Genomic DNA, 283,638 nt, shown 5'->3' with positions numbered 1-283,638 from the left:
TTGAACCACGCTATTATAATGTGAGAGCGGTGAAGGTAAAGACGGGGGGAACGGAGGCTGAGATAAAGATCAATAGGAAGACCCTTGGCGCTGGTACATTAGCAGCACTAAGGAGGCTCCGTCTCTCTCTAAAGCCTCTCCACAATTTTTCTTGACCTTTTACTTGAATGGATTTTTATGCACTTGTCTTTCGTCAGATCAAATGTCTGACCTCATCTTAACGCCCTCTTCATACCCCCCCTTCGTCTCTGTGACCAGCTTTTATACAGCATGTGACAGTTATTGTACAGTTTGTGCAGTGCCACCACATTTTTATCCTCCGTAACTATGGAGCTGTTCAACAGTGTGATGTGTTTTCTGTTGAATGCCTCTGATGAGTGTGTCATACCTGCTAAAATGCACAGTGAATGTTTATCTACAGTAGATGCTTCAGTATAGACAACATTCAGACTCTGTACATGCATTTAGTTCTAGGGATGTTTGCTCCACCTGGCTTCAGGGGCCTCAAGGGCTTCACACTATGTTCAAAACCAGAGCGAGTACAAGTTAAGAGCTTTCATTTCACGCGTCTTTGGTGAAAATGATCACAATGCGTTGAACAAAAGCGTTTCTGAATTAGCTAATGGGTTTTTAAGGTGAGTTTTGAAGTTAATCTTGTTTCAAAACTCGCATAAAAAACAGCTATAAGAGGTTTGATGATTAAATTCTCTACTGGGAAAAAATCAGCGCTATTGTTGGAATGGTTTGCTTTTTTTTCCCCTCATCTAAAGTGTTATTGGCGGAACTTTAACGGTGGAACAGCACTGATTCAGCCTCAAAGTGGCTGAATAGTTTCATTAATTGATATCAGACAAAGTAATCTGATGAAGAGAAAGTCTCTTATACTAGACAGCCACTACCACACACACACACACACACACACACACACACACACACACACACACACACACACACACTGAACAGATGTTTCACGTAATGGGAGCACAACAGGAAGAGAATTCAATTCAATTTGGCCTGAGGCCTAATAGGGCATCAAGTGGAAGGGGAAGACGATAGGGTTTCACACTAGAAGCCCATCTGTGTCCACGCTCCCCTTCAAACCCACCTACCCCGTGATGTTGTTAGAAATGAGACAAGAGCCCCCTGATGCATCGTAGCCTGTAATCACCCTCTCAAACGGCTCCATAAGGCCACTGGGTCGAGAGCGGGGGACAAGGAATTTGTTTTGTTTTATGGCGTTCAATCAGTGTATTGTCACTGTCGTTTTTCATTTAAGGCCGATTAGGAGGCTCCCGGGCACCAGTCAGGTCACCTTCAGGCCTGACATGGAATTATCACTGTCGCTGTCGGTTCATAGAGCAGAGCAACAAGCGATTGTCCACAATGGGCTCAAAAAAGTCAGAGAAAAGTGTTTTAAAAACTTCTTAATTGTTGTTTTACACATTCAAACTTTATCTTTTAATAAAAAGCATATTGTGTGTAGCAAATAGATTCCTTAATATGAATTATTGCTTCATACATCGTCATCCATATATTGACACAAACATATTACTTGGCTTTGGAGTTACTGTGCATGTGAATATGGAAGTATCAAAATCAAAGGATTCCTGCAAATTAGTTTCATGTCTGATAATTTAATGAACCTACAGTGTTGAGGATCTAGTAGGAGCCGGTTAAAGTCAGAAGCCTGTGATTTCTCTCTTCTTTCTGTGCAGTGAACTTGAAAATGGGAACAAGTCTTATTCGTGGCATTCCTAAACATGAAGTAACTTTAATGATTCCACTTGTATTTCTTTACAGTGTGTGAAGCTCGCGGCCCCGAAGGATCACACTTGTATGAGCGGCTCCTCAAAAGTGCTGCGTGGGCAATTAGTGATTATTGTGCGTGGAAGTTCCCTGGACTCTGCTGAAAACCCTCTGACGAAAAGCAAACGGCTCCAAAGGCTAAATTAGCATGTGAAACGGTCGCGAGCTGCGAACCCATTGGTTCGGGGCTGTTTGGTCGGCAGCAGGTGTCCGCGGAACGCGCGGCGGCAGCGTGCCTTTGAGTGCCTTGCTCAAGGCCACCTTGACAGTAGATGCGGAGGCGATGGAGAACATTAGGCATTCGCTTTCAGACGTCCCAGCAGGTCTAGGCGAGTCAAGGCTTTTGCAGAGCTTTAGGCTACTGCCGCCTCAAGACATAGCGAGGCAGCGGCGTGGTGGGTGAAACTCTTCTAGTATCTGGCAACTTTTTAAAAGAAACAAAATGTTCCATAAAATCACAGCGGCTGCCTCTTTGGTAGGAACACTGTCTATACTGTATGTGAGACATGCTGGAGCCTGGCGTCCTGTCATATGACTGATACAGTGATGGTGGGAGATTTGAATAGTGGCTCTGCCTTTACTGTGGGAGGCAGATGCTACAGGAGCCCTAAAGGAGGTTTGTAGATCGCTGTGCATGTTTGTCGCATTTAATTTTAATCAAGGCGAGAGCAGCGCTCCGTTCCAAGCACGCGGACCCGCACACAATGCCTCGAGGGGGAGAGCTTCTCGGTCGATAAAGACTAGACAGCCTCTAAGTAGCCTCTCTCATCATTATCGTTCCTGCAGCCTTCTCTATGGCTACGACTGCTCATTTGTAAGTGTGGGATGTTTCCCCAACTGTGGCTTCGCCTTTTGTTGCCCTCCACTGTTTGCCATTCACTTCATGGGGCCCACACACACACACACACACACCACACACACACACACACACACACACACACACACACACACACACACACACACACACACACACACACACACACGGCCGTGCATTCCTCTCTCTTTTATTATGGGGATTCCAGGCACATGTGAGTGAAGCAGGGAAGCAGCACAGATACCCCTCCCCCCCTCCGGCCGGGATCCCCTCATTCTTATGGATTTCTCATGGGGGGGTTGAAGCGGGAGAAACGGGGGGAGGAGGAAGAGGAGGGAAAGAAGGAGAAAAAGGAGGAGAGGGGAAGGAGAGCAAGGCTAATTCATCAATAATCTTTACCTAATCCCTCCCTCCACCCTTCTCCCTCTCTGCCTGGAGGCATTCAAGCAATACATCCATCCCCCACCCCCCACACACACACTCTCACACACTGAATCTGCCTGAACATGTCCAGAGGGAGAGGATGAATCGAGCTCCAGAGTGTTATTCCTTCACCTCCGTGTGCGTCCGTCCGTGTGTGTGTGTGTGTGTGTGGCTCTCGGAGCCGGGGCAGTGATTACAGAGCGGAGACTAGGTGTGGCGCGGACGGGGGGCGGCGTCGGTCGCAGGCTTTTGTCTGAGCGCTTCCCGTGCAGCCCACCGACGGGGAGGAGACTGCGCCTGTCGATCACCAGCCGGTCCCGGAGCCACGCACAGTGAGAGAGAGAGAGAGAGAGAGAGAGAGAGAGAGAGGCTGAAGCGCTCTCAAAGCGGGACCCGAGTCACGGGGAATTAAACAAGCACAAGTTCAAGAAGCTCCGTGGAACCTTTTAACCAGCAACAAGAACACGAGCAAGTGAAGCGGCGCCGGAGCGTGTTGCTATTCTCATTTTATTTCTTTTAACCCAGACTCATTTATTCTTCTTTTGCAACACAAGACTTTGTGAGGAGAGACCAAAGTGGCCACAGAAGCCACTGAAGCGGCTTCCCTTTTGTGGAATTCTTATTTTTCCCATTTTAAAGGATGAGATTTCAATGATAAAACTATTTGGAATATGGGACTTTTAATCCGTGGTCTGGACCATGGGGACCGGCATGTGTGTCTTTGTGCTCAGCTCTGGGTAGTTTTGATAAGTATGTCCCATTTCTTCCGTCTGCTCCGCGGTGATTCGGCCGCTTTGACTGCGCCGTCGTAGCGTAGGTGTTTCTCTCCGTTCGCCTCCTGCGAGTTTGCAGCTTTGTCAGGGTTTCCTCTGTAGATGCAGATAAACGCCACAGACCCTCTGGTGTGAGAGCGAAGCCTCCGCTCTGGCTCGTTAGCGTCTGATTAATGTGTTGACCCCTTTCATCCATGACTGACTTCTAATGCTTCTTTCATTGCTTCTCCATTGACATTTTCTATTTGCTTCCCACCTCCTCGCAACTGATGCACAACACATTACTATGAGCTGCAGCTCTTACCTGTTCCTCACAGAGTCTAAACCGCCCTTTTCTCTCTCTATCGGCAGCTCTTGCGGGTAAAATGGCTCCGACCAGCTCGGACGCCCTCCTCAGCTCCTCGGCGCTGACCGCCAGCCCTTCGCCGCCCAACGTGTACCTGCCGGCCAACTTCAAGATGTCCAACGCGCAGCTGGCCTTCTTCCTGCGCGAGGCTCAGACCGCGGGACCGAGCGTCGGCGGCAGGGGCGGCAACGGGCCCGGTTCTGGACACCCACTGCAGCGCTCGGAGAGTTTCGTAGTTTTCCAGACAAAAGACCTGCCCGCCATCAACATAAGCTTCGGGCCTTTCGCCCGGGACCAGGCGCTTTCCAAGGAGCTGCTCCAGCCTGCCAGTCCGCTGGATATTCCCGGGCAGCTGACGGTCAACTGGAAGGTGCGCGCGTTCATCGTCCAGGCCCGCGTCTTCTCCAACAACCCCGCGGTGCAGGTGTTCTTCTACATCGCCGGCCGCGACTGGGACGACTTCAAGGCCCACGACCGGCTGCCCTGCGTGCGGCTGCACGCCTTCCGGGACGTGCGCGAGATCAAGACCTCCTGCCGCATGAGGGGCAACCTGGCGCAGTGCTTGGCCCAGCTGGAGCTGCCGCCGGCCTGGTTCAACGCCAACGTGGCGCCGCTGGGCCGCAGGAAGGGCTCCGGCGACGGGCTCCTGGACGGGCTGACGGGCGAGACCCTGCAGGCGGAGCTCTACTACACGCTGCACGAGCCCACGGCGGAGGGGGAGTGCGGCAAGGGCGCGGAGCACAGGGGCGGCGGCGCCTCCAGGGGGGAGCCTCCGTCACAGCACCCCCTGCTGCGCATCGGCAGCATCAGCCTGTACCAGGCCAGTCAGGAGCAGCTGCTGGTGGACAAGCAGCTGGACAAGAACATGTTCCTCAGGCTGCCCGAGAAGCCCCTGAAGCCGGGGGAGACCCTGCGGATCTTCCTCTACCTGATGCCCAACTCCACCGTCGAGCAGTTCAGCCTCAAGTAAGTCCTCTTTGGACGCCGAATTAATCACGTTTCCACCCTGAACGCTGCATGTGATGTGTTTCTATTGATGCATTTACCCGTTGGTTGAAAACAAAAAAATAAGATCAAGCTGTTGACACGCGCAGCTGAAGCTCATGTGAGTTTCCATGCAATCGTGCGCACGAGAATTATTGATGAGTAGATTATTTGCCTGCTTCCCAATAGGCCTTACCCAACATTAGTCACTTCCCTCCTGTCACGAAGCGCCGTCTTATATCTCCCCTTTATAATTGCGCTCGCACGTAATCGCCTGCCGTTCGTCGGAGGTTTACGCTCGAGGCAGTGAGGCGTCTTGTGGGGTCCTGACTGGACAGGCTTAATGGAAATATAAGATTAGCACGTCCAAATAGTCTTCCAATAATGGAACAATTATCACAGTGCTGGGTGTATTTATTACAGTCCTCATAATCAGCCTCATTCACAGGAGCGTAATTAGATGAAGTTTTTTTTTTTAACATCCAGCATTTTATGGCCTAGGATCAGGGTGGGAGTGTGGGGGGGGGGTTACGTAATCCAGGCCCAGGGAATGTCCTCTGTGTTGGGCCAGTGATGCTCGTTTTAGGCCTAAAGAAGCAAATAAGCATGTAATCGCATATTTCATCCTTCCCATTAATTCCTCCTCCGCCGAGCCAAGTAATGTGCCAGCAGTAATTAAGGTGAGGCGCGATAAAGAGGAGAGGACAGGGTGAGAGGGCGGGTTCACCTTCATGTGGCGGGTGGGCTCCTGTGAACTGCTGCTCAAAGCGGCCGTGTGGCGTCTGAGCGGGCGATGGCGGCGCATCACACGCTGACGCGCGTTGAGTTCATTAGCACAAAACTAGCATTAGCCTTTCAAATTAAAATAACAGCTAGCAGCAGCTCATCTCTCAGGTTGGATGATATCGACCCACGTGGGGTCTTTGTGTTGGACTGATTTCCTACTATGACTTCTCTCCCTTGTCCTAATGTTTCCCACTGTGACTTGATGCAGCTTATTGATCGTAGCATCGTTCCCGCGCTCGTCTGAACAGGTCTGCCGTGAAGCTCCGCGTATGCAGCCTTTAATAGACAGGTTGTGAAGGATCTGGTCAGGTTCTAAAGCATGTTCATGCTTGGCAGGAGTCAGCACGCTGCCCTAGTCTCTGTGATGGTTCAGCTCTCACTTCCGGCGCCATCATCATTCTCAGAGCGCTGGTGTAGTTCTATGTTCCCTGACTCAGGAACGTGAGTTTTTGTCTGGTCGTGGGCGTGAAGGCAGCAGAAGGAATGGAAAGGCAAAATAAAATAAGTTACAGACACACCTACAGGCTTGAATGCAGAGCGTTAATTAGGCTGCGATAAGTCATTGGGCTCAGATGGAGAAGCAGCACAAAGAAGATTTAACACTAATTCTCTCCCATAATTCAACCCTGCTCATCGTGGGGTGATGTCAGCTGCACCTTTAAAGATAAATATATATATATATATATATGTGTGGTTGTTGCTCTGTCTACATCTGTCTTCACGCCATCAGAGCAGCATCAACACTCGAATATTCTGTTCCTTCAAATTCTCTGCGTGACCGCGTTTCACACGTTTCCACTGATCCAGGTCACATCTAGATTACAGAATCTTTTCATTAAATGGGAGCAGAGAGGGGGATCCGTCAGTCAGGACGCGGTGGAAACCTTTAGCTCACTGTTAGCATCCGCACCACAAGCGAGTTGGAAGAAAAGGGACGGGGCCGCGAGGAGAAGCTCAGCTTGAACCTCCGTTCTGACTTGACTCAATAGGCTGTGAATTCAATTGTTGTGGAACCCGACTGTCGAGTTGTCCCTCCACATCGAGGGAGATGATTAAAGATGTAATAAAGAGCGTCTTCAAAGATGAATCAGAAGGCCATCGCTTCCTCCTCGGACTCTCTGTCTGCCGCTGTCCTTCCCTCCTCTTCCTCCTCTTCCTCCTCCTCCTCTTCCTCCGCCGCCGCCTCGCTTTGAAGACGTCTGACTCGTTATCGCGGCTGATGAGCGGTCTGGTCACTTGTAGAGTCGCGCCCCTGCTCTCCCACGGCCACTGTGGCGCTGTCAGAAAGGAGCATTGTCATGCGCCGGGCATCCAGTTGTGTGTCAAATGCGGTTACCATGGCGATATAACACAAATAAGCGGATCTGTGCGTAGCGCTATCTAGCGCGCTCAGCGCAGGCCGTTATTGCTTTTATGGATGACTTTGCTTTGCACTTTACTTGTCATATGAAAACAATCATGTCCTCCGTCACCTGCAGAGTTTTCCTAGTCACCAACACAGACTTGTGTGTAATCACCGTGGCGACTACAACCAGCCAGCACTGCACAAACAGGCCTGTTTTGCAGGCGGCGATGCTTTTTGTCCTGCGCTTCAGATCTTTGAAACACAAGAGTTAAGACTTGAATCGATACGGTGGGACGATGTGAGAAATGCGGGAAAACACGAGCTGATGCACAGAAAAGCTGCTGGTAACAGGCAGCGGTTCCAGCTGCTGTGATTTCAGACGCTTCCTCACATGTCCGACGGGTCAGACACCCCAGGGGGGGCCCGGAGCGCGCTCTTATCTGGCCTGGAGACTCCCACAACATCTGGGATCATCTGGAAAAAGAGATGCTGTTTGTGTAACCGGCTGCCGTTGACTCTGAATGGAGGTGTGGAGAATGGGGAGTGAATGGAAGGATTTCAAAATCTATTTTTATTTCACCAAATCACTGATTCTGGCTCTAAGAGTGAATATCTGGTTTACAGATAGAAGCACGGCTGCAGAGGATCAAAGGTTAATGTACGTACAGTAACTTACCCTGAACACGAGCATGGAGGTTGTAATCAATAACCGGGTGCCAGTTTAGATTCTGGCGACTCCTTGACCTTTTTGCTCAAAGCAAACGCGGACGCTCTGAGCACGGAAGCACGGACCACGTCCACATTTTCCTGTGTGACGCCGGTGCTCGTGCTAAGCCGTCCAGTATTTGAAGCTAAGGCCCGAGGAGACGGAGCCGCTGACTGACCCACATCCAGCGGCTCCTAGGGAACCTCCGGCCTCCGCTTCCTGCCGGCTCGGCGCGTCCCACATCTTAACTGTCGCTGTCAGTGCGGGCGCCTCGATGGGAAATGTCAGCACCTCTCGGCGCCCCTTCAGATCGCACGGCTCGGGAATCGATGGCCGCGCCGCGGGCCGCCTCGTCAGGACACGCCGGGCAACAGTGAGAAACGCTGTTTATCAGCACTTATCTTTGATAAAAAAAAAAAAAAAGGAGAGGTCAGGGGAGTTTGGCAGCCTCAAAGTGCTTCCACTCTCACACTGACAAAATAAAACCCAGCGTCTCCATTAGACCATACTGGATTGAATGCATCCTCTGCTGCCTCCATCCTCCCTTCTTTTTCCTTCAGCCGTGAAGAAGTTGGTTGCGGTCAAACAGCAGAACTCAGAGTATTTACCCCCATGAACTCTAATGCGTGTGGATCTCCTCTTAAACACCTTCGGCTCAATCACCAAAGGAGGCGATGCCGTGCGCCAAGGTTTTAATGAAATGGGCTGTTTTGAGCTGGAGCGAGTCGAGGAACGCTCTGTGCATGTGTCAGCGCTCCCCGGCCGTATTTATGCAGGGTTATTCCAGCGCTTGGCCGCTACTAGAGCAACGCGGCCCTTTGCGAACCCTGAGCATGCAGTGGTTGAAGGTGCTCCTGCTTTACATGCTGCAGCATCTCCTGTTTGAGCGCGCGTGCACGCTGCGTTGGCCAGCGACCCGCCAGCGCAGCCAATTAGTCAGACATTCTATCTGGCCCAACGCAAACCCACTGAGTTCATCGGGGTCAAGTGCTCAGATGGAAACTCATTAGACATTGAAACATACAGCATCGAGACTCGTTTTCCCTTTTTTCCACATAAGAGCAGCCTGTTATTAAATCTGATTGTTAATATAATGGGGGAAAAAGAGACTGTGGTTAATCAGCAGACGTATTCTGTCCTGCTTGGAGGATACAGATTTGTGGCCTCAGCTGCTATTAATTAAAACTTTTCAGCCTTATTAGAACGTGTTGCTCTTAAAGTGTCTGTCAGCGCTATTAAATATCTAAAGAAACCTATATGAAGCTGAATAAAAGAGTAATGTCATCTGGAGTGTTGTAGTTCTGCAGGAGGAGGTTTAATCAGCACTTTTTCCCCCATTAACCACTTAATCCAACTTCAATAAACCCTTTCTGACAGCGTTAATTGTGCTGGACCTTTGTGAAGCGCTCGGCTTTGTGGGAGAATGATTTCTCGGGTCATGTCGTTTTTTTTTTTTTCTTCAACCATGTGTTTGGAGAGGATTTGCGTGCTCGTCGCCTGTTCCCATGCTGCGTATCAGCGTGCAGGAGTTAATGTAGCACCGCGACTCCACGTATAACACATGGGATGATGTGGTTCAGAGAATGACTCAAAATTAGTTTTGGTAGAGATTTGAAATAGAGATCAGAACTAAACCTATTCATTTAACTGCATGGCCCTAACTAGCTTATCATTTTTCATAGATTTTAATAAGAAATGCATAATTTTGCATTTCTTGATTTCTTCATTTTCAAAACGTTAGCCTCAAAGTCCCACAGCCAATGATGAGTTGATTTAACAAAATCTTTCATATTTCATATATTTATTACTCAGTCCTGGCAGATTCTGATGTTGATCTAGTCGGAGTTTAACCTGACACGCTGAGCAGTTTTCCATTCAGCTGGGATTTAAATGTTTCCAGAATATGCTGGCGTCTCTGAGACTTCATTTAATGGAACAGATGATGTAAATACATAGGGGGCCGAAGAATCTTTTCTGTAGTGTCAGCGTTGCCAGGAACAGTTTTAGAAACGTCTAAATACCGGCAGAACTTCGGGCCTGGTTCAATGCTCATAATTGTATTACTTTAAAGTCTGTTGACGTGACGGAGCCGTAGCGTTGTGTGCGGCAGGAATCGCATCTGGAGCATCTCAAGTCAAAATATTAATTAAAAGAAGCAAAATGAGCACTTAAGACCCTCAAATGGTTCTGATTAACAGCGGTTCTGCATGAAGAGTGGACCAAATTACCCCACACGTCTGGGAGAGACAGATTAATTCATCAAGACGTGTTTTGCTGCAGCCACCGCTGCCTAAACGTGCAGCAATCAGGCGCCGAGTTCACGGAAGTGTCGCCTTTTCAAAAGCGTCGCTGAAGAAATAAAGCGAGCGACAGGCAGCGTTCGCTCTGTTCCGTCCTCCCTCTCGTCGCGAAACGCAATATGGTGGAAAATGAGAGGAGGCGCGCGTGTGCAGGGTGGATGCGCGGGTCGCCCTCGGAGGTTATCGTGTTCCTCAGTCAGCATCTAATTCCTGCTCTGCTTTTGGATCATTTCCTAGCATGCGGTTATCTTTCAAACCTACGGGGGTTTAGGGGCCGAGGCTCAGATAAGCCTCTATTTACCTGTCCCTCCCTCTCTGGTGTTGTCACAGACAAACTGGTAAAGTTTTATTACTATCTCACCCTCCTCCCCCCCTCCCTCCCGCCTGTTTTTTTTACGATGCCCAGGCAATCTGCGGTAATAGATACGGCTCTGCCCAGCGTGAAGGATTGTGCTGCCCAGTGGGCGACGGTTTCAAAGGAGGCAGCGGCGTAGAGAGGCCGCGTTCCTCCCAACACAACTCACTCCTGATTTTAATGATGCACTCTGTGCCTTGAGTGAGTGTCCTCCACAAAAGCGCACATCAAACCCGGTGCACGGAGATCGAGAGGCGCCCTGTTTACCGCCGCCCTGAAAGCGGCGCTTAAACGGTGGGTTTGAATTTGAGGGGGGGGGGGGGGGGGGGGGGGTCTCACTGTACGGCGGACCCGATTACAATTAGCATAGGCTGTGCTGCCATGTGTGGTCTAAACGCCGGGTGGCTCCTTCCTAAAGGTGCATCACGATGACCTATTACAGGCAGCACGGGAGCAACGGTACATGATTAATGGGCACCAAAATGCACCCTGAGCATTGTGGGTAACAAGCCAAGAAACTCAGCATATTCAGATAACGACATGAATGGTTTAATGCATTTCTATTAATGTTTCAGGTTTCTACCCTTCACATTTGAAATGAAGCAGTGATGCTCCAGCGTCTCCCCGCTTCCCATCAAATTCCATCAGTGGTCAGAAAGTAGAAATAATAATGTGGACCTTTTGACCCGCGTGAACTTCTGGTTGACTCCATCTTCAAATCCTGTAATTCCAGCCTCTTTTTTTCTTGTGTTGATCAGTATTAGCCGTAGGACGGGGTGGGATGCTTTCCCAGCATGCACCCCTCCACCCACCTGCATCCTCCCCCACGCAGCGAAGCCCCACTGACTGCACCGCCATGTGCGGAGCCTTTTCCCTTCTTCTTTCATCTCCTTTCTTTGTTCTTCATGGGAGAGAAGTGGGCTCCAGAGTGGAGGTTCCCACCGCTGGAAGGTTGTTATGTCAGGCTGATTTAAATTGGAATAATTTTGAGCACACTCCTCAAAATTGATGCCTCCCAGCAAACTAGGACACATTTGTTATGGCCATTTGCTGTGCCCTCCCGTGCTCTTTAATGGCTGTTTAGCACTCGCAGCCTCTGAGCTCTGCACCGCGTCGTGAACTCTCGCTTGGATTTCATCCGTCGTCCTTTTTAAGGACAGTGGGCAGCGCGGCCCCAGATCACGTGATCGCAGAAAAGGCCTGCTAAGATGAAACCTTTCCTCTATTAAAGACTTGACGAAGTGGATCGGTAACCTATCCAGGAAAAAGACATTATCCTCCAAGGCGGCGAAGTTTTTAAGGGCTGCCGTTCTTTGTTTATTCCTCTGTGGGAAGAGTTTTGTTTAAGAAAGCAATTCTTGTTGTAGCGCTAGAAAGCGTCCTGCAGCAGAGGGAGCGGGAGGCGCCCAGAGGAGGGGCTGGTATTTCGGGCTCGGGCTTCAAGGCTGTCTCGCGTCTAATTTTTCGTCGTGCTTTGAGGAGGAGTCAAGATCCCGCTTTCGTGCACGTCGGGCGGTGCGTGAAAACAGGGCGAATGGAGGCTAAAGGTCAGAAAACAAGGTTGAACTAACTAGGTGAAAATAAACAAGAACGAAGGGAACATTTCCTTTAAATGCCGCCCTACACATCACACAGACTTCTGCTTCACGCCATTTGCGATGTCTGTCATGTAAAAACGCACCTGGAATAGTTGACCACGGGATTCATTCAATCGAGATCTACAGTAATCAAAGTATCACAGCCCATGAGCTTGAATCTGACACCAGTATGAAGCAGCTTGGAATTATTTTGCACTTGAAACCCCCCCCTCACTCATCTGAAACATAAAGGACTGAATCCGCTTAAACTGGAATGCTGCCTGTTATGAGCACGAGACGCACCTGTGACAGCTTCATGCTACACTGCTCCTACGGAAGCAGCGAACGCACATCACGCCGCTTCCGTGTGACTCTGGGCACATATATACTGCATTATACTCACAAGAAATCTTTCATAATTGATAGATAATGTTTTTAATGACTGTAATTATGATATGTGATCGTGCGTGGACCCCTCTAGGGATGCAGCACTCATTCAGTCTTGATCTCCAGCCCCCTCGCGAGCGGCCTGATACCTGCCGCTGCCTGAGAGGTGCTGAGAGCCCGGCCCCTCTTTGCATCAGCTCTGTGCACTCTTTGATATTCAGGTTAGGAATTCAGATTAAGTCGCATTATTGCAGTGCAAAATCATTTTGACATGAAAATCATCCATTTGGCGAAGGAGCGACTGATACTGCCATTCCAGTCAAGGTATTTTTAGCAGGATCCACTGTGTGAGTGGAGCGGCATGATGGAGAGAGTCAAAAAAACGAATATGACAGCACCCGGCAGCAGTGTTTCTTTTTTTTTTTTTTTTCTAGCTCTGTAGTGATTGAAGACTGTAAAGAAGTAAATGCACAATGATAGAGTATTGGTTTGTGAGAATGAAATGAGACAGGAACTGGAGAAACCTAACCGAACGGAGACTCCGGGTCAGACCAGACAACAAAACAATTTACTAACTGGAGTTTACACACGTGCAACTGAGGAATCCTCATCCTGTTAATGGGATTTTTATACCTGGGAGTTTAAATTATGATTACAAGTCCAACAGCATTATTGTAAGGTTGAAATACAGCTCAGATATAAGTATCGTAAATAGAGCTAGTTGTTTGCGTTAATGACATGCTGTGTTGCCTGTAAAATGTTAAGTTGTCCACTATTTGTCTGTTCTGCAGTTGGAATAAGTTAAACTGATCATTTGTGACATGACTCGCACCATTTTGGATTTCCTGTTATTGGATTATATGTGTTTTTCGAGCTCAAACATATCGCCGTCGGCTCAAATGAGGATTTTTTTTTTCACGAAACCTGGTTACCAGGCAACAAGCCTAAGCCTAGCAAGGTGTCTGAATGCATTTGTTTGGAATATTAGCCCTTCATTACTTAGGAAAATTGCTACATGTCACCAGAAGGAGGGTTAATTATTCTCTCCTGCTGAAACCTAAGATAGACGCAGGCATTGAAATAGAATTCACCGCGAGCGGCGGAGGCTTGTTTGGCTGCGGCTCATGTTCTCTCTCAGCCGCCGTGAACGGCCCGTGTAGTAATTCGGCTCCCACCGCCGTCCCTTTGTGCGGCAAATGGTATTTTTGGTGCTCATCTACTGTCACAACCCGAGTACTGAGAAACGTGATCCGCGAACGGCGAAGTGTCCCCCTGGCGCAAAACGGGCCCGAAAAGCAAGCCGGACAGACGGCTGCGACTGCGGGAACGTGTTGAGCAGCATCGACGCCTCCCATTATCGCTGGCAGTGGATGTGAAGGAAGCTCCAGACCCTGAACCCAGTATTTACTCCAGCCTTCATCCATGCAGGGGTTCTACTCCTCTACCTCAGCGGTTGTGGGAGAGCTCCCAGTGGGAGAACAGCCCGATTGGAAGTGACAACTGGTCCCTAACAACTGGTCCCCCCCCCCACCCCCACCCCCACCTACTGGTGCCGCGGCCGCCTCCCTCAGGGCCTGGTGTCATCTGGCGTGTAGGAAGGCGTGTTTACGGAGCTCCGGCACCTGGACCCAGCGCGTCTGCCGCCTTTTATGTTTTACGGCGAGGAAGCGCCGCTGGCTGAGGCGCGGGAACAAATAAAGGACAGAGCGCGGCTGCTCTGCTAATTGTAAACCCGTAGTTTCACCAAACATTTAACCGCTGGTCTTGCTTATTATTAGTCATCGCGCGCTGCTCTTCCGCATTGGTCCTGTTTGAAGTGACTTGATGAAAAGGTTAATTTAGCCAATTATCCAAATCTGTCCTACATTTGTAAAGATAAACTGAAATAAAAACCCGGACCCTGTTATATTGAAGTGCGGCGCTGTCAGACCTGATGTGTCAAAGGCAAATTCTATGAATAACTGAAGGCTCTGTTTGCACCTTTTTTCTACACTCTGTAGCATCCAGGTGCTAATAAGTATAGGTTTTATTTAATATGAGAAAAAATAAGTGTGTCATTCGTTAGCGGGCGGTTTTCCCAAAATAGGCCCAGCTTCAGTCCACTCAGAACAAAGGTGTCGAATGCGCTGCCTCTTTGTCTGAGTTTGGATTATTTTCATTTCAAAGGAGGCGTAAACACAAACAGCGCTTGAATGACACAATATTTAAATTTCCTCTTCAAATATTGCAAATACTGTAAAGGTTGAAGGATCACATTTAAGTACGACTAGATTCGCGCTCGTGCGGATTTGAAATTAGAAGTCAACATTTATTTGAGGCTTTTTAGGACAATCCGTGTTTAATTATCGGCTCATTTGATGAATGCGGGTCTTCGGCTCTTTCTAATTTCACCGAACCAAATCTGTGCCTGTGGAAGTTGTTTTTATCATCAGTCCCATGGTGTTTGCAGACGCTGCTGCGCGGCCGTTTCATGCGTTTGGACCCGCGTCACGGCCCGTTCGCGTCGCCTTACGGTACCATTAGTCACGGCCCACAGCGCCTCCGACACGAGTGTCTCGTTGAGCAATGAACGCATCCGTATTGGCTCCGTGTGCGCCCCCCCCCCCAACAGCCCAGAATCCGGCTTTATCTCCGGCTAGCTTCACCTCGGCTGCGCTTTATGGGCGAGAAGCGAGAAAGCGAAGAAGATGACGCGATCCAGACTTTGATGGAGGTCTGGGTACACAGAACAATATGATGCTCTATTTTTGCACACTACTGCTGAATTCCAAAAATACTGCTGGCAGTGGGGAGAGCGAATGTCGGGCCGCCAGCTGCAGAGGCTCATAAGTCGGTGATGAGCGCTCGGTGGAGCCCGGCCCTCCGATCGTCCTGGCCGTGACTGTGGCTGTAGATGGGTTTGCAGCTCACTGCGCTCCTGTTTACGCGCGCTGACTGTTATTACCATGTAATTACCGGGCAACGCATCCTCTCTGCATGTACTGACTGAGCGCGAGTGCTCGACTGCCGCGCACACGTGTATCAGTCGGACATTTAGGGAAAGGCACAATTGAAATTCAGCGGCGGTGCTTCACAAACCCCCCCCCCCCCCCGGGCCGTTACAGTCGCGGCCTTGGCTGATTTCGCTGAGTTCCACGTTCATGTGTGAGATTTATTATCTCCTAGCCCGACTGGTATTTTACGGTTTAATGACCAGCAATCGCTCCCATCATCAGGGTCAGTTACAATTACATCCACATTGCCTCTGCTCAAGTAAATGCAACTTAACTGGCCGCCTCTGGGAGCCTTCGGGTTTAGAATTCAAGAGCCGACTATATTTTCCGCGACTGAAATTATAAATAAAGATTAAAATCCAGACATTGGAGCCCCCTGGACATTTCATCTAGCTCCTGTGTGTGATTATGAGCTACCTCGGTGTGGCCTTGAATCTGTGAAGGGGAGGCCACTTAAAATCATCTCCGCTTGATATTTACAGAGAAAGCAACACCAGGCGTGATATCGCGGCGTTCCGCTTCGCCGTCCTTCATGAATTAAAGAAAGTTGCAAGTCGACGCTCGCGATGAGTGAGTCAGAAAACCTTAAGCCTCACTTAGCCCCAACTCAGCACAAACCGGGGAGAGGGGGGGGGGGGATCAGAAGCTTCCGTAGGTGCATTTGGACAAATCATGTAAATCACATTAAGTGAACAGATTCATCTTGAAGCTGCCGCTGAGTTACTGAATTAAGGGAAGTGTGGTCATATGTCACTCTCTCTGTCCCTAACACACCCAGACGCGGGAGATTTATCAGCCCAAATTGCTTCCACTCCTCCATTAGCAAAGACTGTCCAAACCTAAATAGGTTTTTTGATATATAATCCCGCCGCTCATCACTCCGCACCTGTCTCACCTTCACTGTATCCGTGTCCCCGCTGCACCTCCACCTCCATCCCCCCGATCGCCCCTCTCTCTCCCCCTCGCCTCTAATCTGTCCCATCGCCGCCTCCTCTCTGCTGCCACGCGGCGTAAAACACGCGGCCGTCGACAGATCGCGTCCTTTGGCGGCAGCGTTCGGGGAAGGAACATAAATAATGAGTTAGCCCCGGTCGACCCCCGTTTCCCGGCCGGCAACGCTGGGCTGGAGGTCTGAGGAAACGCTTATCTCTGTCTAATTCACTTCACAAATGTCACGCGGCTCCAACAACGGCGCGCTTCTAATTGTGCATGAAGCACATTTTCTCCTTCACAAACTGGACACACACACACACTCTGCTGATCCGGGGCTGCAGCGAGAGGCTAGTTTTAGAGGAAAAGCCCAGCGCTTTTATTAATTCAACACTCACTACGTTATCTACGAAGAGTCACACAGTGGATCTATAACCGCTGGAGCTCTAGTAGCAGGACTGAATATTTACCGAACCACTGGGGGAGCGAGACAGTGCCGTACATCCAACTATTTCCTGTTAGAGGCCCCCTGCGGTGCGCGTCTCCCCCAGGTGGCTTCTCAGCTTCTACCTGTCAGAGCGTTGACGTCGTGCCTCATTTGATTGGCTGCTGGGCTGCGCGTCTTCTGTGCTGCTGTCCCTGCAGGTCACATGCTTTTTTTTATTATTTTTTTTTTTCTGGGAGATAAATAACGCTGATCATGCCTCCGGCTGCCTCGCCGCGCATTGCGGGCACGCACAGATGTACAGTATCTCAGTGTTTGGGGCCGCGAGGGCCTGAAAGTGAAGCGCGCTCAGCCTACATCATGTCTTTGAAACACGTCTTGCAGTATTTTAGTGCAGCAAAGAAGTCAGAGACGTGCAGGAACTATTTGTTGGAGCCCATCATCGGATCCTTAAAGCCAGTGAGCTGGAGGGCCGGAGGGGGGGGGGCGAGTCCTCATCAGCTTTTAACTGGGGGCTCGATCGGTCGACTCGTTGGGCAAAGCGTGGCAATTAGAGCGGCCGGGTGAGATGAAGAGGAGGAGGAAGAGCCAGTGAACAAGAAGGGGACAAAGACGAGTGGAGGGGAAGCGTCGGTGGAGCGGAGTGATTTAAATGGAGCCCCGGGAGGTACATTAAGGTGGGGGTGACACGAGGACAGGTCGGCCAGTATTAGGAGCCCAGCGTGAGAGGTGAGAGCGGCGAGGCTGTAATGATGATATGCTCAGTGTGACGCGAGAGGATTCACTTTGCTGTTTGGGCCGCTCTAATTGGGCTTCATGAGGAGGCCGTGCGGCTCGTGATCAGGAACGACGCGGCGGCTTTAACAAAGTAAAGGTCAAATGAGCTGTAAAAAAAAAAGAAGAAAGAAAGAAGAGAAGTAGCTGCGTCTCATCTACAGGTGGCCTCCGTGTTATGGATCTAAAAATAGGCTAAAATACATAAATGGGCAGGCTGCATCTGTTGCTCTATTTTCCAGCTTTTAGAAAGATGGCCTTGCATTTCATGGAGCTCGTATGAAACATTAATGCTGTAGGTGCCATCAGGTCCAGGCCGTGAACAAATAGCAATGCCATTTCAAGTCACATGTAATTTAAAAGGCAATATTTTAGTCCCACTTTAGTCCAGCTATGTTCCATGGAGGAGTCTTCAGATCGTAGTGACGGTTTAAACCAGATGCTGCATGTAGAAGCTGTTTGGGAATGAAACGGTGCGTGTGAGCGAGCGCATGGGTGCGGTTTCCCTGTGTTCATCTCTCCGCGTCAGTTTCGAAGTGAAACGCAAGTAATAAAGTTCAGTGTCGCACAGGAATGATCTGAATAACATATATTTTTCTCCCGCCTCACTCTTCACTCTGTTATCACTCCTCCTCTGTGATTCTTCATACCTCATAATATTAGGTATGCAGAGGAGAGGAGCTGGTATTTCATCGATTTTCAAAGGTGCTTCACCTGACATTTATATCTTCTTGAAATTAATCTGGCATCATTGTTTCTGCTCTTTGGTGAAAGGGCAGAGGAATGGGAGAGCACACAAAGATTGATGGAGGAGTTATTTAATCTGCACAGAAATATTACTGTTTCCATCAAACCCTCCTCCCCCAACAACACGCACGCACGCATGTCGTCGGCCATCAACAGCAGCTGCCGCGCGACTTCACTGTTATCACAGTTATGAGAAGGTGAACTTGAACAGCGGGGACTTAGCTGAACAAACGCAGGAGTGGTTGTGTGAATGTACGAGGGTAAAATAGTCCAAAGCACCTTAAAATACTGTACATGTCTGCAGGTATTAGTAGTGGTATTATGTAGAGCCTTCCAGTACTTGGCTTTATATAATCTAGTTACTATATTTAACTCTGTTGTTACTGACCCCAGGATTATTTGCTCACTACCCACTGAAAACGAGGCAGGGAGTTCAGACGGCGGCCTGCGAGGAAGCTGCGCCAGCCGTTTACTAATGATGCACTGGACGTGCATAGCAAGAAGGCAGCGAGCGATGAAACGGGCGTTGCACTCGGTTGCCAGTTGTTTGGTTCACTTTCCCCCCCCTTTGATTCTTTCAGGTATTTCGAATCATCTCTCGAGAAGCGCCGCGGGGCGGTTTTTATCCATTCCACGCCTCACCTTCGAATTTGCCTCAGTCAATTTGTCAAGTGTTTGAGCCTGATTAAAATGTATGATCAAGAGCAGGCGCGTTTTTCAGGGGGAAGTGGCTGGAGACTGTGGCCAGCAGAGAAAAGCAAGAAGGTCTGGCAACCGCTTGTGACGGCGAATAACTCTATATGGACGATGGAGCTCGGCCGACTTCTTGGTCCTATGGAAAGTAATATGGAAGCAATAAAGACTGCACTAGGGGCCTGTAGAAAGTCAGTACCTGTGATTAGATAAATTGGGTGAAGCTGTAGTCAAGGACACAGCCGACGGATGGAGGTTTCTCGCCGAGACCTTTGGGCAGTTCATCTCACGGGCTGCGAGACGCAACGGAAGAGACGGAAAAGAGAAGAAGTCACAATCTGTTAAAAGGAACTGACAGACGCAGACGTGTTCTCTTCCAGAAAACTACTTCCACAGACTCCTCGTCTACCTGGACGCAGGCCAGAGCACACTTTTTGGCAGATAATGACAGCTTTACGGGCATGCGATCACTTTGTAATGTCATCTTTCCTGAAATACCACTTTGAGACGTCTAGGGTTTGCTACTGAGAGGCATCTAATAAGGTTTCACTCATCTTCTTCAACTTTCCTACTTTAGTCCTGTTCGGGGAGCATCTGTATTAGCTCGATGGCGTTTGGGTGGAGTCTGTCTCCATCTCAGGCAATTATTGGCCACTTTAGACCGTATCTTCGTGCTTTTTTTTTTTTTTTAGTAGACAGATGTCTGTCTGTCTACTAAATTGAAATACAGTCGGCGTGGAGGGAGGAATTCCTGCGCCTGGGGGAAATAAAGGCCCATTTGCATTTGAAAGCGGTAGATGTGCAAGGTAAGGGTATGTCAGATAGCTGAGCGCCGCTCTCAGGTGTATTGCTGTCATTTGTTGCAGAATAATTGACATCATTCATAGTGCGGCTGCCAGGCGATAGCGCCACAGATCTGTTTGTCTCCGATTGACAAAGATATTTTGAACACCTTATACCAAGTGTGCGGTTTTACATTCACAATGACATTTCTTATTAATTTACATAATAGATACTTTATCAAAAAGATGTTTCAGACGTAGAAATACGTATAAATATCACTGAGCCGAGAAAATGCTTCATTAACATCATACATATACACATACTTATACTATAGATGATTAAACATTATTAATATGAGATGAACATGTAGAGTCAGGGTGGAATCTGGGACCCTACTGTAAATTAAATGGCTTTTTCCATCTCATAATTAGTTATGTGGTTTAGTCATTTCAAAGGTTTTAAATGACAGCGTGCTGTAGGCGATACCTTTGTGATTTTGTGTGTTTTTCTTGCGGAGGCATCATTTCTGTTACGAGCGCGTGTGTGTGTCCGTCCCCAGAGAGGGATGGCATTTCTTTTACGCTGGCTTCTGTGTGGGTGAGGATCCCCAGCGAGAGCTAGTTTTACTCAAAGCTGTCCAATTTGAAACCCGAGTTCCTCCGGGGGAAAAGCGGAGACCTTCAGGAGCACTGACACCGCCCCACCCACTGGAGGAGGTCTTTGAATTTAATCTCCTATTGTCAGTGTGTTTGAGGGGCGCTCAGCCGCCCACTTACACCCCGTTGCAATCGTCCCCGCTCCAGTATCTGCCGCCGCCTGATCACTTCGATGGCGCGGCGCGCTGGGAGCTAAGCGCGTCCCGTTGCACCCTGAACCCTGGACGTCTCCCCTGAACCCTGGCTGAAATGTTATCCTAATCACTATGTATGCATAGCGATTTGAACTCCGCAAATGTCAGCAACTAGGTTGCAGCGCGGCCCCAATTTTCCTTCCCTCTGCATCTGTTGGCAGGTCTGAGCTCCACTCGCCTTATCAAATAAATTGGACAGTGGCTATTTCCCCAATTGCCTCCTCAGAAAGGTTGTGGCTCACCCGAGGGTCTTCTGCTCATGGCTGTGGCTGATGGGAATACTACTTAGAATAATTGTCCTCGAAAAGGACGCCGTCGCAGCCAATGCTGTCGCCTTCGTGCTGCTGTGTGTGTGTGTGTGTGTGTGTGTGTGATAGAGGTGCACAGACACACACCAAGGAGGGACACAGGGCGATGCTACCTCTGAGATTAGGTGTCAGGATCTGTGTCCAACTTGTGTTCACTCCTGCCGCTGCCTTGTTATTCGAGGACTGAAAGGCCAGATGAGGATGATTTCTGTCTTTATTTCCATTACGATGTCTTTTAGGTTCAAGCCAATGATGTCACCTGCAGCACGTCGGCATCCGGTGCTCGGTTCCTCTCTCAGTGGCGTCACAGTTGGAGCCGAAAAGCCTGCGTTACTGTTATTCAGTAACTATGCAACAAAAAAATAAGATTTAGTATCTGATTTCAAATGCACATTTTTATTAGTTCCAGCTTTTGGATTGTCAGAATGGTTCTCTGATGTTTCTAATTTAAAAAAATGCCCTTTGATTGTTGGATTTTTACAACTTATCTCAATCTGAATGTTTGACGGAGCAAAGAATGAATCAGGAATTTGCACGTTTGCCGCAAACGAGAAGAAAGGCATAACTACAGTTTTTGTTGGCTCCATAAACAGGGTCCGGTTAAATTTCCCCTGCATAAAAAAACCCTCATAAAAATTAAACTGGGTTTAAGTACAATGTTTACAAGCCTCGCTCCAGCCGCAGCATTACAAGGTCGGCGTGCGACAGCTGGTAGCGCTGCCCAGCCAGAACCAGTGGTGTCTGAGTATTCTTCAATTGCATTTGTTTATCGAATACAGAGCACACACGTGCCTATATATCTACAGTATCGCCCACAGTCTACCCTGAACAGACTAATCCTTGTCTAGGGTCCATTTACACAGATGGCACACAGCAGCTCGGAATCGCCTGAGGGAGATTTTGTAAAACCCCTCAACCCTTTTAAGGGAAAACCCACCGCAGGACCCACAACACTCTTTTCATCTGCTGCAGAGACAAACAGCTTTTAAGGCCCGTAATTGAGTTCTGCAGTAAGGAGTCGGAATCCAGTCAAAGCAAGTAGGAACACGATGAAGATTTAGACTTCTAAGATAGCAGAGCCCTTTAAAACCCTCTCCCGTGCTCTGTAATTATATTGTCTAGATGTTTTCCATAGCAACAGACTTCGCCGGGCCCGGTACCCCATGGCTAGTCTGCTGAAACATCTTTATTTGAGGTTTCCTCGTCAAACGAGGGCTCTCTTCCCGTCTTCGGGGGCGGCTGTGACTCCGTGAAAACCCGCGCATATGTCTGAACGCAGCCACATTAGATCAGCATCCACTCCTCCGGCCCCTGAGAAGCCGCTCATCAAAACGACTAAATGATTTCCCTGCTTTGCACTCCTTTCTTTCTCCTCCAGTGAATTGTCAGATTGGGGTGAGTTCTGACTACTGGGCCATACTGTGCTGTGCGTTGTGAGCATGTGCGTGTGTGTGTGTGTTTCATATCAGTCAGAAATGACTGAATTACTGGGGCTGCTGATTGCGTCCCCGTGGGCCCGACCGCCTCACGCTGCCTGGCTGCTCTGTTTACTCTTCGAGGGGTCTTCTTTCATCCGACTCTCATAATGAGCATTAGGTCTCTTGCAGCGTCGCGCGTCACGCCGCCCCCGTCGCCCTCGCTGGCGGCGCCGCCGACACCGGCACCTCTCGTCTGTCGTCTCGCGGGCCGAGACTTTTCGTCACGCGGACGCGCTTCGATTGCGGCGATCGAGAGGAAAAAGGAAAAAGACTTTTTCTAGTGACATCACGTTGCTCAAGTTTTATCTGTCGTTCGTGCTAAGTGCTCATTACAGCAGTATCACTGCACTGCATTCGCCAGCTCCCGCTGCCAACGCTGTCAAAATGTCATAGCACTGTAGCAATTACTGTGACATCTTTACTTTTCCATTTCCAATTGATCGTCCCTGATTCCTATACAGCGCTTTGGCGTCTGACGAGCCGCGGCAGCGATCGTCGTCCCCTTTTTGTGTCGCGTGAACAAGTCGAGCGCGTTCTGGGAGGAGCTGCGATCATGCGGATTTCCGACGTGCCCCCTGCAGCCACGAACAACACAAGTTCCACACGTTACAGAAGCAAATTAGAAAACAAATAGTTCCCCATATAGAAGAAAGTGTTCCACAGGAGCTGCTTTTTGGATCAGGATGATGATAGCGCACTTGGCTTTGATGCCTTTTTCATCCAACCCAACCTACCGCCTTAATCAGTGTTTCAGTGGCATTAGCAGCGAAGTTCAAGCTCTTTTCTGGAAAGGACGCGGTTTGGCAGCGCACGTGGTGGAGAATTAGTAGATATTAAACTTTCAAACTCAGCCTCGTCTTTATTTCTCCCTCCGACGTGCTTCTTTTAGTGGTAACTGTAAAGCAATTTGTGCCGAGTCAGTGGTGTCATTGAGCAGAACATCGCTCACCCTGCGCTAGACTGGACTATAAAGTGAACGGAGAGGCTGGAACTCGAGGAGATGCGACCTTTGGCCCAGAACAGCTTGTGGCCGGCGCTACACATGTTGGATTATTGACCTCGGAAAAATGCAGTTCAATTGCCTTTATTCATACGGCTCAACAGAAATCATCCCAAGGCACTTTACATGATTAAGGTCAAAACTTTGCAGAACTGTGGAGACGGACTCAACAGTGAAACAGTGAAAAGGAAAAACTTGGCACTGGTGAAGTGGAAACTCATCCCTACTTCCTGCAACATGTGCATATGTTCTTCAGGAGGGTTTTTAGACTTTGCCTCAGAAGGTGGAAAGTTCTGCTGTTGCTGTTTATGGCCACAGTCCCGCATTTACAGCCCCCTCTGTTGTCAAATTAAATTATTCAGTATTTGTTTGGATTTGAGGCGGATTGAAGCGTTCGCTGAGAGCAAAGCGCAACAGAACGCGCTGAGGCTGAAGCTTTGTGCGCTTCGCTTCGAGAATGGAAGCGAATGACATGTCGTTGGACACATGAAAGCGCCGCGTCCGCGACTTTTCAAGGACAAATAAAAAATCTGCACTTATTGTGAATTATGCATATCGTGCGGCGGAATGTGTTGTGTCTGCAGAAGCGGCTGAGTCGGCGGCAAAGTGCCCCTTCAGAGGAGCTAATGGAGCTGCTAGCTAGCGATGAGTTGGGGAATAGAGGCTTCGTGGCCAAATTTAGCTGTCGGGGAGAGACCCGTTTCGCGGCTAATGCCTCTGAGACGTTCAAGTGCTGACATTTTAGTTGTTTATTTACTTTTCTGCCTTCATCCGTGCGCCGCTTAAGGGACGGCCGCGGGCCGCGGCGCCATCCATCAGGGTTTCGCTCACCAGCGGTGCCACTACAAATGTTCTGTGGGCTGTTGTCGCCACATTCGCGATCAAATGTTTGCTCGCGACGTCCCACACGGCGGCATAACGTGCCACCGGTGAATGCCAAATACCAGAATCCAATCTGTTTAAGGCTGGCAGACAGACAGAAAGGTCCTGCGGATTCCATTTGATGATTCCACGAGAGAATTGTAGTCGGGTCCTTAAGAAATGCGCGTCCCAGAGCAGGGAGGTGTGTTTGGATGAAGGGAAAAGCTAAGAAAATCAGGTTTTCATCAAAACCTCCATTTTGTTGGTGCTCTGGCAAAAACCCTAGATCCCGTCTGACCTTTCAGGGTGTTTGGAGGGAATGGTTGTAATTAGTAACACATACTGACATTTTGAATCCTTCTGGCATTTATGTTTTTGTATAATTGTGAAATGTCCAAAATTAATTAGAAGTAATGATAAAAAAACAAACCCAGAGTTGTTTTGAGTCCATTTAAAGCATTGTGGCTTATGATATGCCCGGATTCAATAGTGATACTAGCTAATTTGCTCTGTAAAGATAAAGGAAAACATTAACTCAGCTTTGTGTGGGATTTTTACTAGATGCTGCTCATATTTCATCCTTTTGAAGTTCGGTCGAGGCAGATGGACGGTGTCTGTATTAGAACCACACCTGTACATAGTCCCCTGCAGCTTCTTGCATTATGACAACAAATACTGTAGTATTTGTTAATGGGAGCCAGTGTGGAAAATGTAGTCTAATCCCAGTTTCACCCTTAAAGACTTATTGCCTGCACAGACATCACCTTAGAGTTAGAGGAGTGAAGGGTGCAGCTGTCTTGGACAGACTGGCATTATAAAATACTTGAAGTTTAAGGTGAGGAAGCGTGATTCTCTGACAAAAAGGAGCGACAAAGCACTTTTCTAATAGCGGTGCTTAGCAGGGTCTTACCTCAGCAGAGGATGTTGTACTGTAGTTAGACCCCTCCTGTGATCATCTGGCTCGGACTTCTCTTTGAGTAGAATGTGACTTCAGTGTTTGTGTTAATTACAGAGCTGTGTAAACTGGAATAAAAGCTGCTTATATCCCAGTTAGAACTGGGTCTGGTTTGTTTTCCAACGAAATTGCGGGTGTTAATAATGCTGGGATGTGCTGTTGTACCGTAGAAGCCGTATTCATCACCGCGCTGTGTTGCTCATTTTCACCTACAAGTAATAAATCAGTTCAGCGTGTTGTAAACCAGCAGCTGCACTTTCAGATTTGTAATCTGCTCTGTGATATTTCCCCAGCTTCTCATATCCTAATTTCCAGCGCCTCCCATTAAAAAGTCTGTCCCTGGCAGGTTCACCCTCCCATCTGCTTTTCCAGCTGTATGCCTCTGTGCGGCCGTCGAGAAAAACCTCCGAGCTGTTTACCGCTGCAGATAAACCACACAAATATCGAAGTGCTCGATGTGATTGATAAGATTGATGCTTCGGATCCAAGGGTGGAGCCGCGCTTGTCACTCGAGCGCTGCCGTCTATTGCGAGAAAACCTTTAAGACCCGAAATCTGTGAGAGAGGGAGTGTTTTTCATGTTTTTCTCGTGATCCACTCATATTATTGCCTTCCAGATGTGCTGTTTACAGCTGTGCCTTCCAAGTTCCGTTGGTTGTAGCTCTAACGTACCGAGTTTGCCTGAGAATCACACCAAGTTAAAAATAGTCAGCCGCCCTATACGTTACACATATGCAGCATTAAATTTTTATTCCTTTGTCAAGAGTTAAAGTGATTACACCCCAAAAAGGCTTTTTTTTGCCTCATTATCATGTTAAAAATCCTGGTTTTTGGCAGAGCTCTGTCCGTGGGGACGTTCTTCTAAAATGTATTCAATAAAAACTCGTTAGCAGAGCCAATAAGGGGAAATTAAAGGCGAGTGATTTACCTCCGGTTTGCATATTTTATTTATTAGCCAGTTAGATTAGATTATGATGTGCGACATGCCGTCCGACAGGACCCCTGTCATAAGTGGGTCATGGGGACGAGCGCGGTCCATCCATCCAAAGTCACAATGAGGAAACCAAAGGCCACATCCCTTTAAGTTTTTGACAGGTGGGTTGTGTTTAATTGAGAGCATCTTAACGCATCCTGCTGAAAAATGGAAAACAAAATTACTATGGCCGACGAAGTGAATTCAGAATCGATCGCCGCTTGACCTCAGCGTTACGGCCGTTTCGCGCTCTGACACTGGGGCTAAATTTACGGCCAAATACTCGCATCTGTGGCATCGGCTGAAGTGGCTCCCGCCCACTCCGGTCCCCGTGCGGCGGCAGGAGCGGGGCCCGCCGAGAGGTTCTGGGAACCCGGCCGCGCATTGGCGCCGGCCGCTCGCCGCTTCCCCCATTTGCAATGTTCTTTCATTAATCAGCATTAACGCCGTTCAATGGGGAGCTCGATTCAAGCGGCGCTCCCGCGGGTAATGCTTCGTCCCCTCTCATTTGCGGCACAAAAATGAACCAGAGTCTGTGAAAAGGACGGTCTGATTAAAAACATTGGTTTTGTATAATGTGCGGGGCCGCTCTCAAAAGATGATGATGAATATGTAGTGGCTTTTACAAGCTGCTGGTGAGTGTAAGTAATGAATATAAATACACATTATTACTCAGCAGGCCTGCAGCCCGAGCAGAACATGTACTCGATGTGGTTGTGCCCTTCAATAATGTGTAATTATCGTTTCTTATGATCAGTGCTTTTTAAGAGCTACAGTAATCAACTAGCAACTGGGTCACCTCATTTAGGGGGGTGTTACGCTGCCCCTTTTCAACTCACATCAAAGGCAACATGCTCGATCAGGAGGATTTCTCAAACATCACATATTTCTGTTTCATCTCCCCTCGACGGCGTCGCATCGGATCATTTCTGTGTTTTTCCTCTAATGCGGCGCGATTCGATGGAAGGAGACAAAAAGGCGGGTGCAATAACAAGAAACGGCGCTTTGGCTGTTGCAACATGGGAGAAGCGCGTCCTTCCTGTTTGTCCGTCTGCTCCGGACGTGACTCAGCAGAAGGCGAAGGGTTACGATAAGTTCAGCGGTTCGAGGTTTAGACCGTCTGCAGCTGATGTCACAGGATCTTAAATAAAACCCAGGGTTTAATGCTAATGAGACTCCAGGAACTAACCTCAAGGGCCTTTGTTGCAGAACCCAAAATTACCTTTCAAACTCGTCTGAGTCTTTTTAATTGGGCGTCCACATAATTGGCTGCATGCCTCAAACATCTGGATAATCTTGGCTTGTCATTAATAGTCATAGACGTCGTAGGAGACATGATGATAATCTGAGCCGCATGATGCAGAGTAACTTCTGACTGGACGTTCAGTGGTTTATTTACAGTATATGAAAACATGGAGCATAATCCTCTTTAAGCTCTGCCTTTATCCAGATGCAGTAATCTAATTAACGTCTATCTGCCAGCGCACCGGGGGATTTGTGAGCCTGCGTTTGATAACGGTGTCATCGGTGCAAACAACAGAACTGGTCCGACTGCACATTCTGTTTGTTATGGTCCAACCCAGCTTCATTTCAAAGGCAGTACATCAGAAAACTGCGTGAATAATTATTGTAAAGGTTTTTTTTTTTTTTTTTTAAACGTGCTGGGAGATTTAGACAATGACAAACAGCTCGAGAGAGAAACAACAGCTGAACTTGTGTGAACTTGCGGAGGCTGAGAGAGGCCGGCGACTAATGAAAAGCTAATGGTTATGATGAGCCGGCACAGCTGCCAAACGGAGAGCGGCGGCGGCATTAAAATACGGAGCCCGAGCCCTTGAGCTGCGTGTGCCTGTTCTGGCTGAAGGTGTGTGGGGGGGGGCGGCTTTAGCTGAAAGTCAATTGCTTTCACAAATCATGGATGAGTGGTCACTGCACTGAGCGCAGGTTAGCGTGGCGAATGGAAACACCTCGACGGGACTTCAGAATTTTTTATCTGTCAAAGAAATAAATGGGAGCGATGGGGAAGATGCCGCACGGGCCTCAAACTTGGAGCTGAATGCAAATGAGACACTTGTGAGCAAAATGTGATTTGGGTAATGCTTTCGGTGAGTCTGTCCGGGGAGAATTTGTTTATCCGAGTGGAAATGAAAAGATCACATGGTCGGGAAAAGAGGAACACGGTGTGACTCCATCTTCGGAGTCGCCCGTCACATTTTCTGACCCCGGTGTCTTTTGAGCCAAGACCGTGTCCAATCTGGTGATTTGTGAATTGCCTTAAAGCAAAAAAGCAGACAAACAAAAGACCAAATATGTTAATAATCCATCTTTGTTTCGTGTTTCATGAAAATGACATGATCAATAATCTCCGATGGCCATTTGTCTCTGACATCAACCTCCTCCAATCATCATCCAGCTGCTTAGAAGTCAGCGCTGTGATCAAAATACGCAACGACTGTGCAAGAATCAAACTTATTCTATTAGTTTCTGTCGTTAATAATTTGTTAATAGGGACAGAGTTGTCTCTGTTCAGTCACTCAGTGATCTTTAACATCTTCTTATTAATGATGGATGAAATACCTGACTGTAGGCGTTTTTATTATGTGCTGTTCCACCTACAGCCTTTCAGTGTTTGGTTGTTTAATGTGAACAGCTGAGATATTAAGTGACGAGGAGTCTGAAAACTATCGTTTTATGATGTGTTCATGACCTCACTGAGCTGCTGGTTGAGGAGGGGGCGTATTAAATAAACTCCTGTGTGTTTAAAATGGTCCCACCTTCTAACCCACGTTCACCTGCTCACTGGCTTCGCGGCTGCAGAACATTACAGTAGAAAGCTCCTGAATTCAGCTTCAGATGTCGTCTAAATGTGCAGTGGCTGCGGTACAAAGACGTCAGTTTGATTTCACAGAAAGTGTTAGCGAGCACTGTGACCTGGAACAGTCCCAGCCTCCTGCTCTCATGTATCACCGCATGTCATCTTCATTCATCTACGTTATTGATTCATCTGTGGAATTGCTTCTGCCATGACGCAATGCGAGGAGGAAGTCGGCGGCGCACGGAGGGCGATCACCTCCGACCTCGCCCATAAATCACCTCCTCTAATAAAACTGACCGGGCCCCCGCTCCTCTCTTCTCCCCTGTCGTTTCCCGCAGGGTCAAAGCCAAGAAAGGGGTGAACCTGCTCCAGACCAAGTCCAAGAACGCCCAGTGGAAGGTGGACTGGGAGGTTCAGTCCGGCGCCAAGCATTCCATCACCACCATCGAAGTGAACAAGAACAAAGCGGTGAAACAGGGGTAAGTCAACAGCCCCGAGCCTAAACAAACTGCGTCTGTCTGACCGACTGCTGCAGCTGCTGATTTCTGCCCTCGCTCCTGCAACACACAGACAGCCATATTTGTCTTCCTTAACAATGGACAAAAGGTCTCGGAAAAAGGTTTCCTCGTGCGTAACACTTGTAGTTCCCGCCCTGATTAAAGGCAGCTTTTAAAAGCACACACCATTCTTTGGTAAAGGCCCCGGGACTTATGGGAGATAAAATACAGCTCTGGCCCACAGCAGCGACTAAAGTACCCCGTACTTTATAGTGCAAAGCTAAATGAATGGAGATGGTATCTGCTGGGGCTCAGTGTATCTGCTGGTAATTCAGTCTACATGCAGAGATGAGCTAGATTGTGACAGCCGGCATTAACATACCTTTGAGATGAGATCTTGTCTATGATCAGTAATTATGCCGAGTGTAGCAACACCCAGTGGCTGCTCTGGAGCAGTAATGGAGTCTGGCTGGCTGGATGCTGCAGCAAATGCAATTATATGTTGAAAAAAGGAAGGTATGCTTGTTAAGTTAGGGAAACAAAGCATCATATTAATGCATTTGCCAACCTGCAGAGATGTAAACATCTTGTTCCCTGTCCAGCCAAACTGGTGAAGAACCCATTTACGGTATAAGAACAGAAACCATAGCTTATCCCCACTCATAGTTTTGCTCTTTTGAAGCTTTCTTCCACTAGCAGAAACTAGTAGCAGCTGCCGGCGTTGGCGCCTGCGGGTTGATCGCGTCGCTACTGTACCGTAAGTGTCTCCTTGTGCCTCTCAGCCAGTTCCACCGGGAGACGGCAGCTGAAAATTAGCAGCCATAAATCACGGCATGTGATGCGTTCAATTCATTAAATGCCGCCGCTCGGGGAGTTATGGTGCTTATCATCAGGCCTCGGAGCAACACAAGCAACCGCTGGTCTAAATATGGCCTCCCTGTGGAACCCCCTCTGATGCGGGAGGGGGGCTGAGCGGCAGGACAGGAGGCACCGTGTGGGTTTTTACCTGAGAAGGAAGCCACCCGTTCTCGTCTTATTTACCTCCTAGCGTCTCGGCGGCGGCCGCTCTTGCTATATTTAGTGACCCGTGTCATGTAATCTTTGCCACCCTGTCACAACGTGGGAGATGTCCAGCAGGGGGTCAAGCACGGCCGGAGAAACGGTGTGTCACGCCGCATTCCGTCACGGCCCGACTCCGTTCTGTGAGCACCTGGAGCCACGCGGGCCGAACAATGGGAGCGCGATGATGTAGAGACCGGAGTCACGGAAGAACTGGTGGTTGGGCTCCACGTGAATCGGCACCAACGCTTCGATCCAAATCGGCCCGTTTGTCTCCCAAAGTCGCCAGATTCCAACAAGGTTAAAGTGATAAACCCCAATAAAGCATTTTCCCCAGTAGTCTGTGATGTCACCAGCAATAGGCCCCATAAACGAGCTGGTGCGTTCCACCTGGACACCGGCTTCACCAGAAGAATCCCCTCCGATCCAACGTGAGCTCCGTTTCCTAAAACTCTGATGTTGCTCTCGCTCTCATGCGAGAAGCCAAATTTTCTAATCCTACCGGCAGCGGCTTAAAGCAGATTTTAAACAAAGCCACTCCAGACCAGATTTGAACCACAGGTGGCCGTGTAGGAAACAAAACGCGGATTACTCTGGCAGCGCTGGCATCCGGCGCAACCATTCCCCGCTTCGACTGCAAGGACTTGTTGCCCAAGAGCGGCTGCTTCGAAGCGCTTTCCCCTTTCTTCTCCATCTCCGTGGTTTTGAACCCTGCAGCTCAAGTTAAAGTGCTGAGAACGTCTGACAGATTGTCATGCAAATGCAATATTATGCTTTCATATGTTTTAAATTTCGGCTCCACTTTGATGGTAGCTGCTATTTAGCAGTCAAAGAGTTGGAAAGAGGTGAAAACCGCATTGCTTCTTTACAACGATCCTGATGAAAACACACACCTGCACTTTCTTCATGGTTCACTGTGATTCCATTGAATTCGAGTCTTCCGCTGTCACACGCCTCCTTTTTATTGTTTGAGCTGCTTTGAGTGTTTGGCTGTGAGTCAAACCTTCCCCCTCGCGTTTAAAGGAAGACACTGAGCGTCAGGCTGAGGCTCAGACACTGTACAGTAATGAGTCCAGACGTGGCTCCACTAATTACCCAATAAAATAAACTAATGAAGAGAATTGTAATTATTAAGTTCAACAGATTTTCTTCCTCATAATATCTCTCACACACATTCACAGACACTGTTAAACACTCACTGGTATCATTCTGCATCTCAACGACGAATACATCTGAGCACCGGTTCTGTTGGAACATCTGGTTTTGTTTATTCAAAATTACCTGAGACCGCGGCGTTCTCCCTTCGGGCCCAATCGCTGATCTCCCCACCGCTCTGCTTTCTTTATTCTCCTCTCTGCTTATCTTGGATCCTCTCCTCATCACGCGGGCACTTTAGCCGCCGCCGCAATTATTCCGCATATTTACTCCGCGCGTCTCCGTCTGGAGCGATGGCGAGCTGATAAGCGCCAGCGTGTTGTTGATCGCGGCTGATGAGTTTCAAATGAGCGCCGCTGATACCATCGCCGAACGCCTGGACAACAAAAACAGCAACTGACTATGACAGAATTCCACTGCACATCTGAGTAACACTGAAAGTAGTATATACATGTTTTACCATATTGTCCCTAATGAGAGTATGCTTAAGTTCAAGTACAGATTAGCTGTAGGTCTATAGCGTAAGTGAGGAGAGGGGGAAAGCGAGGACTATTCCCCTCTGTTCACCATCTCTGCTTCTCTGTTGTGCGGGGGCTTTGATCCAATGAACTCTCCCTGTTAATCAGTTCAAACAGACTTCTGATCAAAGAATGAAATACCCCTGAGTTCTGAAAGGCCCCAAGCTACAGCTTTTAAAATATATACTTTGTGCTATACAGACAGAGCATCATTAGCTTAATGGAAACAAGGCTGGACTTTCTTGAGCGATGTTTACTTCCTTTTCTTTTCTCCCCCCGGTTCGAGATCACTTTGTTAAATCCTCCCCACCCACCAATCTTTTCTCTTCAACTCGCATTGGTTCGCTTCTGTTTGCTCAGCGTCAGCGATCTTTTTACATAAACCGCCATCGAAGCTGAGGGGAGTAATTACCGGACAAATATGGCCAATTGATAATTTATACAGAGGAGGAGGATGGAGGAGAGGAAGCCTGGCCAACGTTTCTGAGTGCTGATTATGAAACCTTTTTTTTATTTTTTCCCTTCTCTGAAGCGTTTGGAAGTGGACTCAAGTGACGTTAATTAACTAACACATGCATAATTTAGCATTCTGATGAAAAGGTCACCCTGTAATCCCACAAAGAGGCCGTGAGCATGTGGGAGCACGGACTAGCACAGCGATGAAGACACTGATTAGCTTTAATAAAACCTATTGTAGATGTGGTTTTTCTTAAAATACCGGCGATCACGTGATCAAGAACATTTAGAAAGGTTTCTGCATAAACGCATCTGCTGCTTCCACGTCCACAGTGATACGGTTTCCCTTATTACGTGTGGCTCGGTGAGACCCCTCTGACGCTCCTCCAGCGCTGCACCGACTGACTGTACATGCACTCACTCATGCGGGTCGTATTGATGACAGCCTCGCTGCGGCGCCGACAGACGGGGGTGTTTGTTTTCGCCGAGCGATGTCGAGACAAATAGGCCCAGATCTCATCGCGAGCTTCCTGAGAGGAGCCCATTGTGGGCAGACGTTCGCACAGAGAGAGTTTGATCCAGCTTTCATTAAAAGGCTCTCAGGCCCAACGCCGGGACGACCCCCCCCCTTTTTTCCCAGTTTGGTGAAGGACACCCAGCGAGCGCCTCGATTTCAGCTGAAGGTGACGGTTGGACGGGAGACGGATTCAATTTGCCCCCGTTTGCCGCCGGCGGAGCGCTTTTCACGCCGTTCCGAACATGAGGATTACAAGCCCGTTGAGTGGGGATTTCCATAATGGGAGCGGTTATCGGTATCGGCTACAGTAGCATCTACATGGACGTCAGACAGTCAGCTTGGCATCCAAAGGTTATTGATCGGCCAGAAGCAAATGCAGCCACTTCAATTACTGCTGCTTGAAAGCGGGAGGCAGAACAAAATGAGCCATCTTCTTACACAAGCTGCACATTTAGTGATGTGAGTCTGCCTGCAAAGATTAGGCCAGCGATGGTTTATTGACAATACCTGCACATTGTTTTCGTTCAGACACATCATTGATTATATAAAAGCATATTATATTAAGCTATTAGAAGAAAGAAGCCACGTGTAGGACAATAAAGGGGATGTTGCATCAAGGAGATAATCCAATTCATTGTCCCACATAATGCATTTATCTCCTCTAATTAGTTTTGCCAGATACATTTAGGGCGAATTGCTCTTTGGATTACATTCACAAGAAAAAAAAAACGTGTCCCAAACCAGGAAGTGTGATATATATCTGTGCAGCATGGACGTGTTTGGGAGGAGGATGGTACCTGGCCAACGCAGCTCAAAGGAAACCGCTGAAGCTGATTTTATCGCCATGATGAATATTATTAGGATGTTTGCAAGTGCATCTCAAATAAGCAAATGATCTTTAAGGGTGACAATTTGGAAGCGTCCTCAAACGCCGGCTTCTGATATGGAGAATAATTGCAGCGCAGCATAAGTGATACTTCTAAAATACTCAGCCTGCGTATAAACGTAACATTTCCGATGGCTTGAGAAAAGGAACCGATGACCCCAGACGGGCTGCTGGGCTAAATTTACTTCCCATGCCTGATGCACTGCCTTGCTACATTTTTCTAAGTCATTTCCGCTTCATAAAAGGAATATTTTGTATCCAGGATTCGTGACCAGAGGGGGAAAAAGCTTTCAAAGGATTATGGCACTACAGGATTAAATTTTGGCTGTTTGTCTGTTCCAGCTCCAGTTACCGCCAAATAATTTCCAGATCCAGTTGCGCTGTTCCCTGCTCAGCCATCTGATATGTTCAGTTGCGTTTCAGACCCTAAATATGATTATTTCATGGGTCTTTATTAGACTTTTAATAGACCTCTACCTGCCTGTCAGCATGCTCAACAATGCACACAGGTAAATAAAGTCATAAAAAATGAACTTGAAGGAAAAGGTCAACCTGCAGCATGTTAGATTTTCTATTGCTGGAAATATAGGAAATGTGTTCTGATTTTTTATTTTTTTTTAACACTTATGTCTGGAAAATAAAATTCTATTACTGCTTTATTGTTGATGCCAAAGCCTGGATATTATCAAAGGCGCCTCTACTGCTTATTTTTCACATGGAGCATTGATGTGAGTGGAGCGAGCTGGGAATTCAACGGGGCGTCAGTATTCCACTTGTGAATCATGGGGCAGTAAACAGTACACTGTGACCTTTAAGATCTTTAAGAGCCGTGTTAACCGCCTCGTATCTGTCAGGAATGCTGAGCCCCACCAGCTCCAGTGAAGGAGCTGCTTGGGCCGCTGCTGCTGCAATGACACCATCTGATGGGGCCTTCTCTTTATTGAACACCTCTGACACTTTATGAGCTGCGCTGAACGAATAACATTAACTTTATTTTAAGCTTTTATTCAGAAATCAGCTTATGGGATGTGGATGTATTTGGCTCATGGGTTATTGACGGCAGAACGTCAGGGCTGGAATTTTACCTTCAGAAGAGAAACGTGCCTTCAGATATAGACGCAGAATTAATCCAGTCATCGTAACAGTGTTTCATTGTAAGGGTCATGGGGTCACGGGGTCACTAGTCTCAGGGTTGACATGCAGAAGTGGAAGGAAGGCTGAAAACCCACCTGACACACATTCACAGCTCATCATGTGCCCCTCCAGTGATTCTGTATGTTTTGTGCGTGTGGTTCTGGTTCCGCAGGGACCTGCTGGGCAACGTGGAGGTCATGCAGCTGGATTTCGAGATGGAGAACTTCACCAGCCTCTCGGTGACGAGGAGGATCAACTGGAACATCGACTACAAGGGGCAGAACCCGCCCCCCGACTCGGAGAAGGTGGTGACGGAGCTGACGGTGGTGCAGCGGGACATCCAGGCCATCATCCCTCTGGCCATGGTGAGAGAGAGTCCAGGCAGAATCCATTTGAACTACACGCGATCGTAAAGTTGACGACACGCTTCAGACGCTTCATCAGAGCCGACGTTCTGTCAGTCAACGCCTGTTATTTTTCTAGCTGCGGCGCAACAGCTGGGTGGTCAGGCTTCTCCTGCAGTGTTCCTACAGCGCCATTAGTGAAGGGCTGTTGTTTCCAACAGCTGGCTCACAGAGCAAACGACACATGATGGTTTACGTCCGACGGGATCCAGCCGACGGTACAGAAACAAGTCTCCTAATGTCCCCGACTGTGTGTTTGAGATCCCAGGAAGCCGCAGACGGAGGTGCCCTTCGCTGGTCATCAGCATCAGCCGTAACACAGACCGGCGGAACGTCATTACTAATGCACTTAACGCCTAGTGTCTCTGTAATGATTGGATAATTGTTAAGAAAGTCGACCAATCCCACAACGCTAACACGCCTGTAACTCTTCTAGTCGGGCTCCTCTCCTCACGTCTCGAAGGCGGGGGGGGGGGGGGGGGGGGGGGCACAATTAGCGTGAGTAGTAAACAGATCGCAGGAAACAAAGGGGGGTGAATGAAGCGGGAGGTGCTGAGGACCTGGAGCGACGATAAAGCGTCCGTCCCAGGGAACGCCGAGCATTTAGAGGGTTCGAGACTTTTAGCGCTTTAATCCATATGTTTATCTGATGCGTATCTGCGTAATTACGCGCGTTCTCCGCACCTGAAACGCAATTAAAAATACTGCTGCAGTTATGAGCTTGTGCGCAGCGCATCTGCTGTGTCGCGAGCTTCGCCTCATATCTCTGGTCCTCTTGACATTCGGGATTAGCATGCGGCTTGTACCAGATGTGTTTAGCTGTGCTGCGAAATTAGATTTCTGCCTGTGTGATTTATCTCTAGATGCAGGATGCCAAGAACTACTGGAGTTTTTTTTTTTTTTTTTTACCACTGCTGCACTTCACAGTATCAGGCCTCATTAATACTAGACAGTAAAGTGGGATTGTCATCATGCTTAGCGTTTTTAGTTGACTGCTTCTGAAGGACATTAGACGTCTTTCTTGTTCCTAAACACTCGGTAGGTTTATTTTTAAATGGAACGACAGGAAAATATCTGTAACCACCACAGATTAAACCCAATCATCACTTCAGGGTGTTTCTACACTGTGCAACTTCTCTGAGTGCTTCCAATTAGTCTATTAAGTGTCACTAACATGGGCCAGTGACATAAATAGTCACAATTAACTTCCCAGTCACATTTAATACCGCGTCGGTACGTTTAAAGCTGCCCGGTGCTGTCTGAGTTGCTGAAGTCGGACTGAAGGGGGCGTCCGCTGCGGCGGCCTTGACGCTGACGCCTCATCCGTCCGCCCTTGTGTCGTGATTAATTAGACCATGAATCATATCGAACCCAAACGCTGATGTTCCCGCTCCCCCTCCGGCAGAAGGAGCCACAGTTAAACAACATTAACACCCTTGATCTATGATTGATGAGGTGGGAACGAGGTAGTCGTATCAGCACAAAGACAACAGAGCAACTTTGTCATTATGGCAGGTTGTTAAGTGGCCTAATGGGACAGTGGAGTAAATTATACCTCATAGGTTGATTGAGTTGTGTTGCTAATGTTTGCTTGCTTGGTGTTATCAGGTTATTGTGACATAAACGCTGCCTCACTGTTTAAAACCTCTGTTAAGAAGCCGTGTTAGAGCTGTTGGTTTTAGCAGAACAGTTGCTCTTAACCTCCTGAGCAAAAAGGTGTTTGGAGCAGCGCTTAAGGCTGCTGTAATGTTGCTTGAATAATTTATTGATTATGGCTCATTGTTAAAAGGAAGACGTAGCAGCGGTGGTTGCGGCGGAGAGGGGAGGTCCATAGCCGATGGTACAGTGTACGGGGGGTTTATGGTCAGTTTTGAAATGTGGGCTAATTAGCGAGAGGCCGCGGCCGCTGCCCTCCAATCAGCACAGTCGATACATCCAGCGCAGTTCAAGTGGCGTTTCAAGAAGAAACTAATCAAGTCTGAGGATGAGGTCCTCAAGGACGAATGTGCTGGTTCCGAGGAGGCTCCTCCTTCAGCTGCCCACTGTGAAGCAAGTGTCATTTCGAGCCGAGCAGCAGATGCGGATCAATCAGCACTTTTGGGCCGGTGCCGCTCACCCGCTGACAGCTCGCACAGCGGATCAGCACTTTCCTCAAACTGCTGATGCCGGGAGATGCGACGTGGCTCCGGCTTCAGAAACACAAACACGGTGCGCTTTCGTGTTACAAAGCAACGGCGATGAAGGTCTAGGCCGGAAACCCCCCCCCCCACACACACACACACACACACACACACACGCAGCAGCAGCAGCGTCTGCTCGGGGAATGTGTGGACGATGAAAAGGGAAGAAAGCAACAGCAACGGGAGAGAGAGCAAAGAACAGAGGCTTCATGGTTGGAGGAGCACAGATTGTGTGCCAGCTGCAGTTGACCTGCTGCAGATAACTGATGAATTTACAATGTGAAAGGAGAAACAATTCCACAGTTGTAAGGTTAACTCGACCCTGGGGCTTGTTGCACAGTTTAGGCCACTATTAACACCAAACCACCAAAGGCCCCATTTACAGTACAAGACGTTCTTAGGCCACAGAGAACGTGTGTGTGTGTGTGTGTGTGTGTGTGTGTGTGTGTGTGTGTGTGTGTGTGTGTGTGTGTGTGTGTGTGTGTGTGTGTGTGTGTGTGTGTGTGTGTGTGTGTGTGTGTGTTACTGTACATTAGCCGTCCTTGGCCACAGCAGCCATGAGGAATGACCTAAACCCCACAGCTCGCAGCCACGTGTCGCGTTCGCCGTGTTTATCTTTGTGCATTCGTGAAGATTCGCATGGGGCCAAATGGGTCGTGTTCATTATTCAGGAGACGCTGGGAACGGGAGTAATTGCACTGAGCGTTTAAGTCTCGCATGCTAAGTAACGTTGCCTCGACGCTTGTCAAGCCGGGGTCCCGTGGGCATTCCCAGCAATGGGATGACAATAACCACAAGCAAATGGCTCCCTGGCATCTGTAAACACTGGCGGACAGAAAGAGAATCATTTGTTGGTCTAATAAACCATGCAAACGAGGAGAAGAATCTTTGTAATCCTCAGACGCTTCACATGCTGGTAGTACATCATCTTCCGTTTAAATGAGTTGACGAAATGTCATGAAAACAAGTCAAAATCATCGTCGAGGTGAGAACTCGGCTCATAAATTTCATGGGTTTTGCCAAAATTGCTCTGAAGTGGTTTAGTTTCTGCGGCGTTGAAACAACCCAATTTAGTCCAGTGTAACAATGGAATGAATATTTTGTAATACTATTAAGCGGTGTTTTACTGCTTCATGCGGGGCCTGGTAATTAAGTAAAACGATAGCTGTGTGCACTGGTGATTGATTCTTACTCTGAACCAAATTCAGGTAAACATAATTATTGTTCCCAAAGCAGCACATGTTTAACTGTAAGGTGTCTGCTGTAGTTTAAGACATTCCAGATGCCAACAACTCAGAGATGATGCCTTTCAATTAGACTTCCACCCCAGAGTCTCATCACTGATCCTCAGAGCTCTGCCGGGCTTTGCTTCCCATAAATTAGCCATGTTTCATAAACTCATCTCAACCAGACGTGAAGTTTGGACGAAAATATGTATACGATCGAAAAGATTTTACAGCTCAGAATGAGACTTTTAGAATCATAGAACCGTCCACTTAAGTTATGCTTATTTTCTCTCTCACTGTAAAGATTCTGAATGGTTTTAATTACCATTTCCTCTGTGAATGTGAGAAAATGTGCTGCAGTGGCTGTAATTAAGTAGGTGTTACTGGAATTTATTTTAGGTCTTGTCAAAACCTGCCGGATCACTATTTTCACATATCTGAGTGATTCAGTCCTGGTGCTGTAACATTCTGGCTGAAAGTTAACTCTCACTGTTTCCTGTCACAGTGAAGCTTCAATGATATTATTGATTCTTTAGACCAGAGGCAGAGCTCCTCAGCTTTCTTTATTGAGCCTAAGCAGAGGCTGATTATCCACACTGACCAAACATTAATACAGTGTGTTTTCCCCAAATATGACTCATTACCATAATCATTAAAGTTAAACCTCTAACAAATAGACGCTGTGGAACATCTGGACTATGGTCTTTATTTCTGCCTCGAGAATTAATTTGCGGGCGGTGACAGTCTCGTTATCAGTCCACGCAGGTTTTCTCGCACTGAACTTGTTGCATTTTGCTTTTATCAATAAATCCACTTTTCTACTTCAGTCAAGCGTAGAATGCTTTTTGGCAATATTTCTTTTCAGAGCTTCTGTGTTTCTATTCAGGTTATTATGCAAATTGAGAATATGCATAAAAGAGGAAAAGATTGAACCCACTGTTCCATTTTGGAGGCTGTTTTGCTTCTTTCTCTGTCTTTGTATTTGTAACATTGACCAGTTAAACCATAGAAAAGAGGTCCTTGACCTCAAATAGACGCCCGTAGTAAAATAAATTGAAATGTTTCAACTTGTATCTCTAGTATCTGTGTTCTTCACATCAGTGAGGTTCAGTGTCTTTTCTAAGCACACTTCAGATCTGACTACCTTTTGTTCTTTTCTTAAGGCTCCACATCGTGATGCTTTGGCAACAGTCAATGCTGAATCTGAATAATATTCCCTCTCTAGGAACCGTTGAAGAACCAGAGGGAGGACCAAAGCCTCCCTCTTTACGCTCGACACCCTAATTAAGACTTTAAGAGGAGAATTTAAATATCCTATTTTTGATTTGGGGGAATTTACACCGCCTCATCTCTCCTGGGCTCCCACAAATAAAAAATTAAATAAATTGGTTGCCGCTCGCAGCCTCTGCAAAGAAACAATAGATTGAGTGGAACCTCAGCTGAAGGCCTGGTGTGTATTTTAATTGGCTGCCTGCATTCCAGTGAATTCTTAATAAAAATGCAGATGGGACGACAGTGCCGGCCTTGTTCACGGGTAGTTTCGCAGAATTCAATGAATATTTTTATCTTTGCGAATTTATTTTACAAATTAATTACAGTTTGATCCCGTTTGATATTCTGAGTTCCAACTACTTACAGTATATACTGTAGAAGCAGCGTTAAAGGCGTAATCGGCATGAACACTTAATTGGATCAGTGAAGGCACGAGATATGGAGAAGGAATGCATTGTTTTACTTTTTAATAAGGATTATCACCTCACGTTGGTTACACATGAATGAATGGATTACAAACCCAAAGCTGTGGAGATGCACTTCTATGCAGATTCGGAAATATGAGCAACGGAGAATGTCTCTGTGGTTGATGATTCATTCTAAATAATAAAGAATAGGTTTTGCAGCAAAATTGCTGTATGCAAATGATGTGATAGAACTGCCTGAACGAATGCCTTCAGTCACTTCGGATTGTTATTTTAACACAACAGGATGTAGTCACGCAAGCAGAGTGAGACATCTTTGATGACAGGCATCCATCGCTAATGAGATTCACGCTGCGGCAACACCCATCTGTTCTAAAGTCCAGTTCTGACTCCCGCGCGTGTGTTTCAACCCGAGTTGGAAACGGGCCGTCTCGTGCAACGCTGCAGTAAATGTCATGCGCTTCACGCAGCCCGCGCTCGAACGCGGACGCCGCGGTACACGCTTCCCGCAAACGGCCGAGGTCAAGATTGTTTCTTCTGCCGCGCTTTTATCGCCTTCATCCCAGTTTCAGGCCACTTCCAGTCGGCAATTTGAAATGTCACTTCAAATCGACACTGATGAAATGCAGTGAAAGACGTCTCGGTAAAGTGGGGCTCACCTGGGAAGCAGATGGTAATGGTTTCAAATGGACAGAAGTAATGCTGATGAAATATCAAGGAAAGTTGCTCTGTGGATCTCACTGTTCCATGAATATTATGTCTGTCTCTCTCTTTGAAGGACACTGAGATCATCAACACAGCCATCCTGACTGGACGCACTGTGGCCATCCCCGTCAAGATGGTCTCCATAGAGATGAACGGCGCCGTCACCGACGTCTCGGCTTCCGTGCAGTGCAAGTCGTCCAACGAAGACATCGTTAAGGTACCGCCTCTAAAATCCCCCTCCGCCCAGTTCCACACCCACTCCACACCCACCGTTCGCCCCCACGGCTGCAGGCAGATATGACACCGGTGCCCCAGGGTGCAGAGCAATCGCCGCCCGGTCTCACATGGAGCCCGAGCAGGGAACACAACATCAAATCTACTTTGTTGATTAAATAAATTAATGCAGGAGCACAACAACTTGCAGAGCACATTAGAGGCTGTGATTACACTATTATTATTTTCCCCGGTCAATTACAATCATAATAGATTGCGCTATATGCAGATTGCGTAATCGTATCAGCAGTACAGTGTCGCACTGCTGTTTTGCACTGCTGATCATATTAGGCGTTATATACGGAGCTGTGTGATCTCATTCGTCTTTTAATAATACAATAATAATAACAACCCCACCTTATAGAGCGCCTGTGAGAGCAGATGTTATCAATCCCAAACCAAGGTGCATTTCATTTAAAGTACCAAACGCCAAAGCATTAGAAATCTCCGAGTTGTTTTTATGAACTTTATTTCAGGACGCGGCTTCTTGTTCTTCACTGAAAACCTGTCATTACTCAAAGGTGTGTGATGTGATTCCAAACATTTCAGCTTAATATCTTTTTCTGATGTGAATCCAACTTGTAGATTCAAGAAGCCTTTTGTTCGTTGAATAATAAACTCTATAACGGGAAGTCCGACTCCTCAAGGTCACATGAGGTGGATTTGATGGCAGGTTTTACAGACTGAGACCATGAATCTGAATCAGGCTTAACTGGTTTGAGGACCAGACCAGTATAGCGTGTATTCATACTGGCCTTCTTGTTATGTTCTCACACTTATATACAAATGGATAAACAGAATGAGCCTACGAACCAACGAGAAGCTCCGTGATCTGTGTCGACCCGACATTTTCCACGAGCGCGGTTCTGTTTGTCAGTATTAAGGAGCGGGCGTTGCGTTGGGACGGTCGGCCTCCGCGCGTCTTTTATCATTTTTCATCAGCCGTTAAAGACAAGGCGCTGGGCCATGTGATATTGAGTGGGTCTGCTTCAGTGGGCCCTGCCATTGAACATTCAAGGCTAATTTAAAATGAGCCCTTCAGGCCTCGGAAGTGCACCAGTCATGACGATTCAATAAAACGTCCCCCACAATCCAGAAATAAGAATCACAGTGAGTCCAACTAAGGTGGAACGCTCCGTTTGTTAGTCGTTGCTTTTTATGCCTTCATGGAGTCACGTTCATCGGCTGCCGTCAGATTTCCCTCCTTCAGTGCTGCTTCTTCTGCTTCCTATTCTGAGCAGACGCAGTGAAGCTCTGTGTTTTCTGGTGCTGCAGCACGTCACGTCCTCAGCCTGCAACGCACACGGCACTTAAACTAAAATTATTTTCATGAGGCTTTATTCTCAGCTCATTTGGATATTTGCCAGGCCACCGGCTCCTCTCATTTATTTATTTATTTATTTATTTATTTTATTTATTTATTTATTTATTTATTTAACTCTGAGAGTAAAAATAGGCGCGAGGCTGTCGTTTTTCTTTACGGGAACTTTCATGTATTTCTTTACTTGTTTCTTCTTTTAGAAAGAATGCATCAAGAGCCTTTTGCAGATAAGCCAGTCTGTATGTGTGTGTGTGTGTGTGTGTGTGTGTGTGTGTGTGTGTGTGTGTGTGTGTGTGTGTGTGTGTGTGTGTGTGTGTGTGTGTGTGTGTGTGTGTGTTGCATGTGCAGAAACAATTATAAAGCTTGTAAAAAGTGGGAAGCGACAGAGAAAAGGCCGCTGTGAGCGCGTAAGACGAGGGGGGACCTGACAGCCATCGTACCCCCCCCCCCCCCCCCCCCCCCCCCCCCCCCCTCACCCCCACCACCGCTCATCCTCTCCTCCGGCTCTGTGACTCATGTAACCCATCTAAGGGCAAAGATAAAGCCCGTGTCTGCACGCGCCTCACGCCTCCGGCCCGTGGTCAGCCCCACATACTGTACCTGGCTGAAGGCTCCTTCCCCCATGCTTCACTTCCATATTAGTGTGACACATTTACCTTTAGTGCAACTCTAAATATAGCCGCTGCCAGAAAGGAGCTGTAGTAACATCAGGGACACTCTGTTTCTTTGTCCCAACCACAAAGATGAAGAGTTCTGTAAATAATAATAAATGTCTCAAATATTAGATCCGGTCCAAAAGTCCCAGTTCTCCGGAACAACACACGGCTTTCACACTCAACCTCATTAATCCTACCTACAACAGGATAATGGGGGCCGGCTCATTTAGCTAACAGAGTTAAATGAAGCTATCACAGATTCATCACGCGAAGAAAAGCGTCATACGAATCACAAAGCCGCTCGGCGTTTCGGCAGGTTCGGCAACATCATTTCAAGGACTTGAACCCGGAATAAGCGCGGTTTCTGTTGGGAAACGCGTCGCGAGCGGCTCCGCTTTCTCTGCCGCGCCAATTATTCCGTTTGACATTGAAACGTGGGAGAGGAAATAATTTGTCTTGCAGGAGTTTGTTTGATCCGCGGGGAAATGCGGAGTGTCGGAGCAGCGCACTAACTGGCTCCTGCAGATCTAACAGCAGAACAGGAGCAGCGGTGTTTGTCTAATCTTGGCTTACTTTCACTTCCACGCGGCCCGGCTCGCTGTTAATTTGTCTGCTTCTGGGATAATTACCACTCCAGCATGGAAAATATTTGTGTACGCCGTGTGCGTCTAGTTGTGTTTATTTTTGTCCGCCGCCGCCGCCTTCTGTGAAGTCGTCTCCCGTTTGAATTTGGGGGGTGACTCCGCTTCTCGTAACCGTAGCAACGGGCCTTCCACTCCAGCCGGTGACACGCGCATCTCTGTCTCTTGACCTTTGACATTTCCAACATGTGCGGCCCTAAATGCCCGTCCACCTACAGCTCGTGACCCCGCACTGAAGTTGGAACTGGATCAATAGTTTTATTTATTGAAAAATAGTTTGTAGTGGACGTTTTAGGCGTGTGTGTGTGTGTGTGTGTGTGTGTGTGTGTGTGTGTGTGTGTGTGTGTGTGTGTGTGTGTGTGTGTGTGTGTGTGTGTGTGTGTGTGTGTGTGTGTGTGTGTGTAATCCTTTCTCACTCCTCATGGAGTACAAAGACAGCGGCTGGCTCACCGGGCTCACCGGTGAGGCCTTAGGTCCTTCTCTTGCACACACTGTCTTCTCTTCTTGACTTTTTCCTGCTGTTTTGCCAACGACAAGAGAGCGGCCCTTTGTTGCCGCTGTCAGGAGCCAACCATTCTGTGAGGACGCTGGAGCTTTTGACTGCAATGAGCTTAGAGGCGGCTGCATGTCTTCATACAGTGGATGCAGTGGAGTGTGGTGCATGTAGTCAACTAAAAGGCAGCTTTCAGATTTCTTTATCGCGCACATCCCCCCGTTTTAGCGAAGGTTAAATATTACATCATGTGTAAATAATGAGCTGCAATTCAGCAAAATGAAAACTGTCATAAGACGTGCTCTCATGTGACTGTGCAGTAACAGCGATGCTGCTCACATCATCATCGAATGACATCTAGGCTTTAGAGCTCATCTGAAGGACAGCAGCTACAGAAATCGTTTGGGAAATTAATTCGCTTAATGTTATGGAATGAATGTGTGAGAGGCCCACTGGTGTTTTCACCTTTATTAGCCCCGCGTCACGTGACCGCGCGGCGCTCGCGCTCGTCTCGGTGATGCGTCTCCGCCCGGGCAATCTGCTGGTGCCGCACGGCGCGTCAGCATTAGCCATTAGCCATTAGCCCCCCCCCCCCCTCACCGAACCCCACAGGGGCCCACTGATACCCACGGCCGCAAACCGCTTTTGACTCGCAATTAGCCGCCCGTGTTGATTAGCGGCGGCGTGCACACATGCAGCGGTACAGCGGCGAGGTGTCCAGTGCCCTGCACGCGCCGCCGCGAGCCGGGCCGCGATCAATCAGCTGGGCTCGGGTCGTTGTGCTGAGTTATTTCTTAACGGACAGAACAATAACGCAGTGTGGTAGCAACATAAGGTCAAATCCAGCAGAATCACATTAACTGAAGCAGAGGGGAAGACTGTCATCTTAAGAAGGCCCTCCACCCCCCCACCCCCAGTCCGGTCCGTCTGCATGGAGGGGAATTATATTACCGACCTCTTCCCAGTTATGATGAATCCCCAGCCCTGAGAAAACTGGCCAGCCCGACCTCCATTTGCGGGAGATTAGATCCTCTGATTACAATGCCAGCTACCTCCCACCACTAGATAAATCTTCAACGGGAGCCCAAAAGCAAAGCCCTCCAGATCCATTGCAGTTAATAATTTAGTGTTAGGCAGGACAAGTATTTATGGTAATTCAAATCGAACTGGAGATTTTTGACTGGGCGGCAAAGCTAAAGAATGTCGTAAAGTTAAAAATGGCATTTGCTGAGAATTAAATTTAGATTTTTTTTCTTTATTCAATTCATGGACTGTCACTGCCGTGTCAGGAATGATATCGCGTTACATTAATGCCGCACGAGGGGGGAATGAGTGAAGATGTTTATTAATGACACGTTGGTGCTATGATGTGATATGTGACCCGCCGTCAGCCTTCATATTATCGTAATTGTGTTTGACCAAAAGCTTTTGTTGTCTCACTGTATGGCGCGGGTCTAATTGTTCATAGATCACGGCGGTGGTTGGAATGCCTAATTTGGACTGAGCCTGTTTAACAAAGGCCGAGTTACTCGGGAGAACAGACACGACTGCATAAAAGATGCAGATCAGAGCAGAGGGCGAGCCTTGTTTGCAGCTGTGGTTCCCAGCACTGGGCCATTAAGAGCGGAGGGTCCGCAGGCGTTCGCTCCCACCAAAGGCAGATCCTCTGTACTTTTATGTCCATCTACCTTTGTTCATACATAAATACTGTAAACAGCATATCAGCCTTTTACTGATCCAAGGTGGATTTGGGAAATTTGACTGAAGTGAAATGTTAGACATTGTTTATTTGTGCTGAACTTTCCCAGCAGATTCAGCCCCTTTCTGTGTGTTTGCTCAACCTTGTATCAACCTTGAGATTCCATACGCCCTCCACATCATCACACCTCACCTTCATCCTCCATCACCCAGCTGACCATTATATTATATATATATATATATATATATATATGTAGACGGCCTCTGACTCGTGGCCCTGATGTGTCCTAGGTGTCCATGAATTGCGACTACGTGTTTGTCAACGGCAAGGAGACGCGCGGCTCCATGAACGCCAGGGTGATCTTCAGCTACGAGCACCTGAGCTCGCCGCTGGAGCTCACCGTGTGGGTGCCCAAGCTGCCTCTGCAGGTGGAGCTCTCCGACAGCAACCTGAGCTTCATCAAAGGCTGGCGCGTGCCCATCCTGCCCGACCGAAGGTGAGCCTCGGCAGCTTTTGTTGTCCTTCCAGCGTGTGGTGTTAAATGAACGCAACGACCCATTCGGCGGCCGATCAATAGAGAAGAAAGGTCCGGGTCTAAATAAATACATACTGTAGCTTTGTTTAATGTGAATGTGACCTGAGTCGATGTTATAGTTCTAAAACACTTTGCTCTATTTTCCCTTCTCATCTGTAGCAGGAGGCGTTGAGCACAGAAATCCTTGTCTTGCCTTATTTTCTTTTGTGCGCGATTACCAGAGGACTCATTATCCAAAGAGCACGGAGACCCGCAGTCTGAAGCATGAGAAACTAAAGAGCAGCTCCGTCTTCTCTCGGTAACATTAAGAGCAAACCCATCCACATGGTTGTCATGAAAGCGTCAGACGGATCGGAACCTTTTTTCGTACTTGCGCTTGACTTTGAGCAACTGGAAGGATTTTCCCGGCAAGAGATTTAGAAGCAGGTCATTTCGGCTTTAAATTCAAAATTTAGCAACTCTGCTGTGGTATTTGCACTTATTTTTATGTTCCTACTTCTTGTGATACTTTTATGTCCTGATATATCTGTCACTGTGGGGAATCAAGGCCAATTGTGTGACCTTCATGTCAATATTACAGAAGCTTTTTTGATGAAAGGAGAAACCCAGCAGGCAATAAAAAATGAATGAGCTGTTTCCTACGAGCGTTAAAAATATAAAACCTTTAGATGCGTCAAAAAAAAAAAAAAGAGGCACCAGTGGGAAATTAAGGCTGATGGAGGTGGACCCTGATAAAGAAATGCGATCTTAGGTTGAGCAACCCGGGCTCATTAAGGGATTCCGGTATTCTCGTCATGCTTGGAGCAGTAACAAACAGGCCCACAACCCTTCATTTAGGAAATGTTTAATGGGAGCATTAACACTCATGCGGGTGGCTGCTGTCGCCGCTGCTGGAGTACATCACCGCAGACCAAATCCATTTCCTCCCAACCTGAATACAAATGGCGTGTTTAAGGACGTGTTTGAGGAATAGAGGTATTTCAAATGACCTAGACTGCTTGGAAAACATCTTGCGTAGCCTAATTCTTCAAAGATCCCCGATGGGCCATAATGGGCCGTGTATGGTATATTATTTCAATGTGCAGAATGTGCCTTAAATCCCACTTTAGTGCTATTCATTCATTGCTGTTTGTAAAAGAACCATGCATGCGGCCATTTGGTTTTGCTGAGAATATATAAAACCTTTTTTCTTTTTTTTTAATGGCCTCTTCTCAAAGGGTCTGTGATGTTTGTGCTGTTTTGTCTTCGCTAAACTTAATAAATAACCCACTCAGCAAAGATTTAAGCTGCTGCTCATCCTTGCCTTCGGTGGGAACATCTGTTACAGCGCTCTGCCTCTCCTGAACGACCTTTGACCTCCCCTCGCCTCCTCAGCCCTTTTATTCCCCCCCTCTGTCGCAGCCGCTCCGTCCCACATTCCTTCAGTGGTGCAAAGTGACACGCTTCGAACCCCTAATGCCCAGCGAGGCCCCTGCAGTGGGCCCTTCGCTACAGTGCGGCAGAATTGCTCACTGGCTGCATTATCCAGTAACATGCTGCAAAATAAAAGGGGGGGGGGGAGTAATCGGGCAGGCACCCAGGCTTCAGCTTGTACGGCTGTTTCAGAGAGGCTAATAAGAACAGACAATATTCTTCTGGGGCAGGAAAGAAAAAAGGAAGCAAAGCTTATTTTCAGGTAGAGACTGAGGAAGGTAAACTTTCTCTGACCTGAGCCAAGAGTTGTGGAACTCCTTGACAGAGTCCTACAGTCTCGTTGGGTTTTTCCTCTCCCTTTTCCTGAATGAGCGGCTGAGTCCGCTGCCTCGTCGCAGAATTCAAATAAATTAGGCATAGAAACGATGATTCTGCAGTTACCGCCAATGACCTGTGGGAATGCTGGTCTGAGAGGCCGGTTGAATTCTGGCTCAGACCCGGGTGCAAAGGCACACACGACAAGGAATTCACCTGTGGATGGAGCCTAATCCAAGCCTTCGTGTGAGCGCTCAGCCCCGTAATCGGACCCGCTCGTGAATCGGCGGCTCAGATATACATGCACTGCGTCAGCCCCGCTCCCGTTGCTGAATCCCAAGTCGCCGAGATGCTCGAGTTAAGCAACGATTAAGCGCAGAAGTGCTTTGTAAGGAGTCGCTGGCAGCCTGTCAGGCCTGCTGAGAAAAGTTGGGTAACTAATACATCTTGCTGTAGAGCAGCTTGTGCTCGGTGGGGAGAGCACCTGGCATGTTTAACCCCGCTGCCCAGGGCTCCGGCGCAGGAGAGACAGGCATCCGTCCAAAACGCTGCTTTTTACCACTCATCTCTGCGCGCGCTGGCGCCGAGGACTGCTTTTTTTTCCTTTTTTACCCCCATTCCGTAACCACGACATCAGAACGGATAATGTAATGGATTTGTGTGGAGTTGTGCCGAGTTTCTCATCAGTGTTATGATGTCAAATTAGCAAACGGGTGGAGATCCTTAAGAACAGAAGGCACAAATTGAGACGTAGCGTTTCGCCGCGGCGCCGAGCGTAATTTAGCAGCAGCTGCTCAATTTGAACCGGCCTCAACTTATAATTGGTGATGGCTTTTTGGGTTCTAGTGCTGATTCTGGTCAAATTCTGGCCACTTAGTTAAGCTGCTTTCCGTACACTCGCCCCCAACACATTCCCCATGGGCCTAAAGATTAAACTCCTGGTACTGAATGTTTTATCAGCCCTGCTTGTTTCTTCCCAAGGAGCACTAGAGACAGCGACGCCGAGGAGGAGGACGATGAGCGCCGGGTGAGTCGCGGCTGCACCCTGCAGTACCAGCGGGCTTTGGTCAAGGTGCTGACCCAGTTCCACACCACCTCTACAGAGGGAACGGACCAGGTCATCACAATGCTGGGGCCCGACTGGCAGGTGGACGTCACCGACCTGGTCCAGGACTCCCTGAAGGTGGCCGACCCCAGGATAGCAGAGCTGGTGGACAGAACCGTCCTGGTGGGCCTGGAGCTGGGCTCCACCACGCTGAAGGTAAACCCGCTTCCGTCACGTCGGCGCTGAGGGTTCACAGAGAAAATGTTTGAGCGAGGAATCGCTCTTTGCGTCCGTCGTTGCTTTTTTTTCCGCTAAATGTGTTCATCTCGGCTCAAATAGTTCTCGCCCTGCTCAGCAATTGGCTGCCTGGCGTAATAAATACACAATCATGCATCAGCCATCTTCAGAAGTCCTTATTAAGGCAGCTCCGTCTCCCGCGCGGTGATTTACAGAGGCGTTGCTGGTCATTTACAGCGCGGACACTGAGAGACATAACGGTTGGGTGAAAGTTTTGACGACCATGAAGGATCACAGTTTCTGGCTGTCAGGAGGCAGAATAGTTGCCTGATGGATGCATCTGATGATGGTGAAATAGGGAGGCGAGATAGAAGTCGCCGATCCATCATTTTAACTGAGCAATGGATCATTTGTAATCGGTGGCAGGGTATGAATAATTATACATCAATTTACCGCCAGATGTAAGTTGCCACGTTGACTCGTAGATAAATAAGGTGCTCAGAAAGGATTTCATCCCTCAAAACAGGCCTAAAAGATGCGGTGAGTTGGAGCGGCGTGTTGGATTGCAGTCGGATCACCGCATGCTGCTTTTGTCTGCCGGCCTGTAGAACGCGCGGTCCGTCCGTAGCCGAGCCAGCGGAGCTGCGAGGCCGCGCCGCGGTCAAGTGGTGCTTGTAGCTGAAGGCCAGGATTTCACAGCCATTCCTCCAGTAGGTAGTTTTCTTACGTGGAGTTCCCGCCGCCCCCGGAGTTGTGCTGCTAGGACGGCTAATACAGTTAAGGAGGGTTTGTGTGTCTTCACAGGTTGGATGTCATTCCCCATTCACGCGGTGGTGTCAACGCTCCCTGCGGGGCGTCGTTACGCTTGAGTCAGATGATCGGCGGCCACCGAGACCAAATTAAAACCCCAGTTAGCGCCGAATTACAAATCCTTCCCTGTAGGTGTGAACGAACGGTGAAAGGTCAATGTGGCTAAAGGCTAACGTTAAAATGCTATGAAGGGAATAGAAACAAGAGCTCAGCCGTCCAAACCTGCGCCAGTGTCTGATGGTGTTTAAAAACCCACATTCCAAAGATCCAGTTCGCTCAGTATGCTTTACAAAAGACAAGATTTTCTGAAATGAACATTATATAATCTGAACAATGGATGAAATTCTTCCTGAAATCTTCCATTCGTCAGAGGATTTGAATTAGTCTCTGGGTCTTGGCAGACTGATTTAAATTGTCCACCAGCTCATGAATACGAATAAAGAAAAGGATCAGCTTTTGTCGACTTTGTGAAGAATTCTGGACACTTTTTTTGTGGTAGATTAATATTTCATACAATTCTCACAATAAACTTAACAGGTACGTTTAATGAAGCGACAGATGGTTGGAGGTTCAGATATAAAGATAGCAGCTTTCACTTATGCTGCGCGACCACATCCTATGATCGCTGGGCAGCGTCCAACAAACCTGCTGGGAGTCGGGGACTGAATTTAGATGATTACACATCAAACGCTGTGTCTCATTATGAACGGCTGGACTTGGACAGAACTCCCTGTTAGTCCTCAGATAAGAGATTATTTAGTTCATATCTGCAAATACGTACATCGGGTCGCCATTAGAAATGATTATGGCATAATCTCAATCAGTGATGAGGGAATAATGTCCCAAATAGCAAATATACAGATGGAATAAAAGCCAAAGACGCTGCACATTATGTGTTTACTGTATATAGGATGTGGCTCCTGCCTGTAGCCTGTAGATGTGTCATTTTATGTGACAGGCCACATAAATAGTCCCACGTTGTGACCGCAAGGCGTCAAATGCTTTCAGTATAATTAAGTTAATAATAACCCGGTTTTGCTGGAGTGACTCAGGTGCAGGAGGCAGGGCACCCTGCTGTGAGGCTCCGGAGCTGTCGAGGGAACCGGCGCCTCGTGGTCGGGTTCTACAGACGCAGCAGCCGAAGCTGCGTAATCGCCTGCAACTTTACAGGACGTCAGGAGTGGAACGGGTTCGTCGTTCGCTATGTTTCGGGAGCTCTTACGTTCGTATTTCATCAGTTCGTCGTTGCGGGAGAGAAGCGCTTTGTGTTTGGTGTATTAAGAGGCAGGATACGGGCTCCGTGCCCGTCCATGGTAATTACACTGATGGAAAGTTAGAATGAAAAACACCCGTCATGTCGACAAAACCAGGTCTGGAGCCGCTAGAGTCAAAACATGAGCAGACTAAAATGATCTGTTACTTAAGTCTATGGAACATGGCTTCATGTTGAAGCTTCTGAATAGTAAATTGCATTTGTTTTGTCTGGATGTGAAACACAGTTACTGTCTGAAGATGCAACCTGTTGTCTTGCATGTGTTCTGCTTATTGTAAATCACTTATCAGAGAAAAAAGTTGATTGAACTTAGTGTGACCCCGAACGAGAATACATTTATTAAATAAATAAATAATATATGTAGGGTATGGTTTAATGTTTAGTGTGATAATATTTCTATTTTTACAATCTGAACTTTACTTTATGCCACAAGAAAAAAGATCTTTTTCTATTTTCCTATTTACACATCATGGGCATTTTCATCTTGCTGACGCTGTGTACATGATAAAACTTTACTGTGCATCTGACTCACTTAAACTCAAAGTCTCCAGTGTGGGTAGAAAATAAAAGAGTGAATATCTGAGAAGGAGAAGAGCTTTCACTACGGCAGCTTCATATAATATTAAATTCTGTTGGATAAGATGTCTCCCAATAAGGCGCAGCAATTATTCATGAGAATATACTGTGAATCCGCACTGTCACAATTAGCCTAAATAACACTAACACTGTTGCTGCTGCTCAACGTGGTGGTTGTGATGCTGATTCACATACACAATCAAACAGAGAGAAGGCCTTTTCCATCGCTTCTGTTTAGAGCAGAGCTCGTTTCGAACCGATATGTGTAGAATCTGACGCGCGTGGACGCTCGGTCGCCTCAAAGGTGACTTGTTTTCCCCAGGTGTGTTTCCGCTTCAGTTCGCCGCCCATGAAATGTGCGCGTCGCATGAACAAATCTTCCGCCGGAACAATTTCTTCTTTGCGCCACAAGTGCGATTTGTCGAACGAGAAGATGATGCGGTGCGATGCGAGCGAACGGCTTAAGTTCCGGCGGGTCAGCGTCAATCTGTGACGGACGCCGCGGTCTCCGGCCTCGTCTTCCGCTCCAGCGACGCGGACGCGGCCGTTGCCTGTGAACAACGCGCGGCGACACGCGGAGCGACGCGGCGCCGCGCGTCCACCGCGTCGACGGACGGAGCGGCAGCGCGCCGGGGAACGCGCAACGTGTAACCGGCTTCGCGCTTCGCTTCACTCCTCTCGCCCGCGGCGCCGATGACAAATTCAACCGGGAGCTGAGCTGGAAGGAGCTACACAACTACAGTTGACCTCTCCCTGATAGAAGAGAGAGATGCAGATGGCAGACATGGAAGCGCATTCATCATTTATTACCTGGAGTAGCTATGAATCAATATTCATCCAGTCCGTTAGTTGTTCAAAATAGCTCCGGTTACTTTATTATGCGTTTCTATTGGGGGAGCGAGTGAAGCTTTAAGAAATTAAATATATGACCACAATATGAAGCCGACGTCACATTTTTTTAAATAGATTTAAAGAAGTCCTAATGGATGATTTTCTTAATTTTAGATGCCAGTGATTCCTTCACAGTCCTTTGGCATAAACTCTGGCCTCTAATAATTCAGCTGTTGGAGATGCTTGTGCTAACAGTTTCTCTACCAATAGACCAGAACACAGCCTGTAAAACGCTGCTTTTATCCAGTCACTACCCTGGCGTTACTACGATCAATAATCCCACCTGCACCTACTGGAAGCAACCTGCCCCCAGGCGTCTGTGGGGGTTTTCCACGGGCGTGGTGTGGAACTCGGAGAACTCAGTCACCGGTGCTAAAAGTAAATGAGACGCTCGGGAAGCAATGGCCGCGCTTTATCTGGATGTGCAGCGTGGTATGCGTCACAGACATCACGCGCTGATAACGGCGAGGGAAAAAAACCCTCTCGTGGGTTTTCGCCTTTAATGCAACAGAAGCTCGCTTGAAGCCTAATTTCCCTCCTCTGCAAGTGCCAGCAGTTCCTCTCACCGGTGTTGTTTGAAAAAGCCACGATAGCATCAGCGCCCGTAGAAGGAAAAATAATAAACTCTGACCGCTGCTGCGCTCAGATTCTCATTGTTCAATTTCTTATTATTTTAAGCCGTAGGACATCTGATAAACATATTGGCCTTTATGCTAGTACAGAGCAATCCAGGAATCAAATACCACTCAAAAAGCCAGAAGGAAGTTGCTTAACAAAGCAGAATTACTCAACTGGGACCATTCAGGAGATAATGACTGAGCACAGCGCTAAATACAAGGTGAAAACCTGGGAGACGCTGGCTTCTCTCTGAGTCAGGACATATTCAGTTCCACAAGATGAGGCCTGACCAGAGACCATGAGCGTCATTTTGGAGTCACAGGTAGCAGCACAGCTGACGTTCACACTCAGTGCTTTGTAAAATTGCTTAGCTTTGGAATAGGTGGAAGAAATTAGCAATAAATAGCAAGCGGCTAATTTTCCGGAGAAGCTCCATGGTTCTACGGGCTGAATAGTCTTCACAGCCTTAAATGATGGGAACCAGTTACCAACAGAATAGATGCAAGAGACAAGCGTAACGTGCATTAAACACCTACAGCAGCATAATGAGAGACCGGCGGAGGTTTTGGGTTTTACCAGTCACAAAGTTAGACAGCATCCACCGATTTGTAGCCGATTTTCCTTACATGTCTTTGAAATTGGATAGATGACAGCTCAATAATAAAAGCTCACGCCGCGTGATGGATCGTGACCCTGAGCGAGATTAGTTTCTGTGATTATTATTTTCTTCACTTTGTGCAATCAATGTACAATGTGGTGTATCTCTGAATCGCGCTTTGACATTTGTACCTGGCCCCCGCATTGATTTTAATTGTGAGATTTTCCTTTTAGTCGCTTTAATTGGCCTGTGAAAATATCAGCCACAGCTGAATAGAATGCGAAGTAGCAGGAAATCGATGTTAAGTAAACATTTTTTACTGACAGAGGTCTACACGACGCGACCTCAGCGTAGAAATGACTTTTTTCCCCATCCTTTACTCCTCTGTTACTACCTTAAAACCACTTGTGATCGTTAAGTCTATCCACTCTTCTTTTTTTAATTGGATCCATTCCTGGAATTAAACATGTTCCCAATCAGTGCAAAGGTTGGGGGATGTACCAGAATAAGCTCTTGTAGCGAGAGCCAGCGATCCTCTGTGCATCGGAGTTGTCCTCATGAAAACTTAAGAAGTTTATTTGAGGTTTATTTTGGCCTCAGGGTTTTGCATGCACAATCGTGTGTGTGTGTGTGTGTGTGTGTGTGTGTGTGTGTGTGTGTGTGTGTGTGTGTGTGTGTGTGTGTGTGTGTGTGTGTGTGTGTGTGTGTGTGTGTGTGTGTGTGTGTGAATGCGAGTGTGTGAGATCGTGCATACGTGTGTTGCCCACTGAACCATAGCTCTCCTCTCTAGCATATAAATTCAAACAATAGGAGGACTGAAGTGGAACCTGACTGCAGGATTCCGTACGTCCATGTTGTCCCTTGAACATTCACCAGTAGAGCGACGACCCAGTCTAAACTCCCTGGATTGAGCTGCAAGTGAATAGTTTTCGCTCAGGTGTGTTGTTCTCGCCAACAAAGGTGCTGAGAGGTACAGTATGTAGATGTCAGAAAACACAGCCGAGGTTCGTGGGCAAAGAAGAAGAGCAGTCAAAATCTGAGGAGTTGCCGTAAGTGTGAAAGCTCATACTTGACCTTTAAAAATAGTAGTTTAACGAAATCTTCACAGAGGGAACGGCGCTGCCCATAAGGACCGAGGAGAGGTTGTTGAAATCTCCAAAACAGAAGCATTTTGAGTGGACAGAGGGTTGAGAGTGTTTTGGCACCTTGAGCTACAAGTGAAACTCTAAAAGTCGCCACAGATTTGCATAAAAGTCTGCAGAAGTGTTCTCACACAACGTGAAGACTGTCAAAAAGGTAAATATAGCGCCAAGTGTCATTTTTAACAAATAATAATGGGAGGATTTATGATTGCGACACTAGCGCTTCGAGCTAACGGTTGCGAGTGGGGGAACGGCTCAGGTGAAGCGCGTGCGACGCTGAAAAGGTTCCCCCGTCAGACTCTCGGGACGAGGCCACTGCTCCTGCTCTGAGTCTCTCCTGACCCGTGGTCGCGGCTGTAAAGTGAAATGACAATCTCCTGAAAGCGCTGGGAGAGCCGGGTGCCGGGGCCTGTCACAAGCCCAGGATCACCCCCAGAAGTGAGACGAGCTTTAAATGGCCTCGGCGCTTCATGCGCTGACACTTAGATGGGCACAAGTGTTTCTGTTAAGCGTCACTTTGAAAGCCTGCTGAGGCCGACGCTTAGAGTGTGGCTTGTTGTCTATTTGCTGATGGATTCTGTCTCAAGTGTTTTGTTTTGTTTGTGTTTTTTTCATACCTTGTCTATTTTTTTTCACCGTGATGGACAGGGGGGGGGGCATGGATTCAACACACACAGACAACAAACAACAGCACGGAGCGCTTTCAGACAAAATTGCCCTGTCGTCAGGACGACGGCGTCGGCGTCCTCTCCGTCACGGGGAGAAACAATAACAGGTCTTCTTCTGTGCAGGTGGAGTCTCCGCTGGCGGTGGACGCGGTGCTGGGGGAGTCGGCGTTCTCGGTCACCGACGACAAGGTTTCCATCACGGAGCTGCGGGTGCACGCCGTGTCGGGCCTGACCCTGTCGCTGCAGCCCAGCCCTGGCAACAGCCACACCATGGTGGCCAAGGCAACCGGGCTTCAGACGCTCACAGCCTCCAAACAGGTGCAGCATGATTCATCGCACGGAGCACAGATGAGAGACTGACATACTGTACTGTAATGTTGCCATAGCTACGAGCCTGAACACACACTGTATACTTGACCCTCAAAGCCTAAAAATGTGTAGCAGATCATAGATGGTGTGTACGAACCAATAGTCGCCTCTTCTCAAGAAGCTGTGTTAGAGCCATGTCTTTGAAGTGGCGTCGAGCGCGGTCCGTTCTGCAGTGAGCTAATAAGCAGTAGGTGTCGTTTTTGCTTCAGATTCATCCGAACACATTTATCCAAATGGATTTCGCAGAGAACTGAGATGTCCGGGAGATGCCAAGAAACATGTGCTTTTGTGGGCTTTTCCTGCAGGAGAGAGAGAGAGAAACTCTGCACAGGATTAATTGGCAGCTCTGCTTTACCTAGTGTGTGTGTGTGTGTGTGTGTGTGTGTGTGTGTGTGTGTGTGTGTGTGTGTGTGTGTGTGTGTGTGTGTGTGTGTGTGTGTGTGTGTGTGTGTGTGTGTGTGTGTGTGTGTGTGTGTGTGCCTGCGCTCTGCTCTGCTCTTCCTGTTTTGCCCTTCCATTGGCCAGCGAGTTGCTAAAAATGCATCGGCGACCACATCAAGCATCAGTGAGGGAGAAGCGGGCATTAAATTCCAATTTTTCTTGCTTTCCGCTTCTTGGCCACCTTGAAATTTAATTATTGTAATGTATTGTCCTAAGTGCTCTCCAAGGCCGGGCCATAAAAGGCAGCCAATTCCTCTGCCGGCAGAGCCCTCGGAGGAGTACTGGAGCTATTTCAAGCCATTTGATTCTGTTTCACAGGAAAACTTTCTAAATGTCCTCTATTACTCCAGAAATGAATGAAACACATAAACTATGGATGGAGGGAGTAGGAATATCGAGGTCTTTTTGCATTATTCTCTTTTCCACTTGACAAAGTTCAAACCAATCAGAACTAAAAGCTTCAGCACTTGAAGGTTCATCATAAACTAGTTCTGTCACTCGACTCACACTTTTGACTTACTCTCAATAAGCAACTTAATACTGTGTTTATAGAGATAAATTCTGTTGTTGCTTTTCGAGTAGAAAGTCCCAAAGTGCTTCTCTGCACATGCACATTCATAATCCAAGCTGCTCAATTAACATGCACATACAGTTTATTCCCCGTTGCCCCAGAGAAACAGAAACATTAGTTTGTGGAAATGCACAGATTAGGCTAATTGTAGACGTCGTGGTCCAAAGGTTTGTCAGGTTAGATGCATCAAATAATATCTACATGCTGCAGAAGTCCCCCTGGGTTTCATCATGTCTTTGATGCCCCAGACAACAACAACAAAGTCTATTTTTAGCACGGCTTCACCCCAGAGTAATGAAATTACATCTTCCACATATGCAACTTTCCTGAATGTGATCTGTCAGTTGTTTTTTTTTTTTTTAGTTCAGTTCAGAGATTCCCTCATTTTCTCTTTTTATCTGTATTAGTTGAAAGTCGGAGCATAAAACAGACATGCCATACTCAATGTATTATTTAAATCGTGCCTATCAAAGGCTGTTTTCGTTCTGTCATGCTGAGATGATAGAAATCTGGCTCCTGGTGGAATACCATCACAACGCAGTAGTCTTCTCCCACACTGGACTGCAGGGTCGGTGCATCGGCTGTCTCAGACTAGAACCTGCCTCAGTCTGGCCCGAAACCCCAATTTCCCTTTGCCTTCGCGCTGAATCATTGGTTGTCAGTGCCTCAGGAAGCTATTGACAGGACGAGGCCTTGATTACTTGACCGGCAGCAGATAAAAGTTGTCAGCGAAGCGCCGTGCGGGCGTCAGGAGGTGTTTTATATATTCTGTCTTTAGCGGAGTGTAGACGCCGAAACGCGATGGAGGACGCGAAATGAGGAGAACTTGGAGCCCGTCATTCGGAGCACACGCCGCTGCCGAGCCTTATCGGCCTCCGCGTTGTCGCCTTCAGGACGACACGGCCGCTCCTGACGCCCCCTTTCCTCCAGTCTGCATGAAAGCAGCGTGCTGGTGCGCACATCAGAGGCGCCGGCGCCGGTCCGGGCTTGAACCGGACCACATGCTACTGAGGATGTTCACAAACGCCCCAGAGATTCAGGGATTGGAGCCAGTCCAGGCTATCAAAGGCTCCGCTGGGAGCAGATATTCAAATGATGGCCAACGCCATGAAAGAATGAGTTTGTTTCAATATTCTTTAGATTGATATCACACAAAGCAGAGCCACGGTTTGCGACTATATAAGTTTTCCCCCTTAGAGATAAAGCTGCTTTGATGTTCCTTTGCTTTTCTCCCTCACCTTCCATAGGTCAGGTTCAGGCTCTCATCTCGAAGAGCTAGAAATGATCCAACGCACTTTAAAGCGCGAGGGTCGACTCGTGCTCCACCAAGAAATTAGGCATGCACATAAATTAGATTTGCTGTTTCTTACTAAACTCGGGGAGCAAGTCTTAGCAAAAAGTCATTGATCTGGCTGTGATTATTTTAAGGACATTCGGAGCTTTGCGAGCTTTTAAACCTGTCGAGATCTGTGAGAAGCAACAAAGAAATCAATATCAAAGCGTTGGAATATTCTGGTTTCAGTTTATAATCAGTGGACAAACAATGGCATTGACTAAATTGCTCTTGGACCTGAACTATTCCGTTGAGTTTCTCTACTTTGCCAAATGTTATATTTTCTACCGTGTAGTTCATGAGGAGAAGGCCTTTCCTGGCCCATTGGCAACATCTTCAACCACCTGATTTTTGAAAAAACGTTCCTTTTTGAATATTGCAGAATCTGGCTTCTAACAATGGTTCTCTGTTTTTCGTCAACAGGAGGCCAGTTTCTCTGTGTGGATGCTCTTCAGCGACAACACGGCCGCCTCCCTCACGTACTTTGACCCCAAAGACTACAACCTCAACGCCTCCTCGCTGGATGACAAGGTCGTGTCGGTGACCCAGGAGCCCCAGCAGCGCTGGCCCGTGGTGGTGGCCGAGGGCGAGGGCTCTGGCGAGATGGTGCGCCTGGAGATGACCATCTGCGAGGCCTGCCAGAAGACCAAGCGCAAAAGCGTCATCGCGTCCGCCGCCGTCTACGTCAAAGTTCGCTTCGGTCCGGAGGAAGACTCCGAGGAAGAGGCCACCACCGAGGGGGAGATCGAGCTGATACCCATCACCAGGCGGCCGGTTATTGATCCCAACATCAGCGGAAGGATTTATGAGACATCCAATGAGCAGCCGGCCAGCGTTCCCATAGATTACACCAATTTCCCCACTATTAGCAACCAGGAGCGACCGACGGAGAGCGATGAAGAAGAGGAAGACGACTTTGTGCATTCGCCCCGGAACATGACCGACCTTGAAATCGGCATGTACGCCCTCCTGGGAGTGTTCTGCCTGGCCATCTTGGTCTTTCTCATAAACTGCATCGTCTTTGTGCTGAAGTACCGTCATAAACGGATCCCGCCAGAGGGTCAGGCCAACATGGACCACTCCCACCACTGGGTCTTTCTTGGGAACGGCCAGCCGCTGAGGGCCCAGTGCGACATGTCGCCGCAGCAGGTGGAGAGTCCCAGTAACGCCCTGGAGGGCGTACAGACTTGTTGCCATGGGGACCACCACAGCAGCGGCAGCTCCCAGACCAGCGTCCAGAGCCAGGTCCACGGTCGGGGGGACGGCAGCTCCGGGGGCTCGACGAAGGACACCGGCGAGGAGGCCAGTTCACCCACGTCCAAGCGCAAGCGGGTCAAGTTCACCACCTTCACCACCCTTCCCACGGAGGAGCTGCCCTACAACTCCATCCCAATCGCGGACGAAGAGGACATTCAGTGGGTTTGCCAGGATATGGGCTTTCAAGACCCGGAGGAACTGCACGATTACATGCGCAGAATAAAAGAAATAGCCTGAGACGAGAGGCGCGGCACTGCTCTCGGCTTTCTAAAGAAACGTTCCTTTCTATTTTTCTCTTTTTCACCCGAGTGAAAGATGACTTTTTCACGGACTCAAAGGCAGAGTGTTGTTTTTCGTTTAGGGTTTGTTTCATTTAGTTTGCACAGTGCTGTAATCTCATACACGCTCACACAGACGAGTAAACGCCAGGACGCCAAAGACTTGCCCGAGCGCATCGAACTCACTAGCGAAACCTGTAAATTACGGCTATAGGTGCGTCCCACTGGCGGGCTGAGCCGCGGCCACATGTGACGGCTGCTCCGGCTTCACGTCTTCAGGAATGCATCCGAAGGCCTGATAGGGACCGGAGCGGGGTGTTTCTACTGGCTCGCTGGGACTCTGCATCACTGTACCTTCGCCAAACTAAGAGGCCTTTGATGAACAAAAAAAGAAAAACTGTCAAAGACTCTCGTGAAAGTTGTGTTGAAAATCATTTTGTTTTTGCCAAAGTAGGAAAAAATGTTCTTTTAATGGCAAAACTTACTTCATTGATGTTCCTGGTGCAGCACAATCATGATTTGTACTCATTCCACATTCATTCCTTGCATTTTTTCTACATGTCATTCGTCGTGGAAGGTTTGCCGTCCTGGCCTGGAGCAACTCTAATGCCTTATCAAAGCGGTCACAGTTCACCTCTTATATCAGTCACCCCCCCATTTAATCACCGCGGCTAGAGACGGTGTAGTAACGTACTACGAGCATGAGGTAAACCCTGAGGAGAGCTCGTGTGATGTGAGGCTGTCTGACAGTCTTTGCATGGAACATGAAACCGAGGCACAATCAGCAACTTTTCCCAAATCTGTAAATGTTTGCATCCTAATTAATATAATCATCCGTGAACATGACTGAAGTAAATATGCTACCATGATACACGCCAGGCCTACGTACATGCAGACATCCCTCACTACTGTGTATATACTGTATCAAGCCAGAGTCGCCTCTGACACAGCGTTCCACGAGTCCCTTGCTCCGAGTTAGAGGAGCGAGACAGTGGTTTTCTAGTCTTGTGGTGAGTAGAGGGTTCCTGGACAGAACTGTAGCTTTTTAACACATTGGTATTATAAACTGACTGTTGGACTTGGGGGTTTGCTATGCATCACAGCCGTAACAGATCTAATCTACTGATGAGTTATTTTCCTTCCTCCAGTTCGTCTGGCCTCCAGGAGAATGAGACGCTTCAAATGATCTAGTCAGAAACACTCGCACTGAACACAACAGCCTCCAAACGCTTCAGGAAATGTCATCTACCATAAAGAAGATTAATGGATAAATTACTAATATAGCTTCTCCATTGAAACCACGGGCATCTCAAGCTGTTTTTAAACATCTCCGTACATCCCTGTTTTATTTAATCATGTGGAGTTCACACATTCGCTTCAAACATCCTTCACGGGCGATTCAAAGTGACTGGAAACGGCACAGCCGGAATGTTTTGTGCTAATTCCGTTGTGTGCTAATTGCCGTGTTGAGCTTATAAAGGGTGACTGACTTACACTCGAACAGAACTTACGAACCATCCGGCTGGTTTAGCGAGGCCATAAAGCACCTCGAGCGAGACTTCAACCAAACCACTGCAAGGTAGCAAAGAGACGTGTAGTGACCGAGAGCATGACGACAGCAGAACTAATAGTCCTTTTATTCGCAGTTGCCATGTTAGTGTAGCATATCTTTAGCAGTCGACTGGATGACTGGAGACTGGAGGCTGGTGTTATTCCAGCTTCGATCTCACATTAAACTATTTTTTTTTCTCCAGACTAATGAAACAGCCGTGAGATCAAATGAATAGCTTCTATGTCATTTTATTTCTGTATTGCATCTAAGGGCTTGGATTTTTATTTAATTTTATTTGATTCTAACCGAGTGACTGAGTTTGCTGATCCCAGGAAAGCTACATTTGTCACGACGCTCAGTCAAAATGTACATTTTATTGCCATTCTATTGCTAAAGCCCCCGTCCAGGATTGTTCTCCCTGCGGCTCCGTCACAAATTCCAACCTAATAGGACGAAACCTTTTGTGTTGTTACCGGAGATCTGGATGTGGCCAGTAAACACTGCTGTTAAATGTGAGCTGATGATGGAACTTGTTTGCTTACATTGCATTGTACATACTGGAGCAGAGCAGGCTTTACCGTGTCTCCTAACTACAGCAAACGTTGCTATGAGATTAATTTAACCCTATCTTTCCATATTCTTTATGTAGATAGACCTGTTTCTGGTCAATTCACGAATCCTGGACTGGGGCTTTATGGATTTGATTTACTGCATGCTCTCTCCATGTTCCATGTGGTTGAAATAATGACCTAATTCTTCTGTATAATAATATCCAGTCTTTGTTAACATCCAAGGAGAACGTGGGACATTATTTCTGACAGTCCAAGCCCGTGCTTTAGCCACAGCATCCACGTGACTTGCCATGAAATTGGGGGTAAAATAAAAATGTAAGTGTTTCAACCTGATCCGATCGTCTCTCAGGATGAATGTAGGATTCCTGACCAAACCTGGCGCTTTTGTTTAGAGTGTTTTACATACGACCAACTCGACCTGGCAGAATTAATGGACGGTAGACAAGTGTCTAATAGCAGCTTCTGCACCCTTTTAATGTTTTCCACTTTCCCCCTGATATGCTCACAGTACATCTCAAAACCTCCTCCTGCTGCTAATAGAAACTTGGCCCTCTCAACACATGTACCGTGACTGAAGATCTTCTATTGTATTTTCCCGGCCCCCATGGAAAACTCTGCACGAGGTGCACGGCCCGGCCCGGCCCGCTGTGCCAAGCAACCAACACACTGACTATAACGAGTTAATGTACAGAGCACTGTTAAATTTCCTGTATCCTCTTGAAAAACAAGCCCTTGTATTTTCCCGTTATCTGTAAAGTACTAAAGAAAATGCAATACACAAATGATTTGTCACATTTATTGGACTCACTGTTGAGGAGGATGCTCCATGTCTATTGTTCCTGTAAACTTAACGGGACCCTCGGCCGTTCACGTGTCCCTGCCAGGGTTGATCAGATCCCAGCGCGAGTCCTGGCCGCGTTTGAAGTTCATGGCTCACCGCTGTTCGTCCCTCGCTGTGCTGAGTCTGAGGACCCTCGCGGCACATTCCCACGGCGCCGCGAAGACCCCCGCGGACGCACGCGTGCATAGACTCACACAGCAGCTCCCCAAAATCCATAAGAGAAGGTGTTTACTCCGGCTCCGGAGTGTTTACTCCGCCGGCTCGCTTCGTTTGAGCTGAGATAAAAGCTTTTGAATGAGGCAGGTTACTAGGAGAGATTAACAAGCAGGTAACAGCTGCTGACATCTGGTAGCAAACAAAATTATGCAATAAATTTGGACTAAATTAAAAATGTATTAAATGATGTCAGAATATTATTAGCATTTTCTTCAATGGGCCGGTTTAGAGCTACTCCCTCAGCTCCATGGAACCCACTAAAACAAGTTCACCCAGGCTTCCTTGTAAATTCAGGGCAGAGAGCATTAACCCATTCATGTCCATTTATATTGTGCAAACAATCAGCCTCCTCTGGTTTAATGTTATAGTTTGAACTTCTCTGGATGTTTTTTTTCCTCAAATGCACAAATGCAATGCTAAATTGTAATATATTTACAACTATGTGCCTACATGTCATACTGTAAATGTTTAATGTTATTTGCTAAAGCCTCAAGGACAAAAAAAGCCCAGAAGCATCTGGAGGAGGCGTAGCGTAAACCTCTGGACCTATTTTTGTTTTGTTGCGCTTTTGTTTTATTGCCGTGGTTCACAGACCAGTCATGGATGCTGTGATCTCGTGTCGACACATTTCCGCGGCAGCTGCAACGAGGCCCGACAGCAGAAATAGCATCAACTATATAAAACATCAGCAGTAAATGTCAAACTTCAGTGTCACTCCCTCCAAATCAAAGAGAGGCTTCTTTCCGGATTTACCATTTTCGCAGACGCTCAACGGCCACACAGGGAGAGATCCGTCATTTGAGGAGCGGGAAGAGCGGCGTGGCTGACAGCTGCCGCCACGGACCACGAGGCGACGCCGGAAGCGGGCGGGCGCGCGGCCTTTAACGGCGAGCTGCAGCACTTTACGCGGCTGCTAGGACTCAAGCTGACTGATTACAGTAGACAGCCTATTAAATGGCGCAAACTTAAAATCAATATACATATAGAATTATTATGAACATTATTTAACGACTATGACTCATGGTGATTTTGCTTTTATTATTAGCTAGATGCATCTATTGGACCAAGGAGGAAACCCCAAACCACTCTAATTGCGGATGTTGCGCGGCTTTCGCGCGCTGACGTCGCTCACCGCTTGTGTGTTGTTGTTGTTGTTGTTGTTTCTCCACGATGCGGAAACGTTCAAACACGCCGCATTCCCTTTTTGCCAAGAGAAAGAGCGCGGCGTCAACACAAGCCGCATTCAGCGGCGGCCAGGTCCGCGCCGTGCCAGCAGCCTCCCCGTCCAAAGCGACGTCATTCACTCCTTTAAACGCCGCGTAATCGGCAGCGACGGCGCGGCGTTTGGCACGTGTTCGCCGCGGCGACGCGTCCTCCCACGGCTCCACTCGCACTGTTCCAGCGTTTCCTCCCGTTTTTTTTTTTTTTTGTCACGACGAGTGGCTCTGCAGGATAAGTGCTTCTCCCAGTGTCCTGGTGGGTTTTAAATAAATCCATCCGGATGCGGGTTTTGTTTTCGGTGGGAACACTTCAGCCTTACAACGGTGGACAACAAAACCATTATTCATCACGATGGCCGAGACAGCAGGTTAAAGTTTTATGGAGGCTTAAGGTGAGACTCCAACCTTGGCCAGCCAAGGCCGCATTCTGGTCCTCATCCCCTTTGTTTCCCCAGGTGGAAAGATGCACGGTCAAATATTAAACAGTCATAAAAGGTGCACGCTAGAGGAACCATAGATATGCTTTTAAGCCTTTGTGTTAGCTAATTTTATTGCCTTTCTAGGGTCTCTCCAGGCCGCGGCTGCAGCGCGGACCTGCAGACAGCGACTAAACAACACACAAATTCTCCATACATGTTTTATGAGCACAAGTGCCCGATGAAAAATTCAACTTTTCCTACTCTAGTACAAACTTGTCATCTTGTCCTCTCCTATAAAGCCTAAAATGAAAACGGAGGGCACTGTTCAGGTATTATTTATTAGGATTCAATGTATGAACGACAACAGCGGTGTCCAGAGCCATTTGCGGGTCACACGTGACATTACTGCTCCATGACTCACCCGCGTGCTATTGTGTGCCGTTAAAATGGGGAAATATTCAGAATACATTCATTTCAACTCTGCAGGGCCGCTGCTCGGCCTCGTTTTTATCAAAAAAAAACATAATTTCTGATTGGGCTGCGCGGCAGTCTCCGTGTAATGACATGCAAATGCAGCCATCGCACGGTGAAAATGTGTTTTCAGTCCAGCGCCACCTTCGCAGCGCGCGCGGGGAGCTCGGCGCCCTTTGATGTCGGCGCCGGTGCTCATGATGCCTTCACGTCGTGTGGGACGTCTGCGGAGGCTTCGATGTCGCGTACTTGGTGTGGAAATGTTATCGAAGGCAGCAAGCGCCGCTAAATCCATACGTGGAGCTATACGTGATGCTGAGCAGAGAACTGTGTCGGTTGCCCCGGAGCCATCCGTGTCATGTAAAAGGGCAATGTTGGCTTATTTTTAGTGACGGTTGACTTGAAAGTCATATAGGAAAAGGTGAGATAATTTAATTTATACTATTTTTTTCTTGATTTATGTGTGGGCTTGTATATAACATTACATCATCAACACTGCATTTCCCTCCAATGTGATGCCCACATGGTACAGTAGTAACACACAGATAGACCTGATGTGTTAAATGTCTACAGCCACAGTGGGACTCACCATGTTGTCAGGGTCCATCAGCAGCGAGCCCTCTACAACAGGGTGATAACCCCAAGCCAACATGTCCAAAGTAATCTTAAGAGTCTGACCTAGAAGAGGAAATGCAATGAAAGCAAAAAACACCCTTAACCCTAACAAACAAATAACACATGACAAATTCATAAATAACATATGCCTTTAACATTATGATGTAGATCAATTTTAGTCTTATGATACTGATCTTATGATGTAGTAATCATCCATTAGAATACAAACATATATTGTATTTATGTGGATTAAATGTTGATGTCAACCAATATTGAACCTGAAAAAGTTGTTTTCTCTTAAAACTTTTATTTCCATCCAACTTTTCCTCGGCCTCTCGTATAAAAGGATAAAAGATCAAGATGCCTTCACTTCCCTGAGGATTATCCTTTGTTGGACCGCACCACAGTTAATGAGCAGCAGAGTGTACTGTATAAGAAGATCTGTGTTTTTATAACAATATGACTCTCGAGAAAGATGATTTAAAATCAATACAACTACGGAGGTGTTTCTGACTGTATGTGAAGCACAGTCTCTTCTAAAAGAGATTAAATCAAGAGGAAGAATCACCCCATTAATGATTTTCTCCTGTAGAGTCTGATGATATTATTTTGAAAGCAGCCTGTAAATGCCAACACTGCGCATTAGTGATGAATCTATAAAATTTACTAAAAGGTTCAGGTGCCAAAATCGCTCGCTGTCAAAGGGACAGGCTGAGGCAGAGGCCAACTCCAAATGAGAGCGAGAGTGCACGCGATTCTCACACTGGTTCCGTCAGGAGCAGATGGTTTGTAGCTGTGGCCGTCGCAGCCCACGCTCCTGCGTTATCCCAACAAGAGCCCACGAGCAGCGCCACATATGCCTCCTGCAAACACACAAAGCACACTGGATGTGGACCGAGCAGGCAGGCGGCCATGACGCCTCCTACTGGTATCGGACCAGTAGACGTACATATATACTGGGAGTTAATGGGACAAGTGCAGGAGTGGATTGCTCTCATCCCGTCTGTCCTGTTCTCTCACGTTCACTCCAGCAGCTCTTGATGTGGGTTTTGTACTGAACGGAGTGGTGAATGTGTTGCACTCGTAGCAAATAGCCCATTTCATGCAACACCGGTGAATCCAGATAAATGTGTGTACACACTGTTGTTTTAATTTTCAACTTTTCCAAGTACAACTATTAGAATGTTTGTGTAAGTACGTGTGTTATGGTTTAAACAAAGTACTATGATTAATGAATGTAGCAGGGCATAAACATTGGGTAATTAGCACCATTTCTGCTGGAATCATTAAACTGCAGCTATGTCGAATACAAACTGGTCACCATGTTGTCCACGTCTTCAATAAAGGCACCGCTGCGTCCTCACACTCAGGCTATAAAGGCAACAGGCTCCTGCTGAAGTGATGGACTACAGCTGCTTTCTACTCCATCAATCACTCCTGATAATTCAATGAATAATTTCAGCACTCTTAATACGTAGTAGTAAATTTAATCCGTTATTGATAACTTTCATCAAACAGTGTAAGCTACCTGCTAGTTAAGGGGGCCATCTTTAATGGGTAAACGGCCTGGAAATGTTACCAGCATTCATTACGCGTTTGATGCAATAAATCATCGCAGAGGCCGAACAAGCGTCTCTGATTCCGCGAGTTGTGCCGCCTCGACGAGAGTCATTTGGTTAATTCAATACAACCCCCCGCGTTCGTCTGCGGCTCGTCTCATTTGTTCCGAATGCGACAGGCAATCAGATGGAGCTACATTATATTTGCTGTCAACCTGAATACACATACACCCATTCAGGTAGCTCATATTAATAATAATAATAGGTTACTGTTCCTATCGGGGCATCTATTCTGGGGAATTTGAGCCAGTTCCAGCGCATCGTCTTAGAGGGAGCGTTTGCTGATTATAGACTGTGTGTGAAACTGAAATGTGACAGCTAGAAAATAACAAGAATAGTGTTGCTGAGAGTTTGACAACACTGGTAAACAATGACTGCGACTGGCTTGATGACTCCAGCAGCATGATTTTGTGCCGTTAACACTCTCCACTCACTGGAGGCTGTGAAGCCTAATCAGCCTCTTCATATTCTCGGCGTGTTAATGGCCTAAAGTCCAGCAGGTCGGGAGATGAATCTTTTTTAGAACACCTAGGCAAGTTTCTCAATTTCATCTCTTTCCATCTGGCTGTAATAAAATGAATGACTCTGACCGTGAGGTGACTTTGACTGTTAGGGAAGGGGTAAGTTACGATGACTTCTTTGGCTACGCATCACTCTCTGACACTTTGTGACTGATACTTGCCTCAAAATCATTGACAGCGCCGCGGCCGAACCTGAACAATTCGCCGAGCTCTGCCGATGACCTCATTTGACCTGTTTTGATGCGCATGTACTTTTATAATTACCTGAAGAGTTGGAGAGAACAGGATGAAAAGGATGATTCATCTGAACCTTTTCATTTTCCCACTGTCATTAATATCATGAGCTTCACTTGCTAGATTAAAGTTGTTGCTGTAGTTGGTGAACCCTGTGACACTGGCACTGGTAGGTATCTCAATTTGAGCGAGACATTATTTTTCATCTTCATATATTTAGAACACACGACAGCATAAAAAGCAGGTTATAGTAGTTTCCTGCGCAAAAAGCTCTACATTTTTCCATTCACTTTTGACCCTAATCCTGCTGCCAGAATCCCTGAAATCTGCTTTAAGTTGTAAAATTTAAGAGCTTGTAATTCCATTTATGACATGTAATATTAAATGTGCTACTATTACAGTGTGCACTTTGTAAATCTGTGTGTTTGCTCTAAACGTTTATGTTCAGATTTTGTCACAGTTTCATGTTATATTGTGTGACAGAGCAGGGACACGTACTCACTATTCTGGAAATAGAAATAAGGTTTCAGAATAAGCCTTAAATAATTTAGAGCACAGAGGAGTAAGATTCACAAAGAAGAACTTCATTACTCATGCAGGCATATACTCAAATGATTAACAGAGTATCAGCTCTATATCCATATCTCCAGTATGATTCATTTGGTTAGGATTGTATTAGCATATTAATGATTATTACAGGATTTTTATTGATCCCTGGGAGACTCACATTTTCTCTTGTGTCCCTTTATTACAGGATATCAGATCAAATTAATCCAACTTTGTTTAAAAAAGCAGGTGCAGGTTCAAATTGAACCCAGAACGAAAACCCACAGCCACAATCAGTCATTTACAAACTGTAAAAAAAATGTAACTTTTCCACGAGAGCAAACCTAAACTGGTAAACAACCGCTGACTGAGTTAAAGGCTGCTGTGCCGCTCCAAATAGGACAGGTGTCAAAAAGTTGTCAAAACTTTAACCAGAGAAGTGAAAGGCTGACAACATCAGCCAATATGAGCCAGGCCAGGCATCACATGCTATATGAGGCCAAACAATTTAAATTACGATAAATCAATTACACTGGATGCAGATACATAGTCAGTCAACCATTAACTTCGGAAAGGAAACTACATCACCCTAAACTCCCTGCGAGTAAACCGTTCTACGGCAAGCGGGAGGGAACGTTTATCTATTTGCGTTTTGTTCTCTGTTGGATTTCTCCGGATTTAGTTGAACAAAGTTCCGTGAATAATTTAGTTGTGTTCAGATTAGTGGGGGGGCAGGCTAATGAACTTTTGACATCGTTGCAGACCTCGGCGACGACTAAGGAAGAAAAAGTTAGCGAAGACCGTGCAAGTTAGCCGCACAGCTAAAACCAAACGTAGCCGGTAGCTAGCTGCGTGGGCTCACGTGGCTGGTTCACTTAAAGGTATTACATGTAAACTAGCAGATGACAATGTGAGACGATGGTAATGTTAAGGGAAGGGATGTGTCCTGGACTGCACGAGGATTTAGTCCGCGACCTGCGTGGTGCTGGTGTTAAAACAGGTCAGTGTGTGAACTTGAGGATTACTCAGGATGAGGATCATTAACAGTTATATTTTTGTTTTCACAGTGGAGGACCTGGTCTCATCTGACATCGAGGAGCTCGCTCAGAAATGCTCCGTGTCCTACAAGGTATTTTATAAGCTAATTAAACTGTTTCACCGAGACGACAGAAGCTCAAACTTAATTATTTTCTTCTAATAAATAAATAAGTTTAGGGCCTCGTCGGTACCATGTTAATTTTACACACTTGCACCCACACGCAGCTTGAGTTTCTCGTTGTGTAAGTGGTTTATGTCAGATGGCCTGCAATTTAAAAAAAAGCCGTGCTTAATATGAATAGACCTCCGACTGGGCTCGTTATGCAGAGCCATGGTGAGCCGGGTCATCTGTTCGAGACACCGGGACAACGTAGTTCCACGGCAAAGGTTCGGTTCAAGGCTGAACATCATTCATTTTTTAAATTTTATTTATTTTTCACACTCAGCAAGTAAAGCTGCTCTACACTATATTGTTTCATGTAGATATGCAGGAGTCGGGCCCCTCCAGGCCAAATTGCATATTTTCCTGATCATTGAAGTAAAAATAAGTCAATCCAACCCCCGCAGCAAGGATACATTAAAATTAGCCCCTCTTCAAAATTTAATGCACTGTTACTTTTATTTTATACGTTTGAAAAATAGAAGAGAAATAAAAAGCTTCTGAAATTCAATCACGTCGTTAGCCTTAACTTGGATGGACTAAGAACTGTCATTGGTACATCTGAGGACAGCGTAGAGCTGATAAGTGCTCAGACTTGACAAACTTATATACCACGTACCAGCCATGTGCAGTGTGAGGTTGTGGAGATACAGCTAATTGATGAACTGCTGATGAATTGATCTTGAACCATAAACTCCTTTACTGAATTTGCCCCATTAACACTTGAAGAAAGAGAGGCCAAGTCTTTCATGTTGAATTCATTTTGCACTTGCATTCATAGGGAGCAGGGATCGAGTAAACAGAAAGCTAGACTCTTAAATGCTAAATGCAGTTTCTTAGATATGCAAGAGTGCAAATAATTAAGAAAGTTACTAAGAGTCTTTTTGATAAACGTCCATTGCCATTGGTGAGTAATTGTGTGGGTGTGCAGGGTGTTGAAGTCAGTCCAAGTATTTTTTGAATTATGATTATCAAAGCTTTTTAGTCACTAATACACCTTTTGCATCCTAGACCTGTACTTTGTAGGAAAAGACACTTGATCTTGCCCAGACTGTGTAGGCAAGAACTAGACAATATATTGAACAGGTTCCACATTCCTTTTTTCTACTCTGTCTACATGTATTTAAACACATCATTGAGTGCAGATCAGCACTTTACATGTTTTGGGAGCAGGAGGTAAGTGTCACCTGACATGTGGTTTAAGTGCTATTGAACACATTATGAAATAATCATTTAGATTATTAGGTATTTTTCATTTGGTTGTTCCTGTTCAGGTTCATCAGAGTTGCCTTCTTCAGTCTGCTGGTATCCTCTGACCTGATAACCAGTATCCCTGTGGTCTGCCAGGCTTCTGCTGCTGATTTGAACCATTAGTGTGCACGCACATTTCAGTGGGTAGGGGGTCAACGCTAGGTTGTCTGTGCTGACGCGTTTATTTGACTAAGGCAGCCTCCCACAGTTCAGCTGAAGCTGCACCAGCAAGGATTTATGTAAAAACACAAGCAGTTTATAAAGTCCCATCCTAAATCGGGACACTGATATTCACACTAATTGAGACCCAACAGATTTGCCTTATTTCCCTAAATAAATTTCTGCTGTTGGACATAAACTCCGACTGGAAATCCCCTCTGCCCAGGAGGAGATATTCGGAATGCAAATCTCCTTAACTTCACTAAGTGCTCTTTCCATAGAAAACCGGACTCTCCAGTATTTGATGTTTTCTCTTTCCTCTCGTTTAATACGAAACACCACTGCTTGAATCGGGAACAACAAACAGCGGGTTTTGATGCAGTAGACGTAGTCTACGATCCAGAGGGATGTACTCGTGTTGTCTAGAGTAGTGAGCTGGGTAAACATAACATCGGCTTTGAACAGGGCACAATCCAATACATAAAAATGTATCGCCATAACATAGTTATGTATTAAAACAAAAGGATTCTGTGAGCTGACCTTTGGTGGGATAGGCATGACCTTATTCATTGTGTGGCTCTCCTTTTGATTGGCCCCTTCATTTGGCTTTGCATTGATTTTTTCCCAGGCATCTTTGCTCCCCTCACTGGTTTGATGTAGTTCTCTCTGTTTCATAGTTCTTTTTTGGAAATAACTGAACAAGAAACGTGACTTGGAAAACAACTGAGAGTGTTGTTGTCATGCAGTTTTAAATAGCGATGGGAGGAGGAACTCTTGTGTAAGCAATAAAACTTTCCCCCCTGTTGTGTGGAAAGAAGTTTCATCTCTTCAGTCATCAGATGTTCACAAGAGGAAATATTTTACAGCAAGAAACGTGCTGAGTTAGAAATACAGTATTTTCTGCTTTCTCATTTTCCCTGGGGTCCCAATGGTTTTGTTGTAGAGGCAGCATGTATATCCTGACTGTATTGGTGATTATTACTGATTAGTGTCAATTTGCAACATTACATTTACTTTCTTCCGATTAATCATAACAAGCAGTGATCATAAGTCCAAGAAATTAAACTGGAATATTTCAGAAATATGTATTTCGAAAATTTCGTCGTCCTACTCTGTCAAAGACTGAATTGAAACATTTTGTGTTCATACAATTACTTTACTACATTAAAGTATGTCGCAATGCGAGGTTCTCTGAAGTGTTCGCTTTGGTTAGATGACGCCGCCTCCACTGTGTGATAGGTTTAATTACAGAGGCAGGAGCTATGTATTAAAAATAAGATAACTAGCAATAGTGCTTCGCAATCTCTAATCTAGAACGATTTATTAGCAACAAGAAGGGGTGAATATGAATTCTGTGTAAATAGACCTTTTATAAAATTATGATATATTTCCTGCGTGTGTGAGCGTAGATGTATATTGCTGCAAATGTAAATGTCAGTGGTTAATAATTATCCCTAATGGACGTTATGTAAGAGTAGGAGTTAGCATGAAGAAAGGGAACAATGGTGGATATAAACACGTTATGTTTACTGGTATAGATCAACCTATAATTTATTGATAATATGTAAAAACAGACATCAATTCCCATAATCATTTAAAACTCGCCAAAATGTTTCCTTGTACCGTTTGGATCATAACCTTGGCCCAATTAGGCAGGAAACGGCCCAATCTGGCAACGCGGGCCGAGGTGCGTCGGTGCACGTGTTGAGTCTCACGCTGTCATCTTTATTTCAGGCGCTGTTTGCCATCCGCCGGGTGCTGCTGGCCCAGCACACAGCCTTCCCCGTGTCGGGCGCCGATTTGTACGAGGAACTACTGAGCTCAACAGCCATCCTCTCCACTGGAAATCCCAGGTAAAGACAATTGTGCACACACAGCAGAGCACGCAGCTTTGTCTTCCGGGCGCCGGGGGATTTAACGGTGGGCCCTCTGCCACAAGAGCTTAAAGGAGGCTTCACCTCCAAAATCAAATATGAATTCTTAAGGACATTGCTCCTTGCACCGAAGTAAAAGAAGAGGGATTTGTTGAACAAAGGTGGTTTTGTGACCAAGCACACTGAACAAATGCCTCTTTATTTCTGTGCCGCTAATAAGAGCAACATTTTTAAATACTGCATGTTAATTCCATTTGTTGGGGCCGGACAGACATTGGCTAAGAATGTTTACAGTGGCTGGTACCGGCAGGATATCACAGGATAACATGGAATCGATAGTGTTGTTCATTAGCAGAGATGTTTTGTAACAGGTGTCCTCCGCATCGATCCATTTTATTAGCGTCTCAGTCATTCAGCTGGAGCCTGGTTGCTGTAGTTAAGGACACAGAACCTGATGCGTACATTTGGCTCCTGACTGTACTGAGGCGTCAGCGTCATTAACTCGGCCACCGCGTAACAAACACATGCAGTACTATTGACATGCATTTGCTGTGTGCCGTTGAATTTAAATTGAAGCACAGTACAGCGCTCAGAATTAACCTACAAGAGCCGAGCACGGCGTCATATGGGTGTGGGCTGATTAGTGCACAGCACAAAGCTGAACAGAGGGTTCAGGTTTGGGAAACGCTCTCAGGCCAAGGCACTGACTGCTGTGGACACGTCTGTGAGATGAGTCCACAGAGCAGGATTCAGGGTGGGTCTTTTTTTTTTTTTAATTCTTTCTGCAGTTAAACTCATTGTTTCAGCACAATTAATGAGCACATGTGTGCATGTGTCCCTCAGTGGCTTTCATAAATGAGCTACTGCTTGGATCAGTGATAAGGAAGTGAATCGGGCCGGTTGGTTTTGTGTGTGTCTTGGCTGCACTCTACTGGTGACGGGGTGAACGGATGAATGTGACACTGGTCCTTCAGTGTTTTGTGGTCGTGTGGTGGCATTTAGTTGCTAGTTTATAGGTTAAATCTAGCGTTAACTCAACATCCGCTGGATACTATTTGTTTTCCCTAAATAACAAAACTTAAACGTTAAAGATCATATTTCCTTCCTGCTAGAATAGACTTTTTGCAGCTTTTGTATCGTAACCTAAAGAATATTTTAACAGTTCCACACAGTCAGTTAAATTATTAATGACTCTCAGTAACCCACAAACAAACTTAAACTGAGCAACAACAAACAGATATTGTAAATTTCTGTTTTATCACCCTGGTGTCGAGTGAGGCTGTGGAAAGGAAATGCATGAGTCTGTAGCAGCCTCAGCTTAGCTGAAAAGGCCACGGTGCTGGAGGAAGGCTGGATTCATCAGCAAGTGTCAGTCTCGCCGAGGTGAAGGCCTTAAAGTCCAAGGACCGCCTGGCTCTGTTCTCGCTGACGACGGAGCCCCTTGGACGATCTCAACCTGTGGCTTTTCAAGGCCAATCGTTTCAGTCGCCTTTGAGGGAACACAAGCTGACGTTTCATCGACAGCCCAGTCTCTCTGCACCTTGTGTCTCATCACCGTTTTCCCTCTCCACGACGATGCTGCGGATGATGAGAACCATTATCAACCAACCTTGTAGTGATTCTTGACCTTCAAGCGAGAGGACTGAGTGTGTGGATTCAGCTGTAAGACTGTCACATCCGTCAAAGCATATGCAGGCAAGGATCATGAGATTCTGCCAACGCCACAGATTTCTGCCTCAAATGTCCACAAATCAAGACCCTCCAGTACAGAAAGAACATTTGATTGAAGTTTTATGATTAAAAAGCACTTCTATATTTCTAAACTGACATTAGTCTGACATTAAACGTTTTCTCAGTGAGGTTTGTGAAGCAGGAGGATTTTTACTACAGAAAGAACTAAATGTATGTAGCAATTGCTTTAGGTAATTTGACTGTGGTTTTTGTAGAAGGTTCTGTCTATTCTGTATATAAAATGAGTCACACTGGCTTATTCAGAAACAGTCATCAAGAGGAGGACACTTCACCTTACATACAAATCGTCAGACACAACAGGCCATTCAGTCCAGTACTTGACAGGACAGAAGCTTTAATAAGAGGTTTTGAGAAATGGGCTGAATGGGTCTTTATGGGTTATAGATGTTCACCTGTCAGTCTCCAAATGTTCAGCTGGTAAAGCAGCATCACCAGCTGATCACTTATTAACTGTACTGAACGTTGCATCAGATGAGTCCATGTCTAAGCAAATGTTGGGAGATTTAGTTTTTATTTCACACATAGGTTTTCTATAGATTCTGTAGTCACATTCATTGACTGACACACATTCAAACACAATCAAACCTCCCACACAGTTGAATGAGAATCGACACAGCCACTGCTCGAGCCTGATAAGACGCAGCAATCAAATAGCAACTGGAATTAGGAATTGGCTGAAGATCTTACGTCTGGAGTTTGGAGCCTAATGCAAGCAGTGTTTGAATGATGTTTACCCAGCTGCTGTTTTCTGCGCTCCAGAGATGCATTTGAACTTAATAATTTATTGCATTACTTGGCAGTTGTAAGTAATGAAGTGCACCACGTCTCTTGCAGCTTAGATAAACTGCTGGATTCGGGCCTGTATACTGGAGAGATAACGGAGCTGTCAGGAGGCCCGGGAAGTGGCAAATCTCAGGTGAACATGCTCCACCTTAATCATTTAAATTAGAAGTAAATAACTCTTTATAGTCCAAGTCCTCCGATGTTGCTGTTTAGCTACCACATTATTCATGCTATGTTTTGCTGCTCCCCGCGTGCCTGTCGTGCCTTCCAGGTGTGTTTTGGTGTTGCAGTGCGCATTTCTCACCACCTTAAGCAGAGCGTAATATACATCGACACGACGGGAGGACTGACTGCCAGCCGCTTGCTCCAAATGCTACAAGCAGAAACGAGCAACGCCGAAGAGCAGGTGAGCTGACGGGGAAGTGAGTTCGCACAAAATAATGAACTGAACTGAATTCGAAACAAGACGCCGTCTCTGCGCAGATGGAGGCTCTTCAGAGGATCCACATCTTCCGCCTGTTTGACGTATATTCTGTACTTGACTGTCTGCACAGCCTTTGCAGCGGTGGGCTTCAGCGGGTTTGTTGGCAGTCGTCTTGTTTTTATTGTTAGCACCTCCTGTTTAAAGTGCAGAAACAACAAACCGGCAGCATCTAGAGAACTTTTGCCAAAGACGTATCACTTTTTCTGCAATCTAATTTTGACCCATTTCGTATTAGGCGTCTGTTGGCGGTGGCTCTGTCAAGGCAGTGATCTTGGACTCGGTGTCAGCTGTTATCTCCCCTCTACTGGGAGGCAAGCAGAATGAAGGTGATATCTCTTTCTGCTTGTCCATCAGAGTTCATCATACCTGAGGCTGTGTTGACACCCAGGTCTGAAAATGCCAAATGTACTATACCAGTGTTGCAGTGATAGCATGTAATTCCAGTCATATACTGTAACAAATGAAAAGATATGAAGACATATCAGTATACTCATAAAGGCTCCCGTTTTATTATTAGTTATAAATGAGTTGTTTTTCAGCTTGTGATTGAAGCTCTGTGTGATTTAATGAAACAGTACAAGATGGTTCACGGGTGAATAATTCCTCAGTTCGCTTCGATTGAAAAAGAGTGACAATGTAATTATAATCATTTATAGCAATTATTAAGTACTTTGATCAAAGCATGATCTCTACTTAGGTAAAGAAAGCGGTTTCAACTTAAATGCAAATTAATGCATTTTCTTCACAACTGGGAATAGAAATCCCCCAAAAATGGATAAAAATAATATCAAGATAAAACTTTATCTAAGAGATAAGTTGAGTAGATGTATAATTGGTTTATGCAACAAATCTTTTTTCTGTACTATAGTTGTGCCAGTGACAGTTGTATGTGCTGCCTGATTCACGACAGTTGAAAATGCCTCCAAGAACCTTTGAAAGACAATGAGAGTATTCTGCACACGAACAAACCTCTCTAATGTCCTGTGCCTTCAGGCATGTCCTTGATGATACAAGTGGCAGGAGTTCTCAAGACGATGGCAAAGGACTTCAATATTGCAGCTTTGGTAAGGATGACACGGCCCTTGACATGCGCTACTCTGAATGCAAGATGCGTTTCCAGCGTCTAAACGTCCACAAACCCTTTGATGTGTCCCTGTATTCATTCTCCGAGCTAAAATAACAGTATATGTTTTGGTTTTAAAAAATACATTATAATTAAGTGTGAAATAAAAAGCCCCCCCCCCCCCTTTTTTTAGTTCGGTGTGTGACTAGAAAAGTGATCCAAGCACATTAGAAGTCATAAAAGACAATTTCCTCTCAGATCATCCAGTTATTTGAAGTAAAACCGAGACTATTTGACAGGCTTTCTGTTGATCCCATTTGATGAAGAGTATGATAATCTGCCTGTCCCACTTACACATTATTCCTTTCTCCTAAAGCTTTTATTATTTCTGGAACGCTTTGTTAGACAATAACAGATTAAATAAATAGTACCATAATCCAGACCGGGCTGAACATGATGTTTTCTCTGCCTTCAGGTAACAAACCATGTCACCAGAGGTGGCAGCGGGGAGGTGCAGCCGGGGCTCGGTGTCACATGGGCTCACATCCCTAGAACCAGGGTCCTGCTGGAGCGGGTGGAGAATGCTGTGTCACTCCACGGCCACTCCAGTCTGCGCTCTGCAACACTGATCAAGTCTTCCAGACAGGTACTACACGCGCCATCGATTTGCACATCATGTGCTATAGCTCAGTATCGATTCTGTTGAAAGGGTCTGGAAAGGGAGACTTGGAATGTGTGGGTCCGACCAGCTTTCGCCATGAAACTATTATCATATTATTATTATAATATATAATTTTATATAGTATAAAAAGACTAGTGTATATACTAGTAATTTTGTAAAGTCTAGAAAGGAAACATTAGTTCACTTAATGTTAATGTCAGACTATTAAAGGAAAGACAACCTTTATAGTCCCATTTTCTTTCTCGTGTAAATAACTCCACAAACGCATTAATTATATATTTTCTGAACTGCGGTTATAAAAGGTCCATTTAAAATGAACACCATTAAAAGGAATGTTTCCTACTGCAGCCAAGTGTTTTCTGAAAACTAGATCTAAATCAATGCCGCTGTCTGCTCTGCTTCTTAGGCTTGTCACATCAAAGAACAATTTGACTTGCAGTGGTGGAGCCGCTCTCCAGACAGATCGTCAGGAAAACGGAAACTAGAGGAGACTCAACTGGAATCTTCTGCCTAAATGTCGCACCAAAGGTACGTTAATGCTTCTGCACTGACTTTGCAAGAAACACCTAAGAAAAACGTGAGAATCTGGGAGAGTATCTGGACTTAGTGGGGTGTATGTGGCTTAGGGGGCGAAAGCCTACAAGATAACCTCCCAAGCTGCTATTTCACACTGGAACAGGTCTTTATCGTCTATCTCCCTTTGGGAGGGTGGTATACCAAGCTATCAGAAACGTATTATGGTTGTAATTGCATTGCTATTACTACAAGGGGCTGCAGCGCAAACCCAAGGAAATGAAAACTATTAGAACGTTGGGGAGACATTTTTATTGTCCTTATCAGCGTTGTGTTTATTCCTAACAGCAGACAAATTTGGTTGTGTTCAGTTCATGAGTCGGGTTTAAGACGTCACAATGTTTCCCTATGGCAGTAAAAATAGTACATGTTGCTGATAAACACTTTAGCTTAAATAATTTTTATCTGTAGTGTGGACGATGGCTTTAAAAAAAATGTATTTCATGATTTGCTGTGCTAGTGAGCTGCTTTCACCACATTTTGGAGTTAAACATTCTACGATGAACTTTCACTTTCCTACAGACTTCCTTTCAACAACATGGCATCACTTAACTACATCTATCACCGATAATCACAATCTTTACCGGCTATTCTTATCAAAGTAAAAACTCCCAAAACTAAAAGTCTAGATGTCTCTTGTTGATTTGCAAACATACAAAACAAGCAAGTTAGAAGAATAAATTAAAAAGACATCTGGGAAGTTGAACACATCTACAACGTCTATTCTCACAACAGGGATGTGGAAACAAGTTAGAGTGATGAGGAGCAGGTTATGGTCAAGTAAACGCAGTTTATAAAACGTGTGTGTTTCTTTTATTTAACAGGGAGGCACTATGCGTCTCCTCCGGATACATTCCCAGATCCAGCTGGGTGTAACCTTCTGGGCCTGGCTGTCCCCTTCAGGGTCAGACAGAGTGTGCGTGGCTGAGGCGGCGTCGTAGTCCGGTACAAGGTCTCCGTCGTACGCCACGAAGTAGCGCCTTAGTTTGGCAAAGTCCTGTACTCCCTCGGGCAGGAAAAGCTTCACGCCGCTGAAGATGTCCAGCAGAGTCTACAAGCAGACGCGCAACTGATAAGCCAACGTCCTCAAGCATTAGTTTCCCTCAATGTGGGAGTTGTGTTCACGTTTCATTTTAGTTCATGTTCTTGCGCAACTCTGATTATTCAGTTTCTAAAACATGTAGACTACAAATACTCAATTATGTGGATTCTCAAAAAAAACAAAGCATTCAGTCTGCGATAAAGGTGAATATATAATTTTAACTGGGCTAGTTACATCTAGGCTGATTAATTAGAAACTGTCAGGCTAAATGTGGCATTAAGCCTCAGTAAAATATAAAATGATTTTTTTTATTAAATCTACTTTAGCACCACAGCTTTGTCCTGATTTGAATACAGAAGATCAGCTTCAAACTTGGAGTTCTGTTTTTTTTTTTTACCAACCTTATCGTTTCTTGGCTCCAGTAGTTGAGAGGTTGCCTTTGCTTTGGATTGACCATTGCTGTCAACGCTTTCACTCTTTGCCTGGTAAAAACAGACCATGCTCATCACTGGTGCATGTGGTTTAGCTTGTACAGCTAACAAAAACAAAGTTAGCAAATATGCTCGTGTCTGTATATGTTGTGAACACTGATACCTTTTTGGCTCGAGGTGGCTCTGAGTCAGGAGTGCGAGGCTGGGATTTCACCACCTTTGGTTTGGGTGAAGAAATGTTACCTGTAAAGTCATGCATGTAAATTATGAGTTAGAAATGTGAGTTTTTTTGTATAAACATACAGAGACAGTTTTGAAGGATACCATGTTTGAACTGTTCCTACACAAACTCTATGAAACAATAAAGGCATCATTGTTTTTGTTATGTGTGGCTATGACTTACTGTTCTTTGCGGGAGCGCCTCCGTGCAGTGATGGAGAGTTTCCCCCACTGTCCCCTCCCGATGAGCCCTTGTCATCATTCGATGTCGATGGTCCGGCTGTCACTTTAAAGTCACAGTTCTCCTTCGATATGCGAAACAATTCCTGAATGATGAAATGTAATGAGATGTAATGTTTTCTGTCACGGGAGATTGAAGGCCTGTGTTATTTAGCGCAGACATGTTTTACTGCCTCAGCCAATATTCCATCTCATTTGTCAGAGGATGCAGGTTGTCGCCAGACTGCAAATTCAGTCCTCAGCATTTAAAAATCATACATAACCCCACAGTCCCATGGGTGTTTGGTTCAGCAGTGGGTTATTTCACTCTCCTCTTGCTCACCTATATTCATTATATTTTACAATAGATATGGAAAATAATTAGCAATCTCACATTTAATATCGAATGATTGATTCCCTTAGCATTTTTATAACTATGATCTCATTAACATCAAATCATTATGGTTCCTTTTTTCCCCAGGGGCCTTCTAAATTTACAAATCGTCATCATTTACAACATATGCCCTGAACACTGCATCAGAATCACAGTAACCTACTTTAAGCTGGTGCAAGTTAGTGGCACTCTTCCAATCCTTGTCATCACGGATGCGTGTCATGCGGGGAAAGCGGATAGAGATGCCATCAGCGGTGTGCATTTCCGATTTAGAAAACTCGGCGCCTGTGATCTCCCACACAGGTGCTTGCTGCAGGGAAAACAACAGCATGAGCAGGTGAAATATAAATGATGGGGGAAATGTGAGTGTGTTGCAAGAAATTGCACAAGGATAATTCTCACTATTGCTCAAATAAAATAAGCCACATTAATAAGAAAAACGTGCACAAGAAATGCTTTGGCTTCATTTCTTTTACAGCTTTTAAAGTGCTAGAATACTAAAAGAGCTTCCCACATCCGGGGATCCTGGGAAATCAGATGTGCTCAATAGTAATGCTTACCTGAGGATCACGAATAATGAAATCTGGATAATAATTCTTGATTATTTTCAACCAGCCTGGAATTTTGCTTGGCTCCTACACAAAAACAGGCAGAAAATACAAAATTAATTGATCTGTATTATTTTAAATGTACTTCTCAGGCCTTTTCAGGAGGATCCTCTCTGACCTTGCTGATTTTGATCACATCCAGCTCTTTCTGGAGTCTGGCCAGGGTGGCGTCGTCATAGCCTCCAGAACACTTGGTGACTGTGCACCATTTCTTGGAGTCTGGGTCATAACAGCCCATTAGAAAACTGGACATGATGCCCCCTGGTGGGTAAAACAACACACCCAGCATTAGTAGGCATAATCAAAAGTGTAGACTTTCCTTTATAGCACATTAGACCTTTTTCAGCTATTATTATTCTTTAGTAGCTTCACACCTCCTGTGTTAAAGTTCTAACTTCAGGTCATTTAGAAGTTTTAAGCTCTGAAATCCTCTTGTGTTTATTAAAAGGCGCTTGTAATATACTTCCTAAAACACTGAGTGTTGCAGAAACTTGCAGAACACTGATGGCAAAATTCGCAGTATTTCCATAATGTTATGAAAAATTTAAAGTAATACTAAAGCTGTCTCTGGTTAATTTGGGTGCCTCCGAAGTTACACTCCTCATTTTAGACACGGCTGAGCACAGGATAAAAGGAATTAAACTAGATAAAGATCAAAGGCTTATTAGTGCTACAGAAGGACGTGAACATAATGTAGGGAATAGTTAGTGTATGTTACAGACCGTTTGAGCCTTTCCCATAAAAGGCCCCCAGCACAACCAGGTCAGCTGTGTCAGCCATCGCGCCTTCGTTCAGATAGTCCTTCTTCACCTTTAGCCAGTGGCGCTTGCCTGGTTCATAGGTGCCCTGAGACACATATTTAGATAATCATCATTTTTTAGCTACTGTACATATGCAGATGAACAAGTAAGTGTTTTCAGATTTGTTTCACGGGTGTGTTCTAATCACATCCTGCATTATTGCAGTTTCCTGTAATGTCCAATAAAACTTGTATCTACCATTGTCCGCTCACTAGGTATAAACAGGGTCTTTCATTTCCTCTAGAGATGTTACAAACAACACAGCAACTCACCTTTATGTCTTTTAGCACCAGGCCCTCAAGTCCCTCTCTAATGACACGAGTTATCATATCAGCCAGATCTCCTCCTCTCTGACACACACAGCATAAGACAGCATTAGGTCCGAATCCTGTTCTGTTCTGTTGCAAGTCCTCCAGAAAAGCAACATTCACTTTTACTCACCGTGACGTGTTTCATCTCTGAGAACAGAATCCTGTTGGTTACTTCGACCATGTTGTCATGCAGAAACTTCCTGCGCTCACACAAAGGCCTGGGGAGTATGATGGCAGTGGATAATGTAAGACAGTTGTTATACCTGTATTTATTATTCTAACCTAGAGACAGGAATTAAAATATTTAAGTAAGTAATGTAGAGTATCAATATACATCATTGTGGCATAAAACTAGCAAGTCCAACCAACTAAAAAACAATAAAACAATGCATTTCAAATGAGACACACTTTAATTTTGGTGGTGGCATACAAAAACATTACCTCTCCATGAGACTCACGCCATTGAAGTAGATACAGTCGAAAACAAAAAGGCAAACATTGGCATCTTGAAAGGCTGCTTTCTGAAGGACGAGGAACGCGTTAGGTGTGGCAACAATGAAGGATTACAAACAAAGCTCTATGATAAAAGTTCATTATCTTAAAAAGGTCTGGTCACCTTGTGTACTCCCAAGGTACCAAAAGGCAGCGGTTTACTGGTCTTTGTGTCAATCAGAAGGACTTCGGCGTCCAGTATCATACTGTGACCACCAGGAAAGGCCTGAGGGATGTAGTCTTTGAAATGGGCCACCTGAAGCATCAACATGGACACACACACACACACACACACACACACACACACACACACACACACACACACACACACACAGTTTATGTGCCGAGCAGAAACAGACAGTGTTCAAAATCAATATTACAGCAAGAGAATGACCCCACTCCAAATGTTTAGTAGGCATGACTGTGTGAAAACAACTCGACAGCCACCATCCACCTTCGCTCTCTTAAATGAAGAGTTCTACATCGTTATTGTCAGAATAACAAACGCTAGGAACAGTAGACTGGTGTAATTAGAGCACATTTCCGCCCCCACAGAATGTTAACCTAACATTAACATAAATAGCCTAATTATATTGGCTGTGGGTGCATGTGGGTTGTTTAGCCGATAGGTAGCACTGAAAAATATCTAAAACCTGTTCTGCCTAGAGTGTTAATACTGTGCCACATTTTAGGTGTAATCAAAGAATAGCTGCTCAGAATGTGTAAGCAGTGGCTGAACCTCTATGTGAGCAGCTTAGAAAAAGAGACCTCTGATATTAAAAACGCCTGCAGAATTGTGAGAATAAAAGGAAACAGAAGCACAGATGACTTCTTAAGCATCTTGGTGGAGACACATGGCTTGAACCTATCCCAACTCCTGAAGTCTCTAACTTTCACTTGTGCCTCAGTGCTTGTTTTTCCTTTACTCAAGTCTTTGAGTTACAGTATGTATTGTTTGCATTACTTGGTGGCTTAAGAACGGTGATGAACAGTATATGGGTGTGTGTGTGTATCCTTTTCTCTATGCCTCATGCTGAGAAATAAAAAAAATAAAAAAGATATCTGTGTGACTCGTGTTAATTTCACAGTGGAAAACTACCTTTAAGCTGCAAAAACTTGTATGTAGAGCAATAGAGCAATGGACGGTGTGACCGTGTGTGTGTAAGTCCGGTAAGACAAACCTTGTGCGGCAGCACTGGTTTGAGGCTACGACTGAAGTAGCTGAAGCTGTCTCCGTTCTTATGGACCTGCACACGTTCTCCATCATACTTGATCTCAGAGTACATCCCATTGGGGCATTTCTTCATGGCGTACTCGATAGATTTACAAGCCTCTGCCTGAACTCAAAGAAAAATAAAAATCATTTTCAAAGCTCTCAGCAAGTAAACACATAATACCTAGCAGCATCAATAGTTAATGTGTTTAATCAAAAAAAGCTTAACTTTTAAAATAAAGATTGATTCTAATTTCATAACTAACTGTTTTAAATACCTAAAGACAACACCACAGGATTTCTGTGTAATAAAGATTTATGAAACATAATGTTGGTATATTCCAATCCTCCCCAACTGTTTTTGATAATTGGTGTTTTGATTTTTAATTAAATGTTTTCATTATAACTTTAATTTGGTAGTTTTGTTGAGATCCCAAATCTTTTCCCCAGAGATAAATAAGAAATATTCATAGTTAAGAGAGCAAATCCATAAAGAGAGATGAGCAGATAAATTAGAGAAAACAATTGTAAGACTCAACAAACGAGACAAGAGTTAATTACCAAGCAACCCAAGAAGCCCAACTAACTTGGAGATTATCAAACCTAATGCTCTGTGATAAAGAGTTCAACTCCCCTTTGCTACGTCATTTTGTTTGTGTCATCCTTAACTAATATGTAGTGTAGAATTAATACTGACCTTAGTGGAGGGGGACTCATATAGTGGTGTTCTGAATTAGCTGCAGCCTGTTTGTTTGTCTAGTGACAAACATAATGTCTGGCATCATGGTGTTTTCACCTAATGGGATGGACACTAGCAATTTCATTCAGCTGTTGTGGCAGGGCCATTAGAGCGAGTCAGCTTAATGGTTAGATAAACAGGCATTCCCTCCTCTTTTATTGCATATACAGTCCCCCTCAGAAGTAATGGATTGCCAATGATACTTTATTTGTGTTTGCTGTACTCCTAAAGACGACTTTAAGTTTAGAAGATGAATACAAGCCTAAAGCTTTTATTTTATAACATTTACACATGCCTCACTTATAACTTATGCCTCTTCTCCATATAAGGCAAATTTGACTTCCTCAAACCTCTGTTATTCAGTGACCCTTTCATTTATTCACATACAGATTACGATTAAAGAACAGTTGAGAACAGGAGCCATTTTGATGTGCTCACCAGCATGGGCTGAACGGGGGTCATGAGTGAAGCTTCCACAGTCAGGAGTTTTCTAGGTCCCGACCCATTTGAAGCCTCCTGCTGATTCCTTAACACACGTTCGATCACATCTCCGAGGTTACGTGAGGCCTTGAAGGCATCATAAGCATTAGGATCCACTGCATCCAGACTGTGCAACGATGAAACATAGAAACATTTATGTGAAGTTGAAAATATATCCATGGTTATAAAAATGTGCATATTAAAAGAAACTTACACATGTTTTGCGCCAGCATTCATCTTTAAGTCATGTTTAATAAGTCGAATGATACATTTCAGGTCATTACTGGTGCATCTATGGAGGGGGTGGGGGGTGGGGGGGGTTGGCGGAGAGAAGATGGCTAGAACATTACACCATTTTATGCAGCTGAGAGGTAAAAGAAAGGTTTAAAAAAATGCAGCTAAAGTAGAGTTTAAAAGACAAATAAACAAAGAATTATTTATTTTCTTTTATGAAAACTGATGTTTGAGCAGCTACGAATTTAATTAATGTCTTGCTTTGCCCCAGTGTCATACCACCAGCAGACCCTTTATTCCGTGCAGCACAAAATTATGCTTCTGCCTGTTTACAGCTAGCAAGATAGAATTCATGACAAATAAACACAACCACGCTGCTGTGCAGGGCAGAATGTCTAATAAAGACGTCTAGAATGTGTGTGTGTGTGTGTGTGTGTGTGTGTGTATTAGACACGCCTGAGGCAAATAATCTAAAAAGACGGGAAAACTGCACAAGCAACAAATACTAACAATAAAAAGGCAATGCAAGCAAAACAAGTGGAAGCAAATTATTGCGCCATTAACACACACACAGTGAACGGAAATCACAATGTGTGTGTGTCTGGCTTTTACACATTGGTGCCATAAACTTCTTAATGGTTTAAAACTAACAATCGCTGACAGGCCTAGTACCAGAATATAGACATCTTGAGCAGATGGTAAATGTACAGCTACAAAAACAAGATGTTCTGTCATAGTCACTGCTACAAAAAGTACTCTCTGTAAAGTGTATATCTGTAGTGCTTTACTATGCAGTCTACGAATTAAAATGTAAATGGTGATGGGCTGTATTACTTTTTGGCTATGTCCTCCAACTCGGTCTGCTGCTCATCCTCCTTGGTCAGCTGGGCGAGGCGGGTTAATGATGCGTCAACTTCCTGGATAGTCAACAGGCTCTTTGCAGCAGGAGGAAATGATTTACTCTCCTCAAAAAACATCCTCACTGTCTCAGACACGTCTCCCTTTAACACAAAGGTACCTATCGTGTCATTTTTGTCAAGTCATCACTTCAAAAGAAATGTCAACTATACTAATACTATGACTACACGGTATTTGTATACAAGGCATATTGCTGAATTCTGCATATTCAAAAGGAGCAATATGCTTTGCTGATATGCCACAGACCTGTTCCAAATCTCGCACCATGGTGTCCTGGTTGCATTTGAATATACGGCTAAAGAGTTTAACAATCTGCTTGTCATTGAGGTTGTAGACACTTTTTACAACGCCTGGCAATAGCAGTTTAACAGTCAGGTAAAGATCTCCATGGAACTTATCTGCAGTGGAAGAAAAGGACATTTTGTTGTATAAATGCCGTCTTCAAATTTCTGAGATGAGATTGATAAGATTTCTGAGATTGTTGCATCAAGACACAAAAATATTATGATCAATAAAAGTAGAATATACCAACCTCCACCTGCACCCTTCCTGAGAAACTTTTCAATAATCTGTGTCTTGACATTGTAGCTGTTGTTATCTGCCACCATGGCACAGAGTTTACGAAACTCTCTGAAGAGACAATCCTTATGCTGAAGGTCACAAAGCTGTGCCGACAGGGCGCTGCTTTGACTGGCTTTGGCAGGGGATGAGGATGATGGCCCTGAGCTGCTAGAGGTGCCAGCTTTGGCAGCTGAGAATGAAGTAGGACAATATAGGTCACAAACCAATTTGGCAAATGAGCACAAATGAGAAATTGCCCAACCACAGACGTGAAATCTTACCAGTGAAGCCCGAAAACTTGCGAGGAGCATTGACAGATAGATCAGCAGGTGGAGACTGCAGCTGGCCACTGGTGTTCAACTTCGCTTGCACCTTCTTCTTTGGGCTTGCATTGACTTTGGCCATTAGAGCTAAAAAGACAAGTTATTTTGGAGCAAATAACATATTAAATGACAGACAGCCTATTCATACTTTTAATTTATACATACATAAAATTCTAAAATATGCAAAATGATGTTAGAAGCTTTTAAAAACTGAAAACATGAAATGCAACTTAACAGCTCAAAAAGTAAAGTAATTGTACCTGAAACATGTTTATTAATTTGCTCCTTGTCTTCATCCTGCAGCTCCTCCCAACCCTCCAAATCTGTAATGTCCTCAATCTTCTTTGTGGTGGCTCTTGCCCTTTCCAGCTTCTCAAAAATACATTTGACATGATACCACTCTTTCATCTCTCCTGCAGACTCACTGAAGGGGTTTGGTACAATCTTCCCTATCCGCACTATGCCTTTCTGGATTTTGTCCTTGCATTTCTTGCAACCTGCAGTACCACGTTTTGCATATTCCACAAGGAACCTCTGTTCTGCCATGTCTGGCTCGTTATAGAAACGTTGATACAGGAAAAGCAAAGGAGGACTGTTTTGTAGAAGACTGCGTTTATGGGATGGCAAAGAAAGCAGACAGATCGCCCTGGATGAATTAAGGGCATGAACAGTTGGAGGGGGATGTTTAAAACATGAAAAGACAAAAAATGATCTGCACTTCAGTGGATGCCACTTGAGAAGCGTTTGAAGCGGTCGTAGTCTTACAGAGACAGTCCTGGCGGCCAAGAAAAAAATATGTCTCTGCATCCAGTTCTGACAATGAAAGAATTACAACCTTTAAAACAAGAAAAGACACAGTTAATATTTGCTCTGGTTGTTGTTCCTGGTTTTGTTGGGAATAGCACCATACAAAAGGTTGAAGGTACCTTCAACTCAACTTGCAGTAATATAAATACCTGAAAATAAAAGAACAAAGGATGCATAGATGCAGAGGACTGACTATGAGCTACAGCTATGTGGTTACGCCTAAAATTGTTTGCGTAGTATAATCTTGCTATTTGAGCAGGATCAAAACACGGAGGTTTAACCACCCAGGCTTCATGAGAATGCTATTTAACATTACTTCTAGGTAACTACTGCAGAAAAATACTCTGGACATGGTCTCTGTTCTTTTAAATTAACGTGGTGATAAATCGAAATGCAAACCAAAGTGTTGTATGCTTCGTCTACATGTTTAAAAAGAGCACGTGGGTGCAGTTTAAAAATGGCATATTCATGACTTTAAACCTTGGACTTAGCTGCACAGGACACGTCACGAAGGCAAAAGTTAGGCGGATGGGCTTTAAGGATACCTGCACTCAGTGTTGCATGTACTGGGTGTTAGCCTAGCCAGCTAACAGACTGCACGCCAACTCTGAAAACAAGTCAAAACGTTGATAAAATAGCTCCTCCTAATTAATAGTTTTACCTTACAGAAGCTTTGTAAAAATGCGGATCTTCTTTTCGAGTATTGTCGAAAATAAACAATATAATAAGATATGAGAGCACGGTTTAAATTTCCACTTCTCTCTTCATTGTTGTTAGCCAACAAAACGGGAGATGTCAGGTTCAACACCGTTAAAATGTAAAGAAGGGCGTGTCCGTCGTGGCTCTACACAATAAAAGCGTCGTTTTCGGAATAGTCGAATTAATTATAGCTGAGCATATATTATGTGATGTGTAACAGCTGCCCGTTGAGGACAGATTGTCTTGTCGCCTTCTTAATTATGGAGGTAGCTATTTTTTACTTTTAAAATATACACGTTTGCCTCATTTTGAGTCTTATTTTTTAACTTCCGCCACAGCGCTGCTGAAACCCTGTTAACATGTCACAACAAGAAAACCCAAAGGGCTTCACGTGGGCTTCACAATGCTTCTCTGGAATTGCAATCCATTAGATACCTACCGCCATCTGCTGGACAGGAGCATATATTACATCTATATTACATCATGTGTAAATTATATTAGAGGCGCGCCCATAGATCTTATTTACAAAGCGTCCTCCCAATTGCTGATTAATATTTCGTGTATTGTAATTAGTTTGTTGAACCACATCATGCATTGTAATATATTGTATTTGTACCTAATTAATAACAAGACCTCTGTTGCACAGATTTAATAGAATAAATGCAATTTTAACGCGTGTCATCAAACTCTGAACAAAAGGTGGCAGCAACCAAAAACGCTGAGTGCTAAAACCAAAGAAGAAGAAGACGACGACACTGCGCACTGCAGATGCTTGTGTACGCGGAGAAGTCGACTGGGAGGACCTGAGTACCTACGTTCATGACGTTATATCAGGTTATGCACAAGAGTCGTTTCTCGTCAAGCCTGCAGTGAACTAAAGCAAAGAATGGGAATAAGTATGCGCGGTGTTTTTATCGCTAAAACTGCTTTCACCGGACACCGACTTTTGTTCTTCTGCGGTGTGTTCAGAAGGCAGTAGCTTCGGGAAGCAAACAACCAAGCTAGCACCACAGGCTAGCTTCATCGAGGCTAGCTTGCTAGCAAAACTGCTAGTGTTATTGTGGCCCCGCCACGAACCTCCCAGCGAGCATCTGTCGCATGCCCAGAAAGAGAAAATGGTGAGAACAGCTTATGTCTTATTTTATCCAGTTAATTCTGTTCTGTCGGTAGTTTATAGTTCAGTAGGTACTATGTTGTGTCACAGTTTGGAACAAAAGAGCCAGGCAACGCTAGCCAAGTTAGCTAGCTTATTGCGCTACAAGGGTGACAGCATCTGTCACCTGGCTGACTGCGGTCTCGTGAATGCAAATAAAGTTATCTAGTATAATGCGATATGTTCCTACTTCGTCCAGCACATAGCTGGGCCAGTTCAAAAACACTTGTGTAATTTAATAGTTCCGTTGTCCCATCAGAAAGTCAACTTTAGAATTCCTCCATAATTTCCAATTTAGAGGAAGATACGATCAATGTTGTTATTGGCAGGTAAAAGTACTTCCTGTTGACCTGCCACTAACAACATTGATAGTATTTCTCGAGGTTACAAGTTGTTAAACATGCACACATTTTAAAATGAATTGCAAGTCCATAACCTAGTTTTTATTAATAATTATAAACATTGTCATCAATTGAAGACCATATGCATTAGAGAGCAATCTTTTTGTTGTGGCTTACACACAAGTGACTTGCACATTGCCAATATTTGTTTAGCAAAACGTTTTGAGAGTTGTCGCTTTCTTCCAATAAGGAATATTTGTGTGGTGAAGAGCAAGTTGTTTTCGAAGGCAGGCGAGACTTTTAAGACAACACACCTGTGACTAAAGCATCTTGCTCAACCAGTTGATGCATTTACAAACACCTAAAGGCATTTTACTAGACGTACTGATATATAGTTTAGCTGCTTGTTGTGTTGTTTTTTACATTAAATAAGTATGCCATTTCTTTATCTGTGTGTCAGGCTAGAGCCCATTACTGTGCCAACAACTCTGTGATCTTTATTGTCTGTGTTTTTGAGATTGCAATTAAGCTTGTGCTGAATTTCTACTCCCAATCCAGATCAATGCTACACTGAGAGGCACATTATGACTCAAATCGCTGTGCTAATTACACAACAGTACCATGTTTAGACAAAACCATGTGGATTTATTGGCAGATGTGACCTCTGTTTAGTTAAAGCAAACAAATCCTCTATACTTCATTGAAAGAGCTTGTTTAACCAAGTCACATGGCATTGTATTAATCACTTATGCAGCTTATAGCCATTGCTCATCTTAGTAGATCCTTAACTTCATTATCTACAGTAATACAGACAGTACTGTAAATGTATTAGAGTTTATGTGTCATTATTTACTCTCAGTATTTTAAAAATATTGCTTAACTGTGTGTTTCTTCTTATGCAGGTGTACCTTTTGAATCCTATAGAGAACCTGAGAAGCTACATCAATAACCGTCCACCACTGGTAATCTTTATGATCAGTGTCAGTGCAGTGGCCATCGCCTTCCTCACCGTCGGTTATTTCTTCAAGATTAAGGAGATCAAGTCTCCAGAGTTAACAGAGGTGAGGCTGACTCATGGCAATCTTTGAGACAGATACATTTATATGCTGCTTGGGTCTTTCTCAAATACCAGTATAATGTGGTCACTGCTCATTCTAAAGGTCGGTTTATGACCTTTGTTGCCTGCTTTATTCCTCAAGTATGCATTTGCTCTTAATTTTGAACCTTGTTATATTTATGCTATGACCTATTCAGCTTATTTTTGTCTCAAAGACTCTCAAGCTCAACAAATTGAGACTTTAGCTTTGCATTTTTGTGCAAACTGTAAAGGTTTTAAACTTACATTTTCTAATGTGCACATGACTGTAAAGCCTACACTCAGTCCCAGGACAAAACTTCCTTTTAAAAATAAAGTTTGTCTGTGACCTATGTTCTGATCCAGGTTTGTGTCACTTTTTGTTTTACATTGTCCATGCCATAAATGTCCTCATTTAATTGTTTAACAATAATTTCTGTTCCTTGGTCCAAAGGTTCACTTTTTAAACTGGCCTACCCATATTGTAATGTGTCTCTGTCTTCCTTATCTGAACTTCTGTCTCTTGTTCTGCTCAGTCTATTTGTGTTGCACTGCCTCTCCCCTTCACATTGTAAAAGCACATTACTATGGCGTGACTTTAAATTTGGCTTCAGTCATGCATATACCAATTCTTAAAGTATTGTGACATACAGACTTCATTAGCTTCAGCTTCAGGGGGGAGAACAGAACTATTGTGGCTGCCTCCCTCTGATCACATGACTTTGCCCATTTCCTTTCGGGTGACAGATGTTTGGTTAGATATAACATATTGTCCAACACACTTACTTTCTCAGGACTGGAACACCTTTCTGCTGCGCTACAATGAGCTGGACCTTTGTGCGTCAGAGAATGAAACGATAAAGCATGGCTTGAACGAGTCCACTACTCCAGAGAGCATGGTCGTGACCAGTGGTCAGGCTCGTTCCAGCACCCAGTCTCCCCTCCTGCTAGAGGACTCGGGTCCAATCAACATCTCTGTCCCTATCACTCTTACTCTGGACCCGCAGCGGCCTTTTGGAGGGTACTCTCGCAATATCACCCACCTGTATGCCACAGTCTTGGGGCAACAAGTCGGCCTGTCTGGTAGGTTTTATTATTGATGTACAGTTATATTGATAATTCTCTATGAAGCAGGATATTATCATTGCTTTTAACTGAAACTCAGTTTAATCTGTTCTGAACTTGCATATATATCAGCTTCTGATGTAATGCACCTGTACTAAAAGTGCCGTCAGTTAGACTGTCATTATGTCTTTTTGCTGCTGTTGGAAGAATGTTTAGTTGGAGCAGACCTGGACATTTAGTGGTACTGTGTAAACACACATCTTTTTCTGCCTCAGAGATATTGTTAGTGCTGTCATAACTCAAAGCTTATATGTAACATGAGGAATGTATACAGTCTAAAGTGTGTGTCTGTGTGTGTTGTGTGTCTGCTATAGTTGGGTTATGCGTTCCTCTAAGGCTGAGTCTTTGGTTTGTTCTAGTGGGTTTTAACTTACAGCACTGTGTGATAACGTTACCTAAATGAAGCGAGCAAACAGTGGCTGTATTGTACATTTAGCTTTTCAGTCTCGCTATAGGTTTCAGACTCGAAGCTTAGAGTTTGTAGAGCAGAGTGAAAAGCGAATGTCACAAGCTGTCAGGTCTTACATGTGCACAAATACTGCAGCCCTACACATTAGTCACATTGAACCTGGCTTCATGTGTGGCTTCAGCGTTGTATAAATAATCATTGTCGTCTTCAGTCTCTGACTATTTCACCCCTAATCTGACGTTCTAGTGCTTTTCTTGTTGTGAGTGGCTTAGCTGTATGCCGACAACACGTATCCATGTGTTAAATATAATGGTCAGTTGAGTAGATGGCCAACGTTAATATCAGGCTTTGCAAATGCTGTCATGTCTAAACAGGACTTATACAAAGAAATAGAGTATTCCTAGGAAGAAGCTTCTGCCTCGCAGAAACAATTCTGCTCATTATGTATTATTTATTGAATTGTGCATCATTGTGTGTTGTCAAGTAACCCAGTTTATAAAAAATCAACTGACACTGTTACAAAAGTTTAGTATGAGCTGTATATTTTATGTCCCCACTTAAATTTGATTGTCACTACAAAATACAAGGCAGCTGAAAAATCCATTTCACAAAGCTTTTCTTTCCCCAAATGTAGGTTTTCTATTGATCTGGTTTTGCTGTGGTTATGTTTATATGTTTCTGTATGTAGGTCGAGAGGCCCATGAAGAAATAAACATCACTTTCACGCTGCCTGTATCCTGGAACTCGGATGACTGTGTACTGCACGGCCACTGCGAGCAGGTGGTGTTCAGCACTTGCATGACTATCACGGCAGCCAGCAATATCTTCCCAGTCACAGTGTGAGTTGGCCTGCCTCCCTAACTCATGGGAAGGCACTTTATGTGTCAGCCTAGAGCTGGGTCATATTGACATAAATGAAAAGCAGTTTTCCATTTCCTTTTTATCCTCATGTGATTTCTGCGTGTTTCACATATGGTGCTTATTGCTTCCATACAGTCTGATCAGTTGTGCATCTATGTTATTAGTTTTTAGGTGAACTGACTTAGTTAGACTTGCTGCTATATTTGACTACAGATAAATGTTAGTTTCGTTCACATGATGACTAGAAGTGTTACTTATAGAAGGCACATCAACATGGATGCACGTGTGTGCTGAATGTGGTATAACCAAAGGAGGTTACATCATTAGGCTAAAAAAAATAAAGGGTAAGTTTGTATTTTTCATCATAAGTAGGTTCTGTGGTGTTGTCACTGTGGGAGTCTGTAACATTACAGATAATAGAGGTGTTGAATCAGAGACTATTTAGAGTCTAAATCATCACTGGTTCAAACATGACATGATAGCTAACTGTGTAATCTTCCAGTTAAATGCATCCTTAGTCACTTTCAAAGCTGTAGAATAAAAACCCATGGTGACACACATTACAACTAATTTGTTCAAAGATGTGTTGCACAAGGTTTATTTTGTTTGATTCGTGTCCCACAAGTTAGAAATGTGTCTGGGCTCTTATTGGTTAAGCTGATTTATGGGAATTGCAGCATCATATTCTAGGGAATGATGTCGCATGTAAATGATCCATTAGTGAATCTTACAGTATATTGTTTTTTATTAGTAAAAATTAAATCAGAGGAAATTGTTTCATAAAGAAAAATTTGCATATAGCGGAATGGGAGAAACAATGAGAAGGATCCTTGGACCCTCGGCTGCAGGAGTGTATCGTGCCTATTTCAGACCATTAAACTAATAGAAAGGATGTGATTAGTTTTCCATAAAGGAACAAATGCACATTTTTGCATCCACATAACCAGCATGATGTGAGCACTTCACTCTGTAATGCTGTGTTGTGGTGTGTAGGCAGCCACCACACTGCGTGCCGGAGACATACACCAACGCCACATCTTGGTACAAGGTGTTCACCACAGTCCGTGACTCCGACACCAAGTACAATCAGGACTACAACCCCTTCTGGTGTTACAAAGGAGCAATTGGCAAGGTGTACCACGCACTCAACCCAAAGCTCACTGTCATTGTTCCTGATGTGAGTCAACATTTTCCTATCATCTGATGCACATGTTTCACACTGTGTGTTATCATGTCAAGTTGTAAGTTATGCAAATACATCTTATTCAGGCGTTAAACCCAGGCAGGATATGGAGTCATTTATTATACCTGTTTATATGGCAAAGTAAATGTAATCAAACACAAAAGATGCCTCTTAGATTCCATTTTATGCTGATGGCCCCGTGAATGTTCCACGGCAGGACCACAACATTGCACTGCATGCACCAGTGAGCCTGAAAATCATTTGAAAATGAATGCTGTGCCTGCACAGTCACCTGATCGCAGACCAATAGAATTCGGAAGTAGAGCTCAACCTTTTTCAGTAAAATAGATATTTGATTCCTTCATTTTTAGTTCAGATAAACAGATTATGCTTATGAAACAAATTGAATACATCAATGATGTCTGTTTGGTTGATTATTAGTCATCATTAAATAAATAATTGTTGATAATGCTTTTTTTCTTCCCAGGACGACCGTTCGCTCATCAACCTGCATCTAATGCACACGAGCTACTTCCTGTTTGTCATGGTCATCACTATGTTCTGCTATGCAGTCATCAAGGGGCGACCTGGCAAAGTGCGACAAACCAACATCGACTTCTGCCCTGAGAAGGTACAACCGACACCAGCAGTGCTATATGACGTGAACAGGTAGTTTCAGTGAATTATTCACTGACCGCTGATTGGTCAAAGATTTGCTCTAATCCTATTGAAAATAAATGAGTGATTCTTTCCTTTCTCATGTTATTGAACAGTGTTGCACAAAACTGCTTTACCTGGGTTGTGCCTGTTGTAGCACAATCCAGACAACATTAGAAACCTTGATAAGCAAATTAACCTATTCCTGGTGTTTTCTTCTGGCTTTGGCTGATTCCACTGCTCCCATCCATATTACCATTACTTACAGCGATGTACAGTGTTTGTATTATAAACTGCACCTTTTTCCCGTTGCAGGTGGCGTTGTCAGAAGGTTAAAACGACATCTGAGCGCTCTAACAGAACTTATCTGTAACACGGACAAGTTCAAAGGAAGAAGGAATAAAAATAAACATACCAGTTGCCTAGTGAACCTCGAAATACAATAAGGGACACAAAAGCTCTGTGAATGCATTACTCTTGCAATGTTGGGTTTCTCCAACCAAAGATATACAAGTGCCTGTATTTATGTTGTAAATATTTGTAGGAACTCTGATGTTAAAACCTCTTCCCCTGCTCTGTTTTTCTTCTTTTTTTTTATTATTTGCCTGAGCCCCCTTGTGCCATGTCAGAACATGCAGTACATCAACAAAGCAGAAGACCATGTCCAAGAACCTCACAGCTATTTTTCCAGCAGTAGTTGGTGTCGTTTTATCAAGCAACATTGGAATGGGAAAACGTGTTTTTAAAATATAGATGTGTGCTAAAAGAAAAACATTGGTGGCATTATCAACGATCACATTATTGAGCTTGTGCTGTAACGGTTTGGATACATCTCCCATGATGAGAGCATGCTGTTTAGTCACTTAAGACTGTATGCTGGTGAACTAAACTGGCCTGAGGGTGGGATGCTTGTGGTACATTTATAATGAAATTTGCATTATGCACTTGTTACTGCAGCTTTAACAGGGATGAGAATAAATGTAGCACTTTCCTGATCCACACAGTGGAAGTTAAAAAGAAGCCTGATTCGGATTGAGCATTTCCTTCAGCCATAGCTTTGCATCATTTGAAACTGGGAGATCAGTTTAAAAGCTCCTTGCCTAACTACAGTACCATCCACGTTCCCTGTGTCACTAGATATTAAAACTGCACATCATATCTGAACGAATGCGTCCTCATCAACAGTAAAACTGACAGCTGTCTCAGTTTGTTTATCAGAAACCTGTTCAGTACTTAGAGGAGCTGCAGAACTTGGCTGATGCTAAACTGCTGTTCAGACCCTGTCACACACTTTTTCTTTTTTTTTTCCTGCAGCCTCGTCTCCCACAGTTTCCCATCGCCTCTCGTTTGCAGCCATTTTGAACCAGTTTAGCAGCTTTGGCGTCGAGCTTAGCTTCGGTCGCGCCTCAGCGAAGCTAAACACTGTCCTGCCTTACTTACACTATGATCAGATGGGCCCTCACGCTCAGGCATGGGATCCTGTCTGGTCCCTGCTTCCACAGCCAACCTTGTTTGTTTGTTTGGTCACGAGGATGAACCTGTGGCGTGAAAGCAGATGTGATCTTTTGTTTCGTCGTATCAAATGTCAAACTTTAGAATGCTCTTGATTTACATGTGTCTACTTTGGACTGATCACTTGGTTGCATGTGTTTTTGTAGTTAATGTTCCTTCAGACTTTTTGCACATTTTATTTTTTTTGTTTGCCTCCCATGCAGATTCACATTTTTGAGATGGCATTAAAATAAAAAAAGGATTAATTATAGATGGATTAAATCATTAAAAAGCTTTATTAATTAATTTTAACAAAATGAGCAAAAACTGAATGTGTGTGACTTTGTCAAATCTAGAGACAAAGTGAGGTTTTAGACTGTGGTTCTCACCTCTAGACACCCACAAACTAAAACCTGGCAAAGTTTCACAGGAAATGTGACTTATTGCGTAAATGTAGCTTTAAATGTGAAATTCCAACTCCAGTAGTTGTCCGAACCGTAGTTCCAGAGCATGGCTAACGTTGACAATCATTTAATCTACATCTGCTGCAAAGCCCATTAGGTTTGTAACACAGAAGAACAGCCACCGTCACGAGCCACTGTCCACTGTGCTGTCCTGACTGTATAATGTAGTAATAATAATAATTTGTCAGCTTCTGTGAAATCAAACTTCCTTCCTACAGTCTTAAAAGGAAAATTGGAGAACCCGTAATCTAAGTCTGCCTGTAATTCTTGCATATGACTCGCAAAATGGCAGTTGCTGATCTATTTTACTTACCTCTGTTATAAGTTTGTTGATGTACTTGTTGAATGTATTTTTTATACATATTCTAAATCTGTGATGCAACAATTCCAAGAGATTTTAAAACTGTCGTAGTTTGATCTTTTGTTCTGTTTGAAAGGCTTTACTTGAATTGTGTTTTCGAGTGGTTTATTCTAAGGTTTATTTTTCTGTGGCTGACATGCATCTCGTCACATTTAAGGTTTTCGAACACTTTGTACATTTATAGTTTTGGGTTTTGTATGTGTGTTAGTGGATGAGTGAAAGGTGTTGGGTGTTGGTCCTGATGGTTGTGATACATGTTCCCCCACAGTGAATGGCGCTAGGACATGTCTTCCTATTTAGAGGTGTAAAATATTCGAGCATGGGCGTGTTGCTTTTCCTGTCATCACTATCCACCATGTGTTTACAGTAGGACTGAAGCAGTTTTAGACAGCTTCTCAGCTTCTAATAGACTGTTGGAGAACTAGGATGTTGGGAGGGAAGCCTGGTTTGGAAGTGAATGAAGCATGCCATGTTATTGCCATATCATCATAATTAATATCAGTGTCCTGCATTGACCTGGGTCTTGTCCTTTTTGGTTAGAATTGCAACGCTAATTGCAAAATGCCTTAACATTGTTCAGTTCAGTTTGAGTTTTTCATGTTATCACATATTGTAAAACACACTGACTCTGTATAATCGAATCCAAACGCATTACTCGTATCATCCCTTCTCAGTTACAGGAAGCTCAAATGACCAGGATTGTTCATAAAACTGACTCTTTAGGAGCAGATTGAAGTTTGAATCCGCTCCACTATATCACTGAGGACTGAAGTAATGACTGGAGCCATATTTGACTTAGTTGCAGCATCCCGTTGTTCCTTTAAAAGCTGCCATTGTTTTCCATGTTATCCTCTCACTCATATTAGCAGCGCTTACAGGCAAATATTAAGCCAACTCTGTGCCTTCTGCACCATCGAGCTGCATCCTCTTTCCTGTACATACAGTAGATAGGACCATAGGTTTAACGTGGCTAGGATGTTATTCAAACCCCTTTCCTCTCCAGTGGAACTGCTGTAAATGAATTCAAGTTTAAATAAAGTGTCTCTGAAGTTCAACATCGCTTTGTGCTCCTGTTTACTTTCATCTGCCACAATAATTCTTGTCCCCTTTTTTTTTTTTTTTATTCCAGCATCGAGATTAATGATGTGTCGGTGGAAATAAACTGGAACTAATTTGCCGGTAGTGGAAGTGTTGCACGCTTTCACTGCACAGGATGCCGGTGCACAGATGCTGTTGATCTCCGGTATCAAACAAGGAATCTTTACACACACAGCTACATTAGCAGAAATGCATTAAACTCAGTGTGACGCAAAGGGCAAGCGGTGGCAGTGCAGACTAGGAGAGCGGGACACACTGCTGTGGGCTTTGATAAACAAAGGTCAAAACGGGCCCTAGAGACCCAGCACCACAAAGCCAACCCTCGTATGGATGATTCTGAAGCAGCGTGAAGGTGAAGATTGCTTGAATCGGAGCTGCTGCTCCCGAGGTTGTCGTCGTTGCATTGGTTTCAAATAGTAAATGTCATCACTAGTGCCCTTTTAAACATGCTGCACGATTGGCGTCAATCCAAGGACAAAAGCTGCTTCTGAGAGGAGTAATTAAGATGAGGAGTTAATATTATGGCCTGAAATCAAGCCCCTTTACTGCCCATCACCTGGACCTGGGAGGAGGTGGAGAACCGGACTTATCTCATCTGTTTGCTTATTCCACTCCGAGATTGCTTGGTCAAACCCGCTGCTGTCACGAGGCTTTTAATCTTATTTTGGAGTCCGCGGGGGTCTGCAGAAGCCGGCAGGCGTGCCGTGATTACTATTCAAAGTTTTACCCTGATATCCTGAATCTTTCATAAATCCCACAAAGATAAGATGGAAAACAGTGAGCTGGAGACCTGCAGGAGCTGGATGCGTTATCTGTGCGGCCGGACCGAACCGGGGATGGTGCTGGTTCAAATATAGCAGACAAGAAGGGCGAGGTTGTAATTATTGGATGTTGCATCAAGCACTAAAATCACACTGATTGGGTTTGTATATTAAAAGCAAGCTCTAAAATCATACGCGCTTGATTCTTCAGTGCGAGAATGTGATCGTTCACTTGCTCTCAGCTCGACGCATCTTTAAGTGTCTTCCAGCTCAGCGCCGCTAATTGGTTCTTATCAGCGGCTCAGCAGCAGGAAGCAGCTTCCAAATTACTAGCTCCAAATTGAAGGCGTCGATGCTGATGTAAAAAAGCTATTGTTGTCCCATTAGCCAGAACGAGTTCATTAGGTGATCGTCCATCAGCGCGGTAAACAGATCTAAAGGACCAATAAAGTGCCACATGGTTTAGATGATAAAATACCAAAGACCAGAGGAGGTGCAGCTGAATCATATCTGCCCCTTGTTGATGTTTGATGCGTGTTTCTTCACTGGCACCAGCAGCTGATTGTGATAAAGTTGCATGAAGCAGTAAGTAAGACTAGACTGAAGTGAACTAGAACTAAACTCCTGGTGATGTCAGGACCCGGGGGAGAGGTCAGTCCTCCTCCACTCGCTGGAATGGGATTAATGGACGAGAGCCAGAGTCCAGGTTTTGCCGCGTTATCGCAGGGGAAGCGCAGGTGTGGGAGGCGACGGTGGTAACGGATGCAGGCCGTTCAGGGCCCATCATCAGCACCATCATCAGCACCGCCTGGAGCATCTCAGTGGGGCTGATTATTGCGTTAGCGATGATGCCTGTGTGTTCGGTGAAACCTTTCATCTGGTTTCTGAACCAGAAGCTTCCTGTTGCCGTCAGCAGAGGGCAGAATTGTGTGATTGTGGATAATTGTTACCGGCACTGGCTGTAATACTGTATTTGGTGTTTTGTCAATATGAACACGAAGTTTAACCAGACCCTGTGGCGTCATTCTGACCAGTTTACATTTACATATTTATTTGCCATCCTCTCACCAGTTAGTAAATCACATTGAAACCCATGAGCAGTTTGATCCGGTGATCGGTGCGAGCCGTTGTGAACAAGCGTGTTTGAAAAGGTCACTCGCACCCTTGACTCCCTCGTTCAGCCTGGATTCCTGGGAGACGGGAGCGGCTTGTGAAGCGACCGTTAATCAGATTTCTGCAGACGCGCCACGCAATTTGGGAGACACTGTTTATGCGTTTTTATGTGCGCTCCTGCTCTGAATGGCAGATACAGAAGCACGGCTCGGTTAGTGAGCCTTTTTTAGCAGTTAGTCGTCAGCTGGACTCCTCACAGCTGGAGGACAAATGATTCTGTCTAGAACCAGACTCTGATCATTGTAGGTTATAGTCATTTTATATTTCAACTTAGGCAGATTGCCCTGGTTTTCTCCCCAGTTGGACTGAACCTGCTGCGGGTTGAATGCCACTGCCTTGAAAACCCCAGCTCCCCAGCTCCTCCTCATGCGGTGCCCACAGACGAGCTGCGCCGTGGGGACCTCGGGCTGTCAACACGGTCATTTCCGCGGGCTCAAGTGGTGCTTTTCCCCATTTTGCTAATGTCACGGTGCACCGTGTGATTTCTAGGAGGAAAATACACATGCGCGTGATGCGCCGTGATCTCGGTGTCCTTCCTCAGATCGAACGCGCACCTGCCCGTGCAGTCGCACGTGGGCCGAGGACTGAGGCGGCGGCTCGTGCGTTGGTGTCCGCCCACGTGCAACAATGGCGGACTCGTAGCGTGGCTGGAGACGCGCCACCGGGAACCTGACAGACGGAGCGCGTTTCCTCCGCTGTTTGAACCTCATTATTTCTCGCCGATGCGTTCAGGCGCTGCTCTCCGTCATTCAGCTCGCGCGCTCCCAGTGAGGTGGTGACATGCCATCAGCATCCGAAATGAAATAGTTTGTCGTGCGTCATTACCCGCGGAAAACACGGTCATCAGGCTATTTGTGTTTGCAGAAACTATTTCAGAAAATAAAGACAGCGTCCAGAAGGAAATCATCCGGCCTATTTAGTTGGTGTGCGGCGCGTTCGCGTTGCATATTGAAGCCTCTGCAAGCCAACAACATTCATTTCCATTTGCAGAAGGTGATGATGATGCGTTCAGGTGCTACGGTGGTTTGTGAAGCCACCTTACAGCTGCTGTACTATAAAACGGCCTGAATCAATTGGATTTCTATTAAGGGGTTTTATTCTAATACAGCCGCCACATGTAGAGTTTTTACCAGGCGTTCTGCAAACAAGTCAGCAGTTTGTTGACGAGTCTCTAGTTCTTTTATATCCAGAGGGAAATATAATCAATGTCAAAAAACCTCCCCACGACATGAAACATCGGCAGACGCGGGTCCGTCGCGTTGTGCGGAGCGGAAGAGGCCCCGCAAAAAAACAAAAAAAAGACAAAAAACAAAAAAACAAACAAAAACACGCCTTCCAGGGCAGTGACATTCGACGTCTTGATGAAGCGCCCATCGCCCGGAGAAGCTGGAATCATATTAAAGCTCTTCGTCTCGTGTCAGGTCCCCGTTGCCACCTGTTAGCGGCGGCCCGGACGCCGGGCTCGAGCCGCACGAGGCTGCAACTTGTTGCTGGCGACGCAGGGGGGAGCTGCATCATCTGCGGCCACACGCTCCGTCTGATCACATGTTGCACCTGCTGGTAAATCTGCAGATTTAGTGTCTGAAGCGGCACCGACGGCTGTTCGCGGGGCGTCAGATTTTAAAATACCTGTTTGAGTGAATGAACAGGTGCGGCGGGTGACGCAGCGTGTCTTTAATGGGACGTCGGTGTCACAGGTGATGTTACCAGTGATGAAATGTGAAACATGTTTAATAGATTGGACTGAAGGGAAGACTTTTACTGTCACCCAGCAAATTGCAGCAGATGGTCCGCAATTAACGAACGCGTGACAACGTCAGGGCGCGTGGACGTGGAAGAGGAGGCTGCGGTGACGAGGTGCGGGATAAACAGTGAGCGGCCAAAACCAGGCAGGGGAGCATCAGCCATTTTGGTTCCGTGCTGGAGATTTGGCCCCCTTCTTGTTTTTGGACTCTGACGAGACCGCAGACGTGTGTTCTGGGTCTTAACTTTGCGAGGAAGCTAAAACAAACTCAACATACTGAGGCGGCGGACTCGTTTTCTGTAGAAAAAACACGCTGGCGATCATGGACAGCAGCTCACGGCTCATTGGCTGGAGTGCGATAGCGGCGGACGTGTGCGCGCGCGCGCGGTCAACCGTCCACACGTGGCTGCTTCTGGCGCCGCCCTCCCGAAGACAGATGGATGGGTTAATATCATAATTAGGCACCTCGGCCGACGGTTCCTGTTTACGGCTTGGTTGCTAGGCAGTGACATCAGCTGATCCCTCCCTCCTTCCTCTCTAATCCCGTCCCTCTCCCTCACACACACACACAACGCACGCCCCCCCCCCCCCCCCCTCTCTCTCTCTCTCTCTCAGACAGGCAGCTCAGACGTGGGCACAGTGTGGGGGTATAGGAAGAGGGTAGGTAGTAATGTGAGTGAGCCTGTCAGACAGTATGGTCGGGGTCTGAGGACAGCAGCAGCATCAAGCTCTCTCTCTCTCTCTCTCTCTCTCTCTCTCGCTCGACCAGTGTGGTGACATCCACACATCACCCGGACCCGTCCACCCATCAGACGCGCACCCAGCACCCAGACACCGGAGGACGAGGACCAGAGCGGGAACGGGTCTGTTCACCTTCTCGTCATATTTTTTTTTTTTTTTCTTTTTCCCCCCCAGTTCCTTGGCTTTGGGAGTGGGCTCCGGGCTGGACCGCATGCATGACACAACGCAAAGGCGAGAAACCCACCATCAGCATCCAGGAGCACATGGCCATTGACGTGTGCCCCGGCCCCATTCAGCCCATCAAGCAGATCTCCGACTACTTCCCCCGTTACCCGCGGGGCCTCCCCCCCTCCGCGCCCCCCCCGGCGGGCCACACCGGGCCCCCGCGCTCTGCCCTCTGCGCCCCCCCGGCCGCCGCCCCCGCCGCCGCCGCCGACAGCGAGCGCCCCAATGAGGAGCCCCCGGAGCGGGCGTGTGCCGGAGCCTCCGGGTCGGCGCTCGGCGCCAGGAGGGACGAGGAGCCCGACGTGGAGGGATACGACTCGGACGACTCCAGTGAGTGTTGCCCCTGTCTCTGATCGCATCTCCGTCCCTGCCGCCGGTTGCCAGGCATCCCCTCACCCCCCCATCCCCCCATCCCCTCCAGCCGTGCGGCTTCGTGGCTTTATCTGTCGCCCTCTCTCCCCCCGTCGCCGTCGTCCATCTCTTTGTGTTCCTGATTGCCTCCGTGTGTCTGTGCTGTGGGTCCGCAGCGAACTCTTTGCCTCTCAGTCGACAGGAGCCAACTGTTGCTGCCTGCAAAGATCGCAGCCCCCCCCCCCCCCCCCCTCCCACTCTCCTGCAACTGAAAGAATGACATGTATGATTTTATTGGAGCAAACGATTGCATGTGTCTGTCAGCGGACGGCGCACGGGTGCATTTTTCACACTCCCGGTGTCTAAGGGTGCTCGGTCTCGGTCTCACCGGGCTGAATGATTCATGGCTTCTTGGTGCGGCTTTGAATTAGTCACAGTTTTGCGCCCAGCAGAGTCTCGTACGCGCGCCGCGGCGGATGAGACCCTGGCGGCCGAGTTGCGGCCGCGTGTTTGTCCGCCGACCGTGGGCTCCCTCTGTGTGCGACGCTCCCTCCATCCAACAGGTCTGAGAGGCTGAATAACAACGGGAATGAACGGATGCAGCGCCGTGCACAAGCGCCTTCATGGGCAGACGATGCTGCAGCGCTGAGGAATCGAGCGCGTTTAGTGATGTTATTTTCTGTCTGTTATTTTCACAAACCTGAGGACGCGTCTGCAGCATTGAATGGGCTCTGATTTGATTGTCGGCGGACTTGGTGCGTGCAGACGTGTTACTATCGGGCTCTGACGAACCCTTGTTTCTGCACCAGAGACTTGTGATGGCAGGTTAATGTGTGACAGCAGTGCAGCTTCTCTGAGAGTTAATCCATGCAGAGTGGCATGCGAGGGGGGGGGTTAGTCCATCTCTAATCCAGAACTGGACAGGGGGGGGTGGGGGGTGGTGCAGAGCAGGACAGGCATGTAGGGCTGGCAGATGTTGCTCTATGACCTCCGTCAGGCAGTGGAGAAAAAGTCATGGAGATGGTTTCTCCTGATTTGCGGGAGTAATCTGTGTGTGTGTGTGTGTGTGTGTGTGTGTGTGTGTGTGTGTGTGTGTGTGTGTGTGTGTGTGTTCCTGATTCGATTTAGCACTTACAGCATCCAGTTGTTGATGCAACAGGAAGTGTGAGGATTGATAAAACCAGTTGGAGACGCTTCACGTCTGAGATCTTTGTTTCTAAATTCATCCGTTGACTCTGGTTCTTCTGCCTCGTGAGCGTCTGCATGGTTCCACTCTAACGCTGACCGTTGGCTCCGAGCCGCTGCACCCTCCACGTACGTGACACAACCAACACGTGAAGGCCCAATGTGCCTGTTTTGAAGGTGTCGGCTGAGGATCACACACGTCAAACCGCAGCTTCTCTCCGTCCTCCATGTTAACAAGGCAATTAGACACAAACACCTGCCAGAGCATCGTCTTAATGATTTGACAATTACCTCAAGAGTCGACAGTGATGCAGGACAATTAAGATTTAGGCTCACACCGCCACAAGAAATGACATCACCCTAAACTTATCACCAGCGCTGACCACAACTTAACGAAGGCAGACACTTACATGAAGAAATAATTAACAACAAGCAGCTGTTTGTTTGATGCAGCAGCCAAACATGTTGCCTCTATTGCTGCCATGGGAGCTTCAAATGAGGAACTCGAGGCACATAAACAAAACACTACAGTAGCTGCAGCGCAGTGTGTTTGTGGTTTTGATTTAAGGAGCACACAAAAAAAATTAACAATGTTTTTCTGATGGCACGACCTTGGAAAGCAAACAAATACAAGAACGCCGCTGATTGAAGTGTGCAGGGTTTTTAAAGTAGTGATAAACAAGTACGGCAATATGAGTACCCACCAGAGAACAGTGGGTTTCTCCTTTCGTGTACATTAGCTATCATTATTTATGATTTTCTGAAGGACAGGTCTATTTAGAACACATAGTTCTCACACTGATGTGTGTAGATTACAGAGCAATAATGGAATGGATTTTAAACCTCCTTATCAGCTGAGCGTGTGTTTGGGTTTGGAAAGTTTGAACACAGTTGTTGTGAGGCAGATCTGATAATCTTGGCCTCATACATATGAGTCACACACTGAGGTGAAGTAATTTCTTCCTCCTGGTGGAGCGGCACTGTGGTCTGAATAAAAAATAAATAAAATAAAAAAGAACCGCTCCAGCCTGAATTTATTTGATTCTGAAAATTGCTTCGTAATGTTCACCCCGTTGGTGTCAGAGGGGAAAAAAACGATCCCTCTCCTCGATGTTTGTGATTTAACAGGGCCGGCGCTGCCCCAAATCGGCGGTTCTGGGTCCTGAGGGACTTGATCCAGTATCGGGATGCCTCCTGTGGGAGAGCGGGGGAGGCAGCTTCCTCCCCCGTGAGCCCGAGCGCAGCGGGACCTGCTGAAAACCCACTGGGTCATCTGCATCAGCGCCTCCGGGTCACCGTGACTCCGGCCGGCTTTTAATTGAAACAGAAAAGCAGGAAAAGCGCGCCGAGCGTCCGGGTTCCCCCCGCGAAGGCTGCTAATCAAACCCGGCTGGGCCTCCGGGCCGGCGCCGCGGCAGCTGATGACTGTTGGTGGCGGGCGCAGCGGGTCCAGGGCGAGTGCTGCAGCACGTGCGACCCACACGGCGGAGCAGGTGCTGGTGTTTTTTCAAGAGATGAGCCTCAGAGCCACATGTGTTGACAGGACGGGTGCAGGGTGCGGGTAACATATGCACACAGGCCCCCCCCCGGGGCCTCTCGCTCCGCCAGCGGTGTTTTCCTGTAGTTGTCAAGCGGCGCGGCGAGATGCAGTGGAGAGCGAAGCCGAGGAATATTTTAAAGGGAAACAGAGAATACACAATATTTTTTGTTTTTGTTGCGATGAATAAGATTTGATTTCAGAATTCGGAGTCACTCGCACTAATGAGATCATGGATGTCGTAAATGAGAACGAAAGGAGCTGAAAGCAGCCTGGTGATGTTTTCTAACTAACCAGGTAAAAGCCCCAATCAAAATCAGAACCAGTTCTCCAGAAGCACAGTATGTGTTCAGCTTTAACGAAGAGCCTGGCCACTGGGGTCGTCCCAGCATTCCTTGCAGGGCCGGGGCGAGGGGGAGAGCGAGCCGGGCCATCTGTTGCCTCTCCAAAAGCCCAGAAGCCGCTCCGTCCCCTCAGCATCTACCCACTCGAAGACCTCCCCGGAGCCTCATGATGCTTAGTTCAATGTAAAGGGTGATTCCAGCGCTGCCGCAATCCTGTTAAGCGTCTGCGCGCGGGCTCTCGCCGAAGCGTCCCGCGCTGTCTCTGGGACTAAGTCGGCGCTAACGAAGCTTGTCACCCCCCCCCCCCTCGCATCATAGCTTCTTATTCCAGGTGCTGCCGCTCAGCGGGAGCCATCGAGCGCTCCAGGTTAGCGGCGCGGTTCTGCTTCATCTGATGCAGACTGTGCCTCTGCCCTGCCGCCATCCCACTAAGCACATTATGTAACCATAATGCCAGCCATCACACGGATCCATTTGGCGCGTGCGGCTGGCTGCCGTCAGCGGGGAAGGCATTCTGTGGGCACCAGTTGGTCACACTTTGGATGCATGCATTAAGGGAGCGTGTTTAAATGTTGGGGCTTTAAAAAGCTTCGAGATTTTAAAAGCATCATGCACCTGTATTTTTTTTTTTCCTTATTTATTTTTTTATCAGCTTGAACCTCAAAGTGCCTCATCCTGCCCCCCCCCCCCCCCCCCCCCCCCCCCCCCCCACCCCCACCCCCTGCTGAGAAGCCAAACTCTCGCTCCATTTGCCTAAATTAAATGCGAGCGCCTGATCAGTTCACCGCCCACACTGAGCGATGAAACAAAACTGGCTGCAGGGTCCTCTGTCCACAGTTTTAGCCCCCTTTCTATCTCCTGATTGTGCCAAGTGCTGCTTGATGGGCTTGAAACATGTCTGACTGTTACTTCTGGCTGCACTCAGTTTACCTAAAGCAACTAGATGGTCTTGCTGTTAAGTTAATTGAAACTTTGGTTGTAACAGAGTCCAAACTTTTCGAATGGTTTTTAAACTCGCCTGGACCTGAGGTCGGACGAGGTCGGCTGCTGCGGTTTACGCCTGAGTCATTTGCGACAGGACTGACCTGGAGTCGGCCTCGTTTAGAGGAGCAGCAGGGAGTCGACCTCCAGCGGGCGCGCTAATAAGACCGCCGCGCCGTATAATACCTGCGAAGATGGCAGCCAGCTGGGGACGAGGTCAAACTTCCACAGCCGCGAAATGACCATTCTACACTTCGCCTCCACCGAACTTTAGCTGCGTGTGCTGCACACTGTATAAAACCAAGTTGTGTGTTTTATCCAGCGCTTGTGTTTCTTACTTGCCTGCAGAGATCCCCCCCCCCCCCCCCCCCCTCCCCCTTTTGTCCGGGTTCCTGTGAAAATGCTAAACGGATACTCCTTCAATGCCGCCGGCCGCGTCCCACCGTTATCCGGATCGATGCGAGGCCTCCGTCTCGCTGCTCTCGCCTCCTTTGGAGGCCGCATCTCAGCGTTGCCAGCATTTTGTGCGAGAGCACGATGTCAGTCCGCCGTGAGAACGCCGCGGCTCACGATGCCTGGCCTTGTAGCGGAGCTTTAGGCGGAGAACACTCGCTGAGATCACCTGGACTAATACCAGCCACGCGGGAGGATTTCCTCGTGTGGGCGTATTGTGTATTTCCTTCATTGTCGACTAATAGTGACTAAAGTGGATTTGCCTTCCTTGGGATGCGAGCGCCTGCCTTGCCAGATGGCCTCCAGGCAACCGACTTAAAGATTATGTATGTCATCTCCAATGACAATATCTTATAGTCGCAACCAAATTACCGGCTCGTGGTGATTTAAGATGTCGTAAATCTGAATAGCGCGGCGCAGCACGTGGGCGCGCACACAAACTGTTGTCCAAGTAATAGAGAAAAGGCCACAGTATGCTAATTAAAACCAGAAGCTTTTATTTGTGCCTCTGGGAGTGCGAATGTGAACGCGCTGTGTTACTGTACACGCCGCGTAAGCCGCATGCTAGGAGAGTTCTGTTGCTATGTGACTAATTGCTGATTTACAAGTGGGAGCTTTATGGAACATGAACAGTATATGTTTTATGTGACACTAATTGCCTTAAGACCCAACCTGCGGTAGACCTTGGTCTTTGGGTCACGTCTTTGAGAAGAAGATGCATCGCTACGTAGCGTACCAGCTGTTAACATCGTCACATCCAGTCGAACCAGCGAGCAGAATGCGAATGCGAGAAGCTCATATTTCCGTTATATATTCCGTGTTTCCCACTGTTTATGATTAGGCTCCTGCTTAATTACATCTGCTTTCTTCTCCTGTGCGACTTTAATGGCTCCCCACCGGAGAATTAGCGCCTGCAGCTGTTCCCCACACGCAGTGGACGGAAACATCCACAGCAATTCTCATTCTGATGTGATAATTATTGAAAATATGGTTAAAGGTTGCGCCGTATTTGTGTGACTGTGAGATCATGATCAACACTGGCCACTTTATTAGGTACAGCTCTACTGTATCCACCACACTGCTAGAAAGGTGATCATTCTAGTTTATTATTATTATTATAATGCACTGTATGAATAGAATACTGCACATTTAGTTTAAATTCTGCGTCTCCACTAAAATCCATCACAATATCATCACAGAGAAGCTTACGTAAAGATCCATGACTTGTCTGCTTCTGGCATCTCCACAAAGGAGCAGCGCCTGACTCATCATTCAGGAAAACATGGGTCTCAGAATAATCACAAGGCCAAAAAAATTACATTTTCCCATGAAAGTCCGCTTTCATCAATAAATGCTGGGGCGGCCTCAATGGCGTTACTTTAAACCTCCACTTTGGGTGAAGAGGGAAATGAAGAGGAGGAACTCACATCATCGGAAGAACGTTGGCGTAGCAGGAACAGTGTTTCTGAGAACTTTCACAGAACTGTGATGATGTTCTTTGGTTCCTTTTATCCTTTGTCGTTGTTTAGCTGCTAGCGTGTCCTTGTGCTTTACCTGCTGCTCCACAGCAGCTTTTAACTCGCACTGTGTTTGCTAATGGATTAATCGACACCTTCACGTCCTCACATCATCTCCAAGAATCACTCGAACTACATTTAAGCACTGCTACTGTACGTTCAAATCCCATTCCATTGTATTCATCATCATCATATTTCGTTCCACCGCTTCCGCAGGAGGGGGCGGGTGCGGGTCGGTGACAGGCAGCGCCACGCTGCCACTCGCTGTTGGATCCACGCAGACCCTGTGAGGCGTCTGCAGTGTCGCCTCCTCCGTGCCCCCTACGCTTTAATGTGATAATGAAGCATAGTACTCCAAGCCCTTGTACTATCCTCCAGGGCCTTAGGCTGAGTTCATCTCGAGTACGTGAGTCATCCAGACACACATCCGTGACCCGTTGACAATATGGGTTCCCAGGCTTGTGTGTAAATACGATAATTATATTAGATCTGCTGTGACACTGGGTGAATGATGGGTCATGCTGTACTGTTGGACGTGGGGCCACGCTTTATACTCTACAACCGTTATAATCTGGCTCAGTATCACAATAAGGGCCGCCAGCTATGTTAATATGCTCCAAACCCCATTCCTCCACCCGACCCTGCGCTTCAGCGGTCTCTTGCCTTTCTCACCTGAAGCCAGGTCGGTCTGTTTGCTCTGAGACCTGCGATAGGAAAAAGACGTGGGTGCAATTGTTCTGCATCCAAGTGAGTCACTAGTGTAAATGTGAGCACTGTCAATAGAGGATGATCCATGTAGTGGTTGTAAAAAATAATTTTATTAGCCCTGTAGCAGGGAGTTAATGCTCAAGTAAATCAGGAAAGGACTTGAAGGAATGTCTTTTTTCTTCCGTCTTGGCTTCTGTTTCTTCGCGACAGACCTTCACTCCTCCTCCCCTGATCACCCACTGTATCTGACTGAATGGAGCGGCTGAACAAAAACCCCACGCAGCGCTGCAGACAGGAGCTCAGAAGGCAGCTTCCTCACACAGTTTGTAAGGAGCAAAGGTTTCGCTCCCTGCAGGTCTCCCGCGCCGCTCTGACTCACCGCGTCCCTGCTCCTCTCTGTTTACCAGGAAGGGATCGCTCTCGACGCCACAAAGCTGGAGCGGCGTAGCCGCTCGCTGCTGCCGCGCGATTGTGAGAGTGCAGCAACTTTCCGCCAAAGAAATGTGACGTCTCGGTGCAGTTTTTAAATATCAGCAGAAGAAGAGCGCCAAGTTGGAAGTGGGAATGCTGCCCCACATACTGTAGGCGGGGAAACCGTCACAAAGATAAAAATACACACATTACGTATAAAATAGAGACTTAGTTAAAGGGGATGGAAGGGTTATTTATAAGGGCCATGTTATTTTAGTTTCTGCTGGTGCCCATTTGTTTTAAATTTAAACAGCCCTGTCCCTGTTCAGGCTCTGCCTTTACTGATTGAAGTCCACACACACTGTTATAGGGGCGAGTTGCAGAAAAACAAACTCATCAGCAGAAATCAATTCTCGCGCCAAGTACAATGCCTAAGTGGGGTTCTCAACAGCAGCTCCTGTGTTGACGCTAAAATGAACCGAATCCACAGATGTTTGAAGTAGACCTCCCAGCGCTCAGCAGACATTTAAATCATAATGTAATTCAGCAGAAAGGGGGAGGGGGGGGGGTCGTTGTCACAGTGTGGGGACATGTCTGTGTGTGTGTGTGTGCTTGTGTGTGTGTGCGAGTGTGCGTGTGTGCGTGTGTGCGTGTGTGCGTGTGTGCGTGTGTGCGTGTGTGCGTGTGTGCGTGTGTGCGTGTGTGTGTGTGTGTGTGTGTGTGTGTGTGTGTGTGTGTGTGTGTGCTGACATCCCGCTGCTTTTTGTGTTCAGAACAGACTTCGTCCTGATCCAGTGCTCGTTGACGCCCGAGACTTGGTTGATTAATTATGCAGCTGTTTCACTCATACACCAGAGGTATAGTTATTACCTGGACATGCAGATGGTATCTGTAGTATCTGTGCCAGAGCTGTGAAGAACAAAATGACCCAGTCCTGTTTAATGTTGGCCACATTATACCTGCACCATGAGAAAGATGGAATGCTTAATGATCACTAACGCTAAGCTTAAAGGAATTAGATTGTTGTAGATGCTACAGTATAAGCAGCCCCATCTTCAACAGCTTCATTATTCAGTGCAATTTTGACTTATTGAACCTAAAAAAATGAGAAGACGTCTCTGACTGGAGACCACAGTAGTTACATGTCTCATTCAGTAGTGTTGGGTGGTACAGGCATGTTCATGTGATCGAAGAGCTTATTGTCTTCGATCAATTACAGTCTTCAAGGCCTCTTCAAGGTCAGACACACACACACACACACACACACACACACACACACACACACACACACACACACACACACACACACACACACACACACACACACTCCCACCGTGGGGATCGCCGTTTCTCTGAAAAGCCCTATTTGTATAGCTCTAAGTGCAGTTTGATCGGCTCCTACTACTCTAATGAGTCGGCAACTCTTTGGTGAGCTGGTCCTTTATCCCTCCAGAGATGCATTCACTGCAGATAAGGTCCTAAAGTAGCACATGCTGCTTTTGGCTGAGCTTCCAGGGCCTGTTCACGGACCGTGTGTGAGAACACCATCACTAAACGTGAAACACGTCTTTGGTCTGATTGACTGTTTGGACTAAGTCTGTGGTCTGCATGCGTGACCTTTCCAATCTCTGTGGCTCATTGACTCTGTGATTAAGTAAAAGAAAATGTGCTTTAAGCCTCTGGCTCCACTCGAGGAGCTTCCAGCCCTGGTGAAACAGCTGCCTCGCTGCAGGAAACTCAGAAGCAAGTAAAGTAAAGTCACGTACACATACGGACTTTGTGACATTTAAAATCAAACCAAACTCTCGCAGCAGCAGTGCGCCGAAGCTCTATTACCTTTCATAATGGTGGATTGATTGCCTGGAAGATTAATTAAATTAATTTGGTCTATTCCAATGCATATTCAGTGAGGCTCCATGCTGAGCTTTGCTTAATGTTGGAAATGTAATGTTTAGAACTTATGTCTCATTAAAAATCAGTTGTTCGAACGTTAGAGATTCAGTTTAGTTGAATATATAAATTGTAATGTAAGATAATAAGTCATAACTATTCATTCTTGACACCTAATATGACTAGTGGATGGTTTTCTACCTTTAAGTAAACCGTTATTATTGACTTTTGTCTAAAATAAGTTGCTGCAGCCATAGGCAGCTGTTCTCATGGATTCTAACTAATCATTGAGGCGAGTTTAAATTATTTATCATCCACCAATAAAGCCATTGGTTGCATTTTATAGAACCTTTGGTGCAATAGTTGCTTTTTCAGTGGTACAATAAAAGGTGAACATGCTCAGGACCAGGGAGGGAATGAATGATACGGCATCGAGCCGATGTCCTCGGTCCAGAACATGAAACGACAGAGTGAGCGTTCTCGCAGGGTGCAGCTGACTGGTCTCGCTTGAACGCGCCGCATGATGAAGCCCAGCCTCTGGTCCGGGTGTCAGCGAGTGGCTCATTCTGCGACACTGTCTCGCCTTTATCGCAGCTGTTGTGCCCGCTGTTTATGCCGCGGCTGTTTAATCAATGCATCTCGCCACCTCTCTCCTGCCGGTTTGCTATCGTTACCGGTGCACGGTTGGCAGTCGATATATGTCCTGGGAGGGCGGATTCTTCAAAGCAGAAAAAGGCACAGTCCACAATCTATATCCAATCTGTCCCTCGTTGGGCCTCAGTGGCGCACAGATTCCCCTTCTGCCGCTTTACCTCCTGTTTTGTGCGGTTCACTGTGGGGAGAAACGGGGAACAGTGTGTAAAAACCGTGAATAAATGAGAGGGACAAGACTTTACATCTCGGAAAAACAGGAGGTATAAAAACCTGATGCGTCACATGGTTAATGGTTCCTAATTATTACGGTACGGGCATAAAACATGGGCTTCATGTGCTAATGTCAATGTAGCCTTTACAGTAGCCAGAGGTGCATTTTCAAAGGCAACAACAACTTGCTAAGTGCTAAGCAGCAGCCTCGGGCCGACGCTGCACAGGAGGAAGGAAGCGCCTGCTCACGGTCGGTGTAATACGTCTCTGAAGTCTCTGGGGCGACAGCAGCCAGGAGAAAAAGTCACAGCACTGCGTCTCGCTGGGGTTGAGTAAACTACATATGTGATTGTGCTGAGGCAGTTTTATTAATCCTGCGTTGCTCACATTTGCTGTGCTACAACATCAAGCCTCGCAAAGTACAGTTTTCTCCAAACTGTGGGTAAATGAAGCTGTTGTAATTGCTGTATATATATATATATATAGCGTGTGGCTGAGGTGAGTTAAAAGTAGGAAGCCTCTCACGTGGACGTGAAGGTCACAGGTTTTCAGAGACCTTATTAATTTTTCAATATGCAGGAATTTCACGTATTTTGAATGCTGAATAATAGAACAGCACTTAATTAGCTAACGCTGATGAAATGTAGCGGCAACAGCTGTCGATACAGGCGACGGAACCCTGGACGGGTGTTTCCTCCTCGGCGCCGCGCCACTTGTTAACCGTCAGGCGCTAATGTCATCGGCGATGACGTCGATGGGTTACGACGAGCTCCAGCAGATGTCCGTGTGAACAGTGTGGAAACACGCGGGCTCGAGTCGGGGCCCGCGAGCCGCTCCGTGCAGCGCTGACCTCTGCGTTGCCACAGATATTATCAGTCGGCTTGCGCCTTTTCGCCGCCGCTTCAATAGCGCCTCGGCCGCGTCTCGGGCGCCGTCACTCAAAGGCGCTGCTTCGGCACAAGTGCAGAGCGGGTCCAGAGGATAAAAGCAATTACAGGTTGATTTTTGTCTCGCGTCCTGGCTGTCTCTCATTTGCTCCCTTTTGTTCGCGGCCGAAGAATAATCTTTTGTTTCACAAATCCCCGCCTGATTCCCCACTTTCTGGGAGATGAATTGTGCCATTAATTGGAATTGAAATGCTGCACATTCTAATGAGCCCCCGCATACGTAGTGTGGCGTTTGCTCGCATTTCATGAGCCAAAGCATTTCTTTTACATTTTTGCCCTGCTGGTCATTTCCAATTAAACCCGGGGCTCCCTGCAATTGGCTCCCACACCCAGGCTGTCAGAATAAGAGGATCCATAATTTATTTGCTTTACTTACACTCTCCCCACTTGCGGGCTTCTCTGCCATCTGCCAATAAAAGCTCTATTATTAGTAATCATGAGTCACATCCCCATACGCGCTTTTTTCACCTAACACGCTTCGCCCTCAGCTCCGGGCGGCCTTTGTTATTCCTCCTCTATCAAAGTGAACTAGAAGTGAAACCCGAGCAAACCGCAACCTCTGAAAACTTTAAAGTACAGTATCTGACCACACACGCGAAAGGACAAACATAACAACGAGCAATAGGCCCCCTTATGTGAGAAACATTCTATTAGAGGCCGCGCACACCAAGAAAATACGATGCCGTCTGCGTGTCTGTGGAGAAAATCTGGTGCAGCCCTGCAGAAGCACTCAGCAGGCGTTTTCCTCCTCTCTTGTACAACACAGTGTCTGACCACAGACTCCTGCTGGCTGACATAATGTAATCCGTCTGTCTCCTCCTCCTGCGCTCTCAAGGCTCACAAATGCTGGTTCCCCCCCCCTTTTTACTTGATCAGAAGATGTTAAAACAGTCGACGTCCTTCCTGTTAGCAATCGCTGCACGGGTGCAAAGGCGGCTCCTGTTCGAAACCCGCGGGAACAGCAACAGGTCCCGATCCCCCGTTTCCCATTGACACTGGACCTGCTGGCAGTCAACGCCCATTCCCGGTGATGAGAAGTGTGACTGGGGATGCCCAGCCGGGATTCAATCAAATGGAAACGAATTGGGGGTGAAAAACCCATGAAGTCATTATTTGCAGAGTTAGAATCGTCTGATTTACATCTGAGAGATGAAAACCCGGTCTCGGGTCAATGTCATAAGGTTTTGCCTGTCAGAATTGCATCTTATGATCCCGAGGGTTGTTCTTATTGGGAATAATATTTCAAATAATGAGAAAATTATAATGGAAATCGCATGTAACACACAGCTGTGATTTTTGTAGGACACGTCCTCTGAGAAGCATAAATACTATGATAACACTTTTTACTGACTGTGTGAGAATGCTCAATTTGTGTGAGCGTCGCAGAAGAAAAGCCAGAATCAAATATTCAGATATTTAATTTATTTTAAAGTGCTGAATTAACTGACTGATCTGAAACCTTCTTTCAATGCGCAAATCTGTTTATGCTGCGCGTCTTTCTTCACGTCTAATCCCAACCACTTAATGGAACGTTCCAGGTCTGTGTTGTGAATGCAGATTACCAGTTCATTTATTGAATTCTCCAGAGGGAGCAGTTTCAGACCATCCGCCTGTTTAGTTGCCATGTGGTCCTTTTTCATCTCTGAATTCTCCACTCTCTTGATTTCAAGTGTCGCCGGAATTCGTTGATATTGGAGAACGAGGGGATTCCTCTTCTTCATCCTGGATTTTCTGCCTCTCCTCTGAAATGATGAAGGTGCTGGTGGCGAACGCTGAGGCGGGGGTCGTGTCAGTAATGGAAGGGCAAGGGCGCAGCCAACCGCGTGCATGCAAATGAGGAAGGAGATTTCTTCAGTTTAGACAAAGGCAGGTCTAGTCATCAGCTGAAAGACCAATCAAAGCATCAGAGGCAAGGTCACATTTAGGCTTTAATTGTGCTGCGTGTCTCATGCATTGCTTTTTATTACGCTCTCTGACGGTGGCCTTGAGATGGAAACGCAGCCTGATGCTGATGCTGTGTGATTTGGAAGGCTTCAAATACTGTGGGTGGGAGGAAAGCAATGAGGATGCTCGGCCTTGCTGTTCGCCGGGTTCATTCTTTCACTGAGTTGGATGTCAGTGACGCAGATGACGCCTGTGTTTAAGTCCTGAGGGTCAGAGGGGAAACAGGCTTTAAGAATTAGATCAGTTTTCATTCGAGGAACGTTTTACCTCAGACTGATGCAAGGTGTGAAATTCCCCCGCTTGCATAGATTTTCCCACTGTGCCGTGTCTTTGCTGCTGATGATGACGATGAATTATTTGTGCTTTCAATATGCACACGGAGGCTGTTTTTCCACCTGTTCCAAAACGCAGTGAGCTGTCTAATTATCTGAAAGCTAAAGTTAGCAGCTAAGGGCCAATCAAATAATCAGCCTAAAGGACACTTGTGCTCTTTCTTTGAGCCCGAGCATCACACCTGAGGAGGGCTATTGCTTTTTCAGCATGAGAGCCTTTCTGAAGGGGCAATCTCACATTTTCCAGCGGCAGCCTGAGAGACGGACACGTTTCTTTTTAAAGGTTGCCGTGCCGCTGGAAGAGGGACGGGGTGCTGACGGGTCGCGGCGTTTCATCATGCCGCCGTGTCTATTATGCCACATCATTTGTTTACAGCCTGGCATTTTGCCGCACCTGCCAGTTCGCATATCGGCTTCTGGAACCCGACCCCCGCGCCCCCATCGCTCCTCGTATTGACTCGAGTCGGCCGATCGACCGCTTCCGCGCAGATCAACCTGCATCTGGCTGCTCTGGGTGCAAAAACAAATGGCTTGTGGTTTTGGCGGAGCCCCAGGATGCACGTCCATGGGTCCGACCCGCACCACCTCCCGAGGCGGCTCAAAGGAGGGTCAGCACCGACCCCTCACGCCCGTCTGTTACCAACGCTGGGGAAATGACCTCAGACGGGGCAGACGCATCCCAGCCCTATGTGCTTCACTGTGCTGCTGTATATATCACCTGTGGTAACGAACATCGCATAAACAGCAATAAGTCCAGGACAAGAGGGATTGGAGGTAATATTAAAGGTGCATCTGTAAAATATCTGCTGTATATTAATTCTCCTCCTTCTTCCTGTGGTCTGCTGACAAATACGATGCAGCGGTTGTCGTGGCAGCCGTCAGGTTTTAACACAGCATCGTCGTTTATTATCACAGACCTCAGGACCGTGGGACTATGACAAGAACGGTGCAGATGAGGATTCCAACCTGTTCACCGGCCGCCCGGGCGCCCGCAGGCAGACGTTTTGGTATTCAACCCAGGCACGAGAGCGAAATGGCTCAAGTCGTGTCTGACAGCGGGTTATCGATCTGGGGGCGATTTTATTGCCCCGCATCAGGAGCGATTCTCCGTGCGACCGAATCCCATCGCCGGCGCTTCGGCCGCGGGCTGAAAGCTGTCGAGGTGTGATGCAGGTCTCGCATTTGTGGTCACGGCTGATTCACTGTACTGTACGTCTTCCTCCATTTATACTGCACGTCGCTGCTCTAAGAGGAGCGTCTGTGGCTGATGTTACCTCGGACCTTTAACTTCAGCTGTGAATGAGTCACGCGGCTTTGATTGTTTTGACACTTTTTCCCCCTCGGGGCTTTTGTGTTGACCTCATTTGATCATTAGGCTAATGCGCAAACAACTTAGACTCATATTCTCTCGGCCGTGGCCCGAGGATCCCAACATTTAAACGCCCGCATCGACTTTCTGCTCAACCTTGACCCAACAAACATGATCGTCTCCCCTCGTCATGTGGGGAAGGCATCGATACTGCAGCGTCGGACCGATGGAGAATAGAGACACAGCGTATGAACGAAGGCACATGTGACTTTCACAGTCAGCTTCACTAATTATATCAGCGTTGTTGTTGTTGTGTTGTGGTTGCATTGTTGATGCCCGCTGGCCGCTAACACGGAGCTGCAGAAACGAGCCTGCAGGCCGTCCTCATGCTTGATGACAGCCTCTATTTTGATTCTTTCCCCCACATTTGCTTTTACATGATCCACCCAGTCGCTTCCACGAGTCAGCGTGACTCACCTGCACGCCGCCGTAGAGGCCCGAAATGGGGCGATTTGTTCCTGCGCGTCACCAAAATAGATGTTCCTCTACTGCAAGAGTCAAATAGCGGGAGAATAGAGAACCATTCCGGGTCAGGAGGTCCGTGAAGCGATGGGAAACCTCTGTTATCCTTCAGCAACAGCACTTTACATTCGGTCATGACTTACAAATTGTAAAAGTAAGTTAACTTAAACTTAAATGCAGCAGCTGCTCCACAATAACATCCTCCTGGAGATCAGTAGAGCTGTTCAGTGTCTTTATTTACAGTTTTGTGTATTTCTCCTCTTCATTCAACTGTCGTCAGCAGAAAAATAATTGCTTGTTTGTTGTGGTGCAACCAGAAGCAGCTTAGTGCTTTTCCATCTCCGGCTGTGGCGGCGATGGCTGCGCTCCGTCGTCCTGCACCCTCGTGTTGTTTCTCCGCTGCGACTCCACGTGAACCCGCGAGCTGCGGCCCACGGCGCCGAAACGCTCCGTCTAAATATTTATGGAAATAACCCGCGAACGCACATGAAAACAAATGGCTTGGTCGCTGAAAGCTATTGTCTGGGACAAAAACACATTTTTGTCCATTTCCATGCGATTCCTGACCCACGCAGGCCACACAATGACCACATGCGGCCACAGTAGCTTCTCTAATATGATTCTTTCCAGCCAAATGTATATGCCCCCTAAACCAACCATTTATTTGCCCCTTGATATTAAATCAAGTCTATCTCAATGTGGTAAGCTATTTGATGGGGATAGAGAATCGTCTGTCTCATCCATTCGCCGGCTTGCCCACATCCTAGCAACCAACAAGATTAGGCTGTCTGTTTCACAGTGGTTAGGAAAGGCCCAGAGTGCAGGCAGATACCGTAATCACATTATAGAGACGTAATGCATGCATGCAAGCGCACCAGATAAACACATACTGTACGTGTCTGCTCACCAACTCGGCCAAACACACAGCTGATAAGACAGAGATGCGAAAGGATATGTGGCTGCAGACAGGATCCACTGAGAGAAGCACAGAAAAGACTCCTTATGCGAATCAAAAATGTCCCTATAAAAATTTCAACTAGTCCTACATGTCGGGTTTTAATAATACACCACTGTAGGACACGCGTGGCCTGGAAAGCGGTGCATTATTTACAGGCAGGTGATTTAGCGTCAAGCCCTGGACACAGCAGAAAATCACAAAGGGAAATTCATCATTTGGATGCGGAGGCCGCGAAAAAGTAGAGGATGGTGTGAGGAGAAGCTGTGTAATTACCGGCTGGACCGTTTCATCAGCCGGCAACGCGCTTGCTGTTGTTTTCTGTACCTGTGACATTTGTACAAAAGTCATGTATTAGCATAAACTGAATGCGACCTCCACCATGTTTGGATGTTTGGGTCTGAATTATTGTAATTATCCATGCGTGCTGCACGGTCACGGGACCTGCTCGCAGCCAGAGATGATCCGCTTCCCTTCTTCTTCTGCTTCGATGACTAAAATAAACTAATTAAAAGTTTACTGAAAAAACAAGACTCAAGGAATACGAGCCAGTGGATTAATGAGATGCTCCTCTGTCCTCAGCGTTGTCCTGTGATTGATAGTTGATGGTTGGTACGAACAATGAAATTCTGAAATTTGGGCGTCTTGGCCCTTTAACGCGTCTTCTCCTCTCCCTCAGAGCAGGTGCTTTTTTAAGCGCCACTGGTGAAACGCCAAGATCAAGCGGCGCATTAATCAAGCCGTGCTCCATCAGACAAACCCGGCCCGTTTTCCCCCGCGATGCATCTCCCTAATTAACCCTTAATAGCGCGCGTTCTCCTGCAGCAGACGTCCTGGTGTTGCTCCTCTGCAGATCAGCGGTGCTGGTATCAGCCTCAACAGCTTGGTGATGGGTGCATTATGTTTGACAGGGGTTGGGCGCTGGTATTACTGTTAAGGCCCGCTCACAATGGGAACTGGCACTGTGAAATTCATCATTAGGCTCTGGAGGTTTGGGGCCTGCTGGAGAGCCGGGCTCGCCAACGCTTGGCTTCGTTCCGCTTCCCTCTGCACTTGTTGCCGTTCTGTTTCATTTAAAAGAGCAGAAACATGTAACTTATTCGTATTATCGACGCGTACGCCTCCTCCCTGTGCAGGTACAGTGTGTCAGTGCAAGTTGGACCTACACGGATGTCTCTCCAGTCGCTCAAAGGTCACCGCTGTGTGCATGACTTGTCCGTGTGTAAATTCGCAGGTCAGTCCACTGGAGTTGAATCTGAGCAGCTGAAGGAGCGAATCCGCTGCTTGTAAATCAGACTCCTGTCGTTTACCTGGAGCCAGCAGGCGTTTTATTTTTTATATTTTTTATTCCCCCCCCGCGCTGTAGCTAAGGACTTTGTTTTTAAAGCAGAGACACACGTCTTGGCCCTTTGGCCTTTTCCTTCATGTTGGGTTCCCCCCAGCTTTCTCATTAAACATTTGACATTCAATAGATGCTCGTGCGATAGCCTCCAGCCCCGTGTACTGTAGCAACCGAAATGAATCATCCATCACTGCTACCTGCTGCGATGCTCTGTGAAGTCACAAGCTAAGTATGTTTTTGAAATCAATTCCACTGCGGTTTCGCTTCGTTATAACATCCTAGTGAAAAATTTGTACCCAGCTGGGGGAATATTGAACTTGGCATCCTGGTGCACATTGCCTTCTGTCAAACCCTCGCTCCTCACTGGAAGATGGAGACCTCGGAGGCTCAGCAGCTCTCCGTAATGTTGATATGATGGCATATTTTACTAGGTGATGTATAACAACTCTGACTGCTGTGTTTTTCTTTTTTGCAATATGGACTATGTAACATCTTGTGCCTTTATTTCCATCCTATCCCACATCACTGACTGATGATTCATCTCTGTAACATTAACATAAGGCTTTTGCAAACTGAATCTCCTAAAATGCACTGAGCTCAACAAACCGACACTATGTCCAAATACACAAAGTGGCAGCCGTGTGTGTGTGTGTGTGTGTGTGTGTGTGTGTGTGCAGGGTGTCACTTCTTATCAAGGAGCCTTTTCTAACCTTCATTTTCTTGTCAGCTCTGTGGACAGAATTTCATATCGCAGGGGGGCAAAGGAAAAGGAAAAGCACTCCTCTCCCTGTCTAATCCACTGGGCTGCAACAGTGAATGTACAGCAGAGTGGAAAAGATAACTTCTCTCAGGGGAGGCCGCCAGGCACAACTCTTGATCACCGCCTCCCTTCATCTTTGTCCCCCCTTTGCTCTAAAGTGTGAATAAAAGCCCGGTCAAAGTCTGCCCGGCAGCTAAACAGCGTTTTCATCTGTTGCCGTTGGCGACGGAACTTTGACTTTTCGCTTAAAAAGGATGATGGACTTTCCATTTGCCCACATAAGTGGATTAATGCCGTATGTGACAACAGCATCGCGGACGCGTTGCACGGGGCAGCGTCTCCAAAGTCACCTTTTGTTCCCGTGAGCCGACAAACAACCTGTCAGCTTAATCCTCCTGGAGGAACTGATGAAGTTACACTTCGTTGAAAGAAAGGCCGAGAAACGCGCGACGGGCGCGGCTGCAATTAACCGGCTGCGTTTCCCTGTGGGGTTTAGCGTCATCATAAGGAAACATTAAATCCTTTGATTGTTTCACATTAGCTGGTTGAAGCCGAAACATCAGCATTTACACGTTTGAGTCTTCCCAGAATAATCATGGTTAACCTCAGTCGATCATAACATTATACAGCATCTGTGCTGCAGAGCGGCTTCAGTTGTTTTACACCTGAAAGGATTGTTCAGACTCGGTGCTTTTGCGTCGCAGGCCACTGTACAGTACAGTACGTGCACATCTGTGCCTCTCATTAAGGAACAACTGCTGTTTCCTCTGGCGGCTCCAACTGTAATTCTCTGTTGGGCTCCAGTCCTCAGCTACTGCATCTTCTCTGCAGCCTCTGGTCCTGCGCTGATCTCGCCCGCTTCCTCCCACGCGCGCGTTGTTGAGTTTACTTTCAGCGCTCGAGGGTCGGACTACGACGAGACACGTTTTTCATAAATGAGGAAAAAACTTAATTGAGTAATTAAATGATCTGGCAGCGACAGAGCAGCTAGATTTCTGTAAAAATCTGGGCAAAAATGTCATAATGACGGGACAATTAAATGAAGTTAACGTATCGCAAGCGACTTCCTTTTTTTAGTGTCAAGTGTTCAATCAGTGGATGAAATCAACAGATTTATTAAAGGGAGCGATCCAGCGTTTTGTTTCCAATCAAAACCAGATTACTTTGGATTTGTCTGATTTGATGCAGCAGGAGTTTCAGGATACTTCTAATAATTGGTATTATTATCATCCTCCATCCAGATGCATAATCAGCTGACCTTTATTATAAACCAGCCCGCAGCTAACGGCCTGTGTGAAGTATTGATGGTGCTGTGTCTGAGCTTCATCAAAACAACAGAAAAGCAATTTTAGATAGAAAGGAAAGACAAGTGGACCTGAGGTCAGAGAGACTTTGTGATGTAGGAGATGCGTAGTATCATCCCACTGTGCTTCCAGCTCGTCTTCTGTACATTCAGTATATGTAGTATTGTTTTTGTCCATTTACTGCATCACCACACTGCAGCGTCTGTCAGAGAACGCCAACATGTGCCTCCATGGCCTGCAGCCGCTGAGCAGCTGATGCTGTAGTGATGACAGGAGACCTGCAGGTTGAGAAGTTATTTCTCCAGTGGGTGTGTGTGGCCAAACACACAGCGACTATGTGTTTGGATCAGATACCCTCTCATTACACATGCAGTGAATTTATTCCGTCTCGTGTGCGGTGGAAAAAGATGCGGGGTCAGAATCCATCTTGAAGTCTTTCTAGCTTCCTGTTAACATCTATCTCCTCCGCGGCTCAGTGAGTAAGCAGCCATTTAATATTTCATATTATATAATATTCTTTTATTGAATCTGTGACATCGTTCTCTCATGTTTGCGCCGAAAAGGTAAATGGTGTTCGAGTAGCTGGAGCCTCACTGCTGAATCACAAGTATAGAAAATAAGCATTAAAGAGAAGAACGCCTACACAGGTCACTCTGTGATGAAATACTGAGCTCTGAGCTTAAATGGCTGCTCGCTGATGGCTTGACTGGGGAATCGCATGCACCTCTGCTGCAACTCTACAGTCGATGCCTCCGTCAGAGCAAATCCTGAGGAGCCAGCGCTCCAACACTCAGTTCAGTAGTTCAAAAAAAAGCGAGTGACAACATTGGAAACTATTAATTAAAAAGTCTGAGTACAGAACAACTGATTAGGCAGCTTTATTTCTCATTCTATTTGCCTTCATGGTGGCAGGTTTCATGTCTAAGCGTTGGGCAACACGCGTCGCACGGCAATGAGCACAAATCAAAATCCTATTTCCTCTTTTATCACACGTTAAATCAGCTCTGTGATCACGAGCAAGACAAATAAGGCCTTTAAGAAACCTGCCACCCCTCATGGGTTTTTTCCACTAAAGACACAAAGCGGGACGCTGACTCAAAGCAATGCAATCTCACTGTTCGTTCGAGCGTGGAACATAACCAGCAAATTAGCGCTTGGGAGCGGCTCTGGGGGCAGAGGAGCTGTGACCTGTGCCACCTGAAGGTGTGCAGATGGTGTTTGGAAGTGCACATAAATGCGTTAGTCATCTGCACCTGTGTGACGCCCCAGATGTTTGCTCTGCATTAAGAGCACCGACTCTAATCTTATTACTGAGCTGAATGACTCAGTGAAGAGCCGCTGGATTGAGCAGTCGCTCAACATTTCGGTAAAATCTTGAGAATGAGCTCGAGAAACACACAGATGGGTAAAAGGTGTGACAGCAGTCATAGCTCAGAAACTGTCCCTGTCAACTGGGCCTCCTCCATCAGCTGCTCCAACAGCGCTGTGGCAGGGCGGACGAGCCTTTGCTCGTTTACGGATCAGATTTGCAAAATGAGTGACTCGTGGCACCTTTTCTCTACAAGCCACGGATTGCTGCATAATTTTCTCAGGTTAATTAAACCACATAAGTGCTGTGTAATGGACCCTATTACTTACTGTATGATATGCAGCGTCGTGGAGACCTGAAGCATTTTAAAGCATCTGCTCAATGTCTCATAAAACACTCAAACAAAGCGACACATATTTTAACGAAATGTCCCGAGAGGAAATGTTTCACATTTAGATGTTCATGTCACTCCAACGCCTCCATCGATCCTTTCAAAACAAAGTGATCAATGCCTTGGCTTCAAAATGTTGCTTCGGGCGAACTGTGATAATAGGTGGCGTTTCCTCGGCACATCCATCACACTGCAGGAGCGACGTAGGTTGGACAAGAAAGGATGACGCTGTAAACATTTTAACAGCTTCTCCACACATCATCATTTACCTCCTTTTGATTTATGCTGCTTTCAGGAACAGAAAGCCGTTAAGTTTTCTCCTTATGTTTATTTCCTTGTCATTATAACTTTAGCCTCAGATTTTAGAGGGATGTTCCCACTTAGGGGATGAAGCGCATTATGGAGTGTATTATTTTATAGATTAAACTTGGTAAACATTGACTTAGAACTGAAATGAGGCTGCACAGCGCGACTGGAATGTGACTCCACTGTTGAAAAGGACAGTTCATTATAGTCGTGTAGGGTTTCGCTGCGTCTTACTGGGCTGTGCCCCTCAGCTATCCAGATGGTCCACGCATCTGCAGTGATAGAAGCAGCACCTCCACAAACGGCCTGACAGGATCCCACTGCTGGCCTGAATACCGAAATGGAAAAACACAGGCAATGCTACAGCCTATTAAATATTCATGTTTTGAAGAAAATCTAGACAGGAATTTACAGTACACATACAGTGTGTACAGTATGTAGGACCACTGCATGTACAGTAAATATAGTGAGAAACAATTCATTTGTTATCGCAGCGTTATGTTTTAGCACAATGTGCATAAAACCTAGTTTCACACACGTAATGAGGCGTGACAGTGATTTACTTAACTGATGACTCAGCAGTTCTTCTGTCAAAACTAATTACATCAAGGTAAAGTTTGGACAGAAAACCTTTGGTTTGATGACGCCGGCTGAAAGTCGTGATCCGGGCGGTTCTGGAGGAGGAGACGCTGAAGAGCTTCAGTCTACGGGGGCAATGATTCACTGCTGCTTACTAGACTCAGGACTCTAATCACAAACACAGTAAATGTAGTGCTGACACTAAAATGTAATGCATTGGAGGCTGGCCAACTATCGATGGCGCGTCTCTTTATGGGGCTTTAACATTGATGGAGGTCCTGGTTTGAGGCTTCAGTGAGAGCGGATCATTGTGTCGCTGAAGGCTTCGGCTGAGCTGCATTCCACTCTTGCTTTTCTTTAATTACTTTTAATGAGTTTTCATTGTTATCTGATTTGTTTTGTCTTGTTTGCTTGTTTGTTGAGATTGAGATTGCCTTTTTTTTTTCAAGGCATCACAAGAAATAATAATTAATGAGTAGCTCCATTATTTATCACCCATCTCACATTAGGTGGGAACTAATTTGGACCAACAAAACACGTGAATTATTTATTATTTATTATTTATAAAAGCTTCACAGTTTGTAGAAAAATGTCTAAAAAGCAGCCTGCTTTTTAAGCCACTGCTAATAACACCGTTTCCCATTAGTGCTAATAGCAGGTAGGCAGAGTGAAGGTGTTTCTGCCGTTTTCACAGACACTCATTGCCTCCTTCTCTTCCTATCTTTGCTTCGCAGCTACACTGGGGACCTTGGAATTCAGTTTGCTGTACGACCAGGAGAACAATGCGCTGCACTGCACCATCAACAAAGCCAAGGTGAGCGATGGCGACGATGATGTCAACCGTGACGTCCCTGATTCGTCCCAATGGTTCATCGTCTGCGGTTTATGTTAAATGAATAATTTATTGCACCCACTCTAACTCTATATAAATAGAAAACCGTACAAATCAACAGACAGATTTTTTTTTTTTTAATAATTTTACCTAATTCAGTAAGAAGACTATGACATATAAATATTTTTGCTACAACCTACTTGTGTCAACCTACACACACTGGCAAAAAGGCTGTGGAGAAGCGACTCGACACATCCCACTGTTCTGTGAGAGTGATATTTACATCTATTTTCATCTCAGAAGGCTTTACTTATTTCTCAAGCATATTGCAAACAAGCAGGGCGAGAATGTGAATCCAGCTCGTTTTGTCTCTAAGCTCAGTAGGCGTCAAATGAATCTAATCAAGCTAATTACAGCAGCAGGTCGTATACCGTCATTTATCGGACCGGATATGTTCTGGTGGAGACCAAAGCAGAGCTAAACAAGTGGTTATTAAAGGCTAAATTCATCTAAAAAAGATCCTGGATGTTCACTGTGAAGCAGGAAGTGATGACTGAACCGTGCCATTCATTAATGTTGATCCAGTAAAGGATGCATATGTGTGCGGGGGTTTTGTCCTTTTTCATTCCCCGTCCCGTGATGTGATGAAGTGGTGGCCGTGACGACCGCGGCAGCCGTCACCGGCCATAACTTCTCCTATCTGTCTGGCTGAAGAGCTGATATGGAGGAAAGTGGGCATCAGAGGAGCCGGTCTTGGCAGGCGTGTTGGACAGCAGAGCGGGCAGCCGGCCATCTTGATTTATGGTGCTTATTTTCTATACTGTTCTGCTGCTGGACTTCAGCTGTTGCGCAGCCAAGCAGGAAAAACGCCTTTTCGGCCTCAGATACTGTATAGAGCCATTTGCCTGATTTGATCCGTTCACTAAATCCCTCATTGGTCTTCGAGACCATAGAATTTATGTGGTGGGTGCTGCTAGTGCTGAGGTTGCTCCAGTTGATGTTACTGTACAGCGTTCTGTCCATTCATGGGACAGACTCTTGATTTAGGGCAGATTGAGGCCAAGTCATACAACCGATGGGTGAATGTTAAAACAAGATGTCCTGCCTCGACAGTTTGAAGCATTTGAAGCCTTGTCCATCCGTCATTCTGACCTCGGCGGTATATTATTCTGTGCCTTTAGCACTTTGAAGTTACTGCAGCGATACCAGACTTTGCATTGGCTCTGAGCACGGTTGTAACCTGTCAGGTTTAGATAAATCTGCTGGACGTCAGATTGTAGGCGCCGCTGAAGGGTAACGCTACTTTATTCCTCAACACTGCCCTTGACACTGCAGATGAAATCTGCACTAATCTCACTCTTTTTACATACTGTATGCTGATGACACACTTATTATCGGTCTAATTTCAAACCTCTGTAATGAGACCACTTTGGAGATAGTCCTATTTTACTCCCTGAACTCCACCATAGCTTAAATGATAAATGGAAATTGGGTAAAAACACAGTTTGGGGCAATTTAGTGCTCACATCCCTTTTTAACCTCCTCATTATAACTAATTCGCATCGTACCTCTTGGTGTTTGCCTTGGTAAAAATAACCTGTGTTGTTGTGCTGCAGAGCAGTGTTTTGTCACGATTGCTCCACGAGACCCGTGTTATGTCCAACGCACAAACAAGTCCGGTTCTGCAGCTTCATCATGAAAGGAACCCTAGCAGGCCCGATGCATCTCAATGTGTCTCAGCCCTTGATCGCCCCCTCATCCACCCAACCGACATGCGACACACAGACCCGCGTTACTGCCCTTCATTAAAGATGCCAATCAGCTCCGCAGCATTCTCACTTTGTTTCTTCTGTATAATGGTACATTTTTACTTTCGTCTTTTCTCAGGGCTTTGTGTGATTTTAAAAGGAAACAATGAGTAATTCACTTACTCCCATAAGTACACGAAAATAACAAAAGCCACAGAAAATTACTTCAGCCCTGTTTCACTTATTGAATGTTATAAGTGCTTTACTCATTATGCTCAGTAAAACTAAAGTAAATGTTGTGCTTGCACAATCTGCAGCCTTTCATCCAGGTTGTTATGGGCACGGGAGCTGTAGGTTGTGGTGCAGACGCAGGCCCATTTTTTGTATAATGCACTGTATACACTCAAAGTAAGAAGCCTCCGGGTCTCTCGCCAGCTGCACTTAGTAATGTACTTTAGAATTAATCTGTAAGTGGAAAAGAAGTGCTCTGAGCCATGCAATAAGGATGAAGGTAGTACGACAAATAGCCCATAGACTCTCTCTTGTTAACATTTAATTAAATCCTTTGCCTTGACAAGTCAACAAGGGGAGAGTCAGAACTGTTGGATAATTACCTTTTACTTTTTTAATGAAGTCTTCGATTGCACAGGAAAATGTTGCCTCACAACCCTTTTTTCCTCCTTCCTTGAAAACAGTGATTTTCCTCTTACTGCAGGACTTTTATAGCATGAAACCTTCCGACCTTGTTGTCCCACGGCGCTATTTCCAGTGTCGCTGGGAGCTTTGTTTTGAATTTTCAGCCTGACGGGAAAACTGAGGCTCTAAACGAAGAAGATCAAAGCAACATCTCACTACGACCGGTCACGGCCCTGTGCCTCGACCTTGCTTTAAAAGGAGGCTTCTGTCACTGAGGTCCTCTCTGCTGTAAGTGCCTTAGGATGAAAATGATGGAGACAATAATCACAGTTTGTTCCTTATGATGTTTAAAATCTCAGACTGCTGCAGACATTCATTTTCATAAACATCATGGCACAAATTCATGGGATATAGTCAGATTCTCCAGGAAAACAGAAACAAAGCTGAGAGCATAAAATGTTATTTGTCATTTTGAAATTGGAGACAATTTTTTATTACTGGAAAAAGATCCATCATTCTCAATGATGCTCTACTCTCCCACACTGATTAGATGTAATTTAGCCCATTTGACTGCTGATAATGAACCTGAGGGACAAAGACCATCATTACGTCGTCACTGCAGATCCTTCGCCTTGATAATAACACAGAATTCATTTTAGGGACATATTAATGTTTTGTATGAGCAGCATCAGGCCTGACAGTTCACAGGTGTCTCTCCATCTTCACAGGCTGCTCGCTCCTCTAAATGATTCACACCGCATCCACTGTATTGGCTCACATGATAAAAATAAATCAATTTCATCCCTTTGAAATGGGCTTTAATTGATTTAAAATGGGCTACATGCATGTAGACGGAAATAGCAAAGGGCTAACAGCACTTCCTCTACATTGTCTTCGCTGCTGTTGGCAGCACTTGGAAGGACATGTGGGATCATGGTGACTCAGGCACAGATAAAAGAGGTTTGTCTCCATCTCAGCCTTTGGGGTGTTTCACACTCACATACATGTTTCCCAGTGAGACTTTAGCGAATTGTTCAGCATGACTCAGCCTCGACTCCTCGGACGTCGGTGGAGTAGCTCGAGGCGTTACAGTGGGTTGAAACCAGTAAGATGCAATGAAGTCAATGGCTTCAAGCATCGAGGTCAGTGACATTTCCCTTGTGTCTTAATTCAGAATATCACATGTTGAATTCTGGTTTAAAAGGTCAAGAACTTTCATATTTCAGGGTTTTAGATCCAGTCTCAGTGCACATTTGAGTCCAACCTCAATATACAATAGGAGAATTGATCACGTTGTCACTTTGACAAATGAGCAGATGTACTGAAGTGTTGGAAACATAGTGATGATGACCTGCCATCTAGAAAGTCCCGAGTCTCAGGCCAATTATCAGCTGGTGTGCAGCGCCGGGAGCTATAATAATAATAATCAGTCACACCTGAAGGAGGAGAAGCTGCTGTGGTTGGAAATGTTTGAATAAATGCTGTTTGATGGCAGTGATGAGCTCATTGTTTCCTTCAAACGTCACATCATGGTGAATCGGAGGCTCTTCAAGTTAGAGCCCAATCAATGACGCGCACTACTAATACTGCAACCACGCTTCAGGAGCGACTGCAGAAGAAAGGTCTCAAAGGAAAAAGGTTAGAAATGTGCCAGAGTTCAGCAATAAGCACACAGATAAACAAACAGGACTTTAGTGGAAATGATTCGGCTCTGTGGCCATTCTCCCTCGAAGTGAGTGCGAGGCCTGGATGACCCCGAAAGCACAAAGCAGAACGCTCGGGGAAATTCAAAGGAAGCGCGGCTGGAGGATTAAGAAATAATTGGAAGTGTTCATGAAGCCACCTAATGCAAATCACAGTGCATGGGGCCTGATACAGTGGATGCTGCCCTCCGGGAAGGAAATGGGAGCCACCGCCGCACGGCCGAGTAAATAGACCACCTCCACAGAGGAACGTGTTTAAGAATGAGTTGAACTGAACGCACAAAAATGGAGCTCCTTCTTCACTGGAAGCGGCACTAGAAATAAAACACGTAGAACAGCAAAGCATGAAGATCCATAACCAGATTCATGGCCATTCATCCAGTAATTGATTAGTCCCATGTACCAAAGCCAAGGACCTGCTACACATGGCTGAGCAGCATGTTGTTTTTTATTTTGCTAGTAAATCCTGATGTTTTGCAGGCAGCTGGATGCTTCACAGAACGTCCAATCACGCGCATCACGTGTTAGCGGCGCCTCCTTCCGTACGACGCTTTCCTGCCCTTATCAGTGAATCAGACGCTGTCTCACTCTTCAATTGCTTATCCGGGACCTGTTTATCCAGCCGCGTCTGCACTGCAGCCTATCGTTCTCTTCCGCATACTGCGGCCTGGCCTTTCGCTGCCCGGGAACACCCACACTGGCGTGTGGGAGCACACAAACGCACACAAACACACACAAACACACAAACACTCCGGCTCGGTTTCTTAGACGCGTTTCGTCTCTTTTGTGTTCATCATTTGTGTTTTATCTGTTTTTGAGGCGCTCCTTTCGCACGGCTTCATAAAACAACTTGCCAGTAATCCCCGCGTCACAGTGAATAAAAGCAGAGAAATGCTTTATTGTTATTGTGCGGCTTGTCGCGTTCCAGGCCTAAATATTGATGAAATGTCAAACAGGCGTTGTCGAAGGATGAAGCGAGCAGCGGCTCCGGCTGCATCGAAATCAATTGTCACGTCTGTTTGTTTTTTTTGTTTTTTTTTCCTCGTCTGCCGCTGTCCACCCGTGGACGCAGAGTGTCAGTAAACGGTAAATTACCCGTGAGACGCGAGCGCAGAGGCGCGTGTTGGGGAACAGCTGGAGATGAAGTTTCTGCGTTTTGTTTCTTGAGGTTGTTGTCACCGTGACGACCGTTCGTGGAGCGCACGGAGCCGTGCTGTGATTTCACAAAACGTTTGTCAGCTCATTACTCGCGGTCGCGTGAAGCGCGTTCACTGAAGGGGTCAAAGGTTAATAGTCTCATTTAAGTGAGTGGGCGACATTGATTTAATATGAAAATCTAACAGGTAGTGAAGCATGGAGTGATTTTCTTTCTAGGTTTCCATGCGTTGCACAGAAGCACTTTCTAAATGTTAACCCTTCGCGTGTGTGTTCTAATTATCTGGCTATGAAGGTTTCCTCGTGTACTGTAGCCGATCAGTGCTTCAGTGTGTGTTCTGATCTTGCTTTTGCATGCCTTTTACTTTAACCCCCATCTGTTGTGTTTCTTTTCTCCTCCACTTCGCTCTTTTGCATGCTCCTTTATGTCGGTGCTTTGCGTTTGCTTGGACAAACAGCTTCCTGTCCCCAGATACAAGAAGGTAAGTTGCTGCTTGTTCTCTACAAACACTGTACACTCAAAACAACGATTCTTGCCCCTAATAAAACATATTTATTATGTATATGTATTTTTTTTACATAAACGTAACGCATATGCTCAAACATATATTATGTGTAAAAAAGATCAAGTAACCTTTACTTGAAATCTATGAAACAGGTTGGTCAGCAGGGTTATGCAATTAGATTACAATACATTAATGCAGTTCTACACATAAAGCTTGTGTTTTGTTCAAAAACCTGATGTACAGGTTGTCAGGGGGCGGCAATGAAAGGACCCACATGCGCAGCACGGAGGCAGGGTTATGATCAAAAGAAAGTTTATTCTCCAAAGCACGGTCAAACGGTCCAGGTCATACACGGGAGGGCTTAAAGCAGTAACAAGGGGAGCAGGCAATCTCGAGTCCAATGTCCAGGCAGGGTTCGTACACAAAGAGGCTCAGCAAAAGTACAGGCAGGGATGAGACAAACTCACGGTCAGTAGCAGTCCAGGGTCAGGCGATGAAACATACATACACTCATGGAACTCGAATACGCTGATGAAACTGGGACACTGAAGAAACACAAACAACGATCTGGCCGGGAACCGAGGACAAAGGTGGTGGTTAAATACAAAGTGAACTAATAGCCGATGAAGTGCAGGTGTGGATAATGCGGACCGGTACTAACAGGGAACAGCTGTGAGAAGAACAAAAACCGGAAGTAAAGCTCAAACCAAAAACAGAGACCGGGAGATTACCAAAATAAAACCGGAAACAACTAGACACAAAACCCAGATCGTGACAGTACCCCCCCCCCCAAGGGCGGATTCCAGACGACCAAACAAAAAACAACAAACCCGAGCAGGGCGGGCGGAGGGAGGACCGGCGGAGGGACAGAACCAAAAACAACCCGCACAGAACACCGACAGGGCGGGCGGAGGGCGGACTGGGGGAGGGCAGAACGGGAACCCCCATCAAAACAAAACTCACGCCCGAACTCGACAGACCAGAGGACCTAACAGAAAAACAGAACAAGACCGAGTCCCAAAATCAAGAAACCAACACGAATGTCCATGAAACAAGAACAGAGTCCATGAGAGAAGTCCAGGGTGCATGAATAACCGAAACGTCCCGCTGCTCCTTCTTAAGGCGGGTGGAGACGCGGCGAGATCCTGCCCAGCCGCCTCTGCCCCCTCTGAGGCAGAGAGGCACACCCAGCGCCCCTGGGCTGGGCCAGCGTCCACGGGGATCTCCCCGAACGGCGATGTCCTCCTGGCGGACGCTGATCCGGGCGGTTGAGGAGTCGAGGGGGACGGCGCCGCAGGAGGCAGCGCCATCCAAGCAGCGGGAGGTACCGAGGGCGAGGCCACCCGTCCGGCGGCGGAGCCAGAGACGAGGCAGGAACCGGAGGCGAAGGCAGACGTGGGGACGAGGCAGGAACCGATGCAGGTGCGGCCGGAGCCGAGCCGCCAGGAACCGATGCAGGTGCGGCCGGAGCCGAGCCGCCAGGAACCGATGCAGGTGCGGCCGGAGCCGAGCCGCCAGGAACCGATGCAGGTGCGGCCGGAGCCGAGCCGCCAGGAACCGATGCAGGTGCGGCCGGAGCCGAGCCGCCAGGAACCGATGCAGGTGCGGCCGGAGCCGAGCCGCCAGGAACCGATGCAGGTGCGGCCGGAGCCGCGACGGGAGCGACCCCCTCCTGGAGGTCCGCCGGGACTGCGACGGGCGCGACCCCCTCCTGGAGGTCCGCCGGGACTGCGACGGGCGCGACCCCCTCCTGGAGGTCCGCCGGGACTGCGACGGGCGCGACCCCCTCCTGGAGGTGCGCGGGGACTGCAGCTGGCGCGACCCCCTCCTGGAGGTCCGCCGGGACTGCAGCTGGCGCGACCCCCTCCTGGAGGTGCGCGGGGACTGCAGCTGGCGCGACCCCCTCCTGGAGGTGCGCGGGGACTGCAGCTGGCGCGACCCCCTCCTGGAGGTGCGCGGGGACTGCAGCTGGCGCGACCCCCTCCTGGGGGTGCGCGGGGGCTGCAGCTGGCGCGACCCCCTCCTGGGGGTGCGCGGGGACTGCAGCTGGCGCGACCCCCTCCTGGGGGTGCGCGGGGACTGCAGCTGGCGCGACCCCCTCCTGGGGGTGCGCGCCAGCTGCGCGACCCCCTCCTCTGGGGGGGGCGCGGGACTGCAGCTGGCGCGACCCCCTCCTGGGGGTGCGCGGGGACTGCAGCTGGCGCGACCCCCTCCTGGAGGTGCGCGGGGACTGCAGCTGGCGCGACCTCCTCCTGGAGGTGCGCGGGGACTGCAGCTGGCGCGACCTCCTCCTGGAGGTGCGCGGGGGACTGCAGCCTGGCGCGACCTCCTCCTGGAGGTGCGCGGGGACTGCAGCCGGCGCGACCTCCTCCTGGAGGTGCGCGGGGGACTGCAGCCGGCGCGACCTCCTCCTGGAGGTGCGCGGGGACTGCAGCCGGCGCGACCTCCTCCTGGAGGTGCGCGGGGACTGCAGCCGGCGCGACCTCCTCCTGGAGGTGCGCGGGGACTGCAGCCGGCGCGACCTCCTCCTGGAGGTGCGCGGGGACTGCAGCCGGCGCGACCTCCCTCCTGGAGGTGCGCGGGGACTGCAGCCGGCGCGACCTCCTCCTGGAGGTGCGCGGGGACTGCAGCCGGCGCGACCTCCTCCTGGAGGTGCGCGGGGACTGCAGCCGGCGCGACCTCCTCCTGGAGGTGCGCGGGGACTGCAGCCGGCGCGACCTCCTCCTGGAGGTGCGCGGGGACTGCAGCCGGCGCCGCCTCCTCCTGGAGGCCGGCGGGCGCTGCGGCTCCGAGGGTGACAGGAACTGGAACGGCCGCAACATGGCCGACAGAGACTGGAACGGCCGCAACATGGCCGACAGAGGCCGCAACATGGCCGACAGGGACTGGAACGGCATCTACTTGGCCGACAGGGACTGGAACGGCATCTACTTGGCCGACAGGGACTGGAACGGCATCTACTTGGCCGACAGGGACTGGAACGGCATCTACTTGGCCGACAGGGACTGGAACGGCATCTACTTGGCCGACAGGGACTGGAACGGCATCTACTTGGCCGACAGGGACTGGAACGGCATCTACTTGGCCGACAGGGACTGGAACGGCATCTACTTGGCCGACAGGAACGACCTCTACTTGGCCGACAGGAACGACCTCTACTTGGCCGACAGGAACGACCTCTACTTGGCCGACAGGAACGACCTCTACTTGGCCGACAGGAACAGGAACAGGGACTAGAACGGCCGCAACATGGCCGACAGGAACGGCCGCAACATGGCCGACAGGAACGGCCGCAACATGGCCGACAAGAACTGGGACGGCGTCTCCTCTGGAGCTGGCATGGCTACTTGCCGCTGCCGAGCTCGACGGAACAGACGTCGGGCCTGATCGGGTGTGCATAGCACCTGTGCGACAGGTGGTGCCCTCTGGTTGGGACACGACCTGCGCGTGACTGAACTGAACCTGGACAGGAACGTGACTGGACTGAACTGGAACCGGGACAGGAACGTGACTGGACTGAACTGGAACCGGGACAGGAACGTGACTGGACTGAACTGGAACCTGGACAGGAACGTGACTCGACTGAACTGGAACCTGGACAGGAACGTGACTCGACTGAACTGGAACCTGGACAGGAACGTGACTCGACTGAACTGGAACCTGGACAGGAACGTGACTCGACTGTACTGGAACCTGGACAGGAACGTGACTCGACTGTACTGGAACCTGGACAGGAACGTGACTCGACTGTACTGGAACCTGGACAGGAACGTGGCTCGACTGAACTGGGGCCGGAACAGGACTCGACTGAACTGGGGCCGGAACAGGACTCGACTGAACTGGGGCCGGAACAGGACTCGACTGAACTGGGGCCGGAACAGGACTCGACTGAACTGGGGCCGGAACAGGACTCGACTGAACTGGGGCCGGAACAGGACTCGACTGAACTGGGCTCGACTGGACTGAGACCTGGGCTGGGCTCGACTGGACTGAGACCTGGGCTGGGCTCGGCTGGACTGAGACCTGGGCTGGGCTCGGCTGGACTGAGACCTGGGCTGGGCTCGACTGTACTGAGACCTGGGCTGGGCTCGACTGTACTGGGCTCGACTGGGCTGAAGACTGAACGGGGCTCGGCTGGACTGGAGACTGAACAGGGCTCGGCTGGACTGGAGACTGGGCAGCACGCGGCTGAACTGGGGATTGGGCAGCACGCGGCTGAACTGGGGATTGGGCAGCACGCGGCTGAACTGGGGACTGGGTTAAACACGACTGAGCTGGAGACTGGGCTAAACACGACTGAGCTGGAGACTGGGCTAAACACGACTGGGCTGGAGACTGGGCTAAACACGACTGGGCTGGAGACTGGGCTAAACACGACTGGGCTGGAGACTGGGCTAAACACGACTGAGCTGGAGACTGGGCTAAACACGACTGAGCTGGAGACTGGGCTAAACACGACTGGGCTGGAGACTGGGCTAAACACGACTGGGCTGGAGACTGGGCAAAACACGGCTGAACTGGAGCCTGAGCGGCGCGCGGCTGGACTGGAGACTGAGCAGCGCGCGGCTGAACTGGAGACTGAGCAGCGCGCGGCTGAACTGGAGACTGAGCAGCGCGCGGCTGAACTGGAGACTGAGCAGCGCGCGGCTGAACTGGAGACTGAGCAGCGCGCGGCTGAACTGGAGACTGAGCAGCGCGCGGCTGAACTGGAGACTGAGCAGCGCGCGGCTGAACTGGAGACTGAGCAGCGCGCGGCTGGACTGGAGACTGAGCAGCGCGCGGCTGGACTGGAGACTGAGCAGCGCGCGGCTGGACTGGAGACTGAGCAGCGCGCGGCTGGACTGGAGACTGAGGACCGCGTGGGAGCAGGAAATCCTCCCAGGGAAACAACCATGGAGCTGGGCAGGTTGGTGTAGGCACGACGATCCGACGGGGCGGGGAGGAGGAAACCGAAACCATCGGCGGTGCGACCGGCGCTGGCGTGGTGCAGAGCGCGTCGCTTAGCTCGTCCGACTTCGCGCACAGTCGCTCATAGAGGCAACGAACACTGGGGTGATCTAACGCGGTGTCATCGTCCTCCAGCGTCAATATCGCCACCTCCACGGCGCAGCGCTGGTCCTTCGGGTTACTAGCCCGTCGGTAATCCTCCGCGAGGATCTCGAAATAAACATGTAGGTCGCTGGGTAGCTCGGCGCAGGTAAACTCCATACTTCCGCGGGAGAGTTATACTCGCCGTAAAAAAAAACAAGGAAAAACAGTCACTGACCTGACCGGAGGCTAAGTGCTGGCTGGGTCCAAGTTTGGCCAGATCGTTCTGTCAGGGGGCGGCAATGAAAGGACCCACATGCGCAGCACGGAGGCAGGGTTATGATCAAAAGAAAGTTTATTCTCCAAAGCACGGTCAAACGGTCCAGGTCATACACGGGAGGGCTTAAAGCAGTAACAAGGGGAGCAGGCAATCTCGAGTCCAATGTCCAGGCAGGGTTCGTACACAAAGAGGCTCAGCAAAAGTACAGGCAGGGATGAGACAAACTCACGGTCAGTAGCAGTCCAGGGTCAGGCGATGAAACATACATACACTCATGGAACTCGAATACGCTGATGAAACTGGGACACTGAAGAAACACAAACAACGATCTGGCCGGGAACCGAGGACAAAGGTGGTGGTTAAATACAAAGTGAACTAATAGCCGATGAAGTGCAGGTGTGGATAATGCGGACCGGTACTAACAGGGAACAGCTGTGAGAAGAACAAAAACCGGAAGTAAAGCTCAAACCAAAAACAGAGACCGGGAGATTACCAAAATAAAACCGGAAACAACTAGACACAAAACCCAGATCGTGACACAGGTAATGAGGAATTCCACATAAACGTTAACTATTTCATCAGTTTATGGTTTTGGGAAATATCTACATGAAATAGGAAAAGACATAGATAACTGATCCCTTTGGGAAAACTCTGTTTTCTGATGGAGCAAACTGAGCTTAAACTGACAATCTTCTGCTTTTCAGATAAAAATGTTACTGAGCCACTTGAGCATCACTTGTGACAGTGTTGAAGGAGTTGCTACTTTATTGAGCATTAACTATATAATTTTTAATTATGTTGACAGCTATGTTTTCAGTGTTTGAAACATACAGTTTATGTTTAAAACTGCATTAACTTTATGTAATCCTTTATTTAATGGCATAACCCAAACCTGACTGAAAGACTTTACATTAAATGTCACCTCCTACATAGTATTTATGTGAAGAAATTACATGGAAAATTGACATGCTTCTGCATAAAGTCAACGTTTTGGGCCTGATTCTTTTTTTGAGTGTACCTGTAAGTTCCACTCCTCACTCCTTATCCATCCAGATCCAGACCCAGTGATCCCTGACTAAAACCCTCACCAGCCTTTAGCTTTTACACTGAACCTCCTCTGAGCTCCCCCCCATTATCACTGTGATTCGTGCTGATCATTTCCCCAGCACGCGTTATCTGAATAAAATGGAGTAAACAAATGGTGACAACAGCAAAGTTATTGATCACTGACTACAATCACCTGAAAGGTCAACCTGCTCCGGCCATCTGTAATTACTGTGGGGGTTATTTATGATTCGGTTGAACCAACTCACCCTGTATCAGACTATCCAGTAAGAAAATCATTCAAAAGGTCTCGTTGTGCCGCTGATGGACACCTTGGTTCCACACTGTGGTTACCTTCAAGTGAGGGGGAAGACAAAGTGGTGCGACAAATCAAATCAAGGACCAATGATTGATGTCTGTTGGCATAAATATTGTATTAGAACAAAAGGAGTGTCACCGCTGCCAACATCTCAATATGAGTCCAATAACTCATGAAGCAATATAAATAATAAAATGATCAAGCTTTTTTATGTGTGTGAAGTGACCTATGACCTATTTAATTGTTAGTTTGTCTCCATCGTGACGAAATGCAAAAGAACCATGACACACTGTGGTACCATGTCTGGCACAGAATCCTCCATGCAACACAGACACCTCCTCCTCCTCCTCTTTCCTCCTTAAGCCTCTGGATCCCCAGCGCTGACACTTATTGATGATGAATAGGACCCATCTGTCAGCTTTTCATATTGCCTACTTGCATCACTTCAGGCTGGCTCCAAGTAGCCTTGACCTCAGCACCTTCACTGATCCCAGGTGGTCCCGGAAGCGTCGACCCCTTCTTTAACCTGACGGCGGATCAGCCGTCGGGGTGAGATCAGTGCCCTGACTCATCCATCCTGTTATTCGCAGCCCCGGGTGATTAATGCTTCCTCCACCTGTGTGTTACCAGGCCAGTCAGATATGATAATGAAGACATATGCCCTGGACGATGGAGAGGCTGAAACCTGGGTTCATAAAGCTTAGCGTGTTCACGGGTTTGCACCACATTAATTTGAATGTTTGTCAGCTTTTTTATAGAAAACAGCTTTATTCCTGGTAGGAAAGAGAAGATCAGGAGAAATAGATTAGAGGCACAACAAACACACAAATCCAAGCAATCAAAACTGTATAAATTATTGCCAATTATACATGGCTAATGTGTTGCCGCAGTAACCACCAGTCCCATCTGGTTCGATTTAGCAAAACCCTGCCTAAATATGAAAAAGTAAAGTAATAGAAGAAAGGCACGTGATGCTACCACGCTGGACGTCCAGCTCAGCCTGAACACGTGCTGAGGCGTCCGACCAACCAACACCAACTGACTTCATGCACTCCACGCGTCCTCCCAGAGGCAAACAAAGGGCGCTCGTCTTCATCTGGGCCCCATTCATCGGGCGTTTTCCTAAGGGAGCCGCTGGAGAACGGGTGCGTGCGCCGACGCGGCCATTCGTCTCCAGCCCCCGGTAATTATGATCAACCGCGTATTCACAGTGTGCCTGGGCAATCAGGAGCGGGACGCAGCTGTCTGTTCATCCCGGGCCAAACCCAGCGCCGTGTAAATGATACTGTAGCTCAGGTGTTTGTGGAAGGCGACAATCTGACCTCTCCCATCATCCCTCAGTAACAGCAAAACAGTAAGAAGGGATCATTTGTCGTCACGTTAGAACCCGCTTGCTTATAGAAAAGCAAGAGAAATGTTTGCTTTTCAGATTGAGAAAGTTATATATAGCCGAGTCCTGTACGTGTTCAGTGCTTCTCCAAACGAGATTGCCGTGGAAGGGTCACAGCTTGCGCGGAGATTGAGGTTGCAAAGTGATTGTTAGTGCGGCGGGATCGCCTTGTTTTCACCAGACAACAGAGGCGTCTGCCTCTGTCTCGCTCCTCGCTGTCGGAGAGGCTGCAAAACACTCCACAGCGCATGTGTCTTTAACCGGAATTAAAATCCTCCCCGCTTCATCCTTCGCTAAATTACTGTAAGTGCTTCTTTCAGAGCGCGGCCTCCATTTTTTTTTGTTTTTTTTTATCTCCCCAACGAACGCGTCGCACCGAAACGCGCAGATCTGTATCGGACTCGCCTGAAATGACTGTGGCGCTGGTTTTTTGCGTGAAGCCGGGATCCAGAGACCGCGTTGCCTTTTTAGAGGCGCGGTTGAGTGTGTCATTTTGCTGCCAGTAATTCCTGCTGAGTGCTGGGCTTTGCGCCGAGCGCCTCTATTAAGTCTGAAAATTGTGGGTGAATAGACATCATATTTGGTTTGTTTTTCCCTTTTTCAGTCCATTAGAGGAGGAACCATAAAGGCAAGAAACAATTAAAACGTTGTCACTTCTCATAATGAGGAGTTCTCTCTTCTTGCTTGATGCGTTTCACAGTTTATTGTTACTCATCATACGATGGGGTCTTTATGTTTCCAGCGTATTTACATGCAGAGGTCAAACACAAGTGAGGCCCATCTGCTCTTAAACCCTCAGGTGGAGGTGATAAATATTGCAAATGCCTCTGACGTTTCGAACGCGATGGATGATTTCATGTGAAATATTGATCGCACAATAGTTGCACTTTCTGCAGGAGCTGAATTTAAAACAAGTTGTGGACTGTGAGACTGGAACATCTTCTTCTGACGCTCCGTGAAGTGGGTTGAGGTCAACGAACATCAACATTTTAAGATGCTCCAGCGGCTGATTATAATATTCCGCAGCCTGATCTTGCACCAACTTACTTATGGTGTTCGTCGGTGTGGACGGCTGTTTCGTGGCAGTTTTCTGTCAGCTGTGGATTCAAGTGCATCAAATATGAATGAAATATCCCACGCCACAGATTTATTTCCCAAATAGCAGCTTACAGGTCATGTTTGGTGAGGTTTCAGGTGATTTCTGTAAGCGATAATACCCATTCATGAATGTAATCCGTGTTCGCAGGGTCTCCGAACTTTTATCCTGCTTATTCCACAGCAGCTTGTCAACATTAAGGAGGCGATTCGCTCACGGTGCTCATTTACGCGTTGGACTGAGCTGCAGCAAGGCCGGGTTTTAAACTCCAAACACGTTCTGAGACGAGAGGGAGAAACGTTCTGAATCAGTCCGTTCAGGGAATACAGTGGATTTCCGTTTGACACAGCCTCATCTTTTAAGAACCTTCAGCTCGTTTTGTGCAGAGTCAGAGAGAGGGAGCACGTGAGCATCAGCAGTTTTACTGTTCATGTACATGTACTGTACCGATGCTCTGCCCTTCAGACCTCACATTTTAATGCGATTGAGGCACAGAGCTCTTGGATTTGTTAGATTCCGGTTTTGTTTTACCCTTTTTCCTTAAGTTTCACTGACCTGTGATTTGTGAATGTGCAGCCTTACACAGGCTCACACCCACAGATCAAACGCGACCACACTGTGGACGTGCTCTTTACCTGAAAAGGAGCCGACCGCCCACGTAATCCCTTCACCACCAGGTTGGAGCGAAGCAAACAGCCACAACTTTAGCAGCGTCCTCCACATGTTGACTGAGTCTCCCCAGTCTCCAGCTCCTGTGTTTATTCCTGTAGCATTAGCGTGGAGGCCGCCCACGCCATGTTGTTTTGTTTGGTTGCTGTGTGCGTGACCTTTACATCCTGCATGACTCCCATTGATTTGCTCTTCTGAAGAATTTAAAGCCTTTATTTATTTGTTTTATTTTCCCTCCATTCACTTCAGGCTTTCTCGTGGAGCGTTTCCAGCCAAGTTGGTGCTAAATGTATCAGACATTGATGTGCAACAAGTGTAGCACGTTTAAACAAATACAGTAAAAATGTTTCCCTGATAAAAGACTTTATTTTTTTTTTACTCAGGTTCGTCCCGTGCAACATTTCACAGTCGTTTTATCTCTTGATCATTTGATCTGATGATTTTGGGTCTCATTATGAACCTCGTGACTCTTTGCCTGTTTCCTCTAAAGGGGCTCAAGCCGATGGACCACAACGGACTGTCCGACCCCTACGTCAAGCTGCACCTCCTGCCCGGTGCCAGTAAGGTGTGTATCATGTTAACGTTGACTTTTCATGACATTTACTATCTGTGAACAAGCGTATATGTTTATACTGATTCACTCAGAGCTATGGAATAGGAAATATTGATCATGGTTATATCTGACACACACAGCTCATTGTTGTTAGTGCGTTTGCTAACGCATCACCTGCATAGGAGCTGTTAAAGCTCAGGTTCCTCCACTGCTTGTTTGATGTGAGGACGTGCGTCTGTCAGAAGGCCTTGAGGTTGCGCTAATCCTTTCATTAAAGTTCTGTGAATTCCACAAAAGGAGCTTACTGAAAGCTAAAGCGTCGTGATTATCATCTACCTGACTCACATCTCCGTCCTTTCAAACTCATCTGATTCGTTCGTTTGATCTGAACTTTGTAATTGTTTAAAACCCGCATTTGCCAACATCAGCTTTGGCTTCGGGCCAATTTGATGCCTGCGCTTCATCTGTTAGTTAAATAAAGGTTGAACAACCATGAATTTAATGCTTTGTTTTATTTACTGTGGGTCAATTGAAAACAAATGCCGTTTTAAGTTATTCTAAGTTACAGTCATTTGAAAATAAATGGGGCTCTATTAGTCACAATGCACCAGTGGCAATACATTAAACAATGTGCAGGGTACATGCTGCACAAACATCCTCCTGTCAATCATTTGTCATTTGTCAATCAATGACATATGGGATGAGTATCATGCAAAACCCTAATGTTGTAATGAGAAGATTATCAAGAATGCTCACAGTGTCAACATGCCAGTCTGCCGCTCCCGTCGCAAACAAGGCTCGCTGCGTAGCAACGCGACGGCTTCATGGCAACAAGGTTTCCAAGTGACTGATGCCAGGGAAAACATTCTTCCACTTCCATTTGATGCGTTTGCAGCTGAAACTGGGGCCGCGTTGGGCCCCAATGGCCGCAGAATAACTACTCCTTAATTAACGTCAAGCAGGACACCGTGGGTCATTTGGGAAAAGGGCAGAGGCTGTTGTTGTGCGGTCTCATTCGGGAAACGCTCCCTCCATAATCTGCTCGCAGCGCTCACAAAGGTCAGCACAGCCCCGGTCAAAGTTCACACGCGGTGCGGTGGGACGCGCGGTGCGGTGGGACGCGCGGTGCGGTGCGATGCGCGGTGCGGTGGGACGCGCGCTGCGGTGCGATGCGCGGTGCGGTGCGGTGGGACGCGCGGTGCGGTGGGACGCGCGGTGCGGTGGGACGCGCGGTGCGGTGCGATGCGCGGTGCGGTGGGACGCGCGGTGCGGTGGGACGCGCGGCGACGGAGGAGAAGCGTCGCGAGCCGTGCACAAGCGGCCGGTTTTCTCAGACTCCGTGGATTTAATTGCTGCAAAACCCAGTGTTAATAACATTTTCCTTTTCTCAATATCTGACTGGAATAAATCGCCCGCTGCCGCGTGTGAAGACCCACGTGACGCCGCCTTGTCGCGATGCCTGAAATTTACCAATAGACTAATTAGAGGCGACGCGGAGTAGGATGAGTTGTGATTATTACCATGAGAATACGCAATTAGCCATTTAGTAAATGAGAAAGTCTGATGGCTGCAATGAAACAGCGGGGCCATGACTGTCGCACACATGGACTTTCGGTCTATGAAATACATCAGCGCGTTGCTTACAGCGGGCGCGAGCCCCGACGCTCCTGCCGCATAATCCCATCAGTTAAAGGTGAGACGCGTCGTCTGTCGACATCATCTGTCGCCACGTCTCTGCGACACATTCGCCGTGGAGTCGCTCGAGAGCGACGGCAGCGAGCAGACTGGAGTGTTTATTCTGGGAACAATTCAAATAATTTGTCCCTTTCAGCGAAGTAAGTGTATTTTTATTGAACGACTGCCATTTAGACAGTAAACACAGAGGCGGCCTCCCGCAGCCCGAGCTGTATCTGCCTTTGGTAATTTAGAGGAATGTTTGTACACTCTTCAATCTGCAGAGAAAATGATTTGCTTGTGAATATCATGAACACAATCTTACAGGTTGGAGTCAAAAATAGTGACGAAAACAATTTTTATTTTATGTTTTATAAACATCATACGATTAATTAATTGATATTAGCTGTTTATTCCATTCTTTATCTGTTCTGCTGTGCTGGTTTCTTCACTCAGCTGTTATGTATTAGCTTGTTGGACTGGTCACCTCAGAAGCATGTGGTTTCTTCTCTCACTAGGAGGCCTCACAGAGGCTCCTGCCAGCGAAGCAAGATGCCGTCACCTCCTCGCTGCTCTCATATTCTCTCAGCTTGATCTCAAAATAATCATTTGGCTCGGTCTAAGAGCCTCATTAAGGCCCCACTAAAGAGGTCATAAGTTCTGCTCGCGTTCTAATCACAAGCGAAGTTTCACGCTCTGCTGCTTTTTTTCCGCTCCACAATCACACACAAAGAGACGTCTGTAATCACAAGAGATTAAACTGTTGTAAAATGATAATGTTTGGTATTGAAGCAGTCCAAACCATCCATCCTCTAATCCTAATATTGATATGGTTCTGTTGCCTAACCCGCTGTGTAACATAATGTAGGGAAACAGGAAATGCAGCCCTAAGTTACACATTCTGGCTAATAAAGTAATAAGAAATACAATTATAACCCTGTATTATCTCTTTAGTAGCTAATGTTTTTCTGGGAAATAAAACTGTGACAAGCTGCAAAAACCTCTGTCCTGACTGACTGACACCAGTTGCCCATTGGTTTCCAGCTGATGCTAGTGAATCATTCCTCTGATCACAAACAATCTCTCCCACCAATTAAATCCATTGCTTTCAACACAGCTGTCGTTCCAAGTCATTTTTAACGTGTCAATGATGCACTTGTTGTATCAAACCCTCGCTTCAACCGACTTCATTGGTATTTATTTAAATTCTGGCCCACCTCTAGGTTTTTGCCATCCTGCCAACAATCCACTTAGTTACAAACAACACCTTGACCTTCACGGCGGATGAGGCCCTCACTAATAGACAGTGATGAAGTAGCTGAATGAATTAGTACAATACTGTGCCTTACATTGACTTATTTGTGGGGGAATTGCATTACAAACACAGTGCTCACTGCTCACATATGAGGAACCCCTTCTTAATATTCATCACAGCAGCAATGTTTGGAAATTGGCTTGTGTGTGGTGATCTACTTTTCTTGGTGGAGTATTATGCATATGTGTCTGAGCTGGAGTGAAATATTGCTTCACTGGAGATGTAATTGGCCTGAGAAGGAGCTATGTAATTACACACAAATTACACAGGGTGGGTTCTCACCGCTAATTCTGAAGTCACTCTATACATCTGCCTATTTTAGGGTAAAATACCAATCTAAAATATAATTAATTCCTCCACCGGAACTATATCCTGGCCTGATAATCAGACTAAATTACGGTACCATTTGGTTTTATTAACACTGTTATTTCAGGGTCACATTGTTGATGAGAACAGAAGCTGCCGGAGCTGATGCTATAGGAATATATGAATTATGTGAATCTACCTCATATGATCAGGTGATGATCAAGGTGAGGACCGATAAAATGTTAAAGATATGTGCTGCGTGTGCTATTTCTAGAATTATATATTATTATTGTTTTATTTATTTGCATTTTTCACTGACACCTTTCATTCTAGGTTCTGCTTAGCCAAGGGTCAAAACGCTGGTCAATGAGCAGAATATTGGGCTTAGTTAAACTGTTGTTGAAAATAATGTGAGATGTGGATGCATTGGTCTGAAAAATACTAAATCAAAGAAAACCAATCTGCTCAAATACAATTTAACAACTAAACTGGAACAACAGGTTTGTTGGATCGTGATGGTCTTGACTGGTAGAGGGGAACTGCTCATATCCTCAGAATATATATTATATATGCTATTTAAATATTTTTGTCTTTATCCTGTTATTTTTAGAAATGTAGAAAAAAAACGCTTTTATTTTAGGGGAGAAAGAAGCGAGAAAGTAATAATCATTGGAAAGCGTGCGACTTTAATCATTCAAATAAATCACAGGGTAAAATTGTTATTTCCATTTTTAAATAAGTGTGGCTATCAGCCGTTAAATCATCATTACTTTGAACGCTCCACGTTCAGCACACTTCCTGCGGGAATCAACAACTGATTGAGGAAGAAACAATCAGCGAGAGGCTCACCGCGCGGCGCCATTAGACTTGCAAATCCCCACACCTGCTAATTGACGGGATTCGGCGGAATCGCACGCGTTCGCCCATACGTCGGAACGCGGCCCCGTCGTCCTCATCCTCTGAGGACTCTGCTGGTGGAGCTGCGTCGGACGCTTGTACCTACTTCAACTTGGCAGCGGAGTTTAGATTAAAATTTAAAGGTCAAGAGAATAACACAAAATGGTATTTGTCTAACAGATTGTAAAATTCTGAGCTTTGTAATTATTTTTCCCCTTTTTATTCCCAGGGTCTTCATTTCTAGGCTTCCACTGTCTTGTTGATGTTGTTTTTTTTTGATTGACACCCCCCAGGTGTGATAAGAGCCGATCAATATCAATCCCACTCCTGCGAGATAAGTGCAGCGTCGGTTGTGGGGATGTGTTTAAGCGAGCTTAGCATCCCGTCCAGCCTACGGTGCCACAGCAGCACAGACCAGCAGCTCTTTCATGACCAACAGCGCTCCAGCTTCACGTACAGAGAAGAAGACCTGCGCCCATGACTGTATCTGACAGCCTGGCCTTTAGCCAGACACACATGTCGCACAGAAACACTGGGTTAATAGTCTATTGCTCTGCGAGAACCCATTTCAGCCCATACTGTAACTCTGCGTATTTGATGTGAGCCCTGTTCTGTTCCTTTTTTCCTATTGTGCGCGTGAGTCCTGGCAGAGGTCTGTGACTGGAACATTGCATTCTCTTAAACGTACTGTTTACACACACACACACACACACACACAGGCTGAGCTGGACCTGGGCTGTGACTGTCTTTTAACTTCAGCATCGCTTTGATTATCCCCGTCAAGGCCGTCTGCCGGGTAAATGTCCTGAACAGCGTTCCATGCGTAATAATGAGCTTGTGTTTTGTGCCTGCAGGCAACAATTCAATGGCAAATATTTCCCCCATGGCAAACAGCATTTGGATGAGCTCCCCGGTCCTGATGTTAAGACCTGTTCAATAACCACCTTCTACCATTTGTCTTTCAGGCCAATAAACTTAGAACCAAGACACTGCACAACACACTTAACCCTGTCTGGAGTGAGACCCTGACCTACTATGGCATCACAGATGAGGATATGGTCCGAAAAACACTCAGGTACCATTAATGTTATGTGTCTATGTGTGTCCAGAATGACAATGAACTGAGGAGAGATGGAAAAGATGGGAGGTGAAGAATAATAAATGAATAAAACTGTAGGTAGAAAAGTGAGTAGTGAGCAAAATAAGCACAGGAGCATGAAAATGAAAAAGATGGTGAAGGTTAATGAGGATTAAAATGAGGGAAGACTTTGTTTTGACAAATTCCAGCCCGAGACGTGGTGGATCTGTTGGAAATGCTTCGTGAAGTCATTTTCAGGCAGCTGTGATCTGATCTGATGGACAGTTGCTTTTCTTCTCTGGGCTCTGAGGCAAATCGCTGCGTCGCCGCCTCCATTTGCCAGCAGCCATTTACCCAGAAACGACACACGCGTTCATTCATCCCGTGTTGATTACTGGCATTTCACCAGGAGACTCCTGACCCGGCGATACACAGCAGAAATGATAGAGATGACACCGTTATACAGCTCACAGCGTTAACGCGGTGCGACCAAGCGGTGGAAGTAGGCAGTGATGGTTGGGTTGGATGCAGTGGAGGGTCCAGTTCCATCCTCTATAGTGCATCCTTCATTAAGTGCTGACAAATCAGGGTAAAATGTGTCGATAATATGCACTAAACTGCCACTTTCAATCATTATTATACATGTGGATTCACTGGGAACCTTATCAATGCTCCGCAAGTGTGTTGGGATTATTTTGTGCTGCAGTGCGGTGGAAGAAATTGCCGTGTTCCCGCTGCATTCAAGGAAATAATGGAGGTCTGGTATCAGCAAATTCTCAGAGGTGTGATCTGACGGACGCTCGTCGACGCACTAGACAAAACAAATCCATTCCCGTAACAGTGTCTTCATTACCCATTTGTCGAGGAACAATAGGCAGCGGGAGAAGCCCCCGCGTTTCCCGGCATCACCACTCATCTCTTTGTGTAAATTGAAATTTGAATTCAGCACCACCTGTCCGTGTCGCGGCGACGTTATTCTGCTGAGTTTCATTATTCTGATTGCGCAGCGTCCCCATAAGCTAGTGCTAATAAGTGCTACGGCGCCGTGGCTGCACCCTGGGCTACTCCTTCCTCCACAGGGCGCCTGATTATGCAGGGAAAAGCACCTGTAGCTCGCGTTCCACAGCAGGAGCCCGAGGTGGCGATGGGAGCGGGTCGGTCGCGTCGGGGCTGTGAACACTTCCACCGCGCCGGCGCTCCGCATTTACTCAAGACAAAGGTCTGCTGAGAGCCGCATTGACCCGCACCAATAATTGATTTCCATTTCACATTTATTGAAACGGCAGCGAGGAGAATGGACCTCCGCTCTGAAAAGTAAAACCCGGAGCTCAGTGTATTGTGTGTGAGAGCTGCCTGCTCAGCTTGTCAATATCCAGTTATCTTGTGTGATGTTGTGAATGATTTTTAATGCTTTTAACCTGACACTTTCCGCCGAACTGATTATGTTTTCTGGTAAGAACTGGGTCCCGGTGGCGGCGGGCGATGGGAAATCACTGGGTTTGCGGCTCCGAACCTCCTCTCTCAGTTCACGTTCTCGGCCCGGTCTGTTCTTCTCCTCCTCCCAGGATTTCAGTGTGTGATGAAGACAAATTCCGCCACAATGAGTTCATCGGGGAGACTCGAATCCCCCTCAAGAAGCTGAAGCCCAACCAACTCAAGAACTTCAACAACTGCCTGGAGAAACAGTTACCGGTGAGTCTGTCGCTGCAGTATGTCGCTGATTTGCAGTGTGTTTCGCATTAATCGTTCATTGTTTTACTAAACACACTGATTAATACTTTACAGATACAAGTACTAGTTGTGTACTGTATTCCATATTCAGCAAACATCTCATATTTGTGTTGGCTAATTAACCTAATTACAGACTGGCCCGTGTTTACACTTATAGGGAATCAAAAACCGACAATCAGGGAATCAGTGGAAGGCGAAGCTGAACAATAGAGCAGCTACCTGAGCACGTGGGAGGTCTACTGTATGCCAACGGCTCCATCAAAGCCCGATGCTGTGGTTAAATACTGCATCCAAGCCATTGTGTACAAATGTGTACCTGGGGAAAAAACGTGGCACGAAATAGAACCCGAATGCTTAAATACTTTCTGCCTCTAAAACGACTAACACAGTAGGTGTTATACATGATATAATCCATAATATATTACTGTATAGAGTAATTCATCAGGGGCTATATGTTAAAGCCTTATTACAGCCTTAGTGGGACGCGATGCATAAAGGAATGACATCATCCATAAGGATCCACGTGATGAGCTGGAGAGCCGGGTTCTGAGCACATGATTGTGCTGCGGGAGTGGATTATGTGTTATGAGAGCATGGGAGTGGAGTGGAGTGTCGTTGAACTGTGACTGAACACCCTCCTCCGATTGCCTACACAGTCGATCGTTTAAAACAGAACAACGCCGTGTAATCCTGGGAGCCTCGCGCCCGGAGCGACGAACCCCGGTCGCTCCTCTCGTACGTGGGAGCGTGAAACAGCGTCCGAAACAATAGGAAACGCGCTCGTGCAAAACTGGCATCAAGTGGCCGCGGTGCATTCGACCGAGCAGGCCCTGGTTTTGTCAAGGTTTATTCATTGTAAGTACATGCCCTGCTTTCAAAATCACCATATTTCCCATGTGTATAATGGATATTATTTGTTGTTCGATGATCACGGCGTCAGAGCGGCAGCAGAAATCGCAGACGCAGTTCTGATGTTTGTAGCTGTGGCTTTTCTTGCACATGAAATCATGACTGGAGGGAAAACGATTTGCGACATGGCCCCTCGTACCATTTAAAATGGGACTATTTCCATATAGTCTCCACCATGAAATATACATGATGACACTGGACTAGAAGATGTTTAGAGCCAAATCTACAAAGTTAGACCTGCTTGGGACCACGGCCTGCATCCGGTTTGGACCGTGTACAGTCGAGGCTTCAAATCTTAATTCTCTGTATCTACTCCCAGAGCAGATGCTGCTTTAAACTCTCCACGCTCTCTCAGTTTGGGCCGCTTTGCTATTTTGGACCACCCGGTCGTGAATCTCGCCCCGACTGAGAGGATGGAGCACAGTTCGGCATGAAATGCTCGAAGGCAGAGAGCACAGCTGCAGAGAGCTGGAGGCAGGAGGCCGAGGAGGATAAGGAGTTCTGTGTGAAGTCAGGATGTCGTCGGCTGAACTGGGGAGAAGAGCACCGACCAGTTAATCACCTCATTCAGCTGCAGCGGTGCCTGTCTTGTTGATGGTTTTGTCCAGATCAGCCAGGAAAACCTGTGCAATGAGCCTGTCACAAAGAAGAAATGTAGGCACCGATAGGGATCCATGTCTACAAATACAAATGTAAAGGCCTTTTTGGTTGGTTTCCTGCAAACTTTGCGGCCGATCACCCGTTTCTTGTCTCTGAATCTGCCCTGAAGCGCGTAGGAGCCGCCGGCAGCCTCGTCTGGCAGCGAAGCCCGGATCCGTGTCTCTGATACATTCATCCGTTCCCTTGGCTCCGTTGGACAATGAAAAGCTTAAGTGTAAGAGATTAGCAGAAATGTGTTGCTCACCCTGTTGCCATTTTTCCAAAATGGCAGGGTGTAATTATTGTTTTGGACGGGGCTCGTCTCATTAATATGGATGTAAAGCAGTGTTTAAAAGTAGTTTTCTCTGCCTTGGAAGCAGAGGAGTCAAAGCTCTTCCAGCCATTATCATATCTAATTGCATATTTATGACTAATTATATGATAAATCATCAGGTTGCATTTTGAACTGCCGTGATTGTGTCTCAAAATGAGACGTCCACTGTGGATTTCCCTGATTCCATTCGCGCTGTCATGAGGACGGACTTGATTTCCACCTTGATCTCAACCCTCGGCCCCTGCTGATCTCTGCTGTTGTGCTGTTACAAACAGGCAACAGAAGACATTCTCTCCGCAGGCTGAACCCGCGAGCTGACGTCCGTCCGGCCGTAACCTGCGCTCCTTCAGCCTCGTCTCCGGAGGCTGTTGCTGCTGATGAGACAACGAAGGCGTGCGCCTCTCTTGATTAGCTCGCGCTGCAGCTCCGCTCATTATAAATGATGTTTAGACCGTCCGGTTGTACCGTGCCTTAAATTCAATTAACGGATGTCCTTTAGCCAATCTTCATTTAGCTTCCCTTCAGCCAATGGCGCAATTAGCTGGTAAATGTTGAACACACACTTGTTTGTGTACGTTGATTTCAGACGTTGTTCTTAATAATGGCGTTAGGCATTAATCGCTTGCGTCAGAGTACCTTTGCTGGTGTATGGCGCCCCCCCCCCCCCCCCCCCCCCTCCCCCCCTGCTACAGGTGCTCTCGTATTCCTGTCAGCCCCTCGGCTTGTCGCGCGCTCCCCAGAGAGCGCCTCCGTGATAGGAGACACAAAGGCTGACACGACCCAAAGGGGCCCAAAAAATGTATAAGCAGCCGGAGACGAGACGGCAGTGAAGGGATTTGACAGTAAACTGAGGCAGAGGCTGAGTCGTGTAGATAAAACTAGTCCACAACTGTCTTATGACGGTCGCCTGTGATTCAGTTCCTGGAGATGTGTGATTAGTTTCCTGCTGTGGCTGCTGCTGGACCGCACTGGCTCCTACAGCGATGAAGACACGGCGTCTGTGTGCAGACACTTTCCTGCCGGTTCTATATTGTTTCTGAACCTTTAGGACGTTGAGGGTATTAGTTATTCAAAGTGACTCATAGACGTTCACTCCTGTCTCTGAAGCCACCAATTTTGCCATAAAGCATATTTATAATGCTGATAATTCAGCGCTTTTAAATGGAAATTGTTTGTTAAATTGTTTATGGAAATCATTTCTCTCCTCTATTCCTCTGACATTAAATTTGGAAACTGTAAAATCCACCCGCTTTATAGAGCAAAAGCAGTTTCTGGGCTTTGAGGCCTGATGCTGCTTCTGTGTACGAAGCTTTTAGTGGCTCCGGAGAGAGCCGCGCTAAATCTGATAAACTCCTGAAAGTTCTGGCTGAAGACCGCAAGTCCCGAAATGAGACAGGCAAACGGATGAACGTCAATTTGCAGCAGCGGGAGCCGAACAGAACGAACAGAGGCGCCTGCATTTCCACAGGCCTGCGCAGCTCCAAGTGGCCCTTGATAAGACGGAGGCGGTTTAAGGCCCTGTGCATTTCACCCCCCGCTGATGTGAACGATAGGCGCTCGACTCCATATGAGGCTGAGAAAAATGCTGAGCTGTGGGAAAGTGCCGCGTACATTTACACAATCAGGGGGGCTGTGGCTGGTAAATTGCATTTCTACAGTAAGTCGTAGCAGGAGAGGAAAACAAAGCTCAGAAAAGCCTGGACTGGACTAAAAAAATGAAAAGTCTTATGGTCAAGTGGGCCTGAAGCCAACTTTAAAAAGTCTAGTAGATGGTGATTTTTACAGTCTGTGTCATCCAGGGTGGGAGACATTTTAGCTTTTAACTATTTTTGTGGCATTTAACTGTTTTCTCGTGGTGCTTTAAGTGATTTTATCTGGTTTCCGGGCTTATCTTCATTCAAGGGGACAAATCTGTGCCATGTGTGGCCTGAGGTGATGCTACAGGTGTTAGCGTGGCCCTGAGGTTATCTGCTAATGCTGATACAGCGATTCACACGTGAGCGACGGAAACGGCTTCAGAGGATTTTCTCCCTTCTGGCTCTTATTGAGCCGTGACGCGTTTGATACCGAACCCTCCAGACGTCATGACCCGAGTGGTTCCGTTCTCCAGCTGACGTTCTCCTCGGCAGTGAGACGTGGCGTTTGGAATGAAATCGGGCGCACGCGTCATGTGTCAGTTCAGATGTTTATCTTGTCTCTAAAGAGCATGGCCAATTAATTTTGATGAGGCAATTAACTCAACATCAACGACGGAGATGGCATCAATGAGCCAATCAATGTTTGGCTGATTTTCAACACGCGCAAGGAGGCAAAGTAGGATTTAAAGGCTCGACTTACTATGTCAAAATAGTTTTTTCACATAAAAATAAAGATTTCTGAAAGACTTGATTAAATACGTGATAGAGAAAGTCATTAAGGGAAATCAAGAGCAGCATTTAGTGAAAACTGGATATTATCACAGTCATCAATCAATTGATTTGGCAAATATAGAATAATCAGGATGGACTCAAGATCAAAAGGATTAAATATGAAATGAACGGCAAAAATGTTTTAGTAAAAGGAAATGACTAAATGTCTGGGGGCTGAATGTTGTCGTTTCTACCTCTGCAGGTCAACAAAACTGAAGACAAATCCCTGGAGGAGAGAGGACGGATCATGATTTCCCTGAAGTACAACACCCAGAAGTCCTGCCTGGTCGTGGGCATCATCCGCTGCGCTCACCTCGCCGCCATGGACGCCAACGGCTTCTCGGACCCCTACGTCAAGACGTCAGTACCGTGTCTGTGTAGCATCCATGGCTGTGGGCCGAAATCCGGCCCATTCAGACCAAAGCAGCAGAACCCATCATATTAATATCTTATGATGATGTCATTCTGTCCTGGCAAAATCAAAACACTGTTTCAAAAATTTTAATTAAATTGGGATTAAATAGAAATAACTTTGCTATTAGCGCAAATCACATTCCATTAAGAGATGAACTTCGGACATTATTTTCCAATTCTGTGGTTATTAGAGACGCTAACATGTAAAATTACAGAATTTAGACTAAAAGCTATTATGTGGCACTAATATGACTAAATCACGAGGTACCAAAAACATTAGATGCTCATCATAATGGTGTTGCTTCCAATGACAACACGCAGCTTAGATGCTGAAATGGACTGTCTGGCAGTGGAAGCAGCAGCAGCAGAGGTAGAACTAACCGTGAAACGCAGCCACCGCACGGGAGGAGAGTCGCATTCATCACATCTGAACATTTCCCAAGTCTTTCATCTGGCTCGGCAATGAAAGTGCAATTAATTTCCGACTCCGCCGCGCACGTGGCGAGCACGAAAGTGCAACTCGTTTCGGGGGAGAAAGAGGATTTTTTTTTTTTTTTTTTTTTTTTTTTTTACAACAGTCGGAGGCTGAGAAAATTTTCCTGAAGCTTGAAGGACACGCCGGCAGATAATGGATTTACTGCCTCACGTGTGAGAGAATAAAAGAAGCGTCGACTCTGCCGGAGAGTCGGGATTCACGAGCTGATGCTCCTCCTCTACGAGCAGCTGATTTGTTAATCGATCTGGCGATCGCCGGGCGACTAGATATTGTTTTGGTCACGTGACACCATTCCTCTATGTTGCGCTCCGTTCCCGTTTGCTTTTGACGCTCCGCCTGCGGGTCAGTACTACTACTCGCTAACAATTAGGCTCGCTGCGATGTCCTCATCAACAACCATCTGAGCGCCGATGCCCCCTGGGGTTCAGGTTTGCGCGCAATAACCCACTTTAGACCCCCTTTAAGTATCTGCGTTGCCCAGGGAAATTGAAGCCCGCGTGGGTCTAGTGAGCACCGGGGAGGTGGCGAGCTACTGTAATTGCTCAGTGCATTGGAATATGCCACATCAAAAGTTATTGCCCAAAACCGTTACGTGCCAAATGGACGGAGGTGCTGAACAGCGGCCAGCGTGACGGGGCCGACGGAAGTAGAGCCATCAGTCATGAGGCGAAATGGAAACAGCGGTGCAGCCTGAAAATGCACATTCACCGGCTCCGCGTTCATTTATAAAGTGTTTTTTGGCCGTGGACAAATAACCACCATGAGTCAAAAATGTGTTTACTGCATGTTGCATATTTTACAGGGCACATTCAGTCGACAGTTTTTAGATGAATCCGCCCAAAGTTAATAAAATCCAATGTAGTAAGTCTTCAATATGGCTTTTACTGTTGTGCTGTGCTGCGTTATGCTGAGAGACGTCCCCCCTGTTTTATCAATCCCATTTAAACTTGAATAAAAAAGGAACGACTAATAAATCCCAACAAGAACAAACCCATAAAAGCTGATATTCAGAAACCTGGAGATGTGGGCTTTATAGAAGGGATCTGCGCCGCTGCGAAGCAGTGGGAGCATCAGTCGAATGATAATCCACTATTATTATGAAGCGAGGCGTCTCCAACTCTGTGATCTCATCAAAAAGACACTAAAATAAAACGACGCCGTTGAACTCGCCGTGTATTGGACTTCAGTCGCGATAGGAGAGGGAGAGGCGATGACAGAGCGACGTCTATCAGTTGGAAAAATGAACGCACACGTGTAGAATCCATTAAAGTCAGGAGCCGAGGTGCAGCAGGGGAGTGAGTGAAGGAGGGCGGTGCCACAGCACCCTCTAGAGGACAGAACGGGTAACACCTGTGGAACATGAAAAATATGTATTCTAGGTGAAATGAGGTGATCATGTCATTTATCTAATGCTTCAATTTTCTTTTCATAGTTTTCTCCATTCACTAAAATAGGCGGGAGTGAACGTGTTGAGCGTTCTGTAACAAGCCTTCCTGATGTTCTGCTACAGGTACCTGAAGCCCGACGAGAACAAAAAGTCAAAGCACAAGACGGCTGTGAAAAAGAAGACGCTGAATCCCGAGTTTAACGAGGTACGAGCCACCGCCGCCGCAGTTGCCTTTGTTTTTTTCATCCACCGCCCGAGTTGTTTTTTTCAGCGGGACATTGAGCCACACTGCGACCAACAGCCGCCGACTGTGAGGAGACGAGAACGCGAGACGGGTTCTCTTTTATCGAAAGAAAAGAGAGAACGTGGTTCAATATGTGACGAGGATGTTGGTCTGTGAAGACAAACTGCAGCTCAGGTGTCATTCCATGTAAACGTCAGATGAGGCCTTTTAATCTTACACTCATTTCTTTAATGGTCTTCATCGATGTTTTACTCAAATCAAAGGTTCCTGTTCATCTGCCGGACGCGTTAAAAGCAGCGGTTTGTTAAAATCATCACAACAATAGAACATTTTTTTTAAGAGTTTGTTGTCCAACTCCGAGTGGCCTAAATATAGTGTCGGGAAGAATCAGCATATTAACACGCGTTGTCATTTCAGACAATGGCAAATGAATGGAGCGAAAACAAGACGAGTTGAGTCACCAGCGTTTTCCTCCCACCTGTTACATAACCTAAACGACTGAGTGTAAAGAAGCTGAGGCCGCTCTGGGCATCTGCCCGCGTGCCCACGGGCCAGCGGCTTGACATTTCCTCTGACATTCTCCGGGCCCGTGCTCCTCCATCACCTCTCGGCCTCCCCGTGGAGGCGGAGCACAGCCTTGGTTGAAGCTCAGATTGAAATGCTGCATGAACGTAGAGTGACGATGTCCAAGAGAAGGGGTTTCGCGTTGCACTGCCTCTGTGCATTTTCACCACGTGACCTGAGCTGCGCTTTATGCTCCTGCGAGCGATGAAAGGAGAAGGGTGCTCCAGCACTTGGCTGCAAATGATTTTCAGACCTGACAGGAAAAAATAAATAAAACGTGACTCAATTTCGCCCCCTGATTCAAACAAATGTCAATTGCATTTTGCTTCCGTGGTGATAATTAACTGAACCCGTCACCGTTCAGGGAAGTAATCTGAGAAAAATGCGACTTTTACCTGCGCGTGATTACACTGCTCTCACCTTCCGCCGCTCTGCTCTCCGCAGGAGTTCTGTTACGATATCAAATATGCAGACCTCACCAAGAAGACGCTGGAGGTCACCGTGTGGGACTACGACATTGGGAAGTCCAACGACTTCATAGGTGAGGTTCACGGGTGGCGTTCGTCGCCGTGGCGACAGTGAGGGGGCCGTTTAAGGCTGGACCGATGCTCATCAGCATCGGCGGCGCCGCTGGTGCATCCTGTGGTCATTCACACCTGAGCATCAGCCGGTTAGCGCGCTACACGCTGCAGCTCATAGCATCTGCTTGCTTTCCTCGCAGGCGGCGTGTCTCTGGGCATCAACGCCAACGGGGAGCGGCTCAAACACTGGTTCGACTGCCTCAAAAACAAGGACAAGAAAATCGAGCGCTGGCACACGTTGACCAACGAACTGCCCGGTTCGTTAAACGACTGAGACCCACGCGTCCGACCCGTCGGGCCTCGCTCCTCCTGCACCACACAGGACCACCCCCCCCCCCCCCTCCATCCTCCCCACCCGGCTTCTGGATCTGTCCTCGTGTGGACCACTGTGACTTGTGACACGTCTCTTTGGGAATGTTCTTCCTCTCCAAGTGCTCAGCCGAAACATCCAGAACTTTATGTTATGTCTGTGTCCATCCGCGGGGGTTGCACAACTGCTCCTTTATTTTCCTGGACCCAGAGAAATGAAAAGAATGTTTTTTTTTAAGACACATTATTTAAATTCTCCTTTAAAGTTTGTTCAACCAAGATAAAAGGAACAAATACTTTATAATAACTTAGATGTTTTACGGCAGCCACATTTTTTAATATCAATCCACCAATCCCCCAAACATGACATGATGATAAATAGATACTGAGTACAACACGCATGAAGGAGACGTGGGAGAACGAGCAGAGAACCAAACTAGAGAGAACCAAAAGATGTAGCAAAATTTCATATTTTACGGACACAGCTATGTTCTCAAGCAATATTTAGTGTTACGGATAGGGAAGAAACAGTTCTAAATTAACCCGCCAACAGCAAGGCGTGCAGTATCTGAGTGTTTCTCCTGTAGTTTAAAAGAACGCACAAGATCTCTGTGTGTGTGAGCTCCGTCGTGCGCCTCATCCTCAGAGGTTTGCGCTCGAGCCGGATTCACTCCACACAAAAACCCCGGCGTCCCTCCGTAGCAGGTTGAAAAGGCCTGTACATCCAGGAAACGCAGAAAAGCGTCAAAACGCAAGGCTTCGTGGCTGCGTGAAAGGACGGCGGGTCAAAGTGTAACCCAATGCAAAAACTTCATCCACAGCGACTGTCCACGGCACACAGCGGTGCCTTGTGTTTCAGTGCTAGGTGTCACCGTGTAACCTCTATTCTGCGCCCGTCTAGTTCTGTGTTAATCCTCGTGTAAAGGTTCTGCACGTGTTTCGGTCCTTGTTGCAACATCCACGCACGCGATCCAATATGCAAACTGAGAAGCGTCACTGTTTGTACTCAGCTGCTGGTCACAAGTGATTGTTCGGATTCGCTGAGTGACAGCTTGAAGCACCGCGAGACGCCAAGGGCGAGACGCGGTTGCCGCGCGGGGCGCGCGCGCGCGCGCGGACGTGCGGGGGAGTCAGGTGTGACCAGACGGCGAGGTGAACGCCAGAGATCTTCAATAATTCTGAGGATGCGGGGGTAATTTCATCACGTGCGCAGTCGCCGTGTGCGGCAATCGCGCAGCGCCGCTCCGCAGTGCGGAGGGTGGAGCGCCCGTTTGATGGAGAGCAGCTGTAATCAGCGGCAAAACGTGCAGCGGGTGACCCGCCCGACGAAAATCACTCGTCAAACCACAACGCCACGTGACACGCGCGTGCGTGTGCTCGCGTGCAGCTTATTGTTTACACTACAGAAGATGAGTTCCCATAAAAACTCGCTGACAACATTATCAACGGCGATGTGGGTGAAAATGAACCTGCTGCGTGTCCAAAGGGCCGAACCTTTAAAAAAAACAGAGAAGTTTACGTCAAATATGGAAAAAAAACCTCTAAGGATAAAAGCATGTATTGTTTACAACAGCCTATTCCTGCTGAAGTTCCAGTTGGCTGCTCTACAGGGCGAACGTGCTCTCGCTCAAGTCACTGCGATGCAAGCTTTGCTACGGTGGCCGAGAAGGGCAGGATTTTTATTATACTACCAGTGTGTATATATATTGTTACTATGTTGTTGCATATGTTGATTTTTTTTTTAATTTGATGTAAGCTGCTCCGGTATAAAATCAACCAGGACGTATGTTTTAACCCTTTCTATTCCACAGTCACATCCACCAGAGCTCACACGTCTAGGTTTTAGTTTGAACTCTCTTCAAGTTTATGACCCCTCCGGACCAGCACACTGGCATGCGCCTCGTGTACAAGTACTTCTCCCGTTGGATCCTGCTGCGTGACCTTCTCTGCATGCCCGCACCGCCGCCACGCCACGGACGCGGGATCGCACGGTCCTCACGCAACGCCGACGTCGCGGGAGTCCCGCATCCCGCGCTCAGCCGCGCAGGCAGCTTCCCGACCGCGTGCGCGCAGCCCGCCGCTCACAGCTGGTAGCATTTTGTATCACGTTCACTCATAATCGCGATGTCATGACGTCAGGCTCATTGATCAGTGAGGTTCAAACTGGCCGCGAAACCCTGTTGGCGTCTCAATATAATAGGACGACGGTCTCTCTTTCTCCGATGAACATGTACCAATACAATGATGTGAATTTGATTTTGTAATCTGTCTGCCTTTGTATGCAAGCTGAATATTATGGGGAAAAAACATACAACTGCATGCATATGTTCTTGGTTTTGTCATGAGATGACTTTGCCTAATGTTTGATACTGTTTTCTGTATAAAAAAAACACAATACACACTTAACTGTGGATGCGCTAAGATTATGCTACGAGTCAGTCTTTCTTCTGGACGACATTTTGTACCTTTGAACTATTGCATTGCCTGTTTGGCTGCTGTATTGAGTATCTGGAAGCGTGACTCGATGTGAATTAAACTCTCTCCTTTGTTGTTTTGTTTCCTTTTCAAGACTCAGGCACTTGTTTGCATTCTCCTGGTTTGTTGAACGTATGACTGTAAATGCATTGTCCAAAATTATATTTTAGTCCACTGCTAAATGGAAACATCATTGTGCTGTCGTTCTTTCGCTTCCTGTAGTTTGGGAAAGATCTTTGAACGTTATCTCTCTGCTGATGAGACCAGTGAGATCACGCAAGCCAACTTTTGCCAAGTTCACTTGGTGAATGTAGAGGCGATGAATTGAAAACTGAAGGACATTTCAGGGAGTCAGCGGAAGTGAGTTTTCCAGTCTTTGGAATTTGAATGTGGAACAAAGTGACATTAGCATCCAATCAATGGATCCTAGCTTTATATTAAGCCAAGGCCAATTAAGCACAGACATCCACTCCTCTCTCTACACACCCAATTATGCTCCTCGTGTAGGGTTAGATTCCCATTAATCGCAATTATCTCATCTATATAATGTCTAAAACACATTTCATCCAGATGAATCAAGCTCCCATAAAAGTTAATGCTTCGTGTCAGAGAGGCCTCAGCGATTAGGCAGCAGCTACTCCACAGTAGGTTTGGTTTCAGTGCTCCTACTTTATTTCTATCTCGCGCTCCAGTTCTTCCCATTCAGACCTCTGTCTGTTGCAAATCAGCCTCAGACCTCCTGTTTCGTGGCCCTAGCCAGGTTCCTCCAGCAGACAAGCACCCGTCTCCACAGCTGCAAACAAAGGAAAATCAATTAGTATTTGGAATAATACCAATAAAGACAATGGAGGGAATTTGAAACTAGAGTTAATCACATTACTGGAAAGTGGAAAGTAAGCAATAAGTGATGTTTCAACCCTGCCTGATCATTGTGTCAGCAGAGATTTGTGTTGATGGGTGTTCTGTTTGTGTTTGTTGTCTTGATGAAGTCAAGCGTGGCTGTCGTTGTGTTCTTGCGAGTGTCCAAAGTCCGCTCTGAGCTGAACGGAGGAGGGAGGCACGTCCACGACGCCGGCCCGAGCTGTGGCGGCGCCGCGCTTGTTTTCACCACAGGTCACGGGGAAGAGATTAGAGCTTTTCCCTAAGCTGAGCGATCAGCGGCGCTTTATTCCTAATTAAGGGTTTGACACCATCAGTGCAAAAATGCAACCCAAGCAGAACACCGTAGCCCTCCTTCATAAATTACATTCACATCGTGTGGTTCGCAGGTTGTGTGGACGGCCAACATGCAGTGCAAACCAGGAAGTGTGTTCTATGAAGGGAGGGGGCACAGAGTAAAGCCTTGATCGTACTCCAGGCCGGATCCAGATGTGGCCAGCTGTGCACGTGCACCAGGACAGTGACCTGCACGTACTTCCAGAACCAGATGAAACGAACCCGCGCTAAACCATTAAACCATGTGTGCAACAAGCAGATAAACAAGGTAAACAGCACGGGCCTTTGTGGCTTTGTTGTGGCATTTTCTGATTTGCAGCCATTCCTTTCAGCCGCATCTGTTCTGCAACAGTGGGTGTGTGATTCAGTAAACATTAATATCTATCCGCTCGGCTTGCCGCGGCACGAACCATCCGCGGGGTTTCTCTGTGAGCCGTGTCGCGTTCCCCCAGAGGGCCCACTCGCAGACGAGGACGTTTCACCTCCCGTCTAAAACGCTCCCTCGGCTCCGGCCGAGCTGTCAGGTCGCCGCCGAGGACAGATGCGGATTGTTTTCACGTCCAAGCTTCACGTGCGCTGTTGGAGTCATGCGGAGTGTGAATGGCTGTTAGGTTTTGGGGAAGCGATGCCAATCCTGCGTTGGTCCAAAGTGATAAGTGGACGGGTTGGTGAATGACGCCACTTATCTCCCTCTGACGGATGAAGTGATGGTTGGGTTTGGTCACGTCCCACTTCGCTTACCTTGGCCAAAATCCACACACAATGTGGATGTTGACTTCTAAGCAGTGTTATTTATGTTAATGTCTGTCACCCAATAGATGAATACTAATCACAGTGAAATATCATCGTGTTTCCTTTAATGCCTCAATTTAAAAGAGTAAGTATTGAATGTCCCTCTGTTATTGTTTATGTATTTATTTGCAAAGGGATGTGGTTTTGCTGTTAAATTCCCATCAGTATGTATGTTGTACTGTTTGCCTGTCACTGGGGAAATACTGTTTTCGGCTACAAACATGTTGACGCTCTGATCTCAATTATCTCCCTGCTGGTGTAAAAGATCTCCCGGCTTTGTTTGCCTAATTAATAGTTTGTTGTGGGCTGTTGCGAATAATTGTTCTCACAATTACAGTGTTGGTTAATGCGGCACATATCTTTACACTGAGACAATGAGCTTGACGCAGTGTTTTGGGGATTTATTAGGCAAAATTAAACCTTTTAGAAAGAATTTCTAAAAGAGTCATTTTATTTTTACATCTGTGTGGAAGTAAATGCAATATAATAAAACCAGAAACCCCACACATTAACATTATCTTTGCTTAAATGAAGCTCAGTGTCCAACACGTTATGCTGCAACACCTGCACAGACCCATCGGCTAGATGACCACATTTCCCATGACGCCTCGCTTCACTGCAGACCCGCCTCCTTAGTTTGAATGGCAAGTTGTTTGTTTCACTCCGACCAGCTGCTAACTATTCCAGTCGGAGAGCCAACATGGGGACCAGCGGCTTTCCCGTTTACAGATTTGACAAGGTACCGGAGGCTGTTAAAAGGACGACCTCCGCTTTAATGTGGTTCTTCAAAATAAAATACTCTGGCGACAACAATCAAGCGTTTGTTAATATTCATAAGGACTCTGACGTCACAGCTTCGCGGCGAATGCAGCCTCATCAGACTTCTAACAAGAAACACGTACAAACACTTAGCTTTTTAAGTACACTCACACACAAGAAAAATACGGTTTTATCAATACAGTGGCATAAATTTGCCAGTGTTTTGGTGGCATTAAATCAGCAACATCTAAAAGCTTAATATAAATATGTGGCTGGGTAATTGATCGTGTTATACTATACGTTCTAACTCACATTTAGTTTACGATGCGCTTTTCTCTGGGAGCTTTTATGTTGAAAAGCTCAAAGCGGAAGTGCGCGCGTCCTCTAATGCGGCTTTGACACCAGGTCCGTTTTTACCTCTTTGCTTTCTTTATTCCACCCTGCCTCCCTCTTTCTTTCCCTGTTTATTGCGCCTTAACCTGCCGCATGTGTGTATTTATTTATTTATGCATCTTACGTGAAAGTGTTTAGGTTTTTTACATTTTAGCCGTTCCTCCAATGAGAAGACGTAAAAAATGGAGCTTCATATTTTAGAGCACAGCCTGAAAGTGGCGAGTATAGAAAAGGAGGGGATCCAGATTTGCACACACGCGTTAATAAAGCTCGCCTTCTTGGCCTCCAAAACCAGGTGAGTGAGTGAGTGAGTGAGTGGACGGACGGCGCCTGGAGGTAAATGTCCTGTGTCATGTATGCGCTGCGTGTTTACTGCGAGGCTGCCGCCGCCGCCGCTGTTGTTAACATTATTGCAAACTAACGCCGGGGGGGTGCCCGTACTTGCGCTGTGTGCATTCAGGCTCTGGCTTGTTCCTGTAGTTGTGTTGATGCTTCAAAATGCAGCTTTGTGTGTTATTTTAGGAGCAGCCGAGTGCGGGTTTCCAGTTTCCAGGCCTATCCTTGTGCACTAGTGTCATTTTGTAGCTTTGTGCCATCTGTAGCTGGGTGGACGCCAGCTGGGGTGTGTGTGTGTGTGTGTGTGTGTGTGTGTGACATGTTGTTTATTCTATCAGGGAATTTATAAAATGTTTACGTCCAGACATTTACTGCGTCCTGTTTGTTAAAGGGAGATTATTTTTGAAGCATGGGCAAACTTTAATTTAAATGACAACAACAGTGACCAGAGACCTTTTACACTTGTTTGCTCACTCGTGCTGTTTTAATTGCCACCACTTATTATTATTATTATTATTATTATTATTATTATTATTATTATTATTATTATTATTATTATTGTAGCAGGCTGAATCGGCTGCTACAAAACTAGAAGATTCAGCCTCCGTTGCTGATAAAATACAATCACTCACTCACTACTGATCACCTGATGTGATTAGAATTAACGTGATCAAACGTTATTTCTGTTATTGATTAACCTGATAATGATTTGCTTGATCACCAGAAAACACACCACAGCCTCCAAGATCACAGCGAAGCCCTATGGCTGTAAATTAATAAGACCGTCTGTCATGCGCCAGCCGTGCCCACCAGCAACATAACATCATTATCGCTTCATGTTTATGTTTAAGCTATCTCTTTTTTTGTGGCTTAGCTGTCGCTGTCATTGTCAGAGTTCAGCAGAGAAGCTAATGGAGCTATGTGTTGTTACATCAGCCTCTGTCTGTGTGGTCACATACTTCATATGTGGGATTTCTTCAGCACTGCAAGCTATTTTTTTTAACCAATTTGTTTTCAACCCAGTATTCATGTCGACATCATAATTAAGACTCTGCCTTGTATTTAATTTGATTCTTGTTAATACCAGAGTGCCTGGAAAACAATCTCACAAAACCTGCAGGTCAGCCAAAGTCTATCATTCATCGTGTCTATTCTCAGTGTCTTTACACAACCAAGTGTGCAGCCAACATCCAGCTGTGATGAATCTTTGTCTCAGCTGGGAATGTTTTTCTGTCAGCGCTGTTTGTGCCGTACGATCAAAGCACTTTGGGAAACCACCGATGTTGCCTCTCGGGTTAAGCAATGTTGGTGGATCATCCCAAATAGCCCCTGGGCAGCGTTATTACTAACACAATGCATTTCTTAGTGCCGTATGAGCTAATTCTGGATTTTTTAGGCAATTCCCACGGTTCATAATTGACAGTGTGTGAAACTGGAGAGGCAGAACTTGACTGTTCAAGAGGAAGTAAACACGTGACAGTGTGGTTTTGCCTTTTAAACTCGTCACTGCATGGTACTGAAGGTTCAGCACTGTCAGAAAACTTAGCGATGTTCATCGCTGAATTAACAGATTAGGATCTATTAGAGCCTAAGAGCTAAATTAGAAGTCATTTTCATCCATTAAACTTAATGCCTAGACTGTATTAAACAGTATCCGATCGACTGCACTCCTATAAAGTATCATATTTTTATTATATTGGCTTATTCTGTTCAGAGAATGAACCACATACTGTACTGTATGATGTTGGTGGAGACCAAATCAGAGCTCATTATGGGCGTTACGTGTGTCAGGTGGTCAGAAACGCATCTAGATGTGCAAATTGGACTGTTGTAAGTTCTCTAAATGAGAGATACTGTATGAGGAACTTTATTGCTGAATTAGGATTTAGCGATACATTCATGTCAGATTCCTCGACATTCGTAGGTAGGAACATTCCACTTAGTTTGCTTTGCAACATCAACTCATTTAAAGACTCTCTGTGACATTTCTTGCATGCATTCAGAATGTGAGCAGTGCAGTCTAAGTGTTCAGTGCACCCCCCCCCCCCCCCCCCCACACACACACACACACACACAGACAACAGCCCCCATTCTTATCATCATATTATTGTAGCTCTACCAAAACACAGTGCAAATCAAATAAAATGACACTTGACAGCTCATTTAATCCTGTGAGGAAATTCTGCCTTTCCTGTCGACAGCGTTGTTGAGTCTTTGTCGTTCTTCACGCTTTGCAGCCGACTGTGAAGTGCGAGCGTTCAGTTGCTGGCCTCTAAAGAATGCGATTATCACAGTGGTGCTGTGAATGGTGTTTTTCACTGTAGTGTTTATATTCTTCAGCATTTGAAAAAATGAAATGGGAAAAAAAAATAGTGACGTGGATATAAAAGGTAACAAAATGACCGTTTGATTTAATCGCACGGAAGGAGAACACAAACGCGTTTGTGTTTGAAGTTATTCGACGCTTTTGCCATAGTGAAGCCTCTGTTTCCTTTCTCATACCTAAAAAAAGTGCTTTTTGAATTCTTGCATGGAAAAATCAAGATTTGTTTTAAAATCCCTCACAAGGTTTATGACGACTTCACTGATGACTCGCTCATGAGCCTAATATTCAATGTGAAGCTTTCAGAAACCTCAGTGTTGCAGGTTATTATGTTGAAAACATAACTTTTAAAGTGCATTTCTCCTTTTTCTGTTTCTCTCCAGATGCAAGTTTTTCAGTTTGACAGAGACTCCTGAGGACTACACCATTATCGTCGACGAAGAGGGCTTTAAAGGTGGGCATCTTTAGGTCACTATGGGAACCACGGTGGGAAAAGATGGCATTGGGCAATCCCTGATTTTTGTCCGGTGTCGCGTAGCTTCAGCTGCTAATGTTTGAGCACACTGTCATTATGGATGTGAGGCCAAGCTGCCGCTCGCTGTGGGTTGTGGTTAGGTGAGTGAGTAAATCCATGTCATTACCCCTCGTCCTCCTCCTTTGTTGCCCTGGAAACCACTGGCTGTTTGCTGTAGAACCGGCTTAGGTCATTTTTACTGGTGACTGGCTCCGAGTTCGCAAGTCTTTGTTTGTGTTGAACTGAGCCGCATCCAACACCTTCTGTTGACCAACTGGTATGGTTTTGGGTCACGAGCGGTTCAACCTCCAACCCGACTCTGATTCTGTTTGCTGAAGAGAGCTTTTCCAGTCAAATTTTCCAGAAATGATGAACTTTAAACTCAAACAACAGGTATGGGACCAAAGAGCAAAAATTAATGAACAGCTCTGTTATTTATACTTTCAGATAAGGCTGAATTTTATTGCTGCCCTGTGTTAATTATTATTTCCAGCTGTGTCTTGGTCATTAGAAATAAACTTCTGGAAAAAGTGAGCATAAAAATGCAGAACAATCACGTGTTGTTGCCAAAGTTTCTGACCGGTGCCAAACTAAATTTCTTTTTATCCCAGATTAGTGTATGTTTTGCCAGAAGGGTTGCAAACGTGCGTCCACTTTTGTGTTTCCCAGAGCTCCCCCAGTCAGAGCACATCAGTGTTGCTGATTCCACATGGCTGGCTCTTAACGTGGTGTCAGGGGGCGGCAACGCCTCCAATTCGCAGCCCATCGGAGTCACCAAAATCGCCAAATCGGTGATCGCACCACTGGCCGACCACAACATCTCCGTTTTCATGCTGTCCACGTATCAGACGGACTTCATTCTGGTGAGTGCTCATGCTACTAGTTTTGTATTGTGCAACATGGGCAGGATGACGACAGGTTGAATCAGAATATTACATTACTGTAAAGGGAACTGTGGAGCAGTAATTAATTAGCATCAACCTCTTTCTGTGTAAGCGGCCGTTTGAAACGCTGCTAAACGCCTGAACACAGGCGACAGCTGTAAAACCTGCTACATCTGGAGCATCTCAGTAAAGGAGTTAGTCATTAACTGGCCATTGCGATCATGGCGACATGTTGTAAATAGCTCCGGGCACAAAATTACCTTCCCGAGTAGTTGGAGTGGTGCAGCCTGAACCCGAACACTTTCCCAATGCAACGCTCCAAAAGGATTTGCTGTTTGTCTGTTTTTGTACAATTAAGTGGAGAGTCAGTTAAAATTTGAATTGATCAGACTAAATCATGGCGAGCTGCAACCGTACAAAACAACAGCGTAGACAAATGTGCTTATCAGAAATGCTGTTCTGTGTCAAGTTGGCCACAGAAAGCACTTGGGAAAACTCATCCCATGCTCCGAACAGCCAAGATGCTTTAGGAGCGTCCTTTTTGTCCATTATGTAACCACTGACCGAACCGTTGTTAAAATATCTGACGAGAAAAAGCAATAACCTTGGATATAGTGGAGCACGTCCTTTGATTTAGGATGAAATAGTTTTTTACTGAAGCCTTTTAGCCGCAGGGAGTCGTTTTTATATTGCCTTGCTTTAGTGGAAAACCAAGGTCTGCCTGAACAACTCGGGCATGTTTATGAATATGAAAGAAAAAAAAAACTGTGTCGATGCTGATAATCTGTTACGTAAAGGGGATCAGCAGCTCAGCCTCTTGCTGGAATTCCAGGTATCGCATTCGGGCCTGTTTCCTGTCGTCACGCCGGCTGCTCCTGCAGAAGAAACGGGGCAAAGAAATAAATAATAAAAAAAAAAAAAAATCCCCTGCTGCGTTTACCCTTTCACCCACACCCATCTTCCCTCGCCGTCCACGTCTCACACTGTGTCGGATTGTGTTACAGAACCTCTGAGCGGGCCAGAGGACCGGCCGGGCTTAAGATGTGTGTTTTCCTTTTTTTTTCACTCGTAGGATCTTTTGTGTTACATGAAGTGGTCAAGCCTGACCCAAATGTTAATGACTCTCGTTTAGACAGAGTCATAAGTTTCTTGCCTGAGGTAACGTGCTCAGAGCAGTTTCATACCAGCTCCTTTCTCTCTCTCACACACACACACACACACACACACACACACACACACACACACACACACACACACACACACACACACACACACTGAGAAATTCAATTAAAGTTATAGCTGTCACCCTGGATGAATGTGTCATTCCCAGATGTTCTTCACTGCCTCCAAAGGTCATCTCTGTGTCAGAGGCAGAAGCTTCAAATCTTTAATTTCTGAATATACGTTTAAAAGAAAAAGTCACATAATAACAATTGGCGCTTACTTCTATTAATGTGTTGCCTGAGTGTTAACACTGGTCTGTAGACTGCACGTTTATGGCCTCCACATCCTGAAACTTAATTATCTGATCACTGGAGACTCGAGTCTTCCAGCATTGCTACTAAATGAATTGCGTTGTTATGCTACACACACACAGTGCACAACGTGACACAGAGCTTTCAATTTAATCACATCATGACGACATAGCTTCTGATTGTATTGGTTTCAAAACACGCCCTGCATTTTGCTGCATTCGCATCTAAATGAAAAGCTTTCATTTTCATTTAAAAGAGGTTGTTCATATTATTTGGGTTTGGCTTAAAACTCTATTGCTGCACTGAAACATCATGGTCTGACAAGTCTGTGAACATGTGATGTGAACATTGAATATATGTTTGAATGTCTGTGCTTTCAACATTCAATCCACATCATTGTACTTTATCTGTGCTGCGTCTGTTTATCCCCTCAGGTTCGAGAGAGAGACCTGCCCATGGTCACGCACACGCTGTCTTCCGAATTCACGTTGCTCCGCGTGGTCAATGGAGAGACTGTAGCTGCTCACAATCTGGGAGTCACCAATGGATTTGTAAAGCCAAAACTAGGTGGGTGCAAACATGCATTTTATACTATATTAAATTTGATTCCACAATCTGAACACGCCTTCAAAAGTATAAAAGTGCCAGTAAAGAATATGTTGGTTTTTACTCTAAAAGCAACAATGTTCATGTTCAAATAACTGCTCATTTGTTCCCTGTTGTTGTCTTCAGTGCCCCGTCCCATCATTCACCCCTTATCTAGTCCCAGCAACTTGTTCTGTGTGACCAGCCTGGACCCAGACACACTGCCCTCTGTAGCCACCCTGCTCATGGACGTCATGTTCTACTCTGGAGGGTAAGAATCCTCTCGTATTAGTAGTTATGCTCGAAAAAGGCCTTTATTCATGTGGGTTGGACCAATAATGATGTTAATGATGATGAAGCTGTGGTTAAATCATGGTTCAAGCACAGACACGAGACATGACAATCTATTCTGCCCTTTGCCTTCGCGTGATGTCATCTAGTGACCGTGGCTTGAATCAGCACTGGAGTCATTTAGACGTGGGCCAGTGTGACCACAGCAGAGCAGTAAAGGCAGGTTAAGGAGTGTGTGCTGTGCTGACGTTCGGCCCAACCTTTACACTCTCGTCCAGCTGTTAACGGACACAGTACACATTTATAAAAGTTGCTGTCAGTGATGTGATTAATTGCGATTGTGTTCATTAATCTCGTCTTATCACCTCGTTCCACCTCACGCCGGCCTCCTGCACTTTGTGCAGCCTGAAGGCACATTTTTTTTAGTTTTCTCATTGGGGGAGTGTTGTATTCTCCTTTCCAGACCCAAAGAGCCCGGAGCATCCAGTGAGGACTCGAGCCACATTCGCTTCTTCTCCTTCTCCCTGATAGAGGGCTACATCTCTCTGGTCATGGACGAACAGACGGCTCAAAGGTTCAGTGGAGCAAAACACAGTACATTGTGCCTCCGCTCAGTCGAGGGCTGCGCAAAATCACAACATGCTTATGCAGGCAAACAAATTTCTGATTGTTGTTTGAGGAGTGATTAGAGTGTTGCTAAGCAATAGTGGAGCAGCTGGGTATATACAATATAGTTAAGTCACAGTTGGTTCCAGACAGACTCGTTTATTCTCCTCTGCGTCTGCTCTTTTTCATAGTAGACTAATTAAACAGAAAGGTCAGAAGGAAACCACAGCAGCTGCAGGTCCCATGTGGTGGCGCCTGTTACCTGTCTGATCATATGCTGTCCACTCTTTAAATGAGGTGTCCCTTTATATGGGACAGGCATGACTTCAAGCTATATAGTGGTAAAATAGTAATTAGACCAAACCTTTTATTATTTTTTTTTAATATTTTGTCAGTGCTTTATTTAGGCCAGTCATGTCCCCCGGCAGTTATGTGACAGCCAGGCTGCGAGAAGCCAGGCAATGCTAGAGGTCTGCTGTGTAAATTTAACCAAGTGATCCAGAAAAGTTAGTCGCTAATGACTGATTTAGGCTCAATTCATCACCAGATTGTTGATTGCTTTGCTCTGCTCCAGGTTTCCAAACAACGTCCTGTTTACCAGTGCGTCTGGTGAGCTTTGGAAAATGGTTCGCATTGGAGGACAACCCTTAGGATTTGGTAAGTGTCTGAGTGTCTGAGTGCCCAGTGCAAACTCATCTCATAGCACACTCACTGTTCTGATTACCTACAACACTGGGACTATGTACCTCACTTTTGTTCATCATTTGTAAAGTCTACAAATAAGGCAAGTACACACAAAAGAACCTCGTGATGTTTTTCTTTTCGTACAGATGAGTGTGGCATCGTGGCTCAGATATCAGAACCCCTGGCAACGGCTGACATTCCAGCTTACTACATTAGTACCTTCAAGTTTGACCATGCTCTGGTAAGACCAGAGGATTTCTGATTATCTAGCTCTATTATATTATTATATTATATCTCTATTATAGATCTAGAGGTTGTTTTACTTAAGATACTGTAAAATTTTTTTTAAAAAACTCATTATGCTGCTGCCAGAGCATGAAGTATAATGTGTGGTATGTTCTCCAGGTTCCTGAAGAAAACATCCAAAGTGTGATTGGAGCTCTGCGGACCGAGAGCACAGCACAATGAAGAAAACCATGGGAACGACCATTTTCAAAATGACTTCATTCAAACGTTTATCATGTCCAAAAAGTGCCAAAAGCTTATTAGCGGACTGCTGTGGATTGGCTCTGAAAGGAAAAGATGGAACCGCACAGTGTGGGTGGCGTTCAGGAACCAGAGTTTTAGGGAAGTCTTTGTTACTTGCTTATTCCACCCCCCAAACCCCCCACCCTCCACCCCTCGCTCCCTCTGCACCTGAGGCCTCTCCACTGCCTGTTCTGGTGGTTGTTGCTTTCCTTTACCACACTGAATGTTTCTTCTCCTCTTTAAAAGCTGCCTCCTCCCACTCCCTGACCCCGAGCAGCACCATACTGTATTAGTTATATAACTCCTTACATGGAAGGATGACGAATGTTTTTCCGCAGGTCATTTTCCTCAGTGCCATGATGTCTGAATGCCTAAACGGATGCCTTTGTCATAGTACTATATATATATATATATATATATATATATATATATATATTTTATAATTACATGCGTGCAATTGAAGGATACAGTTTTGAAGGCAGCCAGTGATGAAATGCCACCTGACTGAGCAATATGGTGTTTTTTTTTTTTTGTTTTTTTTCCCTCAACATCTGTTGAGCATGTTTTAAATTACAGCAGTGATCTGACTGTTATCAAGTCTCTTCAGACTTGGAGCTTAAATTCAAAGGCTTAGTCTGGTGGAGTTAATCTAAGGTCTTGATAATGAATCCATATTTACTGCTTTGATAAGATGGAACCATTCACACTGTGAGCAAACTGGTCGGTGGGTTGTTCAGAATGAGCTAAATCAGCACATTTGGGATTTCTTTCTTCTTTTTTTTAATGTGTTCTTCAGCTGCAAAGCGTAATTAGTGTAAATAATGTCTAAACTCACAAACTTGATATGATTTGGTGAAATCAATGAAATATTTCTACTCTCTACTAGACGGACTGGGGAGAGGATAGAGCACCTTACACTTCAGTCAAAAATGTTTAATTTTCCAATAGTGTGGTTGAAGAGCAAATGTCAACACAAATTGACATTTGCATTAGTTTTTCTCAATCGGACATAATAAGCAGGCGCCCAAAGACACTGGCATGGCCATAAGTGCCAGATCGCGTCGTGTACTGTGTAATTGATCACAAATAATGTTTTGTCTAATTTCTTTTCTTTCAAATGCTAAAAACATAAATTATACAAAATTATGAAAAAAAAAAACATTTAATAGTATTTACAATAAATGTAGTTAGGGGGTATCAGTAACATCTATAAAAAGACTTTAAAATTCATTAATTGGACATCATGTGTTTAATATGTTTTTTATGTAACACTAATCCAAACTAATCTGCTGTTGTCGCCAACATAGACCATAGACTACTTTGGAGTAAAGACTGGAAGCAGTGGAAACCCTGAGCCTGGTTCAGACCTGAGCCTCTGCACTTGGTTCATCAGCACGTTGTATCTTATTATGTGCTTTTACAGGGACTTGATAACTTGCTCTAGATTAGCGGCCGCTGAGAGCTGGGACTTCCGAGATCAGTAAACGCGTCACGTAGAAGCTTTGCGTATCACGATTAGCCACAAACCAACTCTTCCTCTCCCACTGTGCTGATCGCTCACTTGATCGCGTTGCTCACAGTGTGAACTCGGAGAAAGGCCAGGCATAAAAATGTTTGCTTTTACAGTAGTAATAAATTACTGAGCCACTTTGACATTAATGATAATAATGATCATGCTAAACATAAGCTAAGGTTCACGCAGGGGGAGAAACATTTCCCTCCATGCCCTGTGTCCTTTTAGGCGTTGACGCTGCTCCTCCCCTGCCTCCAGTCTGCACTTTAATGCAGGTTCCACCCCCACAGGCCTGCTGTACTGATGTGAAAACGGGGAGGACTACTTACTTTGGAGAGATCCTGTCCAGATGGGGAGACTCCTGTTGGTCTTGAGCATTTGGTGATATTGTTCTTCTTTCACAACACTTTGCACCTAACATTTCTTCTGATCAGACTTGATTAGCAGAAACCCTGTATTTATCAGTGTTAAAACAACATGATGAAGGTGACATTTATTCTGATTCTGTTTCAAGGAAAATATTACAAGCCTTTCATTTGGAGCTTCTTGTGTGGAGAAAAAAAACAATAAACAATCTTTTTTGAGCTTGTTGCACATTCGGTTTTCTCCCATGTGTCTTTGCTTGTTCGTCGTCAAAAAATAATCTGGTTCCATCTACCCAATTTAATGTTTAGAGGAAATTAGATGTTTCGACATAGAACTTACAAAATAAAAGTTATGTTGTCGGGGTTTGTTTGATGACGCTCTCCCTTCATTCCAGTGTGCAGCAAACGGCAGGGGACGACTGCAGGCGTATCAGCTGTCTGTCTCCTCTGACCTGAGTAAACAAAGCAGAGAACAGCCGATCCCTTGCAGGTGCCTTTACGCTGCATCAGCTTTCTTCAGGACACACACTGGGGGGTTAAAGAAGTACAACTATTGTAGGCATCACTTCTGTTACGTAATGACCCTGCAGTTCAGCCTTGCTGCTCATTGAAGGCAACTGCTTACCTCTCAGTGCCCACTAATTAGACGTGTGTAGAGAAACTGTAAACAGAAGAGCGTCATATAACTTTTAATTAATATCATCATGTTAAATTCAGGGATGGCACCTTCTAAGTTGTTACACCCAGACGGCAGCAAATGATCGTTCCATCACTTCTGTATTTTTACAAAACTTACGTGTCACATAGGTATCATTAGTTGCATGCAGACAATCTGCTCATCGCCATGACAACTAAACAAACTGATGGAGACAGGAGAAAGATCTAAAAGGCGTCTGTTTTATTTCTTGCTGATATTAATATTGAACAGTGTAGTTAAATTCTTGTGACACATTTTTCAATCTTCAATCGAAGCGCCATCACCTATTTGCGGTTTGCAGGGAGGCAATTATTTTTTGTGCAATGTTTGGCTTTTCAGATATTACAATGCTGTACAATTTAAATCTCTGTATAGGCCTGCAGAGATTTAAATTGCCACAACATGTGTTTGCAATAATCCCAAACCAGAGGAGTCAAAACACAACATAATTTAACAATATTAACTGCCTGAAAGCTTTATTAATACAGTATGTATTAATAAATTAATATCTAACTAGTGTGATTTGTGAATCAGTGACACAGTATATAAACCATTCAAGCATCAGTTACATAAAAGTTTAATCCGCTCTTAAAGCTAAATTGAACTTAGATGCACGACCTTCATGCAGGATGATCTGAACAGTGTCCGTGATCCTCCACTGCAGAACCGGCTGCCCTGCTCACCGCTTGACGTCACTGGGACGTTCAGGAGGGTCCGTCGCCTGTAGAGAGCAGCTGGCTTCAAGACTGGAGAACAACCAGATGAGCTTGCTGAGGTGACCAAGGGTCAGGGGCGGTGGAGGGGCCTCAGCCAAACTTTCAGCTCTTTATCCAGCGCTGGGAAAACAAGCGCTCACAAGAGGGACTTCACGAGCGCCGCCATGTGGTCGACCCCACATGCTACGTCCACCACTTGACCTGGCACAGTCACCTGACACACAATCATACAGAAACTGAGCTTAGAGAAGGAAAAAAGAGCACATTGGTTTAATTTCCTGTTTTAGTCACAGTGCAAAGGGCCACTGAAAACCTATTGCACTTCCTCATGCAGCTGTAGAAGAAACAAAATTATTTTCACAGTGTCACTGAGAAGCACCGGCCCTTAGAAACCCTGCTAAAATGCAGAACAATGAGGACTAGCTCTCTCTTTATTATAAAACATTTTATCTACCTAACATTTTAATATTTGCATGGGCACTAGTTTGCCTTTTCCTTCTCTGCTCTGAGTCTGTGTTTGTATGACTAATATTGAATCAGTGTTGTCTTACCCGCCATGGGAAATACTGGTCATCCCTTTTCCCGATGCCTAAGCAACCTCTCACATTCTTCCCCCAAACGAAGAGCTCCCCTCCATCTGAAATACGACCAAAGCCAATATGAACACGCTGTGTTCCTGAGCACCTGCTGGGCCTCAGGACAAAGCAGATGCAGTCCAGAACAAGTTCTACCTTATACCAGGATGCTCTTTGGGAGTCAAAAGCTATAAATAAAAAAGATCTGGTACCTATGGCTACCTGAACACTTGTAGTGTCTATAAATTAGTAGCAGAGCATTTAGTCTCACTGGGCACTGCAGTAAAATTGCCTTAATGACAGATACTGTATTATAAGCTACAATTTTTAAAACAATCAACCTAATAACATTTGGAGGAATATCACCTGATACCGTAACGGAATAAAACGAGTTTTGGTCTGACAAATACAAACTAGCTGAAGGGGGTTCTTAGTTTACATCATCCACTTAAAGAGAGGAGAGGTCTTTCAGTGTTTCTATGTTTTAGAGATAAAAACAGGCTTTTTGCTCACTAAATTACCCGAATCAACAGTAAAGTGCTTTCCTAGACATATGTACCTTGCTTTCAGCACTTATAACCAGATCAAACAAATGGCTCTGCTGTTCATGAGTTCTGTTTTTTATGTGTTTTCTTGTGAGGAAAATGTCTCGAGAACAAATACATTTAGAAGCATTAGTGAATCCACTATATGGAAATGTGCTGGGAGCTGAAATCATTCTTACCAGTTACAGCAGCAAAATGGTTGAGGCCACACCGGATCCTGGTGATGGCGACCGATGGGGTGAACTCTGAGCGGCCAAACAGCGTGGCAGGAATCTTCTCCGGGACAGAAGATTCTGATAAGTCTGGGCCCTTACCGAGAATGCCATATCCCCAAACAAACACCTCTCCATTTTCTACCAAAACACAGACAAAAGCTGATATTGTAAAGCATACCGTAATAACATCGGTATTAGCAAAATGTAGTCAATAAATTCTAAACCAGGCCACTGGCAGAATTCTGAATAGTAAAGCCATCTGTGATGCCACCTAGAGGCATGATGTGGAATCACTGCTTTGACAGCAAAGTGGACGCTGAGCTTGACTCCAACTCATGCCCTGCTACAATATTAGAAGGTTTGTTGCCCGTTTGTGTAGCCACTAAATGCAACTGTATAAACTGACCATTGAGAACCGCCACCTGTGTGCCTCCACACGCTGCCTCAACCACCTTTCCACAGCCTTTAAGTGGGAGACGTCGAGGAGAGTTTATCTGAAAGGTTAAAAAATACGTAAACATGAGAGTGAATATCTGTGGGTGAATATTGGACAAAATCCACTGATGATATAAATTGTTCAAATCAGACAAAACCTTGTTTGATTTAGTAAAAGACACAAGTGCAATGAAAGTTGCTCACATATGGAGCAGGTCAGGCAGCATCAGACGGGGTGGGGGACAGGTTAGTTCTCCTCACCTGCGTGGCATCAGTGACTGAGGACAGCTGATGGTATTCAGAGTTGCCCCATCCATACAGCTGTCCCTCCTTGGACACAGCCAGGCTACAGTCTCCGTACGTGCTGATCTGCTGCACCTCCACACCTGACAGGTCCCCTCCTACTTCCACTGGACTGGAGCAAATGTTATGATGCCCCAGACCTGTGATGATACAAAAACACTGCAGCTAAAAATCAGACCTTCATGAAAATTATTAAGCATTAATTATGCGTATTTGTGCACGAGAAACCATGTTTACAGTAACTTGTGACTTTCTGTTAGACACAACTGAGTTAAAAGGTGTTTTATAAACTGCTACTACATACTGTACATATCAGTGTTAAAGAAAAAGTCCTTTACCCTCAGTAAAGGACCATTTTACTACATATTTGCCTATTTAGAGCTTTTTGATTCATCAAGATGAAGAGGTATTAACTGTTACTTCTGGTTAATGCACCAACCTGTCTGTCCATCTGCACCCCATCCACATGCAAACACCTTCCCTGTCTCAGTGAGGAAGAGGCTGTGATCCTGCCCACAGGCCACCTGGAAAATAAGGTAGCATAGGTCAAATAGATTTAGGAGTGACTCCAAGTCAAAGTACAGGGAATGAGATGTGCTGGTGCTGCTGCTACAACAAAGACCATCTGTCATGTCAGCTCAGAAAGACAGCACTCACCTGGACGACCCTGCTGCTGAAGCCTTCTATCTTTTGAATGATGTGACTGCCACTGTTTAAACATGAGACAGAGAAACAACAGATCCATCACTCAATGACAGCAGCATTTCCAACAGAGGTCACATCGTCTTTCAGCCTCCCGTTAAAGTGCCCACTTGCATTTGCTGAAGCATATGTCACAGATAAACATGTCCAACAGCTGCACCACTATGCTGTGTGGCCCCACCTGTAGACTTCGTCTTCAACTATCCGCCGTCCACACTGGCCATATGCATTGTTACCCATACTGAAAACTTGGAAGAAAAAAACATAATTATTTATCTCAATTGTTATAGTTACGTTCGTTTGATGATGTCGAGTGTAAAGTTAGGCTGACTTTTCCAAATATGGACTGTGACAGACTACATGCCCCTGTTTAAAAGCCTTCAATGATTTAAAGTACAGTTCATTGTATTGTATTGTATTAATTGTATTATTCCTTGAAACATGTAAATCCAAAGGTTCCTTCCACAATAATGTAGGTCAACAACTCTGCTTCAGTGCATAATTAGCGAGTCTATTACCTCCCTCTTGATCAGTGAGGACCAAGGAATGAGCCCGACCACATGCTACTTGAACCACTCTGGTCTGTTGAGGCTCAGCAAGCGGCAGGGCCACAGGGGATGGCTCCAAAACAAAGTCATAACTCTGATCTGGACACCAGACAACAAAAAAGAAGAATTGTCAGGGAGACGAAGGAACAGCAAATGGTTTAGACCAGGCTGATCTCACTGTACCTACAATTCATGTAAAGACTTGATATGTAATACTTGAGAAGAAATACTATCAGTGTATAAGTCAATAAGGAAGAGGTTCTGTGGGATTTCTGTACAGGTACTATTAAAGTACAGTATTTTATCCTGCTCATGCATCAAGTGTTTATAAGCACACAAGCACAACATTTTACTTCATATAATAGAATTATTTTCCTATTATTGTTATTTTCTACTGAAAATAGCTGAAAGAAAGCTTAAACAAGCTTCTTTCCGGGGATCCACCACATTTTGCTTTACAGTTTGTTTGGCTGTTTACAAGAGCCACAAACCTTTAGATGAATCAGTTCAACATTATTACAAAAACAATTAACACTTTGGCCACTTAGGGGCAGTTTAAGCATGTTTACCTATTTATTTGGACCTTAGAAGCAGCTGCTTGCTTATGTTTTTCAGAGCTCAATCTGAAAAAGAAACGTTTGCTTACGGCGGCTGTGTTGGGTGCGTTGGAAGCCTAGCTGGGAGTCCTTGTTCAGACCCATGCCCCACAGCTTGGACACATCTTTGGTTGTGGAGGCAATGAGAGTGAAACCATAACCACAAGCTGCTGACGTGATCTACAACAGTGGAAGGGTTGAACTTCACAAACAATTCCAGTCTGTCTTGCAATAGGAGTGATATCAGTAACATCTAGTGTCAAAAATTCTTGCCCTCATAAAAATTCACAAGGATTTTTCCATGCTTTTACTTGCTCTGCGGTCTCCAGGCGATAAGGAGTGAGCTGGTACTTGCGAGGCTTCTTCCTTCCACTGTCTGGCACCACAAAACTGGGGATACCCAGGGCACCGGTGAAGCTAAAGCCCCACACAAACACTTTGCGGCTGGGCTTTTTGTGCCGGCCAACATACTGAAACACTGGACCGCCGCTGCTTTTCTCCTGAGGTCTGGATGCTTTACCGAGCGATGCGTAAGCACAGGCTTGAAGCCTCCGGCTCACACGTCTGGAGCAGAGATGTACACACGGGAAAGCCATGCTGCAGAAACACACAGGGCACAACTGCTTTAATGTGAAAAAACAAACAACTGTCCTGAATATGTAGCTAACATGGACAGCTTTAGTGGAATCGAATGAGATTAAACATCCACATCGCCTGTCGAACGAGTCATTTGTTATCCTGTTGAAAGCCGAATTGCGAAATGTCTCAGCACAAAGCGAATAAATTAATAAACATAGAAAAAACAACAAGTGCGCTTTACAATATCCACGGGCGTTTTTTATTTGAGTTTTGTGAACAGAGTTCTGCCACGTGTTTTCTTTCAGAATCTGCCAGCGCGTTGGTGACCTCAGCTCCGCTCTGTGACCAAGAATGACGAAATATGTTTCACGAGCTGATGAGCTAAGTTGAAATAAAGCAGCACAAATAACAAACAATTGTTCCACTGTCACGTTAGCGTGTTTATTTACCTTTTGAACTCTACCTCCGGAAAAAAAACGCTACTTCCGGTCCAGCTCTTCTTCGCCTCCTTTTTTAACTCCTACGGCCAAATTAGCGCCACCTGCTGTCCTCCAAATGGTGCCGCTGACCCTGAGCCATAAAATGTCCTAGTTATTGTGTTTATCCATAAAATAGTCTTTTTGTTAACATTATTTGTCAATTCTCAGGTTTAATCTTGCTTAAGGAAGCATCTTCACACTTTATATTATATATTATGTGCAGTACAAGCGCACATAGATGCATGAGGCCAATGAGTCCCTGACATCAACTTTAGTTACAGTTGCATTATTCATTATAACATTGTATCAGAGTGGTTCTTTGAAGGGTTTTTTATAATACAAGGGTGAGATCCTTTGTAAAGCCTAAAAATCACACATTTGTCTAAACTCCCCTCAATTGCTCTGTTTTATTATTTTTGGTTTATTGTGACATTACATGCCTATATCAGCAACTAGTGACAAAATAACCTGTACAAAACTCAGCCACATTAAAAAATCATAGTTATCTGCATAATGAAGGTTATTAAGGTTATAATTAAGCAGAGCTGCAGGTCTGCAGTCATATCACCCATCCTGTCTAAAAGCAGGTATCTGCAGAGAAGTAGAGCCTGTAATCCCTTAAGAGGATCATGTCTGAGATCCGGGGGGAGGGATATAGTCTCCAGTAACAGTAGCCTCCACATGGCGTATGTCAGGGAACATGCTACTGATAATGGTTTAAAAGATGATGAGCCTTAGGCGCAATTTGCATTTTCAGGAACATATAGCGATGGAGGGCAGGACGGTGTGTGACGACTGGAGACGCTTTCCACATGTACGTTGAATTTGGGGACAACGAAGAGGAAGAGCAGTCAAGGTAAGCCAGCATCTAATGACACCCGAGAATTATGCCTAATGATGTCACGAACTACAGTCTACACACAGACAAATAAGTGTCTGTGTGTAGGAAACAGTGAATGAGAATGATTATCATGCATAGCAATAAATATTTTGAACCCTGTAATAACACAGTGACTTTGCTCAGCTGTTCTACAGGAACCGCCATGGTGGCGCTGGAGGTGGTCTGCAGCCTGATTGGCTGGTTCTGTCTCTACCTGCTGTTCTGCTGTACCTTCACTCACCGGGGGCCCGAGTGGAACTGTCGCCTGGTCACGTTGTCCCACGGGGTCCTCATAGTGCTGTTGACAGCGTACGTCATCTTCATAGACGGCCCCTGGCCCCTCACGCATGCAGGTCGGTGCTGTGTTTGCAGCCTGTTCCCCATGATATGTTGGTTCATTTAGATGGATTCACACAGCAGCACACGAGTGTTTTCCTTTAATAATGGGTCTGGGCTCCTGCATCGGTTCCAGGGTCAGAGAACACGGACCTCCAGATCCTGGCTCTGGCCATCTGCCTGGGCTACTTCTGCTTTGACATCAGCTGGTGCGTCTGCTACCGCACAGAGGGCCCCGTGATGCTGGCCCACCACGCTGCCAGCATCCTGGGCATCCTGCTGGCGCTGCTCCTGGGGGAGTCGGGCTGCGAGACCTGCGCAGTCGTCTTCGGCAGCGAGGTCACCAATCCCCTGCTGCAGGCCCGCTGGTTCCTCCGCCGGCTGGAGCTGTACGACAGCCTGCTGGGCGACGCCGTGGACCTGCTCTTCATCCTGCTGTTCGCCTGCGTGCGGGTGGGAGTCGGCACGCTGATGTTTTACCGCGAGCTCACGTCCCCCAGGACGTCGGTGATCATGAAGCTGGGCGGCGTGGTCATGTATGGACTAGCCTGGCTGTTCATGGTGGATATTGCCAGGTTTGGCTACAAGAAAAGCATGGCCAAGTATAAAAGGTGGATAGAGAATAACAAGGGTCAAAAACTGGATGTACATTCAATGGTTTGTGGAACAACTGGCACTGATTGAATTCTGGTGTACTGTGTTCATGTGTGCTTCTACAGCTTTAAAAGGTGCTATGCTACATATTATCAACCACATCTTGGTTTGCTTTAAAGCTCCAAACAGGCGTGTTGTTTAAATGCAGTGGCTGGAGACATAACAAATTATAATACAGTAAAACCACTAAATCCACACAGAAGCATTGTTAGTTATTAACAACAGCCCAGGGACGGCTCTAAGGTGGAACCCAAAGACAACTTCGTAGGACTAAATATTATCTTTTATCTTTTTGTCATCTGTCAAACTTCCAGGGCGAAGCGTCAGGCTGGGGTTCTTTCCTATTGGAGTCACATTTTCTTATGAATGCCTTGCTGTTTTAGGAAATTACTGAGCCTGAACCACACCGAAATTCACCTTCAATGAAGTTTAGTCAGAATTGATCTCCACTTTTTCTACACTGCATGAGCTTCCCAAGCTCTGGTAAACTCTGGGAAACTAATTTTAAATCCTGCTGCATTCACTTTTATAGAAGCACCACTAAAAGGTTTATTTAAGTTGAATATTCATTTCAGAATGACTGCTCATGAATGTGTCCTCAAAGTCAGGTCTCCACCCAAGACCAACTGAATCTACCTTTAACAACATAATAACTTTTGGCCTCTTCTTGAAAACCAGGCTTTTCGTTTTCCCTAAATTAATAATAGAGATAAAATATCTAAAATATTAGACGTTCAATGCCCATAATTACTACAACCATTTTTAAAAATACAGATGCATCATGCAAAAATATTGCAAGCAAAAAAAGGAAAAAAATAACACACAACCATCTGATATAGTCAGAAGTATTCACTATATTCCTTTACATTTTTTATTTATTATAGGTCTGTCCTTTGTATTTTTAATATTTAATCAAAAAATACAACCATAATATCATTCTGTGCAGTCTTGTGATCGGTGGATATATCTTGGATATATCTCTATATATCCATGGAGAATGAGTAAAACTATACTAAAACACAAGAGTAAAACTTTGCATTTTGGAATAAAGGCAAAACATTTTCCTCTATAAAGATGTAAAAACTGCAATCAGATTAGTCAGAAACCTCACTGAAACAGCCGTTTGAATGAGAAGAACATATTATGTGCACACATCCTGAAAAGCTGCAGTGTCTATTGTGTGTAATGTAAGGTGTCCAGTCCTGGGCCACGGTCCTGCTTGTGTTCTGGCTCTACCTCCTGCCCATGAGACGGACCAGGTGTGTTCTGTCAATCTGAAGCTGAACGTGCAGGAACGCTTGGAAAACGAGCAGAACCGTGGTCCTCGTGGAGCTGTTTAAGGCAGTTCACCTGAACAGCACAGATTCCTTCTCTTATATTTGGAGACAATACTGAGTCTGGAGGACAGATGGTGCGTCGCAGACTTTTTGCAGTGATCTAGGCTTTCCGCGTTAGAGATCTTCCATTTCTATGTCATATAACGCTACATTCAAGTGCTTAGGAAGTTAAAGGTCAGGAACAAGGAGACGAGGAGTAGTCACTGTTGTCAGAGCTCAGCAAGAACAACAATCATTAGCAAAACAAAGCACATAATGAAAGTTGACTTCACACCATGTTGTAAAAAAACCCCCCACACACGGGTCATATGAAACCATGCAGCGAGTTGGGATATGTTTATATCTGACCTTGTGTTGCCAATATGTACATTAAGCTCACAGCAGTGCTCTGGTACCTGAACGTGTCAGTGTACTGTGATCTTCAGAGAAACATTCAGGTCACTGTCAGTCTTGTTTGCGCTTGTTTTCTGAATGCATCTCTGCCGCTCATCAGTGAGACATCAGGTCCTTTTCTTTAAAAAAAAATCCAGTGTTTAGCATAATTTATGCATATGGATATTATTATAACAGAACGGGATTGTAACATCCTCAGGTGAGTCCGCTGTGTCTCCTGGGAGGAGCGGGTCGGTTTTGGCTCGTACGTCAGCGAGAGCAGTTTATCATCACTAGGCGGCATCTGAAAAACATCAGGGTGAAAGCCCCGTGGTGCGTGTGGCAACAGATCAGTGTTGATTCAAGCAGTTAAGAGACGTGAAACGCACCATTGTTGTCGTCGGAGTTAGTAGCCATGTCAGTGTGCGTTTGTCGCAGCTCGTTGTATTTCATCTCCACCTCCTGGAAACACACACAAGAAAATACTTAAAGTCTTCACTACATTTATGAATATCCACACTTGTTTGACGGCCCCTGGCTGGTGAAATACCTTCAGATACTGCAGGTCGGCCTGTAGGAGGCGCAGGTGGGTCATCAGCTGCCGGCTGAGGTTGGGGCCACCGCCCCCTGGCTGCGAGGAGGAGGATAGCAGCTTCCTCATGTCGATCCCCAGGTCGCATCCCTCTCCCCCGTCATCGTCAGCGCCGCCGTCCTCCGAGCCCACGGGGAAGTCCAGAACCACAAACCCGCCTGGAACAGACGCCGACCCGCTGACTCCCCCTGGCTCACTGTTAAGCAGAACTTTGACCTTTAACCCACCGTTGCGTTGGCTGGAGTCAGACGGGCCCGTGTCCCCTGAAAGCGGTGAACCTGCAGACGCCTGGCTCTCGTCACCGGCGGGAGAACGGCCCCCCAGGCTCTCGGTGACGCTCCTGCCTCCCGCCTCGTCCCCGTCCTCCTCGGCCTCTCTCTTCATCATGTGGTTGAAGAGGACTTGTTTCAGCATCGCCACTAGAAAAAAAAGACGAAACGCATTCACTGATCGTCGGTCTCGTGGGTTTCGCGCGACCCGGCGGCTCTATCTCGGACACGTACGTATCCGCAGAGCGTCCTCCGCTTTGGAGGAGGGGACGCTGAAGGCGTTGTGCTCCTGGCTGTCGATGGCGATGCCCCGCCGCGAGCCCTCCTGCTGCAGGAAGGGGTGCCTCTCCGCCAGCTGCCCGTCCAGGAAGGCTTCCAGCTCAGCTTCGTCCACCTCTTCATCCTCCAGCTCCGCCTCCGTCGGCTCCTCTTCCTCGTCCTCTGACTTCATGCCATCGAAGGAGCTGATGCTTGATGGTGCGTGCTGAATGTCTGGAGACGGGGGCGCGTCCTTACCTGTGATGTGTTGAAATGACATATAAATAGTGATAATGTTCGAGTAAAAGCATATTAACTCTAAATTTAAAAATAGTTAACGAGTCATTCTTTTATAATAATGTTCCATTTCTTCCATCACCTGTACCTGTAGAGTTCACCACTCCATTTGAAGCCTCGCTAGGTTCTTTGGTCGTCCCAGTCATACCACAGTTGATGATCTCAATGGCCTCCTGCTCAGAACTGAGACACGCTCGCGTTAGAAACTACCTCTAAATGTCAAACAGCGTGTGACTGAGAGGCCGAGTTGGACTCACTCGGACTGAGCCGCGCGGCTGTGAGGTTTGGCCTTCTTGGCCTCAGCAGACTGTGTGATCAAACACTGCCACCTGGAAAAGCAGAGGCGACGCAGAGTGAGACGGATGCAGGACAACGGACGCGATGCTGCCGCGCTCGTGTCGCACCACTCACATTCGCTGGTCCGACACCGTCTGAGCCGTCAGCTCATAGATCTGAGGCCCATTTTCTGACGTTGACAGTACGAAGAAAGACTTGTTGTCTGACGAGGACAAAAATCCATTACATGCATGTATTTACTCTAAAAGCGAATGGCACTTTTCATCCAGAACCATCATTCAAATCATTAGGACTCGTCCTCTGAGAACAAAATATTACTTTATCCAACAAGTTAAACCAATAGGTGGACATAGAAATACAAAATAAAATAAATAGAAAATAGATATTTTGGAGTTGTGGCTCTCACCTGTTGCCACTGGACGAACCAAGACCGTGTTGAGTTTAATGATGGGGCTGAAGATGTTCTTGGTGTCAGTAGCGCTGACCGGACTTTTGCCGTGGAACCTGAGGACCAGGCGCTCGTCCTGTTTCTGCAGTAGAACCAGGATGTCCTCCAGCAGGATTGTGTGCAGCTCTGGAAGGAGGCCAGCGGTCACATAAGAACTGCAGTTTACGCACGTGTCCCCGTGTTGTCCACCTTTTTTTTTTTTATTTGTGTATGTACCAATTGTTTTCTCTTTGATTTTCCAGGTGAGCGGTCCTTCGTGTATCATCTTGCTCTTGGTCAGATCCAGATTCTGCACAAAAAAAAAAAATGCAACGCAGCTTTTATAATATCCATGATATGCAGGAGGAAAGGAATAAGAAGGACAACACCTGGTGTCCAACTGCACTAAAACATACGTTTCTCAAGAATCTGGGATGAAAAGTGGCTTCTCACCTTCAGCTCCAGGATCATGGGGTTTTCACTCTGTTTGAGCGATGACAGGTCTAACCGTCTCTGATAATCCTCCAGCCTCTGTTCAGAAGGAGCATCACTTATTAAACACATCATCTAACCCCAACGTTGACATTTTCCTCCGTATTATACCTGTTTATTCTCAGCTTCCTTCACGGCCTGGTTGACGTGGTTGAGGATCTTTTTGCAGCATTCTCCAGCTTTCGTCACCTTTTTCCGCTCCTCGGCGTCCTCTGTGGGAAGAGAAACCACCGCAGGTCAGTCTCCACTAACTAATGTGGCCGTCATCACCACCACAAGGACCCAAACGCGTTCATACCTGTGAACTTGGCAATGTTGTCCAGCAAGAGGGGGTATTTGGTCACTCGCTGCATTTCTACAGGAATGATGTCTTTAAGCTGAAGCCTGCGGCACAGCCGGTTGCTCTCAGCCTCCTGAAGAGACACAATGAGGGCAACAAAGGGTAAACGTCTTTAGGGTGTGAAGTCTCCCCACGCTGACACGAAGGTGCTCTCTGTGTTGCTAACCTGCAGGAATAAGTTGAACCTCTGGTCTTTCTTCTGCCTGGTCTTGATGAGCTCCAGGGCAGAGGGCTGGTTGCTGCAGAAGGTTCCCACACGTATTTTAATCTTCTCCTCCTCCTCTTCACTGAACTGAAATGAAGGGACAGTACAATTGTTTGGTTGATGACGGGCATTTTAATATTCCATCGCTGGAATGTGATGTCTGACAGGCTTCAGGTGTGTCTTCTGAACTGAACAAGCTCTTACCCATGACAGGAGGTCATCTCCAATCTGACCAATCACCGACGTCTCCTTCCTTTTCCTGATTGCCGTCATTTGCTCAGTTAGAAACACTGTGAAGCATAAAGAACGGAGATTCTATCATACAATCATCACTTCACATAGTCCCTCTGTTCTGCGAGGCAGCGGAGCCGTTGAATGACGTTACCATGAAGCTGAATGATCTCCTCCAGGTTAACGAAGATGTGTCTGACGTCCTCCGGTGGAAGGATGCCGTCTCTGTTCAGCCTCTGGTTGAACACGACGTCCAGCACCTTCAGCATTCGCAAGTGGGCGCGCTCCGTGTAGAACAGCTCTGAGGGTGGACGGACGCACAGGTTCAGGCCGTGGCGCGTTTACGTGACTGAACCTCGCATCCTGAGCCTCACCATTGATGACCTCCTGCCGCTTGATCTCCTGCGGCGTCAGGCTCGCCAGGATCCCTCGACTGACCACGCTCTGCCAGTTCAGAGGGTCTTCCTCACACTCCACCTCGGCGCCCTGGTCGTCCTCACTGTGGAAGTCGGCCGCGCTCATCCCACACTGCATGTCCAGCCTACTCACAGGAAGAGGGAGCAGAGGTACATGCAACAGCCACAGCAGCACTATTTCCCACTATTACCCACGCGAGCTGTCGTTACCTGTACGACTCTGGGTCTTCCTCCTGCAACTGCTCCAGGCTGCAGTGGCTGAAGTCAAACTGGGTGCTGGTGGGAGTGAAAACACTGTCCTGGTGGTCCCCAGGCAGCAGACCCTCACCCAGTTTGGGTTGAAGGGAGAATGGAGACACGTCTGTGGAGAGGACGGTGCAATGAGATTTTAACACATACAAAAAGTTCTTTTTATATATATATATATATATATATATATACACATGTATATAACCAGTTTTCTCACTGGAGTCTGAGTCTTGCCCACTGGTATCTGAGGCCAGACCGACGGGGGAGCTCTGAGCCGGGGAGGAGGTGGAGGTCAAAGCACTGGTGTCTGATCCGTCACTCAGCTGGGCTCCACGCATTCGTCCGGAACTGGAGGCAGGAGAGTCGGGCTCCGCGGCGCCGCCAGAGCCCGACTGAGGGAGCTGCTTGGGCGACCGCTGCTTGTTCTGCTCAACAGCCTTCCCAACTGCACGCAACCATTTACACACATTAGGAACATGGTGCTTCATGTGACACGTATTTCATATTTGGGGTCTCATGCTCACCTGAAGTCGAGTCGACTCTGCTCAGGCGCCGAGGAGGAACCAGAATGTTTGGAAACCGGGGCTTTTTGACCTTTTCCTCACTCTCCTTCTCAGACTTGATCGTCTTCTGTTTAAGAAATTTAAAATTCAAACTGGCTGCAAGGCCATTGTGAGAGTTTGATTCGTGACATGACTTCAGGCAGATGGACAGAATAATGGGGCGACACCTTTATCTTGGGCAGGAAAGTCCTTCGCAGGCGCTTGTGCTCGGGGCCTCGAGGCTCCTTCACTTTCACCCCGAGGTGCTTCATGTAGGTCACAATCACACACTGCATCATTTGGCTGCAAGAAACCACAAATAGTACTAAAAATAGAAATCGAAGTGTATTATGCTGCATTATGTATATTTAACATTACTGGAACTACTAAACTACTGTCACATTAGCCAAATGCTCGTATCCTTAAATGAAAGCAACAGTCTAATACATGAACTGAAACTTGAACACTTCTCCAGACACAGATCTCTCAGTGACCTCATTCATGACGTATTGATGTGAAAGTCCCCCATTTCTTACCACTTCTCCTCCTCCGAGGGCTGTGACGTCAACCTGCAACAGGCAACTCAAAGTCACTTCAGAGGCCGAGCACACCTTCACACTGATGTGTGATCAGTGACTTACAGGATGTCCTCTATCTTGGAGAGGATGTGTTCAGCGCAGGAGCATTCCTTCTCCAAAGCCTGCTGGTCCTTTCCCCGCTCAGTGTCCATCTTACACAGCTCATCTTCAGCCAAAGTGAGACCCATACTTCGCTTTTGTCTGGATACATAAGCACCACATGCAGCAGAGCGCATATGTTACAGATATTATTATCCCCGGGGTATCGGAATAGTTACACCCTCACCTGAAGTCTTCCAGGTTCCTGTTCAGGTCTGGCAGAAGTGAATCCTGTAACATCTGCGTGTACTGTTTGCAGAGCTCCTCTGGGATTAACTCCAGCCTCCGCTTCTCTGTGTGAACAAAGCTAGAATTATCAATATAGGAACAGTCACTTTAAAAAAAGAAAGGCTAAAAAATATATATACATATAAATCAGGATAATTTCTGAAGTAGCGGGTGACTCAACTAGTTTGACCATCTGTGATGCTGATATCTTACAGTGGAGTATTCAGTTCACCACAAATATAAAAAAGAGTTAGTATTTATTAAGTCATACCCAGTTCAGCTGAAATGGTCTCTGGCACTTGGACTTTAAGATTCTGGGAAAACGATTTTCATCAATAAACTGGTCAATAACATCAGAAATTTGATTGGGAAAATAGATTTGGTAAATAGAAAAAGCAGAAGAATAGAAGCCCACCGCTGCTCGATCTATAAAGAGCGAGTGGAACTCGCGCCGGCTTTCTTTGGAGCTGGTTTGCTTGTGCATGTCAGCGTAGAGATAACAGAGCTGCAGCAGAGGAACGAGACACAGACAGCACAGTTTGTCAATTACTCACATGTTTGATTATTTCATACACTAAAACAACAAAGCAACATTTTAAAGTCACTTTAAAGTCCCTTTTTATGGGAGTAAAAAAACTAAACTATCATTAACTTTAGTTCAGGTGTGTGTGTGTGTGTGTGTGTGTGTGTGTGTGTGTGTGTGTGTGTGTGTGTGTGTGTGTGTGTGTGTGTGTGTGTGTGTACCAGAGGCGCGGGATCGAACTGCGATACGACGTGATGGAGGAAGACTGCGAGGTGAGCTGGTCGCGACTTCAGCACGTCGATGCTCTGGAAGCAGCTGCACTCTCCGTTAATCTGACGGAAGGAGACACAGTCCAGACACGCAACACGTCACGACCCAATCATTAAACCAACACACTGATCCTATGCTTCAATTAACAGCACATGCACCGCTTTTTAACATACCTGCTCCTGCTGATAGCCAAAGTCGTCATCTTCTGATCCAATGATGTCATTGTTGGGGTGGTATGGAGGACTACCCACAATGCAATGGGCACTCAAGTCCTAAGTGACATATTGAGGTTGATATAAATAACAGACAATGTCACTATTTGCTTGCAGTAAAAGGTGCTGCTCTTTGATTTTACATGCGTGTATCATGTATCAGAGCGTGCCTTACGTTGCCGGTTGAGTCCTCGGTGTCAGGAGACGTGTGGAATCGGAGTCCATCCCGTCGGGTAACGCTGGGGCTCTGGCAGGGCGGCTCTCTCTTGCCTCCGAGCTCTAGGACGGGGCTGCTATGCATCTAACACACACCCCGACAGAAACACGCTTAATACACACTCTCAGCACTTAGGACAAATTGATTGTTTAGTCTGGCGCTGAACACTGGAAAATCCCTAGAGATTGGAAAATAGGACCATTACATGCTATTTATAGCAGATGTGATAAAAAGCCTATTTGTTATTACAGAAAAGCCTGTGAGCACTATTTTCAGAGGGGCTTCCTGTTGTTTTTAACATCAGAGTGTAGGTACAAAGCGTTATTGAATTAGAAATTACATCACACAAGACAGACAAACACACACACACTAGACAAAGTGAGGACAGAATGATTCACACACTGGCTGATGTGAGCTGTCGTTATACCCACAGTGTTATTGTTACATAGGGGCCCGTCATTACTGGCGTCACCCTGCGAAGACGAGGCCTGGATCACCGGGCCGACACCGTCCACGTCCTTGCCCTCAGCTTTCCTGGAAACAGCAGCTCCGTCCTGGAACACACGCGTAAGAATCTGGTGATGCTCTTATCAGTCACAGAGGAGCCGCAGACTAAACACGCCTGCACTGACCTGTGTTGGTCTGACAGAGGAGCGGAATTATACTTCAAAGACAAACCGCTATAGTGATTTCAAGCCAATAAAATAAGTGAACTTACACTGTCATAATACTTGTAACAGCAATGCTGTTCCACTAATTATACATCAATTCAATATGATCATTCAATCAATCAAAATCTTATTACTACAAATAAATGACAATGTTTGAAATGATTCATGCTAAATTTCCTTCTCTTCCAAAACACTGAAGTAAAGCTGTGAGCTTTATTTTTGAGCAGAATCAGATTCCAGCAGCGGCGACCACAAGGCATCTGAGCCCACGGTTGCCACGGCAATGAGACGTCGGCTAATAGGTTTGGTGGAAAAAGGGGAAATAGACTGCTTGTGCGGCACGCGTGTGTGTGTGTGTGTGTGTGTGTGTGTGTGTGTGTGTGTGTGTGTGTGTGTGTGTGTGTGTGTAGCTATAGCACCTGTACTGCTGCTACTGCTTTGCTGAGCTGCTCCTGCAGCTGTGAAATGTGGTTCTTGCTCTCCTGGATCTCCTTCAGTAGTTTAGGTTGTGGGTGTCTGCCGTACTCCTCCTCCTTCCACTTAACACAAATAAATATCAGTGAAACCTGCCGAGAATAAACAAACTGCACATAAAAAAAGTCCCATCATATCAAAGACGCACCTGTAGCTCCTGGTCCTGCTTGGTTAACATCTTCTTCAGGCTGTCGACTTTCTGGCTGTGGACGAGTTTGCGCTCATCCTAAACGACAAAGAGGAAACGTCGACCAAAACTGAGAAAAAAAACCTACAGCATAAAACCTTATTAAAAGCATATTGCTGCAACGAGCGACTGACACGACTAATAGAGAAAAGCTTTGAAGACCGCTTTTCTTCAGTGCATGGAAAGGGAAGTGATATTAATCTGGTTGAAAGTGAAAATATGAATAACATGGGAAGCTCAATATGAAAAAACAGCATTAGTGGAGTTAAAAAACAATGGGAAAGTAGAAGACTTTATTTAATAATATACAAACCTCTACAAGCCAAAAGGGTTGAAACAATGACTACTACTGTATCAGTAAGAAGTAAGTGTTGGTTGTGAGCGCACATGCACATTAAATGCCTGCTTTTCCTGCTCTACCTCAGCAGGCTGGGGGGAGGTGTTCCCCTGGAGGCTGCACTGCTCCCTGCATGTCAGAGCAGGTACCTGGGGCACTGAGGGGGATGACAGCAGTTTGACCTTTGCCCCTTCCTCCGCTGCTTCCTCGTCTTCCTCCAGGGGGATCTGAGGAAGCCCTGGAGGCCTCCCCAGCACAGTCAGGGCCACATAGGAGCCGGCTGCCACAAAGGAACCATGGGAGAAGAATAAAAGGAGGGTGAGGTGAAATGTTATTTTTAACACAGCCTTTCTTCTGCTACATGTAGATATTTATGGTGGCAACATTGATTTGACCCTTGCAGACTTACATTTGATTAGCTTCACCACCTCGATGTGGTTTGAATGTGTAACTAACGTCCCGTTAACCTGTCAGACAAGAGAAAGAAGGATTGATGTCTTACTTATTGGTTTACACTTAAAAACAAACTGAATGTATATATACCTATACATTTATTTATTTTAGTAGTTTTTATTTAGTTTAGTAGTTTATTTGTTTTAATAGTTTCCAAAGATGACACTGTTCAAGAATCTCAACTGTAGCATCACTAATAAAATATCAATCCAGGAAAACAAAACCTGAAGCTAAAACTGCCACAAGTTCATCATCACAGCATCAGACAAGATCCTGAATCACAAAATGAAACGATGCAGGAAACCTTAATGATCCGATCGCCTGTCTGGACCCCAGCTCGCATAGCAGCTCCATCTACGACACACAATACCGAACAGAGTCAGAGATGTTCAAATGTTCAAAGGGGTTGAGAGAGAGAGAGAGAGAGAGAGAGAGAGAGAGAGAGAGAGAGAGAGAGAGAGAGAGTCTCACCTTCTTTGACCAGCTGCACAAACACAGGGTTGTCTCCACTCACTGTCAGTCCAAAACCATTTTCATCTCTCTGGATTATTACACAACGCTGGACGAGACCTGTAATTTTCACACACACACACACACACACACACACACACACACACACACACACACACACACACACACACACACACACACACACACACACACACACACACACACACACACAGGATTAGACAAAGATTATCTTCATCCATTCATGTTCTTTTGCATTGAGAGTTTTTGCATCACTTTAGTGAAGTCCTCTGCTGATCATTAGAACATGACGGAACATGCATACTGTACATCACAAACATTAAAGTAGAATAAAGTTATCTAGAATGATTTTCCCTCAAATTATTTTTATGTGCCTTAAAGGATGACCAGGCAATGACTGTGGAGCCACTCTCGGGAAAAAACTCTCAACACAGGAAATGACAAATGTGGAGGCTGAGACACAAAAACTCTTTAAATATCTCTTCTCTTTTCTCATGAAAAACTGAAGCACATGGTTTTTCATTTGTCTGATTTTAATATAAAACATTCTCCGTTTATCCTATAGAAAGCCTTTAAACACACTCTCCTCTAAAGGGCATCAATCAATCTAACTTAGTCCAAGCAAGTGTTATGCAACAGCGCTTTTCTATCAGTCAGGCAGAATAACGACCATATTACCAGTGGCTCCTGAGACGTGACTGCATCATGTTCTGTGTTTGTGAAGATCTGAGCTGAGTCATGTTGTCCAGATTCTGGCTTTACTTTAAGTGATATCTGGACATCTTCCAGCCAATGCAAAGGGGCCCTTAAGGCTCCAGGGTGAAGAAAAGGTCAGGAAGGAGTAAAGTCAAGGCTGCAACCCCAGCAACAACCTTCACAACTTGTTCCAGAGCCTCCTGGTAACTGACGGTGGGACGATTATTACGTGCGAGGCAGAAAAAACATTCGTATCGCTCAGTGGCTCAGTCTGACAGCTGTCAGTCATCAATCATCCGCTTCAAGTCCCAGTGTGTTTGAAATGATCGTCCGCAGTGAAGAAACGGGTGTAAGGGAATGCACTGTTGAAGGGACACCACAGAGACGGAGAGCGTTGTTACCTGTGGGGTCAAACTCGTGCTTGAGGGAGACGGAGGATTTGTCATTCTTAGGTTTCTTGTCAGTCGGGTCCTTGTTGAGAATATCGGGGGTCCTACAGAGACATAAGGCAAAATGATGATGATAATTATATTCATTTGCACGTTTAGGTTCCAAATATTTGTTATTATGATGATATTCACCATGGGAGATTACTGGAAATATGAGTGACATATTAGTATTATTTGAATCAGAATCCAGTTTGATCCTTTCCTGATCTCGGGAGGGAAAGCGTCCCTGAATGCAACACGTTGCCTGGAGTGCAGCTCTTTGATGAGACCTCCTGACACACGGACGGCTCCACATTATGTCACTGCTCGACGGAGGAGCGGCGGAGAACGAGGAGAACGCGCTGGTCCCGTGAGACGACCGAGCTCAGTGGTGATCGCACGCTTTTTGCTGAAAGCTGTCACACACGACCTCCACGTCTCTTTAAGGGACCAGCGGCTTGGATAAGTTTTAGATAAAGGGGACTTTGACCTCACACTTCCAGGGCTGAGTCTCAACTCTGTTATTCAAGGTCTAACTAATATTGAAACCCCACTCGCGGAACGCTGCCGTCTCATTTTGAATCATCTCTCTATACAGAGGCCTCTGCAATCTATATGTTGATATTTGTTTATTTGTTTAACTCTTCCAATATAAATTTCCCTCCCGGGAGCTCCGATGGATGGTGGGAGTTTAAATATTAATAGCAGAGGATTCTTTTGCTCGCCCCCCCCCCCCTCAGCTCCTCCTACTCGTTCCACAAGAGGGGGTTTTGTTTGTGCTGCTGTTCCTCCCTTGGACAATGGGGGCCCTGGGCTTTTAACAATGGCTCCCACGTCAGAGCCAACTAACTATACTGTGGCTTTGTGGGACAGATTCCCGGAAACGGAGACTAGGGGCTTTTGGCTCTGCTCCAGTTTCCTGAATGTGGGAGAAGGCTGGGAAAGAAACCGAGGGGGGGGGGGGGGGGGGGGGGGGGGGGGTTGGTGTCGAGGAGGAGGCACACAAGTGTCTTTGAGGGGAGACAGAGGACTGGGCGAAGGAAGTTTCACCATAGCTCCCAAGTGTGTGTGTGTGTGTGTGTGTGTGTGTGTTGAACATGGCATACACGGAACAGTTTCTTCCCATCAAGCTCCGAGAAGCTAATTGAAGCAGACCACGCAGCTGAACATGATTCATCTCTCCGAGACGCAACACACTGGTCACGATTACGGACAAGAAGGACATGTGAGAATATTAGGGCTCTGTTTTCCTAAGATCACTGGAGGAGCCTCCTTACTGTGGTCGGAGGAGATTAGCAGCTGATAAGACAGGACAGACTGCATCCTGCTCACTGGGTGGCACTTAAGTCAGTGCAGGATAAGAGGGAGGAATTCAGCTATTAAGTGGGTTTTTAATTCCACGTTCGGCTCCATAAACACCAGCGGTTCATCTCATTCTAGTTGAAAATAGAAGATGAGTTGAGTCAAACAGGTACGTTAACGAGCATCCACATCCAATTAACTCGTGAACTCTCGGGATTTATGTCACATCAGGTCGTCTGTTGCCGCTGCAGGGCTGGATTGATGCTCGCCCATCGACCCGCTGCCACTCGTCCTCAGATTGAGGCCCCTGAGGTTCTTGAAACCAGTCAAACTCCCGCTCCGGCCACAGCTTCACATCCACTATCTCATCTACATACCACCGCTATCAATGTTTGCTCTCCGTCGGGGGATATTCCAGTTCTCACCACGGACTCCTCTCATTTGTATGGCGCTCACTGTGGTAATGAACTGCGTTCACACACTTTCAGTCAAACGACACGCTGTGTTCACTGACCATCAGTCTGAAACACATAAAAGCCCCAGACGTACTCTAGAATCTGACCAGGAGTCATTCGTCAGTAAACAGCCCAAATTATTAGCTCTTAGATGTGCTGCGCTGAGTACTGTATGTTGCCAGGCCTCCCTTTGTCAAAATATACAGCTTTTAATGCATGTTATTAAAAATAACTTTAAAAGCATTGCTTTTAAAGTGAACATTCCTCAGTTTAGTTTAGCTCCGGTGCAAAAAAGAAATCTCCTAAATAGAAGCTCCACCCAGATGTAACAACCGTAACAACAGGAGATTTTTTTGGAAAGGTGTCAGATCCTTCAGATCCTTCCTAAGCACACAAGGCCCGTTGTCCAAGTTTAACATTATCCTTCAGACACTGGGACACATTTACATAGTTTGACAGCGTCCACAGCCATCGTCTGGATGGAAGCTCTGGTACCGGCAGCCGTCAGTCAGTCAGGAAGCGCCGCTGGGCCCGACAGACATTGTTTGGCCGTGATGTCACCACTTCCCGTCAGAGCCCGGGGTGGGGTGGGGTGGGGTGGGGTGGGGTGGAGAGGGGAGGGGAGGCGGGAGGACGGCAGGCAGGAAAACACACACATCAGCAAAAGCGTGTGACAAAGAGGAAAGCGGCCCGTCCGTCATGGGACCGGACGAATCCATCGGCGCATCCGAGGCGACGGGAGCTGGGCAGCAAAGGGCAGGTGGGGATGAAGCAACGGGGAGAATGCAGGACATGGTCACATGGGCGAGCGTGTCACATATGTACCAATAAACAGCGTACTCCTGACTGAGCAAAGAGCAAGTGAAAAAGGAGGGAAGTGGTCTGACTCGAGTGCTAAATAAAAAAAGGAGAAACATAACGACTGTGTGAACTTGGCCTATTTTTTTCTATTGGCACACACGAAGCCAGGCGCCATTCAAGGCGAGTGTGACTGTGAAGGTGGGAAGGCTGGAACCACCTTACTGGCCTCACTGGTCAGGAGTTAAAGAGGAAGCTGGCTAAAAGTAACTGTCACGTTTATATGAAGGCGATCGCACCTGAGACGCTCATGAACAACGCAGCCGGTCACGTGACAGTACAACATCACACGTCAGGCGAAACCCACTGCAACGCGCTGCTCCAGCTGGATTCTTGTGGCTGAGAAACCCTTGAACGACGTCCAACGAGGGACCTAACCGCGGCTGGCGTCGGCACCAACGTCGCCCGGCAACCGCCGCCGTCGGCCTTCTGCAGCGGTAATGAAACAAAGTGACCTCGACACGGGAAGGCCGAGGCTTTGCTGATGGGGCAGAGAGGTGAAGCGAGCGAGTGGAAGGGTCCAGATTGAGGGCTAGAGCGCTGGGCTAGCGCCTCTTCCCCGTTTCCTGGTTTAATAATGGGCCAGATCTGCAGGCTCGATGGTGACAGGCTGTTATCCGGCAGATACGGCCGTGAAATCCCTCTCAGAGGTGATTTTCCGTGCAGCTCGGTGCGTCATGCTTTCCCCTTTCCTCGGGAAGGGGTTTCACCTGCCTGCAGTCTCTATTTGGGACAGGAGGACTGGTCACCGGGGGCCCATTGTTGCAAAAGGCGGCCGGACGCACGAAGAGCTTTTCTTCAGGCTGAAGGTCGAGAAACCAAATGACTCCGTTGGACTTTGCGAGGCAGTCATGCGCGCTGCGATTCTGGCCTCTCCTCAGAGGAAACTCCTGATCCAGTGTAAAAATACACAAGTGACTTAGGTGGGATGGAATCTGAAAAGCTACAAGTCGGCCCATAACGCTTCCACAACAGTTTGCATCAAAGCTGCAAGAAATTAACGGCATTTATTTTAAGAAAAAAGCGCCCAGCTGTGAAATGATGAGGTTCCATCGAGACAGAATGATGAGTGTGGAGTAGAAATTAACATATGACGCAGCCTGGATGAGTCAAAGGGCTTCCACCTACTGCAAAAAGCTCCGTTTACTATGACTTCATGCTCAGGCTTGTTGTCATGCTGATGATGGACTGTCATCCAACGTCTCCGCTTTGTTCTATTCTTAGGTTTCCTTAACCAGCACTCGGCCCAGGTTCTTTCCAAGGAGTTGTAGGAGGAATCACACTAATGGTGATGTGGTTGTTTTAAAGTGGGACATTACACTTTATCTGCCATCAGTGACAGCAAGGACAATAACACAGACTCTGGGTTCTTAAAACAAAACGCTTGGTCGTGGAGAAGGTGTCAGATTATGATAAAACAGCCAAAACGAATGACGTTCCCAAAGACCAGAGTAGAAACCAGTTGACAGATGGAAATGTGCTTATTTGTGACTCTATGGATAATAAATACCTTTACATTCAGTTGTTTGACAGCATGTTATATAATCATATATTTTATTTCTCTTACTCGACTTCTGTAGTTTTTTTCCAACAAGCAACACATTCCTCAACTCGTGTTCCATTTCGCTGGTGTTTGTTTATTGTCTTTCCGTTAATAAACAGAACAAACCTTTAATGTGTTACACGGTCAGTGAGAGGAAAAAGAGCGGACCCTACCTGTCAGTGAGTGTTGACTGTGTGCCACTCATTGGGCTTTCCTTACGAGTTCCCAGGGACTTCACCCAAATAACATTTTCCTGATAACGACCGAGGCTTATTTATAAAAACGGCTTCTTTATTGGATCTCCTCTGCGTCCATCCATGTCAAAAACCGCCCATGGAGTCGTTATATCCAGCGTCAAAAGAGTCCAGAGTCAAAAACCTATTTATTCCAACAGAGACAAAACTCGCTCAATCCAAACGGGGAGAGAAACGTGATATATATATATATTTTTTTTTTTTTGCAGATTTTGTGAAGTCGGAAATTTAAAAGGCAGCAGCGCTTCTGTTTTCTTCGGGGTGTGAATGTATTTTGTGAGGCTGGCGCTGTCTGCATCAGAGAGCGGTGGAAACCAGCTGCGCGTGTTGCAAATGTTCTCCCCCAACTACTACTTTCTCCCAATTTCCCTCAAGTCTAAGATGAGAAGAGCTGTTTTTCCTAAGGAAATACTTCCATGATGATAGTCCAGGCGTCCGGGGAAGAATTACGTCAAACTTTGGCTGCAGAACCCAAAGTTGAACTTTATCCTCTTATTTCCGCAAACAGCGTGATGGTTCGGAAGCGTCGCAGTTTCTGTAGCATCCTCTTTCAGGTCTGTTCGCTTTAGTTTTCGTTATTTGTGCGGCAGCCATGGGTTTTGCACTCATGCAAATGGTAAAAGGAAATGCCCCCCCTGAAAAACGCAAAAGAGAAAAAAAAAGGACAAAAACCACCTTCCATCCCGTTGCGTTCAGGAGCCCCTCGTAATTCGCTAAACATTGCAAAGACGCAAAGAGAAGTGTATCAAAGATAAACGTTCTAACCTGCTTATTCATAAAAATAATAAATAAATAACTAATAAGTAATCACCTATCAGTCGTCAAAAATAAATAAAAATATCCCTGCGGTATGAGCAGTAAGTTCAAATAGCAATAATGTAAAGCAAGGTCGAATGGACTTCGGGCTCTGGGATGTAGACACTTTTTGTTCCACAACATTTTAAACTGTTGTCATGACAACCCATTAGACTGCTTCCCCGGAAAACTGTACTGAAATGAAATAACTATAATATGTATACAAACACAATTTGGATGAACATTATCTTTCTGCAGATATGTCTTTTTGCGCAGATCACATCAGCAGATGCTCCCTGCTGGCTCTAATCCATTCCTCTAATCTCATCTCATTGACTAGACTGAAGGTTTGATAACGCCAGACTCCAGCTAGCTTTAGTTCATGTCATTAGCCTGGGGCTTTTGTCTAATCTCTCTCTGAATGTCGTGGTGAATATTGTCAAGTGTGTTATTTCGATTTAATACATTATTTTATTTTATTTTATTTTATTTTATTTTATTTTATTTTATTTTATTTTATTTTATTTTATTTTATTTTATTTTATTTTATTCCTTGTTTGATGCATACCTCCTCCGCTTGGTGGCGGTAAAGCATCTGCTCGTTGTCAGCTGTAAACACCAGTAAGCGGAAGAGGGAGAAGAAGAAAAAATAGGCCGGCAGCATCTTGTTAGCAGACAACATAAACATTGGTTGATTTTTGTGTAGATTGGACTATTGAGGCGGTTTAGCGTTCCACTTTTCATTGGATAATAGCTGCAAGATGTCGTAGTGTGGCTATGTGTCTCACGATCAACCATGGTTGTTTGGATTTCGGATATACAAAGACCTTCATGTTGCCCTACTAACGGATGGTAAAACACTGATTTGGCCCATAGAAATAGTTAGCTAGCTAGCTAAGCTAAAACCATCTATTGCAAAGCTTTCCAATAACGTTAGACCAGAACATGTTCATACTCTTTTGGGGGATCGTTTAGTCTTACTAGAGATATTTATTATATGTATTTAACAATTATCTTTATGTCTGAATTTTATGAAACTGGTCTGATGAATGTGAACAACCAGCTGTACGTGTCGTTTTTCGATGCATTTGACCCAATAATATAAAACGGACATGTTTCTTACCTTGATCTGTCACAATATAGTTGTAGTACGACCTGATATTTATTAGCACCGTCTGGTATTCGGACACTTTACAGATTTTTTCAGAGCTTAAACAAAATCTTAATTATTGTGCTGTGGCTTTTTATAACGAGTCTGGCGAACAGGCCTCATAAATCATTTTTGCCATACAATTTAATTACATTACATTACATCAGTGTGGTTGGGACTGTTCTTTGGAGTTTGTTTTGAGTTTTTTGAACCAATTATCATAACGTCCAACTTGATATTAATTGTTCTGTCTAACAACTGTTGCCTGTGCTTCTGTATTATCTCTAGATACCATGTTCAATTACAATATGAAGGAAACTACAATGTGGCCTTAAACTGTATTATTGTCGACTGTCTATTCAGCCCATGATTCAGCTGGAGAAACCAGTACCGACTGGTACCATGCCAGTCGTGTGGCCAACCATCCTTGACTTGGGCAGGGATGAGTGCAAAAGAATTCTCCGTAAACTGGGTGAGTTCATGCAGCACAAAGTCATGTGATCTTACTGATCTCAAATCTGGCATGGAAGTGGTCTGCTTCCCTGACCCTCTGAGACACTGGGATTGACTAACTCTTGATCCAGATACTCAGTAGTGGGTAGGGTGGACATTTTATAAACACAGAGGTGGCCTTGAAGGCCAGGATATGAAACCTGTTGTAAACAGAGACATTACACACCAGATGCTATATAACAGTTAGATTTAGCCTAATTGCTTGTTTATTATTATACTCTTATATGTGGATTTGATTTGTCTCCCAGAGCTTGAGGCTTATGCTGGCGTCATTAGTGCCCTCAGAGCCCAAGGGGACCTGACAAAGGACAAGAAGAATCTCCTGGGAGAACTCACTAAAATCCTTGGGTAATGGATTAGTGACACTTTCTCCTATTCTGTACAAAATAATATTCATAGATGGGTTAACCCTTTAAACTCCTCTTCCTCGCTCCAGTATTTCAACAGAGCGTCATCGTGCAGAAGTCCGCAGGGCGGTTAATGATGAACGCCTCACCACCATTGCATATCAGTAAGTGCACTAACTGTCCACTCCACAGTCATGTTTAAGTTCAGCATGTGCAGTATGTTACATAATCAATCACATTTACTGCAATAACCACTGTTACAGCAACAACAATTACAGGAGCAAGTTCAGATTTCAGAATTCATTTTTGTGAAATGTTCATTTCCAGTATGTCAGGACCCAACAGTTCGTCCGAATGGTCGATTGAAGGGCGGCGACTTGTTCCACTGATGCCGAGGCTGGTCCCTCAGACAGCTTTTACCATGACTGCTAATGCGGTCGCCAGTGCTACAGCCAATCAGAATGCCTCACTTCTGTTGCCAGCTGAAACGGGAAACAAAGAAGGTAGGACAAAGGCCCTGTGCAGCTAAAGTTGCATTTAGAAAGATTGGATGTTTAATGACACAGTCAATTTCCTCCCTGCAGTGGTTGTATGTTACTCCTATACCAGCACCACCTGCACCTCCACCAGTGCTACAGCAACCAGTGGCACCATAGGAGCAACGGTGAAGTCACCACGACCTGCCAGCCCTACATCCAACGTGGTGGTGCTGCCCAGCGGTAGCACTGTTTATGTGAAAAGTGAGTGTGCAAACCATAAACTCTATTTCATGATACAAGTATGTTTTCCACAGATTTTCATATCATTAATAACTGTCCTTACAGGTGTGAGTTGTTCAGATGAAGATGAAAAGCCTCGCAAGCGAAGAAGGACAAACTCATCCAGCTCGTCGCCAGTGATGTTGAAGGAGGTTTCCAAGGTGTCCCCTCCAGTTTCCAAGAACATCACACTTCCTGTCAGTGGCAGCCCTAAGATGAGCAACATCATGCAAAGCATCGCCAATTCGCTGCCTCCCCACCTGTCCCCAGTCAAGATCACCTTCACCAAGCCCACAATCCAGACTACTAGCACCACCACGCAAAAGGTTAATTGCATTTGTTCTTTTGCTTCCTTGACAACTCTCTTTTCACACAAGAACATGTTTTAAATGCATTGTCTTCCCTTAGGTCATAATTGTGACAACCTCTCCCAGTGCCAACTTCGTTCCCAACATTCTGTCCAAGTCTCATGCCCACCACAACACCACTGTGTCTAAGCTGGGCTCCACCTCTGTGTTGAACACACCCACTCAGAAGCAGACAGTTGTGTTTCCTGCCAGTTCCAGCCCTAATTCCACCACTATTGCTGTGACGACTGTGGTCTCCTCTACTCCTTCAGTGGTCATGTCAACTGTCACACCATGTAGGTCAACTAGAAGTTATGTGTGTTAGATTTTATAAACATCCAGTTAATAATTGCAACAGTATTGAGCAGCAACCTGAATAGTAAAGACAAGGGAGAGTCATCCACACTATTGAAGTCTACCTCTGTTTCATTGTTGTAGGTGCCTCTTCAGCTGGAGTGAAGGTCGCTGCAGCCAGGCTTCCTTCACCTAAGACTCTGATGGGGTCACCTACTCAGATCTTGGCCCAGTTTCCCAAACAACAGTCTCCAAAACAACTGCAACAGAGCTCAGCTTTAGGAGCTTCTAGTGTTGGTCAGACCCAAACTAGCACCACCTCCCCTGGAGCAAAACCCACAATTCAGATCAAACAAGAGTCTGGTAAGCCCACATAATGATATTTTGTTATGTTGTTATTATGTAGTTTTGTGTACTGTCTATTTAACTGAAATTGTTACAGAAGGTCAGCTACATCAGACTACACTGCACATAGTTGATATATTGTTTGCATGTGTATAGGTGTAAAGATAATCACTCAGCAAGTTCAGCCGAGCAAAATTCTGCCCAAGCCGTCGTCAGTGGCTCTGTCCGGGAGCAGCTCCTCTCCCATCATGGTTGTTAGTAGCAATGGAGCCATAATGACCACTAAACTGGTCACTCAGCCAACAGGTTTGTATATTATTAGTCTTAATTAGCATCTTAATATTTTATTACTGTCTTGTGATTCTTACTCTGCTAAAGTTATTAAAATGCTAACATAAAATGTTTTGATGTAGCTACCCAGGCGACATATACCAGACCCACTGTTAGCCCGACCATCGGCGCCAGAATATCAGCCTCCAGTGGTGGGGCCACTTATGTCAAGACCACCAGTGGCAGCATCATCACTGTTGTGCCCAAATCTCTGGCTACTCTGGGTGGGAAAATCATCAGCAGCAACATTGTGTCTGGTGAGCGAACAACAGCACGTAGCAGGATCTCATCTGTCTGAATGTCAGGCACTTAAACGAAATATTCTCTTCCATCTGCCACAGGCACAACTACTAAGATAACCACCATCCCCATGACGTCCAAGCCAAACGTCATTGTTGTTCAGAAAACAACTGGTAAAGGAGCAACCATCCAGGGACTGCCAGGAAAGAATGTGGTCACCACTCTTTTAAATGCTGGGGTCAGTCAGAGCACAGTGTTATTTCTTTAAAGACGTAATAGACTTAATGCTGTTTTTGTAATACCTCAATCATCATTGGCTTTTGTGGCTTTTTGTTGCTAACAAGTTCATTTAAAAAAAAAAAAAAAAAAGTAAATTCCTTAACTACTACCACCACTTGGTGTCACCAAAGACAGAAATGTGAAAATCCAGCATAGAGGACAAGTCTCTTATTATGTTTCTTAAATTCAGCAAATTAAATAGTATTCATTGAAAACTTTTCTATGCAAATTTTCTTAGGATTATTTACTTTATATTAGTGAGTTGAACAAGAAGATAGACAGCGCTGTCACATCCCTAAATTCAATATAAAGCTTTGTTCCTATTTGCTGTAGTAAAATGTATGATGCCGTGTCTCAGGGGGAGAAGGGTCTGCAGGCTGTTCAGGGGACAAAACCAGCCATCATCACTGCCTCCAGACCTATTACCAAGATGATTGTCACCCAGCCCAAAGGTATGAGCGCTGGATCCCAGTCCACCGCCACCAAGATCATCCCAACCAAGATCGTCTACGGCCAGCAGGGCAAGACACAGGTCAGACATACTCGACAGCTAATACAATGTTTATTAGGGTTCGTTTTTACTTGATGGTATTTTTTTTTACAAGATGAAATAGGGGAAGAAAAGGTGTAAGAATTCTCATTAGATGCTGGGGTAACCTCAGGTCACTAAGCTTGTCTTGTGACTATTCACGCACTGTGTGTAAATTCACATGATCTGTTTAGTGCCAAGTAAATACAAAGAGCTGCTTCAGAACTATCAGTAAAGGTCTTTGTCCTTATTTTCAGAGAAAACGTTGCCTTATTTCTTCTGAACTTCACAAAATGCTCATTTTAGTCTTCTCAGAAGAAGACCTCTTCTGTCTTCTGAATTACGTATTACGTCATTATTTTGGTGACACCTGATGTCTTCTAGAGAAGTGAGAGCTTGAAATTCATGTATCAGTTGAAACAGAAGAGAAAGTTCCCACTTCTGTAGGCGATCAGATTTACTGTGTAGGGGCTTTAACGTTAAATTCTGGTCTTCCTCCCTTGACTTCCCTTATTTGAAGTCAAAATCTTTAGAGTCTAACTAATTGGAACCTGCCAGACTGACAGTGATGCCGCTGCTGTTCTGTCTATCACCTTAAACTTTTGTAGATATGATGGCGACAAGCCATAACCCTGATACTGACTCCATACATAATGTCAGAAGGGGATCTAGTTGACAAGTAGTTGTATATGTATATACACACCTAACTGTGGTATGGAGCAGCTTTTGATTGAATTTACTTGTGCTTCAGGCCACTTGACATTTAATTTACGCAAAGAAGTGCAAATATATAGAGTAATAAAGTTGCAGAGTCATGCTTTACAACAAACTTGGGATCAGTCACATGCCTCCTTGATAATATTGTGGAAGAATGTGTTTGTGAGATTTTTTTATAGCTTTTTTTGCTTTGTCTAAAGCTTGTTGATAGAACTGAGGCTGATATAAATTTACAGTTAGTTTTCTTTGCAGTTGTCGTTTTTTTTAAATATCCCTCTGCTTCTTGCTGGTGATAAGAACCTCTGGAGCACTGAGGATGTGGTCTCTTTTTCCTGACGTTGAGACCCCTTCCGATCATCGTCTTAACTAAAATTCTAGCTTTGCTGCAACCACAGTTGGAGACAGTAAAATGAAGCCAGGGAACCTAACGAAGCTAAAAATCGTTATGAAATCTTGGAAGGTGTAGTGTATTGTTCCGTGTGGGACTCACTTTGGCTTAACAACGTACAGTAGTTTGAATGAGCTCATTACTGGAACACTGAGATACTCCAGATTCAGGTTTTACTGGTTTGTTTATATTCTACGTTTTTTTTTTCTTTTCTTGAATTAGTATCGGGTGTTATCCCCTGTCACAAGGTATAGTTGCCTTTTACAGTGAAACCAACCACCAGACTGTAGGTGTGTTTTGGGGATTTTCTTAAATCTGTTTTTGCAGCCTGCAAAATGACTTAGATTTGTGACGCACACCACAAATGTCTAATTTTGAAAATATTTCCAGTTATTTAGAAGAGAAACTTCCACTGAAAGTGAGTGACTGAGTTCGCTGCCCCACTCGTCACCCTTATTGTTTAAATAGTCTAGTGAGGAATTCAAATGAAATAAAATTGGTTTTTAAAGGGTGAATCCCCTTAAAGTTTTGCCACGATAAAAGAAAATTGCATTTTTCACACAAAATTTTGTGTTAAATGGATTTGTTTCGATTTCGTCATGACCATTCACAAAGAGAAATGTCATAGTTTCAATTCAGTCACACTTGTCTGAATTTGATATGAATTCAGTTTCAGTTAAGTCATGAAGGCAAAATTAAGGTCAGTGAGTCAGCTACGTCTGCAGTAGCACCCACAGTGATGGCGTAGGCTGTGCAGTCACAAATGCAGCAACGATCTGATAATAACCACATATTCAAAGCGTAAGTACCAGTATTATTTAACACGTTGCTGTGGGCACAATGGCACCCAGTTACAAAACGTTTCCTCAGCTCCCCGTTTGTTCAGATACTTTTGCATAAAATTTGGTGGTGGGTTGACTTTACAATCGGGACGTTGTTGGACTACTGTGTTTTACTGGCAATAGTCTGATAATTGGTCTGTGTTCCCTCCAGGTTCTCATTAAGCCTAAGCCTGTCTACCAGACTGCGGTGGTCAGTGAACAGACCAGGCAGCTGGTCACTGAGACTCTGCAGCAAGTGACCCGCTCTGCAGACCTTGCTCTGGGGCAGAGCTTGGGTCCGGAGGGGACTACAAAGGAAGAGGTCAGCTTCATAGAGGCCATCAGCTTAACTGGAGAGGCCTCCCAAGGTAGTGCCCAAGGTGATTGCCTTTTTCCAAGGGGTGTTTTGCCCAAATTAAAACAATAATAATGTTTTTTAGAGCAGCACTGTTTAACCAAATTGATATAAATTGTAATTGTGCCTCTTTCTTTTTTATTGTCAGACCCGCAGCCTGTAGTGCATGTGGTCTCCTCCAGGGAGCAGAATTGGACTGAGCAGGAAGTAGCTGTGGAGACCAGCCCAACCATTATCTATCAGGAGGTAACTAGCGGGGAATCCCAGTCCGCCACATCTACCATCAAGGCTCTGCTGGAGTTACAGCAAACAACAGGTGAGCAGGGTAATGAAAAGGTAGCAGACAGAAGGGGAGGTGTGGGTGGAAAGGCGAGGTGGGGGAATTATCACCTGTACAAAGCAGCGGTGCAAAACATTCTGCCATAAGTAAATCTGCCCTTCACAAACCCTGTCTGTGAAAAGCACCGGCGTGGATCGGCTTTTGTTTTACACAACAGCAGAGCTCAGCATTTATTGAAAACCTTCACATGAACACATGTAGAAGGCCTTTTGGGAGGTGACGAAACCGAAGGCGCGTTAAACACAATAACCTGCAAACCTGTGAAACTCCACTGATGCCTGAGGCGCAGAAAGCCATTTGACACAGAGGATAATATTCACACTCGTAAGCAGATTCATGCATAAAGTACCACCTGCAGACGTTAGTGGTGATCACTTATCTCTGATTGGAAATTACCTAAATTTGTAATGGAACAAATATATATATTCATGTTTAAAGTTTTTAATTTTTTTTTTTTAATTACGTTCTACTCCATTTGTTTTTTATTTGGCAGTAAATCATTTGTTCATAGAGAGTCGCTACATATAATTTAAATGTGTACATCTAATGAGAGTGACAGGCCCCAGTTACATTATGCTAAACTGGGATGTTGTCCTTTTTAGTAGTTAAAGAGAAAGGAGAGTCCAAACTGAGGCAGAACACGATCGACCTGAGCCAGATGGCCGTGCCCATCCAGCTGGCCCAGGAGAAGAAGCCCAGCCCAGAGTCCACGTCAGAGGCTGAGCCCAGCACCGACTATGTCTCAGCAGGTATGTCGCACCTCTGCCCCGCCTCCTGTTCTGTGAAAAAAACATACAGATTTCCACATTGTGCACTTCCTTTTTGGTAGATAGCGCCACAGTTTCAGTGGAAGTAAGTGAAATTCCACCTAAGAACTTAGCTCGTACTCGGTGATAATGCAGCATCGCTGTACTTCCCCTGCAGGTAAAGTGAGCCGAGTGGGCGTGTCCACGGAGGACGATGATGTAGTCATGTCCTCTAGCCAGCAGCTGGTAAAGCCTTACAAAACCAGCGGCCAGGTTGCTGTGGCGACCAAAGCGGCTGCTGCCACCTCTGCAGCGTCACACGCCAGTCACATGGTGAGGAAACCTGACACGGAGGGCTCGGGCTGATACCTCTGTAAATACAGACATCGCTGTGTGTACGTTTCTTATGTTCCTTTTATAAATGCCAGTTGTCAGACATGCACGGCAGCTGTTAAGTACATAGACAGTGTGCAACAACCTCACACAATAAAGAATAGAAAAACACCCTGCCTGGATAGCCGTGGTTCCCAGGAGCCACAGCTCAGCTTGTTTTCCAACCATCCCTGCATTTGTGGCTTTTGATTGAGGGACACACCTGATCCAGGTAATCAGCAGTGGATCCAGTTCTGAATTTGGTTCATTTTATCTACAGAACACCCTAAAAGCAAACATGTCCATACACCTGCATTGTTTTTTCATCTTAGCTCCATAGTTGCGTTTGATTGATAGCGCCCCTCAATAATCTCTGTTGTAAATTCCAGCCCTCCGACAGCCGTGGCAAAACTGAGACCATGTTAGAGGCCGGAGAGCTGGAAGGCGACACCTTGGACCCACAGACTGGCTTGTTTTACCGTTCCACCCAACCAGCATCAGAGCCCACGAAGCAAGCCGCCCACCCGGCTGGCGCTCAGCCGCCACCGAGCCAAGCCGAGTCCGAGCCGAGCCGGCACAGCTTGGCATCCGGCCAGCCCGCGCCACCGCCGCCGCAGCTGCAGAGCAAACCTCAGGTCAGCCAGCCTCCCTCTTCCTCCACCGCCTTCCCCTCCACGCCTCCCCTGAGCAAGAAACTCCCCAAACTACGAGAGCAGAGTTTGCTCAAACCCCAGACTTTATCCCAGAGCCCCAAAGATAGATCCCCGACTACACCGGCCCAGGCTGGGGCGAAGGTCCCAACCCCGACCACACCAACCAAGCCCCTGACGCCACAGCTCCCAAAGCTCCAGCAAGCACCCACGTCCCACCACAGGCCCCAGCACATGTCCATGTCTCACCCCCCTCCGCTGCAGGCGCACCACCCTGTCAGCACCGAGAAGACCGCAACCAGCCAGGTGAGTGGGTTCACAGCTACAGCGGTCCTATTCGGAGCAGGAATCACAGAATATAGAGCATTTGCTTTCTGTAAAAAATGATTAGGTTATTAATAATCACACTGTCCACTAAGAAGGTCCTAGCATGACTTGTATCGGTGATTCAGATGAGTTTCACTGGAGGAGCATGACGTAACTGGTACATATGAATGTTCTGGGGTTTTCCTACTTCCTTATGTGCCAAATGCAATAAATCATTTTTGTGCTTAACCCCAAACTGTATTTGTATTAGACATTATAGACTCTGATTTGATAAAAGATTAGTTTATTTTGGGAGTTTCAAAATTTCTGCTCTCTAGTTAATAAAACATGAATAGGAAAAAGATACAGGCAATAATTTGGACAGCAGTATTGGATGATAATATGGACAGTTTAAGTACTTGCATTTTAAAACTCTGCCCCACAGCAGCCAATCATCACGCAGAATGCCACCCTCACCAAGATCACCTTCGGCAGCTCCCACCCGCCGCCCGTGTTCAGCAGCGGCGAGGCCACTGCCAAGCTGATTCCAGAGTCCAGCTCCAGTTTGTCTGGAGACAAGCCCTCGGTCTCAGACATCCTGAAGATCTCCATGATGGAGGCCGAGATCGACCCGAGCACAGAACCCATGGTGGTGGACTCCTCCAGTGATTGCGGCCCGCTGGGTAAAGCCCTGGAGGTCCAGGCCGTGTCGGGCACGCTGGACGCCGGCCAGTTCATCAGCAGCTCCGGGGCCTCCGTGCACCGGTCCCACACAAAGGCCCAGCAGTTCAGCTGCATGCAGGGCCTCACTGCACAGAGGAGCAAAGAGGACCTGGATGTCATAGAGGTTCAACACCTTATTACAGAATCATAAACGCATGAGTCCTGTAGAATAAATGCAGTTCAGACACCTCACTGTGACTCTTGCAGGTGATTCCCCAGTACTCCATCTTGCCGGACTCCAGCCAGTCCAACGTGGTGGTGGAGCCCAGCGGCTTCCTGGAGATCACCAACTACACCAGCCAGCAGCTGGAGGAGGACAGCCCCATGGAGCAGGAGGTGGACAGCAGCAACGACGAGGCCACGGCGGCCAGTCCGCCTGACCAGCCGTAGCTGCAGTCATTATTGGGAGCAGAGCGGAGGATGACCTCAGTCCCAGTGAACTAAGACTTAAGAGTTGTTTTCTGTTGTGTAAAATACTATTTTGTTCATAAATAAGTCTAGTATTTTTTTCTTCACGCGGCTAAGGACACATGCTTCTATCGCTCTGGTTCCAATGTGAGCGAGCGAGGTGAAAGGCTTAGCTGCAGCCGCTCACACACAGTTGGACGGCCGCCTCTCCAAACATACCTAATTGTTTCAGTATGTTTACATTTTTACCTGCAGGACTTTGCGAGTCAACCACGCGTTCATGAACCCGATGGCTCGGAGCCCCGCGCCGCTGTACATCATTTCAAACACACCTCTATGTTGATGGTTGTCCAGAAGGATTCAAACACACGTTACCCAGTGACTTCACTCCGATTTCTCCCGCCGCGTGCGGACGTCTTCTGGAGGTTTTTTGTCTTTTAAACGTGAACTGTTTTTCGTTTGACCGAGCTTGTAACAGTGAAACCTGAAATGCGTATGGGATTTACGAAGCTGGAGCAGATTGGATTGCAGTGTGCAACATAAAGCAGAACCAGAGGAATCCAGATTCCTGAAGGAAAGAGGAAGCCCAACACGTGTTACAGCTCATAGTAACTGTAATGGGGGGAAAAAAGTTGACTCTTTGCTGGGATATTCACCAAGTATGCATTTGCATAGTGTGTGTAAACTATGCCCCTGTTTTATACTTTTTCAAACTAGATGACTAGTTGAGAGAAATCATTTAATCCGCACAATAAATACAGAGGACGAACCTGTCTCAGTGAAGCATGTTTATATATTGTATTTGTTAGAATCCTGCTGTGAACCCTGTTCTTCCAGGTGTTGGCCTGTGACACTGCACCACAGGAGCGCGTGTCTCTCCCGAAGACACAAACGGCAGCAGGTCGGACGCGCGTTTCACGTACTACTGAGCACTTCCAGATGGAAGAAGCAGCGCTCGGTGGGGACTCGGTAACAAACAGCAGCGTGCGCTCACGCCTGTTCGTGTTCATGCTAATCAAAGCGTCTCTTGCCCAGTACAGAGGAACAAGGTGAGTCAAGCTTCAGCTGAACAGGTAAAACTTGATTTCAGTCTTTTCATAAATTGCCTTTTAAATAATAATAATAATAATCAATTTAATCATTCATCAGTAATAAAATAGTTAATTGAATTTTGATGAAAAGAATAGATTTTAGCTTCAGTTCGTTTTGCTAAACAATCTGTTGCTCTATTTTTTCTACATCTTAAATTTATTTTAGATATATCCCTCCATCCTAATGCATGTAAATTTAAACTAACTCTTAATGTGCAGTCGCTGCCACTGTTTATGACAAGTGATATGTAAACACGGGTCACGGATCCGGGAGCTACAGCGTGTTCTGTCCCACATCGTGGTTTTATACAGTGTCCTGAGTCATTTCTGGCCATGTACTACCTCCGTATATCTACACACACTCGACCTGAAACCAGCTGCGGCAGCCAGGAACATTTGTGGAATTTTTGCTGGCTCCTTTGGCAAATTTAAAAACAGATTTGTTGAATTGTAATGAGCATCTGATCCAGGTTTCGTTTTTATTGGACTCTGATTCTTTTTTTTTTTCACGTTGACTCTACAGACTTGTAAAAACCCGAGCACACGGCCCCTGTTAGAGTTAATGTTCACCATGGCGCTTTGCCCTCCTCGTGTTGAGAGTGAGCCATTGGGCTCCTGGGGGCTCACGTCCATGAGGCACCGTCTGATTGGTCGACCTCAGCCCTGAGACATGTGGCTCTGTTTAAGCGCATGCTGACTTACTGGTGGATAACGGGGCCAGACTCCCGCAGCATCACACAGCTTACTCTGCTTACTCACCTGACTGAGAGGCTACAAAGACCGGTTTATGACGGCTGAGTCACATTAAAACGCAGTCATTTGGCCGACGCATCATCCTAAATGATTTACAAATGAGGAACATCAATCATAAACCAATACCCTTAGTGTAAAACATTGCTGGGTCGGATCATCATCATCAAGCTTTACACAGACCTACGTCCTCCACAACGTGAACCCACTTGTTTTATGCAGCACTAGGGCTCATGACGCGTTTACATGTGGCTTTTATCATTCACCACATCTCTTCTCCCTCACACCGTCATGTTTTTACCATTAGATATGAATCAAAGGCTGCTTAGTGGTTGTAACCTCCTTTCTTAAACCATGAGAAACATTAAAAAATGGCTTGTGATGGGAGCTCAGGCTTAACTTTGGCCTTTAACCTACTCAGTGATATCATGTAAGTGGCCTCATGCGTTAAGTCTTGAAACATCTTTGAAACAACGCAGCTGCTTTTTCCATGGGGAACGTCAGGTCGTTGTTTTTTTTCTAACACACCAGGAAACTGTGAGTTTGGCAGTTTGTTCGCAATGTTGTAAACAAACAGAGTTTCCTTTAGGAAAGATAATTGTATCTTTGTATGTATCCTTGGTCTGAGTTCTTCAGTGTGGCTTGGCCATTTGCAACAACCAGGAACCAGTCTGGAAACCAGTCTGGAAAAAAAAAACTGATTGTTTTTAATCACCTTCATGATGAGCAAATATTCTCACTTTCAAGCCAGTCAATAAACTCTTTAGCGTGTCCACAGAAAATAAAATGAGCAAATCTGGTATTATAATGTGTTTATCCCACAACCATATGCCCATTATCTTATATTACTCATAACACAACATCTGCACAACAAACAACAATTAATTTCTCCCAGGCTTCAAAGCAGCAAAGCAAAAGTAAGTGAGTACATGTTGTTTCTTCCAGACATAGCAGCTGCAGATGCAGTTTGTATAATACCATAAGTGAGTAAGTATCCTGATAAGTGGTGACTCCTGCCCTCCTCATTGTTGCTTAACAGCCTTAAAGCATTGCAGCTGTTCAGTATGTGAATAATCTGCTCCAGTTCATCTCCCACAGGAGAAATCTGATAAAAACTTCTAAAAGATATTAGAAATTCTCAGTAATGTTCAACAAGAACTAGATAAAAAGATAAAATACTGGGCCACATAAAAAATAAACATAATAACATGAAACTCATGAACGGAAAATGAACGGTCACCTTTGACCTTTTCCCATGATCCTCGGTAATAAATTGGGAACGCGAGCGCCGTTTGACAGCGCTGGGATCACTGCAGATGAATAATAGGATGCTGACCCAGTCTGGAGATCATGGAGCAAGGCACAGCCAGGCGCACCGAGGTCGGCACCGACATCCATCTTCACTGGGAGACTCCCAGAGACAGTTTGTTCACGTGGAGCGGCCATATTTACATTAGCATTGTGTGGTATGACGCAGGAATGCAGCCAGATCATCCTCCAGCTTGTTTTAGCTACGTGGGTCCTCACCCTCTCTTCAAACCAGCCACATTAACTGAGACGGGCGGCGTTGCACAAACAGTCTAACGATTATTCAGGAGTTAAACTTAGGACTTAGAGATTTGTTTACTGCAAATGTTTGGACGTCCTGTTTTATTTTTTTCACCCGCTTCTCACTTTCTGTTCTGATTCCTTTCAACTCCAACCAAACCCTCCAGCAACGCGAGGTTTCAACATGAGCCATGATGAATTCAGGTTAATGTGCGCTTATGAGTCAAGGAGAGGTCTGCTTCCAATTAGGGAGCCGTAAATATTTCCCGAAGGCCTCCGCTGATCCTATCTGCGTGTCTGTAAACAAGGAATAAAAGCGAGGTGGAATTCGATGGAGGGAGCGCGGGACAGGGCTTTACAAGGAAATGATGCCGTTCTTCCAGGTGGTGCAGCTGCGAGGGCTGGCGGGGGTCCACCATGTTTTGTCTTTGAATTAAAGGGCTGAAGCCACATTCTGGTACAGACGCACACTGGACCTGAGAGGAACCCAACACCAGTTTAAAACCTGAGCAACTGTGACCCCGCCTCTTCCTCAGGAAGAGAAGCTTCCATTAGAGATGGTGATAACATGATGGAAAAATGCATGAACTTGGTGTCTAGTTTGTCCTTCATCGGGGAGCAGAACGTTTTTCTGAAAGGAAATATGCATTCAAACAGTCATAATCTCTTAAATGTTTCACTGCGTCATAAATCACAACATCGTGTCACAGAGAAAGTAGAAGTTCACGTTAACCGAAGTGCTACAGATATGGTTTTTAAAAGAGGATGTCACAGTTTGACATTTCATAGGGTCATTCATCCAGGTCAGACTTCTCCTGTGTCTCAGCAAAACCCCGGCATTTCTAGTATCGTTTGTCGTTTCAGGGAATTTACTGAAAAGCAAGACGCTGTCATTTCGATGTTTTTTTTCCTGGAAGGTCAGTGCTGACGTATAAAAAGTGACTGTGAGCACAAGGGCTGCTCTTTATAATTACAGTTTGGGCATAATATTCCTCCATGTAAACACAGTCCTGTTGTTTGATTGTATTTGTAAGATGCAGACGCCTGTTTCTCATTAGATTAGATCATTTCTTATTAGATAGAAATGATGTCGGCTTCCAGTAATTGAAAACTGTGAGATTTAACAAGCAAATTCTGAATTTGTCTTCTATGTTTGACAGTTCAGCCTGATCATGTAGACAAAAGCTTATGTCTGTGTGAAAGTATCTCCAGGCATCTGCAACAAGTCCGTCCTGTTCCTGTCTCCGCTATGATGAAGAGGATTTTTCTCCTTTGATGTAAAACCGGACCTTCGTCAGCTTCCTGTACCACCCCGGACAGTCAATTAGGGGGGAGGGGGGGGGGGGGGGGCTGAGTCACACAGGGCCCACAGTGAAAGCGGCTCACGCTCAGCAGAACCTTCTCGACATTAAAGCTTTAATCCAAACGTAAACAGGAGAAAGAGTGAGCGTAGAAAGGCAAGAGAAGGGTCAAAGCTATCGCATTCACAGCTGCAGCTCTGGGTGACAAAGCCTCATTTAACGGCCATGGAAACGTCTGTCTGCTCCAGTAAGTTTACAAAGAACTGAACACTTGTAATAATATTAATAATAAATAATAGGGCAGAGTTTGTGTCTTTCTCAAACTATGGGACTATTTCTTTTAAACCGGAAATAGCCAGGCTCAGAAATTCCCATTATAACATGCAAATAATAGAAGCAATAATGATTTTAATGTGGCTGTGGAGTCATTTGCACATGAGTCAAGGAAAGTTATATTCTCACCTTTGAGCTTGTAGATAACAACGTCAATGACGCTAAACTGAAAGCTTATAATTCACCGCTTTGTCCACTGCCCCAGAGCAACTTTGAAAGCGGCGAGCTTTGAAATTTCCCACTTCACAGGGGCCACTCGAATGCACCGCTGCAATGGGAATACAAGATACGTTTACTGATGTCATGGTACGTGGAAGTGACAGATGAGTTATTGGCTGTTCAGCGTTAATCACCCTCAGACTAAACACAGCACCCTGCAGGGCGGCGTGTTTACACTGAGTGTCTATTTCCAGCCACACACTCACATTCTACATCTCAGGGTCAGACCCTGTAGTGATCCACGTGAAGAAGATACATTCAAAAGAACTGTACATATTTACATCCCACAGTCATCTTCTCTCCAAAGTTCAAGTATCATTGTGTAACATCAATGTATTATATAATAATGTATGAAATAGTAATTGGAAATCTTGAAGTTGAATAAGGCAGATGAATAATTGTAGGCGTCCTGGTGAGATAAGTGTTTTTATTATAAAAATAGTGACACGCTATGATAAGTGTAGAGAATGGGCTTCATTTGGTACAAACATCGCTTATTTTGTTTTATAAAACCGGATGAGAAGAGATACAAACTGTCTAAACCGACCTCTTGATAATTAAGAGGCCAATAAAAAGCTAAAGTCATCATCATCATCACATGAAGCTGTGAATACCAGTGGAGCTCACTACACATCTGTCATTTATATAATATTTATTAATATAATTTATCACAGTTATTCATTGCTTTGTTGAACTTCCAACTTCCTGTTTGCCATCTTTACACATGGCATGAATGAAGGGGGAAGCACCAAAACGAGCAAAAAGGACACGACAGAATCGGAATATCTTAGTGTTAACAGTCAATCACGCGGACCAGACGACATATAAAGTGCAAACTACATGAGGGGTAAAGGCACAGCTTGGGTTCCTTCCATAAACAACAGCTTGGAGTCATCTCAGACGGCTCCCGGCCTGCATGTACTTCATCAAATCACACTTCATCACCCATAAATAAACAGCGTTTTGTTTCATGACCTTTTGTAGTGTTGTCCCTTTTATTTTTAGCTTAAAGGAAAGTTCCACTCTCAGAGCTTTCCAACAAACGTTGATCCTGTCCCTCAGTCCGTCGTGCATTTATCAGCCTTCATTTGTTTTCTGTTTCATTTAACCCCTAAATAAGATTGAGGCGTTTTGGTGAAATAAGCAGATTTTGGCTACTGCAATACGTGAAATACGTGCAGCTTCCTGTGAAACCACTGCCTCAGAATAGAAGCTTAGTTTAGTTCTTCAAGAGATTGAACAGATAATATTGATGGTATCTGATCTTTCCCGACCTTCATGCAGCTTCAGGAAGTCGAATTAATTGGGTTAGTGAGCGTCAGACGCTCTAGATCACGAGTGATAAAGCGTATGTTATGAATGTTATGGCTCCGTTTCACTCCCGTCTGTTCAGGGTTAGAACTGTTCTAGAGTGGATCCTTCCTTTTACATTCAATAAGGCAATACTTAGACAAAATGACATCAAACACCAGCAGGCAAAAACCCTGCGTTCAGACTGTGAACCTCTGAGGCCGTGAAGCTGCAGTTGCTCCATTTGCCACCAGGTGCAGCAAGACGCAGCGTTTGGGAGTCCGTTCAGACTTCTCTTCAGGAGAAACCAGGTCGATGTGTTGTCACGAGGTTCAGGTTTCGCTCGTTCGCGTTTCCAAAGTCAGTTCTTCATTTATGAGGTCATCCCAAATCTGGACTCGATTCCAAACTAGGGCTAAAATGTCGCGCTCACGTGCGTCCGTTGGCGTCACGCTCTGTAGCCCCTGCTGTGCTTCCGTTTCCTGGAGCGGCAGCACTTCACCAGCAGCGCCAGCAGCGCCGCCAGTCCGATCAGCGCCAGAACCGCCGCTATGATGTAACTGGAGGTGTTTGCCGCGCGGCACGCCTCCGCGCTCACGGCCCCGATGTTCACCGGCGCCGAGGCGTCGTCGTAGACGCACGTCACCGACGGGAGGTCGGGGACGTCCAGGGCCGAGCTCTGGACCATGTGCACGAAGCCCAGGTTCCGGCAGCAGCTCAGCGGGTTGGAGCCCATGTAGAGGGTTTTGAGGGAGCGCTTCAGGCCCAGCATGTTGCCGTCCTCCAGCGTGACCAGGTTGTTGCTCTGCAGGTTTAGTGACTCGATGGAAGACTCTTTGTTCCACTGGGGCAGCGAGGTCAGCTGGTTTCCTGACAGGTCCACGTGTTTGAGGCTCCGCAGCGCCGACAGGTGCGTGTCCAGGCGGGAGATGTTGTTTTCCCTCACGAGGAGGTGAACCAGGGAGCGGTCCAGGCCGGAGAGGGCGTCCTGGTCCATGTCCAGGCCCGGGTTCCGGGACACGTCCAGAAGCCTCAGCGGCGTCTCCGCGAAGGCGTCCGCGGGCAAAGTCGGCAGGTTGTTTTCAGAGATGTCCAGGAATTGCAGGTTTGGGATGTAGGAAAAGGACACGCAGCCGTCGCCCGTGCGCCGGTTTCGCTCCGAGGCGCAGATCTTCAGGCCGTTCCCCTGCAGCTGCAGCTGCCTGAGCTTCGGGAGCCTCTGGAAGACGCCGTGATCCAGGGTGGCGAGGTCGTTGCCCTGCAGGTAGAGCCGCTCCAGCGACGGCAGCGCGTCGGCTCCCACCGTCAGACTCCGCAGCGAGTTGTAGCCGAGGTGGACGGTCCTCACGCTCCGCAGGACGGCGCCCGTCGTGACAGAAAACGAGCCGATGCAGTTGTTGCTCACGTTCAGGACCTCCAGCGACCCCATGAGGGTGAAAAAGGACTCGGACACGTTTGTGAGTCGATTGTAACTCAAGTCCAGGTACATCAGGTCATTTAGCGGAGTGTCGAGGCCTTTGGAGAGGTTCCCGAGGAGGTTCCTTGAAACGTCCAAGTATCGGAGCACGTTATTTTGAGGCAGACTGGGGAAGTAGAGCATCTTGTTCTTGCTCAGGTCCAGAGTCTGCAGCTCATAGGCAGCGCGTGAGTCGACGCTGCAGAAAAGCTCCATGCTGTTCTGACTGAGGTTGAACACTTTCAAGCGATGCAGGTTGAAGTCCCTGATGCACGTGATGGAGTTCTTGGACAAATCGAGCTCGGTCAGGTTTTTCAAGGAGTCAAAGGCTCCGTCTTCGATCTCCAGGATGACATTGTTGTGGAGGCTGATTTTTTTCAAGGACAATGATCCCTTGAAGGTGTGTTGCCCGATTTTGGTGATGCTGTTGCTGTTTAGAGACAGGTTTGTGAGCAAAGGGGAGTCGGCGAGGAAATAGTCCGACATCCCTGTGTACAGCCCGTTGCTGGATAGGTCCAGAGACTCCACGGCCGTGAGAGGCCCCACGTTGATTTTAGAGAAGCCAAAAACACTCAGATGGTTCTTGGACAGGTCTAGGACCTTCAGGTCACTCATGTTCTGGAAGAGGCCCGGCTGGATGAAGTGGATCCTGTTGGACTGGAGGTTGAGGCGGTGGAAGCTGGTGTGATACGCCAGAGTTCTCTGGGACAGGTTCTGCACCTGGTTGAGAGAGAGGTCCAGCATTTGGACCCCGCGAGGAAGGTTGTCCGGCGCGCTCCTCAGGCTCAGATCGCGGCAAATCACATCCATCTGGACCTGCGGGCCGAGACAAACACACCCGTCTGATTAGGTCGGCGCTGTGCCTGAGTGCGACGAAGCACAGAGCGAATGTTGAGGCTGAGGAGTCACTGCATCCACAGCATGTTCAGTGTTTAATCACGATGAGCTGTTCTAATGAATAAAGTGTTTTTACAATGGCTGCTTCTCCTCAAAATGATTTAAGTGTTAATTGGAACACAAATCTCACTCTATTTCATATATTCTTTAAGTGGAAATTGCATCTTGCACCTCAGTTGGCATCATATCCTGACTTTTTCCCCTTTATAGGGTCAAACACTATTTATTAGCACATGTAGCTGCTTATTGAAACCATATGGAAACAACAGCGCATTAAACGGACTCCTCGCAGCCATCTTGGCATATTTGAACCTATTCCTACTTGCTTACTTTTTAATAAGAAGAACCTCTGCGCTGAAAACATCTGATCATTGAAACCCTGACGACTGTTTGGATATTTATAGAAACAGTAAGTACCAAATCTAACCAAGGGGGAGTGGTTTTGGTTTCAGTCTTATTTTTAGAGAAGATGACATGAACCACAGGGATGCACGGTGTCATGCCACGGTTTACGTCTGTAATTCATCCTGTGACATGTCATGTGTCTTTGCTGCTTATCACAATCAAATACATGTTTCACAATTAAAACAAAAATAAAAAACACACTGCACATTAAGTTAAAAGCTGAAACTACTAAACTAAATAGAACTAAACCATGACGCCTAAACATAGTGTATATCACAACTATTGTTAATTATTACGTGATTATGTGTAATAATATATATGCATAGGTGTATGTATATGAATGTGTGTATTATTATGATTATTAATAATATTAATTTAATATTAACAACTTTACTGCAGTTATTTACTTAATAATGTTTCAGTTCTTTACCTAAGGTTTATCTTTAGTTGTAATTTTCTTGTGCCACACACACCACCAACTCCTACGCTGACATCACAATTATTCAGAAAGGACTAATACAAACAAACATAAAGCACTCATCAGGTGGAGCATATACTATTATATGGAACTGTCCATCACATTCAGCCTAATTCATGCTGCTTGTTGAACTGCCGCACAGAACAATTTAAAACAGAAATCTGGTCAATCTAAACTTAATCTAAAAGACACCAAAGGGCAACGAAGGTCGGATCTGGCTCATCTCAGTAACTAAAGGTCAGTTTACTTACAATATGGCATGGAGGGATCTGGCGGGAGGGCCGTGCGGATGCCACCACGCAGCTGACCATCAGCAGGAAGAGCAGCTGGAAGGCGGCCATGGCGCTGCAGCACAGAGAGAGCCCAGGTCACAGTTAGAGACACATGAATGCAGGAAGCATGCAGCGTGGCGATATGAGCTATGAATGGGAAGGAAGAGGGAAATAGCCCTACCTACTGACCTATGACAGAGCTATTTCTGCACTAAAATACACAACAAGAGGGGTTTTTTAACTACTTCATGCATTTCTCCATTCAACCGTGCACGGCTGCAGAGCTGGTAGGACTGAGAACGGATGACTAAGCACACAAAGTGGAGGGTTTCCATCAGGTCTGAGTAAATGTGATCGATTCTGCTCTGTAGGTTAATGTTTGGAAACAGAAAAGGGCAAAGACGGTCTCACCAAGACATCAGTGACTCATCGTCGACGAGACAATAGATACGTTACTGTGCGGAAACTTAAAGTTAAGTATTTCCTGATATGTTCCCCTGAAGCAAAGAAAGCAGCGTGTGAGCCTGAAGGGCAGACAGTGTGGGAGTAATTAGTATGATAGTAATGCTACGTAGTGACAGGCACATGGAACGGCGGCGCTAACCACAGAGCAAAACAGTCTGTTGTAATTAGGACGGCTGCAGTGGGAGATGCTGCCGTCAACATCCACCTATTGTTCATCTGTGAGCCAGAACCAGCACTGGAGCCCATGTAGGAGCGTTCACGAGAGCCCTCCTGCATTTAAACCAGCTGTGTCCCCACCGTCCGTCAGCACGTTTCACAACAACATAGTTTAACAATAAAGCAAATATGTCACACTTACTTTGTGTATTAGTGGATTTTTTGAAAATCTCAATCAGCTTTTGACTCCTGTTAATTAGATCAAAACTAATTGTTTTTCCGCCTTGAGTTACATTAAAGCACATCTATGATGTAAAGTAGCCGCTTTATAAGTGAAACCTGTGTATTTTTATTTCTACTCAGATTCAGTTTCTAGATCTAGATGTAACTGAGTGCTTCCATCATGTTCACATAAACAGACACGTGTTCCCAGGGTCTGAAGCAGACACGCCATGCACCAACACCACACTCAAAGATCTTTAACACAAAGCCGAACATTTACCTCGCTTTGAGCTGACGACTACTCGGTCCGGTGCCTCCTGACCATCGTGATTTCACATCCTCACACACCCACTCACAGATCAATAGTAACTAAACACAGACCACAAGCCAAAACCTCCCCTCAGCTGACTCTCGCCTGTAGATCGTGGGGCTCCGGCTGCTGGCCAGCCATCACATCCTGTGAGAATATCCTGCATCGCACGGCCCACTTCCACCCTCCCATCGCCTACGGGGGGAATACCTTATAAGGGGGTCGGTAGGTCCAGTTTTATGCTCCTCTTCATGGAGACACAACCCCCACAGCCCCCCAAATGCCCCCTATTAGTCTTAAAGCTTAGTTTGGATGTTCTCACATACCAGTCTCCATTCGGAATTTGGGGAATTTCGCAGTTTTCCCCAGAAAGCTAAGAAATCACAGCCTAATTTTCCGTGGCTGTAGGACCCTGGACTTGGAGTTTTTAGCAGCAGCCTTTTTGGGTATTCCTTATGAGAGAAGCTTTGGATGCTTAACATCTGCACCCAAGAAAAGCAAAACATCAGCAGCACTTATTGATGGAATTTGAAAAAACATGTCCGCCCTTCAGAGACGTGTGGGTGTGTTGAAAACTCGCATATCCTTTTTGAGACTGCGGGAGTGATTCATATTTGTTATGTGGCTTCGCTCTGGCTTAACATATTGTAAACAAACATCATCGCAACTGTAATGAATAAAACCAGTTAACAAACACAAGACAATTATTTTTAAATGACTGTACAACTGTCTGCATGTCTCAACTGGTGGGAAAGAGAACAAATAAAATCTTCTGCCTCATCCGTGATTGTTGTGCTCTTGAGCAAGGCACTGGCTGATTCAGTGAACTGTTTAGTCTGGAGGTCCAGAAGTGAATAGAATCATCTGTCTTTTGTGTTTTATTAACCCAGTTAAACAAACAAGATCTTAAAAAAACACACAATGCAAAGATTTGCAAATCCTATCAATCGTAATTCTGTAACAGTAACTCATCCAATGTGAGAACAGCTGAGCGCTTGAACCAATGAAAAACAGGGGAGAGGCAAATAACCAAATACAGAAAGCACCTGGTCTCCCGGTGGATTCAACTGCCAGCGATCACAGCTTGATATTGTTGTAGTAACAAACCTAAAACTAAGGTAACTTAAATTAATGAAGGTCCAACTTTGACATTTAACTCTTTTGATGAAGGCTGCACCTGGAGAGGCTGCTGAAAACACATCTCCATGACAACAGAACAAACTCCACTGATGAGAATGTGAGGCGGGTGAAAAGGTGCATTGAGATGACGGGCAGCAAACGTGGATGTTTATCTAATATTGTTTTTTTTTACTACACTATTATATGTGTTATATATGAAATGTAAGTAAATTTGGTTACAGCTGTCAAACAGTCACAGCAGTAAACGTAATATTTTTTAAATTAAGTGCAGAAAAGTCAACTCAAAGCAGCAGTGAAATACTAGAGTCATTTACTAAAAAGTAGCTACAGTGAATATAAAAATAAAATAAGAATAATTTAAGTTAGACCTTACCTGGTGTCTTGTCTCTAGTGTGGTTTGGTTTCACATTCGCCATCCTTTCATCCTTCATCATCGCTGTGTCACGTGTTACACTCACACACACACCCACACACCACCACATCTCAGCCTTAAATTACAAATAAAGCAGCCACATGACCTGTCACAGGGGGATTGTCCCCTTTTGTTTACTGGGATTCCCACACTTTTTGTTCCCTTTTCCATGAACATCATGATGGAGGGATTGTGATTCTCCCTCCCCAAACCTAATTCAATTCATGGAGACAGTGGAATCACTGGGATGTTCCTCTAGCACGTTAAACACTAATTTGAGGAAAGATCAGAGAAAAAATAATGTGTAGTTGTGCTGCTGATTGTCGTAAGATCAATTGTGCCTCCTGCTGCTCAGGCTCAGGCAGTACAGTCTATTATATTTAACCTGCGCAGTATTTATAGAACTTTATAATGGTGTATTTGTGCACACACCATTATACACATGTGCAGCAGGGGGAAGTACTGAACAATTGTCACAGTTTGAGGTACTTGTACTGTACTGAAAACAAACAGCCTGTAAATTGTATACTATGCAGAAACTATTAGAGTTCTAAAATCATTGTTTAAAAAGTTTACACAAGATCCCACAAAAATCCATAGTTCCAGTATTGCTGCCTTTACATTCATTTGTTGAAAATAGAATTGAAAAATATTGTGGAACTATGGACAACTAAGGAAATTACCTATGAAAATAATCAGCACAGAGATCATCAGTTGCAGATCTATGTATTTTAAACACATGTATAACATAACATGTTTTGCTAATAACAGTTTGTTTCAGACAAGTTACTTGAGTTACTTCAAGTTACCTGATTTTGCTGACTTACAACTTGTTTTAGTAATAAAATTAGTAAGATTTTATTAGGATGCAATTTAGTTTTCATGTTCTCGTTGGCCTCTGTCTGGTTCAATCGGTCTTCACCTTCAAAGCATTATTTTACTCCTTTTACTTAAAGTAAAAGTGAAATGTCAGCTTGATGAATACAACACACACAGACGTATATATAGATATATATGGCCAGAAATTAGTTTATATAAAATGGATACAGAGGCGATATGAGTATCAAAAAATACATACAATAAAAGTAAAATAAATGAATCTTATCTTTTCTATTTGGAGCAGATCAAGTTACCTAATGAAATGTAAAAGGCACTAAATGTACAACATTCCAGTTTTAAGGGCGTTAAACAGAGGCCAAGGTTGTTCTGAGATGAATGAAAATAAAACATAGTAAATCACAGGGTATTTGTTGTCTTTCATATGCAAGACATAGTGCAGGTTTTATAACAGAACATACAAAATAATTTTCAAATAACAACTATTTACCATCACAAAACACTAAGCACACACTGTGGGACTCACCATGACCTGGAGTGAACAGACGTCGAACTGGAAATCTAACATAATTTATAGTTTACATCATAATTTCTACAACAGCACTAAACACGCTAACGACTTACAATAAGGGGCGAAGCAACAAGCAGTAAAGGTCTGTATCATACAGATTGTTTTCTTTTTCTTTTCATTGGAGACACTGAAATTCGTGCCAAATATTAAAAAAAAAACAAGAAAAACATCAGCACCAAAGATAAAAATCATATTTGAAAGATTACACAGTGCCTGGTGTAGTGTCAAAGCAAAAGTCAAGTCAAAATGGACTGAATGTTGATGTTCTTCAGCCAGACGCTTTATGAATAATGAAGACTGTGGAGTGAGTCAGCACGTGCAGGTTCGTACTTTAATGCACCTTTTGTCATGACGTCAGAGTTACACAATGTCAGGTTTGTGTTATTATAAGAATCTAAACTGTAATAATAAACTAGTAATATTGTAAAATAGTCAAAAATGATCATGTACTGAAAATAGTCACAGAATAAGTACCGTAAAATAGTACTTAAGTACCCCTGTAGTACTTGAGTAAATGTACTTAGTTACCCACCACCTGCATAACTGATATAACTGATATAACTGAGTATTTGTACACAGTTGTGACTAAAGAAAGTTTAAATCAAAAACATTCTGGCCTAACAGGCTCAACACATCCCAGGCACTGCACATGAAGATGTCCAGTGGAAAATAATTAAGACTAAAAGGAGAAAACATTAGGCATGCTACCAACTGTCTAGAGCTCTACAGCAAACTACTTTCTCTCTGGAAAGACATCCACGACCAAACCACTAGCACTATATCTTACATGAGCAGGAAATATATACAAATATTGGTCAACATGGACATTTACTGCATTCTGAATCACAGGATGGATGCGAACGGCATCAAACTGGTTGCAACAAATATAATTCTTCTATGTAGCCAAACTATTAACAAGCAAAAATAATACATTTGGCATTTAAATGCTGAAAAACAAAATACAGTTATAGTAATTTGGAATGTATATGAAGCTTAAAAGAATCTGAAAATAATGTTTTACTGGTGATATTAGATATTTGGCCCATTATTATAAAAAAAAGCTTTACATAATACACACACAAAAAGGATGAATAGTTTAATAAGTGATTGTTGTTAGTAATGCAATTACCATTTCCTTTGTCAGACAGAGCTCCCATGTTTCCATGGGATGTGTTTCACCTTTCAGTTACACAGTTTATTTTAACATGCATACTTTAAAACTAAGCTAAAATGACCTACCAACAAAATCGTATTTTGCTGGGTTGTTGAGCCCATTAGATGTAGGCACGAAAAGAAAAAAGGTTTAAAAAAAAAAAAAGTGTTGAACTGAGGCGTAAGCAAAAACGAAGGTAGCGTTTTTAAGAGTTGTAACAGCATGCCAGCACTTCACAAACAACTGAAGCATTCACAGTAAAACAATGTCAGACGGTTTCTTCTGTCTTACAAACAACAGCTAACAAGAACAAACCTCTGTTTGCAAATGTTATTTCCACTGCATGCAAAGTCACTGACATTAATGCAAGATCTCACTTGACACAAAACCAAAGTCACTGTGGAACTTGCCTGATGGTGGAGGTGAAATGTGGCTTCAGCAGAATGTTGCACTAGCTTGGTAGACATTACATGTAGGTTAGAATTAATGTAAAGTACACACAATCAAGGTCTTAGGCGAAAAATGTAAAGAAACAAATCATTATAAAAAGTTAATTTAACATATAACTTAAAACGTCCACCTTTTATAATGAGGTGCAACTTGTCAGAGTCATGATGGACAATTAAAACACTATCCTAATCAATCATATGGCTAGTTCATGTGTGAGAATATATTACTTCCCTATATTCCTCACATCATGTCATCGACTCAATAGCCAACTGGTGCAACAGTCTGCAGATCGGCCATCTTTGTTTTGCTCGTTAGCCACAATTACATTACAGGACAATTGATTTGGAATGATATCTATGAAGGCTTTCTTATTTTTACATTCTGCGTTGGGAGGACAGTTTAAAGGCTGATGTGACGGAATGATGCAGTGTTCACTAGGTTCTTATTTTGCTTATTTAGCCTTACAATTAAGCACAGGGAGACAGTATCTTAGTGTCATGCAACACATACAGAAACAGATGAAGGAAAAACTGCACTGATTACGTCCCTGTTGAGATAATCCCACCCTTCCCTAGAGCAGCTGATACAGAGGCCTGATACTTATTTAATTTTTGGTCCCCAGTTCCTCTTCAGTTTTTACGAATGTCAGCGTAGACCACTGGCTCCATCTTGTGGAATGAGTTTTTGCTGCCTGAATGATCCAACTGGGCGTATATCACCGGGCCCTGAAACACAGAAGAAAATGAGCAGTCAGTACAAACACTAATGAAGATTCAATCATGAAACCACAAAGTCACAGACTTTTTTAATAAATCTAGAAAAATGGTACATTTACAAATATACAGTTCTGAGATTTAATAATCCGATTTCCTTCTTTTCAATGTTGACTCTGACTATACTAGTATGTAACTTTCTCAGGCACATGTAATGCAAAGCAAAGCTGAAACAATTAGTAATATAAGATTAATCGATTAGTTAGATTAACCAGAAAATTGTTTATATGAAGGAAGTTACTGTACATGTTTTTCAATTTTTATGTCAGACTCAGTTTTGACAAATTTTAAATTTATATTCTAGAAACAAAATTATTTTAAGCCATTTATTGCCAAGTGTTGGTTCGGTGCATACGCTGCAACAAAGACATGACCTCTAGAACTCAATGTATGGAAATAAAAATGATTTGCTGAAAGATTTAAGACGAGTCTGTCTGCGCAAACACTCCCAGTGAGGATTTGTTCAACTGCTTAGACGCAAAGGTTCAAACCAACGAACAAACAAATATGAGCCTTTTGGAAAAGGGGGTGAATTAAAAATCCCAAACTTCTCTCACGATATTTCATTGGAAACACACAGCACATTACAGAGGTAACAGCCTTTAAACATGTCAGTGGGAATCCAGTGACTTCACAAACCTGTTTGCAGAAAGGTTTGACAAAAGAGCCTAAATGAGGAATTAAAGGCAAGTATGAACAGTAGAACTGATGACAGCAAGTCAAACCGGTTTCAGTGATCTGCTGCTGCTGCTTCTCACACATTAGCAACAATATCAACCTGCCCCTGATGCACTTTCTAGCATATACAACGGAAAATGACTCATACATTGCACAACACGAGATTAGATGGCTAATATTGAACTACTGAATCTGACTCGAGTTTGCCAAGTCTGTCTTTTCTCCTAACATTTTCCAACCCCATACTCTTTCTGATCTTTGTTTAAGAGATGCTGCTTTGTAGTTTTAGTGGATTTAAAGAGTGCATAATTAATTAAATAATATACATTTTATATACCAATTGACGCAAACTAGCGTTTGTGTGCATCTAGATCAACAGAAGCACCTAAATGCAACATGTTCCCAGTGACTTGGTGGTAGCCAGTGGATTCCCTGTCCAGCTCCTACCTGTAGCGGACCCGAGGGAATGGCCGACTTGGAGCCCTCCAAGCCAGACTCCACCTTCTTTCGTGGCTGTGGAGCCTGAGAGCTCACACTTTCCAAGGATGTACATCTAGTTTAGGGTTATCATTTGCCATGGTGTGGAGTAATCATTGGTGCACAGTCACATGGAGACAAACACAAATAATGGGACATATGACAAAGATAAAATAATGAGAGATGCACACATTAAATGCTGGATGCATGACAGCTCCCAGTGACAGACAGTGGGAGAAGACTAGAGGTGCACTGATATGATTTTAGACATGTACTGATGCTAAATAATAAAATAAAGCTGATATAGGTTCCAAAGTAATAGCAGTCACTGCATATACAGATCCCACCACTAATGGACAAAAACTACATTTTGACTTGAGACAGAATTTAGTAAATATGTTTGAAGTTGTGAATTAAGTTAGATTCAAGACATTTTAATTCACTCACTCATTCCTCACGCAGTGTGGAGGGTTCAGTGTTAATGGGTTATTATGTTTTAAAATTAATTATATACTATAAAAAAAAAATCTTCCTACAGTTGTAGGATATTGAATCTCACTAGTCCAGTCTGTAAATTATTCATTGTATAACAAACAAATTATCAGTGCACCACCAGTAAAAGTCATCTGACATCAGTATGAACATTTAGACCACACGTCACAATTTCCACAAATTTACAATATTATGACTCAACATGGTCAACAAAAAACGATTTTTGCTTGACATTTTATGACTCGACAGCAATAAAACACTCAGAAAACAAAAAGCTTGTGACAAGGACAGAGTGGAAAGAAAGTAAAACATGCTGAACATGCAGATGAAAGTATATGATGTGACATTATTAGAAAACAGAAATAAGGTGTTATATTGGAGGAAAGTGACTGGCACCAACAGCAACCCAGGAAATCAGATGAGCTCAGGCTTAAACACCAATCTACTGCAACTGTGTATTACTCACATTCAATATTCTACATTGTTATCTGATTGTGGCGAACAACGTGGCGGAGCATGCAAAATGGATACAGCCAAACCTTCAAGCAAAGAAATAGGTTTATGACAAAGTCTTTGCCCAAAACATTCATTAGCAGCAACGTGTGACAGCCCAAAACACACAAGAGGGTTTTCGTCCACAGGTAAAGACAGACAGTGTGAATCCTATTCTCATGCAGAGAGAAGAGGTTACGGTTTGAATGTTTAATCAGTGATGGAGCAATACCTAGTAGAAAAACAAAGATTTGGGAAACATTCTCAACACAAAGCAGAGAAGAAATCTGTGGGACTTACCTTCCAATTCAAAGATTATCTTTATTTAAAATTCACACACACTAAATCCTACATTTTTAAATAACAGCCCTGTTGTAGTGTTGGAATATTCACAAATGTACATTTTACTAAGCTAGTTTTTTTTTTACCCAGTCGCTGTAAAAGCAAAACTTTTATTGTGGTAGTTTTATTTTTTTTTTGCCATTCAGTATAGGGGACAGTGTTGCTGCAACTTACCCTTCGTAATCATGCCGGGTGCGATGTCTCAAGACAAAGCAGGCAGTTAAAGCGACGAGGACGAGCACACCTAAAGCACCACAAACTGCTCCAATTATGAGGGTGGCGTTGGTCTGAGGAAGAGCTTCTGGACACAACGAACACAGAACAACAGTAAATGTTGGTTATTATATATGAAACAGGCATTCTTAACAGTAGGAACGATTATTAGTAAATTAAATGCACATATACATTTAAAACTTTTGTTTATTTTACACCACTGACATAAAAATATTCTGAAGTCTAGAGAAATGGAAAGTGTTGTTTTATCACTTGGAATTACCAATACCTGCCTATTCAACAAATTAAATGGCTGCGTGTTTATGTAAAATACAAAATAAATTACTAGTGAGAGCTACAAAAAAAACTGCTCATGGGGACTGATGTTCTTTTAAGCACACAACTGTTTTTGGCACAGTACTGCTTCAAAGCCTGATATAGAATTAACTCCCACCTGAAAAGGTGGAGCAACCGCTGGTGAGAAACGAGGATGACAAGCTACCACACGTACATGTGGGCTTCATATAACGGCAAACAACAGGAATAACCCGCACGACAACAAGTTGCCGTTACACGGAAAGTGTTGTTAGTTAAAAAAAAAAAAAATGGAAAAATACCAGCTAGAGCTGGAAAGGGTTGCACAGCAGTGAAGGAGGATTTGAATCAGTCCACAGTTGGACCAGTCAGTTATAAATGAAGATGATTCGGTACCAAGACTCATCTTCAAATGTGCGCCCAACCAAGACCACAGGAAATAGTAACCCTGCAGTACCTCAAGACTTACAGGACTCATTACATCTCTGGACTGTACTGTCGTACATCGTGGAAGGACACTGCAAAGGAGGCAGCTGCTCTCCAAACAAAACACTGCAGCACATCTAAATACTGCCAAAGACCACCCGAACCCTGCACAGAACTGCTGGGAAAATGCCCTCCCAACAGATGAATCAATTGTTTGTGAGGAACACACATGTTTTACATACAGCGTAAAGAGAATCGCATACCAATGTACAGGCCTCATCCCAGAAGTGAACAAGGGCTGAGGGAGCGTCTGATTTAGCGCCGCGTTGCAGCCACTGGACTAACAGAGCCTGCTATCATGAACTGATGGGAACGATGACGTGAGGGTGACACTCGGTACTGGTTGGGTGATACTGTGAGACAATGGCCCTAAACAATGAACTGAATCAACCTTTTGGCCGTGTCAGACTTCAACCCAACAGAGATAAACAATAAACAGGAAGTGCTTGACTGACGCATTTATAGTACATTTATAAGGCACATTAGTACAAGCTGCCTAAAACTTATTTTCATTCAAATATACTCTATTACAGAAACATTTCACATTTGCAGCATGTGTTTCAATAGAAATCTGAACACTCACCTCTCCTCACGACCCTGAGCTCTATTCGAGCCACTGTTCCAGTTACGTCTGGCGGGTTCCTCACGTCGCAGAAGAAGGTACCGTTGTCACTGAACTGCACCGGGCCCAGCTGTATGGAGACGTCCTTCTTGTTGATGTCACCAACAAACTGAACTCTTTCTCTGAACTCTGGTACTCCAGGAAAACCTTTCCCACCACTATAGTAGTAAATCTGATTTAAAAAACAAATAAAAAACAAGACGGGTTTAGTTTGTGTTTTTCTGGAAATCAAACACACAAACACTAATAAAAGACTTCACAATCACAAACCACAATCATATTTAACATTATTAAATGTGTTTGGGTTGAATGACAAAATATATAAATACATAATCTATGCGAGATTATTTTATACATGCCTAGTGAATGGGAAACACAGCAAGAAGGTGCTTCTCATTACTTCCACCTGTGCTAGTACCGGTGGTTCCATTTGCACTATGACACATCAACTATCTTACAAGGACTTTAACAGCATAGCACAACCATATGCAGCTGAAACCTCCAAACTCAGTTATCATCAGAAACATCAAGCATATTTGTGTACTTGGTGTTTTCCTGTTTCCTCTAAAACATTTGCAGAACTGTTCTGCAGTTACCTCATTACTAAAGCTGGAGTCAAGAACATTAGGCAGAAAGCAGAGTCATGACATCCCTAAACAGCAAAAACAAACTAAGTCCAAAAAAAAAAAAATAATTTAGGTGTAATCAAGACAAGTCTGGCTTTGGTTCACACATGGACACGGAAGCCAGAGTTTTTGTGAAGCCATGGCTTCTTTACTCAAAGCAGCATCAGCTGTGTAAACACAAGGACAAGTCATTTCTATTGAAGTGAACCATTGTAAGATTCTCAGTAATCTAGTTAGCTTGAAACTGCCATGTTGCCTCATGTTGTACTCAAAATCCACATATCTGTATGTTTTAAAGACGGGCCAGGACTGATTTATCTCGACTGATTATGGTGTCTGAAATGCCGTGTTTAAACTGGCATGTTTTAAATGACATGCTTTGAGAGAAAACAAGCTGCGACTGCACATTTACAGGGTGTTTTTGTGAAAGGCCACAGTAAAATGCAAACAGCGCAAAAAAAGCTCCTGATCTTTGTCTTTACAAAATTCATCGGGGCAAACATATGATAGGGTGTGAGACAGGCAGGGTGGATGGTCGGCGGAAGAAAAGAAACACAAAACATTTTTAGTGACAATGAGCGGCCTTGTGTGCTCGGCTATAGAGCTCCTGATCCTCCGTGGGCAGAGCGCCTTCTGGTTTTGTGAAATCCTACTGTTCTCTCCACAAACACACACATAACGACTGAGGTGGCATTTTAACATACATACGCTGGGAAATGTAGTAGAAAAGTTTTGTTTTGAACAGGTTCTTATCAGAGCACAAACTGAGACAAACTGGGTGGAAACAAAACAAGTGTTTACAAAATTAACCAAATTACATTGGGTGTGCTTCAAGTGCTGTCCACCCCTACGGCTAAGTCATCATGTCTGACTGATCTATAAACAAAAGAGGAGTAGGATTTGTGTAGGGAAATGACCCACAGTGCTCCACACCCTAAAAATGTTCTGGATTCTAAAAACACAATTTGCTCTTTGAACAACACAATAAAAGGTGTTAGAAACAAAGGTGGTCTGAAACACCAACTGTTTAGACCCCGATCACTGATCTGCTGTATTAAATACTGTATGTATACTGTAATTGTATATTTTATGGCACTGAAAAAATATTAAGAGAGTTTTAATGCTTTAGAGTTTTATGTTTTAAAACTAGTGAATTTACCTGAAAGTTTTCCCAAAGAGCTTTGCAAGTGTGCAACAAGAATCAGAATTACTGTGACCCTTTTCAAGATGAAACAGTAACATGCTAAAACTATAAACAGGTGAAGCTGGTTCTTTATGTGCTGGTGCAGATGGAACAATCGCAGGAAAACGTCCTGCAGCTGCGGGAAATCTTCACAGAGAGGACAGAACCAGTGAGGACTCACCACATTTGGGGGACTGGATAACTTATTGTTGGGATCATTGGGCTGAAAACTCCAGCTCACTGTGGTAGAGCTGCTCACTACTTCATGGGACTTGAAGGTGCATCGAAGAATTCCTGTAGTGCCATTCTGAACGATCATCTCAGGGTCAGCATATATGTCGACTGCCAACGTGGGCTTTGTGACTGTTAATAAAAGAAGGGAAAGTAATGATGCACACAAGTAAAAATCTGAATGCTCTCTATAGTTCAATGATTTGAGCTTATACTTTATGACAAATTGCAACACAATATAACAATAAGTACCAATAACTGCATTAAAACAGATCAAACAACAGGATCTATTTATCGAAGATTAATTTACAAATACTATGTTTTGGTACATTATCCTTTAACTAATAAACAGAAAACATGAACACAGAGTGTGTGACAGATGGGATACACAACAAACTCTTCCAGTCAGACTTAAACTAGAGAGGTTACGGTTATATGGCATGTGGAATGTAACCATTAGGCTACAAGTGGATCCCATATCCTTGAATTATTAATGTCCATTCACTTAGCCATGCACTTAAGTGACCTAATTCATAGTCTAAAATAAATGATTTAGTTTTCCACGGCTGTAACTTGGCAGCTGTGAGGTGTCAGACATTTCTTTCACTGTCCTTGCCCCTTTGTTGTTCGTTTCTTCACTTGTGGAAGTTTATAGAACTCATTGTTTACGTCCTGTAGACCACTACTATAGTTTCTGTTCCCTCAGCACAGTATTTCGCAACATTAACTTCCTGAAACCTGATAGAGTCATCTTTCCAATTTCAGCTACTGTCACTCAAATTAAAGAAGCAAATATAATGCAGTTTTGTTATCCAAGTGTCACTTTCAACCTAACTGCATGTAGTGGCAATAAGCAGTAATAGTACTGTACAAAGATACAGGCCTAAACATAAACAAGGAAGAGAACATATCAGACATCCAAATGGCTACGCTGAAACAGTCCTGTAAGAAATAACATGTGTTGTACATATCAATGTTGCAGCTAAGCAAAACACTTATTAGATGACTGTGACCAAAGAAGATTAAACCTTTAAGTCCATAGACTTGCCTCGACTTTCCACTGGCACTGAAAATTGAATTATTTGTTTTGCACAAAATCTACACAGAATTAAACTATTTGTAAATCTCCTTTTTTTTACAATACACCTAAAAAACACCAATGTATATCAGAAAATGTATGCTCAGAAAATGGTGGCAACACATCTTAAAAAAGACAGGACAGAGCCATGTTCATCCAAAGAAGGCTTTTAATATTACCCTTATATAACGTCTTAAACACTTAAACTGCTTGCGTTTTCCTATGCCATTAACTGATCTGGACTGGAAAAGGAAATTTATTTGGAAGCTCAGCTCGTTATTCTATGGAAAAGTCGAGCTACACAGTTGATGCGTTGGCACCGTTTTGATGGCATTGTGGTGTAACATGTAACATCGGTGTTGGTTAACCTGCCTGCTAAGGTGCAGCTACCTGGTCTGCTAACTTAGCTTAGTATATAAATATAAAGTAGAGTATAGTAAGGCTATCCATTGAACAACACGGAGTGAAACGAACAGACTCATGCCTAATTAAACCGCTAGTGAACGATCTGGCACTTTAAAAGGGGCCTTGGTCGATATAAAAACTACCTGCTCGATACAACTCGCACGTTAAAATACTCTATCTGATCGAAGGCGAATCAAACAATCCACATCTCAAGGAATTGCAGACGCGGAGCAGCTAACCTAGCTGAGATTCACCGTTGGGTCCCTCACCTATTGCTCAACGACGGCAACCAGGGCGGTAGCCACGACTCTGCACCAAAGCCCACTTGGGTTTCCCTGCATTTAACTATTCCTCTTCCACATGAAACGTCACGTCGACGCCTGTAAAACGAGGCTCTCGCTCGTTGCGCTCTCGGGGGAAATGAACGTTGTCGGTAGTGGTAAATCTCGCCCGTAGCTCGGAAGAGGAACAAAGGTACGTTAATTAGCAGTATTATGAGCGGAGGTTAGGGGTGTAGTTAGGTTACACGACATGCAGCACAACATCGCTAACTAGCTAACATCAAACCCACCTGGGATAAGGAGCTAAAACCCGAACATTGGTTAATTAAAGTTTAAACAAAGTTTGACATCACCACTCACCCAATGCAACAAATATCGTAAATCCAATGAATGACGCACGTATAAAGACGGCGTTTGGCCATTTTTGCTCCATTATGCTGTTGTAAACAGGACCAGTTCCCTTTTTTTCCCACCCTCTATCTATCCTGTTTAGTCGTGTCTTCTTCGTGAGTGCGGGTTCATAGTGCTGGGTGTCACTGTCGCCCCCTACAGGTCTGTCGTTCAACTGCATGCGTCGACTACGTGTGACCGCTCGAGAATATTTTACCATTTTAACAGCATTTTTAAAAATAATTTATTTATAATGCTTATGAAGTAAGAGCTGATGTTAACATACAGCTCTATATATACTTGAGGTGAGGTGGGCCATCACATTAAAGGTGGCAGTAAATCAGTAAAAACACAGTCTCCACAAGCCATAATAACGCAAAACATTATAATAATTAGGGCTCCAACTGCACTTTCCTTAACATAAATGTATATATACTTAACGTTAAGTAGTCAGAAGTACACAGTGTGAGCCTTGAGACTATTATGCATTTTTACATATTTATTTCTGAACATAAATTCACTCATTTTATCATCCAATCATTTGTGGGTCTCAACATACATTTTGCATTTAATCCTATATTATTAGAAATTGCTGAGAAATCAACTCAATGGATATTCCACAGTAAATTAGTGACTGCCTGTGATTACTGCCCGCAATGTTGCGGAATTACTGTATTAATGGGCCACAAATTTGTTAGACTTTATGATAAAGAGAAAATAAATGTCTCAAAAACAAAATGCACCAAGTCAATTCAATAAGGCCTGCCGAAAAAATATTATTCCAATTTTCCACTTTAAGAGTACAAGTTTTCAAAAAACAAAAACTGAACAGTGTGCTTCATAGAAACAAAGGTTTGCAACTCAGGCTCGTTCACATACACACCCGCACCACCTCACTGCATTAACACACTGTAATAATCTAACATAAATATCAACTTTAGATATCTACATTATAGACATATGCAACTTAACAAATACGTTAAACATGCAAAATGAGAAAACACTCTTAAACCACACAGTGCTGCTGTATAAATGTGTATATACTGTGTACTGTTCAAGTTGCAATGCCAAGAGATTTCATTTTGCCCCTGGAACCGTTTTTTTCCTTTTATCCTTTTTTCACAAGCAGAAAATGTATTCAGCATCATATTTTCCATAAAAGCATATTTGCAGCCTTTTCAGAACACTGAGTCACAAGCTTTATCCAAAGCAGACCACGACTGCCAATGATTCACTGACTTGGAAGTTGGAAAGCACTGAAACTATTAAGTTGGTTTCTCAAATCAAATATCTTCTTAATGTGCGCAATAAAAAGCCATAAAGTAAAAGGTTGCACAATGTGTGACGAGTGGTTTCCATTCTTAAGAGCAACAGCATCGAGCACTGGGACGGGAGGCTTTGTGGACATAACTGTGAATGCATAGAAGCTCAAAATGTACCCTCTCTTGAATTGTGTAATATTTTGTAGGAGTCTGAACTGATCAAATATATAGTAACACCTGTCGCAGTGCATGCAGCCACACATTCAGCCTGTCTGAGAACTACTACAACCAATAAAACTTCACATTAATCTTCTTTGATTTATTCCATGAGATAAAACTTTTGAAAAACTCTGCATTTCATGGCGTTCTTGCCCTATATTTTAAAACACTGCTGAGTTCCAACCTCCTCCTGCCTCTCTCCGACATGCTGTGATTAAAATCCTACTTCAACTACGTTACCAAAATGTGGCTCATTTAAGACCTTGTTACTTTTTAATTTATCTAGCATTCATGAAAAAAAATACTTAACAGTATGCAATACGTGAACATTGAAGTTGGGTAATGTTCAAAAACGAACTGGTTCTTATTTCTCATCTAACCATGTCTGAGATCTGTAGTAAATAGTGTTTATGCCCATTTTTAAGTGGTGACAGTAAGATGTGGCGTCGAAAGAGCAGACGTGATTACAGAACAACATGAATGTCTTCAAAGAGGGATGATCTCAACATTTTCACTGTCCTACTCATTTGTCAGTATTGTGTCGAGTACAAAGAAAGGCAAAGATCAGAGAGGCTGGGTTGCAGCCATGATATAACTATATTTGCAGACTTTTCACTCCACCCCTACTGCGGCCAAACTATAAAGACACAGTTTGCACATCTCTATTCACAGCGACGTATGAAGAGATCGTTTAAATATTGAATAACGTGTCACATCCCCACTCTCTCTTGGACGACTAGCGTGCACTCAGCTGTGGACTTTAAAAGTGGCAGAGACCGTTGGTCCAAAGTAATAAAGGAACAACAATATTTTTATAATCCATCTCTAAGCCTGTCACTTACTTTGTAAAATGACCATTCAGTTAAGCTGTAAACCTTTATACGCATTAGGCTACATGCTTTACAAAGTATTCCTGTCAAAAAATGCTGGGAACTATTTGTGAATCCATCAGTGAGACTTTTGGAACATCAATACCCAAACACCTGTTAACCGTAGTTCCACGCAAAGCAGTGAAATCTTAACCCTGACACTGAAGGTTATTTAAATCAAATCCACCAGTATATCAGAATTATTAGTAGCAATGAATGGACCGTTTCATTACTCCTAAACACCCTATTTAGAAATGAAACGTCATGACCACCCACTGAATTTCCCCTTTCCAACTGTTTTTGCAAAGAATCCATTTTCCTCTTTCTGTGTGTAGCAGGGCTTTGTTTTCCAAACCTCCCACCCTCCTCAAGTGCCCTCAAGCAAAGCATTCCTCTGCCAGCTACTTCCTCTCTATTTGAATGGGAACTCTGATCTCCTGGTTACTGGTTACACTGGTAACTGCCAGTGTTAATGTATGATGGTGTGTTGGTGGTTTAAAAGCCACCTATTGTAATTTAATATTTCCAGAACATCCATTTTTTGACATGTCACCCTTTTGTTCTCCTCATACAATTCCTATACATGACTGCAGCTGAGATTACAAGTGCCTTCAAATGTATAGTTAGAAAATAAGAGCCACATGACTAATGTTTCTTCACTGTATTTCTGAAGCTTAACAAAAGTCAGACGTTAAGCAGGAAAGAACGATACAGTGGAGGATGTGTTAAAAATGGAAGGTATTGCTTGCGTTGTGTTATTTTTCACTTATTATCCAGCTAAACTTATGTGCAAGTATTTTCCGTCCTTCATTGTGTCTATATCATCGGTTGATCAGGGAGAAATTGGCGAAACAAGGTGAAAAATGCCACAGAAATCTAGCAAGAAAATGAACAAAGGAACAAGCAAGTGGAACACGGATGCGATTATCAACCGCTCAGAACAAAAAGGGAGAAATTACACGTCCAATTGCTTTCTATTTACCTGGAAAGATAGGTTGTAGATGAAAAGTGCTGTAAAAAGATGACAAACCTTTTTTTGGTTGAGCTATTACAGACAGACCTATCTACAGTAGAAACAAGACAGTGACAGACCCGCAGGAAGATGGACTTCCACTCCCTTATATAGACAGACATTAGTTATTTACATTTTTAGTAGTGTTCTTCTTCTTCATTACACTATCTGAGGTGTGTTCCAAGACTTTCAATGTGCACAAGACCACAAGCTCTTCGCGCCCTGTCTGTCCTCGTCCTTCCAAAGTCTTCCACTGTGGCTATGGGGAGCAGGAAGGGTCAGATCAATAATGTTACTGGGCCAGAGAAACAGAGGGGAATGGAACTGAAAGCAGGTCTCCCTCAGTGGCATCATGTCTCTGGGAGCTGGTTGATGTCAGTCAAGTTGGTGTCGTTGAGGATGGCTCTGATGCGATCCAAGGAGTCTGCCTGTCGTATTCGCTCCAACTGTACCTGCAGGACGTGGACAAAGGATAATTTGAATTTCCACACAATTTTCCAACTTAATTTCTGCTTTTTTTTTTTTTTTTTTTTTACAAACTTTGTGACCAAAAAAAGAATTGTTTCTTACCTGAAGAGTCTGAGAAAGTTTAACAAAGTCCTTCTGCACCTGTTCACTAACATCCAGCTCTGTCTGCAGCCGCTGAGCTTTGTCTTTCTCATCAAGGACCTGAGTCTCTAGTGCATTCTGCAGTACAGAGATAAAGGCCATTTAAAGGCCTAGATATAGTCAATTCAACATAAATACATTACTGAATTATTAAAAAATGAGATAAGCTGTACATTACTGGATGTATGAATGATTTATTGCGCTCACGGCAGTTCTAAGTGGGTCTGAGTTTAGAAAATGCTGAAAATGTGAAAACTTCAAATTCTATTTTGACTTGTAAATATCATCTATGGAGCATCTTACAGCATTTAGGAAAGCATTTGCTAATGTTTCAGCTGTTCTTGCAACGCTTGTTAGAGTCTGACCATGATATGGGGACAAAGACCTACAGGTTTAGTGGCCAAATAGGAGTGCAGGGTTTGGTGGGGCTTGTCCATTAGACTGACCTTTGCAGTCGTGAGCTCTCTGAGCTGCTGCTCCAGGCTGTTTCTCAGGCCCTGGATGTTCGCCAGTGTCTCAGTCTTCTCTGCTAGACTGCTGTCCAACTGCACAAACAAAGCCATACTGACTGATGTTTAACAGCACTACAAATGTTACATTACGAGCAAGAGGGCACTGCTGGGATGAGCTGATTTGCAGCACGAGGAAAAATGCATTGTCTCGTTTTACAATTTGAACATTTCCAACATCAAAAAAACATCAGTATTGTACTCCCTGATATATCTCGCATTCTGCGATGCACAGCAACAGGATAGACTGAACATTATCTGCTTCATATGCAAGTGGGCATAATATTTGGCTGACTCGTGTGTCCATTGACACTGCATGACATCAGAAAGTAAGTACCTGCTCTTTTTCTGCTTTTAGTCGCTCCAGTTCCGTCTTTAAACTGGAGAAAGAAGCTGTGGGAAAGAGACATCGTTAAAAATGAAACAATGCTCACCTGACTCTACCACTGGAGAATAAAAACATAGTCTTACGAGAATAATCTCAGAGTTCATGAATAATGCAACGGTGCTGCACCTTCAGCGTGTTCTGCTTTGCTGTGATACAGACAGTAAGTGCTCTAAAGACTAAAAGCCTGAGTTTCAAACTAGTGTTAAACAAAAAGACAAACATCACTAGCGAACAGTGAAACAATGGTCACTTTAAAAGACGAAAAGTGGTATCGAAGCCTTCTGTGTTTCTGCAGATCTGTCAGGTGTGAATGCTAATGTTCACATTTGTAGATGTTACTTTTAAATCGTGGTTATTTTGTCCAATTAACATTTAGTATTAAATAGAATAAAAATGAATCAATTATAATAATAATTATTACAAATATAAATATCATATAAGCCACACAAAACAGACTATTTGATACCACTACTGTCTTACTGGTTGAGATGACCATGAAGAAAAAGCCCCAAACAAGTGAGTGTGTATCTAATAAACATGAATTGTAATTTTGGACCACGCTATCCATGGTACCAGGTCAAACCGGCAACATACAAACACCTAGTCTCAAGGAATCCCTTATTGAGTTTTTCATTTGCAGTTATGTGTATGATATTGATATAGATGTCGACAAATGTGACTACATGATGACGAACCTACTGATGTTAATAAGACTGACTAAACCTGGCCAACCTTTGTCACACAAAGCTAGTCCCCTGCTTAAATATTCATTTCCTACTGTGTTCTCTGACTCAGTTCTACACCCTGTTGCAGACAGTTTGATCTCTCAAGGACCGACCAAAAGTCACAAAGCCGTTGAAATTAGTTTTAAGTAGAATGTCTTCATTCTGCACCAAACACACTTAACAATCCAATAAGGGATTCAAATTGTATCAGATAAAACTATTTCCATCCTGTCCCTGGAATGGCCCACGGCTTCTCAAGTTAAGAGAAATGACGTAATATTTGACTTCATATCTAAACATGTAATGATTAATCTATGAGGTGGGACAACATACAGCAAAGTTTAGTCATTCCAATAGAGCTCCAACATACGTGAGGGAAAGCACTATGCTGCAATTCTACTACAGTCATTAGTCTGCTAGCTATGGCGAAAATAGACACATATCAAGCAGCTAAAGTCAGCTTGTTCAAAGTGTTTGTCGTACCTTCCAAGATGTCTGAATGATAGTGACAATGGAGAAGAAATAGAAGGAGAAACAGAAAAAATGTAAAAAAAATGGCTACATTCCCACATACGGTAAGTTTTGAAGATTATTTCACAATGATCCATGGTTAGTCAGTGATTGAACAGGGAGGTTCAGACTGCTCAGTCTCACCTATCTCCTCCTTATAGCCCTCAATCTCCAGCTGCAGAGTGTCCTCCAGGTTTTCCTTCAGACACTGCTCTGCCTGGATCTGCTCCTTCAGGAACAAAATCTCCGCTTTCAGCTTCTCCTCCACGTGATCAGCAGACGTGCGTAACGCCACCATGTCTTCACGTAACCGCAACACCAGGCCCTGTAACTCCTGGGGAAAAAAAAGACATTGTTGACATGAAAACATGTGTTAACTGATAATATAATTAAAGTTATATTATTATTTTAAGACACCCAACTTTACGACAGGCTCAAAATACATAATAAAATGAGGCTGGTAATGTTCCACATTTAGATTTTCTACTCAATAGAAAAAGTATTAATACATTTAAAAATATAATTCCTAATGTACTGTATGTACATTGACATGTAAACTTAATAGATCCACTGGCCTTAAGCTATTTCTTGCTGAAGGTTACTTTCCAGATGGTGATGTTCCAGTGATTTCCTGTTTACACTTAAATGCTTCCGACTGGATGGTTCTACAGATGTTTCCTATTACCAAGGCCTTCATTTACTAAATCACTACTAGAATGTAGGACTTAACTTAATACAGTAGATGCAAATACAGAATGAAGACTAACATCATCATTAACATGAGTGTTGCTATTTCATCTCCACTAAAATATGGGCCCACTCATTTTTGTTATCTGCCATAGACTCTTGATATGAGTAACAGTGTGGGAGGAAGTTTTGTGTATGTGTTTGAGGGAAACCTTCTAACACAGAGGGAGGCAGCTGTGATAACCACAGTATTTTCACCTCAACAGTCATCTCAAAATGAGCCGCAATCCAAGACATTGTGCTGATGGAGTCACGTACAAGTTAACAGTGAAGCAACTGGCTTCACAGGAACAGTTTTTTTATACCTTTTTATTTAATTTTATATTTTATCTGTTTGCCCACCACAAATGGAATGTCCTCAAATGCATCTCCTGATATTAAACTGTATTAACATTATGTGCAGTACAAAAATTTTCCATATCACAGATGACATAAGTTAGGGAGTGAAATGTAGACTCAGTCTTCTCTGGGCTGTTGTGCACACACAGTAATCTGGTAACTGTACTGCTGGCACAGTTTGCTTAGTTGTGAGTGAGCTTAATGGCTCAACATCTAGCCCTGCTTCTGTCGGGACTGTGAGCTGGGTTCCACATACTTGTACAGTATTGGGCATCTGAAAGTCCTCTTGTAGTTGCAGTTCTACGTGCAGCCTGTGTTTTCCCTGCAGACTCTCGTTGTCTCTCTGTAGTCGGCTCAGTTCATCTGCCACCTGCTCCCGCGACTTCACCAGCACCGCCTGAAACAAACACGATCCATCATTCCTTCTATTCCAGTGTCAGCGCGTGTCCCTTTTTGTCTGCTGTCACATGAAACGGGCACCACTTCAAGGTGCTGTGAAAAGCGGCTCGGAGGCCAGCGTTTCCTGCTGTAGAGCTCAGACTTTCTGGGGAGAAGCAGTATGACTAAAGGAATGACAGTAACATTCACACCGTTAGACTGAAGTCCTGTGCATCACGCAACATGATTTGATGGATCTTCTATATCACACCTCACATGATTATGAAAGATATTTTTCAATTGTCCCTTTTGTTTTCCACCAGAATCTGGGCCACAGAAAAGTGCACTTACATTACGCAGCAATGTGTCACACATTTGTATGTAATTACACAAATATACATTCCTGTTTTAATGTTTAAACTGCTCTTCGTGGAAATAGTCCCGTAGAAAGAGGCTTCTCTGTGCAAAAGTATGTTTGGTGGGATTGAAACAAAGACGTCGCTGTTAGAGGCAGAGGGAAGTAAATCTAAAAATCTCTCTAAGCCACAATTCGGCTTGGATGAATTCTGGACATCAGAGCTACAGCCAGTTGTCAAAATGACAAAACTCATGCGCTCAACTGAAATGATGAATTCTTATTAACAGATTCTGTGACATCAGATAAACGGGACACGGAAACACAGCTGCCACGCACAAGCAACAGAGGGCCAACAGAAGAGTATGCTGCTCACCATCTGCTCCTGCGTGCTCCTCTTAGCGTCACTGAAGGCCTGTTGTAGTGTGCTGAGCAGCGTCTCTGACTCCTGGACTCTCTGCACGAGGGCAGACACCTACAGACAGGAAAATAATAATAAATAATAGGGCAGAGCGTCATGTACATAAAGAGCCATGGCACTGTGGACGACCACCCTGTTCAGAGATTCCACACACACTGTAAAAAAACAAAAAGTGATGTTTGTGGCTAAATAAAGTGTGTTTTGTTTCATCTGTCCAAATTTAATTTGTTGTGAACTGTGAAAAAGTCATGTATATTTGCATATTTGTGGATAATGACTAATGCAAAAGATAAAATACTGCACTGCAGCTACTCTGCAGCTTAGCAGATCTTTATCAGGTCATCAAATGTAATAAAGAATTATCATTTCCTTATTTATGACAGTTAGATTGCTGTCTCACTGTAGAAGATGTTAAGTTCTCTAAAAGTGCTTCCTAGGCAAAAAATCCATATCACATGATCATATTGGCTTGTTCAAACAGTTGGTTGACTGATGGAAATGTAATTAGCAATCGCCAGTGTTTTAACATTATTCTTCAACCAAGGAAAACTTACTTTTGCTTTTCTCTCAATCTATGAGTTCTGTACTGGGGGTCAGACAAATGATCTCAGCAGTGGGAAATGTGAAAACATTCAATGATTGCAGGGACAAAAAAAGCACTGTCAGGTTGGTTGAAGTGGGTGAACGGTGGAATGCACCCAACACTGAATCTGGTCAGCACCAAACTGCATTTCGCTGCTCCAATGCCCGTTAAAGTCCCTCCTACACACCCTCCTCCTACTTTAGCTACTTACCAGAAACCAATGCAGGGGAGAAAAAAAAGCCACTGTAACTCTGCTGATGCAAAGCTGTACTTTAAGTAAAGTTTAAAACATTTTAACAGGAAGCCAGGACTTTCACTATTGTTAAAAAGTATTATTTTGATGTACTGAACTTCTCCCTTCCATTCACTGAGTCACTGCACCAGACAAGGGCAGGCATGTAGTTTGTGCAAACCTTAACAGCCGTTTCCTCGTTGCCTATTTTGACAGAATCTTCCAAATTCTGCTTCTCAGTCATTGTCCTCTCCAGCTGGTCGTTGGCCTGTCGCAGCATCACCTGCAGCTTCTTCACCTAAGAGAATGCGAGGGAAACAATGGCATTCGTCAAAGCATTGCGCTACAAAACAAAAGATTGATTATTTCAACCAGAAGAGTTTACAGATGTAGGCAGTGGCAACCAACACACATTTACTCGTACACGTCCTCGTAATAAAAAAGTAAAAAAACCTGATCTCGAGTCTCAGCCTCCTGTCCTTGGATGGCCTGCAGCTGCTTCTCGTAGTTGGAGCACATGTCACAGCGGCGGCCGAGCTTCCTGCCAGCATTTTTCACCTGATACAGACACAACAGGAACAAGATGATGCACTTTGTATTAATTATTTTGAACAAAACTCAAAAGACATTTGATAAAGTCTATTCAAATCAGTTAAAATGCATGTTGAACATCAATGTTATACTTTCCGAGATTTAATGCATTTGTTTTATGTGCTTAGATTATATAACTGTGATTTAATTACCAATTGCCACCACTGTAATGTTTTATAGGCTTCTGCTCTATATGAAACAAGCAGGTTTGATTTTATCAGATCAATCTGTACGTGTTGCACCTCTTGCTGCAGCAGGTTCCACTCGCTGTCGCTGACGAGTCTGTAGCCAGCGGGTGGTAAGTATGCAGTGTCAGGGGCATGGGAAATGCTGGACAGCAGTGACGCCGTCTCCTCCTGCTCCGGTGTCATGGCTTTGATCGCCTTCTCCTGGTCTTTAGTCAGCAGAAAGTGACTCGCTGTCAACTTAATGGAGCTGATGGATGACGTTTCCCCAAAACTAGTGTCTGTAACTCCACAGTCAGCTCCAACCAAGGGCCCAAAGTCTGTTTCATCCAAGTGGCTAGCTGACTTAGCTTTGTGGTTCTGGCCTCCAAGGCCTTGCTGGGCAGATACAGAGGAACCGAGGCTGTCTGTTGACTGAACTCTCCGCAGGTACGGATCCATGGGGCTGCCCGCCACTCCCTCAGTGTCTAATGACAGCATAGAGCCATGGGCACTATTGTTGGCATGAGGCTGCGAGAGAAAAAGCAGATAAAGTGATTTGCGCTTTCCTTAAATATGAAGAAACACATGCAAGGAGGTAAAACGATGTACATTACTGTGAGTCGTACCATTATACCAGTGATCCACAGGTGGCAGCAACACAACATGAAACACAGCACTGTACGAACTAATGCAGACAAGCCTAAAGCAATCAGGTAAACGTTGCGAATGTAACACTTAAAGCAGCATTTATGGCATTCACACAATTCATACTTTAAGTTTGGCTTAAGACTAAAACTCATTATGAAAAGCCTTCCTTTTCTATTTAGTTTAACAAGAATTGTATGAAAATCAAACTACAATATAAGATACATCAACTAAAAGAATTTGGCATAATTGAGGCACAGTTAGAATTCGTCAAACTACTGTATCACTGGTCCACATTTCTCACTGTCAAATGCACAAGGACAAAAGTGATGGTGCCATTTTGCATGTTTGAAGATCGCATTACGGAGAAGAAAAAAAGCTGTAATATGACGTAATGCATTAGAAGCCTGCTCTGTTGTCTCTGGGGGGGGGTCCTCAGATTACATGGCGGTCATACCTCCTCAATGCTCAGGCCGAGGAAGTCCTCCAAGGGCTCTGTGTTTTCCCCCATATCCTCCTCATGCAGCTCCTTCACTTGGCTTAGCCTCGCTTTTTCATCTTCCTCCTAGGATGGAGATAAAAGGTTGAAACATTTTGTATACATAAAGTATGAAGCGAAATAATCGAATAATTAATTAATTTATTTTCCCTCATTTACTTAGCGCAAGATAACTGGGCTCTAGTCTGTTCCCTTGTCACTAATCAACAACAGTAAGATGTCTATCTTGCGGTAGCCACAACAGAATGTGTGACACTTAGATAATAATGTGTGTACCTGGTCTTTCTTCTTCATCTCTTCCACTTGGCGGAGCTGTTCAGACGAAAGCACGCTCTCTATCCTCTGCATGTCCCTCATGAGGAGGCGTTGAGACTCCAAAAACTGGTCGTTGGCTCGCTGCCAGGTGTGCTTCAGCTGGTTGTGCTGCTGTCGCTCCAATTCCAGCTTGTGACAAACTGAGACACAGAGCGGCAAAGAGAGGGGGAGAAATCGAGAGATTTACTAAAGGATCAGTTCACATCCGCGAGCACAACTTTTGCTAATGATGGCGACGTAGCCTTGTCATGATTGGTTTGATTATTTAAGGGAGCAAATCCATAACAAAGTACCGTCGTGTAGTTCTTTCCGTAGTTTCTCTGCATCTTCCTGCAGGACAGACTTCTGAGTGTTCAGCACGGCCACGTACATCTCCAGGTCTGTTCGACATGACTTCTCAGCCTCAAGAACATGATTGAGCTCTTTGACCTAACAATGAAAATTGTAAACATACAACTCTGCTTACTTTTCCTTTAATTGACAATAAAAATGGCTCCTTGCAAAAAAGCCAGTTGATGTGGTCAACACAAAGACAGACAAAAGAAAACAGCCCTATTATTGCCTTTATTGTTTTTTGCGGTGAGATTTCTGTGGCAAACACTTTCCCATTTAAATATCTAGAGTGGATTTAAGTTTACCTAATTTCACTCTTACCATCACTATGTTTCACAGATGTACCATTTAGTCCAATCAAATGTTTTTCCAAGATGAGCAGAGTTGACCTTTTCATTACTTCTAGACTTTGAACCAGTCAAAAAATGTCAAGGTCCACAAGAATTTGATTACAATAGTTGACTACAACAACTTTTGAAAATGTACAGTATGTGACATTACAAGTAGTTATAAAACAACATCTGGGACCTTCTTCGGGCTTCTATGAACTGTTTTAGTAAAACCTTTGTTTTATTTCTGCAAAATCTCTGCTTTCAGATTAGTGGAAGCAGAATATGAAAAACGACTTTCCAACAGCATGAGCAGCATTTTAGAGATGAATAAACCATTTCAACTTCCATCTACCAAGATGAGGCAGCTGCCATACATCTAGTTAAATGTTAAGCATCATCTAAGCCATTCTTCTGTTCACACTTACTCATTGATTTAGTGCTGACTGACCTTAGATGCTTCCAGCTCTTTCACCCGCTCCTCGGTTGTGGTCAGCTTGGCTTTCAGGGCTGCAATCTCCTGCTCCATAGGCATCACTACCGAGCGCAGCTTCTCTGCATCCTCCTGGGCCTTTAAAGCATTTTATACTACCTCATTAACACCTTATGCCAACACATGACATTGGTACCAAAACAGATACAGAATTTCATTTTGAAAACATCCAAATTTGTACAGGTTCTACATTTAAGTGTAGTTTAATCAGTTAAAGTTAGAAAGGAGGCTTGATTTTCACAAAATATGAAAATGTCTAAACTTAAAAACGTCCAATTTTGTTTAGCTTTCCAAAATACTTAACTGTCATTTGTTTGATATTATATTCTCCTTCTGATCTAATAACAAGGGTGTGAGAAGCACATAGGAACCCAACAATCTTCTACAACTCGACTCTGCAACCACTAAGCTTAGTCAACATTTGAGTGATCCAATCACATGAGAAGGATCAGATTCAAATCCCTCTCACACACGTACAGAGCCCACATATTCAGCTTTTGAAATGCTAAATTATAAATTATACAGAAAGAAGCTGATTCAAAATTCAATATTGGTTAATATCTAGTGAGTAGTCCAGCTGGCCCAAGTATCTGGCACATGGCAAGATGCTGTCTGGCATTCATAATGCTGAAGTCTCAAGAGTCCCGAACAGCACAAAATTTCAGTTCTTCAGCTTCACAACAGCTCAAAAAAAACAAAGATGATTAATTTGCAAGAGAAGGGCAGTGGAGACTGGTTTCCTCTTCAGACACGAACACAGTTAACAAGAGACCTACTTTTTTCATTTCATCCTCCAGATTTTCCTCTTCCTGGCCCTCAGTGAGACGCCGTCTCAAGTCTCCCAGTTCCCTCTCCATCGCCTCCCGGTACTGGCTCCACTGGGCTCGCTCCTGCTCCAAGCGCTGGTGGAACTGGACTTCATACTCACAGACTGTATCTGACAAACGCCAGAAAGAAAGCATTTAGAAACAGACAGTGAAAAACATTAATGCTCCAATATATAATGACCATGAAAACTATACAAAGCTTTGGATGGAGTTAGGTCTTGATATAGGGGGTTGTAACATCCTTTATTACACTACTTAATGTCTGTCAGGTCAAAGAAAATCAGCGTTCTCATCAGCAAACTTATCACCATTCTTTCCCTTATTTAGTTTCAGCTTTCTTCACTCTTCTATGCAAAACTACACCTGTCTTCTAATAGTAAGCAGTATGAACACATTGGAGATAACTGCACATTGCAAGTAAGACCAGATCAGTTTACCTTTCATGATGGCCTGCAGCGACGCCACCTCCTCCTGCCACTGGCTGCGAACCTGATCAATCGCTTCCTGTTTGGTGTTTTCTGACACAGTAGCCACCGCTTTGATAGTCTCTATCTCGGCCCGGGCCTGAGCCAGCTGGGCCTGGACGGAGGTCAGCTCTGTCTGGGCACCCTCCAGCACCACATTCTGCCTCTTCAGCTCCTCTGGAGAGCAGTGAGATAGATCAAAGATGACATGAATAATAGAGAGGAGAAAAAAACAAGTAAGTAACATTAGGGACATACTGTATAAAAACAAGACACTCAAAGCTGTAACATTTTTATGCAAACCTTCTTTCGACAGGTAGAGCTCTTTGAACTTGGCCCGCTTCTGGTTAAACTCAGCCTCCAGCTGCTGCTTCAGTTTGATGAACTCTGCCCGCTCCTGCTCCAGAGCTGCCACTTGCTGCTGGAGCACCTCTGAAATATTGACAAAATAAATAAAACAAACAATTTATTAACTAGTGTATATAGTAGTTTTTAAAATATATGATAAACTTAGATTTTAAAAACTATGTATACACACTTGTTAACTCTTGAGGCATATTTCTAACTAATCTACCTGAAATCGCCACACACAGCTCTGTTAAACTGCACTAACTTGGCATAAATGTGCAAATATAACAACAACAAATGCATACACACTGTAAACATACACAACCCACCAAGGAACCATAGTAAGAATGAGTTCCCATTCTATAAACAAAGGAACAGAGCAGAGAGGAAGAAACTCAGAAGCATATAAAGGAAACATTTACGAGTGTGTGCAGCGCCATAGTCATGTGATAGCTGAACAGACTGTACAGAAATTCCATCACAACACAGGCTCAGCACATATTCAAACGGATTTATGGTGCATTTCAGCAAACGGCATGTTCGACTCGCAACATATGACAGATTGCTATTCCTTAACTTTGATTTGCAGTGCTATCATTTTAAATGACAGCTGATTATAATCACAGTATCGCAAATCTCAATTTAACCTGTTATAATTAGTTTATGGACACACAAGGACAGGGGTGTTCAACCCTGTTCCTCCAGAGCCACTGCTGGTTTTTCAACTCTCTCTGCTGATTACCTTGTTCAGGTGTGTCAGGTAGATGCTGATTGACTGAACACACCTATTCAAGGTGCTCAGTATTAGCTGGGGCTGACAGTGGCTCTCGAGGACCAGGGTTGAACACCTCTGCACTAGGATGACTTGGCTTTCCATTATTAAATATTTTTCCCTGAAGCCAAGCATCTATTTGGATATCCCAAAATATTTATAATATGTATAATTAAGTGAAGTTCTTCCATAATTATTTACATGGATTAGGCTGCAACTTGCATGCACACTATTATTGTTGGTCCTAATATTTCAACAGGATGTTTGGAGGACCCCTGGATGGTCTCTGGACCCCTGTTTGGGAACCAGATGTAGAGCCCTCCTGCAGGATCAACCTTCTGTATTATGGACCAGCCCACATGACAGTGTGTGCAGGTCGCACACACACACAAATAATGATGGACTGACATATGATGCATGTTGAAGACTGACCAGGCCGAGTCAGGCTAGCAGAGGCCAGATCCGACCTTTGGATCAAATTAGTCAGACGAGCTGCAGCTACCAGCTAACCAGCTAGGTTATACTAACGGTGTAACGAAAACGTTAGCTCGGTTAAGTGACTGTGCATTAACACACAGCTCTGGTTCAGGAGTAATCAGTTCAATAACAACTTAGCAACTGCATGTTTGCTAATACTGTCGCTGCGCAGTGTTAAAAGGCCAATATGAGCCAGTGACACGTCGCCCTGATGATGCTAACTAGCTAATGTTGTCAATGATGCAAAGGCCGCTGGCTTCGGTGCCCCCAGCCCTCAACACCCACACAAAACTCACACGAACAGGTCATTTACCGTCATGTTGGGACGACGGAGGGGATCCCGGGGCCTGCTCGGCCATGGTTTCCTAAGGGGGCTTGAAGCAATTAGCAGCACCGTTGGATAAGAGCTAGGAGTGTCCAAGAAAACAGGCTAACATCACAACCACGGTTAAGCTAGCAAAGGGAAACAGCGAGCTTTCCGGTTATACTTTCAAAATAAAATAAGTATAGGTAAACGAATCGATAACGTCTGTTTTCATTAATTCAGGGTAATGAGTTCATTTCTTCTAAAACGTGTTTATTTTAGCATAAATGCAGAATTACAATATTTTTGCATATTATTTTACAGGCAACCCTCATTTTTCCTGCACTGACAAATGTATATTAATTGGAAATGGCCGGAATTTCCTTTCAAAATAAAACTACCATGCTTGAGCCTCTCAAAACTAAAAACTATCAGGTTCATTCGAATGTTATTTCAGCTTTTGTTAAAAAAATAAATACGTAAAACGGTCATGTGTGGTTAAGCAATAACCTAAGTATATAAGACATTTGTCAGCTTTTGCACGCACTTCTGATATTACTATAAATGTGTATTATTTTATAAGGAAGTAAAAGCTAATCATGATAAGGATTTGTGTTTATTGTATTATTTGTGTAATTTTCTATTCAGAGTATGTGACAGTTCACTGACTTCAGTGCGCTTATGCACCAAATGCTGCTTCACACAGACATATTCGGTTGATCATATACTTTTTTGCCTTCAGCACTAAAGTCACTGCAGCGAGACCGAGGGTGGGGATGTGTTGCCTCAGCCATCAGGTTTCCTTCCCCAGCAAAGAAATGTTACCATGCAAATTCAGTACATGCTCACCACGTACAGCATCTTAACATTCACACCCATCATCTTATTTGTTCATCACTTTGTGCTTAACTGTTCTTATGAGCTATTTTCTGAGAAGGTAAGGCATTCTAAGACCTAATAACACGTTGAACTTGTAATGTGGATTCAGTTTAACTACAGCTGACAAAGTTACTGGACCTCGTAGAAGTGAATAATATTTGCTATTTTGTACAGTATGTGCTACACAACCAAGACACTCAGAGAAGCTCAAAAAATGAATCCACAGTCTTTGTTACACGTGTTTTCTCGGTTGCTATTAGTTAAAAGTACTAGGAAACTGTTGCAAAAACAGGATATGGGACATGAAGATAAAGAAAAAAAGCTTTTAAATGACCCTGCTCAATGAGATAAAGAGACTCAAATATATATATGTTCTGTTGTCTGTCATTATTAACATGATCTAATTTTACTGTAACTGAAGAACGTCAGTCTAGATTTGACTCGTATGGTTCTGAGAATGGTAATTTAAATACAGAACCAAAATAAATTTAGGACTTAGTCAACAGACAAGAAAGAGGAAGTGGTGAGTGGTTGCCTTTCCGACGCACAGTGTTGGATTGTATACTGAAAAGTAGCCTCTCGGATGTTTTTTTGGTTGTAAAGTTTGCCTTTTTACTTCCACAGATTTCTTTATAATGGAAGCCAAGGAATTTTTTCGCAAATACTTGTGGTTATTGATAATATTAGGGATGATTTTTGTGACTGTGGTGATCAGCATCATCTTCATTCTAATCAACAAATGTTTATCTAAAAAAGGTAAGTTCAATCAGCAACGCCTCTCTTAGTAGTCAGTCATTCTGACTGTCAGTCATTCCATCAGTCATTCCATTATTTGCATGTAAGAAGTTTAAAAAATATTTCCTGGCCTTGTATATTTCCTGTACTTCTATAATTAGTTTGAGTACAAGAGAAACTTGTGCAAGTCTAAAAACTTACATATATGATTTAAGTCAAAATGAATATAGACCATCCTAAGTGAAATCTAATGTATACAATGTCTAAAACTGTAAAAAAAAACAAAAAACTTTTACACTCCAATAATTTTAAGGGATTATACTGTTTATGAGGTGGAATCAAGTTTATATAAGATCATAAATGCAGCCATAGCATCGCACTTTTGTGCAAAAAGCAATAAACAGGATTATAAAATAAGTGAGTATTCTTTTTAGTACGATGCTACTAATTAGTTACTATTGCTTACTCTTAAACTCCTCTTTAGAAAACAACCAAATCCACTTCCATTACAGTCAGACTGTCGGTGTCTATATCATAGAATAATATACAAACAGACCATGTATGTTATACAGTAGCCAACAGCTCAGAAGTATATAAAGTCTTTTTTTAAACCAGTGTCTGTTTGGCCCGGTGTGACTCACATGCTTGGTTTACACTGGAAAATTCACAGACCATTCTTTTGTGGAACTGTGCACATTGGTAAAAAAAAGTTTAGGAAGAAGGAAAGAAGCAGACGTGACAGTCACTCTTGACATTTAAGCCACGATTCCAATGTACTTAATAAAATGTGCATGTTGACGTTAATATGTTGATGCTCTGTTTCTCGACAAGCATTCGCGGCTGCTCTTCATTGAAGTATCGTAAGATAATAAAACTGATATGATTCAACAACAATGATTAAAATAAATAAAATAAAAAACAGGTACTATTTTCAATGCAACAGCAGTGGTATGAAACTAAAACCAAGCATAATTAGCCAACAGTAGCTGAGTGAAACACTAGTTTCATTTCACCACCAATAACCACTTCATCAACTGAAAAGGTCCATTACGCCCCTTACTGTCACAGCAGGAAGAGAAACCAAATCATGGCCAACTGCCTCTGTTAGTGTGAAAACATTACTCTGGGGGTCATTTCAAAGCAGAAGGAAAACTATGAATTACTATTATTTCGGGAACCTCTAGAGTCGATGAGCGCAGATGAAAAATTAATGCTCCCTGCGGGGAAAGCGTGCGGCAGCTGCAGATACAGTAGAGGATGAAAGGGAAACAAAGTGAAAGGCAAGCTGTAAAAAGCAGCTCATAGTCACAGGTACGAGCAAATGTGCAGATTTAAAAACAGATTGCAAACGTAAAAAAAATTAAAATGTGCGCGTATACACCTGTAAACACATTTTATTTATTCATATTATAACATTTATCGCATATATTTTGCTCCACTGCAACGCTCGCCATGGCCTATTTCCCAGAGCTGAAATAAATTAAGAACATTACACAGCCTTAAATAATCCTGCCGTGATTCTTACTTTGACTTCCTTTGTAACAACATAATCCGGGGCTAGTGTTGCTGGTAATTAACTTACAGATGAGAAACCTAGTTACAGATGTAGGAGATAAAATGTGTAACTGTAATTGTGAAATGTGTAATTGTAATCTGTATTTAACCCGATGACCTTTTGTTTTTCTACAGGCAAACACAGAATTGCACAACTTCAGAAAAGAACCGTCTCCCCTGTCGAGTAATAAATAAACACATTTATTTTACAGTTTAACATTGATTACATGTATCTTTTATGGATTTATAAAGTTTCATGTATAGAGGAGTAAAATGTGCTACATTGAGGTGTTTTAACATCAAATATGATGTTGAATGAATAAATAATGTTTTATATCAAATGCTACAATTAAATATTTCTTTATATTGGAAATAATAGATAATCCAAAGAAACACAGAGCCAGTCGACTGTGTGATTGTATAAACACACAGGAACTAGTCTGTTATCTTTCTCAATCTAAATTGTGAAACAGTTCTTTTAAATCAGACAAAACACTTACTTTAGTGTTTTTCCTCTTGATTTTTCAGAAGCAACAAATACCAGGAGACAAATCTCTGGAACACTTTGACCCCCGGGACCCCTCCCCTGCCTCCTCGGACACAGTTTCTAACAGCAGGCAAGACTATCACGTCATCCAGCTCTTCTCACGTTCCTCTTTTCTTTATATCTTTTACAAAGGTTTTCTAAGACCGAAATATGACATCACCGTTTGCAATTAAGACAATATTACAAAGTCTAAAGTGAAATCTCCCACTGGAATGTGCTGCTGTGGGATGTTTTAAAGCACCACTTCAAGGTTTGCGTTGCGTTTTTTAAAGTCTGCCTTAAAACAACAGTCTGGGCCCATGTGAACTTTGGACGCATCTCTCGAACGATCCCAAGATTTTCCAGAAAACTGAGACTCGAGCTTCCAAATTAGTCACATTAAGTGACATTTTCCAGAGCTGCAGCCTTTTTAGTAGAAAAGTTCCCTCTTTCTGTTGCCATCCTTCCACGGCAGCTCAGCGGGGAGCACTGTACAAACACAAAGAGCAGCTTTTACACTAGACAGACTGAAGATATCAGCGTGATGTGATTAACTCTGACTACTGAAGCCTCGTGGCTTCAAACGAACTGGATTTAGTTCCTCGTCTCGTTGGAGATTTATTTAAAAGCAGGTCGAACAGGAGGAACGGTTGCGCTAAGCACGACCCCGTTCAGGGTCCGCGTCTGCATCAGGCATCACAACATGGAAATGCTTAAAGGCAGGAACTCCTTTTTGTGTCAGGTACTGTACTACAAAGAATTAGACTTCTGGTTCACGTTGAGGTCTCTGAGTTCATCCTTCAGTCAGACCCAGTTAAGAGTGTGGAGCCGTGAGCAGCAAATACAGGATCCACACAATGTGGAATCGCATCAGACAAGAAGTGTTTGTGTTTTATGAAGCTGGGACTAATGAGGCGTTCTTATTCTTATTCTAATTCTTGTGTGTGTTGCCATGTTTCAGCGGCGCAAAGCTATGAGAACCTGGCTGAGACGCCCGGGTTTCAGCCGACGTCGGACTCAGAGGAGGACAAGCACGACTACGAGGAGGCCGAGCCCCAGTACGAACAGGACCTCAGCAACTACGAGCAGCCGGTCCCTGACGATGAACAGGACAAGCACGACTACGAGGAGGCCGAGGCCGAGTACGAACAAAACCGGGACAGCTATGTGCAGCCCACGCTGGACTCAGAGGACAGGCGCGACTACGAGGAGGCCGAGGCCGAGTACGAGCAAGACCTCAGCAACTACGAGCAGCCGGTCCCTGACCATGAACAGGACAAGCACGACTACGAGGAGGCCGAGGCCGACTATGAGGAGGTCACAGAGGAGCAGCCTGACTACGTGAAGATGGAGCCTAATGAAGAGGTCTTTCCTCCTCCTCCTCCTCCTCCTCAGAACATGGACCCAGCAGAGGACGACGACTATGAGGACTATGACGACGTCGGAGGAGAAGATGAAGACCAGGAGGAAGACTATGATGATGTGGGTTAAAAGAAAAAACAATCTGAGGGACATTTCTGACTGTCTGATGAGGATCCTACTGCACAGACCAACCACCATTTATGTTCTTTGAGCAGATTTACAGAGACAAATATCTGTATTCTATGGGCACCATGGACAAGTACAAAGAAGAGGAGGGAGGAGGTGGAGCTGGTTTCAGGTTCTCAGATGTTTGACTCTGCTCAGATACAGAGAACTTTAGTTGTTTTGTGCTGTTTTAAAGGAACAGTGTGTAAGGAAGTTGCTTTTTAGACATAGTCTCACTTCCCGTGTCCTGAAAAGTCTCGTCCTCGTCAAGATTCCGTAAAAGATTTGGTCATTTTTTGTAATGAGCAGAGTCTGTAGAAGAAAATGCAAGTGGTTATTTTTTCCCAAAGGCCTTTTGGATTAATCTTGGCTACGGATTGTTTTGAAAATGTCTCTCCATGATGGAGCTGCAACCACAGTGGCCCCAGCGGCTGGAGCTGCTCCCAGCTGACACTGGGCACAGTGGGCAGCGCTCAGGCTGCGTCCTGGCCTTTACATGAACGATTTGATCACTGTGTACACATTAAATGAAGAAGTCTGTATATATTTTGTTTTGAATCAGCCGACCTTGTTTGCAGCAGTGTCTCGATCCTCACGTCTCCATCCTTGAAGCATTCGACCATACATTATTTTTTTCTCCTCATTCAACATTCATTCAACCGTCCGCAGTCCCGTAATTATTATTTTCTGAATCAACTTCAGGGCAGTAACACTACTTTTTTTTAAATTTTTTCATTGAATTCCAGTGAACGAACCTTCGTCTTTTTCTCTCCGCTCTCAGCATTGTTCTCCAGCCTTTCGTGTGTAGAACTTCTCATAAGATTAGCTTCAATGTCTTACTTTCCTCTCAGGGTTTTTTAAAGTAAACATTGTGAATGTACTCGTCGGACCTGTTTGTTTATTAGAACGATTTTCATCGTGAAGAAGAGAATCTTATATTGAATTATTAAGGGAACAAACTGCAACTTTGCATGAAGGACATTTAAATGTCTAGTGGTGGTTAATCCTTGTGTTGTTTATTGGATATATGATGATCCTTACAACAACCACAAATCACCTCAACAATAAAAGTATATTCACAGATTAATAAAAGCCATGTCCCCTATAATGAAAGTGGAGAGGAGTCGCTGAGACAATGATTCATATATTCTGATTCAGGAGAGGGTTTGTGCAACAAATACACATTGTTCCTCTCAGAAAGGCAATACTTTCTGTTCATGGATGACTTGTCCTCAGCACATTTCCACACGCCACAAAAAAGAACAAGTGCCTTGTCCGCTGTAACCAGAGTTTATACGCACAACCGCTGTTTGGCAGCAGCTGCAGCAACAGTCAGCAAAAGTGGCGATGTGGGTCTGTCACGGCCAATCGTACAATCAGAAACCAGGCTTGGCTTTATTTCCCAACTGCCCAGAAGTCGAAAGCGCAGTCAAACGCAGTCACAGTGAAAGTGGACAGGCTATAAGATAAGTGGTGTCAGGGGCCCAGCATTCAAATTCCCATTAAAGTTGATGTATTGCTACCATAACGACCTCGTATACAGTTGTGAGTGGTGCAGTGGTTCCAAGTCCAGCACAAGTGATCTCTGTGAGATGATTAATGTTGGAGGAAAAATAACGTTTAACTTCAGAAAAGGTTCAGACATGAACCATTAGTGAAATATTTTTGTATTAAACCATTAAACCATAAATACCCACAACAAACTATGTAAAATGCAGTCAGCTAAAGTAAATATTCTTTGTTTGGGAACGCATTTTGTGAAATACCGGATAATTATCTCGTAGTGCGTTTCTCTGTTCATATAAATGAAACGATCCGAGAAGCGTAAAGGAGAATGTGTCTCAGTGGGTGTGCAGAGCAGAGGCAGGAAGGACCCAAGCGCCGACACAAAGGCGAGATGAAAAGGCCTCAATGAAACAATGATCTAAGCGTTCAGGAAAACAGACATGAAGGTGCAGGAACTACAAGGACAAAACGGGTTACAGGCAGGTGAAGAGCAGCCAACCGGGAGGCAGATGCTCCAGAATCAAGACGGAGGAGGGGGAAGGGGTCGTTTGAGGGCATCTGGTGGACGCCTGAAGAATGACAGGAGACGAGTTCCGCGTCAGTGAAGCGGCCTCAGGAGAAAAGGTGCAGCGTCTAATAGGTCATAAGCATCTAAAACACAGCAGGGGGCCGGAGTCTGGTAAAACGAAGCACAGCAGAAGAATAGACAGAAGGTTAGGTGGTTGTACAGAATCCACCCCAAACGCCTCCACCGCAGCTCAGCTCCAAAAATTAGACTGAAGGCATGGAAGAAACACACAAAAAAATCATTTGGACATTATTTATGAAAAAAACCCTGAGCTAATAGTTTGGTGACCTACATACATGTAATAATCTCTCACACAGACCACATAATAATACGGTGTCAGGCATCAGCTGCTGCCTTAGTTGCATTTTATGGATATAAGTGGGGTTGGATGCAGGGAATTTGCCACAGTTTAGGGTTTGGTGAACTGAAAAACCCTCCAGAGAGATGACACAGACCATAAAACACAAAAAGAGGAAAGTCTGTTAATGGGAAACTGTTTATTTTCTGTTTATGCAGCAGCATCCGTGTTGCCCCTAACATTTAACTATTGTTGAATATCATATGAAACATGTTTTATTTTGTATTTCATAATATGGTTTGATCTCAACGTTTTAAACGGTAAAGGAGATACACTACTTCTTGAGGACTTTAATTTTGAAAAGCAGCTAAAGGAAATTGAGCTAAAGCTGCAGTTTGGCAACAATCACTTTTGGAAAAAAAGAAGAATCATTTAGCTTAACCTGATAATATTAATAAATGCATATACGAAGTATAGATTCAATGTTCTATATTGAATCTTAAAATAGTGATTATTGTATAGAATGTTTCAGTTCGTACACAGGTGACAGAATGTGCAGGTTAGTTGTGTGAAAAAGCCTATAATTTTTTTTCTGTACTTACAACATGAACTTAAAATGTTTCTTCTGTTCATGCTGGTCCCAGTTCAACTTGTTTTATCGTTACTGTTCGCAGTTTCCTTAGTGCCGTTCCCTATTTTGGATGCAGATTAATTATAACTCCACGGGGGCTGACATGAGAGCTGGACGTTTAGCATGCAACCTGAAGCCCTGTGCACATATTATATAATCATTTTACGTAATATTTTTGAAAGTATTTACAATAATTGCCCCAGTACTTCAAAGGCTGTTATGGGAAACACCATTAAAGTAAATGAGTGCAAAAGCAGGGCTTTAAAGAGCGTTAAAGACACTTGGGAATTTTATATAGCAAATGCACATTTTAATCTTGTTATCACAAATATAGTATTAAAAATGAGCCACGATATGAAATGCTGCTAAGCTGTGTAATAGTAGCTGAACCTCTCACACATTTCTGATGTGAACACCTAAATAAAGGCCACATCAATATTCATCATTCACTGTTCAAGTATGTGAAACTAGAGCCATTATTTATATCTTTATTCATGGTTCCCTTGTTGCTTGGGCCTCCTGACTTCAGTATGTCAGCTCTGCCACTAATAGCCTGGTTGGTCTGGAATGATAAGGTGCACGTACGTGAGGGAATGTAAGGACGGACAAGGTCTGTGCTAACGTTCATGAAGCGTTTTGAAGGTGATAATACTGATGGCGACAAACAGGCGACAGCACAGTGTAAGTGACTCTGTTAGAGACAAGAGAGAGAAAAACTCTAGCTTTGGGATGTACTTTTCATTATTGTTCGAGTCAAGGGAAATAAGCATCAGTTTAATCTGTATTTATCTGAATGTCATCTGCATATACATGGACATGAAGTCATAGTTCTGGGATTAATCAAAATGAAACCAAAGCAAAACCAAAAGATAGTATTACATGACTATTATAAGCTTCTCTGTGTTCTTTCAAATGAAATTTAACCCTTTATTGAAAAGAGCTGCTTTATCTATATCATGTCATTATCTTTCTCCCCATCCTGTATTTGACGTCATCACCCAGTTAGGGCATTATACTTAACATGTTCTACGTGTTTGCAAAAAACATTGCATCAAAGAAAATTATTTTTACAATAAAATGTGGTGCATCGTGATAATAAGAATGTGCGGCTGGGTAGGGTGGTAAGGAGTTTTATTTTGAAAGTGGGGACCATATCCGCAACAGCTAAGCGCGTCCCTCTTGACTGTGCATGCGGGCAGATCGCATCGCATTCCGATGTGAGCGAGATGTGACCGCGGTGCGGACTTTATGTCTCCAAACCGTCTCCAGCCGCAATTAGAGGGGGTAAAATGTCCAAGTTGAAGGAGAGCAACACTTGCCCGGACGGCTACAGGGCTTTAAGCACCAGCGAGCTGCAGGAGCTTTTACAAAACGACGACAAAATGGACCAAATCGTTCGACTCAATGAGAAGGTAGGTCCTATGTCCCCCAAAGTGCCTTGGGCAATTAGCGCTGGCTTGACGCTTTATTGAACCTTTAATTTTTTGCGCCGTTTTCCCTCTGTTGATTTTATTTGCGCGAAAATGAGCGTTTAAGTGTCTTAGAGCGCGCTTTTGATGCGCAGTGTGTAACGCAAATCCGCTTTACACGGCTCATCGACTGTCTGCGTGGCGAGGGGTCGACTTCTCCCAAATCCCGGTCCGCTAATATTTGCGTCTAATGATTAGTTGCTCGCGCAAAGGTAAAGGGGAGGGCACGGTGGCATGTGTTGTTGAGTTTCCGTGCGCGGCGTTGCTTCATGCTTCCACGCTGCGGGCGTGCGTCGCGGCGAGGAAGCGTCTCATTGTGGGTTTGAAGACCCCGAAACGCGCCGTTCCTCCGTTCGGGTCCTCGCACCGAACTGCGTTCAAATATCCGGCGCTGCCCGGTTTCTCCATCTGCCTCGTGTCCAGTGCGTGAGCTGGAGCACAACTTGAGCTCCCACGACGGTCTTTATGACGGACTTCTCAAATCGGCATCATTGTAGCGTTTCACAGCCTTCTTTATGGAAAAGATGCGCTGAATGCAGTCAGCGGCGGAATCCGATCTGAATAAAAGCGTGCTTGTTTCGCGGTCAGTCGCGTTTTGTTTCATTGCATTTGTGCCGAAGTGAGAGGCGATTTCTACGCTTTAGGAAACACCTGAAGTCGGATTGTTTAATTATCAAATGAACGGTGAAGCGAGGGAACCAAAGCGCGTTGGAGTTGGTTGTGCGTTTCGGGGGCTGAAGCCCGGATCCGCGCGCACGCACACGCGCACGCGCACGCAGGGTTTCCCCAAACGTCCCCAAACGGTTTACAGGTTTCCAGTGGAGCTGCTGGAACGGACAGGACGCGCTCAACCCGAACCACGACCCGGCGCACAGTCATGGGCGGGGTGCAGTGAAACGTAACGTGGGTGGGCTGCTCACCATCATGCACGTTCTAATTACTAAAAGCCCACTGTCCATGTTCTTCATCCTTCATTTTGGGGAGGTGAGTTGCAGGTGCCGTGGGTTCAGGGGTCAGTGTCTTGGCCAGCGATAACTCACTGAGTGGTCGAGGAACAGGAAATCCAACCACCAGCCCTGAATTCACGGACGAGTGACTCATCAACAGTCACGTCCTCCCACAAATAACTGGTCCCCGTTGCTGAACTGGACCCGTGTGTTGCTATTTTCACCACATTCCCCTCCCTCGATTTATGATGATGACGATGATGCTGCTCAGTAGACGCTTGGTCTTACCCTCATTAATAACTAACCACGCGTGGTTGTTGAAGCATCAGGTAGCATCAGGTTGTGTTGTGTTGTGTTGTGTTGCAGGATCACACAGTGTCTTGGATCATCAGACTGGTACGTGGAGAGTCTCCTCAGATCAAAACCTCGGAAAGTTCCTGGTTCAGAGCTAAAAGCGCCTCCAGCAGCAAATATCAACAACTGTCAAGCTGACATTGATTTTTTTGTTCATTTTAACAGTATTTGATCAGGCAGCATTAATATGTTTAGTCAAGATTTGAGAAATGAGAAATCTAAAATGAGGCGATGGAAAAAAACCAAATAGCTTCTCATCCATGATTGATTCTCATCGAAGTGGCCGAGTGTGTACTTTCTTCCCAGGGTTAATAATTCTCAAGGGACAGTCTGTGGAAAGACTGTTGTGGTGTCTCGCAGTTTGTCATGCGTTTGTGTGAGGATTTCCTCTGCTTAATCCCTGGCTCTCGGAGGGAAACCAGCGACTTTGTTGCCTTCGAAGAAAGAGCAAATATTTCAGATGCTGTTGTGATCGGTTGCTCAGATGTGGAGAAGTGAGAGGTGGTGGATCTGCTCGGCAGCTAATTGTTATTCAGTGAGCAAAATAACATCAGGCCAGACTGGTGGCTGGTTAATAATGCACTTTCTCCACGATGTTCTCTGTAGCAACCAAGAACTGACACATCAAGCATCCAACTCGCTCAAGCTGTGATGTTTGAAGAATTCTTAGCGGGTGGTGGGTTTTTACACCACCCGCTTTTTCACTTAAAACACCGGCAGCGCGAGAGGCGGGTGACTTGTGGGTAGATCACTAGTTTTCAGGTGGAAGAGATGAAACCGCGATGAATCACATCTCAGAACAGGAGCTTGATGAGCGACGGCCTCCGCGTGATGTCTCACTAGCCTGTTGCTAAACACAAATAGAGTTAGAAAGTTTGTCCTCCGTTTGAAACCTGCAGCGCATCTTCCTCCACGTCACGCGTTCCTCCCTTCGCACCCCGTCCGTCTCCCTCCACAGCCGCCGCTGAAGTGACGACTGTGGCCCCGTTGGGCTCGAGATGACGGAGAAACGCCCGTTTACTCAGCGCCGCACCTCCGCGCTGTCGTTGGTCGGGGATGGGAAACGCCGTCGGACCCGCGTTACGGCCCGCGGGTCAAATCCGGAGAACGGCGCTCGCTCCCAAAAGGCGGCGGCGGCGGTTTGTTTTTGAGCCAAAGCAGGAAACGGAGTGTTTGCTTTGATTCCTGTTTAAGGAAAACGGCTCCAAGTGTGGAGCTGTTGCCTTTTATTCTTGTGAATGAAATGAAACAACGGAGCGGCAGTGACTCTGCCTTCATTTGACTGCGGGGCACATTCTGCGAATTCCTGCGAACTTGGGACTTCGTACGTGCTTCTTAGATGACCCGTGAAATGCGAGACAGATGCAGCGTGCAGCGCCGGGGCTCAATGAAGCAGCGTTCACAAGCCGATGTGACCGGCTGCCGAAAGAAGGCAATGGAGCAAGAAAAGCGTCCGACCGGGACGAAATCACAGGAACGCAGAGGCCGACGGAGCAGTCACAGAGAATTCCCGTTTTTCTGCACAAAGTGGCACATTGTGTCAGAGCCGGAGACGCCAGCCGCTTCTTTACAGCCGTCCTTTCAGCATTGTCTGGCACAACATAAAGGGAGTGGCTCCCATTTTAATAATTTATGGCATCATAAAGTGCCTGACAGTGTGACATTCCCACCCCTCCTCCATTTTTTTGAAATATTTATGATGTAATTCGAAAGTGCGCGTTGTTCCACGTTAGCGGCATGGTAACAATGTAGCCCTGAAAGCGCTACGTAGGCTACTGCTCAGTTTCCTATAGTTCAAATTAACCTAGAACTAATAAATGAGTTATATCAACCAACATATACCTTACGACGCCCCCCAAAAAACCTCTCAAATATGTAGTATTTCAAAATTCTCATATCCCCTCAAGTCTCAGACTAACAACATGCATGATGATTCTGTCAATACTGATCCTGCTGTGGAGGACAATCAGCATTGCTCATACTTGTGTTCCAACTGTTCCAGTTGCAGGACCTTCAGGTGGACCGGGAGATGCTGCTGACCACCAACCGCAGCCTGGCCGAGGAAAGCCTCGCCCGGCAGCCCCGTCTCAACAACGGCAAACTCCAGCTGGCGGCCAAGTACCGGGAGCTGTCCGGCCTGGCCAAGAAGTGCTGGGAAAAACAGCGGAACCTGGGTGAGTTCACGCCTCTGCTCCACTGATCAGAGCCCTGGTTGGATGCGGGCCGGATGCCGGCGATCAATCATTGTTGCCACAGGGCTCCATTTGCAGAACCAGAAGCTTAAAGGTGATCTTAAGTGAAAGTGAAGAGCCAAGAATAACATCTCAGTGAGTCCTGATGACCACAGAGCATCCAGACAATTTCATGTTGACCAGAAAAACCAAAAACAGAATCGAGCAAATAGGAGAAAGCCAAAGAAAAGGTCGTGTCCTAATAGTTGAAGGTAATTACACATGATGGCTCCTGTCTTCTCCTGTAGTTGCAGTGGCCTTTACAGCGAGACATAGAAAGCAAAAATCCCTCTAAATTGCTCCTGACTAACTGCGGCGTCCTCACTAGCGCAGAAAACGAGGGGGGATTTTACATCAGAGTGCAGAAAAAGCCGGAGAGCGTCGGCGAAAGCCTCGGCGCCACCGGAGCCCGGTCACGGGAGCGAAATGAGCACATCGAATGCTAGCCGGACGCTCGCAGCGCTTGTCAAGGAATTCGCAGGGTGAAAAGGGCCTTGTCTTTGTTTGGGCGAGTCGTGTTTTTGACGGGGGCAGCTAAAGGGCAGCACCGGAGGCCGCCTTCTGAGCCGCTGCCCTACATTTCTTTCTTAAAGCCTGAAGGGGCGAGCTGTAGAAATCCCTGGCGCTGCAGGAGCCAAGGCGAGAGCAGGTGATAACATAAATCCCCCCCGCGTTCGCTTCCAGAGGCGGCGTCGAGCGCTACTCATTTATTAGGTCCGGGCTTCGGTGGCGCAGGAGTTGGAGCACGCCCAGTGCGCAGCTCACCCGCGTGATAACAGGCACTGCCGGATTTCTCCGTCAGCTGCCGGTGATGGAAGTTTGGAGGAATGTTAAACTTCCTGCTAATGTGCGCGCGCTACACAGATGCTGTCCCACCTCCCCAGCAGAGCAGGATGGGCGGGGGTCCATCCTTCCTCCAACATCTGATCCTCATTTGGGCGCAACGAGGGAGGGAGAGGCAAAAGGGATGAATGAGGAGAGTTCTTCTTGTTTCCTGTATGGTTCCGCGTGGACCGAACCTGTGACCGGACGAAGCTGGGCCAGCGTTCGGGTCCAGATGGACGTAGAAGCTCGAGCGGCTCCTTAACATCTGCTCCAGACACTGACTTGCAGCTACGAATGAGCTCCGTTTCCCTCCGCCCCCGTCTGCTGCCACGTTAATCAAGCAGGTCGGCAGCGCTCTTGACAAGGGGCCGACCCGATCCGACTCCGGGCCCGAAAACCCCCGCAGAGCCGCTGTGATGAATGGCGAGCGCGGCCGACGGCCCTCGCGTGCGCGGACATTGAGCAAGAGTCTTTGCTCTGCGGCTTCACTTCCCTGCAGTCGCGGTTGCCAGAATGACAGTAACATGACGCAATCGCAAGATGTGCGTCCTCCATGACTTTATGCGTCCCAAAACACCCAGTTTACGCACGTGAGTCATAATCAGATTATAGCGGGAGCTTCGTCTTTTCTTGTTTTCTGCCGGACCTTTGCGCCAGAGTGACCCTGAATGTGGTGTGGGACAGAAAGCGTGGCTTTAGGCTTGAAAAGAAATGTGGTTTTTGAGTTGATGCAAATGAAAAATAGTTGGGGTTTTTTAAGCCCAAACAGGAAGTGGCGTCAACCAAACCAATGGTGTTAAAGATGGACAGCGTGATGATGTTGAGGAGATGAGAGGAGATTTCCCAACGATCAATCTGTTGTTTGCAGTTTTGCAGAAACGGCTACTTTAAAAACCAGATCAACGGTGCTGATGAAAACCGGCAGTTCAGGTGTCGTCATGTCTTCAAAACATATTCAGAGGTCTGATTTCAGTCTTTGGGACGTTCCCAAATTGGCGCCAGTCGCTGTAGAGCGTCACTGAAGCCGAGTCCACGCTAATTGAATCTGGGGGGGTGCTTAACGCGCGTTCAGGCGTCTTTTTAAATTGGGAAATAGATTACACGAATAATTTGCACGGCGGTTAACGCGAGCAGCCGCCCACTGGTGTCGCAGGTTGGCGCCGGCACACGAACGCCCCGGGAGCTCACCTTCCTCCGCGAGCACAGTCCCGAAATAGAAAGAAGGAAATAGTCGCCGCTGTTGGTGCCCAGATGTCATCATCCCTCTTCTGAGTGCACCATAATCAAGTTCCCTCCATAAACACGTCATTTGAAAAGTTATATTTAGTTTCGCTTTACCTTTTGAGTCAATAATGTGTAAAATTGCACAAACACCCTGAACCTAATCCCTTAATTCTGTCTGTGACAAGTTCTTTTATGTTTCTCAGCGTGACTTCAAACGTTGCTTCTCTTTTCCTGTGCGCTTCCTCTCTCTCGAGCTGCGACAGTGATTATTTAGGCTGCGTCGCGCTTTTGTTTGCATTTTGTCTCTTTTAGTCGCGTTAACCCCTTTTTTCCCGCCTTGCTGCGCCGCCTGGGTTCAAGCCCACATCAGCTCTGCAAACAGGCCAGTCTGGCTGCTGGCACCAGTTCAGTCAAACCACTGTAGGTGCACTGTGGCGGATTATTGCATGTTACTGGATGTCCTCGCTGACAACAGCTGGACGGCACCTTTCGTTCATTACAGTCGTTCCTAAATCGCCTGTAATCCGCGTGCCAAACCGCGTCTCACCTTAATTGAACATGAACATACAGAGATTGTCTCGAGGCTAATTACAAACATGAATGGAAGCAGAGCAGCCTTGGCCCACTGACCACTCTGTAAACTCACATCCGCTAGATCAGCCCCAAAGGGGGGGTCGGTCCCTGAACGCCCCGCGACAGGCCTGCGCTCGCTGTTCCGTGTGTTTTATTCTGTATTCGTGCCGCTGGGTGTGGTCGTAAATATGGATTATGCTGCTATTATAACAACTAGATGAATGAGGGCTGGGAGAGGTTTTTTTGTGTGTGTGTGTTCACTTCCTCTGGGGTTGTTTTTAACCGGCACCTCTTAAGCTGAAGAACAAAGTGCATATGGTGTCTATAACTAAGCTTTTCTTTGGGGGGCTTTCCATTTTCATATTGGAATAAAAGGATTACGCGCTTTGACTCCGAGTCAACATGTCACCTGGGGGTTTTAAGGTTTGTGATATATGCATGCTCTTTGTTTTCCATTGTGTGCAGTAGATTCGGATATTTATGAAGCATTTTTGCTGTCAGAACCGATTCGCGGCTTGAAGCTGTGCATTAGCTCATCGTCTGATGTGGAACATGTTGCATCAGAGGGCGTGAGGAGTAAGTAAGGGGTGTTGAGGGAGGGTGTCAGACAAAGCAAAGGTGTAAAGGTTTCTGGGCGAGCTGCTAAAATGCTTCACACTGAAACCTTCTGTGTCCAAATGAGTGGATCAACTGTCGCAGCACCTCCTCATTTACTGAACTAATTAGGGAATAAAAGGTGGCATTTGTGTCGAGAACCAGAGGTGTTTTACTACTGGACTGTTCTTAATACTAAAGCTTAGGTCCTTTCTCTGGGATAAAGGTCCCATCGGGGAACCGTAATTAACATTTTCACAGCAGGCCCAAAGCCCCGGGAAGATTAAGCAAATTAGCACATTAACGTATTAAACGTGCGACAGTGGGTCGCTGCTCACGTTCTAAGATCACGGGCAGCGAAGTGCACAAGTGTAATTTAAAAACAGGGGCTTTTGCCAAGATGTAATAAAGTCTGCAACGTGTGATGTGTTCATTTGCTTATTATTAAGACTTCTCACACACAGACATGGATCGGTGTTTGATTTACAAACGGAAAAGCTGAATCATTCTGTACATTGGGCTCAGGTTCCAAATAAACCTTGAAACTAACGCGTGTCTGGCCGCATTCAGATGTCGCTTCCGCCGCTCGTTACGCGCGAAAAACACAGAACGCTGAACCGCAGCCAAGTCTTCCTCCGTGTGTGTGTGTGTGTGTGTGTAACGCACGCATGTTCGTATGAATGAGAGGTGCTGCGTTCCTGAACATGTAGTAAAACTCTGTCGGCGCATTGTTAAACAACTTTACAAAGATTTTATCGCACTTTGCAAAACAGGAAGAAGGTGATTGTCCAATGAGGAGTTTATTGTGGATGAGAGATGTTACTTCAGCAACACTCAGGTCTCATGAAAACTGTAATAGTGTGACATATGTGAATGTGGATTATTCAACAATGACTGTTTGTGTGTGAATTCCGTTCACATGCATTGTCCTGTCCAAACGGCTGCATATCAGATCATCTGATCGGGTTTAAATTGACTGTGCCTTGATCTCGTTCCTGTTTGTTGTCTGGTGCAGAAATGAGGGGAAACGTGTAACCAGCAGTGGACGCCGACTCTCTCTTACTGTGACGGCGCCGGCTCGGCCGAAGCGTTGGCGGCGCCCGGCGCAGCTGAGCTGGGCCGGCTGACCTTTGAATGTCAGCACGCAGGCCGCTGCCCAGTTTAAGCGTAGTGAGCGCGTAGCTGCAGGGGCGGCAACGCGCGTTGGCTGCGTTTCAAGCTTTTCCATAGGCCCCATCTGTAAAAGCTGGGTCTGTAATGAGCTGCAGAGACAAGAGACGCTTCACGGCTTTATTCCCCAACCTGTGTCAGGTCTCCTCAGTTTCATGTTTAATTTAATTCTGGAAACGCTTCATTCCCTCATTACTACTATGAACCACGCTGTCACAGCGCGGTGCAGATGGTTGACGCCACCGTCCAGGCGACATCATTTCCTGGAGACATCTGTGTTCTTTAATTCCCACTGCGTTACACCTGGTTCCGAGTAACAAAAACCCTCATATGCACATTACGGCGTCCTCCTGTTCAACGTGGAAGCGTTGGAGGACCGTCGTGGCGTCGCTCCGCTCCATTACCGTGCCGACATCAGCTGTTGCCCGCGTGGCTCGCACGCGTCGCCTGTCACATCGATCAGCGCTCACCGCGGCCCGGGTCGACCGCGAGCCCGATGCCCACTCTGAAGCTGACCGGACCGGACGTCTTGACACTCGGCGCCGGAGGGTAATTGGCGCCGGGCGATTGATCCGATTACTTTGTCGTGGGAACAGGCCGTTCCTGTTTGACTGCAGAGCCGACAGTCGGTTTTCTACTTCCTGTCTGGAGCTGTAAAACTAAAATTCAAGAAGAAGAAATGGAGTTAAAAAGCTCAAGTGAAATACAAATACATCAGTTCCTTCATTCTCTGCGGCCACTTGTCAAGTCAAATGGGGGCTTTTTGGAGAGCAGGAGTCTGTCCTCGCTGCGCTCTGCCTCATCGTCTCCATATCTGCTCCCAGACACAACGTGTTGCTCCATCGCCGACACCGACCCGCGTCAGCGCGAGCGCGGCTCCGGCCTCTAGGTCCCTCTCCCCCCACGGCACATTCCACCTCCCAAATGTAGGTCACCTACAGCTGCTCAAGGAGCATTGTTTGCCCGGCTGTCACCTCTCATTACGCCCCTGCTTGCCCGGCGGAGTCCAGAACCGGGCCGGGCCTTTTTAATCCGCGCTCGCTTCTCATCGCTACAGAGTCCGCGTTCACACGCCGACGGCCAGAACATTAAGATTTAACACGGAGCAATGGATTATTTATGCCAAGGTGACTGTGTAGTGTAAAGCGGAACGCTTTGTGCCGAAGAAGAGGGTTTTTTTTTCCAGCTGTGATGTATTTTTTAAAGGCAGCACCTTTTTAATTGTATGAATCAAAATCATGCATCAGTGATGAACAGTCTGTAGACATTGTTCATTTTCTGTCTGTCTGTGTAGAGACGGAGGGGGGGCTAAACGTTCCCCCAGGGGTCCAGAGTTATTAGAGTTATTACCGTGACCTTTATTTGCCTCGCATTGTCTGCTGAACCCAGTCTGACTTGTGGGGGTGCGCGTCGCTGCCACAGAAGCTCTTGGAGGGACAGGGCGCTGTGCACTCAGCTGGGTCAAGCCTGTTCATGGTGACGAGCGGCCGCGGTCCCCGGGAGGCGACTCCGGCTGCATGTGTTGGAGCGCGGCACCGCATGAATATTCATCGGGCCGCGTGCGCCCGCGCCTGTTGGTGGTTGTTCAGACGCGGTGACAGGATTAGTCTCAGTATGTAAGCAAGCGAATGAGCAGAAGATGATGTCGACATGGAATGGTTTTTATTATTAACAATCCAACTTTTTATTCAACCGATAGCTTTTAATAATTTCAATATTCAACAATTTGTTTCTTCTCTGAACTTTAAAAAGTTAAAAGTCCAAATAAAAACCCATTAGCATAGAAAACTCCACCAACCAGCAGTTTGATGGTCACTTCAGAGCCACACACACACACACACACACACACACACACACACACACACACACACACACACACACACACACACACACACACACACACAGGCGTGAACGCTTCCAGTTTGTTAGCCTGAAGCAAAGGCTCTGCATGAATTCACTGCAGAAACAGAAATTAAGCTTCAGACTCAAAACCCTCCAGTTGTATTAAGAAAAAGCCTTTTTTTTGGTTTGGTTTTTGGAAGAAAGTGAAAACTCACAGAAACTGAAAACAGTGGTTGTGGGAGAAAATTTGAAATGAGCTTGAAAAAATCCCATGTCTGTAATATCTTGAATCATTTAAGTTACAGCTTGTTGCCGAAACAATGACAGGAGTGATTTTCTGGTATGTGAGCTGCTGCCCTTTCTTGCCATCCCTCATTCTTTCTTCAAATCTGGCACAAAGAAGTGCATTTTATCACTTTATAGCTGAGAAGCTGAACTGCAAACAGCAGAAACTCACAGGAGATGATGGTGAAGATGGGGTGGCTTTCAGTTTTGTGGTCAAACCAAACTAGGACCAGCTTCCCAAAATAGCTCTGTTGAATATTTACAGCCCCTTTTCCCTTTTTTTTTCTAGCCAAACTGAACCCCCTCCCCCCCCTCGTCAGCACATACCCTGAAGCTCTCTGTGATTTGGAAAATAATTTTCTGTGCCGTGGTTTCTTTTACTGGGCTTTTGCCTCCAACCCCGGCGAAGTCGTAGCTAATCTCCTCCGCGCGCGGCCAAGTGATGTTTCTTTGTCGTTGCAGAGGCTCACGTCCGGAGGCACAGCCTGCAGACGGCGCAGAACCTCCTGCAGGAAGAGGTGGCGCGCGCCGAGGAGCGCTCCGAGGTAAACGACACGCCGCGAGAGACGCCGCGTTGGCATCGAAGTGCGTGATTCCTGAAAAGCCCGCAGTGTCGCTGACAGCCCACCCGCTTCAGTGCAATCAGATCTCCACAGACTAGAGGGAAGACAATGAGCAGTCCGGCAGCATGTGAGAGACACTACACCCACGTCCGCCGAGCCTGTGCGTACTGTACTCCCTGGCAAAGCTGCCTTCACATGCTGCATTTAAAGGATTTAGCAAAAGGGGAAAAAAAAGTGCCTCCTTTCTAAATTTAGATGCCTCTGCTGTAATGCTTGATGGCGAAGACAGGGCTTAGAGACGTTTTTGTCTGGCTGAGCCATGAATATGGAAACACTGGGGGGGGGGAGTCACTGCGTTTTAGGTGGCGATTAGTTCACAGAGCAGCTCAGTGGCTTCTGACAAGAGAACCCAAGAATCACGATTAAGACCATGAACAATTGTGGGGAGTTTGAATATTAATGACAGTCTTGTGCCAAAACTACAATCAGCAGCTGCTTCGCTTTGTTTAGCGTAAAATAGCGCATTGTAGATGTGGGGAAAGTGGGAACGATCTCCCTCTCTTCCAGTGAAACCCCTCGAAAATGAATCCAAAAAGGTAACTTGTTATTTGTGTGTCGTTAAAACCAAGGGGTGCGAGGATAATTATGGTGACATCATCACAGTTTGTTGTTTGCTGTTGAGCTCTGTTGCTTCAGTAACAGCGCAGTGCACCGACGCTCACCTGTAGGAGCACGAACCTGCAGCAGGTCTCTGACACGCATGTGCCGACACAACACAGACTGTTCTCAGGCCAGTTTCCCATTAATCTGTCTCATTTGTGAAGGATGGAAACCCGTGGAGCTCATGTTTATTACATGCCTTGTTAGACATTGTTTGTCTTCGTCTTAGCTTGTCAGAAGCTCCTGCTTAATCAGCTCACGTTGGATTGTAGGTGGACTTTTTCACAAACCTGGCGTTTATGGGTTTGTTCAGTAGATGTCATTATAGAAACATTAGCTTAAAGCAGTAAATATTTGATTTCTCTCGACACAACGTGAGAACAGATTACATATCTGATGCATATTGGTAATATGTAGAAAAAAGGCGACCACTTGCTTATTGTTTCAAATTGAAAATGAAAATTTGATGCTGTCTTTATACGTTTCTGACAACACAAATGTGCGTTCTCATCAACATGCCTGGAACTGGATGCTCAGTTCCTCCAGATAACGACAGCCAATTGCAGATAATTGTGTCATTTCCCGGGCGTTCGGTGTTTACAGACAGCGTTTGCCAGTTCGGGGGTTGGCGAACGTCGCGGCGTGCTGTCATGGAGAGAGATAACGCACGCGCGGAAGTGCAAGCGGCGGCGGTGACAGAGTAAATGACAAGCGTATATGTGCAGCTGTGGACACGGGTCCGTCTGCAGCTGCTGGACGTGTCCACGGCAGCGGCCGTTTACATTGGGCCCCCGTGACCCCTTCGGCTCGGCGCGAATCAATACAGCGTCCCGCCCTGTCAGGCTGAAGGACCGCCTCTCCCTCCTCCCCCTAATGGACCGAACTGCCTTTGGCTGCAAAATGGAGGAAATATTTGGTTCCAGTAAGACTTTAAGGATCGGGTTCATGCGCGGTGATGTCCACTGGGCAGATCTAAAAGCTGCGGGTATCGGGTCCTGATGCTGCAGATCCCTCCAGCCATAAGCAGCATCCATCTCAACGCCGCTGCCTTCACCTCCCGCCCTCGTAAGCGTAAACAGGCCGCAGCCTCGTATCTCCGCATCGGCTCAGACTAAGCCGCGGTGTCTGGCACCCCTGTGGACGTGACGCCTTATGAAGTGGGCTTGTTTAAATGCTGCATGTTCCCTGTTTGCATTGATCAGGGCCCTGGCGAGAGGGACTTGTTCACACATGAAAGCCACGCCGCTCCTCCAGGCTGAAATTGATCAGTGTAGAACACCTCCCCCACCTCACATTGCTCCCAACAATGCCTCCATTACTCATTCATTGGAGCGGCTGCCCACTGATTGATTAGGCGACACACAGCACAAGCCAAACAAGCGCGGATGCCGGGAAAAAGCCTCACTAAATAGTCAATGCATCATTTTAATTTCCTACTGATTACATTTATTATTTAAAGTACTACTGTGTGTAATTACTGTGTGTTGAAGATGGACACAGTTGCTCATTTGTGTTTTTAACTGTTTTATTATTTATTTGTGTGTGTGTGTGTGTGTGTGTGTGTGTGTGTGTGCGCGCGTGTGTGTGTGTGTGTGTGCGCGTGTGTGTTTCTGTGGCCGTCTCCCCAGGTCTTTCCAGATTAAACTCTCATTAGTGGTTCAGTGGAAAAACCATTTTCACGGTAGTTCTGCGTACGTTCGATATCAAGCGCAGCAGCTTCCAAAACATTACTTCCGTTATTTCTTATTTTATGAAGATCTGGAAAAGCCTGTTATTTTTCCCCCTCTGTGTCAGATGGAGATCTTTGGCCGACAGCTTATTCTGCCATAGCCTCAAGTCAGACAAGATCCCTGATTAGGAGGATTCTTTGTCAGGTACCGACATGAACAAACTTGTCGGATGTAGGAAGCATAACTTGTCTTGTGTCTATAAATCCATCAAATTGTGTTGGGCTTCATGCATGTGGATAGGAGGCGAACCACAGGCAGACAGAGGCCTTGGTTTGAACCCTGCCTGTGTGTTAAAGCCAGTGGGCTGCGGCCAAGAGGGGACTGATGTCCCCTATTTCCTCTCACACACAAACTGGTTCACTGTATTTAGGGCTTTATAGTCAAGGAGGTTTCAGCAGAGACTTTGGCCTTCAGAACTATATATTTTTCTGTAAATGAGTCAAAGATCACAGTACTTTGAATAAAACCAAGAGTAAATGATGAAAAGGTAAAATAATAATAAAAAGAGGAAGTCCTATTTCAGGAGCCTTCTTCAGGAGAAAATTGCTTTAATGATACTTCGCCTGCTCCTATTGTGATGCCCGGCTCAAACAAACAGAAACACTCTTTTGTTTCCAGTTATTTAGAGCAGTTCTTCCAGTTCTGCTCAGCGAAGTCGTAATGAGCGCTGCGCCTTATTTTACACCACGACGAGGGAGACGGGCTCGTGCCCAAACACTAAAGGAGGAGGCCCAGTCAAGCAGAATGACCCTAAACCCCGCTGAAGTTTTATTGCAAGAATATAATGTTTATACCCCAGATGAAAATAAATGAGCCTTTGCCTGTAGCAGCTGTTGCGTATTGGCAGCAGCGCCGCGACATTCACAGCAACCTGAGTTCATTTAATGGCGCGTGTGTGTGTGTGTGTGTGCACCAGATGGAGAAGCTCACAACTCACAGTGGGAGTAGAGGTAATAAAGCAGAGGCTCCGCCGTTCACATGACGCGCTTGACCAATGACGAGCCAGACTTGATGTTTAGCTGAATGTCTGAGCGCATAGAAAACTTGTCAGTTTTTTTGTATGAGAGGCATTAGAACGACATCATGACGTGTCCTTGTAACGTCATTAACGCACACTCTGGTGTTTACTTTGGGTCTATTTCACATTTCTAATTCTGTAAATCTGCTCAGAGCAGTAGTCAGCACAAGTAAAGATGTTGGAAAGAGTCTTTTTGTGCTCCCAATAATGTTATGACTGGCTGGGAAAGATTGCTACAAATCAGTAATGGCTGCTTTTTATCCTTCTGTGACCAGAATGACCATAAAGAATATTAAATACCTTAATATGTGAAACCACTGTGTGTTCTGGCTAAAGTCGTTAGTTTTTTTTTTTCTTTTGTTCATTTATTTAAGTTCCAGGCTCATGTAAAACTGAAGCCGCCGCTGTGGTTTACGCAGCGATCATTCCACAAATATAAATTCCGCCCTCAGTGTTGCGCTCAAGCCGACGAGGCTCCAGCTAAGCTCCACGCATCCTGGGAACACTCACCCTCGCACGCACACACACCCACACACAGATCATTTTCAGGCCGGGTGGAATTTAACAGTTGTTGCACACGGACAATTGTTAGCGGTGCAGATGTGTTTACGGCGAGATGCTGCAGCCGACAAACTGTGGCGGAGTTCATTGGCAAACATCCCCGAGCTGCGTAAATCCTCCTTATGCTTAAAGGAGTCTGGAGCTGGGACCTCCCTTTTGTCTGTTGTCTCGCCTGCTGACTGACCTGCTGTTTGTCTGCCGCCGCTTCACAGGAGCTGCTGGAGAAGTTCATGGAGGGGAACGTGAGCCTGGACGAGTTCCTGGACTCCTTCCAAAGCTCGCGGAAGACGTATCACGTCCGCCGAGCTCAGGCGGAGAAGATGCAGGAGACGGTCCGAGCCAAGCGGCAGCCGGGCGAAGCCAAGGGGGCGGAGGAGAGCGAGGCCCCGCTGGTGAACAAGGACTCGGAGCCTCGCGAGCCCCAGCGGCCCAACGGCTTCGTGGCACAGGGGCCTCTCAGGGTGTTCCAGGTGCGCTACGGCCTGACGCCGGCCATCCTGCTGCCTCATTACCCGGTGTCGCCGCCCGCTTCAGCACCGGCCCACCAGAGCGGCACGCCCCCGCCCGAGCCCCAGCTGGGACAGACCCACATCCTCAGCCCCAGCGGCGCGCTGGCGGGACACGGCCAGCCGGTGGGCCTCCGGGTCATCGGACAGCTGCCGGGCGGCTGGCCGGCCAACGGGCGGCCGGTGAGGGTGCAGAAGCTTTACAGGCCCAACCCGCAGCCGGAGCCGCCGTACCGATAGTCTGCTGCCGGAGGGGGGGGTCGGCTGAGGGGGGGTGAAAAGCCGGTTTGAGACGTCTTCCAAGACACGGAACCAAACAGTGGCTGTCACAGTGTTGTGGGAGAGACTGATGTGAACTGAGACTGGCAGCGCTGCAGAAGTCCATTTCTGACCTCCATCCATGACGTGAGAAGAGATGGAGGCAGCAGGGGATCGACACAGGACGGGCCGTGGAGGGGTTCTGATAACAGCTTCCACTTGGATCCGCTGAAGAAACGGATGAATTCAGCTCACAACCCACAAAAGTCATTTCTTATTTTAATCTCTTTTTGCTCTTTTTTTTTTTTACCACAGGAAAGAACCATAGGAAACGTACAGATGCGGTAGCGAGCTTGTTGTGAGCCACGAAAACAGGAAACCTCAAAAGATCATGGGTCGCTTCACTTTTGTGAATGCCTTCATCTCATCTAATAAGTATATTGACAGATTTTTTTTTAAAACAATAAGATCTTTAAGGCCTGTCCTTGAGTCACCACAGCGTCACTGACAGACGGTCTAATTCGAAAGCACCGCTTCATTTTTTATTTCTGGTTCGTCATGAGATGAGATTAAATTAAGGTTTTACTTAAGGAAACAATTGGAAGCACGTTATTGAACCCCATCCCTATGAAAGGACCTTCATTGTTATTTAAAAACTTATTCTATTTGTTATATTTGACACAGACGGATGTGAAGCACATGGTTGTGAAGCACATTTGCAGCGCTGGGGAAAAAAAAAATAACAGAGTTCATTGTTCATTCATCCAACGGAGGACAGAGAGGCTTTGTTAGAGTCCAGGAGTCGTCAGAATTACGGTAACATCAGGAAAAATGGCCTTAGTGTAAACTCTTATTGTTTTCATGCATCGGAGCCTGCGTGAAGAGCAAACTACAAAGAGAGATATGCTGTTGACTGAGCAGGTGGTATTTATTAATAGTTCTCAGACTATAACCTGTCAATATCATTTGTCGTGCGGCGTGTTAGCATCACAGACGATTACTCAGCCTTCTGCCTTCCTGTGCTTCTCATGAAGTGTTGCCGCTCGCACATCAGCGGGCGATTTATTTATTCATGTAAATCCTATTTTAAATGGCTGACTTCAAAGCTTCTTGTTTACCGTGATAAATGAAGAGCGGCTTCTCCTTTCAAAGCGAGCCAGTGTTTTATTTCGCCCTGAAACTGAGATGCGGAGTGAGGGGAATTAATCTCTGTGAGAATACCAGCGCTCTGCAAGCCCACAGTCGGACGGAAGGAGGTTTAGGAGGTTTACTGCTCATTTCACTCTCCTTTTTTCTCATTATCCTTCCTTTAGCATTTAAAGGGAAACGCGTTGGATTGTAGGATGTGATGGAACATACGTTTTTCTCATCAATAACTCATAAGTGCATGCTTACTATGGCTTGACAGAACACATGAAAATGCCTTTTCGCAGGACAGTGCCCAGTTACAGAAAGCAACTCTGAAAATGTTCTTTCACAAAATCAGCATTAAATACATTGCAACGCCCAGAGATTATTCGAAGCCATTTTTTTTTTCAGTCCAACTTCCACCAACCAGCTGTCACTTCGCCTTTAAGTTGCAGGGATTGGTTCAACTTGAGACGTAACTGGGCACTGGCTTCAACCAAACATGCAGTTCTGTCTCCACTCAGGGTCTTTAGAGGAAAAGAAAATGCTGCTGCTTGAGCTGTAGTGCAGATGGACCCGGGGGCTCTCCCACGGAGCTCATGTCGTCATCCACATTCAGCCCGAAGACGCAGTCACACAAACGCTGCTTCCTGTTTATGTGTATCAGGCAGTTGCACATTGACATCACTCCTCTTCCTGCGTCGGTCTAGAGTTTAATTTGATGGAACTTTGACCTTTTGAAATTGTTGTTCATTGCTCAGCCAAATTTAGATGAGGGAGGTTTTACACTGGTCGGGTGGTGGACAGGTAATTAATTCTGGCTGCGTAGCCTGGAAACAGCCGGACTACCAGCGCTGACCTCTGCCCACCATGACCATACAACCCCCAGGCTTTGTTATCGGTGCTTCTGACCGTAACTGTGTCACCGAATCACCACACGCTTCCCATTGTAACGGCCAGATTTGACCGCCTGAAAGTTGTGATGTTACTGTTACAGCTTGAGGTGAGATTTATGGAAGCATTTTATTGTACTAAACCTGTTTTTCCTCCTGATTTACTAGTTAACCTTTGTCATAATTACAAAGAAAAGAACTTGTGTGCATATGTGTAAAGGTTCATTAAATTTATTAGTACTACTGAAAAACTTTAGAGCAACAAACAGTCCCACAGTACATGAATAATATGTATTTTTTTTTCATACACCTACAGGAGCATCACTTTAAAATAAGACTAGTGTGTCTCTACCTCGTTCACTGAGGCCGACCTATAAAGTCGGTATAGCACCTTCTGTTGCGTTTACACTGAGTTCATGGAATTAAGTAATTAAAAATTTCATTTTTTATCTTCAAGAAAATGATGACAAAGGTTATCAGGAAATTAGTGGGGAAAAGCAGGAGCCATGACATAAAGTGTTGCCTGATTTAATTTTTAACAGTAATTTCTGAATACACCTTTAACACAAGTGATTGGTGTTTTATTCAGACCAGATCTTTCCTGTAAAATTGAACATTTATGTGTTTGGATTATCTCAAAATGTAAAGTGCTTGTTTCTGCAACTGTGGCTTTGTTTGTCCAGTTGATTATATTGTGTCTTTTTTTTTTAATCAGGGACTTATTCCCAGCAGCCTTCTTAACAAACGGTAATAAAACAGATAAATGAATGTTGCTCTCAGAATTTAAATTTCAATTAAATGCGGACGTTCTGAGTCAAACGCCCGCAATTCATATTATTTGCATCATAGTGTCTGGGAAGAAGGAGCCGTGGCTGCAGGCATTCGTACGGCATGATTACGAGCGATGTCAAAGCTGATCAGCATCGCAGTGAGTGAAGGCGAGCTAATAATATCCAAGTCAACCGATTTCTGCCTCTGTGCTGCTGTGTTCAGCAGCTGCTGGCAGAATAAGAAGCGTTAACGAGAACGCACCTCAGTCTAAAACTAGTTTTAATCCATGACCTGATTACAGCTAACGTTTGCAGCCATGTCATGCAGGAAGTGGCTGGTGCCCTGCGTTTTCAATTGACTGCTCAAACTGAGAAGTGCCAGGGCCTCTTCTAAACTTGGATGACGTCCTGTTGTTAAAGTGTGAGTTATGGAGCTCTCTATAATGAGTAAAGTAGGTCAGAAATACACAGGAGAAGTCAAATAAACTGCAGAAATGAACTTTCAAGAAGTCAAATGCAAAATAAACAAACTGAAACTAAGATCAACAATATAATTCTCTGTTTAAATTTAATTAAGTGTTAAATAAACTCCAGAGGCCACATGTAAACTGTTTTTGGACGTGGAACAAAAAAATATAATTAAATGATTGAATTTCTCATGCTCAATGATTTGCATGTCAAAGAGGTTGTCAGTTCCAACAAAATGGCACAGTTGGTGATTGAAATGCTTGTTTTTCATGCACTAACTCATTATTTCATGTTAAAGGGCAAATTGGCAGACAGACTATGAAGAGGTTGGGAACAAACGCTCATCTGTGCTGTCTGCAAAAAGATTGCTCTGCCTTTGAATATGTTTAATATGTGTAATTTATTGTGCGTAAAACATCAGCAAACACGATCTGGAAAACATTTGTCACATGAGTTTGTTGAGTTCGATCTTTGATCTTTTCAACCATGGCCACAAACAAACAAATAAATAAGAAAACACGCTGCTGAGTACTGGAAATAATCCTCATGTATATGCTGGAGAGCTATTGAAATGTGAGTTATGAAGTGTGTCACAATAAGATAAGTAGGTTATAAATACACAGGAGGAGTCAAATATACCTCCGAGCTACATGGAGGAGGCAGCACAAGATAAAAAAGGGAAAGGCGTCAAGAGCTTAGTAGGGAAAAGTTACCAACACATGGATCAGGGCCAAGAAGTGGTCATAGGAGTATTAAAGGAGACATAAGTAGCCTCAACCAGTGCCACACATCAGTATTTGCCACTGGTGTTACGTTGAACTGCAGCTTGTAGGAAACCAAATCCTTTGTGGATGTGGAGCGAGTCACTTGGCTGTAAAGACCACGAGCTTTAAAGTTTAATTGACTCTGTAGTGAGGCTGGAGGCCGCAGGTGACACTCGCTCAGGCTGCGAGGAGTTGAGATGCATTGTGGGTAATGGAGACGCCAAATCCTCGCAGTGAAGGAGAAACGCGCAGAATCTGGACGGGTCTCGGCACCAGCACGTGTTGGACCGGAAGCTCACGGCTCAGCGTGGCTCCAGAACCAGTACAGATGTGTATGTTTTGGGTCAATACCCAGATTCAAGTGTAAAATGCCCCCACCCTTCAGCTTTCCTGTGGGACGCTCTTAAACTGGCCTGTAAGAGGCCGCTGAACAACAATCACATGAAATATTTAAACCATTCACATCGGAACATATTCAGCGTCTCTCTCTCTCTCTCTGGCCGAGACGCCGCAGAAGCACAAATGTGATAAATATTAGTGCCGGCATCTGACCAGCTGGTCGAGTGAGACTGTGAGATTCACAGTAACGCCATCAGCAACACTGTGTGTCCATATGTCGTGTGCACTCATCTGTTCGGTAGAAAAAGGGAACAAAGCACTAATGTTGGAACTGAAATAATGAATGAATGAATGAATGCATGTGACCCAGCGCTGGCGGCGGCGACCAGGTCTCCATAGGAGCCTTACAGTATATGAGCCACCACTGTCACCTTTCAATACTCCGCCTCCTCAGCACTTTCTCGATGGTGGCGATAGGTGTGTTATCGACACTCCAGGGTGTAAACACTACTTATAAGGCCGCCGCCGTGTTAAATATCACCGACCTGAAGGATGATGATGGACGCGCGCTAAATGTCACGCTGGGAGGAAGGTGTGACATTTACTGGATACATTTTCCCTGCAATCAATCAGGCTGGTCCTCGTTCGGGTCCGATCATCTGCTTCCAGGGCGGCTCTGGGGTCGCGGTTCGAGCGCGGTGCGTTCGAGGGCGCCGTGTTTTCCAGCGCCGGCGTGAACCTGCTCCAACGGAAACAGAAGGTCGATGCTTTCATTTGCTTTCCATTACGTTGTGTCAGAAGCCAGCGGGGGGGGGGGGGGTGATGTCGCTGTCCAAGCGCTCGCCGTTCTGACCTGTACATTTGCTCCGTTTCCACCGCGAGTGTTTATCAGTGAGCCGGCTCCTGACTAACAAACTGCTCTGTGTTTCCCACTCAAAACCCTCATATCTATTCGCCTGTTTTGTTTTGTTTTTCTTGTAGCGGCTTCAGACTCGCTGTGCCCCCCCCCCCCCCCCCCCCCCCCCCCCCCCCCCCCCCCCCCCCCTTTCATTGTTATGCAGATGTGGCCCAGTAAACTCGCCTCTGTAAATCCAAATGGGATCAAAGCCGCTCCAGAAGCCGCTGCCTCGCTGACAAAAATCACTGGAGCCGGCCTTAAATGAGCCAACCTGACTCCCCGCTGCCATAACAAGGTCCATCACTCCAACAAGAGAGAGCACACGACTGCTATCAGATGCTGTTTTATTGCTGCTGTCTGCTGCCGTCAGTAAAGCGAGGGGCACTGGGGAGAAGCGAGAACATCAGGAGTTTGTAGGCTGAACCTATTCAAACATCCCGGCAAGACGGTCTCCTGGCAGAACTGGGACAGGTTTAAGAACACATTATTACTGGGAATTTTTAAACAATTTTATTTTAATAATAAGGCAACGTAGCAGCTCTACGTCTGATGCTCTCAAGCGGCCAGAGCAGCTGTCAGTGTCTTCTCACAGCGTTCAATGGCATGTGTGGAATGCTTTTCATGGAAACCTACTTACGAAAGAAGTAAGTGGTTCTGAAACTGTGAAAAGAAGTGTTTTGGCATTTCCGTTTTCTGACTTTTATTTTTAAAATCTTACTTCCTGTGTGACCTCCCACTTAATGTCGCCAACTTCCACACTTCCTGTTTCGGGTTCCCACACTTCCACAGACTCTGGAGAAATCACCTGTGCCTTGGATCGTTTGTTGCTTCATGTCAAACTCTGCCCTCGACGTCCC

At 45.5% G+C, this 283,638-nt stretch overlaps 16 protein-coding genes and 1 long non-coding RNA gene across 33 annotated transcripts in view; 10 read left to right on the top strand and 7 right to left on the bottom strand.

Moving 5' to 3' along the window:
• The window catches only part of gtf2ird1 (GTF2I repeat domain containing 1), a 189,613-nt gene extending 161,199 nt beyond the window's left edge, over positions 1–28,414 (top strand). Inside the window, exon 22 of the mRNA XM_055502081.1 lies at positions 28,356–28,414. Within this exon, the coding sequence (XP_055358056.1) occupies positions 28,356–28,399 (44 nt within the window). The 3' untranslated portion in view covers positions 28,400–28,414. The remainder of the gene's footprint in view (positions 1–28,355) is intronic.
• tmem132e (transmembrane protein 132E) overlaps positions 1–63,999 on the top strand; it is a 182,369-nt gene extending 118,370 nt beyond the window's left edge. For 2 of the 3 annotated variants that reach the window (XM_029174630.3, XM_029174631.3), the window contains exons 2-9: positions 4,168–5,128; positions 29,545–29,685; positions 35,601–35,793; positions 41,714–41,857; positions 47,014–47,219; positions 49,968–50,247; positions 56,968–57,162; positions 59,982–63,999. In XM_029174630.3, coding sequence (XP_029030463.1) covers positions 4,168–5,128; positions 29,545–29,685; positions 35,601–35,793; positions 41,714–41,857; positions 47,014–47,219; positions 49,968–50,247; positions 56,968–57,162; positions 59,982–61,052 — 3,191 coding nt within the window. In that variant the 3' untranslated portion in view covers positions 61,053–63,999. Of the gene's footprint in view, positions 1–3,226; positions 3,794–4,167; positions 5,129–29,544; positions 29,686–35,600; positions 35,794–41,713; positions 41,858–47,013; positions 47,220–49,967; positions 50,248–56,967; positions 57,163–59,981 lie in introns of those variants that run through there. The other variant, XM_029174629.3, reaches the window with a different exon arrangement.
• A 6,524-nt stretch (positions 64,000–70,523) lies between these two features.
• Positions 70,524–81,596, top strand: rad51d (RAD51 paralog D). 2 transcript variants are annotated; one of them, XM_029173810.3, is made up of 11 exons: positions 70,524–70,919; positions 70,987–71,048; positions 74,262–74,380; positions 76,988–77,069; positions 77,208–77,342; positions 77,420–77,515; positions 77,656–77,746; positions 78,414–78,484; positions 78,959–79,129; positions 79,572–79,693; positions 80,563–81,596. In XM_029173810.3, exons 1-10 carry the CDS (start codon positions 70,838–70,840, stop codon positions 79,677–79,679), a joined length of 1,017 nt encoding a protein of 338 aa, XP_029029643.1. In that variant the 5' UTR covers positions 70,524–70,837; the 3' UTR covers positions 79,680–79,693; positions 80,563–81,596. The 2 variants fall into 2 exon arrangements, with proteins under 2 accessions (XP_029029643.1, XP_029029645.1); XM_029173812.3 differs by lacking the exon at positions 77,420–77,515.
• Positions 79,976–90,347, bottom strand: lig3 (ligase III, DNA, ATP-dependent). Its single transcript, XM_029173809.2, has 21 exons — positions 90,191–90,347; positions 88,983–89,557; positions 88,681–88,809; positions 88,371–88,589; positions 88,085–88,236; positions 87,755–87,921; positions 86,901–86,978; positions 86,645–86,813; positions 85,436–85,591; positions 84,379–84,510; positions 84,204–84,283; positions 83,893–83,980; positions 83,724–83,801; positions 83,374–83,497; positions 82,770–82,912; positions 82,604–82,678; positions 82,207–82,353; positions 81,615–81,756; positions 81,375–81,454; positions 81,182–81,262; positions 79,976–80,789 (listed from the first exon to the last, which is right to left on the bottom strand). Exons 2-21 carry the CDS (start codon positions 89,527–89,529, stop codon positions 80,556–80,558), a joined length of 3,021 nt encoding a protein of 1,006 aa, XP_029029642.1. The 5' UTR covers positions 89,530–89,557; positions 90,191–90,347; the 3' UTR covers positions 79,976–80,555.
• Positions 90,348–90,962: 615 nt separating this feature from the next.
• Positions 90,963–100,403, top strand: tmem248 (transmembrane protein 248). Of its 2 annotated transcripts, none has more exons than XM_029173888.3 (7): positions 90,963–91,346; positions 92,625–92,783; positions 93,592–93,880; positions 95,020–95,170; positions 96,186–96,369; positions 96,863–97,044; positions 97,348–100,403. In XM_029173888.3, exons 1-7 carry the CDS (start codon positions 91,344–91,346, stop codon positions 97,403–97,405), a joined length of 1,026 nt encoding a protein of 341 aa, XP_029029721.1. In that variant the 5' UTR covers positions 90,963–91,343; the 3' UTR covers positions 97,406–100,403. The 2 variants fall into 2 exon arrangements, with proteins under 2 accessions (XP_029029721.1, XP_029029722.1); XM_029173889.3 differs by having other exon boundaries at positions 90,966–91,346; positions 96,863–97,006.
• A 4,348-nt stretch (positions 100,404–104,751) lies between these two features.
• Positions 104,752–162,239, top strand: doc2b (double C2-like domains, beta). The gene is made up of 9 exons (XM_055514691.1): positions 104,752–105,420; positions 128,066–128,145; positions 144,228–144,302; positions 149,448–149,557; positions 151,126–151,252; positions 155,784–155,941; positions 158,002–158,083; positions 159,131–159,227; positions 159,408–162,239. The coding sequence occupies exons 1-9, from the start codon at positions 105,081–105,083 to the stop codon at positions 159,539–159,541; spliced, it is 1,203 nt and encodes a 400-aa protein (XP_055370666.1). The 5' UTR covers positions 104,752–105,080; the 3' UTR covers positions 159,542–162,239.
• On the bottom strand, positions 144,131–145,424 carry LOC129605139 (uncharacterized). Its single transcript, XR_008696691.1, has 3 exons — positions 145,047–145,424; positions 144,465–144,569; positions 144,131–144,344 (listed from the first exon to the last, which is right to left on the bottom strand). It is a non-coding gene; the product is annotated as an uncharacterized LOC129605139 (long non-coding RNA).
• A 2,954-nt stretch (positions 162,240–165,193) lies between the features above and the next one.
• On the top strand, positions 165,194–175,548 carry castor2 (cytosolic arginine sensor for mTORC1 subunit 2). Its single transcript, XM_029173772.3, has 9 exons — positions 165,194–165,505; positions 168,253–168,323; positions 169,053–169,246; positions 171,177–171,309; positions 171,475–171,598; positions 172,082–172,192; positions 172,799–172,881; positions 173,055–173,149; positions 173,314–175,548. The coding sequence occupies exons 1-9, from the start codon at positions 165,393–165,395 to the stop codon at positions 173,374–173,376; spliced, it is 987 nt and encodes a 328-aa protein (XP_029029605.1). The 5' UTR covers positions 165,194–165,392; the 3' UTR covers positions 173,377–175,548.
• Positions 173,951–181,807, bottom strand: rcc1l (RCC1 like). Its single transcript, XM_029173771.3, has 12 exons — positions 181,675–181,807; positions 180,958–181,243; positions 180,697–180,826; positions 180,021–180,149; positions 179,684–179,750; positions 179,458–179,509; positions 179,240–179,324; positions 178,759–178,940; positions 178,469–178,556; positions 178,027–178,200; positions 177,279–177,364; positions 173,951–176,941 (listed from the first exon to the last, which is right to left on the bottom strand). The coding sequence occupies exons 2-12, from the start codon at positions 181,240–181,242 to the stop codon at positions 176,864–176,866; spliced, it is 1,356 nt and encodes a 451-aa protein (XP_029029604.1). The 5' UTR covers position 181,243; positions 181,675–181,807; the 3' UTR covers positions 173,951–176,863.
• Positions 181,808–182,376: 569 nt separating this feature from the next.
• Positions 182,377–184,277, top strand: tlcd5b (TLC domain containing 5b). Its single transcript, XM_029174058.3, has 3 exons — positions 182,377–182,560; positions 182,729–182,937; positions 183,057–184,277. The coding sequence occupies exons 1-3, from the start codon at positions 182,517–182,519 to the stop codon at positions 183,602–183,604; spliced, it is 801 nt and encodes a 266-aa protein (XP_029029891.2). The 5' UTR covers positions 182,377–182,516; the 3' UTR covers positions 183,605–184,277.
• Positions 184,278–184,408: 131 nt separating this feature from the next.
• arhgef12b (Rho guanine nucleotide exchange factor (GEF) 12b) lies at positions 184,409–200,781 on the bottom strand. Of its 4 annotated transcripts, XM_029173373.3 has the most exons (38): positions 200,092–200,779; positions 195,734–195,825; positions 194,619–194,717; positions 194,452–194,501; positions 194,104–194,161; positions 193,778–193,974; positions 193,319–193,396; positions 193,116–193,235; positions 192,457–192,579; positions 191,984–192,109; positions 191,770–191,868; positions 191,548–191,658; positions 191,219–191,308; positions 191,075–191,117; positions 190,763–190,868; positions 190,540–190,677; positions 190,435–190,467; positions 190,087–190,201; positions 189,881–189,986; positions 189,574–189,801; positions 189,318–189,468; positions 189,066–189,232; positions 188,846–188,992; positions 188,665–188,750; positions 188,422–188,547; positions 188,214–188,328; positions 188,027–188,127; positions 187,877–187,954; positions 187,661–187,733; positions 187,403–187,570; positions 187,111–187,198; positions 186,957–187,028; positions 186,782–186,882; positions 186,379–186,660; positions 186,103–186,294; positions 185,834–186,033; positions 185,673–185,745; positions 184,409–185,587 (listed from the first exon to the last, which is right to left on the bottom strand). In XM_029173373.3, exons 1-38 carry the CDS (start codon positions 200,121–200,123, stop codon positions 185,577–185,579), a joined length of 4,275 nt encoding a protein of 1,424 aa, XP_029029206.1. In that variant the 5' UTR covers positions 200,124–200,779; the 3' UTR covers positions 184,409–185,576. The 4 variants fall into 4 exon arrangements, with proteins under 4 accessions (XP_029029206.1, XP_029029203.1, XP_029029205.1 ...); XM_029173370.3 differs by having other exon boundaries at positions 185,834–186,294; positions 200,092–200,781; XM_029173372.3 differs by having other exon boundaries at positions 185,834–186,294; positions 193,844–193,974; positions 200,092–200,781.
• A 457-nt stretch (positions 200,782–201,238) lies between these two features.
• Positions 201,239–212,694, top strand: emsy (EMSY transcriptional repressor, BRCA2 interacting). 5 transcript variants are annotated; one of them, XM_029173378.3, is made up of 20 exons: positions 201,239–201,819; positions 202,481–202,589; positions 202,879–202,978; positions 203,067–203,141; positions 203,305–203,480; positions 203,562–203,717; positions 203,802–204,061; positions 204,144–204,378; positions 204,521–204,739; positions 204,878–205,027; positions 205,135–205,308; positions 205,393–205,529; positions 205,929–206,102; positions 208,198–208,393; positions 208,529–208,696; positions 209,326–209,469; positions 209,645–209,799; positions 210,228–210,794; positions 211,240–211,641; positions 211,725–212,694. In XM_029173378.3, exons 1-20 carry the CDS (start codon positions 201,817–201,819, stop codon positions 211,905–211,907), a joined length of 3,783 nt encoding a protein of 1,260 aa, XP_029029211.1. In that variant the 5' UTR covers positions 201,239–201,816; the 3' UTR covers positions 211,908–212,694. The 5 variants fall into 5 exon arrangements, with proteins under 5 accessions (XP_029029211.1, XP_029029210.1, XP_029029208.1 ...); XM_029173377.3 differs by having other exon boundaries at positions 209,323–209,469; XM_029173375.3 differs by having other exon boundaries at positions 208,198–208,405.
• A 4,883-nt stretch (positions 212,695–217,577) lies between these two features.
• On the bottom strand, positions 217,578–223,466 carry lrrc32 (leucine rich repeat containing 32). Of its 2 annotated transcripts, none has more exons than XM_055502165.1 (3): positions 223,445–223,466; positions 221,945–222,038; positions 217,578–220,729 (listed from the first exon to the last, which is right to left on the bottom strand). In XM_055502165.1, exons 2-3 carry the CDS (start codon positions 222,032–222,034, stop codon positions 218,906–218,908), a joined length of 1,914 nt encoding a protein of 637 aa, XP_055358140.1. In that variant the 5' UTR covers positions 222,035–222,038; positions 223,445–223,466; the 3' UTR covers positions 217,578–218,905. The 2 variants fall into 2 exon arrangements, with proteins under 2 accessions (XP_055358140.1, XP_029028535.1); XM_029172702.3 differs by lacking the exon at positions 223,445–223,466 and adding an exon at positions 223,089–223,335.
• A 2,207-nt stretch (positions 223,467–225,673) lies between these two features.
• mpzl1l (myelin protein zero-like 1 like) lies at positions 225,674–236,895 on the bottom strand. 2 transcript variants are annotated; one of them, XM_029172703.3, is made up of 6 exons: positions 236,736–236,895; positions 234,562–234,743; positions 232,533–232,743; positions 231,110–231,236; positions 229,580–229,685; positions 225,674–228,406 (listed from the first exon to the last, which is right to left on the bottom strand). In XM_029172703.3, exons 1-6 carry the CDS (start codon positions 236,806–236,808, stop codon positions 228,311–228,313), a joined length of 795 nt encoding a protein of 264 aa, XP_029028536.1. In that variant the 5' UTR covers positions 236,809–236,895; the 3' UTR covers positions 225,674–228,310. The 2 variants fall into 2 exon arrangements, with proteins under 2 accessions (XP_029028536.1, XP_029028537.1); XM_029172704.3 differs by having other exon boundaries at positions 231,110–231,233.
• A 2,866-nt stretch (positions 236,896–239,761) lies between these two features.
• rabep1 (rabaptin, RAB GTPase binding effector protein 1) lies at positions 239,762–252,656 on the bottom strand. 2 transcript variants are annotated; one of them, XM_029172700.2, is made up of 19 exons: positions 252,497–252,656; positions 250,890–251,018; positions 250,560–250,763; positions 250,072–250,232; positions 249,254–249,373; positions 248,434–248,569; positions 248,102–248,280; positions 247,784–247,891; positions 246,757–247,209; positions 246,377–246,481; positions 246,105–246,221; positions 245,064–245,162; positions 244,211–244,351; positions 243,013–243,202; positions 242,842–242,853; positions 241,583–241,638; positions 241,183–241,281; positions 240,698–240,814; positions 239,762–240,579 (listed from the first exon to the last, which is right to left on the bottom strand). In XM_029172700.2, the coding sequence occupies exons 1-19, from the start codon at positions 252,540–252,542 to the stop codon at positions 240,478–240,480; spliced, it is 2,574 nt and encodes an 857-aa protein (XP_029028533.1). In that variant the 5' UTR covers positions 252,543–252,656; the 3' UTR covers positions 239,762–240,477. The 2 variants fall into 2 exon arrangements, with proteins under 2 accessions (XP_029028533.1, XP_029028534.1); XM_029172701.2 differs by lacking the exon at positions 242,842–242,853.
• Positions 252,657–253,284: 628 nt separating this feature from the next.
• On the top strand, positions 253,285–258,250 carry LOC114870012 (probable serine/threonine-protein kinase kinX). Of its 3 annotated transcripts, none has more exons than XM_029174600.3 (5): positions 253,285–253,424; positions 253,991–254,122; positions 255,791–255,839; positions 256,184–256,272; positions 257,143–258,250. In XM_029174600.3, exons 2-5 carry the CDS (start codon positions 254,002–254,004, stop codon positions 257,670–257,672), a joined length of 789 nt encoding a protein of 262 aa, XP_029030433.1. In that variant the 5' UTR covers positions 253,285–253,424; positions 253,991–254,001; the 3' UTR covers positions 257,673–258,250. The 3 variants fall into 3 exon arrangements, with proteins under 3 accessions (XP_029030433.1, XP_029030434.1, XP_040929788.1); XM_029174601.3 differs by lacking the exon at positions 253,285–253,424 and adding an exon at positions 253,731–253,889; XM_041073854.2 differs by lacking the exon at positions 253,285–253,424 and having other exon boundaries at positions 253,902–254,122.
• A 3,618-nt stretch (positions 258,251–261,868) lies between these two features.
• On the top strand, positions 261,869–280,981 carry vps37d (VPS37D subunit of ESCRT-I). The gene is made up of 4 exons (XM_029173845.3): positions 261,869–262,123; positions 265,484–265,655; positions 272,688–272,770; positions 276,970–280,981. The coding sequence occupies exons 1-4, from the start codon at positions 262,001–262,003 to the stop codon at positions 277,501–277,503; spliced, it is 912 nt and encodes a 303-aa protein (XP_029029678.1). The 5' UTR covers positions 261,869–262,000; the 3' UTR covers positions 277,504–280,981.
• The last annotated feature ends 2,657 nt before the right edge of the window (positions 280,982–283,638 follow it).

The sequence above is a fragment of the Betta splendens genome, chromosome 14 (genome assembly GCF_900634795.4).
Source record: "Betta splendens chromosome 14, fBetSpl5.4, whole genome shotgun sequence".
Classification (NCBI taxonomy): domain Eukaryota; kingdom Metazoa; phylum Chordata; class Actinopteri; order Anabantiformes; family Osphronemidae; genus Betta; species Betta splendens.
The sequence above is the reverse complement of the archived record's forward strand: the minus strand, read 5'-3'. Positions and strand labels throughout refer to the sequence as shown.

Coding starts and splice junctions, on each gene's coding strand:
- LOC114870012 (XM_029174600.3), top strand. CDS start 254,002: ATGGAAGCCAAGGAATTTTTTCGCAAATACTTGTGGTTATTGATAATA. Junction 255,840..256,183: donor AGAACCGTCTCCCCTGTCGA/GTAATAAATAAA, acceptor TTGATTTTTCAG/AAGCAACAAATACCAGGAGA. Junction 256,273..257,142: donor GACACAGTTTCTAACAGCAG/GCAAGACTATCA, acceptor GCCATGTTTCAG/CGGCGCAAAGCTATGAGAAC.
- rabep1 (XM_029172700.2), bottom strand. CDS start 252,542: ATGGCCGAGCAGGCCCCGGGATCCCCTCCGTCGTCCCAACATGACG. Junction 243,203..244,210: donor AGATGCCCAATACTGTACAA/GTATGTGGAACC, acceptor TTTTTTCCCCAG/GAGTTACAGGGCCTGGTGTT. Junction 241,282..241,582: donor TAAAAGCAGAAAAAGAGCAG/GTACTTACTTTC, acceptor TTGTTTGTGCAG/TTGGACAGCAGTCTAGCAGA.
- rcc1l (XM_029173771.3), bottom strand. CDS start 181,242: ATGGCTTTCCCGTGTGTACATCTCTGCTCCAGACGTGTGAGCCGGAGG. Junction 178,557..178,758: donor CAGTCACTGATGCCACGCAG/GTGAGGAGAACT, acceptor TTAACCTTTCAG/ATAAACTCTCCTCGACGTCT. Junction 177,365..178,026: donor CCATTTTGCTGCTGTAACTG/GTAAGAATGATT, acceptor GTCGTATTTCAG/ATGGAGGGGAGCTCTTCGTT.
- vps37d (XM_029173845.3), top strand. CDS start 262,001: ATGTCCAAGTTGAAGGAGAGCAACACTTGCCCGGACGGCTACAGGGCT. Junction 265,656..272,687: donor GGAAAAACAGCGGAACCTGG/GTGAGTTCACGC, acceptor TTGTCGTTGCAG/AGGCTCACGTCCGGAGGCAC. Junction 272,771..276,969: donor GCGCCGAGGAGCGCTCCGAG/GTAAACGACACG, acceptor GCCGCTTCACAG/GAGCTGCTGGAGAAGTTCAT.
- lig3 (XM_029173809.2), bottom strand. CDS start 89,529: ATGCAGAGACATATTTTTTTCTTGGCCGCCAGGACTGTCTCTGTAAGA. Junction 86,814..86,900: donor AATGCTGGCGCAAAACATGT/GTAAGTTTCTTT, acceptor ATCGTTGCACAG/TCTGGATGCAGTGGATCCTA. Junction 82,913..83,373: donor TTATGGGAAAGGCTCAAACG/GTCTGTAACATA, acceptor TTTACCCACCAG/GGGGCATCATGTCCAGTTTT.
- castor2 (XM_029173772.3), top strand. CDS start 165,393: ATGGAGCTTCATATTTTAGAGCACAGCCTGAAAGTGGCGAGTATAGAA. Junction 172,193..172,798: donor GACGAACAGACGGCTCAAAG/GTTCAGTGGAGC, acceptor GCTCTGCTCCAG/GTTTCCAAACAACGTCCTGT. Junction 173,150..173,313: donor TCAAGTTTGACCATGCTCTG/GTAAGACCAGAG, acceptor TATGTTCTCCAG/GTTCCTGAAGAAAACATCCA.
- doc2b (XM_055514691.1), top strand. CDS start 105,081: ATGACACAACGCAAAGGCGAGAAACCCACCATCAGCATCCAGGAGCAC. Junction 144,303..149,447: donor TCCTGCCCGGTGCCAGTAAG/GTGTGTATCATG, acceptor TTTGTCTTTCAG/GCCAATAAACTTAGAACCAA. Junction 159,228..159,407: donor GAAGTCCAACGACTTCATAG/GTGAGGTTCACG, acceptor CTTTCCTCGCAG/GCGGCGTGTCTCTGGGCATC.
- lrrc32 (XM_055502165.1), bottom strand. CDS start 222,034: ATGGCCGCCTTCCAGCTGCTCTTCCTGCTGATGGTCAGCTGCGTGGTG. Junction 220,730..221,944: donor AGATCCCTCCATGCCATATT/GTAAGTAAACTG, acceptor CTCGGCCCGCAG/GTCCAGATGGATGTGATTTG.
- arhgef12b (XM_029173370.3), bottom strand. CDS start 200,123: ATGAGTGGCACACAGTCAACACTCACTGACAG. Junction 194,502..194,618: donor TGTGCAGCTGGTCAAAGAAG/GTGAGACTCTCT, acceptor TGTGTGTCGTAG/ATGGAGCTGCTATGCGAGCT. Junction 193,975..194,103: donor GGTGGTGAAGCTAATCAAAT/GTAAGTCTGCAA, acceptor CCTTTGTGGCAG/CCGGCTCCTATGTGGCCCTG.
- emsy (XM_029173374.3), top strand. Junction 206,103..208,197: donor GCCAGCAGGGCAAGACACAG/GTCAGACATACT, acceptor TGTTCCCTCCAG/GTTCTCATTAAGCCTAAGCC. Junction 209,800..210,227: donor CGTCACACGCCAGTCACATG/GTGAGGAAACCT, acceptor TGTAAATTCCAG/CCCTCCGACAGCCGTGGCAA.
- tmem248 (XM_029173888.3), top strand. Junction 95,171..96,185: donor AATATCTTCCCAGTCACAGT/GTGAGTTGGCCT, acceptor TGTGGTGTGTAG/GCAGCCACCACACTGCGTGC. Junction 96,370..96,862: donor TCACTGTCATTGTTCCTGAT/GTGAGTCAACAT, acceptor TTTTCTTCCCAG/GACGACCGTTCGCTCATCAA.
- tlcd5b (XM_029174058.3), top strand. CDS start 182,517: ATGTACGTTGAATTTGGGGACAACGAAGAGGAAGAGCAGTCAAG. Junction 182,561..182,728: donor GAAGAGGAAGAGCAGTCAAG/GTAAGCCAGCAT, acceptor GACTTTGCTCAG/CTGTTCTACAGGAACCGCCA. Junction 182,938..183,056: donor CTGGCCCCTCACGCATGCAG/GTCGGTGCTGTG, acceptor CATCGGTTCCAG/GGTCAGAGAACACGGACCTC.
- rad51d (XM_029173810.3), top strand. CDS start 70,838: ATGGTAATGTTAAGGGAAGGGATGTGTCCTGGACTGCACGAGGATTTA. Junction 77,516..77,655: donor GCAGCGGTGGGCTTCAGCGG/GTTTGTTGGCAG, acceptor ATTTCGTATTAG/GCGTCTGTTGGCGGTGGCTC. Junction 79,130..79,571: donor TGATCAAGTCTTCCAGACAG/GTACTACACGCG, acceptor TCTGCTTCTTAG/GCTTGTCACATCAAAGAACA.
- mpzl1l (XM_029172703.3), bottom strand. CDS start 236,808: ATGGAGCAAAAATGGCCAAACGCCGTCTTTATACGTGCGTCATTCATT. Junction 234,744..236,735: donor TACGATATTTGTTGCATTGG/GTGAGTGGTGAT, acceptor TTTTATTAACAG/TCACAAAGCCCACGTTGGCA. Junction 231,237..232,532: donor GCTCAGGGTCGTGAGGAGAG/GTGAGTGTTCAG, acceptor CGTTGTGTCCAG/AAGCTCTTCCTCAGACCAAC.